Below are 285,678 nucleotides of genomic sequence, written 5' to 3' on the forward strand. Positions count from 1 at the left end.
CAGAATGGAGAGATGGTATCGTGAATAATGTTCCCAGAAAACAGTTTTGATGCAGTTCTGCCCAAAGATCTTGGCCTTGTGTACAGATTTCTTTCATTGAGACGATTAAATTCTTGGACTTTTTGCCCGTGGTCATGTTGTTTTTGTCTTATTTTTAATCAGTGTTCCTGCTTTTGTTATCTTAGTGTACTTTTATTTTGGTAACCCACTCATCCATTAACAGCAGCTCTGGAGCTGAACCCAGCTGTCGTTACACCCTGGACAGGCGCCCAGTCGGTCTCAGGGTTTATTTTTCGGATGGCAGTGTTGCTACTAGTTTTTCATTTCTACTTCCATTTTCCTGTTTTTACCTGAGGATTGATGATGTTGCATCTGTTAAAACCCTTTAAAGACAATTCTGCTCAAATCTCTTTGCATCTGCCACTGAAACCATGAAATCATGCGACCACCAAGACAACTTTCAACTTTCGTTTAAAGTAAAAAGCTTTATTATCAGTTAACGTCACGTAATGCAACAGTGAATCTAACAACTTCAATCACAACAACTAACTACAAAGATCCCTGACACCTACTGTGGAGCGAAGGCTTGTAAGATTGGTTTTGTAAAGAAATTACGACTGAAGCAAAAAGTGAAAATGTGTCTCCTGAGAGAACCTGAAGTCCAACAGGATGAACATTTGGTGCCCCAGTAAGCAATAGTTTAACAATTTGCAGTTCAGAAGATGTGTATGTATAAAACATTTGGCTGAAAAGTGAAAGTGTTTCAGTTTCTGTCTTTCAGTGTGAAATTGAACTTTAGAACAAAAACCTTTTTAGCCAAATGTTGCCCTGTCTTTATGCATATTGACCTGCAAATCGTCAAATCCGAGTTCGCTGGGTGATAAATGACAATAGTGACCCCTGTCATTGTAGATGGGGTGTAATAATAGCACCGATAATTAAAAAAAACAAGATACAAAGTAAAAATGGCTCAGGAACATTGAAGGATAGAACTGATTAAATGAAAACCCACAAAAACAAATCTGTCTTTTAATACTTATATAACCTGTTTCTCAGCTCCAAGCACACTGGTTGAAACTGGAAAAATAAAAATAAAAAATCACCTAATGCCCTAAAACAGCTGGTCACGGTGGGTTTCAGTAAACGTTGTTCAAACAGGAGAACACTGGGCCTTGATCGGGGACTATTTTCAGCTGCGGATTAATACACATTTATGGTTCCAATGAGTGTCTACAGCAGCAGGACGGTGTCTGAGGGACTGAGTTGAAATAAACCACCACGAGTGAAACAGTTTGTCTCACGGATTTGTAGACAACAACTCTGTGGCACAGAAGAAAAGGAAATATCAGGCCCCACTGCCAAATACCTGGATCAGGTGTGTTCACTCATTCAGAGGCTGGAAGACGCTAAGTCATCTTGTTTTCCCCTGTTTCACTCTCATCTAAGATGCTACCTTCCAGCCTCTGATTGACTGAACACTCCTGATCTGGGTAATCAGCAGTGGGTAGAGCAGCGAAGGCTGGAAAACAGCTCTTGAGGACTCGGGTTGGCTTTGCCTGTCTTTGAAAATCATAATTCAAATTCTTGTGTGTTGATGCCAAATGAAGACTACAGTTGTATGAGACAAATCACACATAAGGAGGCATCAGATCCATATCCTCATGATGTGATATGAGTGAGATGTCGTCTCCGAGGGTTGGACTGTGTGTGGTTCGGAAAAGGTGGCTCAGGGACGTTGAGTGGAGGGTCAGTTCTTGGAAGTAATGAGGGTTTGGTACAGAGGCTTCACCACGATGTGCAGGTAGAGGGAGCTGTCGATGAGATACTCGGACGTCCTGCGGTACAGGTCAGCTTCGGCCAAGAAGTCGCCGTTCTCCTCGGTGCTCTGGTGGAAGTTGTAGATGTGTTTCACCACCACCCTCCCTTCCTGCTGGGCCATCACAAGCACCGTCTTCTGGAAGTTGACCCCAGCAAAATCAGCGCTGGACGTGGCCGGCGTGATGATGACACGAGGACGCCCTCCTTCCACTCGTGTGGGCTGCATCGCGCCTGTCTCTGTGTACATGGGCCTCATGCTGAGGGGTAACCAGCGAGGCGAGAACAAGGCGTTCCAAGTTACCCGCTTGGTGGAGTCGTGGCCGCTGGGCCCCAGCTGGGTCTGGAAGCTAGTGCTTCGGTCATCTCGTGTTGGGTTGCTGATGATCCAGGGGGACCCCCACAGCGGGGCGAGGTAGTTCCTAGGCATGAAGAGACTGCAGTTCACATCGAAGTATTTGGCCATGTGCATGGGCGAAGCTGAGTGAAACTGGTAGGACATATAGAGCAGGTCGCGCACTGACTCCTGGTAGCGAGCCAGCACTGATGACTGCGTCTGCAGGCGGAAGAGTTCTCGTGGAGGCATCATGGCGTAGCGCACAGCTCTCAAAGCGTTCTCCGCCGTCAAGCTGTCAGGCTCATTCTGAATGATCCAGGCCTCCAGCCCTGCAAAGAGCTCCATCTCGCTCTGCAGGACGAGGTCCGAGCGCTGCAGCAGGGACATGAGCAGGTGGCTGCTGACGGTCACCCACTCCTCGCTCTGCAGCACAGAAGACAGGTTCCAGGCCAGATACTGAAGGCAGCGGTCCCTCAGAATCACGTCTCCAGCCTGCAGGGCATACTCATACCAGCCTGCCACGTGGCCTGAGGGGGAGTCCTGGGCCAGATTCTTGATCATGTACTGCGTGATGCCCTGCTGGAGACCCAGCACCTGGTACTTAGTAGCCAACTTGTGTAATGGCGTGGCCTGGGCCAGATGGAGGGAAAGTTCTCCACAGTACAGATACCTACACAAAGACAGGAAGGAGGAGAACACGAAAGCTATAAACATAGATCAACAGAGCGTTTGTGTCTCGTGATGAATGTCGGTCTAAAATTCAATCTGTTAACCGGATTATGCAAAACTGGTCTGAAAGTACAGACAGGTAAAAGCCGTCCGGTCCTCCTATACATGACCCCCTACATTGAAACATCTACAAATGAGGCGTATTTTTGTCTCTTTTCTGTCATTGTTGTGTCTATTTATTATTATTTTACAATTTAGTTTGTTGTTCTTGAGTGTTTATTTCCAATTTGTGGTCATTTTTTTGTCTTTTAACTGTTTTAACGTGTCTATTTTCTCTACTCCGAGCTCTAATTGCTTCATACATCAGTCTTCATCCATCCATGATTTTAAGTTATAAGACCAAACCAACAAAATCATAAAAAAAACACCACTTTGTGTAGATGTGGAGTAATTATTGTTTCTGTTCACTCGATAATTTTATGATGTCATTTAACTCCTGGTTAAAAAGCAATTACAACATGTGCATCTTTGCCTTAAATAAGCTCCAGCTTTTATTTTGTAGAATATGACCAAGGAAGTTTTTCAGTTTGGCAGAAAGCAGGCCAGAGGCAAATATAAGACTGAGACAGACTCAGTAATAATCAGAAAGGCTGCAGCCAGCCGGGGATTGGAACCAAGGACCTTCTAGCTCAGAAGAAGCATAGCTAACCACTCCCCCACTATGCTGCCCCCAGTGAATACATCATGAATCTTTAATCTGACTATCACAGAGGGGCCTGTGAACCAATCACTTCAGAGTCAACCCCCCCGGCCCCCATCTTTGCTTGGACCTTTTGCTTCCATTTACCAGGAGTCCTGTTGGTCACATAACAATCCTGCCTGGTCCCCAGGTTGTGATGAACCTCATCAACACCCAGGATAAAAATAGACTCCTCGCTGTCTTCACGCTGCGCCACAGGAGCTGATATTGAGCATCACAGCAGTTTACTCAGTGCAGTAGCAGAGGTTGTCCCTCTAGAGGGACACTATCTAAGTCCAACAGTCTGCATTAGAGGGTGGATGCTGTGACATCTCACATCTCACCTGATGAACTTGTCGAACACGGCAGCGCAGTCAGAGCTCTCTCTCAGGACCAGCGTGCTGCTGTTGTGGCTCAGCAGCATTTCCTCAAACACGGGGCTCTGCAGGGACAAGACCAGAGAGTGAACCTGAATCACCTTCACCTCGTCCGCGTTGGGCGTCTCCACCCTCAGCGCCACGTCGCTCCCGTTTCCGTAAACCAGCAGGGCCTCCAGGCGTTGCACCAGGGCTTGAGAGTGGCTGATGGTGTCCCTGCTGCTGCCACCTCCATCCTGTGCCCCGTCCACTTTCTGAGGGCCTGGTTAATGAGAGGACAAGGAAAAAACAAGTGGTGCAACTGCATAGAAAGAAAAAAAATGATGAGCTGAAGCTTTCGGAATAATGTGAAGACGTTACATGTCAGCTGTTTATGGGACAGATTGTGGGACAGGATCATCAAATCCATGACATTGATCCATCAGTACAGTGCAGCTGGACTGATCGATGAACGGAGCGATAATTTCACTTTGAAACATTGGGATTTAACTCTGCAGTCATTTCGCAGACGTCTTTCTGTTGCTGCTTCGACGCAGATTGTTATTAGCTGCGTGGACCAAATGAGGCGAACACCTGTCAGTTTAATGCAAATCTACAGCAGCTCAAACTGCAACCGAGCAGAGGGAGCATTCACTGCAGCACAGAGACATCGTTTGTGTGGGTGGGAAACTTAAAAAAAGTTTTCACTACAAGATCAAAAACCTAAAATTTAAAAAGGACCTTTGCTTTATTCAGGTTACACTTTAAAACTGTGACAGGAAGCTTCTTGTTCCCCCGCAGCAAACAGGTGTCAGCTTTGGACTGTCCAACCCAGGACACTGACAGCCTGAAGGTTCCACCGAGTAAATAGTCCGTCGTTAAGAAAAGGCCCAACTGCAACAGACCACAGTACTGATACTTCCTGCACCACTCACAGATGCTTATGTAACTTTTATGGTGAATTTTTAAAATTTTTTTGCTCTTAGACATAAGATTTACATTTTATTAATCATCATTATTAAAAAGCTCCTAATTGTTTTGCTCAGTGAAACCAAATCCATATTTGCCACTTTTGATTAAAAAGCCGAACTCTCATCATCAAAACGAAACGACCTTCCCTCACACTGTAGCCAGATTGTGGCTCCAAATTGTCCAGCAGCGTTTCGTCTTTGTCGACGCAGAAGCAGCACTGAACACAAACTTACCTGAAGCAGCAGCAAGGGCCTCGAGCTGGAGACAAAGAGCCAAAAGCAACATTAGTTTCACCATCTTTCCGTCCTCCGTCCGTCCACGCTGGCCTTCTGTCAGTGACTGCCCCACAGTGGAGGAGGAGGAGGTCTGTGTCTGAATGTGGGACAGGGGTTCTGTTGGCAACATCCGGCTCTCTCCCTCACACACACACACACACACACACACACAGAACCTCATCGATCTAGTGGGTGGAAACAGGCCTGGATTGTTTCCATGACTACCACTTTGATTCTGACTTTCCTATCTTTGGAAATCGGCGCTTGCTGCATGACATCGTATTGGCGATGGGCCCCCAGGGACTGGAGTTGTGTGTGTGTGTGGGTGTGTGTGTGTGTGTGTGTGTGGGGGGGGGGGGTGAACACAATGCTGTTATTTGATCCAACTGCAGGTACTGAACATAGGTGAGACAGAAAAGGTGTTTTGGAGCTGAACCCCCCCCCGACACACACACACACACACACACACACACCCCCTCACCCCCCGCCTCGCTTTAAGAATTGATGCCGCAGTAAATCTATTCCACATGCAGACATACTGTATGTGTGTCACTGTGTTCACCTAATTGAGCACACATGCGTGACACCACGGCACGAGGAGCAATTTATTTACAGCTGCAGGCTTTAGTTTCATGATGGGGGGGGGGAGGGGGGTTAAGTTATATAATCAATATTTCCCTTAAGCACTAAAAATGCTGATCAGTACTTTTAAGAAGAGACATGAACTAAAACTCCAGAAAAACTGTTAGATTTAGGAAACAGGAGCTGATTTGTGCAGCGCGGCTTGTGGTGATGATCTTAGCGTGTGTGCATGGATCCATGGACGAATGGAGAAAAACTGGACCCCAGGGTAGACAGGGGAAGCCCCCCACCCCTATTCTTTATAGTTGTTTTCAGTCTGTTTATGGCCATTTTTGCCTGATTCTGACTATTTTGTTTGTCCATATTTAAGCAGTTTGAGCCTGTTTTTGGTCATTTTCTCCAGATTTGAGTGGATTGTTGGTCATTTTGCGTCTGTTTCTAGTCGTTTTTTTATCTTTTTGGGATAGTTTCTAGTATTTATTCACATTTTTGAGTCGCTGTCTTCGGAGAATTTCCTGACAGGAATATTAACCGTAACGTCTGGCCCTCGGGCCCCCGACCTCTGTGCCTGCTATAGGCCCGTTCATTGATCCATCCATGCATGGACCCAGTGTGTCAGTCAATGATGGTGCCATAGGTCAAGTCCTTCAATCCCAGTAGAATGAGTTTGAATGAAAAATAACAGGCCAGCTGTTCATAGAGTTTTCGGGATGCACATAAAAAATGTTCTCCTTTGTTTTTGCCCATCAGTTTTCTGTATTTGCAGGTAACTTTATCTAATCTGGCTGCGTTGGTTATATGTGTTTGGGTTTATACATTTCTGACACATGTTGGGGGATTAATCCTTTGTGGTGCTCAAGGCAATTTTAGCCGGCGTGTCGGTGCAGCAGTTGCAGTTCTGCCTTTCAGAAACACACTTTTAGGATCCAACTTTTCCCAGAAGTTGACACACTGTGTAAAATGAGAAAAAGAAAATGCAATGACCTGATTTTTAACAGTAAACAGCATAGACTACATGTCAAATGAAACTGAGAGGTGTTACTAAAATGTGCTCATGGTCAATTTGATGGCAGCAACATGTTTCCAAAGAGTTGGGACAGGAGCATGTTTACCTCTGTGTTGCATCAGCTTTTCATTTAACAACAGCGTGAGAACTGAGCAAAAAACTGCTTTAGTTTTGAAAGCAACAATTTCTTTCCTCATTCTTGCTTCATATTTTTTTCATAATAATTGTCTTTAATGGGTGATGGGCACAGACTCGTTTCCAATGTTTATGCACTATATTTAATTCAAATATATGTCCAAAGGTTTTTGGAAACAGGATTTTATGTAATTTGAGAGAATTAATATTTTAAACCTATAGTTGCAGTGAACATTAAACTTCTTCAACAACATCCCTGTGGACAGAGCCAACGTCCTTAAGACACTGGGACTTGTATTTACGTGTCATGTCCACTAGAGAGTAGCCGACATTAGTGAGGATCCACGTGCTGAACACTGAATCATGGCTTCACACTACAGCCACAAACAATACTTTAACTAACTTTAGGATTTTCTTTTTTTAACACCTGAAATTATAATTTTGTGGGTTAAATGCAAAGTAACAAAATGTGAAACAGCACAAAAACAACTTAAAATGCATAAAATAATTAGAGAATGTGACCAAATTGTAAAAAGAGCAGCCAAATGGCCACAGGCAACACAGGGAGGTAAAAAACACTGTGGCACATTTGTTGGTTGTAGAGTTTTCTAAACCTTTAAATGACAGGATCTTCAAACAATAAACTACTTGGTCTAATATCAAACATCACTTCAGTCCATCACTTCAGCAAATGTTAAACTTGTTTTTATTTAAAAGATAAAATAAGCAACAAGCGTGTTGTTCGGCTTAGAGTAGAGACAGTGGCACTGAAGAAAAGACAGGAGGCAGAGCTGGAGGTAGCAGAGCTTAAGATGTTGAGGTTCTCTTTGGGAGTGACGAGGATGGACAGGATCAGGAATGAGGACATCAGAGGGACAGCTCATGTTAGATGTGTTGGAGATAAAGTCAGAGAGGACAGATTGAGGTGGTTTGGACATGTTCAGAGGAGACACTGTGAATATATTGGTAGAAGGATGCTGAGGTTGGAGCTGCCAGGCAGGAGGTCTAGAGGAAGAGCAAAGAGGAGATTTATGGATGTAGTGAGGGAGGACATGAAGTTAGTTGGTGTGAGAGAAGAGGATGCAGAGGACGGAGTTAGATGGAGACACATGATTCGCTGTGGACACTCCTGAAAGGGAACAGCTCCAAGGAAAAGAAGAAGACGAAAAATAGGTAATTTAGGAAAACTTAAATATACTAAAATATAACAAAAAAGGAAAATAATTAGATGGAGACAAAGATGATGAGGGGAACTGAGGTCCAGCCTGAAGTGCCATTCAGATAAATTTACTGATACTTTAAAGGGGATGGGAGAGTAACTTCTTTCACGACGTTGGGAGAAAACGCATTACACAGATTTTCTAACCACCATATACTCAAGAACATTAGATCAAGGATCATCAGAACATAACAGAACCTGAAATCATCTAATGACATTGGATCAGCACATCAACACATACAGACGTATGTATTTAGAAATGATGTATGTTATTATTAGATGTTATATTTAACTCCTGAAGTCTCAGTATTCAAAATCAATTCAAACAGTCAAATCAACAATTAACTATCATTAAGTTACCAAATGATGCATTAGGTCATAGGATAGAAAAATCAAATATTTAGAATAAATTTCAGAATATTCCCAAATCTAAACTAGCTCAAAGGCTCAAATTAGTGGCATTGTGGTTCCATCAGACACATTTTACACATTTTTCAAACAATGTGTCTAATGCTGGATGAACGTTTTACCACAAATATCACAACCAAATGGTTTCTCTCCTGTGTGGATTCTCATAGGTGCTTTAAGATTAACCTGCCGGTTAAATCGTCTTCCACAAACATCACAACTAAGTATGAATGCTGATGTGTGTTTTGAAACTTGTCTTACAGTTAAATGTTTTTCCACACTTCATAACCAAATTATTTTTCTTCTCTGTCGATTCTTATGTGCATCTCAAAGCGTATTTCAGTCAAATGTTTTCCCACAAACATCACGACAACATTGTTTTCGTCGTCTGTGAATTTTCATGTGCGAGTGTACTTTTTGATCCACATTAACCAAAAAGACAGATTTTTTGTCGGTGTTATATGTCCCATCATTTTCAGGAGCTTCCTTATGTTTGAGAACCTTTACATCTGACTCACATGCCCTGGTCTTCTTCTAACCATGGTCACTGTCTTCAGTTACAGGTTCCTGCCAATTGTCATAATTACCGAATTCAGTCTCAGAAGAGTCTGAATCCCTTTCATCCATGTTTGACTGTAAATGACTCTTTGGATCCAAGCCCCTATCTGGTTCTGATCCTCCACAATCTTCTCCATCAGTTTCTGTTTTCATCCGCTTAGCTGTGCTGCAGGTAGGAAGCTTTACCTCTCCGTTGTCTTCAGTGTGACTTTGATGAAGTTGTAAGGACTTAAGTTCCTCTCTATCATCTTCATGGTGAATGGGAACTTGGCGATATCAGTCTCCTCAAGCTCATTAAGTTTCTCTCCATCTTGGCTGGTCCAGAGTTTCTCCTGTTCCGGTTTTATGAGTATAGATTCTAGGTCCCTATTCTGTTCCAGTCCAGGACTCCATACAGAGACAACATCTACTTTAGTCAGCAACAGCTGCTGGACGTGTGCAGGAAACACTGAAACACACATGTAAAAAATGTCTATATCTATATCTATCACCTCAGCAGTGTTACATTCACCCAAAAGGCTACAAAATCCGTTGAAAACCATTATCTAGCAAATGTATTAATTTACTGAAGCTGTGAGGTTTCTCTATGTTCCTTCACTCCTCACAGGAACAGCAGTGAATGGAAATCTGGTGATATCAGTCATAGAATAAGTAATATGGTAATTTACTTATCAACAAAAGTGGAATTAACTCACACACACACCAAAATAAACGGTGTGTGTTTGTGGTGTGGAGTAAAGAGCAACTTTATAGGAGAACCAGTTGCCTATTAAGTACTATTACATTGAAGGTAGAGGTGGATGAAAAATACACAGAATACTTCATATTTATTTTGCAAAACTAATCACAAAGTCACTGGATCCAAAATGCGCCGGAGCGCCTCGTTTTTTTTCCTCTAAACTTTATGAGAAAGTGTAGAATGCAACACTTAATGCACTTTCCAGAAATGAATTTAGGTATGTAATCAAGCTGAGCAGCATAGGAAAATGACAAACACGGTGAAAAATAAAATATCGTAACATAAATAAAAGGGAAAACTAGAGAACGCTTTACGTTTAAAAGAGTTTGGAGTGTGCGCGCTGTAAACCGTCCGGGTGCTATGTTGTACTCTCACATTAGAGTTCCGTCTTTATTGTTCCGTCAACAAAACATCATTAAACAACATTTTTTAAAAAGTCCATGTGGACCATTTGTGAGTCGATTCAGAAAAATAAAAATAAAACACAGTTTCTAACGTTAACCGAATTTTCCCAGACGCTTTTGTAACAAGCTTAAGTGAGCCGTTAGCCACCTGTCCGAGAGAACCGCAGCATGTCCAATCTGCTAATTCTTACCAGCTGTGCGGTTCAGAAAAACACCGGCTGGTGGGAATCGAGACATCTCATCTGCACTTTATCTTCATAGGAGAAACTTTCAGTTCTGTGCCGCTGGTGAGAATCTTCTTCACTCATCTTCACCGAAGTTGCTTCTATGAAACAAACAGTTAATTTCTTTTCCTCGTCTCGTTTAATGCGGATCACAAAGTAACGGAAGAGGTGCAGCTCGCCACCTAGTGTTCGGGATGAAGTACTGCACTTCACACAACAATAAAGTATTTATAACAGTGTAGATAACATGTAACAATGAAAAATTACTAGTACTGAAAATGTATTTAATGTTAAAGTATTGTATTTAAGTATTTTTCTGTATTTTATTTACTACATATTTTACTATTTACCGTAATCGTTTTACATTTAGGGACAGATTCTTATAAACACAATCAACAAATAAATCATGTATTATTATGAGTTAATTAACCAACTAAGTAAAGTGGTTAAAACAGCTCTGAATGAAACGAGCTCCTGTTTGTATTTCACACAAACTCTCTATGATACTCTAACACACATCTTTGTACTTAGTTTTTTGTTTACCAGGTATTCTCACACACACACACATTTCATAATGGGGTAATGTAAACTTTTTATTCTACATCCTTTTGATAACCAGAATCTTTGTAACTTTTGGTGATGAAGGAACATTTGTGTGCATAAATGTATATTGATGATTGGGAGAAAAAAAAAAACAAACTCACTCTTTTTGCAGTTTCAGCTTAAGGGAAAACTACATGAAAATGTCAATGTTTCAGCAACTGATCAAGAAAGAATCACAAAACACTAAAATTAAATTGTTTTTATTACAGATTTATAAAAACATTAAAATCAGAGTAAGAAATTGCACTAAATAGATTTCCCTTCACTTACAAATTAGAAATATGATTGAAACACTGGTTTAATATTTTAAAAATATGAAATATACATATTCCCTGATTGAAAGCATGTCTTTGGTTTGGCATCTCTTCATCTCAGACCTACAGTAAGTGGGCATTGCACAGTAAAGATCTATGACCCTTCGTTGTGGTGGCTTGGAGAAGAGTCAAAGTGTGGAAGCTATACAAGCAGATCCCTCAACAATAAAAGCAGAGAAAAGGCCACTGATGTCCTGGTTCGTGTTGCTACGGAGACGTCCTGAATCACCTCACCCACCTCAGTCGCTACGGTTCATCTGAACTGCTGCTGATTCACATTAAAAGGCACTGAAAGCCCCACGCAGTGTTATCAGTGAGGCAACTTGTAAAAGAAATAGTTTGCTCATGTGCTTAGAAGACCAAGAAAGAATAAGTTAAACTAAATACAAGTCTGCAGTGAGCTTTATAGTCATACAGTGAGGATTTTTATGTTTCCTTCTTACACAGTAAAACACATGACTTAGAACATAATCTGAGTAAATGTCAGAATAGACCATGGCCACCGCCGGCAGTGATCCCAGTCTATTTTGAATAGAGAGACGGAATATTTTCAGCAAGTCTTGTCCCTTGTCACCTCAGTGCACCACACTGAGGTGACCACATGTTTGTGGTGATTTGCATTTGAAAAGAAGTAACGTGGGATAAATTAGACATGTCGAAACCCCCTACGACTAATTTCAGGTTTGCTCTCAATACAACACCCACAAGACAAAGAAGATTAAATATTAAACTAGGTTTTCAATTCAAATCAAAAATTTCAAAGTTTGATTGACCAGAGAAACATTAAAAAAACAAAACAAAAAAAACCCAACCTTTTTTGGGACATTGTCTCATCTCATCTGTTCAAATAAAATCTCTGGTACAGTAAAATAAGACACTTGAGCTGTCACTCATGAGAGCTGGTTGACTCATTGCAGAAAAAACACGTTCATAAAAGGCCTCTGTTTGCAACTCAACCTTTAGCAGTTTAAAGGCACCAAAACACAGGCAACACAAAACGGAAAGAATCTGAATATTAAATCAATCAGAAGAAGACGTCTTTGTTCACTTCAATAATGTAGCCTGTAAGAGAATTGTGCATTCACACAAAAATCAGTACAGTGCAAGGATGAGAATCTCTCAGAAGTTTTCACACATTATTCCAAAACCACTTACTTCCTCTGCTGTGCTTGTCATTGAGGTAAAATAGCCTGGATTTGATGTTATACATCTCTAGCTATTGCATGATTAGCTCCTTTTAAAGCTAAAATTAGATCACTGAGATTTTCTCAGTGTTTTACTGACATGTCCTTTTCTGTGGGAAAAGTGGGAAATAGCACAAGTGACATTCCAGAGATCTCTGGTTTTAACTTTGAAGCTGCTTTACTCAGTTTTGTATAAGGTTTGAATGCTCACAAAGGATCCGGTTACTGCCAGCAAATCTTATAAAAAGACTCAAACCAACAACAAGTTGCATAGATTTAGAGTAAAATCCGAGTCCTAGCTTTTTTCACAAGATCTATTATGAAACCCATCAGAGAGCCACAAGACACTGAACCCCCAACATGTCAAATCAACGTGTTGACAACGATCTGCCTAGGGGACCCTTAACTCACAGGATAAGACGAAAGGACAAAAAAAAACAAAAAAACAAAACAAAACAAAACAACCTTAAAAGACAAAATATGTGAGAGACTTCTGTAGGTATTTGGTCATGGTAATGTTGAAAGTTTGACCTAAGGATGGAATTTCGTAGGACATGAAGGGCTGTGCTGATCCAGCCAGTAGATGGTGGGTTATTTCACTGATTGATCCTCTGGAGACAATGAAAAAAGCCAGGAAAATCTCAAAGTAAATCAGCGTTATGAAATTCAAGTTGTACCTTGGATGCAATTTCCACCCATTTAGCCAGTTTCACTCTGGATGTCTGGACTTATTTCAACCTACAAGTCACCAAAATCATGTTTTCTGGGAAAGTGAAAACTTTAAAAAAAAAAACACTTTATGATAAAAAAACCAACTTCATCTGTGTCCTGTTAAAACCTCATCAGCTGTCATTGGCAAAGAAAACTTCTGCTACTCCTTCCCCTCAGTTATGAGGGTCCTGAACAGTCATTTGGAGAAAAGGCAGGTGAATTTTGGACTTCCTGTGATCACCCCGGCAGGCTGACATCAGTCCGCTTGACCTGAATTCACTGGCGCATGTACAGTTGTATGAGGTGAGCCTCATGCAGCTTCTGCCACAGAGTCATTTCCATCCGCAGGTCGTGGTTGACGTAGAAGACCACGGGGTGGTAGCTGCTATCGTAGTAGTGATCAGAGTAGTTTTTAAAGTCGGGGGTCATGAAGCCGTAAGCGCTCACCTTCAAACAAAGGAAACGAGACTCCATCAAACTAATTATGACATGAATCCTTTTCAAGACCTGTTGAACAGCAGGTTGTCACTGCAGTGCACTGACTCTGACACACTGTGGGTGTTCTGGTAAATAAACCGTGCAGGGCAAAGAAAGAAAACCGAGGACTACGTGTCTCGACAAGGGCGACTGCTGAGAGTCTAAACATTCTCACGCTATCAGGCGAGTGCAGCCTTGTCCCGCATTAAATAAACAGCTGCTGGGCGGAAACGCACAGCACAGTAATGGTGGAGCTTACCCGGTCGCAGGTGTGCAGCGCTGCCAACAGCATCACGGCACCTGTCGACGGACGGTAAATGTCCTTATGTGCGCCTTCCAGAATCTTCGATCTGAGGAACCTGAAAGCAAAAACCAAGAACTCTGTAAGCTCAGTGGTTTCACAGGCACATAAGCTGAATTTAGAGGATGTAAAAGCACATGGTCGTCTGTGGGAACTTCCCTCAGCTGCTCGCCGTGGTTTCAGCCTCTGCTTGTCCTCTAATCTCATTTCCCAATGTTTGTACTGTGAGCCTGGCCTCCGTTCAGGTCACCTGCTCTGTGAGGAATTCACTCACCTGTCTCTGATGTAACGGATGAAATCGGGGTGGTACATCTTCAGTTTTTCTTTGGACACCGTCTCCCCAAAGTACTTGGATGCACTGTAAAGAAAATATGATGTTACTGCAGAACAAACACACACAGAGCACAGCAACAGTTAAAATAATCTGCAGACGATGAAGTCGCTGAATAAAACATTTTCAGTGACAAAATGAATTGGAATGTAAATATTTACATTCAGGGGTTAGAGGAGTGACTTCTCTCTGTGGGTGTGAAAGATTAGATCAGGTTTGAAAACCTGTGCATGTCGCCACAGGAAAGTCCAGACTGTGTGATCACTTTACTGAATTCATTACTTCATTAATGAATTTTTAAAACCGAGTTGGGGCAAGAAAAGGAAAACTTAAGAAATAAATCCACTCAGTCGTTTAAATCCGTGTCTGTTAGTGGTGATATGTGGATCTGTGGCCAGGTGTTGGTGACAGATTTTAGCATGTTTAAGTTTGAAGAGGAAGATGTGTAATGCGTGAAAGAGCGACTTATACATGAACTCAACTGAAAAGCTCCTCCAAATGATGTCATCCGGAGGGGTTTTTTGATTTCCAGGTTTTTTTCCAGGTATTTGTGTTTAGTGCAATTTTAAACATCATTTTAAACATTGACCTGATAATGAACGTTAATACGACTCAGTTGGCACTTTGGCAAAGTCAGTAGGATGCATCCTCTGAGGATCATGAATGTCTCTAACCTCGGCTGGTAGGTGTCGACTTCATCCAGATGTTTGGCTTTTTATACATTTCTAGGGCTTGAAGCCTGGACGACCGACTGTCCCTAATCTTGTCCATCTTTGTCCCTTTCTGCCTATATTAACAGTTTCTGCAAATATCTGCTGCTTCCTGATAAAGTTGCTCGTCGGCCATCTCCTGACATTTCTGCCCTTCTCTCCCATATTTGTGAAGATGCTCGGATGTGAACACGAATCAGCTTAGTTCATGGTAATGTGTCCGTTAGCTGTTACTCACTCTTTGCCGCGCTCAGGGCCTCTCTCCACTGGAGTGTGCGTCGCTGCGGCCTTCATCAGCAAGTAGTCACGATCGTGGTCAGGCAGGAAAACGAATCGCGTTTCCTGTTGGAGAGCAGCAGACAGCGTGACGTGACTCACGACTTTACATCGTCATTTTACAGGTGAATGCATCAAGACTTTTAGTGTCTGTCCTCACGTTAGACAAAGGGGGTCCTTTAAACCCAAACTTGGCGTAACTCCTCATGGAGTTCACTAGTGTGTTGGTGGAGAAGGTGTAGTGGGTGGTCCGAGACCCTACATCCTCCTCAAAACCTGGAATGATGGCACCATTGCTCCTGCAGTGTCCACAAACAAATGAAACACAGAGAAAAAATGTTCACCAACAAAATTTAGGTTAGAGGAACTTTACAAAATGACAATTATAAAAATCAGGTGTTAAAACAAGTTTTTGGGGCATTTTAAGAAGATGGGTGACTGTTAAAATCTGTACAAGTCATCAATTATTGTTTCCTTTTTCCATTGCACAAGATTTTGGTTTTAATATCTTGGGTTTAACGCCTTATAACAAGTCATAAATATAAAAAAAAAAAAAAAAAAAAGGGCACAGGGCGGATTTTCTACATAAATCCCTAATTTTTTTATGTGAAGTTTACTTTTTTCCTACACCTTCCATAAGAATCACATAACATAAAAGGTAATATTAGAAGGTATGATTTTATTAATAAGTGCAATAATTAGCCAAGTGATGAAGAATGAACACAGAGCATTTTGGTAACCAAGTCATCATTTTAGTCGCTTTACAGCAACAATGACAACATTTTTTTGGGTTCATCCTTTTGCTTCTTGCCCGTAAATGAATTATTCTGGATTTGTGTCATGTTGGAATATTATTTGAGGTCTTAATTTATTTTAAATGAATTTGTCCTGATGTAAGAACATTTACTTTTTATTGACTATTGTGGCATAAATTGGAGTCAGGTTTGGGAGTGGGTGCATGCTCCACATGGTGAACCAGGACAAAGACAAACACACGTCCTGATGGACACAGCAGCAGTTTCCCTTCTACCTGAAGACGTAGTGGTGACCGTCGATCTCCTTCCCTTTCTTTGAATCCTTCAGTATCCCACCGTTTCCCACCACGGCACAGTGGATGCACTTGGACTTATTGCTGCGACGGCTCCGGTCGTCCAGCAGCTGCATGTTAGCAGCAGAGGTGAGGACAGAGAGGCTGTCTTCCAGTGCTGCAGCACAGAAAAGGATTGAAGATGATACCGTTTACTTAACACGTTTTTACAGTCACATAATTGCTGCAGCACAGGTTTTAATTACATTTTTTCTGCGTGATTTCAGATTCGGTTATTTGAAACCATTCTAAAAAAAAAAAAAAAATTTTTAAATTCCCCAGAGTCTACACACACACACACACACACTACAGAGTCTACACCCTGTGATGAAAAATCTAGTATTTTTAAATGATGATTACATTTAATCCTTAGCATTTTACCCAGTTATAATAACAACTTGTACTCAGTGTACTTTTGAAGAATCTTTAAAAGATTGTATGTTGTTCAAACTTTGTCTCATATTCATGTTTTGTCTTGAAGTGTTTGCAGAACTGCTCCAAGGTCAGTTATTGTCTGACAGCAGACCATCCCACACTGAGTCACTCCATGCTCACAGGTGCTTATCAAAGTGCTGAAAAGGGAAAAGGTTTCCATAAAAGGAGAAAAGTGCTGGGAGCAGTAGCCTGAGGGTGGAGAATGTTCTGCCCAGCAACAGAAAGATATAAAACTAATGTGTGATGTATGAAGTTTAGAACTGCATAGGATGGAGAATTGAAAATGTCGATGTTCTTCTCTCTTGCAACATAATCAAACCCTAAAAGACGTCCTGGATGTTGAAGCTTCTTTACCAATTACACTTGAGGTGTCTAAGACCAGATAGTAATTTTTGGCATGACACACACACACACACATACACAGTCTCAGTATCTTCTGTCTGCACATATTTGCAAAGACATTTGTAGATAACAGAACAGTTTTAGAGGATCATCGGACAGCAACTCCCATATCAATTACTTTTGCATAAAAACATGATGTGTGAGTTTTCCAAGGACTTCAAATAGTTTTCATTGAGGTATTAAATACTGTACATATCTACACGTACTGTGTATATTCCAACACCATGAAGGCCACATTTTTTAGGTCCCCAAATAAAATACTTTTCTAACCACCTGGACTGGAAAACCAAATGGGTAAAAATTGGCAAATATCATCAGCTTCCTGGATTAGTTAATGAATTTAAATCTTGCTGGCTGCTGAATTTCAGTAGGGATACAAAAATATATATATTCAGTATATACTGGATTCTGAAAAGCAATTATAGTTATGAAATTATAAAATAAATACATACAACAAATGTATAGTAATATATTTGCCTCTCACATGTAGTGAAGTTAATGACGAAGTAGCACAAAACAGAAGTATATTCAAGTATAAAGAGAGAGAAACTCAAACACAATGATCCTTTTAACTAATAAAGAAAGAAGGAGGAAATAATAAAGTAAAAAATAAAACATTAGATTCTCACTCTTGTAATCTAATCCTCCCCAGCCGTGTGCTCCAGGGTACATCTTCAGGCGCTCGTACTGTTCAGGTGTTACGTGTTTGGCCCACTGCAGGACGGGAACCTGCTCCTGGAATCGACCAGCAAATTCAGTTTTTGCAAACCGGCTTCGGATGCTATCAGTGCAGTTCTGTGGGAACAGATAACAGCCGTGGTCACACACACACACACACACACACACACACGTCTTCACTGTAGCAACACGCAGTTCAAACATGGCCAACACGACACACAAACACGTGTTTTCATGATCCGACAGGACAAATTAATGTGTGAGATGTAGAACAATTTACATGAAACATGTGAGTCATCATGTGCCATGACTTCATTTAACTGTTGTAAAACTCTAATCTCTACCACAATTGGATCATGTGATGATGGGATTCTGTGTGATGACACACTGAGGGAGCAAAGGACAAATACACTCAGCCACTGATGGACATTACTCGAATTTCTTTTAAATCTTCATCTGGGAAACAAACCGTGTGTGGATGCAGGTGAACATCATTTCCTCACGAGTGCTGCACTGTTGTTCAAAGCCATTTAAAAACACACCGCTGCTCCACAACATCACTATAAACACACACACAAGTTTAATACTGTCCTGCACCCACAAATACTCAAAGCAGCAAATGTGGATTAATCCCCTCCTGAAAATAGTCCCCAACAAAAGAAAAACCCTCCAGAGAAGAAAGTCCTGCAATAATCAAATGTAAATGTTCAGCACACTGAGGCTTTATGTCAGCAAAGGTCCTCAGTCATCCAGGTTTGGTTATCTGAGGGTGGAGTTGTGTCAATTGGACCAGGAAATGTTTAGCAGCTTCTCAGTCTGAGGGAAAGTTGAGGCCTCAGACACACTTTCATCCGTCCTGAGGAAGATTAGGACACATTCACACCTAATTATTAAAACATCTGTATGACTGCAGCCTGTTCTCACCTCACCTATTATCCACCTAATGAGCGTATTCTGGACAGGGACACAAAGGACCAGCCTGGAGGACATGTCTCAGTGCCCCTAGCCAAATTTCCCTCAGACAGAAGAAGAAGTCCAGTTGACAACTCAACCTTTGGACATTTGGGTCTCAGACAGAAATCCAAACAAGCAGGCTTACTGTTTGTGGATGGACATCTTCCCCCGTGTAAGTGTCTCCGATGAAGGGAGGGTCCGTGGTTCGGTCCACCGCCTGATGTACGGAGCCTTTGGGGCTGGTCCCAGTTTCACCCACAGAAGTGATATTAACGTTGTGCTCTGCTGCAGATGTGGGTGTTTTTAGGGCTGCTGTCTGTGTGGTGCGTGGGTGTTGGGTGGAGACAAGGGCTGAATATTCGGCACTGTGAAAGACACAAGGACATTTGACAGTGAGTCCTGCAGGTCCCCCCAGGAAATAAATCGACTCGTTCTGGTGTGTTGAGCTGAACAATCCAAAAAAAAAAAAATAATCCTGAGCTACTTAGAACTTAGTTCAGATTTATGTTATACTTTACTTTCAGGGATTTGACACCGTCTTGTCCTAGAAACTCGTCCCCGTGTCTCCATATTAACCACAGGACAGGGTGTCAGCATTTGAAATACTTTCGTGTCCCAGCAAAGAAACCCGCAGACTGATGAAACCAAACATCTGCATCACGGGGGAAAATGACAGAATCTGTTTTTTTTTTTTCAGGGATTTGGGTGAAACAGTGCACGAAATAACATCAGGGCAAAATGGGAGGAGGCAACACAAACAAAAACTAATTTGAGTTATGACTCAGATTCACACTGCACGGACTCAGCAAAACATGTCAGAGCCAAGACGATGAGGGTGGAGGCTGGATTCTCTCAGCCACTAGAGGCTTGAAGGAGCTTAAATTCTATTTTTGTAATTTTTTTAATTTTGTATCAGCTTCTGAAAGTGATGATGGAGCCTTACGTGTTGGAACAATGTTTCTTGGACTCTTCAGGACATGAACGCAGCACCTCTGCCTACGTTCTTTATTACATGTGGTTGTAATTCATTAATTGATGGTTATAGAAGACGAGCAGAACGTGGCTGTTGACTGAACATTTTTATGCCCTTTCGTCATAAAGCCACTGTGCTGCTGACTTCTTTATAACCCATCATTTATGATGATGATTTTTTTTCCTGGATTGTTGCATGTACAGAAAAAGAGGAACAGCAATCAAAACAAGTTTGAAGATCTGTATCAGTAAAGTTGTCGCAATAAAACTACTCTGCTTCTCTTCTCAGTAAAAAGGAACATGTGTATCTACTGCGATAGTGAGACAAACCCAGCATGTCCGTGTTCCTCCCGAGTTTACATCCTACACGAACACAAACGCACCCTTTATGGCAGAAGAGGTCACACTGCACAACCTCAGGTAACCTGGCGTCCTGCTTCGCCTCGATTGGCTCTTTGTCATTAACCCGACTCACCAGATGTTGCTAACGTCGCTCTCAGCATTGAAAATAAAGCCCGTAAAGTTACATAAACAGGGCACAAAAGTAATAAAGCAGCTGAACTGAGGTGTAACTGGAACTTGTTAACGCTGAACGCAGATCTAAAGTTCAAACAGCAGAGGAAGCTGAGAAGCCTGAGGTCAATTCCCAGCCACCAATAAAATCACTGCATGTTTTCCATTCTGGGTTCCAACTTCTATTTACTGAACGAGTTATTCGTTTTGTTTTGTGGGATATGGAATTAAAAAAAAAAATAAATCATTTGATTTTTGGTGGGGTTAAATAAACGTATTAATAGCACAACACATGAATCCTGTTAGATTTATCATGCTACATAAAAACCACCTTCACCTGCAGGATGTTCTCTACAGGCACAAAATGGTTTGCAGCTTGTTTCTGTACACAGTTTAGTTTGTTGACAGCTGGTCGTCTTTGGTTTGGCTGCAGTTGTTTCTGTGCGGTGGCCGTTTATCCGGCAGCCAAGAGTTTTGTGATGCAGATGCAGGCGGCAAACAAAGTGGAACCTTTAACTGTTATGCGGGACCGATTTTATTCTTTTCTTCAGGCTGAAATAAATGACGTCCTACATAAACCTTGCAGGACATGCAGATGTGAACACAGGACAAGGAATAAAACCGTGCACAATCCTACAGGTGCTGTGCAGTAAACACAAGTCATAGATGTTTCAAAGAGCATAATCCAGGTTAGAGCTTATTGAGAGACTGATGTCAAGTTCTGGGGCATAAATCTACAATAAATAAATATTATATTCATGCAGTAGCATTATCCAGGTCTTTGATTCTTTGCACAGACTTTTATTATTTATTCTTCTAGTAGCTCGTTCTCCGCCTGGCATCATTACATTCACACCCTCATCCTGTATAAAATAACCAAAGTGTTCCAAAGGCTTTTGGTATTTCTTTAGCTCTTACAAAATTCATTCAGAACGTGAACAAAAATATATATATTTGTCTTAAAAAGGAAAAGAAAGTCTCTTCATTGAAACATGTGATGTCTCCAGGATGCACGGAGGACAGTCACATGGTTGTTTTTATCCAGTGCCCAGATTAAAGAACAGCTTTTCGAATGAAAGACCAGCGAGCGCCACAAGCCCAAACGTAACATTTAGTGTCTGAAACGGACCTTTGAGAAACAGCCATGTTCTCCATTTCTACACCCTCCTGCCAGCCCCCACCCAAATGCATCTTATCTGGACCTGCTGGCTGAGCAGTGCTGAGCAGTGCCTGGTTAAACAAAGCTTACATTTCACATACAGTATGTGTGTACGAGACCAACTCAGTGAAAAAACTCCGGGGGCTTTTTTTTTTTTTTTTCTTCCATTAGTGCAGCTCGACTGCTGTATGACTCCTTTGTTAAAGCCACAATGACATAGCGAGAGGGGGAATAAGTGCTGGTTACCAAAAAAAAAAAAACCAAACATCTGCAATTTCTGCAACGCAAAATACATCCAGCTCTGCACTTAATGACAGAAGTGTCTGAACAAGCAAATTATGATGCAGGGTGCGTGGAAGTTTGTGAAAGTTTGGATAAATATGACAAAACATTATGGGGGAACCCAACTGAACAAACTACAACTATTTAAGTTATTTAAGTTAACCCAGCAGCATTAACCTTAAACATTTCCACTAACAGTTAATCAGCTTCACCTGGTTCATTACTTTTCTTCTGCAGTGAACGTTCTTTGCTAAAACCACTTGTGTGTCGTCTGTAGAATCCACTTTCTCTCGAGCCTTCAGATTGGAAACCTTAAAATTCATTGTTCCAACACTGATGGCAAATCATCCTGATCCAGATCCTGATGCCACCACCATTTTTTCACACAGATGGGATCAGGTTCTTTTGCTTGAATGCAGTTAGCTTGTCATCAAAATTAACATATCTCAAAACAGCCAGGAGATTCTTCAGCTTTCTGGTTTGTCCACATGGTCTTGAACTAATTTTTGATGGACATAAATGTTTTGCTTTTTTGAGAGCAGCTGCCTTTTCCTTCGGCTCTGCCGCGTTCACCATCGTTGTTCACTGTTCTCCTGATGGTTGACTCATGAACATTGATATTAACCACTGCAAGGGATGCGATCTTTGTTGGTCGACCACTCCTGGGGAGGGTAACAGTGGGATTTCTGCATTTGTGCATGATTTTCCTGTTTTGCACTTGATACCGTCCCTGTGAGCTGCTTAACGAGTGAATTTCCCAGCTGTGGGATCAATAGTTTGTTCTTATCTTAATGAGATAAAACTACTGCATGTTTCGAGTCTGCTCTTCAGCAGGTAAGGTTTAAGCACCATTTTAAGCTATTTGAACTTTACTTGAGTATTTCCAAATTGTGCTGCTAACAACTTTACTTGCACTTCATGCCTTTCTACACCGAGATGCTAGAATTAACTTGTTTCAGCCACACACACAGCAATCAACAACAACTGCAAACATTGTGAAAATATTAAGCAGCAGTTGACACTCGATGTATAAAAAGCAGTGTGGTATTAGAAGCTCTACGAAGAAACAGCATCTCTCACCCACTTTCATTTAGTATCGGTCACCAAACAAACACTGTCCCTCCCCATCACATATCTGCAGAGGCTCTACCCCCTACACTGACTTCAGTGTCCAGCTGACATGATTGATAACCAAACCTGGATGACTGAGGATCAGATACACAACTTTAAAAATGCCCACAAATACTCAAATGGACCCAAATGAAAGAGTGAGACTGGTCCCCTCACCCCATCAATCATATACAGTGATGAAATGATGTTGTTACTTCTTTACTTTAAAATGTTTTGGTGGAAGTTATATAGGAACTCAGCTTTTCTTCCACCACTTGTCACTAGTTGCCGTATTATTGTCCATTTCCATTCGAAATATGTAAAAACACTATGTGAAATGATTATTGCATTGAACAGTTGGACCCAAGCCCAAAAAAGATTAAGCAAGTTATCCCACGAACATATGAAAAGCAGTTGGTCTTTTTGTTTTTTGTTTTTTTTTAACCTTCAAGTTGCCCTGGAACTTTCAAGTACTATCCTTGGACTGGGAGCCTTTTAGGGAGGCAGAAGTTCAACCCTGGTCATTTTAGACTCAGGCTCCTCTGCTAAATAAACATATGTACAGGAACTAATTTTCTCAAAATGTTCCCAGTTCCTTGGAAAAGTGGTGGAAACTTCCCTTTTGTATCCAATTTGTCAGAGATGAAGAACATTTGAGTGCTAACCGTCCTGTGCGTCCCTTCACTCACCTGCTCGTGGTATGCGTGAAGCTGTAGAAACGCGGTGTGGGCTTTTCCAGTATCTTACACAGGATGTAGATTAACACCAGGGAGATCACGGTCAACACGCCAAACACCAGTCTCCTCTGGTAAGCCATCCCCGTCACAGAGTGTGGGACCCCTGCCTGTGCGGAGTGTGTGCTCGCCATGCCCTCTGCTCCACCTGAAGGAACATGAGGAGGCCGAGGAGGACGCTGTCCGACTCGGTCTTCTTTTGAGAGCCTCAGGCGAAGGAAGAGCAGGGTGTCGGTGATAGCAGGGGGAATAAATTAACCAGCAACAGGATCTAGGTTTCCTCTCTGGGCTCCTCTTAACACAGCTACAGTGGCAGGGAGATAGAAAGAGAACGCGTTGGTTTTCTTTCAGCAAATAATCCTTTTTTTCATGATACCTTTGCACAAGCCACTGAACACTAAATGCAGGGTCAACGCTTTGAGAAGTGAGAAAAAAAAGTAACACTGCAACTAAATTTGACCTAAACAGGAAACACTGTGGCTCAAACTAACAGATGTCTGATGCACAACAACAGAAGTAGAATGTCTGATAGGCCATTTGACAGGAAACATACTGCTTCCACCCAAACCGGAATTCTCATTGTGATTGAGTGAGCTCTGTGAGGTCCGGAGAAGTTGAGCACCACCCCTCTCGACTTCTCACCTCTTTGTAAAGTAGCGTAATAAACATGGCCTGAGGCAACGCACAGGCTCGAGCTGCCTCCCTAAATCCAATCAATCCTCAGGAGTCAGGACTTATTAAGTGGGTGAAATAAAAGCAGCACCAGCAACATGTGTGTGATACAGTTTCCCAGGCTTGTGGGAGTAGGTGCTCCTGGCAGAGGCTAAACGGGGAATGGAAAGAATGTGTTGCAGTTATCCAGTGATAGATTCAGCTCCCCGTGTCTCTGATAACAGACATTATAGGAAAACGGACATTTTGTATTTTTCTTTAAAAAAAAAAAAAGAAAGTGTATTTAGCTTTAGCGAAACAACGCGACTTTAAATAGCTTAAAAGTGACTAAATGGCCTAAACATGGCTGACAGAGATCAAAATATAAGAGGGGAACGAAAACACACATGCATCACACTTTGACAAACCATGACTCAATTTCTCTTTTCCATGACTCTCTCATTTCTGCTCCCATCTTACGGAAACAAGAAGCTCCTCAAATGTAACAAAAAAAAGGACAGAATAGAGAACAAAGAACATCCCCTCACCCGTAGGAACTCTCTTCGTTTCTGTGGTGTCAGTCGTTCCCTCATGATGCCTATAATGTGGACATTTTCCTCTAAGTTCACAGAGCTCAACTGCAGTGCAGGGCAGCCTCGCAAATTATGGGCGGGACAATTGTGAAATGAGCAACAGCTGCTGGCAACTGATCAACCCCCTCAACACCACAGCATGGGGAGGGGAGGTAGAGCGAGAGAGAGACACAGAGAGAGAGAGAGGGAGGGGAGAAAGAAGCCCACTCCAGGCTGTAATAAAGTTAGACATGAGCAGGCAGCTCTAAGGATCTCTGCTGTCCTCACAACTGTGTGGAGACCCTGAATTAGCTCAGCTCAGCTCAGACCAGACTGCAGAAAGTAGAAACACACACACACACGCATAAATGCGTAAACACACACAAGCTGTCAGGTGGCAAGCAGGAACAGGCAGGCTGAGCTTCTGCCAGACAGCTGACAGTTTTTACCAGTGAAGAAAAGAAGACACTCTACTCTCTCCACATCCAAAGGACTTATTCACTCCCTCCATCCCTCCAGCCCCCCAGCAGTCAGTCAGATAGTCGGTCAGCTGGGCCCTCCAAGAGTCAAGAGTCTGTGTTCCTCTGTGGCTTCGGTTTCCTCAGTGAAAAGAAAGGAAATACAGTGAAAGCAGAGACACTTTTCTATACGCACCGCTGGCTGCTTTGCTGCTCTGGAGGAAGTCAGCTAGCTGGAGAGCAGAGATGAAAAAAAAAAAAAAAAAGAATTAGGTGGCGAGTGGCGGGTGCATGGGGGTGGAGAAGAAGTGGGTCAGCTCTGGACATTATTCCAGACGTATAGGCTGAAACATCCTGGAGGAGTTTTGTAACTCGTCTCCATGAAGCAAAGAGGCAGAAAGAATAGACGCTGCAATTAGAGAGCTGCAATTTACAATAAACACTTTAAAGTGGAGGTTTACAGATATATCAAGAATTATATGACGCACATAAACACTCATTTTCTAACCGACAACTGATCTGACTCACAATTTGAATTCCACAAAACACTTTTGCTTCTCCAGCTCGTGAGTTGTGGTCTGGGAGAGCGAGGGATGATGAGAGGGTGGGGGACAGAGACAAACAAACATCTGTCTGTTATTCCTACAAAAGAACAGAAATGAGGAACACTGTGCATCTTCCATACAGTCTTTGTCTTTTATTCTCAGTTTACTGACAGATCAGTCACCGTCTTCTTCACAGTTTCTTTCACACCATCACCATTGATAAACGGTAAAAACTTTAAAATCAGAAAATAAAAAACGATGCATTCAAGAGCTACGTGTTTTTTTTTTGGGGGGGGGGGGGGTTACACGTGTAAAACAAAACAATGACAGCTGGAGGGGTTTGTATACAAAGTTACAGATATGAAGGGAGAGTCACTGTGCAACTGTGATTGTGTGTTTGACATCGGGAGGGTCGTCTCAGGTCAAAATGGGGTTAATGGTGGCACACACCCACACAATGGCGAGGCTTATTGGCACTTGTGGATGGGCATGCGCGAGGCATTCAGACTCACATCGCCGCCCTCTCGGCTCCCAGGCCAGCAGCAGCCCTCATCTGCTGTGCCAACAGCGGCCGTGCGGTGAGAGGCAGCACACTGTGGTGCCTCTGGATGGGGGGGGGGGGGGGGCTCAGAGTGACTCACAATGAATCTCAGTGGTGACACACATCACCCACTTCTGTACATATAAAAGACTCCAATTTAGGATTTGTTTTACACACGGTTGGAATTAAGTGTAATATTTTGTGTGATAATTAACAAGGTTATTCTACACAAACCCTAGATGAATCTCTACGCTACTTTACACTTCATATGAACTCGTCTCTAATGTCACAAAAGCCTAAAATACTGTGTTTACACCATCTGAAAATGTTTTATTTAGGACAGTTACAGCACTGCCAAGTAACTGTTGAGTGTTCTTCACTATTACTTCAACTCTCTGACCTTTGTGTGAAGCACTAACAGCATAAGTACAAGGTTGTGTATGAGTATGTGCTTCATTAGAAAATAAATAAAGAAAAATAGAGAATAAATATATTTCTAAGCTTTTTCACAACATGTTGCTCCTAAATAACAGGCCTCACTTCCAAGGTTTAGAGTTTCTCTCTGCAGCCCAAAGTCTAGTTACAGCCAATCCATCCCCACACACACACACACACACACACACACACACACACACACACACACACACACACACACACACACACACACACACACACACACACACACACACACACACACACACACACACACACACACACACACACACAGAGCTATGGACCATTGTTTCTGAAATCTTATCCACAAAGACTGTCTGTGTCTCTACAGATGAATTGGGAAGAGTGAAGACTTTGAAAAAAATTAAGCAAAACATTTCTGAGAGAATTACACTCAACATCCGTAGTTTACGTGTGTGTGTGTGGGGGTGGGGGCGGGGGGCTCTTTTCTCTGCTGAGCGTGGAGCGTTTTTGTCACAGTGCAGCTTCTAAATCAAGCTGTGCGCAACCAGGACACGGCTTTTAACATACCTCTGGTCACATGCCTCGTGCCCCCTCAGCCCTCCTACCACCCTGCTCTGTCCCAGCTCGGCTTTCCTAATCCTACACACACTTTCTGTCTTCATTCTTTCTCCCTTCTACTCTCGTCCTCTCTTTTCCCTATTCCCTTGCATTCTGAAGCTTCCGATTAATTTGCCTTTGACCTCAGACAAACATCATACTTTCATTTTCTGTTTACATCTTTTTTCTTTGAGCTAAAAAAACATCCTGTTTCTACAGACGCTCTACTTTCAGTCTGTAACCAGTGTTAATGGATTACTTCTAACCTCTTTGTTAGACACAAACTTTGGTTTAAGACACATAAAACAAACAGTTCAAAGCTGGTCACAGGGCAGAGAGAGGGAGAGGTTACACATCCTGTAATTACCTCTCCTCGAGGGGGCACTGGGACAGAACACATGATTCAACACATGAAAGGGGGCAGAGCATGACTCGTGCAGAAGCTCATACTGTAACTTGGATGCTGACAGAGCTGAGTCCTCCAGAACAAGCAACCCCCACCCTCTTCCCAGATTACACCACAGCACACGCCTGAGCTGGTTACAGAAACATCTGGAACTGGTCTGTGGGGGACATGGAGGCATTCCTGGTCCCACTGTCTGCAGCAGGAGGAAGGGAGGGAGGAGGGGGTCAGTCAGTAAAGACAACTTTAGAGATCCTCCTCTTGCCAGGGGGCCTGGTGGTTCAGTGCTAGATCATTGGGTTGGGATACAGAAGCCCGCAGGTTTGAATCCTAAACCATCAGATGTGCCCCCACCCAGCCACGTAGGAATAAAAATGGGAGGGTAGCCGAAAGCCTCTAATCTTTTTCATCCTCCTGAGAAGGAAGAAAATTGGAATTGGAATTGGATAGGGTGGGGGGACTACAGCAGGGCCCAGTGCATTTCCCCATTATATTTTTTTTTTTTCAAATGAGGTAGGACAATGTTCAGTCACTCATTTAACCTTCTGAAGTTCCACAGGTTCATACTTGCAGCAACAACATGCAAAGGAGAAAAAACATCAGGCTGGGGCTTGAGTGACACAATGGCTTTGAGGGGGGAGTCACGTATAACCAGGACTTCCTGTCTTTCACTTTTGCAGCAGCTGCTTCCTCTGCTGCTCCCACAGAGCCTCCAGATGGTCTGCCCTCTTCACAGCAGCCTATCAGTGGAGAGAGAAAGATGTACACATGCTGTCAATCATTTTTCCACAGCTCTGCATTATTTATCGTGCTCTGACAGAAAGACCCTGTCTCACCTCGTGCTGCTTCCGAAGATTATTGACGGTTTCTTCCTTCTTCAAGATGGCCGACTTCACTCTGGCAAATCACAGAAATAAAACAAAAAGTATGTTAAAAAAAAAAAAAAAAAAAGATCCCTCACTAGCTGATGGTTTGATAACATGATTCTTAACTAGCTAGCTAACTTGTTAGTTGGCGAATATTTGATTTGAATCAATTTTAATGCTTGTCAACAGGAGTAAACACATGGCACCGATGGTTCTGACTTGGTGACGTTTCCATTTATCAATCAATTGAAATAAATTGTTAAAGATGTGTCGATCTAATATTAGTACAAAAATGTTTTGTCTATAGTTGCTAAGAATCTTGATAGTTGCAAACACTTTCATACATGAAGTAAACTACTTACATGGTGGAAAGTATTAATTTTCATAAGGAATCCAAAAGATCTCAGCATAGCTTCGACATAATGTGCCCTATTGGCAGAATGCATTACTTCATAAAAATCTCATGGATGGATATAATTAATTCACTGACATCAGTTGACAAATGGAAACATTATGATGCTTTTTATCATAAACAAACCTGAGTTGTATTCCTTTACAAAAAGCAGCCTAGCTTGGTTCAATATGGCGGCGACATTGATGTACATTCCAGCTGCCAATGTGGTATCAAGGTTTATATGTCTGAGTATGTTGTGTGTGTGGATGGAAAGCTGAAACAGAACCATGTTCATTTTTAAATGGATAATCTTGTTCCCTTACCGTTGATGGACTTCAGCCAGCTCCTCCTCCTTCTCCCTGGTGATCCTCTCCACCTCCAGCCGCAGCCTGGCTCGGATTTCTGACACCTCCACTTTCAGTCTGCGATTTTCCTCCTCCGTCATCACCAGCCGATCTGCAAACTCCTGCCTTATAACCTCCGCCAGGCTACGTCGCTCCTCCGCCAGTTTGTCTCTTGACTGAGGAGACAAGTCATACAAATTGAGTGGACAAGATTTATGGCACCACTTCTTTTCACTACTTGCCACTTGCCTCTCACCTGTGTGATCTCCTCATTCTCCTGTTCTTTTTGTTTGAGCATAGCCTGTAGTCTGATCAGCTCTCCTTCCGCCTCCATCTGCTGCTTCCTCAGCTCTTGTTGTTTCTCCACCGCTGCCCTCTCAGAGCGCTCCAGCTCTTTGAACTCAGCCTCGTATTTCTCTCTCACACGCTTCACCCTGAGGACAGTGTGTATTAAGTGTTAGTGTGGATCTAGACTTTTGTATTATTTGGTAAAGTCACTGTTCTCAAACAAGAATTATTGTCCAACCAGGAAAGAAGAATGTCCAACATTCTTTTTAGAGGATAAAACAAAAAACACTGCTTTATTTGCGGGCCCACAAACATTTGCAGCTGCAGAAGTCTACAGTGTATGTGCACAGTGGGTGTCGCATTCTCTTCATTGGTGTTAAGGGGTCAACACGAGAACTACAGGGAAAGCACACACCTGTTGTCAGCTGCTCTTTCGCACTCCTCTTTGTCCTTGCTGGTCTCCTCCTCCAGTGTCCAGATGGCGAGCTCGATCTCTTTGTCGCGCTCTCGTCGCAGCTCGTCTTTGAGCTCACGCTCGCGGCTCAGGAGCCACGCCTCCTAGAGAAAAACAAACACACACATGACATGCATGTCGCCCGCCCTGCCTGCACACACAGCCACATACATCTTGAGTGTTATGTTATGTTAACAAACCTCTTTTTTCTTGTAGTTTTCCTCCCACGTCTGCCTTTCTATGTCTAGACGTTCTTGTAATGCCTTAATCTCATTCTACACCCACAATAAAAAAAAAAAACAAAAAGCAGATATAGATACTTGACAAATTTGTCAGACAGCTGCTTTGAAGACTAAGTTAAAGTCTAAAGTGAATGATGCTGATTTTATTCTGCCTCATCACCTGGTGTCTCCTCTCCATTTCTTCTCTGGTCTTGTCCAGCTCCTCTCTGAGAGCTCGTCCTGCTAGAGAGTTGTTCTCCTCCAGCTGCCGGCGCAGATCCTCCAGCTCAGTCCTCTGCCTGCAGTGAAGGCACAAAGATCAGAGCAGAGCAACGATAATGTCGATATGCATCATCTGTAAAACTACTGTTGAGGCACCCAAGCTTTTAGGCTGTAACTGAAAATAGATCCTACAAGGCCCAAATAAAGACAGGTGACCCAGTCACTCTTCTCTTACTGATCACTTTGCAGACAGGAACACATCATTGGTTTAGGATGAAAGTTTGCAAGGAATAATATGAAATAATATATAATCAGGGTATAAATGCAACATTGAGAACAATGGCAGATTATAGGTTAGTCTGCCTCTGCCTACTTTAAATGGCATTTCATAGAGCCTTACATCAGCCTTCTAAAGGTCACTCGTTTAACAGCTGAGCAGCTGAAATAAGTTGTTTATATATTCCCTGCAGCACAAACCCTTGCACAAATGTTAGTTAATTAGAATAACTACAATAACATTTTCTTTCATTTTGCTGGGAGCAGTTTCTTACTTGCAAGTCGCTGCAGTGCAATTATTCTTCAAGCCTGTTCCTAATCAGTGGGTTAGCATTTTTAAATCAGACTGAAAAATTACCCAACACTGGACTGGACAGCCCTTTAATTATACAGATGACAGTATTAAAACCCTTTGCACAGTATATTCCGATATTTTCCTGCTGAGAGTGAAAAGCTGACGACCTTTGACCTCACCTTGCAGCTAGCTGGGCCAGCCTCTCTTTCTCATCAGCCACCTCCTTGTAGAGACGCCTCCTCTGCTGCTGCAGGGACAGCTCCTCCTCCTGAAGTTGCTTTTCATATCTGACACACACAAAAACGTAAGTTAACAGAGATAATAACTATTAGATACTGGCACAGCGCGTATAAGTGACTGATTAACAACTTTTTGCCTTCCATCTGCCACAGTCATTAATGCAAACAGTGTGTTCCTGCAATAAGCAGCCTCTGTCTCTCACTCTGCACCTTTCTTCGTCTTTTGCTTTTCAGTGCAGGCCGCATGATTACAGTGCTTCCAAAAATAGTCATTAAGAGCATGTTGAATAAAGGCCATCTCTCTCTCTCAAGTTCCAATGCATTAAGGTACACAAAGTAGTGTGTAGAGAAGACTGTGCAGTTGGATGTTGTGAAGTTTTTTTTTTAAAGCCTATTATAAGCTGCCATCTACTTTCTTTAATAATTCAGTTCTTCTTTTTTGCACATTGCATGAAGTGCCCATCAAAATACAGTTATCAAAGAATCTTGTATGAAGAATTAAACCAACATAAAACAGAAGAGGATGTCAGTATGACATGCCTACCTCTGTTTGGCTAGCTCCCTCTCTCTCTGACACTGCTCCTCCTTCTCCTTCTCCAGCTGCTGGCGGAGCTCCTCACACTGGCGGACATAACGCTGAGCCGCCCGGTCATCGGCCTGCAGCAGCTCAGCCTCATGCAGTGTCCGCAGCTTCTTCAGCTCCTGTTTGTGTTTAGATATCAGTTTCTGGATCTCTGGCTCTAGACCTGAGGGAAGAGGACAAGGTGGAAGAACAAAAAACGGTGCATGTGAAATATAGCATTGGCAGCAATTGTGGCTCACTGTATTTAACCTACCAAAAATCGGGATGGTTATTAAATAATGACTGTGGACTTTTTATAAGTCAACTTACTGAAATGCTGAAATGTCTTACTATTTGTGAAAACAGGGAATCTGCCTCAGCAGTGACTCAGTAAAGAAATACAAAGAAATTCTGGGTTCTTGATTGCTGTGACTGTACAGAGATCTCATCAGCACTGGATGACAACTGTCTGTGACCTTTCAAGGAAACAGCTCACCACTGCTAGAAAACCTGGAAACTGAACTGTGTCTCTTTGTTCATGTTTTTAACAAGCCAGAAAATACACAAACCAACAGTTTCATTTAGTTTACTAGCTGGACGGTTTTGTAAGGGCACTGGAAAACCGCTGGAAGCTTGTTATTGATTTCATAAACGAATTAGTGAAATCTTTCTGTGTAAATGTTTGATGAAGAAATCAGCTTTTAAGGCATTTGTCTCCACAGTTAAAAGGTAAATGAATGGTGCCAGAGCTTATGCCACACAACTGATACTATAAGATGCACCCGCACAACAGACAGCTAAGTGGTAAATTATAATGTGCATAATGAGAACAGACAGAAAATACAGCTAATACACATCCTTTGCATGTTTATGACCCTCAACAAAACTGGTTAAGGTGCTTTACTGCCAGATTTCTGCTCCAAGATGAGGCTTTGTCTGCTTTACCTTTGACTGTGATCTCTTTGATCTTCTTGGTTTTCTCATCAATCCACTTCTCCCGTCTGATTTTCTCTGTGGCGCTCATTAGGTCTTTTAACTTCTTGATCTCCTGTGGAGGGAGGATGAGTTGGTAGATGTCACAGTGAACTGGCACAAAAGTGAGGGAGGCTGCTGATGTTCAAACAGCACAGTGTTTGTCTGTGATTACAGGCACAATCATATTTGATATTTCTTTCTGGCAGACAAAAACAATCTCCAGAGTGTGTAAAACTTTGAATGCATTTTAATAGATCAAATATTTAAATGAAAATCAGTCCACGTGCAATAAGAGGAAGATGAGAGTTAAAACAAACAACCTTTCAGTCCCAACAGGAATTTATCATTTATGATTGCAAAATTTAACAACGAGCATAAATTAAACCAATCCCTGTGATTCTGTGCAACCTTGCCATTTTGTCCAATCACAACAAGGCTGCTACAAATTTGACTTTTTCCTCTGTATTGTCCCTGAATGCCTTATATGTTTGGTGCAGCACCACTGCTGAAGAGAGCTAGCTAATACAATACGTGATGCTGCCTTCTAAAAGTAAAGCCTGCACACAGTGGGCAATGTTAGGTCACTTACAACAAGAAAAGGAATAACAAATATCTGGGATATTATAGAATTTGTGGGCCGAGAAACCAAAAAAACTCAATTAAGAAAAAAAAGTCAAGAAACCCTGGAGGGACTGTTATGTGCACCGAAAAATGAAAAGTAATATAGAGTTTGAGATAAATGAGAAAAGACTAATGAAACTCACATGCAGACAGACTGTCCAAGAGATGTTATGTGGGACAATCAAATGAAAAAAGGAATGAGAGAGATGAGAGATGATCGTGCCAAGGATGAACGGGTTAGAGGAGGAAAAAAGTTACCTCACACAAGGGACCCAAAATTTGCCACACCTAAAGCCAGGGAGAAGACGTCCACAGACAAGGACAGAAGAAGAAGAAGAAGAAGAAGTAGAACAAAAAAGAAAAAAGAGAGTTAAAAGCAGCACTGCAAGAAAGCAAGTCACAGTCACAACAGGCAAAGCAGAAGAATAGAAGCGGAGATTATTTGCAGTGCCAACTCGGAGGATAGATTGCTGATAGATTATTAAGAATTTATAGAAATGTTATATTTTTTAATTTTTGCCTTTGTGCTGATGGGAAAGTCTCACCATTTCATGCTGCTCCTGCATTTGTGCAATCTTTTTAGTGTACTTCTGGTCCACCTGCTTCAGCTCTCCCACCACCCCTTCACAGCGCTCACTCAGGGCCTTTTTATCATTTATCAGCTGAAGAATGAGAACAGGATATTATACAGGGAAGAAAGGGGAAAAACTGAATGTATTTGTTTTGGAAGCAGGTTGCAGCCTGGGTTACACAGTATTTGTGAACCTACCTGATCAATGAAAGTGAGGTGTCTCTGAATGGTGGCTTCGTACTGCTCCCTCTGGAGCTGGAAATTACGTTTCAGCTCCTTCTCAGTCTCTTTCACGTGTCTGACCGTCAGCTCCCTCTGCTGGGTCTGAAAGAAAGGAGACGAAGGAGACAGACCTTCCTAAGCTCTGTGTATCATCAACAGCAGCTACTACACTTCTTTCCACGTTGAAATGTTCTGGAACGTGTGTGCGTGTCCCTACCAGTGCGGCCTGCAGCATGTTGACCATGCGTTTCTTCTCCTCCAGCTCCAGTTTGATTCTCATCATGGACCCTGTAACTTCAGCAGCAGTGGCTGACGCCTGCTCGACACCTGCCAGCTCCTCCTCAGATAACACAGCCTTAGTAACAGAAAACTCATTTAGCATAAATTTTGCCTGCATGTTTTTTACTAAGACATTCACAAATAACAGGATAAACATGATCTGACATCAGACAAATTCACATTTAACTTTACTTTCTAAATGATCACAACTTCTTAGTAGGGAAAATGAACAATTATTACCCCCATATTAAGACTTTCCGCATTAAAACTGGTCAGTGACACAAGGCTGGTCAAGAGAGTCTATGTCGAAAACCTGCTTCAGCCATAAACACAAAGTCAAACCGTAGACACTGACCTCTCTGTGTGATCCTGAGGTGACTGAGCGAGGTCTCTCCTGTTCAGACTTCTCCATCTCATCCAGGAAGCTCATGATGCTCTGCAGCTTGGCCTCAGAGAGCAGGGCACACCCATCTGGCAGCGCAGGATGGTGGCTCAGTTGGCCATGACGCTCAAGGTTGTCGGTGGTCAGAGAGTTTGTGTCCCCATCCTTTAAGACAGAGTGGAGAAGCATGTCTCAGTCAAAGGCATAATTATATAAATATGATGTCTTTCTGGACAAGCAGATGAAGATGAGCAGTAAGCAACTACGACATTAATAATTCAGGTCTCACTTCATCTATCCAAGCGTATTTCTCTTTGCTGTAGCACTTTGGCTCTGACAGCCTTTCCGGCTCCTCCTCTAACAATTTCAGGGTGTCCAGCAGCTCGTTGAGGGTGGTCTTAGACTGAGCCCTGCTGGATAAAGCACCCTGTCGCTGGTCCTCCACACTCACCGACCTCTGCAGGATCTCCTGGAGCAGAGGCATAACAAACATGTTTATACTAGGATATAAAAGGAAGGTGGTAGGTGGAGTATTCGTTTTAATTCGTTTTAATTACGGTGGCATTTTCAGGTATTTACCTGGGAACACTGGGAACCTTTGTGATTCGACAAAGTTGGGGAAACAACCCTGAAGCTCAGCTCACTGACATCAGCCACAACATTCAAATTGGAGTCTGTGGAAATATAACCAGTAAAGCTATCATACATGCATATTGTCATGTCATGTCACAAAGGCTACTTTTAGAGATGACGTCTGTTTTTTAGGCTAACACGTGACTTAGCATCACCCCGTTTCCTTAACAGTACTCAACTAATTTTTCCACAAATATTTGAAATATTGCAGAACATAGGCTCTGTGACAGACACAAGACTCTGATATTTTTTTGATAGTTTTGTTCAGCGTGATAATCTTCACTAATAAACGCTGCTTTTATGACATTTGAAGCTTAAATACAATCAATTAAAAGCTATTATTAAGATAAAACCAACTTCAAACTAATTTCATTTAGTGCACAAACCTCCTCTACAAAAAGTCTTGATGGTGAGTACAAATCAAATAAAAACGTAAAGACTGATTAGTGGGAAGATAAGTGTCTGTTTGGTGTGATGTTTATTATTCCCAACCTACTCAAATCCTATAAAATTAAGTAATTTGTGTGAGTTTGAATTAAAACGTTTTGTTCAGCTCTCAAATCAAGATGAAATAGACCTTATTTTGGTGACTGTAGCACATGGTGACGACCTTACTGATGGCCGTCAGGGAAGAAGCAGATTCTTGCTTGTAAGTTGATTTTAAAATGACCAATAGTCACTAATTTCTCAAGATCACCTTTTTAAATGACCAACAACAGCTTTCTACAATTACCTGACATCTCACATCTTGTTGACGCATGTGTGTCTGGGCTGTTGGTGTCTGTACACACAAACTGCTCTTATCCACTGATCGTAGTGTTTTAAATTAATTTGGATGTAATGCAAAGACACGCAAATTCTTTAAAAAAAAGCATGTGTGAGGTCAATTATGTCATAGAATATAACATGAAAATCTCATGGCGTTGTGTTAAACACAGACCTTATTTCAGGCATTTAACCAAACTCATTCAAAAGACCTATAGACTTTCGGACATGGGAACCAGAAGTGCAAAACTGTTCTCTTTCTGCACTAACTCCAACTGCACTCTATAATGTCATGCTTTAGAGCCCCACAGACCTGTGTTTTTAGCTTTCACATCTGTGGGTGACATTGGGCTGTTGTTGCTTGGTGAGGCAGGAGTTCTGTTGATCGGGGAAATCTTGGGTGGCTTCTTGCGTCCATTCACACCAGTCTTTCTCAGGCTCTCCACCTCTGTAACTTGTTCGGGCCTCTTCTGGTGCAGCTTCTGTACCAAATCACCAGAGGAATAGAGCTGTAAACCACGCTCTGTGTAATCTGACTGGGTGTGTACATGGCTTTGACCCTAAACAAAGGTATATTACAAATCATATGTGTTCACCTGGGTCCCAGCGAGGCGGGCTAGACGGGTTTTTTCTTTGCGGATTGATTTTCTGTCATTCTCTTGATGCTGCTGCTCCAGAAAAATAGCTTCCTCTGCCCTGTCCTCCTGCTCCTACAAGAGAAATGAAATGCAGGGCTTTTAAAATGATGTAAGAAGATAAAAAGGAGAGAAAGAAAGTCATGTTGTGTTGAGGGAAGAGAAAGCTGTGGCCATAAGAGTTATTTACCTGGGAACACTGAGAGCCTCTGTGGTTGGACAATGCTGGGGAAATGGCTCTGAAGCTCTGCTCACCTATGTCACCCACAAGATTCAAATTGGAATCTTTGGAAACACAAAACCAAACAGTTAATTTATGTGGCAATGTTACATTAATTTACAAGATCACAAAGTGGATTTTCAAAGACCTGTGTTTTTAGCCTTGTTATCTATGGGTGACATCAGGCTTTTGTTGCTCGGAGAGGCTGGACTTTTGTTTATCAGGGAAGCCCTGGGTGGCTTCGGGTTTCCAGCAATATCAGTCTGCCTCAAATTTTCCACCTCCACCTCAGCTCCATATAGCACCTCTGCTGCTCGCTGGGTGCGTTTCTGCTGCAGTTCCTGTTTGACACCATCAGAGGGAGACATGGCACAATAAAATCAACATAGTCCAAGTCCCTTTGTGGATGCTTTTCATGATTTCAAAGGTGTATCCAAAGCAGGAGGGGACAAAATGTGCTCCAACTTTTTAGAATTGCAATACTGAAACAGATGTAGCATAATTATAGATGGGCACCTGGATGGCAGCAAGGCGGGCCAGACGAGCTTTCTCTTCACGAATTTGTTTCCTGTCTTCATCCTTCTTATGTTTCTGGTCCAGGCGACTTTCCTCCCCTGTTCTCTCCTCCCACTCCTAGAAGAGGAAGAGAGAGTGTTAATGCACCAATAAAAGAAAGAGTGAGAAAAAAGGTAAGACCACGGTGAATAAAAGATGAGGCAACCCAGGGGCAGATAGATACCTTTCTTTTAGTGGCAAGGATACGTTTGAGTGCTGCCTGGCTTGTGTGTTGTCTCTTGGCATGGCGTCTGTACCAGCGCTGGATGATGACTGCTGCCTGGTTGACCTGCTGAATAAACCTTTAAATGGACAGAACTGCTCTAAGTAACAGTTAACAACAAACACTGTGGAATAATCCCTTTGAAACAGTTCAGTGTCTCTAACCTTTCTGCCTCCTCCTCAGTGACCTCCCTCCTTCGAGGCAGGACAGGGCTGCTGGGCTGGGCCGACGCTGAAGCATTGTTGTTGGAGGTGGAGGTGGGTGAAGAGAAATTCTTCTGGGACTTTGTGAGGGAACCGTTCTCCAGTGACACCTCATCATTTGCTGTGGCCTTAAGGATGTTACTAAAAGAAGAAAAATCTTGTTAACAAAATCTCCATAATCATCTGAGGCAGGCCATTATTCTCACTTTGGGACATACTTAAAGGACGGTTTCTGGTTGGAGCTCTTAGGAGTGAGTGGTTTCTCAGAATAGTTGTTGTGTAAGATGGTGGTGACAGAGTTCCCTACACCTCCCTTGTTGCTCCTAGGGGAAAAGCAAAAAACAAAATGAACTTTTCCAGCAGAAAGTTCTGACAAAATTGTGCTGGCATTTACGTGAAGTACTGAGAATACCAATGCCACCCTTTTTTCACTTCACCCCCCCCCCCCCCCCCCCCAGGCATCACAGTAACTGATACTGGACATACTGACACACATTCTTACCATAATACAAACTCAGCCCACAGATTTTATAAAAGAAAAGTTTTCAGTGTGTGGGTTGAATTCCTAAAGGCAGTATCAGCTGCCATGATCAACAGCTATGAAACATGAGCACAGGTAGGAATCCTGAATGCAGCAGAGCATGCAGTCACCAGACGGTTGTTTGGTTTGTCCAAGCTCTAGGTCAACTTATTCCCTGTAGATGTGTCAGAGATGCTGCCCACCTGTTGTTGGCAGTGAATGTGGCAGCCAGAGCGATACCAGACTCTCTTTTCTTCAGGCTGGTGGGAGATTCCATGCTCCCAGTGCTGTGGGAGCTTGAGTGCTGGGCAAAAGCTCTGGGTTGATCATCCTTAAAAAAAGGAAACGCACTGTTGTTACACGACCTGATATGCTCATCCACTGCACAATTTGACCCCCTTTAAAATGGTTTCCTCTTGAAGTTGATAAATTGACTAATTATTTAGGAACTACTTTGTTAATTTGAATAGCTATTTAGATATTTTAGTGAGTAAAACACAAAACATTTTCTGGTTTCAGCTCCTCCAAGGTGAGGAGTTGTTGCTTTTCACTTAACAACCAAAGAAAATCATACATTACAGACCCCTTTACTATTTAATGACAAGTTGTAGAGATGATATGATCCTATTTCATGCATGTTAATTGGTAAAGAAATTATGGTTATTTGCAGACCACAATTTTAGCTTTCAAGAAAATGGTCTTTATTCTCTTTTTGATAGAGATACACAGTTGACATAAGTCCTTTTAAACAAATACCAAGATGTTCCAAGTTGTTCTGTCTGTTGGTGTTTTGCTGATGCTGGCCAGTTTCTTGCGCCCATCTGAGCTGCTGTCAAACAGGGCCAGGTAGTCCTCGTTCTGGTCCTGACTAGAGAAGAACACACGTCGGCAACAGGTTACAAACACTGGCCAATGCTGCATTATACTCAAACCAAATATTTATTAGTGGCCATAGAAACCACATCATTCATTCAATGTTATTCAATTCAACTATATTATCTGAATAGCTGGAAAGATAAAATCTAAGCTATTTCCATGCATAGATACCACTAGATTAAAAAAAACGTGTAATTCGGGATTTATGTGACTCTTGAAAAGGTTGGTAGCTGTAGGCCCAAACAAATATTTTTAAATTTGTTCTACTGAATGGGGAAAGCACTTTTAGCCCAAATTTTGCAGAACAAAATTTCACACAAAGCAGGGGCCTCACGTCTTGGCTTCTAGTGGCAGCTTTACCGATTACATGTTGTCCTGACAGCTGCAGAACTGAGGCTCATCTTCATCTCTTCATCCCCCCTAGCAGTGGAATTCAGTATGCAGCAGCTGACATTCTGGTATTGGGAATTCAAGTGTGGATTCCATGTAAATACTTGCATGCATATGTTGATCTCGATAGCTTGTCAGTCATCCTTCAAATAGCCTTACACACCAGCACCTCCATCATGTGGCACAGATTTAAGGCAACTTCCTGCTCTGCACTGATGTCTCTGCTGCAGCCTGACCGTGCTGGGTTTTGGCCTGCAAAAGTGTATAGCGTGGGGGTCTTTAAGGGGCAGGGGGGTGAAGCCAGCTGGCTAAATGAAAAGCAATCTGACAACACTATTCAGGCAGGGCATTCCTCTACTCTTTGCCTTACAAGAGAGTGATGCATGAAGGGAAAGAAGCAGTGGAGACAAAGAGGGGTAGTAGGTGACCCAATGACAGCCCTGAAAGACACAAAAACTAGGAGGGGGTCTTGAGAAGGTCTTCAAATTTAAAGCCCCACTGCTCTGTATCCTCAGAGGCCAAGAGGGGACGGGGGGGGGGGGCGGCAGCTGCTGGACAATGGAAACAGCGTGTGTGCACACACTTTTCCTTTCACTTGCTCGTGGTAGAGGGGGTAACCTGACCCTGAGGTCCCAGCCCACCCCCCCGACCTAGGACAATGCATGTCCCTGCATGCTGGGAGCGTGGTTACAGTCACCCAGCTTCCCTCCAACTTATTATCATGCAGGGGCTGGCGCACCACAATTCAATTGTCCAAACTGCAGAAGCTTCAAGGCTACCAGCTGTTGCTAGCTGAAGAGAAGAACTCTGGCTTAAAGAACAAAGACTCTAAACCACCCAGCTGAAATAAGAATAAAGCAAGCACAGCTTCAGAACTGCCTGACCCACAGTCATGCATGCACACATTCTTTTCTGTCACTTCCAAAAACATGGGCTTCGTATTTCAGCAGCATGTACAATATGTTGCGACTAAGGTCTTTTGATGATCTAAGTTAACGTTTTGCCTGAGGCTGTGCAGAGTTCTTGTATCAGCACATACTGTACTATATTAAGTTTAGTGTGTCAATGTCAATGATAAGGAATTAGTAATCTAATCTTGGAAGAATGGAGAATAACGTCTGCCTAGAGAAATAACAGTTATCTACTTATATATGTGTTATAAACAAATACAGTACATTTGTAACAAGCATGTGCGTTTGTACCTTAAACTGATGTTGCCCTGCTGATTAACTTGAGTGGTGCTGTTGGATCGCCTCAGGTTCTTGATTGAGCGGGATCCACCAAAGCTGGCATCGCTCTGTGGATTTAAAAGTGATTACACATTTGTTAGCATGGAGAATTCTGCTGGTTTTCCCATCCCCATGTCTTGAATACATTGCTACAAAAGCACACTGTGGACGTTACCTACCAGGGTGTTACGTTTGGCTTTGCTGTCACTAGCCACAGAAACCGACACGGACCGAGAGAAGTACTTCCCTGGCGATGCACTGCTGGGTCTTTTGGACATAGAAAGCTGGGAGCCTGACAAGCTGAGGTCCAAAGCGTCTCCAGAGACAGCTGTAGGGATGGATGAGGGGCCCCGTGTTGTGTGCATCTTTTGAAAACCTAGAAAAGAGTAACACCAGCTTGTCTACGAGACACAATAGGACACATAGGCTCAATCCCAGAGGGTTTAGCGTAAATGACCACAACAACAGGGGAAATAACAGCCACTTTACCCGGACTGTGTTGTCTCCCAGGGCAACAAACAACAAAACCACTCAGTGTTTTTGCTACAAATGGAGAACGAGATAAAACTAAAGCACAAATGACCAAATAGCAGTTGCTTAGTGCTGACTATTGTTCTGTGCTTTAACAGTAAACATATTATCTAGTTAGCTAGTATAACCTTATAAAATGCAGCGGTGCTCGGGAATATGGACTCGGACTGTGCTAAACATAAACCAAACATAATGACATAAGGCTATTTACACTGTGGCAGGTGCTAGTTAGCTCTGTTAGCCAACCTTCTCATATCTCCATCACGAGAAGCCTGACAGGTAAGTTATCGATAGGATACACAGCTGTCGTCGTCAAAAGTTACTTAAGGATTTATAAAATTACCTGCTTGCAAGATGTTGGTCCCGCTGCCGTTACCGTGAGCTAACACGGTCGTTACACAGATACTACCGCTGAATGAACGCTGGGAGACGGTTTTCCCAACGGATGCAAATCGGGACGATTTGCAACGTAACATCATTACCGCAAGAAAGCGTTAACGCTGCACGGGTTTGCTAAAATCACTGCCTCTGTTCAAAGAGTAAACTTAACTAGCAGTGAACTACACTGAAGTGCTAATATAAGTTGTTCTTAGAGAAAAACAATCTGTACTGTATTTCAAACGAAGTGCTGTCAGAGCACGGATTTTTAGCTAACGTCTCTCGCGACCATCCCATTTAAGCTTTGCAAAAACTAGTTGTCGAAAAAACAAGTTAACCTGCACTACTTACTTCACAATCCCGATGCCACCATTGCTCTAATACGCGTTCACAGCTTCGTTTTATTTCCCCCAAACAGTCCTCTGACAACCACTGAAAGTATTCCGTTGACTTCGGTGGACAAATACGGGGAACCAAGTAAACTGTTCCATCTCTGTGGTAACAACAAATGGAGGTTATACGCCTCTTCACATCTGTGATTGGTGGAAATAGAACTCCGTCACTTCATCCGTACATCTGATTGGCTGGGCGGGGCTGTCTGTCTACTGTACAGATTCCAATCCAGCAAACATAAACTTGTGGTTTGGTTGACCTTGCAAAAGAAGGCGTAATTCCAAAGTGACATTTTTCCAAGTTAGATACAGGAAACAAGTTATTTCATAGTGGATTTATTAATTGCTCCCTGACATCACATTAATAGATTAAAATAAGATGAATTAAAGAATCTCTGTCATTTGAACCTGGCAATTAAGAAATCTCAAGTTTTGAACATTTACAAAACATTCACAAAAAGGCACAATTAATCAGAAAGTATCCTATCACATGGAATCACAGATCAAAGAAAAATACAAAATAGGCAACATAGGAAAAGAGTACTCCATTCAATACTCAAATGTTTGTGGCTACAACACTTTAATTAATTTTTATTATCTTTATTTATATTTGTCTTTTAAGGTTTTTTGCACCTCTGGTTTTCTTTCTGTTGTAATTTGGGGTGTGTATTTTTAATCCCTGGGCACCTGAGCCAGGTGCCAATTCATCCTACATTTTTTTTTTTTTGTCCTTTCGATTTATCCTGTGACTTCAGGGTTGCTACAGTGGATCATTTTGTCCGCATGTTGATACAGTTTTATGCCAGATGCCCTTCCTGACGCAACCCTGCCCAATTTCTACCTGGCTTGGGACAGGCATTGCATGGCTGGGGTTGGGGATGGGGATTCAGTGTCTTGCCCATGGACACTTCAACATGTGGTTGGGAAGAGCGAACCTCTGACACTCTAACAACGGATCCACTGCCGCCCTTGTAATTCATACTACATAATTGTAATAATTAATTATTTACAGTAAATCTTAATTCGATTTTGTCCTATAAAACAGTAATTGCAGGAAAAAGTCTTTAAAAGTAAAAAAAAAAAGCCTGAAATGAAATCTCTGTTGAAATAATCTATCTTCTTTTAAACTCTACAGCTGCCCTCCACACGTCAGCTCCTTGTCCCAGAGTGATCTCCGTTGGTAAAGCCTCAAGGCCCAGTAGGGGTGGAAGCCCTTTCTGCTCCAAATGGACCTCTAAGGTGGACGTGATGCTGGACAAAGTAGGGAGTCAGGGAAGACAGAGAAAACAACTGTTAGCACTGCATCCATTGTTGTCAGCACAAGCATTCCTTTTCACTTCCCTGCCCAGCTGTCACTTCAACAGAAATGACCTGTGGCGGAGAGAATACAACTTAAGCTTCATTCCCCTGACAGATGGCTGCCTGGAGGGGTCACACTCTGGTCCTGGAAGTCAAAAGGCTCTAAATCCCAGAGGACAACCCCGGAGGAGACCTCCACACTTAACTGTGATTACAGCCGCCTGGAATCAATGGATTCCTTTAGACTAGGGAGGTATTCCTTAAACTGACAATAGACACACTTCCTACACTCATAAGCTCAAAGAAATTCCCGTTTCTGAACACACCCCTGAGGTGAACTGAGGAGTAAATACCTATAAGGTTTTTGGATTGTTTTACCATTTGCTGCACTAGCTTCTACAAAAAACAAACTTACAAATTGTTATTGAGTTGTATGTTTCACCACTTACTCCCAGTGTGGCTGGTAGCCCTCATCAGCCACAGCATTGCTCGTCTTCAGTAGCAGAATTTCATGCAGCTCCAAAGAGAAAGTGTCAGTATGTGTATTAGCAAGGAAACCCTTCAGCCCTTTCTTGTCCTGCTCAGACATCTTCTGCTGGAACTCTGCGGGGAGTTTCTGAAACGGGTCCTGAAATGTGACAATGAATTAGCTGTATTCCGAAAGATATATTTTTTATTTATATGTTCAGTATACGCCTGGATTCAGGTCTCTTAAACCTGGTTACAGTTCAAATTTTACCCCCACTAGCAATGTGGTTCATATTAGAAACTGCAGGGAAGACTAAATTCCTTAAACTCAGTTTTTATTGGGGTCAAGCTCGGGGCACCTGATTTGTCAGATGGCACACTTTAAACAGATTACAGCCCAGAAAATTTATCTCTGTGGTGTTAGGGGTCAGTCCCTGGTATCCAGCGGGGGTCACAAGTGAAAGTAATGACTTTAAATGATGTGGTGGCCATGAGTGGAGTTTCTCTCAAGGATTTAAGTTTGTAAGGCAACTTACTTATACACTGTTGTGACTGAAAATGTGGTTATTCTGTTCTAATACCTTTTTTCTGCCACATCCAGTAAATTCCTGGAATGGAATGATTTTATTGATACTTACTTGCTTCCTGCTCAGCATAAGCTCAGATTTCCAACAAGTCAGGAGCTGCCAGGTGAATATGCTATGTTCCAGTTTGCTCTCTCCAAGACTCTAAAATGAAAATGAAACAGACAAGTTTAATCTTTTTAAAGGAAATACCAGTGTGTTTTTGTGGGGGGGTGTAAGAATTACCTCCCGAAATGTAGGTCACGTGCATTTTACACTTTAGCCAACCATTGTTGAAGATTGGGTCACCAGTTTTATATGGATTTGACAGTGTATTATTTAATACAATCACTTATAATCACTTATTTATGTATGGCAGAATCCTGAAATGTCCACTGTGTGACCCACGGAACATCCCAAACACTGCAATGCATTTAATGCAGATTAAGTCAGTCTTCAGTGCAGTAAGGGACAATTCAAATATGAACATCTTTGGTTTATTTAGCTCTTAAATGATATATTTTAGCGTGTAAACTGCACTGCTCTTATGGTCCACCTCACAGTTGTTTGTGTTTTTGTGTTTGATGAAATAGCTGCTGCAACACCAACATTTCCCTTCGCCATAAACAAAGTGCTATTTAAAATGTTCCTTTTAAAGGGTTATGTCATTTGTGCAAATATAAAGAGTCTGCTGAGAGATTTAAAAATGTTATGGGAATCATTGAAAACCAAAGAGTGTCAAAACACCCAAAGATGCTTTATGTAAAGTGGTTTGGAGTAAATGGATTAAAACATGCAAATGTCTATTTTGGCTCCTCAAGTCTCAAGACAAGATCAGAGTGTATAATAAACTAATAAACTGTATTTACTTCCAAATACACAACCTCAATTGTTCAGGTTATTTTGTTGTATTCAGTACTTCATTAGTGGGAATTTCATACAAAGAACTCCAACAAGAAAAGGGCTGCTGCAACAGAGCACTGATCACAAAATGACATCAACCCAATCACATTTTTTGCATAGCAATGTGGCAATGGAAATAGCTGTGGGTCTGGAAGTTTCTACCTTGGCTACAGTGCTGGAAATCTGTGGGCCCATCTGCAGAGAATCAGTGAGGTAGGAGAGGAGCTGAGCCTGTGGATCCCCACCCGTCTTTCCAAGAAAGCGAAGGCCAGTCTCCACCGCAATCACAGCATCACAAACATCTGTGTATGAGCGCAGCACAGTTCTCATGGCAGTGCACACCGAACCCTTCAGCGGCTCCTATGGTACAGACAGAGAAACTGTCAGCAGGCCAAGAAGAGGAGGGTGGAGGATGGAATTTGACCTCCAACAAAAAAGGCCTCGCAAAATCCTAAAGGGAAGACTACTTTCAACATTATTTGGCTGACATTAGTCAGCTCCAGGTACTGGAACATACTAAAGTTTATAGGAACCTTAAAGCCCTTACCTGACAAATCTTTCCTCTGACCTCAGAAAGAACCACCGAGAAATCCTGCAGGTGTCTATTCAGGTACCTAGAGGTGTCCTGATTAGCAGAGTTGTGGTTAGCAGAGTGTTTGCCATTACCTGATACCTGCTTGCAGTTGTGCAATTAGTTTTGAATTTTACCGCTTGGATGAGTGGTTTTCCAGCCAGGAACCGGCGGGCTAGCTCCGTTTGGATCCTTCGCAGATCGTAGCTGCTGTCCGTCTCACCACCTTTCTTCAAGGTGTAGTGGCAGTGGGCTAAAACCAAAGGTAGCAGTTCTCTTTCAGGGTGGCACAGGGTCAGCTGAGTTTCCGATATTCTTTCTAAAGGAACACTGTAATCACTGGAGAAATAACACAATACAAATACATGCTCAGAGAAAATTCATCACAAGTCAGCGCTTATGCCATACACATATTTAAAATATAATTAATTAGAATCGTTACTTTCAAGTGGATGATTTTGTTTAGTTGGTAATTTTGCCTAAGGCTGGTGTTTGGACATCTTTTAGTTAATGTGTTTTCAGACAGCAGACTACAGTCTGAAAATCAACTCGTCCCAGCAGCCATTTGCAGTTGACTCCAGGGCTGGTGTACTGACCTGTCCTCCTGGTGGCTCACACTCCTGGCCTCTCTCACAAGGCCGTTGTGAGTCTCCGACAAGAACTCCACCAGAGTTTGGAGACACGATCCGGGCCCATGTCGGCACAGTGTGAGAAACTCCCCAGAGCTCTCTGTTGTCAGCTCCTTCTCACACGGTTTCACATCCACACCCAAGTCTGCTGCTGTACACACACACACACACACACACAAACAGGCAACAGGAGAAAGTAAGTGAAGTCAGGAAGTGAAGTGAGCATTTCTGACATAACACTTTGTTTTCTGTCTAAATTCAATCAGAAATTTCTAATTATGATTTGAATCCCTAATTATTCTTTTGAGATTCAGACACAAAATGTTGTATTCACAGTCAGAACTGTATATTCATTAAATAATAAGTGCATTAATAAACCATCTTTACTGTTTCAAATGCTAAATATCCGACAGTACCTTAAAAATGACCTTGAATAGTTAAAAATGCAAATCGAAACAATTGACGAAACAGTACAGACCAAACATTTCACTGTCATGAACCAAGGTGCTTCTGTGTTTATCAACTTTCATTTTACATGCCTTCAAATTTAAAGACAAATAATCATTTTACATTACATTTTAATGGCATAAGCATCCTCTTCTAAATTACCTTTAAATGTATTTGTATTGTATAGCTCACCAAGAAGAGAACCAAATGAATCAGTCACATTTTATTTTCAATCTATAGCCACAGTTAACACGGTGTAACATAACTTTACTTTCTCTATTGCAAAATGCACTCAAACACAGTTTATAACCTAAACCCAGATGAAACAAATAAACTGTTATAATTCTAAAGAGTTGGAGCTAAAGGTTGATGGAGATGCTCACAGTTGTTTGCCACCTCTGCTCTGAGGCAGTTCCACACTTTGATGAATCTCTCCACTCTCTTCTGCAGAATCTTCTTCTGGTATCCTAACAAATGTCATGAGAAAACTTTCATGTTTACAGTGGATAGTTCTTTATGGCTTTAGAAAGTGAAATGTACGTATGTAGATATACCTGCTGGTATCTGCTGCAACATCTGTGCTATAGTTTGAGGCAGTGAGCCTACCATCTGAGGAGACACCCTCAGCAGGTCTGACTGTAAGGCAGCCAGCTCAGGCAGATGATGCAACTGTCTCACACAGTGGATCTGGAACCAAAAACACATAAAGACCACAAGCACTGTGCGATTACCTTTTTCTCTTTAAAAACAAATGTTCAAATGAAGCGAGACCATTTCAGACAGTCTGACTTGCTTGAAACACAGATAAAGCACAATTTATCCTCCAAACAAAGCCCAAATATTAAAAGCAATGATCTATTTGCTCTGTATATTTTAATACGGATCTCAAACTACATCCAAGCAACATCACACATTTTTACTATTATTCAAACATTCTGAAGTATTTGTTGAACCCTGGTGGAGGTGAGTATGTTCTCTCTGAGCTGAACTCTTATTTGGTGTCCTCCCTGTGAGGATGAGTCCGTCACTTAAACAACTGTCTGATTATTCTCTATTTCCACCATCAGTCCTCACCCTGCCCCAGATCAGAATTTAAAACTTGCCCCAAATGAAAATAGGTACCTTCTTGAGGAACATGTTTAAAAGAGGGAAAGAGCCACGTTCCTGTTCTTCGCCCAGCAACTGACGGAATCGCTCCACTGTCATCATCTCGGGGAGAGTCCAGAAGGAGGAGCGATCGGTCGGGCAGTTGGAGGAGATGCACAACATCTTCCCAGGATCCCCAAAGAGAAGATTCACAAGGGGGCTTCCAACAAGTCCACCATCAGAGCTGATTTTGTTCTGAGCTTCAGCCAGATTCTTCTTCAAACGCTGACAAAAGATGCAGACAGAATAAATCAGACAGAATAAATCTGAATAAATAAAATAAGAAGAGCAAAGAAAACACAACTACATTCTCTTAAGCAATAAATACACAGCTCTTTCTTACGCGAAGCACTGGGTTGATGGTAGAATCACAGACAAGCTTCTCCCACTGTTGCCGTCCTTGTCTCGAGGACAGATCAGGTCTTGCATTGCGGGAACCTTTATCAACATTCAGAAGACTTAATGTCCCACATTTGTTACATGAACAGAAAAAAAGCAGCGTATAGAAAATTGTCCACAAAGTTAAATACTACCTGTAGCGACATCTGTGCTGGTGTTGAGGATCAAATGAACAGTTACTGCTGTGTTGTCCATGTTCTGATTCAATGTGTGGCCCAACACACTCATATCCTTTTCAAGGTGTTTCCACAGGAAGTTAAAAACATCATGTGGCCTCGGGTGGATCATGTCACAAACTCCCTACACCATAAAACAACAAGAGTGTTATTAAATATTAAATATTGCCATCATTAAGATATAACAATAATAATGTGTAAGGTCTCACCATCTGATTCTTTATTGCGCCTTGGAGCATGGTAAGGTGCGTAAGCAGCCTCAGGATGCCAGACTGAGCAGATGTCATCTCTCGTTCTGGGGCTTCAGACCTGCTATCAGCGTCTCCCAGTATGTGGCCTGTTCGAGTGCGATCACTGACATGAAGATGAGCACCAATCAAATTAAAAGCACAACTGACTGACTGAAAATAATGTCACAGACATGGTTTAGTACCTCTGGTTTGTTTGCGGACTAAACCCCTGGACTGGATTATGGTTTTCCCCACCAACTGGAAGTCCACAGTCTGCACATTTTGCCCTAATCACCGGTCTACCACACTATGGGACAATACAGACGCATATATTTATTTCATATTTTTGGCCATGCTGGATGTTTGACATAAACAAAACATGCAAAAAAGGTCGTACCTCCCCAACAAAGCATGGATGTCCGTTGGCACAGGCTGAAAATTATTTAAAAAAAGACATCACATCCTGTTGAAGTATTCACAAAGAATTGGTGACGACGAAAATAATTTTAAAGCCTCATAGTGAAAATACTTACTGTACATTTGTAGTTTTTTTTCTATCAACCACTGTCTGGCTTCACTTGTGTGATCATCCGGCATTGTTGGCAGAAAAGAGTTCTTAGAGGAAAATGTAAGTACAATTAGTGGTTAAAGGTTTTCAGTTCAGGAAATGTGCCAAATCAACAATTTAAGCAGTTCATCCTAGAATCCAAGTAGATGTTTGTGCCAAATTTTTAGAACTTTATTTTATACAGAAAAATTTGGACGGACACTCACATAAAAATTGAAACAACTTGATAGTACTGAAAACAATAAGCATTTAAACTATAATCCAGCTATATAATGTGTACAGGTCAGAATAGTTGTGAGAGAAAAAAAGTCGAGGTTGAAATCTGGGGCCTGAGACCAGACAATTTCTGCCAGGTGAACTTCATTTTAAACTCAGTTTCCATGGTTTCTAACATGGACGTTATGTTTTTTAAAATTAAAGAAATTCCTGATGATGATAATGTTACAAATTTGACAGTGAAAGTTTGTAGGTTCACTCAGAAAAATCTGAGGAAGATTATGTTTCACTATCAAAAGATTTAGAATAAGCTGCAATAACCTTGTTCCAAGATAAACATGTAGAGATTCAAACATCTACAACTGCACAGACAACGGAACTCACGCTATACTGTATGCTGAAGAAGACAGATGGATACAGTTGAAATCTCTAATAGAATTAGGTTGTGTGGTAGCGTTTTCGGCAGTGATCATGATATGTGCTCAGTTAACATTTTAAAAGATAGAAGTAAACATAATGCAAAGAAGAGCCCAGAATAAGAAGGGTCTCACCATCTTACTTACATTCTGAGGCTGGGATGCTATCTGCTGGAGAGGGGACAGCAGAGGATTTCTACTGAGAAGAACTGAGTCCAGATGAACCAGCAGCTCCAGCAGAGTTTGTCTCTGAGCTGAAACACCTGTGTTGATGCGGAGATTAGAGTCCACTCCACCAATGTGATTGTACAGCAGTGAAGTGCAGAACTGCCTAAACTCCACTGGTTTGACGTTTTTTAGGACATCTGTCAGTCTCGTGGTCTCCTGTAAGTTCATACAGAGCCAAAGACAAAAGGGTAAATTTACAACTTCAGAGTCAGGAAGTAGGCACTGAGCAGTATCTACCGTAACTACACCTTTATCATCCATTTACCTGCCTTTGTCTGTTTGTTATTGTTATACTGAGCGCAGTAATAATCAATTATAACAAAAGAAACAACAATATAGAAACACAAAACAGAGTTTACAATTAGATATATAATTTTAAATATATAATATAATGTATATATATAACGGCTGTATAGGAAGAACAATGAAAAAACAGAGTAGTGATTATGCAAACATTACAGTAAAGATGAGCCTTGAAAAAGTTATAAATTCAATTGTATTTGAATCTTTAACTATTTTCTTTTTTATGTTTGAGCATGAGACTAATCCTACATGTTGAATTACAGTGAATATAATACTGTATAAAAGCAGTTGAATGTAACATTATAACAACTAAAAAAGCAATACAACTTTGACCTACAAAACACAACATCAGCACCTTCCCCAAAATATCAGAACCTGACGAATATGACACAAATAGGCATTAGGCATCTTGTAACAGTGACCTGTGGCGAAAGATGTATGTTGGCATCAGGTGATCTGTAGAGGCAGGTGACAAGTCTGAACAAGGCCAGGGCCACGAGGCTGATCTGACAACCTCTTAGTTTCTACGGAGAAGGCAAAAAACAATCAAGGTGTTGGTTTTAGATACACACTTGAATACGTGTTAAGGAGAACAAGGACGCTTCCATTAAAAAAGCTTTTGGATTAATTTGTGGCCAGTATTAATGGGATTAGTGATTACAGTATAAAAAACTCTCACAATATTCATGTGTAAACTTGATTTCTTATTCTTACTTCTTTTTTAGGAGAAGAAGGACAAGAAGAATCTTATAGGGAACTAGAAGCCATTTATCACATGTTATGCGTATGGTCAGATTTGCTAAACAGATTATAAGCAAAGGTTCTCACATACTATATATATGTGTTACTGATTATTAATCAACTAATTCATGTTTTCATGATTCTTGTCTTCTGTCTCACAACTCTTCTGACTTCTTGTGCTTGTTTGGAGACAAAAAAAGATCATGATCTTGCATTTGCCTTGTTCTGTAACCATGAAGTGTGTAAACTGGTCCCAAAATTAAATGAATTGTACATTTTCGAAAGTCTTCCTTTTAGCTCTGGACTCTCACTGACCTGTAGCTCAGTCCCAAAGGCGTCAGATCTCTTTTCCAAAAGAACCTGGGCCACAGCCTTTCTCATCGCGTTGTAAGGAGTCCCACAGCAAAGGAACGGGTCCACGTTGGTCGGAATAATCTTCTTTAAGAAACAAAAGTGCATTTTAGTGTTTGCTTTCATTCTTAACTCAGTTTAGCACCTTCTACTCGAGCAGTTAATACCATGTAACAGAGCAAAGAGCAAAGGTTACGGCTTCATTCTTTGCTTTGCTACAGAATGTTTCTGATAAGACTGACGCCAGGATCAAAAAATGTCCTCTGTGGTATCATGTGGATTCATCAATGTTTAGAAAATTTGATGTTTTTCACCTCACTTTTAGAAATTACCCTGTTTTCTTACTTCTCTTTAATTGTAATGTGAAATTCTAAAAAAAAGCTGTTTTGAACTGCTGACCAGCAAAAAGAGCCATTTCACAAAGTCATCTCTCACTCTGATAAACTGTTGCTGTTTTCAATAGTATATTAGACAATCAAGAAAATGATGAACACATTCATCGAGAATGAAAATGAAAAGTTTCCAACAAGCACAAAGACTGCTACAATAAGAAGGAAACTGACATTAACAAGTTCATCGGTGTCTGTAATTTCAGAAAGTGTTTCTATTTAACCCTAGACAGGCAACATTTACCACTTTCACGGGAGGGGTGATCTGTACTGCTATGCCAGAGTAACATTATGTATCTGTTAGAAAGTCCCTCATGTGTTTCTGAAATATCTTCACCTGAAGTCGAAGGAAGTCTGCAGGGAAAACCCAACTCCAGGCTGGACTGTTCATCAGGGACAGTATGCAGTCCATGCCAGAGAGTCTGTAGAGGGCTCGCAGCAGGTAAACCCTGTACCAGTCATTACCACAGTACTCGCACACCGCTCTCACCTGCTCCAGGTACCGAAGCTCCAGCTCTTCAGCTCTGCCTGCATGTCATAAAAGAACAACACAAACAGTTTGACAGTTTTTCAACAACTATGCTACAACTGTGACTGAAGCCAACCAGACCTTGAGCTGTAGCGTTCTTCAGCAGCTGGGCAGCTTTGCTCAGGCACATTCTCAGCTTGGCCATGTGGAGCAAGAACTCTGCTGGGTCTTCTTGTCGGTCTGGAGTGTGCTTCCTGGCCACCCTGCTCAGGAATCTGATCTCCTCTTGACATTGCTGTTCACCAGCCTGCTCCACTTTTCTTGCTTCTGAGCACAACAGGGAATCCTGAGAAAATCAGGAAAGATGTGATTTTTTATTTTTTCAGGCATGTCCTGATTCACATATTCTCAGCATTCATCTCTCTTCCAGTTACAGAGGCTCTGCAACAGGATCAGTGATTTTTCTCCCTGTACGAATGTTTACCACCCATTCAAATAACGTGTGATGGATTTGATTCTGATAAGTCAAGTCATGCATTTTGAGTCTTACACATTGTGTGACAAGGCAGCAATAGCGGAGATGGTTCAGAATAATTTGAAAATATTACGATTCTAAAAACCTGCATCATCTACAAAACTCAAAGTTGGATTGCTATAAATGCAGCCAAGCTTAAAGCACAGTGTCTTTTGTAAGAACAATTGTGTCTCCAAAAATGATGCTCCTGAACATAATGCAATCTGATGCAACATAGATTCTGAATGAATGAATAAGGTGGTTGGGGAGGAGAGCAGGACTGTTATCATGCTTCTCATTCTATGAATACTCCTAGAAACAGTAGAAAAACATGCATCAGTGTTAGATCCATAGGACATATTTGACCCCCAGTCAGAGGAAGGAATCGTGAAATAGAAATGTTAAGGAGTGAACTTGTTTACCAGAAAGAAGCTGCACTGACACATTTGGTGTAGACTGTCTACCCTTTTGTAAAACATGCAATAAAATACTTTGGGCTCAACCATGTTTGTCTTAGTAGATTATTAGACCTTAACACACACATACAGAGGGTCAGAGAGAGCTTTGTTAGAAACACCTGCAGCATGATTGATGCAGCTAGTGTTCTATTATTTGATAAGTAATAGAAAGTTAGAATAGGTTTTTATGCCACATCACTTCAAACCAGGCAGCTTGGAAGCTTACCAAAAATAGTTTTATTTAGCAGCACCCACAGACCCAATTATGTTTGCAGTTGGTTCTGAAGTTTGTCTCAATGGTTGAAATTGTAAACTTTCCTTTATCAAATCCATTTGGTTTTTATGTTGCTCCCCTTTCTCCTGTCATAGGGTGGTAACACAGTTAACAACTGCTTTCCTTTCAAATGCAGGTTAAAATAAGATGGAAATGGCATTTTAACATCATAATGTTACACAAAGGAAGTAAAGCTTCTGTCTTTTACCTGGAAGCAGTTAACAAACAACAGGTAGAGTTCAGTGTGGTCCTCTTTGTCTAGAAGATTCTCCTCCAGATTCCTTAAGTAGGTCTGAATGTGAGCCTTCACCTGGTCAAAACTGAGTGATGTGATACAGCAGTTAACCAACAAGCAAGTTCAGCTACAGTATGTACAAATCTGAGGCATTTTCTTTATGAATGTATGTTAGCGCCACAGGTGCATGTTTCCTCCCTGTTACTGCTACTTTTTCACATTTGGGTCCTGCTCTTTCTGGATCTGATTTTACAGTACCAGTGTTAAACAGCTGGAGGGCTTGAACACTTCGTCCACTCGCTGCTTCCTGGTCCTACCTGTATTGCAGCAGCAGTTTTGGCAGCACAGATCGCACCACCGGACTGTTATCCACACACTCCAGGAAGGGAGTGAGCTTCCGGGTCCTGTACACATCTCCTGCATCACACAAAAGAAACCAGCGGTAAACATCTGGTAACAGTCATTGGGTGTCTCCAGAACCATGGAGTAAATCTTTAACTGACCATTTGCAGAGACAAGTAAAGAGAAGAGAAGCTCCACCACTCCCTCTCCAGGACTCTGCCCCTCTGACAGACAGAACCTGGACACCACCTCCAGGAAGAAGGAGTTACAGCAGTCCCTAATCACTGCTTCTTGCTCAAGTGCTTCCCTGTGTCATGAAAAGAAAAGAGCGTAACTGTGAAGGTAGAACAACAGCATGTTGTGCCATCACTGCTATCTTCCTTTTGGACACTGCTTTGGGTTTATCATTGGAGATTTTTACATTCCAACAATGGAATCTAAATAGAATAAATGACCATTACATTCCTACTTTTACTACGGCATAGATTCATTTGTTTCCCAACTCACTTGACAGTGGTAGAAACAGCCGGTTTGAAGGTGGGTGGCAGGTCTGCTCTGCATGCAGGGCAGGAACTTCTCCCGTGTATGCACTGTTGGAGACATGGCAGACAGAAGACGTGCTGGCAGGGCAGGACTGATGGATCTTTGAGCTCAGACAGGCAAACTGGACAAGAAATGCCAAACCTTCACAGAAAAAACAATCACCATCATGAGAAATTAACCAAAAGTGACTCAAGTCATATTCATTTATGTTGTAAATGACAGTTTCTATACTGTCAGAACTAAGATTTCAGAACATGTTAGATTACCTTTTTCACATTAGTTTATTGGAATGAGTGAGATGTTTATGCAGACACAAGTCTTTAACGCAGATTGGTAAATGTAGTATTCAAACCTGAGATTCCTCCTGATACACTTAACATGGAAAGAATTGATGATGCGGATCAGCTGCTGCAGTGTGTCCACACTTCTTACATCCAGAGACTCCTGCATCAACTGTTAGAGAGTGAAAAAGAAAATATCTGAAACCTGTCTTATTGTTTCCCGATTAATTTCTCAACTAACTGCCAACTTGTACTTTTTGTTGGTCATTTAAACGTTTTGACGTGTTCATCTGGTCCTTTATTGCTTTTTACTGCACTAAAAGTTTGCTTTGGCAGAATTTCTTTTTCAGCTCCCCAAGACAGAAATACAACTACTACTACTAATATTATTCATAATAATAAAAATCAGTAACCAGATAAAAAAAAAATACATTAAACTTCAGTAAACAAAAGAAAAAACTAAAAAAAAAGCTGGTCTAGTAATTTCAAGACAAAAACAGAGTAAAACTAGTTTACGCACGTTCAGCTGAAGATTGCAGTGTCTGAGAGCCAGGTCTTCCAATCTGGAGTCATTCTGTGGAACTTTCAAAATGACATGCTGAACAAAGGAAGCAACAACCAGCATCCGCTGCCACAGTGACCTGACAGAGCAAATCAAGTAACAATTAACGTCTGTAGACACAGAACAAATGTTTTTTTTTTTCTCCCAATGACTTAAATGTTGCAAAACGCACCTGATGGAGTCCAGCTGCTGCAGACAGCCCGGGCTACACAGGGCGTTGTATTTCTGACCAAACGCTCTGTCTAGACATGGCTGCAGAAACTTTACTCTCCTCACAAAGGATTCGCACTCTTGCAGGGAATTCACAGTCAGAGGTTTGGTCTGCTCGACGCAGATACCGAGAGCTAAAATGTCCTCCACCTGCCAATCGCACACACAAACGTTATTACAGTAGATCTGAGATGTCCCATTACGAGAACATCATTCTCCCATCGGAGCAGTGTGAACCCTGACAGATGCTGGAAAAGTCTATTTATTGGATGTTAATGCTAACATGCTTTTAACACAGTGCCGCGCGCACCTTTGGGTTAGCATGTAATGGCCTTACCACACGGTGTTTGATGTTAATGCTAATATGCTACTTTTTATTCCAATGGCATTTTGACCATAGCACATTAGCATTAGCCCCACAGTTCAGCTAGAAGCCAAGAGGCCATGCTCACCATTTCTTGGGGCTCGTACTTTGACCCCTGCTGAAGGACACTGGTAGCTAGCTCAGGCTGCAGCAAAAACATGTGGCAAAGAGTGTCCAGTCTGGTGACAAAATGTTTGGCAGCAGCCATTATCCAGGCAGGAGAGAGGTTGGGGTCGACACCCATGGACGTCTGAAGCTCAGAAACGCAGCCCAACATGGCTCTGGTGAACACCTGCACACGACACAAGGAAAAAGCTTTATTTATCAGGCTGGTGAAAAATATGTTTCAGCTAAACGTGTCAATTAGCATCTTTACCCTCAGCTCGTTCATTGACTTGATCTTTAAAGAAAGCAGCAGAAAGTCTTGCAGATAGTGGTGCGCCTGCTCCAGTTGTTCCCTGTCTGAGAGTCTCTGTAAGTGACTGCCCAGCTTGCTGTGGGTGAATGTGCTCACAAACTGGAGAATCCTGTCTGTGTCTTCTTCTTTTGTTACTAAAGCACAGGCAAACAAGAGAAGAACACTTTGAACCCACCACGAGGTCCCACTGTTAGTCATGAACATCTCTGAAATCAAGACAAACCTGGCAGAAATTCTGATTCTTCCCACAGGCTTTCAAGTTGCATTTTGATGAGCCAGCTGAACGGGGCAGCACAGCACTTTGTTTCACCATCCAACGTGAAGTAATACTGCACAAGCACCTCTTGGTCTGACTCACTAGAAAATATAGTAAATACAAACGATGCCTTTTGTTTAGGAAATTCACCGGGGGAATAACAGAAGAACAGAAGTCATCTACAGTACCTTGTGTTTTGGGGAGGTGTTAGGTCTAAAATCTGTGAATCTGCCAGAATGTCCAACCATAGCTTTATCAGGCCCTGACTGAGCCTGTCATCAGAGAGCAGGTCCAGATTCCCATATCTGTCCATAACTTCCAACATGCTGGCTAAGATCGGCGTCACAGTGGACTGAAGACGGCGCCACAAGGTATGTCTGCAAGGAAACGACGAGACAAGACATTGGATCAAGTCCTTGAAAGCTGCAGCTTTAATTACAAACTGCCATAAGAGCTCATAACGTATGCAAAGTTATTTTGATAATTCAACATTGCATGATTTGCATTTTAGTAAGTAATAAGACAAATTAAATAAAGTAAGTGCAGCAGTTAATGACAGAGTGGTGAAAATGATCTACGATACCCTGTGTCAGATCAAATCAATTATTCTTAACTGAGCGAATTATGTTGCTGGTTCACTATCAATACTGACGATGCTTTTACCTCAGAGTTCCCCCTTCTTGGAGAGCCTGGCGTTTTTTGGCTGTTAGGCTGACCCACTCCATAGGAGAGCACATCCTTTCTTCTCTCTGTGCCATGGCCTCACCCAGTCTACTCAACAACACCTTCTGAAAGTGAGCTTCAATAAAGATCATAGATTTATCAGAAACAGTTATACAACACATCCTGTATATACTTTTATATTGGAGATAATGGACAAGAATCACTCAGAATATATAAATAATTCAGAATTTTGCAAGTGCAATCTGCTTTGCAATTTGTGCCGAGGAGGAAAAATTTTAAAATCTAAAAATGTTTAAAAAAGTCAAATATGTGATGATTTATAGAGGGCGGTAGTGGCTCAGTTTAGAGAGTGGCCATCCATTGACCGTAAGGTCAGTGGTGTGTGGCCTGTCTCCTGGTCATAAGCATAAGTGTCCCTGAGCAAGACCCTGAACCACACGACTCCAACCCCAGCTGTTAAGGTTGCACAACCCAGTGCACATCTGAGCAAACCAAACCCGGTAAAAATTTGGAAGGGCTGTGTCAGGATTGGTAACCTGTGCCAGATCAAGATGTGGACCACACGATCTGCCATGGTGACCTCAACTTAGAAGCAAATCCAAAAGAGAAAAGAATGTGATGATTTGTACATACAGTATATGCATGAAAAACGATTGGTATTCCATATTTACCACCCAAGTGCCCTCGACCAGCTCCCAGAAGAGTCAGAAGGATGTGCATCCGCTGGATGCCTCTTGATGTCAGTCCATCAGGGTCCCTCAGCAAAGCCACAGCTTTTTGTATGCATGACCTCACTAAGGATAGGCTGTGCAGCTGGGCTCTATCTGCCTGTATCCAAAAAAAACCCCAAAACATTATTTTGAGCAATGTTAAAAACATAGATTTTGTTTAAAGAACATAAGTTTTCTGTACCTGAGGGTGTTGTCTTTCCATCACAGTTTCTCCATCTTTATGGCGTTCTAGTAAAGTTTAAGAATATTGTTTATTACACATTAAAATCAATTTCTTTCCTATTTGTAATATAAACACACGTTTAAAACCCACAATAAGTATAGGTTCTACCTGATTGTGCAGGGTTGAGTAGACTACTAATGAGAGTACCACAGAAGCTGTACAGGTTCAGACTCATGTCCTCTGAATCCCTCAGGTCATCAATATGCACTGAATTCCAGACTCCTTCGATGCAAAAGACAAAACAGGGTTTAAATGTCATCATTCATAAACATTGCAGTCATCAAATAACTGCATTTCAATAATTCCCATATTCCAGCTCACCTCCTTGGAAACCAATGTACCGAGACTGACTTGAGATCCTAGATGCCTTCACAATGAAAATCACCCAACAGGTGTGATCTTCAAGTGACATCAAGTAATTCATGGTGCAGTATCTGTGAGCAGATCGTAAACACACTTGAAAGACTTGTAATGTACTGTTATTGACTGAGCCTGCATAAAATCAGATCTGTTCAGGGGCCCAGAATCAAGCCTTACTTCGCTGACGCTATGAGCTCATCACTGTTTCGAGTTTCCTCGAGGTCCATCTGGATTAACAGAATGTGCAGAGAGTGGCAAGCATCCTGGAGGAAGCCCCTGGCAGAGAGAGGTTTATAACAGCAAGGTTAGAAATTGAATTAAAAACACACACAGTGGTTTTATCAGTGTAGTTACTACCTTATCTTGTTGTAGAAAGAGACCTCTGTGTCAAACTGGTGGAGCGAGAGCAGGAGGATGCTGTGCGTAGGCAGTGCCAAAGAATGGGCTATAACATTGACATCTGCTCTGGTTAACAAGCTGGAGAATGTAGTTATCTGTGCAAAGCCACAAACAGACACTGACGTTAACAACAATGTGTAAAAGATTATGAAGGATTTATGAAAACAAAATTTGTGGCTTACCTCTAGAAACCTGCTGCACTCCTGATACATGTTCAGCCAATCTTCCAGGAAGTCTCTGAGTGAATGGTGGTGCTGTTGTTGGAAGTACATCCTCTGAAGTTCCACCTTCTCTTGGTTTGCTAAGTCTGAATACTTGAGCCTCAACACAGCATCAGGAGTTGCACAGTTCAACAAGAAACCTTTGGCTAAATTGAAGATTTCTTCTTCCTCATTCTCCCAAGCAGACCCAACATTGTTTTCTGTCTCCATTAACTCTTCACTGACAGCCATCGCAGTGTTTTCATTATAACATACCTCAATGGATTTTCCATCATTCTTTTCCACTGAAGCAATTTCTTGCTCTTTTTCAGCCATTTCCATGTCCATTGCATCATCCAACCTGTTATCATCATTGAAGGTTGCCTCTTCCTGTCCATTAGAAACAGTCTCAAGTGCTTTATTTGGTTCATCTTCTTCCAGTGGGGCATGTTTTTCATCTCGCTCATGTGTTTCTGGAGTGTTTCCAGTTTTGTGTGCTCTGCTTCCTATTGCTTGCAAGACAGCACTGGCACAGGCATCACTGTGGAAGCCAGCAAAAGTGTCAGATAGCTTAAAATCTTTCATAGCCTCACCTGAGAACTCCTTCACCCATTCCTTCAGGTTATGGAGAACCCTGAGCTGCCACGGTTCCAGATCAGTACTCCTATCCACCCTGTGTTTTTCAAGCCTGTTGATGAGTGGCACGGGAAAGTGCTTGTAGACCTTCTTCTGGTCCTCTACTACCACCAGTCTAAAGTTTGTATGGACACGACATTTGACCCTATGGGAGCCAAGACCTAGATCAACATATTGCTGCCTGCTGAGGTAAACATAGTACTGGTTCAAGGCATCGTACAGGCTTTCATAAAGATTTTGCATATTGAGCAGAATGACTGTGCGCCCTGTTTCCATGCATGTTTTCACGCGATTCACATTACGGCAAATTTGGGCATATTCCTGGTCTTTTGGGAAGCCTGAGCCAAAGATGATTTCCGGTGGTGTATAGTGTCCTTTGGAAAAGACTTGTTGCTGAAGGATATTAAGAGCTGCATTGTTAGTGGTCAGCAAAAGGAGGTAACGGCTTTCCTGGTTAGCGTCATGATCGAGATTCTTCTTCACCATTTGCAGTGTGCTCGGTCTGGGAATTTCTGTAAGGTTTTGAAGAACCTCGTGGAAAAATATGACAGGATCAAAGCCCTCTGGCTGCCCGCTGAAGTTACGCAAGATGCCTTCTACCAGCTGTCCACCATCTGGTTCCTTCTGTGTGGATTTGACTGAGGCAAAGAGCATTTTGACTAGGCTATAATAATCCCTTAGTCCAAAAAACTGATTCTTTGAGGTCTCATTACAAATGCTCAAAAAGGCTTTTGCCAAAGACGGGAAGAGGTGTTTGATTTTCAGGAGAATTTGGTTGGAGGATGAACAAATTCCCTTTGCAGTTTCCACGAGCTCATCCTCACTTGGATCCCATCTGGAAACAAATATTCCTCTGTTCATCTTTGCTGGGTCAAGAGCCCAGTTGGAGATCCCAACAAAACCGACCTTCATGTGTGGATCTGGCTTGTCATTGTCAATGCACCCGTCTTCCAAGAGAGGATGAAGGGTCTTCAGGGGCATCTGCGGAGAATCTTCTGCTAGTCCTATCTCGTCCAGGACCACAACTGACACGTACTCATCCATGTTTTTGTCTTTCTGGAAACGGGCACAGTTCCTAAATGTCCCTATGATACCCTCAGGACTTGAGTGAGGACTGCACTGGAAGGAGACCATATGAACTTCCTTGAGATGCTTGAATAGTTCACAGTGGGAGTTCTGGCCCTGCATGGCATCAGCAACCACTGTCTTAGCAAGTGACTTAGAGCTTCCTGGCTTACCAACCAGAAAGAGTGGGATCCTGAGCTCAATGCAAACCACCATGAGAAACACATTCTCTTTGAGTGCATTGTTTTTGGCAATGGTTTCCCGTGTCTGTATGTTCTGAAGGAAGAAGTCTTGACAGGATGAAATCTCTGCCTGCAGTGCTGCTGAAGAGCGGAAATTCTCTGGAAAGTGCCTGCAAATTACAGACAGGTACTCCTCTTTGGCCACTAGAGATGGGTAGTAGCAGATTCCAACTGCAAGAATCAAGCACTTTAATGTTTTATAAGCCTCACTGACACAATAGCAGTTGCTGAAAAGGACGTCACTATGCTGGTAGAACCAAACAAGCACTTTCATGGACCTCTCCACATCTCTGAGACTCACAAAACTACATTCATTTTTTCGACTTCGCATGTATTTCTGGGAGGCTGCCAGCACATTTGAAATGATGTCCACGCAGGTCACTGGTAAATGATGGTCACTAACTTTCTTCAGAACAATCTGTTGGATGTAGGACATTTCAGTTGAATCACTCAACTGACCAAAATCCCACACCAAAGAAGCCATGCTTGGAGGCAGAGGGTGAACTCTGTATACCAGCTGCCTCAGAGGCACTTTGCCAAGGCGGTCTTCTGTTTCATCTGCCCTCACCCGATATCCCAACCCTGCGCGTTCCAAACGTTCAACCATTTCAGGTGAGTGCTTCCTGTAAGGATTGCAAGCAGCTATAATTTTTAAGCCACTGTCTGCCTTCAAAGGTTTCCCTTTCACTGACTGGTCACAGAGGATTTCCTTGATGGCAAAAATGGCCTCTGTGGTGTTGGCTTCGTCAAAGAACAAAATTGTGTCTAGTTTGTGGATTCTACGGTTTGTCTCAGCAAGGACCTCTGCTTGCCTCACTTTTCTGTAGATCATTTCTGCTGTTGTTCCACCATGTACCTTGACAAGTACCATGTTCTGTACTGGTCTTTCCTCCCTCTGAAGAGCACAAAGAAAACTGACTAATCTGGTTTTTCCACAGCCAGTCTCTCCCATGATGACAACTGGAATTCCACAACGGAACCTCATGTGTATGGCCAACATCTTCATGACATTGTCAGCAGTGATTTCATACGTAGGGTCTGGATCAAATCCCTTGTCCTTCATTCCTTTACTTGCACCAACAACACATGAAATCCTTTTGATTTTGTCTGCCCGTGGCAACTTATCAAAGTCTTCAGTGAGACAGATCCTTTGTCGATTCAAACCTTGGTAAAGTTCGTGCGACATCACGTCCTCTATCAGGACCTTGTTGCTGTGGGGATCAAATGCACTAAGTGTGTTTCGCCACTGACAAGTCTTCACATTAAATCCAAGAAAAGACATTGAGAATCGGTCTGCATTAAAGAAAATGTACGGATGAGACTCATTCTCCCAATGCTTACGAATTGTCAGACGGGCAAGAAGGTCATCTTGCAGTCTGTTTTCAACGTACAAAGTGGGACTTTCGTCAGATGTGATCAGAGAGGGTGAGGCAAAATCTCTTGCCATTCGAATCATAAACTTCACAATGAAGCCCTTGAAACCAGGTAACTGGTCAGCCAGAAAATCTGGATCACAGAAAACAGAGTTCTCACAGTCTTTCAGTTGCACATTGAGGAACCAGGAGAAGTTCTTCAATTCACCCCAAGATGGATCTTCCATTCCACAGTATGTCAGGAAATGTTTGAGACAATCAATGGGATCCCCAGTTCGTGATCCTTCCTGATATTTAAAATGATCCAGATTCTGGTTGTTACCATATCGCTTTAAGTACTGATAGGGTCTTTGAATCCCCTCAGAGCAAAACTCCTGATCATCCATGAGTGGATCAAAGGTCTGTTTTGTTGACATCTTTTGACTGATCAACAGTACCTCTCTTGGAGATCTACAGTGGATGGTAGGCAGGATGTCAAGAAGTCCAAGCCTCATCTGTATGTGCAAATTAAAAAACTTGACATTATTTATTTCAGCCAGAAATAATTTGGAAGGTTTGCATTGCCAAAGATACAGAACATTTAATTTTAAACCTCATGACTAAAATTGACCAGTTTTTCATAATTATTTAAGCAATGATTGCCAGTTCTGAGAAACGTAGGACTGGATTGTGAAAAAAACATTGGTACCTCTTTTGGTTGGTTTTGAGGGGCCGTGTATGCTTTCAGGACCTCAACAGTGATCAAGTGAGCTCCATTTCTTCTCCACAGCATGCCATGGCTTTCACTCAAACAGCCCAGAACTAACAAGTGGAACAGGATTTCCTCCAGACCTGTCCGAACCTGGCAGGTAGAGTAAAATAGGAGTCAGACTTTTAAGTACAGTCAACAACAGAACAAGCTTTGTCCAGAGATACTTTACAGTGTACAGTGCTTGCACTACTTACTCCAGCAGTGTCGATGTGCAAGTGGACTGGATCCTGCTCCCTCAGGGATGCCAGTTTCTCTAACAGACTCCTAATCAAAGAGTCTCTATCAATGCATGGTTCAATCAGCCTGATCCTAATATGTTTGGCTGTTGGAGATTTCTGCTGAAACTTCTCAAACAAACGATCCACATACAGGGATTTTCCTTTAGATAAAAAAGACAGTATTTTTACATTGTAACTGAAACCCTCGTTGTGTAACATTTTTATGCAGCAGCATTACTTAAATAGACCTGACTTTATATGTTTTTGTTTGTAGAAAAGTGAAACAGTCTCTAACATTTGCTGTCTTGACACACTGTAGTCTTAGGGCTAATCACTACCACTAGAAGTTGCCAATCTCATATGTTTGAATCCAATACAGTCGGGTTTTGAAAATTTCAATGTGTAGTATGGGTGCACATTATTTGTTTTATACAGAACCGCTTCTACTCTCGCCACTACTTCAAAAACATATTGAAAACAGCGTGCCAACTGGGTTTACCCTTACCAACTGCAGGGCGTACAGATGACACCATCCAGACTGAGAGCTGAGCTGGAGAAACCAGTCCGACCAAGGTTTGTGGGAATGTGTTTTGTGTGAAGTGGTGATGTAGATATTTCCTGGCAGTCTCTGCTGTCAAGCTCTCATTAGCCTGTATTTTTTCACTGCTGAAGAAAGAGGGCACATACTTGTGCTGGTGGACAACCGGGCTGACTATTACCAAACGATAACATGGGTTGGCGCTTCTCTCAAGAGCATCAAAGAGCTCCCCCAAGGCTACACTGACATCATATCCCAGCAGGCCCGGATTAACAAGAGAATAAATCTTCCGACATTTTTTTCTGGAGTCCTGGCTGAGAGCTCGACGGAGAAAGATCTCCACCTCTTCTTCTGTGGTCTCTTCTCTGCAAACTAAAACCTCATCAGAAGTAGGCAGAGGCTGCTCTGGACTCTTCATGTAGAAAGACAGGGTGGTGGTAAAAACTTCAGCACTTGGACAAAGCACAAGATTTGGCTTTCCTTCTTGGAGAACTGCTGGGAGGTTCCTGATTATGTGTTGCTGGTTCATGTTAGAAAGGCATGAGAGAAAGTTGGCCAGAGTTGAGATGTCTAAGTACTCACTGAGGTACTGTGACATGTCTTTCTTGAATTGTATCCAGAGGTTTTCAAGACTGCCCTCATCATGATTCCTGGTGTAACATGTGTGATTGTTATCGAAGTTCATAACATCATCTTCTTCATCACCTGAAGAAAATTGCATTAAATCATGAGCCTCTTCTGTGTCCACTTCAGTGTGTGCCGGTGCAGCTGGGGTTAGGTCCATAGAAGGTTTGTCATACTGATCAGCATTTACCTCACCAGATTCGTCCAGCTTTGAGGTCATACTTGCTGCATTAGCGTAAGCGAGTCTGACATCAGCCAGAGTACAGTGACGCTTTATAGGAAAAAGAAGATGCCATAACTGTTGAGAGGCTGATGACTGCTGTTGGCAAACTTTGTGTATCCAGTGACACAGGTAGACCATCTGTTCTGAGGTGAAGTGATTCAGCAAGATGAACCTGGAGCGCATGTCACTGATGAAGGAGCACCACTCTTTCTGGCAGCTATCCATAGAGTGAGCCAGCTTTTGCAGCTGCTGGGTGAGCTCACCGTAGTACAGCATCTCTTTACCCCCTAAGGATAAGAAGAAGACTTGGATGCACGGTTGTTGCTGTGCACAGCATCGGACCATGGCATACCATTTCCTAAAGAGCAGGTTGCCAGATGTTTGCATATGAAGGAGGATGGTGCCAAGTCTCTGAACTCCTTCAAATACCTGCCGGACATGAAAAGACACAATAACCTAGACTTCTTAATATTTACCATCAAAAATGTTAAACATTGTTAAAACATTGAGGTTGTTAGCCATAAAAACTCAAAATTATTTTATGTCATTTATCACAAACCTCTCTTGTTCCATTTAACTGTCTAAACCCCTTAGATCAAAGTTGTGGAATTACTGTACATTTAATTGTTATGGGTCAGCACTGTTATCAGTATTAATTTCAATGTTTCCCACAAACAAGAGCCAAGAAATTCACTGTAAACTTTCTGCTCAGCGTTAAACAGCAACTAAAAAACCATTACTCTGATTTGCAGCCAAACTTTGCTTAGAAAGTGTTGCATTTAAGCTTCAAATTCAAAATGGCCTTTTAAAACACCGCTGACCTCTGTGAACCTGTTGACTTGTTCTCTGCCGTGCTCCCCTTTGGACGACATTAGCATGAGCTTATTCTGGAGCTCCAGCAGGTCTTCAAGCTTGTAGCTCTTCTCTTCTCTGCCGCTTACCACTGTGACCTGGACTATGTTCTGTAGACATCTCTACAAACAAGTGGACATCAGAGAGAAGATGCCCTGTCAGTCAGCAAGGTCCTGTACATTGTGTTTGCTGGATCATCTAATGGACAATTGTCCACTTACCTTCTCTGTGTTTTGATCAGACCATCCTATGTGATAAACTCCGTGAGCATTAATAGAGGAAGCCAGCGAGAGAGAGGACTGCTCCACAGAGCCGTGGGTCTCCTTCAAGGCTTTCAGCCAGCTCAACAGTCGAGTGGACTCTCTCTGCAAAACAATCCCAGCAGAATCACTGTCACCCTGCCACAGCAACAGGCCTTCATGTTCTGCCAACTGATACAGGAAAAGTTCATACCAGTTTGTCCGGTAGCTTCTCGTCTCTACTTTGGGTGTCCCACACCTGCCGGGCACACTTCATGAACTCCTTAAATCCTGCTGTAGTAGAGAGGGAGTAGAGCAGAGGGGCATAGCCCATCACTGCATCATGGAAACAGGCCACCTGATCGATCTCTGTGTCGTTCTCTCCAGCAGATATGGAAGCCAGCTCCACATAGACCTTCACATCACTCATTTCTGTCAAGGGACAAGAAAAGTCATCTTCATCTTCAGTTTGTGTATGAATAGGTTGATTTTAATGCATGTTCTTTTAAGGTTTAAGGTTGTACTTTTAAGGTTCTCTGTGACCCAGTTGACGAGAGGTTGGCTCGCCAGAAACTCCTCCAGACAGGCAGTTTGCTGCCTGGTGACCGTGGACAGATGCTGTTTGGCACCAAACAAGTCAGGACTCAGGGAACCCAGGACCCTGTGCTTAAAGGTGTCTTCTTTCTGTTAATAATCAGCAGTTGTGGTAATCTAACAGTGTTTGCAGTGTTTTTGAGTTTTAAACATCACTTTTTTTACCTCCCTGAATTTAATTCTGAACTGTTCTGCTGTGCAAAACCTAATAAATGATTCAAGACAAGACTACTTATCAATATTTGGATTTGGGACTTTTGAATGCAAATTGCTGTTAAAGACCTTTGACCAGCTTAATGAAAAGTGCATTTGCTTCAGAGTAAAAGATATAAAAAGTCAATTTTGCAGTTGCGTATACTTGTGAAAATCACTTTTCAACCTCTACTATTATTCCCATTCTAAACATAACTTCAGCATTTATAAATGAAACAATACTGTAAATATTTCTATACCTTTATACATTTAAAAGTTAGAGAACATTAGGGACAATAGTAAAGACAATATTCTTTCCTTTGGGGATCCTACTGGCATAAAATGTATTTGGTTAACTGTACCAATTTGTAAAGTCTAAAACTAAAATGTAAAGTCATATGGCTGTTACCAGTTGGCACAATGTGTTGATTTCCTTGAAGTTTCCTGAAAGCTTCATTTTTGCAGCAATCTTCAGTATTGCAGTAGCTGCAGCTGCCGCCTCGTGGAGCCGACGATACTCCTGAATCTGACCGAGTCTCAGCTCCACCCAGTTCTCCTCCGGTTTGATCCCTTCTGACTCAGAAAGAATCTCTGACATCAGACTCAGCTCGTTTTCCATTAGCTTCCCGTCACCCTGGTCTCCCGACTCCACCAAAACACTATCGAGCAGCTCGAAAGTGATGCTTGCATTTGCAATGCTGGCAGCGTGCTCAGAAAACTTTGTCATCAGAGGATTCCAGATGTGTTCGTAGACCTGTATGAGTGTTACTGGAGCAGGCGTAGAGGAGGACTGCCTTGCTGATCTCAAAGATGCAGCCCTCCCGACCCAGGCAGACAGAATCAGGTTGCTGTGAAGCAGTTTGTGCATTTCTTTGGCCATTTTCAAGACGTTCAGACTGGTTTTATACCAGAGAACCTGGGGAGGACCTATGTTCTTCAGCTTCCCCTCAGCATCGAAGGACTGAACCAGCACCAGTTTGTTTAGGCTCACAGTCTGGAGGTCTGCACCGTGCTGCTGCTCCAGAGCTGACATCTCAGGAACTGGTTAAACAAGAACCACATAAAACCACAGCACACAACCAAACTAAAGTGCTATAAGTCAGTACACTTCATGTTGATGATGTGCTCATTTTGATTCTAACTTTACTCACCTGTGATGCTTTCCTTGACCTTTGCTATCATCTTTATCAGTGTATCTATCTGCTGTTTACGCTGCAGGAAAGAGTTCAGATCTTTCTCTCGCTGAGCCAAAATCTCCTCTGCGTCAATAGGAACAGTCTGAGAGCTGGTGTATTTCTTGTCTGTGGAGGACACAGTGCAAATGGTATTAGGGAGAAATGTATATTTAGTAATCACACAGCACTGTTTGTGATGTTGAAAGTCCTACACTGCAGGTGAAGCTTCTTAAACTGCACTTTATATTTGAGGCAGCTCTGCATGTCTCTCAGGGCGACGTGTCCTTGAAGCAGAGACTCCACCAGAGACTGCACTGCAACCACACAGCTGTGGACAACCTGCCCTGCATAGTCATCCACCTGGATCGACATCCAGTCACCTGGGCCAAACCAAGGACAACATGGCCATTATAAAACATTAAAATGAACTGAGTAAATAAGCTTAAGTGTCAGAAAAGACTGAAATAAACACTTCAATTTTGTACCGTGAGAGAGCAAGTGGTTAATGGCAGACTGTGGACTGAGCAGCTGGACCACTATGTCGCCACTAAATCGCGCTGCTGACTCCACCACAATAGTGGACACAACGGCAACGGGAAGGTTTTTCTCCTTAGAGACGAGACTCCGCATCAGGTCCCCCTCCTGCTGTCTCTAAAGTAAACACACATGTACAATTTATGATCCTTCATGAAGTTAAACACTGGCTTCATTAGTACTGCTATTTATTGTTGTCATAACTCAGGAATGAATTAAAAACCTGAAAATGGCTTCAGATCATTTTTAACAGGAAAACGTGGAAAAACCTCAGAACGAGCAACAGAGAAAATATTGCATTTTTGCATGCAACATAGTAAATTTACAGTATGAGCCACAGAAATGAATGGTTTAGTCCATGAAACATTTAATATCGTCGCTAAGCAGAAGGTCACATAAAAGGTTCTTTATGAGAGGCCGTAATCTGCAAATGCTTGTTTTTTTCACTATTTCTTCCGCAAAAACAGTTCAAATACAGCAGTTTAAGAAGCTTCCTCAGAACATCTGGATCAGAGGACGCCGTGAAAGGAGCCACAGTGCTGTCAGAGCACGTGACTGCAAGACACGATTCAGACAGTGTTTGGAAATGATCATTAATACATACCTGGCATATCGTCTTAATCGCAGACTGACACAGCTCGTCGAAACAGGTCTGTACAACATCATGGCTTCTCCTTATGGCTGCCAGCGTTGGTTCAAGGCAGCACACCAGTACTTTATCCTCCTCAAGTAGCTGCAAAGGAGAACGAGTCAGATGTGCTGGAAAGAGAAAGCATCTACACACCTGCAGGTAGATTTCTGCTTGACCTCAGGTGTCACTGCAAACAGAACAAATAATGTTTTACACAATGCAATCACTGACCTGGGAAATTCTTTTCTGCAGGTCTTTTTTGATCCTCAGCTTCCAACCAGATGAAACTTCCTCAACGGAGCATTCTACCCGGAGCAGAGCATCCCACATCTAAAATTTCAGAACACTTAGTATTGAAGAGCCGTAACATGATAAGCCAGGTTTACATGCAGGACTTTAGAAAATAAAAATGACTCATGATGCCTTAACTATATGTTACCAAAACCATCTGCAGCACAAACTGTGTGGTAAGGGGACAAATTATGACTGATTATGAGCTGCTACTACTAAACTAAACTACTGACAGATCTTGCATTGACCTGTGTACCTCAATTTCCTTTGGGTAGCTGAGTGATTTTGATGTTGTCAGAAGAGGCTTTTGCAGCAGTTCATCTCTCCAATCACTGACTCCCTGCTGCACGGCCTGTAGCTTCTGCAAGAACTGCTGCTTTAAAGTCTCAAACCCATCCTCTGTGGACTTGAAGAGACACACAAAAAAAGGTAATTAATTGGAGTAAATGACACTTAGTGAAGCAAAAGTGAAGAGATTGTTACCTGTTTTTGCAGTGCAGCTTCCACAATCTCGGCCAGCTTCAACACGAGCTGGTAGGACAGGACTGCTGCCTGGTACCACGGAACAAGTCTCACAAATCTGCATGTGCTCTTCGCCACACTGATGCTGCTCATCAAGGCGGGCTCGATATTTCCACATTCAATCATTCTGCAGACACACAGCAAGGGTTAGAGGAAGCACAACGCTTCAGTGATATGTGAAGAGTGTTTCAAAGGGCTTTACCTGTCCTTCTCTTTGTCGACCTTCAGCAGGGCTTGGGTCAAGGCTTTCTCAGTGAGCTGCAGGTAGGAAGAACAATGCTGATCATTTTTAATCTAAAACATTGCTAATTCAAATGTCAAACATATTAATGCTTTCACCTTGACAATTCCCTCTGCTTTGTTTAAATTCTTCGGGTCTCCACATGTCCGGAGCCTGTACAACAGACTCTGGATTAGGTGCTCTGCAGGGACGTCCATCAGGTCTGAGAACTCAGAAAGATCCTCAAATGCTACCAGAGACAACCAGCTGATCAGAAGCAGAGGCACCTCCTTAGTCATAGATTGATGCCTCTGGACCAAAGACAGCATCCTCCTATGGAGAAAATCAGCTATATCAGCAAAAACAATATCAGCTTTTCAGAAAAGCAAAGAGAGTTAAGTTGGTTTGGAAAAACCCACTTTCTTTTGTCAGGGTGGGACTGTAAATTCTCCCTGAAGTTGCTGAAAGCAACGCTGTTAAGTCCTGACCAGTTCTCTTCCTCCACAGTTGGACCCACTTTAGTCGCGTCGGCTCCTGGCTCTCGGAGTCTGAGGAGCAGGGGGACGAGCAGCACGACCTCTGACACCGTGAAGTTAGCACACAAGTTTATCAGGCCCAGCACGGTACTAAGGACAGGAAACAGAGCCATGTGAGGATGTGTTACACAGAGGTTTGAATCATCCCGGCCAAGAGAAGTTCATACTTACCGTTACACTCAGCCGGGGTCCTAGACTCTGGGGGAGAATTGAGGCTCCCCCCCAAACAAACCCCAGCCCCCCACCCCCCATTACTGTATGTATGAGCGTCCCAGTTACAGGAGTGAGTGTCCTGACTAATGACATGCAGCTGTCAGTCAGCAGCAGTACCAGTACAGCTCCTCTGGTTCAGGGGTTTAGAGGCAGCTGCAATGCAATGTACGGTGGGTTTTGTTTGGATGTGAGTTTTTAGGGGTTTTTTAGTTGTTATAAGACAATGAGCACTTTGCCCCTATTGATACAACCAACATATCGAGGACTTTCTGGGCAAATTATCAAAACTGTTTTGATATTTAAAAATATTTATCTAAAATCTAAGCGTACTTCTTCAGTCCATCCATTTATTATCTATAAGAACTTATCCCGTCCAGGGTCATAGGGGGTTGGAGCTTATCCCAGCTGTCATTGGGTGAGAGCTAGTGTCCACTAAAAGCCACATGGCCATGAAACCTTCTGAATCATTTGTTTTTCAAACCTAAGAATTATTTTGACACTACTTTCATTTTGGAAAACTTACTGTTGTAAATTTGGGAACAAACTCGACAACTCATCCAGGTTCCTTTTGTCCATTGCAGTCTCGGAGGACATCAGGTAGCACAGCTCAGCCCAGCCTTTCACTCCCAGGTTGATGTTAAACCTTCTGGTGATCATAAACACAGACAGGCCCAGGACAAGTGGGTTGGTGCTTCTCTGGCTTTCTGCTTTTAAGAGCTGGACCAAATGGTCAGAGATCAGCTCGGATGTCTGTAATTAAAAAGAAAAAACTCTTGGTTATTGGCGGAATATAAGCCATCATTGACTTGTCTCTCTTCTTGTGGCACAAACCTTGACCACAGGAGGCACTGAATTGTCTGGGTACACCACCCTTTCATGTGCGGAACCAAGACTTGTTGTAAAATGCCTCAAATTGTCACAAAGCTTCTCAGTGCTCTGTTTGTCTGACGGGGTACATTTCTGGAAGATGCTGTCAAGCAGAGTTCTGGCTGAGGCCTGCCAGGCATCGGAAACCGCCACACCAGGTTTCTTCCAGCCGACAGCTTCAGCAAGACTACTTTGCCAGGAACTGCCCTCCTGACAGCTGATGAAGCCTTCATAAAGGTGCAGCTCTGAATGAAACACAGGCAGGTCTGTGATCAGTTTATCTGAAGACACAGAGGGACGACTAAAGCCAAACAGTTTGATGCCTCACCTTTAACGCTGAGATCCGGTGGGATTAAAATGTCTCTCCTGGCCATCTCTATGATGTTTTTATTTCGTGGTGTTACACCAAACCCATATTCCAACCACTGTCCTCTTGGCAAGTCCTTCTCTTCCATGGAGATCCTTGCTTCCACCAAATAGCCATCCTGCTTTAGTCCACTGAACCGAGAACAATGTTAGAATAGTAGTTTTCCTTAAGCTAAAACGAAAACAGCAGTGCAGCGTCAAAGCAACACAGCAGTGGTATAGTCTCCCATTTTTCAGCTCAAGACTTCAGCAGGTTGGATTCAAATTGAAAAGACACATTCACACTTATTGGACATTGTTGTACTGTTCGCAACAGATAACCACACCTGGATGACTAAAACCCTTCTCCGACACTGTGCAGAGAGCAGAGGGCTACAATCCCACATATACAAGCAAAACCGCCAGGGACCATTCTAGTGACAAGCAGTGGATGTGGAGGATTTGTGTTACAGCCTCACTTTATTTTGAAATGGCAAAAAGAGTAAAACAACAAATGTTGTCGCAAATTTTGTATCAGAAATTAATCAAAGATTATTCATGGGGTGGGAGTGGCTCAGTTGGTAGAGTGGCTGCCTACCGACCATAGAGTCCGAGAATCGCGCCCCGCTCTTCCCGACCACATGTCAGGAAGGGCAGCCGGCGTAAAAAAAAATCAACATGTCAAATGATCTGCTGTTGTGACCCTGAACTAAGAGGATGAGTCAGGGCTGTGTCCAAAATGTCCCCCTGCTCCTTATATAATGTTCACTTTACTCAACAGTGAGCAGTCGATTGACATTTTGAACACTCAGCTTAAACTCACTGAACACAGCTGTTTAAGTCGCGTGATGGTAATTTTCTCACCTCATCTCTGAAACATCGTGGGCTTGTATTCTACTTTTAGTTTTGCATTGTGGGATCATTTGAGTGCACTAGATAGTGCATAGATTTACACGCTGAACGTTTGGACACACTAGCTAGTGAGTAAGGGAGACTTTGGACAAAGCGTAGTGGAAAGAGAGGAGCCGCAGGCGATGAGAGAAATAAAGCTGGTAGTTTTAGTAAGTTAGTTTTTATTTTTGTGCTCTGTATTTTAATATATGTGGTAAAGGTAGGTGTGTAAATGCGCCTCACTGTTGGTTTTTAAAATATTAAGTGTTGCAACTGTCATTTGACCAAAAACATAAAATGTGCGTTTATTTCCTAACGTATATCGTGCGACTGCCATTTATTCCAGCACTGTTGTTCGATTTTAAGGTTTTAGGTTGTTTTGCATAGTTTGAGTTTGAATTCGTCTTTGCAGATTGAGGCTCACCGTCACAGGAATGGTTGGTATAGTGGGAGTTCACTGATTCATTACATGCACTGTGATGCATTGTGGTTTGTGGTGTCCTTATTTAAATTTGGTTCGTTATTTCTTTCATGCACATTTAGGATACTTATCGTTATTGAAATATTAGCTGGGTATTTCAATACATCCAATTTCAGTAGCGCTAATCAGAGGTGAACACCCTCAAGTTAGAGTGAAAAGTCCAACTTCAATCTCATGTATTCAGTGCAGAGCCACAACAATGGAAACCACATCACTGTTTGTTGCACATTATGATCAGGACTCACACAAAATGTGTCATCTCAAGGGGCAAACACCCTCCTCCATGAAACAGCAGGAGTGTGTCCTTTTCCTGGTTGAATCGAAACCTTTTGTCAAGCACAGCGTAGATGTGAAAGGCGAACACGGAGGCACCAGGTGGAGGTCTCACTGGGCTTTGATCCCTGTGGAGAAACAACAAGACACGTTGACATTGTCAGATTCGTCCCTGGCGGAACAAAAGTGTTAGTGTCACTCTTACCGTGTGACTTGGGATGTTGTTGTGGTTTTATCTGCTGGTTTAGAGGCGGCAGTATTAAACTGTTTCCCACTCCCCACATCTCTAGACACAGCTTTGGCATACGACATGGTGGAACCTCTGTCAGCCTGGGACTCTGAAGGGTTCCCTGACTCTCCTGCAGAGGCACTTGCCTTCTCTGGGTTTGCATTTTGCTCTTTGGCTGACTCTGCTCCATCTCTCGCTGGATTTTCATTTTGCTCTAATGGAGTCTGAGCAGGTTTGTTGTCCTGCGGCGTGGGTTCAGGTGTGAGCTCGTCTTGTTTCTGCTGTGTCTCTGCAGCTGTGTTTGTGCCAGGCTGGGTTTGTTGGTCTCGTTCGGTCTGTGTCTCTTCGTCCTTCTGTTTAACAACAGGAGTTTGCGTGAATTTGTCTTTGCCTTTACATTTCTGCGCTGGAGTGTCAGCCTCCACCATCGTGACACCGCTTTCCTTCACGTTGCCTTCAGCTTGTGGATCTGCATCTTGTGTTTCCAAAGTGTCCTGGTTCTGGCTGCCAGTTGGCTCCGTGACCGCCATCTTGCTTTTTTCAGAGTTTTCCTGTTTGACATCTTGCACAATGCTCTTTTTGTTTCTTTGACGTGTTTCTTTCTTCCTGTCTCTCTTGGGAATGCTCGTGCTGGTATCACCTGGTCCTTGCTTCTGGAACACACATTAACATAATCTTTAACTCTCTGGATAAAATAGTACGAAAACATTTTCTGAAAGCATGAAATCTCTACCTTCTTTCTCCTTCGGGGTCTTTTGGTAGCAACATCCTCCTTTTCCTTGGTTCCGGATTGAGAACCAGAGGCACTGTGGAGGTCTCCTGCGCCCTTCTCCATCTGTGGGGACTCGTGTCTCAGGGGAGTCCCTGTTCCCTTTTATCTGTCACTAGACACACACGCTCATTGTAAGTTTCTGATCCCAGTTCACTGCAAACCCAAAAAGTGCAAAACTTGCCGAAAAGGCTCCTCAGCCACAAGTACATGCTTTAAAGTTTACTTTACTTTAGCTAGAAAAGTACCAGTATTCCACTAAGAAAGTGATCTCTCTGGGCATGACTCTGAGTGAGTTACTGATAAAAAGTACTTTTGATCCCGATGATGACATGAATGAACAAGTCTACTCCAGATTTGATCCACAAACGCCTCATAAATAAAGTTTCTGCAGAAATCTAAAATGTTCAGGCTAAGTATAATTCATGTACAGTATTAAGAAAACCTCTTCAAAAACAGCGGATCATTGTGCGCATGTTGATTTGGCACAGTTTTTACGCCGGATGCCCTTCCTGACGCAACCCTCCCCAATTTCTACCGGGCTTGGACCAGTACTGCACAGCTGGGGAGGGGAATGGGCTGTTAGGGGTTCAGGGTCTTGCCCAGGGACACTTCGACATATAGCCAGGGCCGGGGATCGAACCGCCTGTGGTCCGTGGACGACTGCCTTTACCAAATGAGCTACAGCCGCCCCTTGACAGCTGCTTAGAGATACAGTCGAGTCATTTTATTTTGAAAATCTACTTCAGGAAATGAACTAAAGTGGATCAAATGTACTTCCTACCTCTAAAGACATGTAATACACCACAATCAAAACACACTAATGCAACTATAAGTGCGTGAGCTAGTTTCAGATGTTCGGGATTCACTTTAGTCCTTTCACAGTAACTCTCCTGTAAAAAGCTGCACGATCAACACGCTTGTGCTAGTGAAAAAGGACATTTCAGACAGGAAATGTCATCTCGTTGCTCAGTTTTCCTACCTGTTTGTTTTCCGAGCCCAGGCTACAGATGATTCCTACAAACAACTGCTGAAATCCTATGTGAACATTCAGTGAGTCTGCTGCAACCTCCTACTTTAACTGAAGGGAGCGTCGACAAATGGATCCACTACTGTGAGACAGGCTGCTCTCTCTCAACATAAAGCCATTTTTTTCTCCTAAAGTAAACGTGTTAATTACTGAAATATAAATTCATGGGATAATCGCATGGAGCGCGGTCTGTGTCGTGAAGGAAGACACTGACAGAGATTTTTTTCGTTTTGAGTCCACTGACTCATTTGTGGACGGTCCCTGAACCAATGGAAACCGTTTCAGTTTCATTTCTCTCAGACTAAGAATCAAATAAGAAACTTATGCCTTATCACACATCTACTGAGTAACTTCTACAAGACACCTGTAAATGTTTTACTGTACATTTACTCTTAGTGTTTTAGAGTTATTATACTAATTATGTTTTAGTGTTTTATTATTTGCAGTGTGTCTTCAGAATGTCGCATATATTTAATACATAATTGACATTAAATTGAGTTTGTCCAAACTACTGTTACCTTTGCTCACTTTAAATCTGTTTTCTTTTTTTATATAAAATGCCTTTTTAAAATAGCAGTAATATTTCAGTAGTGTAGTGCATGTGTGGCTGTAGTTTTAGTTTTTTTGACACTGTTGTAAACCAAAATCTTTGTAGAATCTATTTGGAAACCTTCTCTGAAGTTTTCACTTTCAGATTCAAGCAAATGAAAACTCAGGTTTCCTGATTCCTGATGAAGTTCTACAATATTCAAATGAAACCCCCTGTTTCATACAATGTGATGTCAGTGGCAGGATGTAGTACATTTACTAAACAAACAAAAAGTATTTGGGGTACTTGACAATATCCAATTCAAATTCTTTAAGGCCAATGGGAAAATGTTTATAGAAAAAAGTCCAAGTGCAGGGGCAACATTGTTACCTTTATTTGACAAAAAAAAAAAAAACCTCATTAGGCCCGTTAACGTCATCAGCCTGTACACTGAAATACGAACATACGATGAGCTTATAAAACGTGTCTCATTCAACTATTAAACTAAACCACAAAAACAGTAACACGTGATTTACAGACTTACAGACACATCAGTAATGATAACACAACAAAGTATGATAATAAAATATTCCCAAAGCGCAGTTTTCTGCATAACAAGTCCTTTGTTATGCAGAAAACTGCATACGAAATGAAGAAAGTGTTTTTTTTGGATTTTATTTTGAGAAAACAAACAAACCATCTCAGATAAATGTACAAATCCTACAGTGATACCTGAACATGTTATTCTGATTACTCACTTCAAACAATATATGAGAAAAGTATATTCATAAAAATAATACTAACTACAGTTTCAGCCACATGAGAAACCATCAGTACCTTCAGACTCCTCAGCATCTTAAAAATCTGTGATAGCTAGGAGCCATCTTATGGGAAAACGGAGTATAAATCTCCTCATCATGAATTATTGTCAAGTATTTAAACCCAATTTCAATGATCCGCTGTAATGACCCTGAACTGACGGGATAATCTGAAAGGACAAAAAAAAAAAAATAAAAAATTCTTTTATAAAATTTCACAACATGAAACATATTTATGACTAATAAATATATTTGATGGATTAGTCCAGTGAGTAAACACGAGGGAATAAAGAGCAGTTTATAAGGTTTCTGTCCTGCTTGTGGTCCTGGTTTGTGTTGCCTATACATAGAGAAAATGGGCTCCTGGGCTCAAACAGGTAAAATATTCCTATTTTTTAAACTTTAAACATAACTTAGTTGTGAGAGTGAAAAGAGGAGGTCTCACCTGCAGCACAACATTTACAGGCTGTTCACACAGTTTGCACTTTTCTGTTCTATTGCAGACTGTACCTAACTTTCCTGCCATAAACATCACATTACTCCAAACTCACACCTCAGTCCTGTGAATGTGCAGGTGTCTTGATTCTCCGAACCACCACCCTGCTTCTCCTTCCCAGAGGTCGACCCCCAGCACCAGCGGCAGACGCAGGGGGCAGTGACCCCCCTGGTCTGGGCTCACCACGGTGCGGGGCAGGGTTCCTCCCTGATCGCACCTCCTCCACGAAAGCCTCCACTCCATCGAACTTGGCGGTCAGCTCTGCGAGATGCTCCTTCAGCGCATTAAACTCCTTGTAGAGATGTCCCAGGGCATCTGACAGGGGCTGGATCCTGAAGGACGGACCAGACAAAGCAGATTTCCTCAAGCCAGAGTTATAAGGAGGCAAGAAGAGCTAAACGACTTATAAATGACTTATAAACGTGAACTTAAGTCTTCACCTTCCGTAGTCTGGCAGCACGGTACTGTGGCCGTGCAGCAGCAGATCTTTGACCTGCGTCACAATGGCATATTTCCAGTTGTCTAACACCAGCGTGAGGTTGGCACATGTTCTGGTGTTCACTCTCTCTGCTGCATGAGTGTAAATCCAGAGAGAACCAAAGTGAAACAGCAACGCAAACACAAAAACAAGCCATTTTAATTTTTTCAAACTAATTATAAGAGTTATACTAAATTCCTAGTGTCAAAAACAATTACTTCTGCCTTTGGGGAACAACTCCCAGTATTTACAGTTGGAGGTTTTGTTGAGTTCAGATCAGAAGAAAGAAGGAAAAAAAGACAATAAAAAAAAAAGATAATAAACTATTTTTTCTTACTTTGTTCTTGCATAAAACCTTACACCAAGTGCTCTAAAGTCACCTAATCCAAAACATCTACATGTAAACAAGCATAAATAACATAAGATACAAAGGGACAAGATAAAATACCTGCTGCTACTTTAAAAACTAAAAATGTGTCCATATAACTCTTCACTGAAATATTAACTGTAATTATAAGATTTTCACTAGCATATAACACACAGGTCATTGTGTGACCCTCATAATTTGCATCTTTCTAATTGAAATGTGCAAAAGAAAGACATAAATTAGGAAAATACACTAACATTAAGAATTATTTGCAGCATCCAGTTCTGTAAATGTAACTTTAGTGCTAACCTTCAATCCTGAAATCCCTCTGTGGTGTCTGGAGTGTTCTCTGTCTCTGAGCGGGACACAGAGCCACACACAGCAAGAACACCACTGCAGCCGTCCTCATGCTTAAAACTGGAACCAAGCAGCATATTCCATAAGGCTGCATTTGCCTTCTATCTTACAGCAGCAAGACAAAACTCAACTATTGAACAAGTACTTCAAGTTTCTCAGTGGGCTCAGAGTAGATATACTTAGCTGCATTCTAGCACCTTAATTACTAAATGCAGTAAATCAACAGTAGAAAACATACCTGCAGTGAAGTGAGAAGTCAAACAAGCCCATTGTTGGCTTTGAGCGGTCTGTTATCTTCTGAATGGGGAGGGGTCTTCAGTCTCCACTCCCCTCTGAGGCTCACACAGACACTGTGTCATGGATCAGGGTTTCACTTCAGTCAAACATGTTCAGACTTTTTCCTTCTGTCTCTCAACACCCAATTTCTGTGGATCCAGTCTCGTCAACAATGAAGCTGAACGTTTAGAGGCCACGTTTACCAATGTAACAAAGAACGGGCTCAGAGAGAAGAATGTATTTGTGAAGGCTGCAGGATGACCTCCGTCCGTCTTCGAAAGAGGGGTTTGATGTCAATCATGTTCACATTCCTGTTTTTCATCTGTTGTCCACGTGCAGTGGGAATCCACCGGGATCTGAGCAGATGGGGCTCACTTACTCCGGACTTGACCTTCCCTGACTGCATGGTGAATACATCAGTCTGCCACAACAGTAAAACCGCCTGCACAATCCTGTGCAACATGTTGAGGCAATGGACTCCATGACCTTTGGCATTTGGCACCAAGACCTTGACCGTAACCCCCTAACCCTAACCCAAGGTCCTCTTAAGTTCTGCAGGTTTTGAGGTGCCTCTACGGAACAGACCCAAAGTGCATCCTGGTGCCAGCTCTTCTCGAGGTAAATGCAGACACACTGAACTTTCCACATGGTATAAAGGAAAACCCGATGCTTTAGACCAGGGCAGCTTCTTCCATTACTTCACAGTGCAGTTCTGACACTCACTAACCCATTGTAGGAGATTTCAGTGGTTTTCATAGTTTGATCCTCATCCAACATGCTCAGATCCTTACGCTGCCCTTTTTAAATTATTATAACTTTATACCCCATCATGACACCAATATGCGATTATATACTCCTCATTGGTATGTGGAGTTCCTACTGGTTGCGTTGGTTTTACTGATACCGGCTGGTTTTTTGGCCTTTTTATTTTTAACTCAACTCCTTTGGTCTCTGGAGATTTCTTTAAGCTGTACTCCACTGATGGAGGGGGACTTTGTTGCTGTTACAGAATTCAGCATCAATCAACCTTTAATTGAAGCTGTACAACATTTTTTAAATTTAAAAAACAAATCCTAAACATCCATGTAGGTCACTTCTACACCAGCACAAACGAATTTGCATCTACATGGTGGAGATAACATTTTACTGGTGTTATTGTACCACGTGCTTGTTATCATAATTACCACATGGTACGTTGTCCTACATAGTCAGGTGGTTTGTACTAAACATTTTCCTCAATTCTTTAGTTTCTCTTTTGATGTATGACCTTCATGCTTGATTGTAAAACTGTACATTTTGAACCACTTTAAATTTATTGGTGATTTAGGTTAATTCAATGTCCAAACAGAAGCAAAAAACATTTCCTGTAATAAGAATTTTTCTTTTATTATCATTTTGTCTCAAATCCAGGTCAACAGCATACAACTTTCAGGAGGAACTGCTGTAACTCCAAGAGCATGCTTGCTCAGCAAACGGCCCCTGGATCAGTAAAAAAGGGAAAGGTCAGTGCTGCCTGTTAGCACAACATCAGCTGAAGAACTCACACGGTGGGAAGAGCAGGGGCAAGTATGACGTCATCGGGCAAAACAAAAGTTTTTCCAAAGCATTTTCAAATAAGTCTACAAACTAAAAAATATTCTCACTTCATCAATGGAATTACTGTAAAGCTCTTACAAAAAAAGCACACATCATAAATAACAAACTGCAGGCCACAACTCGCCTCTCAAACAAAACAGGTCTATATTCCCCCTCCCCAAATGAAACGATTTAATGACTCGCTCAGTTCTACTCGCGTCATTGGTCAAGCCAAAAAAAAATTAAATTAAAAAAGCCAATGGAGCCATCTTACGCAACAACATGTGCAAAAACCAAATACTCCAGTTAAAAGTATTGATAAAAAGGTTTGAGCAAAGCTGTTTGCTTCAGTCATCAAGTCAGCAGCAAACACATCAAGGTCAGGAATTAAGACATTTCAGATGAGTTGGGGGTAGAGAGATGTAAAATAGGTTAAATGTGCAGTTTTGTTTTAGCATCAATATCATGTTTTTATTCATCAATTTGTTTGATGAGCACCAGAAAAAAGTCATGCAGATGTCATTTTGGTCACATATCTCAGATACCATCTCCTTTGAAGCTATGCGTGATGTTTCTGAAGCTACAGCTGGATGCACTAAAATCCTCAGTTCGAGCAACACACTGCAGGTGTGTGTGCACACATTACCAATGTGTTGCGATAGCGTTGCATGTGCATGTTGAGATGTTGCCATCGTTGGGTGGAGCAACTTGAGGAAAACATACTGTTACCAGACGTTTTTCGTGTGCAACCAGAACTGAATCGTCATGACTTGGTCCCAGTGTTATTCTCATGACAGAAACTCAAAAAGAAGCAGTGACTTCACTTATCACCAATTATCCCAACATGTCCACTGCTGACTTAATTGTGTTAAAGGGATATCTCACCAAAATAATAATAATTTAAAAAAGACATTTTCCCCATTTACCGACGGTAGTATCCATACATGCAATTTTTATTTCTCGAGGTTTCTTATGGATATTTCCTCCGTCTCCTTTCAACTGCTGGCTGCCTTTGACAGTTAAATGTCTAAAATGTGGAGACCACTGTACTCTATTACAAACGGTTCAATACAAACACAAGTTTCTGAGAAAATGTGTCGAATTGGTTGAACTTACCCTTTAACTGGCCCAGTGCATTGAGAGCTAAAGGATAAGCTATTTTCTAAATTAATGGTATTTTTATTCCCCACACAGACACAAAGGCCAACGATGACTTGTCTGTACTTATATTAAGTCTATGTTAGTTTGGAGCCTGGATTAGCTTGTATGTCTGTGCTGTGCCTCCATTGTTGCCCAAATATAATTCAGCGCACAGCCAGACACACACTTGGATGTTGCCTCAAATGCTCTGAACTTCCTACAGTGCTCTGATGTGTAAGACCACTTGAATTATAGTGTAAGCATTTGGAGCAAGTTTTTTTTTTCTATCCCAACTGAGCATACTGGAATTGGCTGAAGGTAGTGGAAGAAACAGATTGTTCCGGTTAGAAATTGTGTGTAGAGGCTGTTAAGTATTAGTTTCATGGGGATTGTTTCAAATACAGTTAATTTAGAAAAAAGACCCCGTTTTTCATCTTAAGTGCCTTTAAAACACTGACAACTGCAGCTCTGCTATGTATTGAAAACTCCATCCAACTTCCATTCTCCATCTAGAAGAAAGTACAAAGAGCTGAACTGGCCTGAAGTGCAGATGAAGCTCTTTTCAAGGTGATTAACACAGACCATTGTCATCCTGCTGACAGATGAAGAGCAAAGACATCAGGGGAGGCATCTTGGACCTGTGCCCTCTTGCGCTCTTCTTTCTTGGAAAGCGGGGACATGGTGAACACCTGCAGCGGGGCCCATCAGTGGACAAACACTGGCTGTGGTCTGGCTGAAAACGCAGATAGGAAAGTGATGGAGAAGAAAGTGGCGAGCACCAGTTGTTTTCTAGAAGCACCTCACGACTAATTCAGTGCGAGTCAGTAAAGATGAAGATGATGGATGGTGTCCTGGGGCGTTGTGTCAGAAACAGAACATACAAGTGAGAAAATAAGCTACATATTGTGCCTGCTCAAGTTTAAACCAACAAAGCTACAATTCCAACAAGCCATGGATTTTTTTTTTTCTTATTATTTTCTTAGGAACCACTTAGTTTGTGGGACATCAGCTCAAATGAAATGTCACCAAAAGCAAATTAGTTTTGTAATCGGCTGAGTACGTGTTATGGGAGAGGAGCATTTTTGCCGTTTCAAATCCAGGATGTGTTTTCAAACTTTTCTTTAAAAGTAATTTAATACTGAATATATAAACTCTCTTGTGAAGTGGAAATACACTGGAGCTCTTTTCAGGTCTGAGCCTTGACCGGTGATACTTTGGAGGGGGTGGGTCAAAGAGACCAAGACCTATGAAAACCTGGCTGAGCAGAGCCCGTGCTGAAGATTGAAAATGCTAAGCTACCATCAGATTTATAAAAACCAAAAAACAAACAAACAAACGCTCAATTAAATAACAGTATAATTTCTTAAATGTTTTTATGCACAGCAAGATCTTCCCAAAGACGTAGTGAGAGGGGCACTGATGTGAGAGAACATCCAAACAGTTAATTGAGCCACGAAAAGGTGATTATTTCAGAGGGAAGGTGTGTTGAGGAAAAAGAGCCTCAGCTGTAAGTGCTTTACTTAAACATAGCTCGCCATTTATTACAGCTGCTGTGAGGAGGAGAAGAAAATAAAATTTTTAAAAAGGCTGGTTTTACTTAATTACTCATTGAATTGGATGTAAACGGATCCCGGCCACCACAGAGCAGGGAACGACAGAGGCCTTGACATGAGTTGAAAGAAATAGAAAAGGGGATCCAAATCTCACAGCTGGTCCTGGTGCAGTGATGTCATTGGCGAGTTAAGAAGAAGTGGTGGGTGGGACTGGGTGTGGTCAGGGCAAGGAGTGGAAGCAGAGTGGAGGGTGTGTGCATGTGTGAGTGAAAAGGTGGGGGAGGTTTTAACTGCGGGGCAGGCTGCACATTTCACAGTGCTCTGTGCCAGGCTGGTTCATGAAGGTGCAGTGGAGGCAGGACCACATGGCTGAGGAGGAGGAAGGAACTGAGGGGCCACTCATGGCCCCATAACCCAGAGAGCTGGGGGGCTGCCCACCCACAGTACCTGGAAGACCAAAGGAAAGAGAAGTTATGGATCTGCTGATTCATTGGCAATTAAGAGTTTCCTCCCTTTATAACATTAAAAAGTTAAAAACTATAAAAATTAAATTAGAAACTGAAATACTTATAATATCCCTAAATGAAGTTACATATAGTACTCATTTGGGTGCCCAGAACCCAAGCCTGACCCCCCTCCTCACACATAAACCCAAGTATAAAAGGAGATTAGATTAATGCAGATTATATAAAAGATTTAATGTGCTTTAAAAACACACCTATATGCAAGAAACAAGAAACAATTAACAGACATAAGCTACAACTTTACTGAGCATGAAAAAGCCTGGTATGGTGTTACAGCTCAAACCCAGGTTTATCTTGCACACTGCTGAAATGCATTAATACTTAATCATCACAAATTACTTAAAACAGCTCCTTGGTTAAAGTTCACAAGTGCATGTTCTTGTTTTCCATCAGGATTTCTCAAAATTCATAGTTTTCTTTGTCGGGTCCCACGATCTTTCATTTATTATTCTGTTATTTATCCTGATACTGTACATTTATGTCCTTGCATCGTTTCAGTACTGGCATCAAGATATTTAGGCAGGTATTAGTATCAGTCATGATTTTTCTGGTGTTAGTGACAACACTAGGTTACGAAGTGAACGTAGACCAAGCCAGCAGAAATTCACTTATGGGCAGAGACTTACTGCACAACTGTTCGATGGTGGCCCACTGTTCCGATTTCTTCCAGGTCTGTGCCAGATCCTCATTTGAGGTCTTTACTGCGTCTAGTAGCAACCCGATGCTGTCCTGCAAGAAACAACACCACCACAAATTATTCAAACAAACTCTCATCCATCTTCCAGACAAGATACTAGATTCAGGAAAAATCAAACGCACATCAGCAGGTTTTTGTTTTGTTAGACAAGACGAGCAAAATAGATCAGTTCATCATTATCATAACACAGAAAAACAGTGTTTTAACCAAAAGGTCCACACAATGGACATAAGGCCAGTTTGAAAATCTAACGCACATGAAAACATCCTGACACCAGTAAGCACTTGCAGACTGGAGAAGAATGTGGCCTCACACATTTTCAGCATCACAAATGGGAAACAAATGGTAAAAGCAAGAAAAGGCTTTGAAGTCTCGACTTACTCTCAGAGGCATGACTTCATTAGTGACGAGGAAAAGGAGCAGATGGAAGTCTGACACAATGTCCAGGAATAACGTGGAGTTGCACTGGGACAGGTATGTTGCTAAACTGTGAAAATCCTGCAGACACACAACCCACAACATATTCAGAACATCAAAGCCATGTCAACTCTGTCAGGCACCGGTCTGTGAGTCATCACGTCAGGTTGAAATACAGGAGATAAAACCCACAGAGAACTGAAGTCTGGTCAAATAAAATGCTAGTGTAGCTGTTGTTACTGTGATCTTCTTATATTCTAGTGTTTGTTAGAGGTGGAAAACACTAAGTGACCTTTGTGGATTTGGGTTTCTGCAAATCACAGATGTTTGATCCGATTTTGTTAAAGTATTTCCAGATAAAGCCATTTTCCTAATTACATTATTATTCTTGAGACTTGTCCAAACGTGCGAGCTCAGCCTTCTACTCCGTTGTGCTCGATTCGAAAGCGAATCTGTCGTTTATTTGGCGACGATATGAATGGTAACATGAAAACAGGACCACTGAACAAACATGTTTTGGCCACCAGTCACAGCATACAGAAAATAAGCCCAACCATCATAAAACCCTAAAATAATCTAAACCAATTAGGTAGCAAACATTAGGACATGAATGAAATATTTCCCTTCACAGATGCAAAATGAAGCTGCCTCTGCACTGAAGGAGTTTGTTAATGAATTTTGCCAAACCGTCGTTGAAAATTGGATAAAGCTCCATTACAGGAACCAACTCTTCCTCAGATTCCAAGTTACCTTATTGTCAGTATTCGCAGATGACATGTTCTTCTCAAACTGTGGACAATACAACACAGCCCGAGCTCTCAGCTCACTGAGAGCAGGCGAATTGAAGGCCTTCTCAAATAAAGAGAAGGTGACGTTGAAATTGCTTACTTGTGTTTCCCCGAGGATATCTCGGTTTTCAATAGGGAAGCGTTGTGTGGAGCAGAAAGTGTACTGAGGATCCTTTGGAAAAGTGGTAGTAATCTGTCCCCCAAAAAGAATAAAGAAGCATTTTGTAACACAAACTTAGAAAAACACCAAATGCTGCATAAAAACATGCATGTGTGCACCGTGTATATCAAGACTCACATCTATGATGAGGTACTCCACAGGAAGAGGCCGGGCTAGAAACGTGACATCATTTCCAAATTTGTCTTTGTCCTGTTGCATCAGGAGCAAAAGAAAATCAACACAACAAAATCTCAACACCTGGAACCAAACCTCTGGTTGCACCTTCCCTTAATATCAAAGCATCTTCATGTCATTCAGCTCAGAGGACAAGCAGCTCCATCACTGTGTATTCTCAGAAACATAAACCATACACATTTGGAATTAGACATTCTTACACTTGGAGTATTTGACATGTATTAAGTCCTACCTTGTAGAAGACGTCTGGTACATACTGTTCAGAGCTGGACTCCTTAGCGTAGCCCAGCTCTGAAGCATCTTTGCAAGGCAGTAGACACTCATCTCTCACCAGAGCCATGCACTGATTGGACACCTGGTATCCTTCAAAGTGCACCTGGTTATCTGGACCACCTGTGGTGGATGAAAAATCCCAATAGTCACTTTATTTCTGTTGTTTGAATCAACAAACTTGGTTTGTCCTTGTTTGTCTGAAATGACAAATTGACTCATGCTTTAAATGTTTTTTAGACCAAAAAATATCTATTCAGGTAACAAGATGAACAATGAGAGGTTTTGATTGTTGTAACAAGCTGGTGTGGTAAAAAGTATTTTAATGTTTATCTAAATGTTACTGTAAGACTTCAGCTGTCTGAGTTAAAGTCTTTCAAATTTTCGGTGTGTTTCCCTGTTGAGTTGTAGTGGATGAGTAGGAGCAAAAGAAAGAACTTTTGTACTAGAAAGGCTGCAGCTTTGTAAGATATCCACTTAGCGTGACTAATTTCAAAGACTGAAGCCTTATTTCGTCTTCATTTCCATTTCCACCTTTATGCACAGATGTTGGACCGTGGGTTCCGGCCCCTACCAGTTATCTAGTAAGCAACTTCTGGAGGGATCTCTTAAAGGCCGGAATTAACAGGATGAGTTTTTACAGCCAGTAAAATGTAGGGGTGCCTGTCTGTTATTTTAAACTATCAAAGATTTCTAGTCTCGTAGTCTGGAAGAGATACACGTGCAAGTTATTTACACAAGGGACAGTAAAACAGGCAGAGTCTGGCATGTGCAACTGTGACGCCGCCTTGATGGTGCGTCAATTCAAACAGTGATGAGGTCACTGCAGCATTTTGTGCAAACTTCACAAGAAGGCCTTTATGTTATTAATGAAGGGAGGTAGAAATGCTTGGCCTTGATCCCACAGACAGCATCTGGCTCACATCACAGTACATATGCGCACATGTCGATGCTTGAGAGAAATGAATAAAATACAGGCATCTTACAGCCCTGAACTACAATAAAAAGCAAAAACACCAGTAAATGTGCAACTAGGTCGTCAACATGCATTTAGCATTTTCCCATGAATGAGCTTAAATCTGGTCAACAACAAAGAGACAATAATGTGGAAATGAGAGTCCAAATTTCTGTCTGTTCCCATGATATTTAAACTATGAAATTAATGACTTCAATAACAAAAACGGGCATTTTTTTTAAGCCACACATAACAAGACAACAAAAGTATTATCAATCTCAGCAATTTTAAAAAATTATTTTCAACTTTCACCTCCAACAAACAAACCAACCTGTTGCCAACACAGTCACAAATTTGGATCCAAAATGTCCCTCTCGAGAAAGCCTGCAGGGGTTCGGATGTTGATTCTGGAAGTATCCTGCTGTTATGCACTCCTCTGCACTCAGGTAGTGAGAGTCCTGACAGAAGCAAGGACAATGATAAAAGCACGGAGACGAGGCGGGATTGACTGCTATCTAGTGGTTGAACAAGCTGTGTTCTCACCTGGTTTCTCGTGTATCGAACTGTGCCTATCCGTGTGTCCTCAGAGAGCAGATCAGAGAAGATCCAACCCACCTTAAGACCACAAAACATTTTAACAATTACTCTGCACAAATAAATCTAAAATCGTATTATCGTTTAACTTTTCAAGTGACATTTTTGAAGCAAAAGTGTATTTGGTTTTTGGACTGTTCAAAACAAGACGGTGGAATATTTATCCACGTCTTTTGAATTTTTCATTTTATAGATCATCAATAACTGTGATAACAACTTGCAGATCAATCAATCTCACTGTTTGTTAAGGGCTTAAAAATGACATAATCTTAATCCTGATGGTTTGTTTAAGAATTGACTAAAAATGACTCTTCTCCTCGTCTATAGTGTTCATCACCTCTTACCAGAACTTTTAGGTCTTCTGGATTTTAAGAGAGACAGGTAATACAAAAGCTGATGGAGCAGACACTGTAACAAGAATTCTTTGTCAGATTTGTTTTTTATGGGCTTACAGTAGATATACGTAGTTAAATGTGTCAAAGATGAGTGAGAATTTGTATGTGAATTCATTTTAAATGGCGTTTTGACCCATCATTCAGCCCCCCAGGGTTTAAAACCCGACTGAAATGTTCCAGTTCTCCTAGTTACACTGTAACCTGACATGGAAGCATAAATCTGCTTGTAGCCTAGAATTCAGTCTGTCACATTGTGCTACCACTTAGTGTAGTGAAAGCATAAGGAAGCCTAAGTAAAGTTATTGAAAGACAGAGTGTCCAACACAACCAACCTTGCACAAGCCCAGTTTGCCAGCAATTTCGTCCACCGCTGCAGCCTTGGGATCCTCCAAAAGTTCCAGGCTGTTCTGAGTGGCATTCTGAAACATGGCAGGGAAGAGTGTTCAGCTTAAAGGACAGCGCAACTCAATTAAGTAACCGATTAATGACGAAAGTGAAAAGTAATGTAAAACTGAGGAACAAAGTCTTTCACTAATGGGCAGATTAACTATTAACTTTTTTTTGTGGAACAGAGGAAGCATTTAGTAAGTTGGTCTTACCTGTGGGGGCTCGTAGATGGCAGCCACCTCAGCTCTGATGCCCAGAGGGATGTCTTTGTGCTCTGTGTACCTGCCGTACAGGTAACCCATCCTTTGGCTGCCCGTCTTCCTCCAGAAGTCCAGGAAGCGGTCAGCGATTGTGTGGTTCTCAAACATGATATTGTCCACATGTCTGTATTTCTAGGAGAAAAACAGAGAAAACCGTTTTCTAAAAAGGTGCTGCTGCTTTAGGGTACAGTGTGAGTCACAGGGGTGAAGGATCAATCCCCACCTACACCTGCCCACATGCTAAGGGTCAGATCTGCCCAGAAACTCACCTGGAAGCTTGCTGCCATCAGTGTGTAAATGGGTGAAGGTGAAATTGTACCTACGTAAATGCCATCATTTGGGATGAGAGAAATAAACGCTCCTTTTTCTCACGCAACAATTAATTGTGAAGCACATCAAAGTAACACTATTCCCTGTATAAGGCACAATTCAGGCATGCACACATTTAACCATCTTTAGCAAATCTACATGAATTAGATTTGAACCAGTTTAATATCAATAATGATAAAATCCACAAAAACGTGTAATAATGTTTGATGAGGTTATTCACAATCATAAGGCAAAAAAAAAAAATACGCTGATGCTTGTTGCAATAAATTTGTCCATTTATGACAGCAGCCTAATAAATGGACATACCCAAGAAATAAATGGCTCACTTTTTATTTATTAGCTGGTATTTCATTGTTACCCTCACCACACCTGCTCCTGACAGAGGTTTTAAAGTATATTAAAATATATTTATGCTGATATCCTTTTTTTAAGAACACGCATGAACATAAGCAAAATAAAAATATAAAGAAGTTCAGGTCTACTCAGGGAGACCTTCTATACAAACCAGCATCAACTTTAGCCCCCAGAAAGTCCGCCAGAAATCTGGGGGTCATTTCCTACGACCAAACAGGCTGTATTGACCACATGTCCATCTCCTGGCTGGCAGTTACCCTCAACAACATTAAAAGGATCAGACACTACTTTTTGAAAATGCTACCCAACTCATTGCACAGACACTGGTCATATCTCAACTTGACTGCTGCAAAGGCCTGCTGACAGGGCTACCAGTTGGACAATCAAACCTCCCTAGATGATCTAAACCACACCACACAGCAAAAGGTTTAAAGCAAAAGGTCTTCAGCTCAGTGGTCCCACAATGGTAGAACAAGTTAAGTAAACTCTGCACGCTCAGCAGCTTTACTCCCAATATTCAAAGAACTGCTGAATACAGAACTATCTGTATCTCGTGAACTACAGAAAGTAACCATTTTGTTTGCTAACCTCACAAAATCACTTTAGAGAAAATCATGTGTCAAATAATGGTTAAATGGTAATTCGTCTGCAATTATATAGCACTTTTTTACCTATTGACAAGCAAAGCACTTTACACTGCTTCTTATTCACCCATTCACACACTGATGGGGGAGCTGCTATGCAAAGTCTCTTAGGGAGCCTTGTTGGGGTTCAGTGTCTTGCTCAACGACACTTCAACATGTGACTGGAGGAGCCAGGGATCGACAACCGCTCTACCTCCTGCGCCATAGTCCCTCAGGTTCACTCACAGGAATATGTAACATCACCAAAGCACACGGACATCAACTCTACTTTATGCTCACATAAAACTTTATAATCATAAATATACCTGTCTGTTCAGTGTGATGGCACTGGGCTGGCACTTGGTGCAGATCCCCTCAGGCCAGGGAGGATGACCCTCACAGCCTGACTTGATCTTACAGCTGATGTTCTCCAGAGCAGCAAACTTCCCTCTGCAGGAGGTAGAAGCAGTGTTAGAATTGGAAAAGTGGATCACATGCATTTCCATGAGTAAAATAAAAAAATAAAAATGCTCCTTACTTATCAGCTCCGCCAGTCAGCTTGCGAATATATGCATGGAATGACATGTGCTTCACTGGTGGGTCGAGGTGATTCAGGTAGTCTTCATCAAAAGGCTGAAAAAGAAAGAAGATCCAGATTCTTAATAAGTAAAACAGCCTTACTGTAGTGGTGGTAGCATTTATGAGCTTGCAGGAAAATAAGCATTAATTGTCTTACCTCTAATGGTACACAGTGCACACATTTCCCAAGAGCACCATGGCGACATCTGTAACAAGAAAAGGACTGTTAGGAGTCTGACATTTAAATCCAAACCCACTGTCCGTACAATGTGTGTGTGTCCCTTTCTTACAGCTGTGGATCTCTGTTCCTGTAAATCTTGCCATCTTGCTTAGCCAAATACTGATCAATCTCATCCTCCTGCACCTGGGGTGCCGAGTAGGGTCGAGGGATGATGGAGGATGATGAAAAGGATGAAGATGACGAAGATGATGATGATGAGATAGATGGTAGTGATATAGATGTGTGTGGGGTGGCTGTATCCATCACTTCCGCAGAAGAACTAGAGGATCCTGAAGGGAACAGAAATAGCATGTCGCCATGCCTACACACACACACACACACACACACACACACGATCAATGTTATATTATATTTACATATGTTAATCTACATAAAATAAAGGGCTCAATGATTATAATGCAACAAACATTTTGTAAATAGATATATAATACAGCTATTTTCTGAATGCAAAAATGACACATGCTCTATATGTAAACTAAATCCTCTAAATTAAAGTTATGATTTGAGAGTGTTTTCATCATGAGTATTATTTTTTTCCTGAATTGAACATTGGCTAATAATAGTTTGTGTGAATCAACCACAAATAACTTGCCCTCAGATGCTAGCTAAATGTGGAAAGTGGGTTTTTAAACAGCAGTTCTCTAATCCAGCTAGGCCCCGATACCGATCCGATTCTTCTAATATTGGGTATCGTCTGATGCTGATTCTGATATGATCCTTACATTTAACCATTCTAAAACAGCCCAGGTTCTTAAGGTCCCCTTTCCTGTTTGATTTCCAGCTATACCTGCCCTACAAGGCCTTGAGGAAACCGCTCCATAGCATCAGACACTTATTTTTCAGGAACTGCTTGATCAAAAGACAGCAGGCCCTGGTTAAAATAGTGAGTTTATGATTTTAATTTGATTGTGTCTTCTGTCACTGATATGATTAGACGCTCTTAGATGCATCCCTCCTTTTTGTTGCAGTTTTGCACTGGTGTTATGAAATGAAGTATCTTGTCTCACAGTCTCTTTTTAAGGATAAGCTTTGTACATTTTCAGTCTAACCCTGATGGTGAAACCTAAATCACACAGTCCATTTGCTTTGACTTACTTGATCTTGAGCAGGCTGAGGGTTTTGTTCTGAGAAACGATCTCTCCGGTCTTGTTGCGGTTCTGATAAACAGAAAACCCATTGGAATTGAACCCAAACTCTTTGGCCACCTGTGAGAGAAGTGGATGCAGTGAGCACAACAGAATGGACAACGAACCTGCCTGTTTTTCCCTCACTTGGGTGAAATTCTACAGCCATTCCTACAAATTTAGGTGCTGTTGACATAAGAACAGTACAGTTACCTTGTCATTAAGAGACTTGGTACAGAATAAATACAAATAATAGCTGTATTGATCCCATTAAAACTAAACGGACATATACAATTTTTCAAAGTACTGTAAACAACCCCTGATAGCGTGTAACAGTAGCTTAAATCTAAGTTAAGCAGTGTGTGTTTTTAGAACTCATCTTACCCAACATGGAACTTAATGAGTTCCATGTTGGTAAAAATAAGGAGAAGTCTGCAACCCTGCAGTTCTTTTAGCTTTACATCATTCTTATGTATGATAAGATTACTGCACGCCAGGTGAAACAGTACACTTTCGTGCCACGTCAAGGTCCTTTTTTTCTGTCTCAACTGCAGAAATATAACCTGCAGAGCCCAGACTGTCTCCGCTCTGTCTGCCTCATACTTGTGATTTTCTATTCCAGTCATCAATGGCTGCACATGAGGAGGGAATGATAACTACTCGTTCCATTGATCAGTAGGCAACACCATCCTGCCTTAACAGATACATTTTTTATGAGGTGCTGCTGCAATGCTCTGTTGTGACAAGTCCGATGAAATCCACTCCTATTGTAGGTTATTCAAATCCAATCACTCAGGTGCATCTAGAATTTTGTTGTGTGCATGAATAAAGTGATATGACACTAAGATAGAACTTGAATTACAAACAAATCTAAACACGTATTTGTATGTGCTCTATGGGATTATCATCATTTATCATCACATACTCTGTGTTGCATGACACTGGCTAACATTTGGTCTGTAAACCATAACCTACCAAGCAGCTGTAGCTGAATCAATACACAATTTTCCCATTCTAGTCAATTGGCAATGGCACAAGCCAGCAGAGGAGACAAAAGCACTGCAGGACTGACCTGCTTTGGCACCTTCTGCAAAGGTTCACACATCAACAAATACTGAGCATGCATGATCACAATCCCGATAAATACAAAGGTACTTCATTAAAATCTGAGTTCTTTACAATTTACAGCTTTGTTGTACATGTTGTATCCTCACACAGACAGGTATGAAGTTTTCATAAATGGATTCAAGAAATGTATCAGAGAAAGCAAGCGGTGCAACTCAGTACCTTCTTCAGAAAAGCAGCAGCAGTTTCCCTCTTGGTGGAAGGAATTTTCTTCATCCCATCTGGGGACTGAACCCTGATGATCTGAATGATGAGCCAGAAATAAAAACCGACATGCAGAGGTTTTAGTGGAATGGAAAGCCTCATTGTTAGCTACTTACAGACACAACAAATTGGCTCTAATAACAGATTCAAAATAACTTCCCAACACTTGTCCGTCAAAACAATGGCACTACAACCCCCCACTTCACAGAGGTGTCAGATTCTGGACATTATGACAACGATGACATTGCAAAAAAGTCATGTTAACATTAGCTCAGGAACCTCTGCTTTTTAACAAACAGCCTTTGTGTCATGATTTGTAGATTTTGACTTTGAACTGGACGTCGTTAACAAATCCTGTCACAGTGTGGAAGCTTACCCATAGTCAACAAAATATGACTTTAAATCAATTAGCAACATGTTGGCTTCCATAAGCATACTGCTTAATATTTGGCTGAACGTATTCAACAAGGGTCCTGACATTTTTGGTGCTGAAACCGTGTCGGTTTTGTGGCGTTCTCTTTCACAGACAATGCCCCTTTTTATTCGGGCTTCGTAAGCTAGCCAAAGAGCTAAGATTAGCCAGCTAACTTAAGTGGGCCCTGCCACTCTATGCTAACGCAAGCTAGCTAGGTTTAACTACCAGGCTAATTCTGCTGCCTCATCACTCCGGACTTTGGCTAAGAAGCTAGCTAACGTTAGCCGAGACGACCCCTCTTACTGTCGTTGAAACAGACTGCCGTTATACTTACAATATTATCCGCCATATTCCTCGGGTGAGCGCGCCCGATAGATATCACCGTGATGTTAGACAGACACACAAAATAAAAAAAATTCACGTAGCGTTTTGTGTGTATGTGAACGAAACTCCATCCCACAACTCAAACACCGGGTGTTGCAGACATTAGTGCCCGACTGTCTCCCACCGGTCCTACTCCGAAAAGACCACGGCCGAAACAAGTTTTAGTTAGCTGTATAAAAGTCCCCACTTTTATTTTTTTCACAGTTGAATTATATTTACAGAGACCAAGATGCAATTTAAACCTTTCATTTCATATTCTTGATTCTTTTATTTAATATTTTAGTAAGCATAAAATTAGACGTTTTAATTCTATGATTTGGATTCTTAAAATTTGACGCTTCAAATTTTTCCCTCTGACAGCTCAGAGTTGTGTAACTGAACTACAGGAAGTGGCAAATATTGCATTAAAAAACTACAGATGAAAAAACGAAATCTAAAATACTGCAAACTTAAATCTGCAGGGCCACTGTATACAGCTTTTAATGCCCACTCTATTTTTTTATTTTATTTAATGGTTACGTTATAATAGTACTTGTTTTTTGTGGCCTGTCGTTCCTCCTTTCTACCTGTTACTGTAACACATGGATTTACACGTGTGTCATCATAACTGTGACTGTTTAACTAATCATGCTCGTATAGTAATTCAAAATTGGGGCTTTTAATGGAATAAAATCAAACATTTTATGTCACAATGTTGACCTTCGATTGTCAAAATATTTACTTTGCAAATAAATGTGTGACATTTTGTCTTTGTGTCAATTTTATGTCAATTCTGATTTAGAAAGTCAAATATTTTGACACATTTTTACCTGTCTTCAAGACTCCATGATATATATGTAAGACATCATTACTCATCAAAAAGCAGTTGTATCAGGCAGATTTGAGAAGAAAAGTTTCACTTTTTTTGTCTTTCTGTTCATGACATCATTTAATGGTGTTGATTATGGAAGAGTTACACAAAGCCCCCTTGAAAAAGAGATGTTTTGCCTCAGTGGGATTTTTAGAAATCTCTCTCTCTCTCTCTCACACACACACACACACACACACACACACATAATCCGAGCAACACCTTTAATTAAAATAAATAACTCACCCTTTTTATTTTTCCTCTTTTTATTCTTTATTTTTTTCTCTTCCTGTAGAGAGGACACAACCCCATTACACATCTCTTCAGCCCTGGTTGAGTACTGAAAAATCCATCCCACTGATCCCTGTGACATCCAGTGTAATCAAGAAAAATGCACCAACTCACATCATCAGAGAAAAGTTATCAACTTTTTTTGCTCTAATCTTTTTGACTGGATTAAGTTGAGATGACGTATTATATCTTAACTCATAGAGTGAATGCATGGGTCAAATGTTTATAACAACTGGTACAAGTCAAACCATCTCAAGGGTCGCCTTATAAAGGGCGAAGTGACAGAAGATGAAGGAAAAACGTAAAATGTTTTAAACTATAAGAAAACTACATGAGTGTGCTAAAAGAATGAGCTAAAAAACACAAATGTAAACACCCAGTACCGTTGTGTGAACATTTTAGAAATAAACATACAATAATCAAAAAATACATATTTTCACGTACATTCATATTATACAAGGAACATATACAGGTAAGAAGACAAATACTGTATTATGGTAATACGAGCAAATACACAAATGGAAGATACTGTATCTCCTTGGCTTACAAACGCAAGCAGATATCCCCAAAATAATTGTTTGATTCATGTCCTGGTGAAGTTAAAGGTTGGAATCTGAGGATTATTGGTTATCCACTGACAGATTGCACTCAGCAATGGCGAGCTGGTGTCCAGTCTCCACAGAATTCAGGTTTTATGTTTTACATGTTCGGCATTGATGGAAAAAAAGCCCGGGGTGGCGAAAAAAGCACATGAAATGGGAACCCACCCACTTCTTGGGTCTGTCACTTAAACTCAATTTGAGGCCGCCTTGCTTGAGTAAGTTTCTTGTTTTGTTCATAAGAAGAACAGAAAGGAAGAGGAAGAAATAAGATGAACGTAATAGAGCGAGAGAAGAACAAAGGAAATGCGGTTTTTTTAACTGACCTAATGAATTCATGAAAAATCTGAACAACAGATCCTAAACGAGAGCCGATGTGTGTGAGGTGCAGACTAAAATTCCAGTGTGAGAGGACAGAAGTGTGACTTTTTTTGTAATTTCTTTTTCTCTTTTTCCAATTTTTGTGCTTGTTACAGTTCATTGTGGTGGTTTGTTTGTAAGAGTTCCATGGAAACCTAGGAGATGGAGCCTGAGGCAGATGGTGTGCAGTGCAGTGCCCGTAATCCTCAGGGGGATTGCAGGGAGATGCAGGAAGACTCAGATGATACCATACTGGGCCAGCTCATGCAGCTCCAGGTGATTGAAGGCCTCCCAGGGGCAAATGACGGTGATGTCTGCAGAACAAGAAGGAGATGCCATGTGGCTCAGAGTCTTGCTGATTATAGAAACTGATATGAGATGTGGTAAAACCTAAAATAATCTCACCTGTCCCTAAGCCCTCCATTCCAGGGATGTCGTCACCAAAGCTGCAAAGAAAAAAATGATTACACACCATAACTTGCAATATATAATAATACATGTTGCATATAAAATCGTTCAAGGCTCACCCTTGGATTCCCTTCTTTGGAGGCTTGCTCTTGAACTGACGAGTCTGCCTCTGCTTGAACTTGGGCGGGCCCTTGCGTGGGGTGGCTGGGCCTCCGCTGACACGCGTGGCCGACTTGATGTCAGCTTTTGGTGCCTCGAGATTCATTGTGAGCAGTTATGACACCTGTGTGCAGGCTATGTTGGCTTTAGAGACACCTCTCTGAAGTTTAGTCGTTAGGGTGAAATCTTCACATTTAGGGGAAAAAGAAAGAAAAATAATAATCATAATTGATTTAACGAAATGCGTAATTTGAAAAACAGAAGTAAAAGGTAAATTCCAGCAATGTATTGTCTCTATTTAAACATTAGTTTAATTTGCCTCTGTCACCCTTGTCTGACATTACAGGTCTTAATCCTCTTACTGGTGTGACAGTCACCAAACAGGATTTACACTCATATTTCCTAGTAATTGAATGTCTGAGATTGACTACTTTACAGACTGTCCTGTGACTATGACCCAATTTCCCATAATCCGTATATCCAGTTAATAAGCGGCCATCCACAGGTAATCCTGTTACAGCAAGGACATCACGGTCGATATGCTGAGCATGCACTGAGGGTCTAAATTATCAATCCGCTGTGACAACGGCACTTGTGAATTGGCAATTAATGTGGTTATAGTGCCTTGACAGCACAGTTACATGTTTAATTTTGCCCAAGTACACTAAGAAACTTAACTCATACTAAAATATATATATATATTAGTCAGTAATCAGTACAATTTCCAGGTTAGACTCACCATAAAGTTGCTATCTATGAAAAAAATACATGTTTTCAGCCGGGCCAACAATTGGATAAATGTGTGACAGCAAACACAACGAACCACTGGAAAACTGCTGTTTGCTGATGATGAACCACTGTTCGCCTCTGTGGATTCCACTAACAAAACAGCCGCTTTTCTTTAAAAAACGGGAGCTTTTGTTTAGTTGAAAAAGGATTTTGCAGAAAACTATATAAATCTCAGCAAATCTTGACAAAGTGTTAAAAAATGTATTTATATAGTATTATTATTATTTAGGCACTGATACTAAAACTTAGGGGTCATATAGGCACTAGCATTGAAATAAAGATTTAAGTGTAAGAATATTTGCATCGAGTGTGATTCATTTGTACTGATTAAGAAAAGTTTGCTCTAATTTTAGAGTATTTTATAAAATTATAGGTGTTACTACTTTTGAGAATGCACCTGAAACGCACTATAACCTTTACAGGTAAACGGAATTTGACCCTTCTTTTGCTGTCATAACGAAGTGGTGGTGTGGGGGGTGGGGGTCTACTCACCGGCTGCAGTGGGTGAAGGACAGCCAGACGCGCGGGTGCCAGTGCAGCGCGGGTCAGTCTAGCAGATGAGTGGAGTTCTATGCTAGGCTTGCTGTGAGGGCCAGTCCAGGCTCAGGGCCCCTCTTATATACTGACCCCCTTGGAAGATTACAAACGCACCGCCTCCTTGTTCTAATGTCAACAGTTCACATGTTTGAGGGTTCGGGTTAAAGAAGGTGTTTACATGGATGCCAAGATAAATGTGATCGGGTTTATGTTTAAAGAAGCATTTCACTCTATGATAAAATACATTCAGTTTGACTTTAAGTGCAATCAATTTACTGTACTTAAGGTTTTCTTCACATTATCATGATGATGATGAATTATTTTCACATTAAAAATTGTAATTGTACTGTAACATATTTGTAGAACTGTCCTGTGTTACATCTATTTTGAAGTGTATTCAAAAGTATGATGTTAGTTTAATTTTATATTTTCAGACATTAGTACATTTTTTGTGAGAAAATATTTACAATTTGAATATTTTATAAAGATTATTTCTTTCCCTGGACAAAAAGACAAACTATAGGTGAGAGAATACACATAAATACACTGTGGTGGAAAGTAACTAAGTCCATTTACTTATGGCTTTGAGGGGTTTTTACTTTACTTGAACGCTTCCATTTTGTGCTGCTTAATAGTTTAACTCCACCACATTTTTCTGTTAACTATCATTTTTCAAAAAACACAATATGATCATAAAACGTTACTGATAGCAGCTTAAATTTCAAAGGGAATTTTTCCAAAATACTGCACTACATCTGTTTTAAGCTAAATTCATGAATTCATTGTTTTGATTAAAAATAAATTGGTTAAAGCATGATGTTATGTTCATATGTTAAAACAGTATATTTCTTGTTGAAATGTCCAACACAATTTTTAAATATGAATAAAATGTTTAACTGTTTAACGTGGTCATAAAGAGGTGAATTAAAACAGACAAAAAAATCGATTTATGCATTGTGTTTGCCATCTTTCTTTACACATTCCACAGTATTTGCAATAAAATCAAATGTATGTGAACTGTCAATTCTGATTTTGTTCATTTAATTTGAGATGTCTGAACCCTGATCAACACTTACAGTGTTGTACATCTTCAAAAGAGTCAAGAAAACGCTAAGCTGTGCCAATCAAATTAATACCTGGAGATAATGCTGCCAACAGAATGTGTCGATGCAGATTGTGGAGGCAGTGGGAAGCTTCCTGAGGGGCCTGGTAGCCCACTCCACACTAGTTATACAATCACTTCACCACCTGCTTTAAGTAAAACCCTTCAATCCTCCATCCTACAAAAGAGTCTTAGATCATCTTCATGTGTGTTTTAGAGTAATTCCATGCAGCTACAGTAATCCCTGACAAGCCTGTGACAATCTCTAACAAGCCGAGGTTTCACTGGATATCTGGCGACATCAAACACAACAGAAATCAACCAGGATTATGTGTAAGTTCATTTATGTCATGAAATGAAACTAAACCCGGGGCAACATGGTGACACTCCAGTATTTGGGGAATAATCATTTTCCTCTGAGGTTCACAAACCGCCCAGCAGCATGTAAAGTAATGTGTATTATAATTACAGTATTAGAAATCAACACAGAGCACAAGCTCCATCATTTCCAACATTAAAGGGATAAACAGATTTCTGCACTACATCAATATTTATATCATATCTACTTAAATGAAATGAAATATTCTGAATAAAGGAAGTTTTTACGTTTGATTTTTTTTCTATTCAAACTTGTCTAAATTTACTTTAGTACCATCTTGAGTGCAGGACTTTTACTTGCTACAGAATATTGCTATACTGCTCTAGTAAGGCTTCTACTTAAACAAATGATCTGAGCACTTTTTCCAACATTGAATGTGGATCTTTTTTTAAATAAAATGCCAAAACCTTTTCCTCTAAATTCCCAAAATGTTACTTAATAGCACGTGTCATCTGTCAAACACACATCTCCAGTCTGTATCACAGGTTTCCCTTCAAAAACGTCTTAGTGATTATAACCAGACGTGGGTATTTAAATGCAAAATCAGCATCTAACAGCACAATCATAGTCTTCCGATCCTAAGATCAGAACATCCAAAACCTTCAGCTGGAATGTCAGTTAACAGCGAAATGAAACTGATTAATCATCTTTTTAAGGCCACGTGCAATGAGATGGTGAGGGAGGGGCTCGTTGTTTGTCATCACAGCCAGTTGCTCCTGATGACCCCTAAGCTCTCTGCATGAGGGCGCACGTGCCCTAGTGGGCGAATAATCACTCTCATGTGACAGGCAGAGACACACAGGACGTATGTGGTATTTGTTATTTAAAAATGCCACAAGCTGGTTGGACGGAACCAACGTTAACGTTTAAAAAATCTTAGAGAACCATTAGATTAACTGACTGATCGAAGGACTAATGTGGCCCTAAATAAAATAAATGCAACACAAATAACAAATGTCCACGGCAGCGTACGAGACTAATGACATCAATATTCAGCTGATTGGTTTGGTGTATTATCTGAATCAACTGAATGTCACAGAGGTGAAAGGATGAATTATAAAACTGAATAGGGCTGAAGACATAAATTGGCTTTGGTATATAAAGCAGCTTCATCTTGAGAGAATATTACTGTTCATGTGATGCAAAGTGACGCAGGAGCTGCGCATCAGATATAATCTGTTAATTTTTTTTCCATCACGTCAGAGTCGATAGGTTGTATGAACACCTGATGAGTAATCCCCTGCATAACCCAGATCAAACATTAACTCTGCCTCCAGCCTGCTACAGCTGCCCACTGGCTCCTGGGTATTTAGGTGTGTTACCGGCCAACTGCTGACTCAGTCATGGAGATCAGGGTCACCGCCACGAAACTGGCTCTTACTGACTGAAAGACATCGCTTTGACTTGTCAGTGCTGAAATCACTGTGCTTCTTTTCTGATGTGACCTATCAAGTCTGATGTAGCAACATCCAAGTTTTATTCTTCACTCGAACATTTTTTTAAGTTAATTGTCATGTGCACAGACAGAAAGCATGTTTCCCTGCACAATGATATTCTTACTTTGCCGTAAAATAAAAATAGCAATAAAAAATAAGAGCCATAAAAAGTAGAGGTGGTGCAGTTCTGAAAATAATGAATGTGCAAAAGCAAAAATGAAAATCAATGTAAACAGTTATTTCCATGGTTGCAAACTCCTGTCAGCTGTTTAGGAGTCTGATGGCAGAGGGGAAGAAACAGTTCTTCAGTCTTGAGGTCCTGCATTTCACACTTCTGTACCTCCGTCCTGAGGGTAGAAGTGTGAACAGTCTGTGCTGGGGGTGGGAAGGGTCTTTGAGGATGGAAGCAGCTCTCCTGTGGACTCTGCGGTGGTAGATGCTCTGCAGAGAGGGCAGTGGAGTCCTGGTGATCTTCTGCGCAGTCTTCACCAGTCTCTGCAGGCGTTTGGTCCATGACAGTAGTGCTGCCGTACCACACAGTGATGCAGTTGGTCAGGACACTCTCGATGACGCAGCTGTAGAAGTTGCTGAGGATCTTAGGCGTCATGCCAAACTTCTTCAGCCTCCTCAGAAAACTTCTTGACCAGCTGCGTGATGTGAGGTGTCCAAGTGAGGTCCTCAGTGATGTGGACACCCAGGTATTTAAAGCTGCTCACCCTCTCCACTTCAAGCTCCCGGATGAACAGTGGCTGATGCGTTCTCCTCTCCTTTCTCATGTCCACTATCATCTCCTTCGTCTTGTCCGTGTTGAGGGTGAGGTTGTTGTCTCCACACCATGACACCAGACTGGCCACCTCCCTCCTGTAGGCTGCCTCGTCACGGCCAGCGATGTGACCTATCACTGCGGTGTCGTCCGCGAACTTCAGGATGATGTTGTCCTTGTGGGAGGCGACACAGTCGTAGGTTCACAGGGTGTAGAGGATGGGGCTGAGTACACACCCCTGTGCAGGTCCAATGTTTGTGATGAGTCTGGCTGAAGTCCTGTTACCAATCCTGACAGACTGAGGCCTGCCAGTCAGGAAGTCTAGGAGCCAGTCACAGAGGGTGGGGTGCAGACCAAGTGTGGACAGTTTGTGGGGGATGACTGTGTTGAAGGCGGAGCTGGAGTCGATGAAGAGTATCCTGAGGTATGAGTCTTTATTCTCCAGGTGAGAGAGAGAGTAGATGGCAGCAGCGAAGGCACAAAATGTACATCTTGATAGTCTATGAAGGACTCGTTTACATATCATTTAGTGCAGCCTTTAATTGTTTGCAACCACTTCTTTTAATATACTGGAACTTTTTAGTAACTATCTGTTTTGTCCTGGACCAATTATTGCTATGATGAAATAGATGGATTATTATCTGACCCTAGGCCAGAAAGCGGCCAAATGTTGGCAGAATGTTTTTTATTTCTTGTTCTTACCTCATAAAGCTCAGTTAAAAACAGATGACACTTGACCAAGAAGAGATACAAGATGGTTCAAATGGGACAAAAGAGGAGGTGACCATCTCATCCAGTGCAAAACGCAGGTGCACGCACGCTACAGAAACCTCAAAGTGACCAAATGTGCTCCAACAATGCAGCAAAAGTGATGTGATGTTGCCTTTGATCCATTGCGGTTTACGACTTTAGTTTTTTTTAGTTTCATTTTGAATCCAGCCTCTCAGACAGCTTGAGCCCACCACTGGAAACAATGGCCAGAAATGGACATGAATCACCAAATTAATAAGAAACAATGACAATGTGACTGACTTATGTCTGGGTGTCCTATATTGGAGGGGGGCTGGGGGTTGGGCTTTTGCCTGTCTGTGCTCAGTGCCCCATTTTCTCATAATCCATCCATGCCTAAAAGGATCAGTTAAAATATACTTCGTATCCTCATGACTACAGATGCAGCTTCATGTGTATCTGGCTCTACCTAGTGTCTTTTTCTTGCCCTGATATGATGCAAAATAAGACGGTTTTTAAAGCAGCTATTGAAATCTTATAAATAACATTTTATTCAATGCTTTGAAATCTACTCGAAATACACTTAAATATATCATAGAAAATGATCAGCAAACATACAAAAATATACCTTTAAGACTTAAGGTTCAGACTAATAAGTAAATGTGTTTTGTGAGCACGACACTGGAGAAATTAATCAGTTCATTTTGATCTGACAGTTAAATAAAAATTTCACTTTCACTTTTACCTGCAAATAAAGTTAGATCTCATGTGGAATCATGTAGTTTGTTTGCAACCAGTCTGATTTGACTGCTGTGGTTTCTTTGCCCCATCAGATTTTGCTGTCCATAACTGGATCCAAATCAAGAATGATCCTTTAAGGATTAGCCCTTAGAAAAAGTTGAATTTTACTACCCTTATTGACTGACCTACGTAAAATCTTAATTTCATGAAAAGTTCTGTGGACACGAACACTGTGACCCATATGTTCGGTAAAAATGTAAAAGGTAAAACCCGACTTATAAAGTGCAAACACTTTCGCGTAAGAAACGCTCATAACTCTGTGTCCGAGGTCCCAGGCAGTAAACACATCAGTCATGTCTTTTTCAAGAGTCTAATCTCCATTTTTAGGTAGGTTTTAAGGTTTTCATCGAGGACGTTCTCCTCCACAGCAGCGATTGCACGGTCGCCTCCATCGTTATAGTACGCCAAGAGCTGCTCTGCATGTTCGATCCACACGCAGTTATGACAACCACTCATGCAGCAGTGGGTGGGGGCAGGTGGTGGACCCTGGTCTGGACGCCAGGCAGAGGTGGAGCGACTGGGTTCAGAGCTCACAGAGGAGTCAGTTACTGTGGCATCTGGTCCAGTAGACAGGCAGCGAACGGTCCCCATGTTCAGCCCCCTCCTCCATGACTGCTGATGGCTGTGGGAGAAACAATGTGTGGTGTGCAGCAGGGAGAGGATGCACAGCTGAAACAACAGTGGAATTATGCTGTTAGCTTGTTGACAGACAGAGATAAGCCAGATTAAGTGAAGTGAATAACAGATTTTCTCGTTACAATTGCACCTGGCGAGGGGTGGCAAATCTATGGGAGCAAGTCAAGTTGGAAGCAGGAAAATTTATTAATTATTCATCGTCTTTGTTTACTTCAATAAACATCTTAAGCAAACAGTGGCAGCTTCTATTGTGTGTCTTTGTTTTCACATTTTTGTGTTACATATTTGCCTTTAACAAATGAATTACAATTCAGAAACAACGTAAACAAAGTAAGACACAGCCCAGCCGTTGTGTGACCGAACTGAAACACAGTCGGCACTTCCCTGTGTTCATGTGCTATAAATGACAGGGTGAATATTCAGTAACTATCACAAACAAGGGAGAAAAACCTGAAAGGTAAAGTCAAAGTCAACCGGTCATTTCAGCTAACGTTAGCAGCTACGTTTGGAAACATCCAATGCTAGTGTAGCAACGACAGCTTCCGTACAATCAGCTTTAGCTACTGACCTTCCTTAAAGATACCGACGACCTCACCGCATTTACGCTTAAACACAACATTGTCGGTGAAAAAAATGATTTTCTGTTAACGACATATAACTCACTCCATCCTGACAGTTACATCTAGCTTTCCAAGCTAGCTGGTTGCGTCATTAATGAGTGTGGTCAACAAAAACATTGATTGGTCGTAAGAAAAAACTGTGACCAATCAAATAGCAAATTTGTCATAGTTCAAACCAATAGGAAGCGTTAAATACTTTCTGGGCGGGTCATAATTAACCGGTTGCATTTACAACCTCAGTCCAGCAGGTGTCAATATTTCTCCTTTAGTTCATGTGTAAAAAATGCTATTAGAAAATGCGGTAACCCTGCTGGAAAGATTGTGTGAGTAGCACATCAAACTTTACATTATGAGAAGAAGTGGAGAAGCATTGTATCCATGCTTGTCTTTATGAATATTCCAATGCAACATGAACTATACAATAATTTAATAAAGACCATCATTTGACAGCCAGGTTTTGTTAAAAGCCAGAAGTTACTGTTGCTCAGGTTGTGTATTGTTGCCATGCCTCACTTAACAAACTCAGCTGATTGCACTGGGAGTCTGCATGTGCCTCGTCAGGATCAAGTGTATTCAACTGCTGGGAGCAACACAACACATTTCTATCCAGCTGCACAGGTCAACACAGGGCTATGTGTTGTGTGATTAAAACCACTTTGATTTTATGTTCCCTGAAAAGCTCCCCAGTGAAGAAAAGACTTGTTGGTCTTGAAATATTAGACTAAATTGCAAAGTATTCTGCTGTTGCAACTTGTACAGATGCATGAGGAGGTATTTGTATATGTGTGTGTTTGCAGTAAATGCAAGAGTGTGAGTTTAAAGTCCCCACAGACCTCTATGTTTGCAAGCCACATCCATGGTAACATGATGTGGAAACACAGCAGCTGCTCAGCCTGGCATGAGATACCAGGTGTTTGGTGGGGCATGTTATCTAAGCACAGGCCCAGAGTGACTTTATTCCAAAGAGAGACCTCAGCCTTCCTGAGTCAAACAATTCATTCAACATCCAGATAAAAGGCTGACACTGTTCTGAAAGCACAAAGTAACAAACAGGCTGTAGAAACGTACGCAGACTATTCACCGAGTTTGAATAGTCCAAATGATTCATTGCTAGTCATATGATGATGGCTTTATCATTGTCATAATACTTTCCATTCCACAGTGGTTGTTGTTAGCATGAGGAGTGGCTGATGGTTCACGTTTCACAGTTAATGCAAGAAGCTTGTCACAGATTTGACTCTACACCTGTCTGACACCATCAGTCCTGTCGAAGGTAAATTAGGCAGCTGCTGTTTGTAGTCGCATTGCAACACGTTCTCATCCCACAGTGTCCGATAATGACGCTTCCTAAAGCATCAAATTGTAGCGCATTTTTACATCCTTTGGCCTCCATTACATCATAATGACGCCACAGCGTTACTACTGGACACTCCTGACACTTTATATACACACAGAAACTGCGTTAGGGTCATGGAAAACCACTTCAGTGTAAGGTTACATTAGGAGACAACAGGGGCAGAGTTGGGAACAAAGTGTCAGGGTAAAGCTACAAGACAAACAAGATACAAAAAACCAAAATGCTACAAACAGAGAGTGGCATGTGTCTGTATTCAGCCCCCTTTACTCTGATACCACCAACTAAAATCCAGTGAAACCAGTTGCCTTCAAAAGTCACCTAATTAGTAAGTAGAGTCCACCTGTGTGTAATTTAACCTCAGTACAAATCCAGCTGTTCTGTGAAGCCCTCAGAGGTTTGTTAGAGAACAAACAGCATCATAAAGTCCAAGGAACACAGCAGACAGGTCAGGGGTAAAGTTATGGAAAGTGTAAAGCAGGATTATAAATAAATATCCCAAAATTACAAACACATCCACACTTTTTCGATAGTTATTTGTAAAACATTTTGAAAACCATTTATCGTTTCCCTTTCACTTCACATTTATTTACCACTTTTTGTTGGTCTATCACATAAAATACCAATAAAATACATTTACGTTTGTGGTTGGAATGTGACAAAATGTGGACATTTTCAAGAGGTAACAACACTTTTTCAGGTACTATAGACACATGTTGTACACCGTAGTATAAAACTACTTTAAACACTGACACACACATACTTGTACTGATTATTGGGATGTTCTTTGTACTTTATCTTGTGAAAAGAGTTAGAAGTTGTAGTTCTACTTGTAGTGCAGTACTTATTAAAGCAGCTTGAGTTTTAGGTTTGTGGCTTTTCCTTGCTTCATTCTCCCACAACATTATTATCAGTACTGTGTGTTAGAACATTGAGAGCTACTGGAGACCAAGATGCCTTTATCAAAGCTAAAGTCTTGTATCTGAATTGCCATTTTGTATGTGTCTTTTGACTATTTGTGGTTGTTGGAAAGCTGGTTTCGGTGACAAACTGACTGAGACCCCAAATGGCAAAAGAAGAACCTACTTTAGATTCTGATTTAGGATCAGAGGCAACATTCATACGTAAAATGTTTTGCCTTCCATCTCAGTTCTGACGGACTCAAAACCAGTTTGTGGGTGAAGTGTTGTGGCAGTGTTATGTGTCAGCTCGAGCAGCTCTGCTCAGAGAATCAGTTTACAAAAAAAGTTTACATGAAGTGAATATGAACATGAACAGCACGATGCTCTGCTCTGGCTGTGGGCAGTGTGCTGCAGCTGTAAGATTAGCTTCATCACTGATAATCCTTGTGAAATCCTGCGTGCAAAAAAAAAAAAAAACGCCTGCCACTATTTCTGACAACTTGTTGCGCATTGTTTTTTCACTGTGTGGGAAAGATTTGCCAGAAATGCAACCCAGGAAAAGATTCACGAAGAAAAAAATACGAGTAAAATACGATCGACATGTGCATGTGTGGAAATCAGAGGACAGGCTTCGGCTCTTTGGGGGTTTGCTTTTGCTGAGCTCCTGCTGTGCTTTCTAGCTGCAGCTGTGTCAACACTTTGGCCAGTTTCCCTCAAGTTTTTTTAAATCAGGGAGAGGTGGCAACAAGGTTTTCCTGTCTCACCTCACCCTTCAGAAACAGTGGCATTTCTGACCACTGAGTACATTTGTGAATCTGCAAAGACGAGCTCCACCTCTGAAAAGACAGCAGGGAGCTGTGTCAGTGCTCAGGTGTCCTTCCTCAAGGTCTTTCTAGCTGACTCACAGCAGCGGCTTTGTCCTGAGCCAACAAAGACCACTCTGTTCGTTTATCCAGAGTGTACGACTGCACGGCCACTGCCCCAAAATAGCAAGTCAATCACACAGCCACTGGCCGGAAGCGTCAGAAATATCTCTGTGTATTTGTGGAAGCTGCTACTGGTTTATTCGTTGTCAGAAAACTCCAACTGAAACTACAAATAAATCCTTTCAATATCGAGAACCAACATCTTTTGCGGCCGATCGTTAAATGTAAAGAAGAAAGCAACATAACGAACATTATGTCTGTGCATTCCCCTTTATACACTGTGCTATAAGACTTTGCATTGTCACTTCTGAGGATGAAGGACCATTTCATTGCAGGGGGGGGGATGCAAACTTTTCCCCTCAACTGCACATAGACGCAGCCTACACATCAGCCTCCACCTCTCATAGCCAAAGTGTTGTGTCAGTTTTTTTGTTTCTTCATTTGATTCCTAGTTTTAGATATTTTGTGCCATTTTATGATCATGTTGTGTCTGTTTTTTTGGTCATGTCTTTGTGGTCATTTTGTGTCCTTTAATTAAGTTCTTAAGAAGAACAAATTTTCGCAGTAACTGTAGAGGCTTCCTGACCTCCTGTTGTACTGTATATGCTCACAGGCTAAACAGCTGATGATTCTAATCACCACGATACGTTGAAGGCTTTTCCCTCAGAGGACACCGGTAACAAGGAAAACAAGGGAGTTGTCACAGGAAGAGTCTAATTAAGCGCGAACGAACAGGGAGCTGTTCCACGTAGAAGTACGAGAGCTACAGAGAAAACAGCCAGACTGGGCTCTGCACAGTGACGGTGCTGCTGTAGATCACATGACCAAACCACCCTGTTAGAAAGAGCTGTGATGCAGAGGTTAAAGTGCAGGACAACACCCACATGAAGTGAAGTGCTCTGCAAAGCGTGTTGGGGCGTAGCAGATGGTAGAAGACCTTTAGAGCTTAAATTGCACATTGGAGGTTAAAGTAAAAGTACAAATCCAGCAAAACTTGAGCATCTAAATGAAAGGTGAACAGCATCGTGTTAATTCTATTACGTTATTGGATCCCAGTCAAGTGCTGTGGCCTCTCACGCACACAAAAGACACAGCTTCAGTAGTTTCCACCGATGTGTACTGAGGGAAATGAACCTGCAGCTCTGTAAGACAACGTCATTATGTGGCATTGTTTTGCAGACAAACCAAGCTGAAGATTAACCTTTAACACAACATCAACGCTTTATTTAACACGGAAATGAAATTTCTGGCTTCACTGGCTCCCGTAACCTTCTCATCAGTGAATCAATTGTGTGTTTACCTCAAACACAGCTCGGGTCAAACTGCTGGTAAATCATTATTTCGTTTGTTGGCAAGGTCAGGTGAAGGTCTGTGGTGGTTGAGTAACTGCAGATGAGGGGGTTTGAGGTATTAACACCTTCACCGTACGAGCTGTGGCACAGTTCAGTAGCAGCAGGCTCTGTTTACAGTCTTTACATAAATGTAAAAAAGCAGAAGAATGGAGGGCGGTGAATGTGCCTCAGCTCAGTTGCTACCTCACTGGACATGCGATTTCTATTTTGACAGACAAAGGTGCTTTGACTCGGGTTTCACTGCCACCAATGCAGGACGGGGTTTAAAGACAAAGGGGTTAGTAGTGGTGGGAAAAGAACGAGGCACATTTACTGGAGCAGTTCCATTAAAGCTGCACCTACCGACATGCTCAATCAACAAAGGATCAGGTCATGATGTGCAGTGGGAGGCGTTGCCCTGAGCGAGAAACTCTGAATCTTCACACAGACGCTCTGAAGCCTTTGCAGCTCATTGTTTTGTTTTTGCTGTGTTGCCTCATTTCTGGCAGCTACAGCCACAGGAACAAGGTCACCGCTCAGCCAGTGTGAATGTCATCAAGCTACTGAAGACTTGGTTGTTATCCCCCATAGTTATGGTTGAGTAGGGCACATTCTGGCCTACCAGTCGACTCTTATGGTCGAGAAGTCGGATAATTTGGCAACATTTAGTGACTGGGAGCTTAACTTGCCGTCATATAAGATCAGACGTCTGTTACTCCACTAGGGTACAGCAGCAATGGTGTCTGCTCCCCCCAGCTGCTCCACCCAGCTGCTCCACTTCCTGCTCTGTCGTGCTCCCACCCAACACTTCAGGCATTAGTTTTATGAAATTACAATAAATAAGAAATAAGCAACTTCTGATTGATTAGAGGGGGGGGGGAGTAAATGTTTGCACTGCTGACAGACTAGTCCATGAGTGAAACCCACACAGGGGAGGGGGCTGGAGTTGGTAATGCACTGCCTGGGAAATGTGTTTGGTCTCATTTACAGTGTGTACACAGTGTGTGTCAGCTCAGAGGACAGAATGTACAGTCACAGTTCGTCCACTTTGCTGAAAGAAACTGAGAGATACTCATTCATTCACTCTAGTTTATTTCCAAGCTGTGTTTGTGTGTTACTGACTGGACAGGGTCTCAGATAACTGCACCATCAGCAGTGTGACACGTGTCTCACGTTCCTGACGCTGCTGTTTCCTGCTGCTCCCCAAATAAAGAGCTGCTTCTTCAGACGTCACCTCAGAATCGTAATAGTTGAAAAAGACAAACACGTTGTTGTATGTAGCGGGTTTCTCACGTGTCTTATCAGGCTCACAGCAGCAGTTTTCCACATATCTCAGTGCTTTGTTGACGAGAAGTGAGGATCACTAGTAAAACCACATGATAACAGGGTCTGACGGCGACGTTATCAGGCCACAGCACCTGCACTGTCCATAAATCACAGTCCACAGTGTCCAGCAGCTGGAGACACTTCAGCAGAGAGATGAGAAAAATGAGCACGAGGGAGGTTTGTGGTGTAAGAAGTAGGTTAAATATTAGGTCACACAGGCTGGAACAGAAGCTCACTGCACAAAATGACACATTTCATTTCCAAGGAGCTGAAACACCAACAAAACATTTTTAAAAATTCAACTTGTGGTCAAACATTTTCACTGCTTCAATCCGTCACTACACAGCAAACAGAAAAACACATCTCGTGGGGATTTAACGAGAGAGAACAACCCTGCTGCTCTCTGCACTGTTTCTTATGAGCTGCTGAATCACTAAAAAAGAGATTTTCCTGAGACGGTTTCCTTCATTCATTCCTGCATCCAACTGTCTCTGACCTGCAGGACCTGCAGTGAGAATCTAGACTGGACCAAGTCACACTCACTAGGACTCAGCGTGTGGCCTCTGTTCTTTCTTCACTGAAAATATAAATAGAAACTTCACCTGAAATCACTTAGTTACTTTTTTCACATTGTTCAAACACACTGTAAAAAACAAAAGGGGGAAAATAATAAGAAACCAAATAAAACTTACGGGTGAAAATATCCCAAAAAATCTAAATGTAGACATGAATTTGACATTTAGTCCATTTGTTTCTGTCCATTAGTCCTCAGTCCTCGTCTGTGATCCAGACTAACAGCAGCGCAGAGGAGCATCTGTTATAGATGATGAGGATCTGATCCCTGGTTTCTCACATTTACATTGATTCAACACTTTGCGACTCATTTCTCTCAGCAGGGAAAATGTGTTTTCCTTTGACGCATGTAAAGATTTGAGTTACTGAGTGACGCGTGTTCACAGTTTTGAAAAAAAAAAAAGGTTGAAACCAACAGAAAAGTGTTCACACAGTCACAAGAGAAGATTTCTACTGAGCTAAGAAGAAGAAGATGATGATGAAGATCAAGTGCATCCCAGTGTCATTGAACGCATCAGGAGGAATTTTGGACAATTCTTCAGAGGAGACGTTCATAAATTCAATTTCCCTTCATGGATAATAATCCAAATCCCTCCCACTGTGATTATCTGTGTATTCTCTGCAAACACACGTGTCACACAGAGCACAGCACAGACACCTTTACTTTCGGCTTGTTGCGAGTCTGCTTGTGGCACCTTTGCATTAGTTCTTTGGCCCCACTAAGCTCAGGGTCGGTCGTTCCATCCCTACCTCCTCCTGTACATGCAGTGGAAAAGTGCAGATCAATGCTATTGTTTGCCATCTGATGCTCGATCCATACATCTCTCTGCAGGTCGATGAACACGTCACATAAAACGAGACGACCAACTCTTGGCTAAACAGCAGTGGGTCCTGCAGGAGTCTGTTTATCCCAGATTGGCCCACAGAGTATGCAAACGCTTAATCAAATTTAGATCAGCGCTATAAATGGTGAAAGTGTGTGAGGGCAATGCACGGCCACTTTCTTCCTGTTACTGTATGTGAATGCAAAGCATCTCTTCATTAAAGTGTTAGAGGATATTCACAGCTGCAGTTATTTCACCCAACGCTTGTCGGTGTGGTTCTCGCCCTGATCTGGATGTAACATCAAAAAACACACCGAAATATCACAAGTGACTTTTTATTTGTTGTGCATTAAAGTCAGAGGCTGTGGTCTGAGAAACCAAATGGAAAAAAAAAAAAAAAGATAGATATTTGTGGCTCCTACTGCACAGAACAGAAAGGCCTGAGGATCATGTTAAAAAGGATCATTTCAGATATTTTGTAAATTAATGGTATTTTCACCAACACCCACACAGACACTAAAACCACCAATGAATAATTCTGCAGCCTGGATGAGCTTTGCCTGTGACATTGTCGATTTTGGACAAAAACAGAGGTCTAGAGACGAGAAGCATGAATAGTATGATTATAGGGAAACATCGAAGTAGAAAATAATGACAGAGACAATTTAAAGAATCCTTCACAACATCTAATAAGACATTTCTACGTGAAGGACTGTGTCCTGTGTCAGACGCTGACAAATCCAAACAGTGGCATTTTGTCAGTCTGTAGAGTTTTAACCCATTTATTGAGGAAAAAACGAAACAGAAACAGTTTGCTGCTTTTCATCTGTTCTTAGATACAATTTAAACATTTAAATGGACTGTTTTTGTACATTTATGTAACTATGCATTTTGGACTAATTCCACTCCCTCATCCTGTAAACGGTATAATAAATCTCACTATGCTCAGACAACACATGAACGGCGGCTGCTTAAAGTTAACAGAGCACTTATCTTCACTAAAAAGTCAAGTGCGTCAAACCTAAATACGGTCAAAAAAGTAAAGTAGCACTTACATATTTATGTAAGATTATAGTAACAAAACTCGAGCGTCGTGCTATTTTTGTACGGAATCACAAGGACAGAAACCTGTGAAAAAAAAAAGACGCCATTGATTCATTGTGTTCTCATGATTGGTGAAATTTAGAGATTATAAAAACATAGCACACAGCTGCACGATTAACAGTATTACACATATTCTTTGATGGCCGCCATATTAACATCATCATAGTATGTACATTAATTTAACACCACTTACACAACTCTACACGTGATTATTAAGTGTCTGCAAGACGGGCACAAAAATATATATTGCTTCCTATAATTAAACTTAACTGAGCACATTCTATCTTTTATTTAATTGAATGCAAATTTCCACATTGGTTATTTTCCCTCTAGCTGTGTTGTGCTTAAGCCAGACTGAGTAGAAACGTTCCATTAGTGGGCGTTTACAACGTGTGCAGGTGACTGACAGCTGGCTGTGCTTGTTGATATCATGCATCTCATTTGTCAGTTTGTGCACAATCAGCACACGCACCCTTCATCTGCGTGACAGCGTCCGGCACAGCGCTCACCCCCCATGAGAATGGCAATAGTTGCAAAAAGAAGTCTTTGTTCTGCAGCTAAGCCGACGCTCGATCCCCTGGCTTTGACTTCCAAATGAAGCTCCGCGCTGTCGGGCACATGTGAAATCAGTGAATAGGTGGTTTTGACCGTTTTTCCCCCCGATCCACCTGCTGAGGGCTCCAGGTTAGAGAACCCCAAACAGCAGCACAGTCAGCGAGTGCGAGGGAAAAAAACTAAACAAAAAAAAGGAAAAGGTATTTTGACGGGAGGCACGGTGAGTTCACCACTGGGACGTCCTTTGCAGTCCATGTCCCTGCAGAAAGAGAGACAGATGACAGAGCAACACGATGAGCATTGAAATAAACGCTCCTCCCCTGAACATTTGAAAAGCAGCATCACAAGCGTCGCACTATTGAGTGAACTCACTCACCATTTGCTACACACTGCACTGCAAGTAAAGCAAACTATTGAAACATGTGAGGATCAGGCTCCTAAAGAAAACTACACATCAGAACACCTGAGTGTTTAGATGGACAGCGGAGAAGTGGGTTATGCATCATGAGAGAGAAAAGTTTGTTATGAGCCCTTTCACCATTAAGCCTTGTGTCATCGACCCTGACTAGCACCAGAAAAGAGAAATACACAAAAGGAAGAACTAAATCCAGAGAAAGAAGTGAGTCTGGGTCGACTTCAGCAGGAGAGAAGCAGGGCGACAGAAAAACTTCTTGAGCTACAACCAACCCGGGATTCAACCTACACTATTTCCAGTTGTGTCGGCGCGCGTCGACGGCGTGCTGCTCCCACTGTTGGCTGCAGAGTTGAGGGACGCTCTGGGAATGGTCATGTCGTAGGCGTCCGCGGCGTACTGCACGAAGTCACATGACAGGGGCCATGATCAGAACAGCCAAGAAGGGAGGACAAGCACCTGCTCTTTCCACGAGGACATTTTACCACGTCTGCTCTTCACTGTCACTACACCTTCCAAGCTTCACCTTTTCATGCTTGGAAGGTAATAATTTTATTCAATGTAGCTGCAAGTTTGAGAAGCAGGATTCTTGTTTTGTTTGAATGAATGAATGAAGCGGTAATGGAAACGAGCAGGTGATCAGGATGGACTTCCCTGGACATCCAGGCTCACTTTAGTTAAGTTCGGAGAAAGATTGTAGTTTTGCTTAAAGCAAAAAAAAAAAAAAAAGGCTTCTATAATCTGTAATCTGTTATTGTGCCTGAAGCCAAGTTTTGGACAGAACGCTAATTAATTACTGCTAATGTTGGCAGTGGGTTAAAGTGTAATGTTTTATGCTCCAGGCCAATAAGTTCACTTTGTGTTTAGACGTATTGTTCTTGTGAACTAACAGCAGCTTTCTCAGCTTTCATGATGAGGAGAAACTGGTTTCTCCTCTTAGGTAACACGGTCGGGTGGAGATTGGAGCCTTATAGCGGATACAACAAAGATGATGACATCACTGCAAATTAACTTTGCCACCACATTGCCCTTGTGTAATTACATTTGGGTGGAGACACCATCAGAACAGTTTACGTTTCAGTTTAGTAAAACTCAGACGCATCTTGAATGAACCTGTTTATGACTCTCGTGGTGGTTTAACGCAAGTCAGCTGTTGATATCAGAAACACCTGTGCTATAATTAGCTGAACTCTGCTTTTTATTCCAGTGTTGCTGAGCAGGTTTTGATTTTATTTTTCACATCTGCATAAAACCGATTTAACTTGAAACCTGTTCACCCACATCCAACTTGACACACGCTTAAAACTAACGCTTACAATCTGCTGATGCTTACAGATTCTCCCTTTCATTAAGAATAAGTAGGTACCATGAGATGCTGGTAAAACCCACATACTCACATTTCCCACTCCCTTGGTGATGATGGCCAACTCAGTGGGCTGGTACACGGAGCTACGCAGCTGTCCAGTGTAGCCGCTGTACGGAGACACAGGCTTGGACCCTGATGTGGAAAAACAGAAAAAAATTACACATTTTTAAGAAAATCAGCAGAAATGGAAATCATTCATCAACAACCATGATGCAAATCATTAGTTTATTGAGAGAAACAACTAGTGAATCCAGTTTCTCCATAGCAGTGGTTCTCAATCCTGGTCCTCAAGGACCCCTGCCCTGCTTATTGTCCGACTAACGCTGCACTTCCCAATGCTGATTTCCTGAACCCAGAACCTGACTCAGCTCATTCGTCAGTGCCACATGAGCTAAAATGTTGTCCAAAAAGCATCGCAGAGACGGTACCGTGGCCCTTTTGTGATACATTTCATAAATGCTGACTGTGCGTTGAGCACGTGAGATTTTATTCACCTAAACTTTCTGAAGATGCCGTCTCACAACTGAAACCAACAGGATCCGTGTGATTGTGTCTCAATAACTTCAGCATTTACTTCATTTGTAAATATAAGCCAATAAAGATAGAAGGAAGTCATGCGACAGCTCAGCCATCACCTTAATCCATCGCAGCCTTTTAAAAACACCTAGATGAGTCCCAGCACATCAATAGTCCACTGGTTCCTTCATTAGAGAAATGAAGTGCACTGCAGTTTATCCATAAACAGCTGCACACGTCTGTCAAGGTGACCGTGCAGCTCGTGAGCAGTTTGGACTGTAAACAGCAGCACAGGAACCATGAAGCCACAACAGAGCAGCAGTCAAACGTCAGCTAACGTGAAAACACGCGTTTGTTTCGCGATGTAAAGATAAAGGCCCAATTTTTCAAGTCATTCTTAAAACCACAGTCAGGTTGCAGCATTTAAGTTCAAATTTTCCTCTTTGTCATTTTTCTTTCAGTGCAACAAAACAGGAAACAGAAAATGTTTATTTAGGAAAATGGGATGTGTGCTTGACTTTGCATCGCTTTCAGTGTTCATTGGAACCCGACCGTCTCACAACCGAAACAGCTTCCTTTAATCTGAGAAACTTTACACAGTCTCTTTACTTTTTCCACTGCACGGTTTGCTTTTTTCAAGCGCCGCCTTAAAATGAGTTTCCATTCAGCACCATTTCAAGTTGTCCATTAAAAAGGGTTTAAAAAAAAAAATATTTAAAAGACATTTTTAAAACTTCATGGTTAGAAGTTTGTAAAGGAAGCATGTGAATGACACTGAAATGTCCTTATTGTCCATGTTTTCTACATTTTTACCAAATTGCTGCCCTTTTAAATGTATCATCGTGTTGCATATATTCATACATAGTGAATTGAAACTCTTCATTCAGATGAAAACATTCAGGCAAAATATAAAAGGTGATATTTCCTTTCTCTTTTTCATTCTAAGGAATTTCTGCTCCATTTAGTTTTTTTCCACACTTAGAAAATGCTCATGGGACGAAAACCAACTTCACGAACCTCTGTTCTTCCTAATATGTTTTCGCTGCAGAAACACCCGAGAGACATGGATGAGAGAGACGAGCGCTTTGTGTCCCCAAACGTCAAATATTGTGGTCTGGATGAAAGTGCTGCCACACCTCAGTGGCCACAGAGACGGTGTGATGGGAATCGGAGGCAGACTGGGAGAGTTTTAGGTGTGATACAGCAGTTAGAGATGCACTACACACTCATTAACTGGAATGATTCACAAGGCAAATTTCTCTCTGACGCCTGAAACACTGGAAAAGCAACATGTAAATGTGCATTTGATTGAACTTTTCAGTCACTGCGCTGATGTGGGGTGTGACGGTTTAACCACAACTCAGAGTCCAGAGAGAAAATTTAACTGTCCAGGCCGTTTACAGGAGGATTCATGATGCTGTTCTGTGTCATAAACCAGATATCATATCACACAGCTGATATGTAAACATGGTTGTCCTTCATCCACCTTTGAACATTTAATTATCCTTCAGTTAAAAGTTGAAATTCAAGTGAATAATCAGTAGGAAATAGTGACGTGTTTTACTTTATGTTCACGGGTGTTGGCTAAAATAAAGTTTGGTTGAAGTGTCTGAAATCAAAGTAACAACAAGCAGCTTTTCTCTTTCAGATTTGTTGAGGAAGGAAACCAAGAAAGAAAGTAGGGAGGTTTACAGAGTGGTTACAGGACCTAGAAGTCTTCACTTTTACTGATAAAAGGCTTTTAAACGTATTAAAATGTTTTGTTTGAGCTTTAAATCTTTTATTCCGGTGAACGCAAGGATTTCGCTCTAGTTTGCCAAACTGAAGACGATGAATTATTATTATTCTACAACAATGCAACTGTGACAGTTTTCACTGAAATTGAAAACTGGTCTTTTCTTCACTGTTCCCGTTTCCCCCAAAGCCATAATACTCAATAAATAAAAAGAAAAACCAACCACACCACCATCAACCACATGCAGCCGAACACAGTCACATCTCTTGTACTGTAGCCTCACCCTGATGCCTAATCAGCATCAGGGTTTACTGAAGGGAGGGACGCTAAGAAAATGTTTTTTTACAGTCGGCCCATTATCTTGAACAGATATGAATTCGATGATTTAAGTTTAAATTGTCACGGACAGATTGTTGGAGTAAGCAGTACTGCAGTCCAACGAGACTCTGAACGAGAGGAGAGTCTTACTCCAGGGTCCAAGTTATCTGAGCCTCCAGAGGAAGGAGACGTGCTGTTGTATCCTGATAAATTCTAGAAGAGAAAGCTCCTGTTTAAGAGTTGATACTATAAAAATGATACATTACTTTAAATTTAACTTAGTGTGAAATACGTACTTAAATAAAAGTGCATTAAAATGTTTCTGTGTTAGTCTCCAGGACCTTAGCAGCCACAGAAACGCCTGGTGGCTGCAGACTGGGACTTGGTGTCCTGTTCTGTCTGGTTTTTTTTTTTGGTTAGTTTTTACTGCAACATCAGATCCTGTTCAGCTCAGGATTTAAACAGCAACTGTATCAAATTCTGTGGCTTCATTACACAGATGCAACCTGATCTTAGGAAAAATTGCAATGTTTGCAGGATGTACAGCTCAATACGCTGTGCGATTAATATATGCAATTTGCACTTTCTGCAAACCAATTTCCCCTTCGGAAAATATAAAAACTAAAGTTACATAGAAGCCCCAGTTATGTTGCTGGATCCAAAGAGACTGAATTTAAGCAGCAAAATCTCATATTTGAAATTCTTAGACTGAAAAGTTTGGAATATTTCCCTAAAAAAGCAGAATAGTTTCTAATTTTTTCTGTTCATGGACTAATTAGTTCAATGACTGAGCTGTGCAGAAATGCGTTGTTTCTGCGTTCTGTCCTGTGTCTGTCTTCAAAAATCCTGTTCGACTGGACTCAAACTGGGCAGGGTCCATAAAATGTAATTCATCTGTGTGACAGAACTGTACGTTCAAAACTGTTATGTTTGGACCGTTTTCACTCCGACCAGCTGTTGGGTTTCTTTTAAATGCAGTCTCAGATTTGGAGAAATGTATGGCTGTTGACTTCTGGCAGGTCTTCCATGAGTCCATGCCGGACCGGTCCCACAAGTTTTGAACGATGAAATTCTCTACTGCGTGTGGCATTGTGATGGAGGCCTGTAAATGTTAGGAGCCACCTCCTGCGGGTGTTCAGAGTTTGACACTTTAAAGAAGAATCCTTCAAATCTGCAACTGACATGCTGGAATATTCTGCTTCAGCACAGAGATTTAATTAAAGACTAAAGGTGCAACAAACACATGAAAGTCATGGTGTCACTGCTGGAGAAGGGATATGCTACATACCTTGGTTTGGCTCATCCATAGAGAAAGCTTTGTTTTCCATGAACATGTTCTTGGAGCTCTGTTCCTTCAGGATCGTCTCGTAGCCGACTCCTCGGTTCGGGTACAGATCTTCTCTGTAGACTTGTGGGCTTTCTTCATCTTCGACTAAACAGCACATTTCAGGAATGGTGTAGACGATGAGGAACACCCATGCATTCGCCACCAAGGCGATGGCCAAGGTGGGGTCATCCCAATTTGGGCCCCCATGTATGCCGTTCCCGTAGACGTACATAACGATCCATGCAACCCAAATTCCCACAGAGAGCAGGCTGGCGAGAAAGATGCAGGCACCTTCTATCTTCCACCGCTTGTGTTTGCCCCCCATGATGACCAGACTTGCCACCAAGACAGCCAGAATCAGGACCATCACATAGATCAGTGCCATGACAAAGTCCTTGTTGGCGATGTTGCAGGGCAAAGCAGTTTCTCTGCCGTTTCCAGCTGTGGCGTTGAGCGGCCCCTGTGGGTGGCGCACCACTGTGATGATCAGCCACTCTGTGTTGATGATCACCTCCACCAGCCACAGCCCCAAGGCCCCCAGACACAAAGCCCAGGCCCGGGGGCCGCTGTCCCTCCTGGCAAGGATGTTCAATCTCACGCACTGCATCAGGAGGCAGCCAAAGCAGCCGCCAAAGAACACCCCGAAGAGGAACCTCCGTGAGGCACAGGTGGCGAAATCTTTTTGCACGATGAAGGCAAAGGTGAGACAGAAGAGGCCGGCAGTGCCGACCAGGAAGAAGGCGTTGAGAGGTACCGAGCTCTTCTGCTGCTTTCCTTTCATGAAGGGGACACTGGCCAGCAGCGAGATGAAGAGCACCAAGGAGAAGACGATGCCAGCTGCAGCGAAGGCCTCCAGCACGATGCCCCACGCGGCACTGAGGTCACACAGGTTGTAATAGAGGGAGCCCACGTTAGGCCCGCAACCCTGAGGGGTGACGTTGGAAGCCATTGTGACCGGGAGAGACCAGAGTTCAGTCTGACGTTCCAGGACACAACCTGGTGAGATGGAAGAACAGTCTGAGAAAGGTCTGACAGTGACAGAACATATTAAACCCTCTCCATACGTCACCAATGCGAGATAAGGATACTGTAATCAACACCCAATGGAGCAAACATAACAGTGGCATGAGTCAGTATACAGTACACACAGACACTCATGGGATTCCAAACAGAACCTTTGTCATTGTGTTTACTCAGAAAATATGTAATGAAAAGTGACCCAACTATTATTCAGAGCTGAACTCAGCAGCCACCAACAATATCAGAGGACTTAACGATGATGTTAATGATTAACAGCTTCAGATACTCTGTCAGTAACAGAAAGGGGCATTAAACCTACAGAGAGACAGAGAGACCTTCCAATGTAAGTAATACAACCAAAGCAGGAGCACTCTCCTCTGTCTGACTTCTGTTTGTCCCCGTCAGGATCTGATTACACTGAACAGAGTCTGTAAAGCAAATCATTAGCAGTGGACACAGTCTTTATGACTAGTGCACATCAACCACAACACGTACCATCCTGGAACAAAGACACCCACCATTGTGTTGGCCTGTTTGCTTTGTCATCATTTTTGACCGTTGGTTTGTGCCAGTCCATAAAACTGCTTTTCAGTTTTTGTGGCATTTAATCACACACACACACACACACACACACACACAGGGTCGCAGACTTTTCAAGGAAGCAGAAACACAGGCCTGTGCTGACAAAGGTGCTGCAACACTCTGTTGCCTCAGAGCTCTCTAAGGCAACAGAGTGTTGTTTGACTTGTCTCAAGTCTTTAAAGTTGGAACACAAAGCTATTTTTCATTACATTATCAAACTCCAAACTCTTTGGACATTTTTGTGTGTGTTTTTAAGTTGTTTTGTCTTAAGTTTAAGTTCACTTCGTCTTCGTCACTTGTGAGCTCTGGCTCAGGTCCCCTCAGCTAATCCATGACTCTCAGCAAACTTTAAAGCATCTACTTTGCACTTCAGCAAAGTATTTCAAGGCAACTACTGCATTTTTTCTTGAGTATTAAGTTCGTGTGAGTGGTATTTAATAATTTCATTACTTGGATCATTTGCACCACTAAAATCCCAAAGTTGCTAAACTTGTTTAGGGGCCCTGACTCAAAGCTAGTTGCAGGAACACGGAATAAAAGAACCACAAACTAGCACAGGTAGTAAAGAGCCTGCTGATACTGACCCAAACCACATAAGACACAGACACACAGAGATACAAGGCTCAGTAGCAGCGCAGCTTTGCCCCTGGGCCCCCAAATAGCTCCATTCGGTCCTGGAAGAACAACTGTGGCACAGAGTTTGTTTTTCTTCACAAAATTCTTACGGTTATTTAACACATGTTCCATAGACTAAACACGCATGTGCAGCAGCTCCGTTGTCTTTGGGTTTTAACTCCAAAATAAGATTAATAAGACATTTAATTTGAAAAATTGGCCACATGTGTCTCAAGAAACGAACTTCAACATCAGTCCTCACAACCATTATCCGTATTATACATCTAAACTAATTTTTTATACATTATCGCCTTCAACCTGACAAAAAGCTGCACGAACCATCCCGATCCAAAGCGAACACGCGCGTCTTTCAGGTGGAAAATGGGTGTTGCGCGCACCGACTCCATGTTGAGTGAAATCCATCCACACTACTACATTTCAGGACAAATCCTGATCGTGATCCGGGACAGAGGCACATTACGGGGAGCTGGATCCGTTAAAGTACCTGGACGCTGTCGGTAGATTTCAGCTCCCGCTCCGCTTGTTGTCGGTCTCCGCTTTCACATGGTCCCAACGTAAATCATCGAGAGCCAAAATACAAGTGTTCTCTCAGGCAAATCTCACAGAAAAGCTCAAACTGACTTCAGCTCAGTTCACAGAAAACTAAATGACAAATTACCGACTTTTTTTTTGTCCTGCTCCCAGCGGCTCCTCACGCCCCCACCCCTCCTTTTTACGCACACACCCACCCACTCACCCACACGCCCTGATGCGTTCATCAAATCACAGTATGTCAAAAAACATCTCTTAATCTTTGGCTTCTATAGAACATATCCACTACGAATTTCCCAAACGTTTAAATGTCCCTAATGAAGAGATTTGATGGCAGCAGCCAAAGTGCGAATGGTGAATAAGTGGTTGAGTTGCACCATCTGCTGGTGACAGGGTTCTGCACAACCCGCAGCGAACATCAGAAAGACTCGAGCTGTCGCAGTTTGTAAGAAAGAAAAGGACACTTTTTTTTGGACTCATTAGTTTTTCTCACTGCCCAACATGACGCATTTTTCCTGCAAAATGTAAAAAAACAAAACTTTTTTTCGCTCAAACAACAACTTGTGGTCAAACTCTTCCACTCTGTCAGTCAGTCAGCAAAACACATCTGATGGGGATTTAACTAGAGAGAACAAACCCTGCTGCTCTCTGCACTGTTTCAGATGAGCTGCTGAATCACTTTCTTCAATTATTCCTGTGTTCAGGTCCTTCTGCATCCAACTGTCTCTGACCTGCAGGACCTGCAGTGAGAATCTGGACTCACACACTCAGCATAACACAGCACAGATAGATTAAACATTTGTTTTAAATACGGTCGCTGAAACATTAGAACCACCTCTTCTTATCAAGCACTCAATAATAAACAGAATAGAATCATCACCTTTCTGATAGTTTCAACTTACAAACTGACACGGTCACATTAGAACACTGTAAATGTAGATTCCAGGGCACAGCCACTGTACTGGAACGTATTAAACCACACAGGAGTTATCCCTGATGTCGTGGCAAAAACTAAAAGGCAAGTTTAGGAGGCAGAAGGCAGCTCACAGTCTGGGTTACGGTGAGTTTAATCAGCAAGAGGGAGAAGCACAGAACTACACTCAAGAGTGGGCCACATCAGAATCACCAGGTTTTACAGGTTGTGGGTCTTTAAACGTCTCAGCTCAGCAGCTGAATTCACACAAAAGGACAAAGGAACAACTCAATGCAAATCAACCTTACAGAAGATACACACAGGTGAACACACAGTGGTCAGGAATCTAATTAGCAAGTCTCTGAGACTAATCATGTTCTGTGTGTTCCCTGCTGGGACAGCTGGTCTAAAGACAGTGCAGACAGAAGGTCTGCTGAGGAGCAAACCAGCATTTGGTCTCCACAAACCGGCCTTTTGAATTTACTACTTACTACTTACCTTAGCAGGAAGTAGTGGACATCAGGGGACAAGCCCCAAAGGATGTTGTTTGAATAATGATGAGATGTCAAAATAAGAGTATGTTAAAACATAAAACTGGATAGAAAACTAAAAAAGAAAATATGTACATGTAGATATAAATATATATAAAATACATCAATAAAACAACTGTTCACATAAAAAGTGAAACTACACAATTAAAGACATTGCTAAGAATGTTTTTAAATTAAAACCATCAAGAACTGTATGAATATAGATCGATATTTTGGATGGAGGATTTTAGCCTCTCTATGTTTCCTGGCTCTACTGTAAGTAGCTGCTCAGTTTCACCTACCTTTCTAAAAAAAATGTCATTCTAAGCAGAAACAAAGCATATTTGTGACTTTAAAATGAGATGAAAAAAACACACGTCAGTCAACCAAAGGCTGTGCAGTAGTGTGGTTTCTCAGTGTGAAACCTTTATTTCCTCTCCATGTGAAAGTCAGTGCTCACAGACAGGATCACAAATGAGAAATAATGTAAACGATGCACACGAAGCCACTTTGGTGAGGACAGGCCAACAAACCTCAACACAGTGACCTCAGGAAGTGCTTCCTTTTGTATTGGGTCCACAATATTGTGAGGAAACTGATTTTAAAGTTCGCTGGTGTGCAGCCCTTAGCGACAGTGGCAGTTTTCTGGTTATTTCAGTACAGAATCAAATCCACTTTCTTTCACCGTCGTCATAATTGCAACCAAATCATTTCCTTCTAGAAAAGACCTGATTAACAATGTTACAGCATATTCTAAAATATCAGCTCCATAAATGTTTGGTGGGCATGGTTAACAAACTGAAACCGAAGACGATGTGACCAAAGTAGACAGTGTTTTTTCACATAATCTCTTTATATGGTTCTAACAAATCCAATTGCTTTTCAAGTAACAACAACTCAGACTTTAAGACGTGGAAATTTCTGCACGAGCTTATCCAACGCCGGTCACTGCAAAACTACACTGTTTGCCTAACCGTCCACTGTTTGTGTGGTCGAAACCTTAAACCACGCAGGGGGATGATGGATGGAAACACAAGGCACCAACATTCAAAGACACAGGACAGAGGGTGGAGACCGGTAGTACGGGGACTCATTTGGGACAAACTTTAAGTATATGTTGTTGTTTAAGTCTGAGCTTCCTGTATTTAGACGAAGGCATCGGAGAGCACACAGACCGGGCTGAATAGGGAACAGGGTCTGGTAGGGTTTACCTGCTCCTCCACGTCCCTCTTAACCCCTGTCTTCCATATCAGCTCTATGAAAGCCGCACCACAACTTCCATTAACCTTTAATCAAAGCCTGCTCTGACTTCTGAGCATTATATTACCCTGTTAATCATTTGTTCTCACTCACAGCAGGGGTTAGTAAGGGGTTGGTCTCCTGCTGGCTCATAGAAACGGCAGCAGGAGACCAACATCTTCAAGGATTCAGTTTGTATGTACATCTGCAGGGAGACTCTCAGAACTCGGCGGGGCAACTAAACATGATTAGGCCTGTGGGGGGGGGGTGAAATATAAAAGATTATGAGTGTACAGATAGATCTCAGAGTTAAAAAGCTTTAAAGTTTAGCATTGAAATACACTGATCAGGCAAAACATTATGACCACCTGTATAATTTAATACAATCCAATACAGCAGCTCTGCAATGAATTCTACTTTTACAAGTTTATAATTTCTAAGATGAAACTGTCAGAAAGGTGATAATCTTACTATGTGTTTATTATTGAGGTCATAGTGGGAAGTGGAGTCGTCCCGGGGAGTGTTCCAAATCTTGGACCTGAGCTGTCGACATCTCCAATGACACAGGCTCAGAGAAAAACACTGGCAGGAGATGTTTTTGAGAGAGGCTCCCCCTTCTGACCAATCAGAAAAGAGCATCTGTTTCTGCTCCATCTGTGAGGTCTGCATTTATTATAATTTGATCATGACTAATACCTGAATGACTGTGCAGAGGGTGGTGGAGCGTGGCTGACACTGGAAGAGCGTAGAAGAGCAGGCCGATTGATTTTGAGTCTTATGCCAATGCTGACTTGTTTCATAATGTAACTTTAAAATAGCAAATTCTGTGTGTTTTTTTTTGTTTTGTTTTGTTCTGTTTTTGACTGGATATTACATCACAATAAATTAATGTCATCATTCCATATTGTGCTGTTGCAGAGTTAACGTAGAGAGATTTTGAATATTTTGAAAGAGTTTTGATTTTGTCTAAAGTTTGACGTGTCAACTGAAATTTTTCTCATCACCCTAATTTGAGTATTAGCCTTAAAATGGTCACGTGCTCTATAAGATAATTAGTTAGTCACTGATGGTCCATCTTTAGAGCTACAGAGCTTAAGTCTCCTCACGGTATAAATCAAATAACATTTGGCCGTCACAACTTAGATAAAATTCATCTTTTTAGCGTCAACTGAAAAACAAAGCTGTTCAGATAAAGCACCTGTAGACTTCACTGCTGGGACCAGTCTGACACAAATAATGCTGAATTGCAATGATGTAACAATTGCTGTTGTTGCAATTGGAAATATACTGGCTGACATCTGTATGTGTGTGTTGTGTGTTTGTACGTGCACGACAGTGTGTGTTCGTGCAGATCACCGGGCTAATCTGTGGTTTGTTTAAGCCAGAGCTGATGCAGAGCTTCTGATACAGCGGAGGGTCTGTTTGAAGAACGGGGTCTCCACTCCGTTCGTTCGAGGCTCAGTCGAGTTGCATTGCATGAAAAATAAACACCTGCCTTAGCAACTGGGGGAGGGGGCGTTGTGTCTGCATGGGTGCTTGGCTAGACTCAGCAGCAGAATCTATTTTTCTCAGATTGAAGTAAACTGAATCCAATTGGATGATAGAAAAGCAGCACTGGGGTTTCGCTTAGCTTCCAAAAGCGATTACATTTTGTCGAGCTTCTCTGTGGACTTCTCACAGATGTCACTGCTAAGCACAGATAAAACTTTTTTCTTGTAACAACATAAAAATATATTTTTACCCCCACATTGCTACCATGTATGGAAAAGAAGAAATACCAAAAACCTACTTTTATTTTTTCAAATTCTTCTGAAGAAAAATAAATACACTGTGTTCTGTCTGATTTACATCGACGCCCAGTGACACAAAAAACATACTTCTTGTGAGTTTAGTTCATGTTAGGCCCTCAGAGAGAGCTCTCCGCAGTTGTAGTTCGCGTCCCTGGGGTAAGAAGTGCTCAGCGGCCGTGGGATATGGGGTGTTTCAGATTAAGAGCGAGGTCACGAGGGTTTTCTGGCCCTGCGAGGTGACAAGGGGGTGGACTCCCGCTGCGAGCGTTTGTTGTTCCCACTGTACAGAGAGGTCATGGAGGCGTTGTTTGGGGCCTGTTGTTGGGGCAGGGCACAGCGGGGATATGGTGGGCCCCCCCTGAGCAGCACGATGTCCCGCACGACACTGCAGAACGGCTTACTGACAAAGCAGTAGAGGAAGAAGTTCACAGCTGTGTTGAGCATGGCCAGCATGTTGGACAGGTCGTAGGCCAGGTGGACGCGCCAGTCTCTGTGAACTGAGGACACATACAGGTGGTAGATGACCACAACTGTCCTGGGGGCCCACAGCACAGAGAACACAGATGTGATAGCCAGCAGCATGGCAGTGGTTTTCCCGAGTCGCCGCAGGGGCAGCGGCTTCACCCTGTGCTCCTCCTGGCAAGGCTGCTGCTTCTGCCTCACCCTCAGACTGTGGATAATCAAAGAGTTCAGCACCAAGAAGATGCTGCAGGGCAGGAAGTAGATGATAGTGACGTGTGTCCATATGAGGACGGTGTCCAGCGCTGTGGGCGGGTGGCTGTTCCTCCACATGTCGGACCACCAGAAGAAGGGAACACCTGATGCTAGCGATAAAGCTAAAACCACCAGGATGATCTTCCTGGCTCGGGCTGGGTAGCTGATCTGACGGTGGAGGAGGGGGTGGCACAGCGCCACATAGCGGTCCACGGTGAGGGGTACGGTGGACCAGATGGAGGCGTGGTTGGCGGCGAACTCTGCGGCGCTGACGGAGTGCAGCAGGAGTGCAGGGACGTCGCGGTGAAAAACCGCCGTCTCCAGCAGGAAGCCGACAAAGATAATGAAGAGCTGGGACAGAATATCGGAGCCCGTCACTGCCAGGAGATAGTAGTACAGAGCTTTCTTGGTGCGGCAGGCCAGTCTGGACAGGGCGACTGCTGTGAGGATGTTTACTGACGGGGACAAAGACACACGAGAGACAATTAGCTCCTTAAACTGACACATTACATTTCTATCATTTTATTACACTTGTAACATTTATATTTGACATGGTTAATAATTCCATAAACCTACAAGTAAAATGTGTGATTTCGCTGGAGTTGTTTTACTTACTTTTAGTATAACTTTTAACTTGCTAACAAATAGATAGAATAACAGATATAACAACAAATATACAACTTTAATCATTTTTGCTTTGTCAGACGGTTCACCGGCACTTTTTAAAGCTGGTATTACCATCAGCGGTTTGCATAAAAAACGGTCCGTTAGAAAATGCTACACATGTACTGTATGTCTGTGCTATTTACAGCATTTTGACTGTTTTTTATATAATCGACAGCAGGATATTTGCACTGTCACACCATTTGGAGGACAGCATCCAGCTGTTGACTCGGCCCTCTGGCCCTTATTTCCCTTCGGGGATAATTACACGTTCCCATCCGGAGGTTATCTGAATGCTTTGTTGACACACCGTACTTGTTTTGCAGGTCTCTCTGTGTAAATCTCGGCCGGATCAATAACCAATCACGGCCATCGCACTGGCAGATGAAGCACAGTAATGAGAGAAATGCTGTCTATCTAAGTGACATTATTTCCACTTTATGGATTAGTGGGGCAATAAAATTAGACAGGGTGGGATTCCAGAGACAGCTAGCCTTAGGAACGGATGGCTGGCTAATACTCATAAACCCAAAAAAATAGATAATTGGACTACTGGATTATTGGAACCAGTTCTTGAACATGTGCTGAAACACTATATTATCTCCTGGGTCCATTGAAGCACCAGAAATGTGCCTCTAATCCACTTGTGTATCGATTTGTTCTGCAACTTCCACCTCTGTTATAAATAGATATCAGTAAAAGGATCATATTTTTGCTTTGTTTTCGCATAACTGTGGCTCAGTAAATGCAGCTAATGTAATGAAGTGGCCAGTGAGTTAATCTTCTAACATTAGAGGGTCAGCTGAGCTAAATGCAAACAAAGACATTTCACTTTCTTACTTTATCCGGACTGTACTTTGATTACACAGTATTTGCCACTGACACGTTTGCTGCCAAAGCAATGTGAGTTGGCTGATGCACACGGTGCTCCCTACACGACACCGTGATGACGTACCTGGCACTCCAACACAGAGCAAAATGCTGTAGTAGATGACAGGGATGAAGCCCAGGACGCATTTGGACTTCTGCAGCTCCTCGGGTTTCAGGCCCAGCTCCTGGTGGCTGGACACCGTCACATTGGGCCAGTCGATCATGACCTTGGCGCTTCCCCTGATTAAAAATACAGGGACAAGGGACATGTTTTCAGGACTGATGGAAAAGACCAAAACCATCAATGGATTGTGTGAAGCATGATATATACTCACTGGCCACTTTATTAGCTACACCTGTACAATCTAATGCAATCTAAGCTCTGCCATGAATTCTATTTTTACAAGGATATATTTTTCAGTTTTTAAGGTGAAACTATCAGAAAGGTTACAAGTCTACTACAGTTGTGGGGTCATACTGAAGTACATTTTATTACGAGGTTGTGGCCCTTTTGATTCATTTATAATCGAGTGTGAGAGTAGAATGAAAGGCAGAGCTGCTGTGTTGGATTGCATCAGATTGTACAGGTGTAGCTAATAAAATGGCCAGTCATTGTATTTTATTCCCAGGTGCCACAGAGCTCCACTGTTGTCCAAGAACCACAGCCACACTATTGCACTGGATGACATGTTCTTGGCTTGGAATAAATCTGAATATTTTGTATGATTGCAGCACCTGCCACGTAACCACAACGCAGCCGGTCTCTCTCTCTGTTACTCTACATACTTCCTGTCTGCCTATTCATGTCCTCCCAGAAACACTGGAAGACATTGTGCTCAAATGAAGTGTCTTTAAATTTAACTACATCCTCATCGAAAACTAACAATTTTTCCACAACGAAATCGACTTAACCGACTTTTAGTATCAATTTTGCACAACGTTAATATAATGCTGATTATTTTGGACCAAAAAGAATCAGAAAATGAGCATGAGAAATGCCCAGTCACAAAAATCTAAAGGTGTTCAATTTACTTTTAGAGAAGACATCCAAAATAGCAAACAATTGTCTCCAGCACAGACGCTCAAAATCTAAAACCTATTTACTTAGAGTCAGGGGCATGCGTGCAAGCGGGGAAGGCAAATAAATCAGGGGGGTCAGAATCAGTTAGGCAGTTAGGCAAAACAAGGGAAAGGCTGGAAAACCAAAGTGATTGCAGGAGTGCTATGAGAAGAGGGCTGGTGTGTGTCCTAGGATGATGAGACAACAAACAGCAGGTGTCCACTTTGTGGTAATAACAACAGGCCTGTAATGTGAATGTAAACCAACAATAACAAGATGCAAGGACCTGGGCAGAGGTGGTCAACATGACACACAATACAGCAAGTTTGCACTTATCCAATTAATCAATTATCCACTTTGAGATGTTGCTGATTATCTGTTTGTAATCTGATTAATTACTTAATTGACTTTGGAAAAGTTTAAAAATCTTATTAGACACTAAATACGCCGTAGCACTGACGGTCAAGATTGTACAACTGTGGCAACAGTGTCAAACCCTGTCTGAACATGGCCTATTTAACATTTGCAGCTCCACAAATCAAAGAGGCTGATTCATCTAAAGGCAGACAATCTCTGGGACGCACCAGACTCACTGATCATTCTGTATCAGGTTTCATAAAATCACCATTTGCAGATGATGAACTGTTTTATGTTGCAGAGCGGTGTCGAGTAAATGATGTTTGCTTTGCCAAAGTCTCTCCACTGACTTTAGTCGACAACAGCAGATGGGCTGACAGCAGTGACCCCGTGCCCCCCCCAACCCTCTGTCATTATCACCTTGTCTCCACATCTAACCTTTTCACCTGGGTGACATCAATCCTGTTTTTCTCCATCTGTCCCTTGTCTGCCTGCTCTCCTAATTTACTTCACTCATCCATGAAGCCATATTTGGACTGTGTTATCTCCCAAGCTTTCAGGGACAAACCATTTGAAGATGCTCAACGAACGTAAACATCATGATGGAGCCACAATCGCCTCATCAGTGAAAGTGGCCTCATGATGCGAGTTGGGCAATCGCTACCACTAAAAGTTGGTCATATTGAATTACTGTCGTTGTAAAGGCTTTTTGTGTGCAGAAGCCCTGCATACATATTATATGAGGGGGCATATTTTATGGTCTGTTTTAATGCTTGGCTGCTTATGTAGACAGATAAACAAAGATTGAAAAGCACTCATCAAGCTCGGTGGTGCAATTCAACAAGTAGATGTAGAGAAAGGATTGGAATTAATTTAGCTGCCCACATTGAGATGGATGTTGTGGCCTTTAGTTAGCAGTGGCCTCATTCAAATGTAGTAGGTGATCCATGTTCCATCATCCATGTCCATGTCCATGTTGGACAGAGGTGGCAGACATGTCACCTACTGAGGTGACACCAGGTCAGAGGGCTCAGGGGACTGAGCAGTGAAGGGCCTTATTGTTGTGAGAATGGGGAAGTCCAAGTTGTGTTTCTGTTGCTGAACTATTGCATTGGATGCTTTATCCTGAAAACATCAAAGTGCGGGGGGCTGTGTAGTAAAGGTCTTTACAAAGCAGATACCGTTTAGCAGTCGTTCTTGAGCTTTTGGTCATATTACATGGTCCTCCTCAGCAGAGTTTGCACGGTTGTTGTGGAATTTTAAGAATTTTAACGACTTGTTCGCTTGAAAAGTTATTCTTGACCTTGTAAACAGCTGCTGGAAGGAAATATATTTGCAGGCTCCCCTGTCCTGCCAACATGGACAAGAAGTCCTTTTAACACTGGGACAAACATGAATTCACGATTACATGACATTTGGAAAAACTCCATCCGCTGCATAATCATCTGTGATTGAAGATCCACGGCAGAAACTAAATGATTCTCGTGTTGAAGTTATTTTGTCAGTTTCACTCTGTCTCTGGAATAATCTGTAGAACTCGTATTTTCTTTCGTGTCCTGATAAGAAGTCTTTATCTCACTGTTTGCTTGCAGCATTTCTGGCACCAAGACTTACAGTAAATCTAGGCCATAAATTAAATGACACATCCTGTGTGTCGTGAAGTGTGTGCTCTACGTTTGCAGTATTATGTGACTCCACAATTTAGTTCTTAGTTTATCAATAAAAAACATTCTCATATTTCACCCGTTATGTAACATCATCTCATGTGCTGAGGGCTCGGCTTCCACGGGAGGTGTGTGTCCTGTACGTTCATCCCCACAGCACTCGACTTCAGAGGAAATGCAACTGCGTTAACAGTGTGTTCTGGTGCTGCTGAAGAAGTGTAATTTAGAAAATGCATAGTATCATAAGCCACAACAGCTTTTTTTAAAAATGATTTTCTCTATCATTTGTATGATGAAGTGTCAACAAAGTTCATACACGTGTAAAGCTCAAAGTGTCATCTTCAAATCAAATTTTATGTCCTAATAATCAAAAAACATGGTCACTTCACTATTACTGACAACTGAAGAAAACCCGCAAATATTTACAACTGAAAAACTGAAATCTGGCCATTTTCCTCCATTTCTTTAATAAAGTCAAGTCTTAATTCTGATACTATTTACCATTTTCTGCAATAGCCATTCAATGCATTAACATTCTGTAAGCTTTAACAGTCTGTGGATTCTGACATTTCTGCAAAAGATTCACATGAACTTCACATGCTTGGTGGATTCACAGGAGGCGTAACATTCAGTCTCATGTAATGTTCTTGTGTTGTCATCGACCGCAGCATTTGCTATTCTGTACTCCAGCTGTGTCACAGCTGTATTCTGACAAAGCAGATGCCCACTTAGCGTTCGCACCATCATCTGGCACTTTCTGTTAAACTCTTAAGGGTTGCAACTTTCATTTTAAATCCAATTGTTTCCCGGTTTTGTTTTGTTCTGTAGTTGACTTACAGTATCAGCTGCTGTTAGCAGTGCAGCTAAATAAAGTGGAAATTTGATTCAACAATGCACTAGAAACTGGGCTTGTGCACCAATACTGCACCAATACTGCACGAAATAAAAAATGGATACTGTAGCAAGGGCACCTTTGTCTCGTCTCCTAAAACACCTGATCTCTTTCTTCAAAAGTCTTGGGGCCACCAGTGATCACTATTAAGGTTGTGATGTGCCATCAAAACACAGCACAAGGGACCAGTAATTGCTCACTGATTCCAGGACCAGTCTCACCTTCTAAACTGACTGAGGTCCATTTAAATCCAAAAGGCAGCACATGAAATCTTATAGAGTTTTTTCTTCTTCATCACACTTCACACACTCTGGGAAATTTCCTGTGCAAATCAAGTCGTCAGGTTAAGTCCCTCAGGTGCTCGCAGATTCTGGAGGTGAAAATGGACCTGCTCTCACTTCAGAGGTGTTTAATTAAATCCACTCTCGGACAGAGACAGTCTTCTTAAATGGAGAATGTGTATAGACATATACATTATATACCGACTGAGAATGGTTTATGATTAAAAACCTATTTTAGTTTCTCTTCCCAGGGTTGAGGTGCATGTGGACATGGGCTGTAGCTCTGTGTGGGGGACTCAGTATCCACGAAGCTTAGCTGAACTCAGTTTGAGCTTCACTGAGTCCTCTTAATTATTCATTAAGTGTCGTGCACCATAACTCTGCAGACAAAGGAGGCTGCCTGCAAATTGTACTTTTAAATTCTTAAATTACAAAACAAAACACTAAAACAAAACACAAATGATTCCATGAATAACAATTTTAACTGAAAGTAATGAAACTACTGGTGGCGATAAAGTCAAATATGGTAAAAATATCAAACTAAAATGAATTGAAAATGAAAAATGTTCAGGTTTCATCTTGGATGAACAGGTTTCTTGGAAAACTGCTCTACAGAATTCCTTCCCAAGGCCAGAGTCTGGACCCGTGGTCAGTGTTGTTAGGAAGACGAAATCCAGAACTGTGATTTGGCATCAGAAATTACAGGCTAATATGATGACAGATGTCTAGTTCTTAGAAGATTTTGGGGAACGTGATGAAACCAGCTAAAAAGCTGAGTTCAGAATCATGTCAATTATTAAACAATTGGAAGTAATAGAAGCCAGACTGTCTGTCTCTGCTTCCTTAAATACCTTGAACCATGCACCAAGACAAGTTGAATCTTCAGTCAATACTGTGAAGCCTCGCGATTACACAAAAACACTTAACATTTTTACACTGAGCAGCTCAAACACTAAACAGAGTTTCTTTGGTTTTCTTTGTCCTTGTATAGACAGTCTCGCTTTCTGCAGTCTTACCTTCACATTCAGGTTTTCACAGCGATTGTCCACCCGAGCCACAGCCAGTCCTCGGCTTTAACGCGCCCCCCCAACTTGAAGCTCCTACAGAGTCCCTGACATTGCAGCCGGACACCCGCTGAGGAGATGTGGAGGAGGAGGAGGAGGAGGAGGAGAAGATTCGTCCACAGAGCTGGTACATCACTGCAGCGAGTGAGCAGAGAGGGAGAGAGGACAGAAATGAGGCAGAGGGGAGTGAAAATGTGAAAGCAGGAGAGAGAGAGGGAAAGGGGGGCAGTGATCTGTAGATGGAACGAGGTGAAAGAGGGAGGAAACAGATCAAAAAAGGGACATGAGGACAAGAGTGAGGAGAGGATGATGGAAAATCGGACTAAGATTGACATGAATAAAAAGGAGGTCGTCTTTGTTGCCGCAGCTTTGTCTCTCTGCTGTGCTCACACTGGAAAAGTGACAAATATGAACTGTGTTTAGGATGATAAGAATAAAGTCACAGTTTGAAGAAAAAGCTGTTTGACGATTTGGTCTGAAGTTACTTGACGACTGACTGTGATGTTGATGGACACTGTCCCCCCACAGTTCAAGTGCACAGAGGATGTTAACATCTACATAAAGGGTTATTAATTACAAGAGGGATTTTCCTCCATCCATCAGAAAAAAAGAAAAAAATCCACACAAGCACTGTTTTGAAAAATGTTCTCCAACATGAAAATGCAACACACTGTCGAGAGGCAACAATGAAGTTTGTGTCAAGCGAGTGAACAAACACTTTATTGACATTTCAGGGGATTAGACACAAGCACCTTTCACATATGAACTGCACCTTATTGTAACCTTTCCTAAAATTAACCTCAACGTAAACTGTATGTGCTTAAACAGGATTAAACAGCCACACACACACTTCATCAAACACAACTAACACGCAGCAGAAGAAGCAGCAGCAGCTTCTTAATTGGTTATTAGCAGCATTAAAAATGACACGAGCAAAATGAAGGAAGTCACTGAAATCAGTGGATGTGGAACAAGATAAATGTGTCCTTAATTTAGCTAAACCCTCTGAGAAAACACATCTCACGACTGCAAATCATTGACGATAGTAAAGCTCCAAAGCAAACACTGCATCAAATGAGCTGCTTTGAGGAACTGATTCATCCATCACTTCGCTCTGTTGACAAGCCATTTGTAAACCTGAGGCCTACGTGAGCTCACTTTGACCCAGTTTGGCTTCGCTTCAGCTGCATGTTTCTGCATGTTTATGTGACATTCAGCGTTATAACTCTGACCTCACACTGCAGCAGAGGGCAGTGAAGCAAATAATGAGCCCTGCCAGCGACCGTGCACACACACACACACACACACACACACACACACACACGACTCATCATTGATCCGATCTGACGGAGGGCTGTTGTTGCACAGGGAAGAAATGAAGGAATTAAGCTTCACACAAGGGGTTAAGCTTTGGTTAAGGGGTTGATATGCATCACCACAGACATCTGAAAGCACATCAAGTTAATGTTTTAGAAAATTAAGGAGCTGAAAAAAATGGAACCACACTTTTGTGACCTGCTTTAAAGGTGATGATGCCTTTTTTTTTTGTAAATGAGCCAATTTCATGCCGAATTTAAACCTTAAATCTGGCAAATTTCTCCGGCCATCATCTAAATATTTAGGATGAATTTCAGTATGATGATATGCAGCTGTGGATTTACGCAAGGAGGTTGATTTTCAGTGTAATGCTCATCCTGCCGGAGCATCATTCACAGCTCGTATTTACCCTCAACCTCTACCAGCTACTGCAAAACTTGTCTTTTTGTGCAGCTGCTGGGCTTCCAGGAGGGTGGGGAAAGAGAAGAGATGGGCTATTTGTGCTGCTGCCCCGAGATAAGTGATGCTGAGGCAGAGGCCTGGGATGCTGCCATAACCTCAGCTCTCCAAACTGTCGCTGCATGCGCCTTTGGAGGCAGCAGAATCTTAGTGGCTGTAACATGAGAGGGAGACAAACATCTTGGCTCAGACACACACTCATCATGACTTCGTGCTCTCTGTTTGGCAGGATAATCGGCTGCTAAAAAAAAAAAAAGAAAGAAAAATATTCAAATGTTTATTTTTGATCCATGCTTTAGAATAACCCTTCACTCATGCAGTTTTTTTGCGACGTTTTTGCTTTTGATTTTGTTGTAGTGGTGGGGATCCAAGCATGCTTTTCTTTTGGGAAAAGGTGTTGGATTAAAGTCAAATTATGACCAAAGATTTTCCCCTTGTGCATACTTGTGGCATTATATTTAATCACAAGACCTTTGTGAACACAAACAAAACGTCTGATACTAGTTTTTTGTATTTTAAATGCAATATTATGCACAGCTTGTTTGTCGAAAACAGAGGAAACATGTGAGGAGGTGAACTGTTTCTGTGGCTAAAACTGTTGACATTTTCTCTTTTTTTAGGAGATTTAATAGATTGGCTTCTGTAAGGCTACAGTATAATGAAGCACTTATTGGTTGTGGTTGGTTCTTGTGCCGACCCTGAACTCAAGGGATAAGCTGAAAGGACAAAAATAAAAAATAAAAATTAGGTGTGGTTGGTTTTGTGTCTTTTATGAGCGTAGACTATTTTATCGCCTGGGAGTCCAATTACAAAGGTAGTACAGGTTTGTTAAAACCAACTGCTGTACTATTGAGAAGTGCAAAAACAGCAGCTGGTAGAGGTGGAGCGGATTTTAAAATACATTACATACTCTGGTAAAGTACAAATACCTCAAACGGATACTTTCAGTACATTGTTACTTACCATTTCTAAGTACATTACTTACTACATATGGCAGAAGCAACCATTTATAAATGTAATGTTTATTCATTAATACTGTATTTGTTTGCATGTATAACCTTTATTCCACAGAATGATTCATGACTATTGAATATTCTTTTCATATTCTTAGACAGATCTGAGTCAAATCGCCAACCACTACACAACAAGCCACTTCGTCAACGATTTACTTTCTAGCATGTGAAAAACTACATTTCCCTTCTGAAGAAAACTACAAGTAGGGCTGCGTGCGTACTGACGTCATCATCATATGGTTTTGTCCATATCCACAAAACTGACAAGCGCTCTTCTGTCACTGATGTGTCGTTTTTCCTAACGTTGTCCTGTCGACGCTTAGCTTCAGTGCCCTCTTTCTTTCAACGTCCACAGTGTCCAGTTCTACTTGTCCTCTTTTTTTTTAACGGACATGTCTGAACTCGGTACGACCCCTCGTCTCGCACATGGACTCACCTCCTTTAGCGAGTCGTGACGTTTGCTGTGAACAGGTTTGCAGGTTTGTGCGTTTTCATTCTTCGCTTTTTGTCAGTTTTTAATGACAGATAGAAACACGTAGGCGCCTCATCTTGATTTGTGGGATGTACATGGATTCACATTGTGAGCTGCACACCGGGTCCTATCTTCTGCCTTAACGTTTACGGATTGGACGCCGTGTTAGCTAACAGCTAAGCTAACAGCTACTGAGTGGATCTCTGCTGTTTACCCTGAATGTTCTCAGTCATTCAGTCATGTGCCGAATTAGCTGTTAACGTCTTCAGTTTGCTTGGTACTATTGGGAGTACTGACTGTCAGCAAAATGTTATGATACTGAAGATATCTATCTGTCTAAAAAGGCAAGTTATGGAGCCTATATCCTTTCAAACATATTCATTTTTTTATTTTCTGCAGCTTACAGGTAATATAACTGTGATTGAAGTAGCTGCTAGCTTGTGTTATGCAAATTAGCATTAGTGCATGACATAGTACTAATCACTAGTAGCCTGTAGTCTACTTTACATAGCACCAGATGACAAATATTTCATTTGTGGCACTGCAAGTTGTGATGAGAGCTCGTCTGGTAGCTCACAATTCTGGTACCGATAAGTGTAAAGTTGCAGTTGTTCGTACTGTGCATGGCTGTTATTGTTCCCTTCCAGCAGATGTTGGTGATTAAAGAAGAGGTTCACCCAGGATGGACCCCCAGTCGAAGACAGGACCAGGACCCAGAGCCACTGCCAATAAAAGAGGAACAGGAGGAACTCTGGACCAGTCAGGAGGGAGAACAGGTTGATGGGCTGGAGGAGCCAGATATCTCCAGTTTACCATTCACTATTGTTGTAAAGAGTGAAGATGATGAAGAGGAACCTCAGTCCTTGCAGCTTCATCGCGGCCAGAAAGAAGACAACAGAGAGGCGGAGCCTTCAACAAGCAGCTCAGCTAAACAGATGGATGTAGAAACTGGTGGAGAGGGATGTGAAGGATCAGAACTAGCCAGATACCTGGTTCCAATGAGTCCTTTAAAACCTAAAAATGGTGCAAAGACTTCAGACTGCATGACTGATATCAGTAATGATGATAATTGGCAGGAACCTTTGTCAGATTCTGGAGCTGAACCTGAAGAACGTGACAGTGATTGTAAGGAGACCAGGGCAGTTGGGTCAGGTGTAAATGTTCTGAAATATAAAGATTCGCTTTTACAATTTGCTTGTGGAGTTTGTGGAAAAAGATTTAACCGAAAGGCACATCTTCAGAGACACATGAAAGTTCACAGAGGAGAGAAACCATTTGGCTGTGATGTTTGTGGGAAAAGATTTAACCAAAAGACAAATCTTACAACACACATGAGAGTGCATACAGGGGAGAAACCGTTTGGTTGTGATGTTTGTGGGAAAAGATTTAACCAAAAGACCAATCTTACAACACACATGAGAGTCCACACAGGGGAGAAACAATTTGTTTGTGAGGTTTGTGGCAAAAGATTTAACCTAAAAATATATCTCCAGACACATATGAGAGTGCACACGGGAGAGAAACCGTTTGGTTGTGAGGTTTGTGGTAAAAGATTTAACCAGCAGACTAGTGTTCAGACACACATGCGAGTCCATACAGGAGAGAAACCATTTGGCTGTGACCATTGTGGTAAAACATTTAATCAGCAGACTACTCTTCAGAAACACGTGAAAGTTCACACTGGAGAGAAACCATTTGGTTGTAATGTTTGTGGTAATAAATTCAACCAGAAGACAATTCTTAAGACGCACATGAGAGTCCACACAGGAGAGAGACCATTTGGCTGTGACATATGTGGTAAACGATTTCACCAAAAGACAAATGTTATGACACACATGAGGGTCCACAGAGGAGATAGACCAGATGTTTAGGGTGCTTATGGAAAAACAGGCACAGTTACACAGCAAGACATTTTGTCCCATACCAAAATTATGATTTTAATGCACTGCTGCAATGCTCGTGCTACTCCTGGATTTGAGCTTAATTTCCACAAAATGTTTACAGCTTGTGTAATTTAGGTTTATTTTTTTGCTCAATAAAATTATAGTTTGTGTGTTAAGTGCTAACGTGTTTGTTTCATGCATGTACAGTGTGTTTTTAAAGCAAACCTTAATTTTCAGGAGCCACTTGATTCAAATACTTTGAGGCCTTGTTAAAGGGTGAAATATTTTGACTCATATAAAATGTTTGTTTAGGTCTGTAGCTGTAGAAACCATGTTTAATTAATGAGGTACTGGCGAGTTGAATATTCATTAGTGACAGCTGAAAAGACCTGCTGCTGTCGGAGACTTTTTCGATTTAACCGGTAGGTGCAGCATTAGTACTGGCTAAAAACAAGAAGCTACTAGTGAACCCATACTGCCAGGTGCTCATGGTTAAACAGCGTACAAGTTAATTGACTCAATTTTCTAACTTTGCCAAGCTCGGAGATCTTAAAAATCTTAAAAATGGGTTTGATGGGTTTGGTGTCTGTGGCCTGATAATCTGCAGTGTTAGCTGCACCATTGCACCATATGTCTAGAGCTCATGAACCCTGCTCCATCCAGTAGATGGATTGTTGTTTTTGTTTAGAAGTTATTTGATGATTTAAAAAAATGGTGTTTCAAGGTGTAATTGACAGGTGAGGTGAGATGTGCCATTGGGACAGAGGGAGAGAAGTAACGTGAGTAAAGAATTATTTCACGTTTTTTTATTTGTTTCTTCATTGCAAACAGTGTAACTTGACTGTTCCTCCAGAAACACACCTTTAACCTAAATGAGCATGATATCTATGTACACAGGTGTACAACCTGGAGAGGGTGGAGCTTATGACTCACACTACAACTGTAGCTTGTGATGGTTTCACTTTTGGGGAGCTGTCTTTACCACTACATATATTACCATGAAATTAAATAGAAACAGATAGTTTTGCATTTTGCAGCTCTGTTTTGTTATTATTACATGGAAACTACCAGGTGTGTTTGCAGGTATTTACTGTACTGTTGTTGGTGTTTGACTTTTATATTAGTACCCATCTGTTTCTAGCTGGCTGTTAACTACATAGATATAGTCATTGTTTATTCCAAGCTATGACCAGGTTATAACTTTAGTAATAACAGTGATCTTATTATATATTTCATTATATTAATATAAGAACCCTGTTACATTGTTATTACAGAAATATTACCACGATTACCTTATTATTACCAAAGCATTAGCCTCTATTACTTGTATCCTTTTTGTGAGGATACAATGTTTTCCTGTTGTGCAGTTTTTCCTGTTTGTAGCCTTTTTACACTCAGGAATGTTCACCAGTACAGAACAGAATGTTATTCCTGTGTTTAACCTTTTTATGATGTATCTTGGCTGCTTGTTTTTCTATGTATGACAGGAGTCTGACTGAGGGGAAAATGGAGCAAATTTGCTCCATTTTCTGGTCCTGATTCAGGGTTTTGAAAACAACCCTAAACTCATCCAAAGTTAACAACCATTACTGTTTTTCCTGTGTTTGGCCTTGTGTTTATTTTCTTTGAACTTATTTATTTTTATTTGCTTTTACTAATTTGAGCCAAGTTAACTTTGGATCTCATTCCTCAGTGACAACATGCTTTTGTAACTTTCACACAACTGCAGGATGTGCTGACAGTGTAAGTCATTGTTATCACGCCCTAAAAAAACACTGACGCATACTGCTGACATGTCTGAGTCTCTTTCAGCACTTTCCACAGCTTCTCTGCTACAGAGTTGCTGACTGCTGACCCTCGGTGGAGAGAAGAGCTCAGTGCAGCAGAGAGTGCAGCATGTCAGTCGATCAGGTTGTCTCCATGTTTGTCTGCTTTTTAAATTATTTTTAATGCCAGCAAAGCTCATGGAAAGTCCAGTCAAAGAACATTTTGATATAACAAATATCAAAACAATATATGTCAATGCGCAGTCTCTGTGGGTTTAAGTTCACCCAATCAACTTTGTGAAGATATTCTAATTATATGACCAGCACCTGTATTTAAAATGCATGTGCTGTGCAATGTCTAATCAACACAGTCCACATACGTTATCCTGTCTTCTAAAATACCACAAAATGTAAAAGGTAGAAGGGGTGGCCTTCATAGTGCCACCACCTTCATTATTTTCATTTTAGATCAAAGGAAAATGGAATTTTTGGTCTCAGTTTTCTTTCTTTGACATAATAATAAACACATTTTGTGTTGGAAAGGCCCAGATGGTAAAATCAAGGCACTACAAGGGTCAACGGGAACAGATACTGTAGATGTCATCTAACATTTCCAAAAGTTCACCCAACTGCATTTATAATCACTAAAAGCCATTAAACTAATTTTAATATAACCTTCCAAAAACATGAGGAAAGACAAAAGTTTTTCATGCTGTCTGTAATAATGTGTACAATGCTTCCAAAATCGTTTTTTCTCCTCTAATTTTAATAATTTGAGTTGGTTCACACCTGGTTGTGCACATTTTAGGATACGCTCAGATATAAACAAACTGCTTTTTTAAAAACAAATAATTCTAACATTTACCCTTTTGTTCTCTTATCCAACTGTGCAGATCCTCACACACACTGATTCTTGGTGCACAGCAGAAGGATGAGAGCTGTTAAGGGATGCAGGGCTTCCTCTGCTATCGTTCACACTCGGGAGCGCAGACAGACCATGTGACCTACTTCCTGGGCCTCTTCTCCATCTTCATCATGTCTTAGAACTCTGCAGGGCAGAGAGGGAAACACAGAGGGCAGGAGGTAAATGCAGACATGCACTGAAACTGTAATAGTCAGTGTGATAACAAGCAGGGGCCGTTTTTCTTCCATCAGAACAAATCCTGCAATTCTGTTATTGGGGCATGAAAAGTTGTATTTATTAATCTTTTGTCTATTTTTTGTCATTTTAAGTATTTTTTATTTTTTTTGTCTCTATTTGGTTATATTGTATCACTTAAGGCTCATTTGAGGCCTGCTGTTGGTGATATGATGAAGTTTTGGGGTTTTATGTGTCTTTATGTGTTGTTTTTGTGTCTCTTTCTTTTTTGGGTCACTCTCTGTCTTTTACCTGAGCTCTGTGCCTTTCACCATTACAGCTTTACATAAGTGTGACTTAAAATAGACATTTCATGGAGAAGTTTCTAACTACTGACCCTTAGTGGTGACTGCATGTTAGTGCATTAAAATGTAAAAGGTAAGAAGAAAAACACCTCTGTGGACAAAAATGCGTCCATTCCCGTCAGTGTCTAACGCCTGGATCGTGGCCTCTGTCTCCTTATCAGAGACGACGGGGCTGCAGTGGACAGAATGACAGAGAAATCTGTATCCATCAGCTTCAACACACATAGTTAATTTGAATATGTTTAATATGTGATTTCATAATATTTTATTACTGTTTTTTGTCCTTTCGTCTTATCCTGTGAGTTCAGTGTCGTCACAGCGGATCATTGTCCGCATGTTGATTTAGGACAGTTTTTACGCCGGATGCCCATCCTTACGCAACCCTTCCCAATTTGTGCCGGGCCTGGACCAGCACTGCACAGCTGGGGAGGGGAACGGGCTGTTAGGGGTTCAGTGTCCTGCCCAGGACTGGGACCGGGGATCGAACCACTGACCCTGTGGTTAATGGACGACTGCCTTTACCAACTGAGCTACAGTACTACAATACTAATTTATTCAAAGAAATTCCAAAAACGAATTAAAATAGCATTTGTATTGAGAAACGTTTCATTGACTTCTTTATAGTTTGATTATTTTATGTTTTTAATCACCTTTTCATGTTCATGTACAACTTCATCTTTCAAAATGACAAAACACATGGACTCTGTTTGGCTCCATAACCCAATAATAACCCAAACGGCTTCAACTACGAGAAATGGACGAGAAAATCCTACAGCACTTTTTTGTTAATTTACCCTTAAAAATACATCAGATGCATCAGATAATAATGGAATAAACCTTGATGATTTGTGCATTTTTATAAAAGAAAACGGTATTAAATTCCTTGCTTGTGTAAACATACTTGGCCAATAAAGTAGATATAGATATAACACTGAGAAATGGGGTTGAACTTGCTGGCGAAGCTCCGTTTCCACTCGTTTCATCATCCCCCTATTTCTCCCCATCATTTGCACTTCAAGAAACCTGGTATGGAGATGAGAATTGGGCTTTTTTCACCGGCCAGAGGTCACAAAGACGCAGCACAGATCACACAAGTCTGTCCTGAGCTCAAGCTAAACATTTCTATGGAGAAGAAAAGAGAAAGAATGTGAACCCCTGACTCCACAGTTTCTAACTACAACACATTAACATCATGATAGCAAAAGAGGAAAGGAGTCTAACATGAGTCAAAGCAACTCTGAAGATATTGGAAATCATTGTGCTACTCACCAGATTCAAGCTTTCTTGCAACAGCTGACCCCATCTCCATCTCCTATATACGGGAAGGATGAGGTCTGTTGGCCTTGCACCTGTCTCACCCTCCCCCATGGAGCCAGTCTCCATTAAAGCTTTGGCTGCTGCTGCTGCAGACAGGGCATGTCTCTCCAGATGTATTGGGACAAGACCCCACATGAGGCTTGGTAACGGGGTTGAAGTGGAGGACAGGCGTCCTCTGGTGGTCAAACCACAGGCCAACACTGGCACGACGCTCGTGTCTTGTGCGTGCAAAGTTTATCTGTGATATTCTGCAGAGGAAGCTGTTCTGCAGAAACCGAGGATGTCAATAATAAGTACGATGTCATTAATAAGTAAAGACAATGCAGGTGCAGTTCAGCAACATTTTATTTTTAAAATTCTCTACAATGAGACACAGAAACTGCAGCATTTTCATCTCCTCCAGCAAGTTTACATCAACACAGAACCAATGGCTTTTTCTCTCCAGATTAGCTGTGAAACAATCACGTAAATGGGTCAAAGCTTTGTAAACTCTCTGAAAGTGAGACTAGATCTACATATATCAGCTTTATACTGTGATAAATGTATTGTCAGGTCATTGTTTTAATGATTGCTCAGCATCAGTCTCTCACTTGGCACAAAACCTACTAAAGTGAACGCTGTAAACCTTTTTAAGGTTTTATGATCCCCACAGGTCCCACTGACTTCACTGATCCTCTGGAAGCCCTGCATTCGATGGGTATTATCAGTTGTAATTACCTTGACAATTATGCATCAGTAGGGACCAACTACACCTGCAGTTTGTCCTCATCCCACAGCCTCAGATAATGACCCATCCTAAGGCGTCAAAATGCACAGCTTTTCACATCGTTTGGAGAATCATATTGATGCCACGGATACTATGTACCACGGTGTTACTATTGGACGCTCCGGAAGCTCCACCATTTGACTTCACGGGAACGACTTTATATACTGTACACACCAAAACTGCGTTAGCGTTAAAGGTCGACTCCATGATGCTTTTGTGGGTTTAGTTAAGGTGTAAATGTACCATAATGCCTTTAACTTGCCTCTGACTTCCCTATATTAAAAGGGAAGTCACTTGGACGTCCTCCAAGTGACGTCATGCGGAGGCATTTTTAAACTAGAAGTAGAGAGATATTCAAAGGCACGTTAAGTTAGAAGATACAGTGTAAAACGCTACAGACAGTGACAACGACACACGTACTTTCTTGTTATAGTAACCACATGCGCCACGTTGTGTAATGATCGTCATTGCAGGGCACAATGTGTCACATTAGAGTCGAAACCATATCTCCTGTGGAAACGTCCTGTGTCTCTTTGTGCCATCAACCACTCTGTCCACCTCCCACCTCCCTATGAGACTTTTTCACTTTACCTACCACGTCATTTCTTCAGGCGTCAAATATTGTGTGATCGAGTTTCGAACACCAACGCAAACAAGCATCCGCATTTAAGGCAAAAGGCTTTTACTGTGAAATCACCTCTTCCTGTTCTTTTCACCTGTGTCTCCCTCTCTCTGTTGCCTGATTGTCTCATCACTGTGTGTTGACTCTCCAGCATTTCCACCTTTTGTATTCTGACCTGACTTTGTGCATTGAACCTGTTTTAGACCTTGGTCCTGTTTGGCCTCTGCCCCTGACCGGTATTGTAAGACTCTGGTCTCCTACCCTGTCTCTGTTCCACAGCCCTGCCTTAGGCTGCTCCCTGTGGATAACTCTGCTCCTGGCTTTTGAGTCTTGGACCCGTTGAATCTCTCTCATTGTTTCTGGAACTTCAGAATGATCACCTACAGTCCTTGCACTTATTTTTTCAATAAACTCTTAAACGTATCTGGAGATCTGGTCTTTCAATGGGGTCATGCTATTTAGTCGGACGTGCGTATACACACCATCACAGGTGCCTCCCGTAGAGACCAGAAGGTGCGAGTCATCTTTAGTGCCCTGAGAAAAGCTAAGGTTCCCACTATTGTGTTCCTAACCAAGTTGTCTTTGCCTGTGAACCTGCTGCACTATCTCACTGTAACCATGATACTGGAAGATGAGGAAATTAACCCTCATCTGTGGCTTTGTTAATAAGCCATTAAACTGGCCAATAAACTTCAAACTAGGTGGCGTTTTGTTTTTTAGTAAAATACCTCAGTGGATTGGTAGAAAATGTAGAAGGCTTTACACAATCTTGTCCAGGTAAAGATGATTTGCGAAAACCTTTTTATCTGAATCCATCATCAGGTCAGAATTTTGCTTTTGGGCGTTTTAGCAGTTAGTTTTAGTAAATCTGGGCATAGTTACTGTATGTAGGCATGTTTTTCTAACATCTTCTCTTGGGACTGTTATTTAGTGACAAAGAATGAAGCTAGGACTGCATTAGCTCTAACCTTTTGATTTATTGAAGCTGCTTTTCTTTCCTCCCGTTTTCTAGGACCGTAAGGATGCTTCGACATTTAAAACGAGCCTCACGATCGAGGGATTAGGCCACACGTGAATCCACAGTTGAATGATGAGGAAGTGGAGGCTGGAACAGCAGCTGTTCCACAGAAGTCTAGTCCACACCCAGCATGAGCACTTTGATCAGAATACAGTGTCTCAGTGATGATCATTTCAGATTGACGCATCACCAAAGGCAGATAATAAGGTTTTCTGCACGTTCAGCACACGTTCACACACAGGGCTGCAGGTCACAGGACGTGCAGAAAGAAACGGGGCTTTGCAGAAAAAGTCTTGTGCTTCGCAGTTATATAACTGAGTGTGTTAAATAACCCATGAGCAGAGAAACCCTCCTGGGCAGTCGTGTATAGATCAGTGATCACAACCGAGCAGACAGGGCCCTCAGTGCATCACGACTCATGAAGCTGGGCTGGAGATTTTTGTGAACGTCTTTTACAGTTTTTGTGCTCAGCTGTTTCCCTCTGGAGACATTTGTTTCAGAAAAGAAGCACAGACTGTGTGTGAGCTTTGTGCCTTGTGTCAGTAGCCCCAGAGGTTCAGCTGAGATAAAAAATGTGTTAAACCATGGACATTCAACATGATCAGTGGTGTATTTACAGATTTACGAACAAGACCTGACTAATGCAAATCATGGAAGCCGTGCTCGCTTCAGTGTCTCACATGATTTTGGCCCAGAAGTCTGAACATAAACTCTCATGTACATATTTCTCCGCTAGATACTTTATATAACCAGGTATGAAACTCACTGAGATTTCAAATCTCATTTTTAAGAGAGACTTAAAAATAGACAGCTGCATTAGCAATATAGCAACAAAACCACATTCACTCAAGTAAAACAGCTGTGATCCAAGTTTCAATCTGTTTTTTGGTGAGGTTGACCACTATGACCTTTAAACAACACAGAATATTCAATTAAAACCACAAGATACTTTAAAGAAGAAAAAATTTTACTTGGTTGTGACTTAGTTGCTTCAAGTTGCCAATGATATTAGTTTTTCTTTTGGAAAACAATGTAAGTTTAGTTTAACCTGACAGTAACCTCAGTTGCAGAGATGCTGATGCTCAAGGATTCGGCAAAACTGCCTGAAACAGGAATTTAGCTCTAGAGTTAGTTTGATTAAAGAAGAAGAGGTTTGTGGATTCTTACTCTTACAACATAAAACCAAGCTCAGAAGTTTCTTGGTGAGGATTCCTTGTGTGTGTGCGGTGTTGTGTGTTTCTGACCTTAGCATTTAAGATGCAGTGACCTGTGTTTGTGTCAGGTGAAGGTTCAATACCCTGATTGATTATACGGTGCGACTGCTGCACTTCACTGGAGGACTCAGAGTTAAACACCAACATCTTTCCTTTTCTGTGGGTTTTTGGAAAAAAAAAAAATCAAAAAATCTAATCTTTGGCATGAAGGAAGTGCTAATTATTTCCATTAAGCTCCCTGAATTGTGCGCACTGAAGCAGACAACACGCCTCAGAGCTTAATTGAAATCGACTCCTTAAAGACCCATTCAGCTGAGGCGTCGCATTTAACAGACATGCATTAGCACACCAGACTTTTGCAGACAAACCCCCTGCCCCACCACCCCCCACCCCCAATGTGTGCACATGCAAAGCTGTATCCTGTTGCAGCGTGTGCCACTACTGGGTGTAAAGACATAACACAGCGTGTAGATTGTTTGTCTTTTGTAATTATTCATGTGTATTTATTTGATTGTTTGTTCAGCTTTAATTCATTATTTTGACAAATATGACACTGTATCTTGTTATTTCCTCTACAAACAGGATGTTGGACTTAAAGGACACAGGGAGGCTGTTTGGACAGAGGAGGGTGGGACCATGACACATCTGTGGTGATTTCATTGGTTGGAGTTTTGGTTAAGTTCAATCAGAGCAGGATGACATCACCCAAAAGGAGTCAGCTTCTTTCAAATTTCCAGGAAGTGCAAGTTTTCCAGCAGCTTTTATGTCACCTCACACTCTGCAGGAGACTTGATTTAGATTCCTCACAGACATGAAAGGAAACCAGGTGAGATAAATATAACTTTATTTGCACCTGTCCTCTCACACAGTTGGTGCAGCTCCTCCTCTGGTTTATTTTCTAAAAGCAAAAGCAGCTAAAACTGTGTGATAGCCAGCAGGAACCTGAGCTTGTAAACACGCAAAATTAGTTTTCTCATATAATTCGACACATTCCAGGGGCAAGTTGTTGGAGTCACTGTGACGGAGCCATTTTAAACTAAACTGTTATCTGTTTCCCCGCAGTCAGAGCCTAATCCACAGCTCCACGTTCACAGCAGTTCCCACTTTGTTTTCCCTTCGGACGCTGCTTCTGCCTGCAGGACTCGGAGGTAACAGCAGTGCACACACACACTAATTACTCTCTGCCTCTGTCCTCTAATTATTGGCTCGTGCAGGAGGGAGATTCTTGAATGAACAGTCCCAGCTAAGTGTATGGAGGCGTGGTGTTGCTGATTGCATAAGAGGATGTTAAAAAATACTTCATCATATTGTTTGGTTGTGGAAGTTGTATGTAAACCTTAAATTCTACTATTAATAACATTTGCTGCTACAAATGCAATACACAGTCATGCTTCATAGTTAGTTAAACCTTTTTAGAAGGTTTATTTCCGCAGGATCTGATTCTTATGTAAGTCCTAAGACTGGATCAAGTAAACAAACAAAGCTAAAAAACAGACTTATTCATTTACTTATTGTAGGAATAATATGTGAAGTTCGACTTCAGGAACTGCTGCGATCCACTTCTGCAACAATGGAATTAACTAAATGTTTCCAGTATCTGTTCGCCAACCCTGTACTTCAGCGCACACACTCACACAAACACACAGACACACACAGACACACACGGACACACACACACACAGACACACGCACACACACACGCACTTCACCCTCCTGACGTCTGGAAAGAGATACGGCAGCATTTGAGCTCACACGGCCCTTAGACTGGTGAACAAACAGAGTCTGGACCAACATACACAAACTCCCTTTAATCCATACAACTGTTCAAACTTTCTAGCACAAACTTTTTACTGCTGGTAAGAAGTACTACTGCACATGGGTCTGGTTTTCATTGGACTTGTTTGGCTATTGTCTTCTTGCAGTATTTGCACTTGTGCACTTTGCTTCCTGTTGTAGTTGAACTTTTTGTTGAGTTTAACTATTCGTAGCCCGTGTGGTTGTGTGTTTTGTGTAGCGCCATGTTCCTGGGGGAACATTGTTCCCTTCCACTGTGTAACTGTACACACTGTATGTGGTTCCAATGACGCTTAAAAAGCCACTTGAATTGATCCACTTTCAATTGAACCTTGATATTTTCCTGTAGAATTTCCGAATCATTCCCTCCATTATTGATGGCAAGTCATCCTGGACATGAGGCACCAAAGCAGGCCCAGACCCTAAAATCACCACCACCATGGTTTCACGAATGGGAGAAGGTTCTTATGGTGCAATGCAGAAGATTCTTCCAACAGTTGTCCCGTTTTCCCACATGGCCTTAGAGAAACTGCAGACAGTGACTGTTGTTCACTGTTCTCCTGATGTTAAACTCATGAATATTGATGTTAACCACTGCAAGAAAGGCCTTTAGTTTCCCAGATGTTACCCTGGGGTTGCTTGTGACCTCCCAGACTCTTCCCCACTTGGCTCTTGGTGTGATCTTTGGTGTGAGGAGGGCATCTGCTGTGACCCTTCTGCAAACTGCTGTTACGTGTTACCTGTAATCTTCACATAGGTTTGCACGTGCAGATATGCAAGTATAGTTAATTTGGCTGAATGCATATGTACGTCATTAGGTTCTCATTATGAAGTTTTATAGATGCTTATGTTAATCTTCCAGCTGTGTTTTTCTCCTGAATAAAAGGAAGGACACAGTGTATTTTCACAAAATATCCCACTTTGCCAACAATAATGAACATAGAGCCAAATATCTGCCTCTCGGGAGCCATTAAGCACTGCACTGGTTCACACCGATCGTAACACAGCCCTAAACTTAACACATTTGTGACAAGTTTTCATAAAGCCAAAGAATGGTGAAATGCTCCCAGGCAACAGAATTAAAGCCAGTTTCTAAGTGATTTTAAAATCTGGTGTGGATCCAGTCTCCAGACCGGTGGTTTCTGTGGTGCCACAGTGAAACCAGAGCGGCGTAGGTCAACAAATGTAGCTCCCTGGACCGAGCTGTTAAAGCTGAGCCGTCCTCACTCATCAGAGTGAAGTCTCATTCTGCTTCTAGTTTCTAATTGTAGCTCCACCTCCAGCACTTGAGTAAATAGTTACTTACCACCTCGGATCACTTATGAAACTGCAGGTCAGATCTGAAAAAGGAAGTTGTGGTTGGAGCCTTTTAGCTGGAAATCAAACAAAAGTGCTGCAGTAGACTTTAGTTTGATCTTTGAAGTGCTGATACCTGTGACTAACATCAGGAAAATGAAAAAGGCAGCTGGATATTTTTGGTGTCCTGGATGAAGAACAGCCTTTATTTATAATTTGTAACAGTCTGACATAGAAGGGTTATTATAGATCATTCAGAAGAGGATTATTTGTTCTTTAAAACACTTCGACATGCTGTTAAACACAATGACAGAGAGTTTTTTTTTTTATAAAAAAATGCCTTAAAAGAAAACCGTGTCAGAAACCGTAGTTGCTAACTGCATCTGTTGCTAGGCAACAACCCTGACATTAACAGTTAGCATCCTGAGCAAACTCACGTATTGATGCAGATCCACTGAAGAAAAGCAGCATTTAGCAGCAAATGACTATTTAATAATTGTTTGAAAATTCTGAAATCCATTTATTAATATTTTAACTCTAGAAAATGAAATGGCAGCTAAACCTACACACTGCACTCGCCCAGCTGCATTCACGTCATTCATTATAATGATTATTATTAATTATCCCATCAAGCCCCGACCTTATGGTGGCTACACATCAGACAGAAAAGTCTTATTTAGTCAATTCTTGCAGACTAAATAACAAGTTGAGTCTTTAGCTCTATCAAAGCTGCCAGGACACATTGATTTGACTGTAAAGTCTAAACTCTGCATGTGACCCACTGCCAGCTCGCTCCACCAGTCAGTGAAGTGAAGGTCTTGTTGTTTTTAATGAATGAAGTCACTGCCGAGAGCAATTAGTTTGATTTATTTGGCTCAAGCTGTCAGTTGTGAAAGACTCAGACCAGCTGCATCATTTCTGATAAAAATAATTTTACACGGTGCATTTGCATCCTGCACCAGTATTTTCCTATGGTGTCCTTTAATGAGTGTTAGACCCCCTACCCCCCAGACACGCCATACTATCAGTGATTTTCTATGCTTGTTTGCATAGCATCTCTTCTCGCCGTCAGAGATCCATACACAAACTCTATCATCGAGTAACAGTGGAAGTACGGGCCTCAAAAGTCCTCCACTACAAGTAGAAATAAGACCTGCACTTCAGTTAATTCACTCTGATGAAGTACAATGCAGTACAATGCAGTACAATGCAGTAGGAAAACCAAATCAACTCGATGCTGCTTGTTCCTCGTGCGGCTCATAAATAACGTCTCTGCAGAAATTTGGAAATGTTCAGTTGTTTAAATTGTGAAGAGAATTTCAAGAAGAGAACCACCTTCTGATTATTTATTGTAAAACATCATTTATTTCATTTCTTCTATTCATTAATTGTCCCTTTAGTTCTTATTTATAACATTTATGTTGAACAAAATTCCATCCCATATCTACCTACCTACCTACATATATACAGTATGTCTATAGATATATCTATCTCATATCTCTCACTTGATGTTGGATGTGACTTGAAAGCATGATCTCCTCTGCTTGTGTTTCACCCCAGAAATCCATCTTATCCTCTCCTTCCTGTTTCCAGGGAAACAGCAGACATGCAATGTATCAGAGCAGAATGTGACGTGATGAAACGAGTGGAGGTGGAGTGAAAAGACTTAGGAGTATTCATGTCAGAGAAATCAAAAGTCAAAAAATAGGATCCGGAATGTGGATGCTGACTGTCCTTCCAACAGCTTCATTCTCATTGAGTTCTTTTTCCCGAATTGATTGTTCATCACTTCTAATGTTGCTCTAATGCTCCCCAGTGCCTCTGCGTTTCAAACGCTCTCCATAAACAAAGCTGTGTCCTTCCTCTGGCTGCCCCAGTTTCTATCTCAGGCTGGTCAGGTGTTAGAGGACTGGGTTCTGTCTAAATGTGTCACCCCAGTAGTGGGCTGGCAGCCTGTGCTCAGGGCAGAATGTTCCCCTCTTCTGCCGCAGTGTCCTGTGGGACCCCGCACACATTAAAAGTAGTTATTGGATTGATGGGAAACACATTCGTCCTGATGGAGACAGTCCTCCAGTAAAATATGACTCCAAACCATTCAGGCTTGAGGACTTGTTACACTGATGGTGCTGAACTCTTTCTTCTCTTTTTGTGATTGTAGAGACCCGAGATTGAAGCGGAACCTTCAGACAGGGAGTTGGGCAACATGCACGTGACGTTGACCCGGACTCTTGTGGAGCTACCTGGATCGGAGATCAGATGACTGAGGGATGGAGGTAGGTTTCATCATGGCAGCACTGTAACAGAAAGTTATTTCTACGTACTTCTACTTTCTGCTTTGGTGTCACTGCATGTCAAACAAATATTGCTCAGTACTTTTTAGGGGTGGGGAGACACAATAACCCTTTTCAATTTACGTAACGTGCATCGCAAGTAGGAAGTATATTAAGCAGTATTTAAGCACTTCATGGAATTGGAAATAACATGAAGTTAATTTTTGATTGTAACAGTTTGGTGCCTCCCCTGAAAATACCCAAATGTTTTCAGTGGGTGACAGGTCTGGACTGCAGACAGAACCGTTTAGCACCTGGACTCTTAGTACTTAGCCACGCTGCGGTAATATGTCCAGAATTTAGTCTGACACTGTGTTGCTGAAATACACAAAGATCATTCAACATAAATGAAGCCTTTGCTGATGTGTAAGTGTGCATCAGTGTCCCCCCCACCCCATCACAGATGCTTATGTACTGAGCACTGATGATGAGTCAGATGCTCCCTCTCCTCTTAGGCATGGAGGACAGAGCTTCCACGATTTTAAAAATGAATTTTAGGTTTGAATCACCTCAGTCCATTTGAAAAGGGCTCCGGCTCAGAGGAGGAGGCTGTGCTTCTTTATATACGGTTGTTTCTGTGTATGGTGGAATTTTCCATGTAACTTACAAAACGAGTTCGCTGAAATGAGTTTTTAGATTTGTTCCTTTCAATGCACTGAGTCTTGGGGATCGGCCGTCGGATACAGAGACTTCTCTGGACTTTAATGATTAAAATAAACTATAGGACATTATACTTAAGGTGTGCACTTTTTTTTAAAGAGTGATAAACTCAGGGCAGCTGTAGATCAGTAGAGCAGCTGTCCACAAACCACAGGCTCGGTGACTTGAGTCTCGGTGCCTCCTGGTTACATCCCAAAGCGTTGGTCAGGCGAGCTCTCCTCAAACACGAGAGAGAGTTTTGACTGCACATTTGCAAAGACTAGTTTTTCTCAGTATAAAAGCTTCCTTCTATCCCCATTTCAAATTGTGAACCTTGTTTCTTTAAGCCATCACTCTATACGTGCTCTTGGCAGGCAGTTGCAGAGAAGCTGCCAGAACTACTTGTTCGCACAGAGGATAGAAAACTGCTCAGACTATATGTCTATTAATAATAAATGATATGTTATATAACTATTCATCCATGCAACAAAGAGCAGTGTGCACAATAAGGATGACGGGAGGTCTGACAATGACTGGATTTGTGCCTGGATGGATCCTTTTCTCCTATTTTGGCAGCTCAGACTTTTCTGTGGCTTCTGCGTGGGTGAAGAATTACAATCATAGTAAGAGGGAGAAGGAAAAGTTGCTGTCAGGAGTCCAATCTGATGTGGAAGGGAGGGAGGGAGGGAGGAGACGGATTGTGAGAGGATGAATGTTGTGATGTGGGGGAGGGGGCCCTCATCCAACATGTATGAACAGTAGGATTAGAGAGGGGAGCCAAGTCCTGCTGCATGTCTTTCCTCTGTGTTACATCACAGTCTGTTCATGGGGGATTTCTAATTTCATTTTTAATTTTTAAACATCTCTTCTTATCTAACTGAGGGGAGAAGCACAAAACACACTCTCTCAGTGAAATTCCTCACAGAAATATTTGCTGTGCAGATAAAGACGCACCAGCTTCAGCCTGAAACCCTGAAGTTGGAAATAGAAACACATTTTCACCCGCTCTAAGACTGTACTGCACCTCTCGGTCAGCTGAGCATGTTCAAGCAGCACAGTATCCTATCCATAGCCTCCTAACCCCCCCCACCCCCCACCCCTCCACTTTGCACACCGAGCGCAAAGAAAAAAAAGCTCCATAATTTGTGTTCGGGCGCATTAGCGAGCAAGATGGCGCTCTCGCTGTCAGCACCACGGACAGCTCCCAGCGAAAACTGGACGTTTGATTTTTAGTTTGGCTTTAATTACAGACGTGTCACGTGTCTGCTTTGGGACGAGCGGAGCCCCTTTTTTTGGGGGGGGGGAAGGGGGTTGTTTGCTGTGACTCCGATCAGGTGCTGGGTGAAGCTTTGCGCTAATCGCTGCAGCCAGAAAGGGAAACTACATTCTGGATCAATTTGGCTCCTGTTAAATGGCTCCAGTCTCCGTTCCTCCACCTCATCTGCAGTGACATCCTAGATCTTGGAGTTCAGGAGGAAAATCCGAAACAAACCCAAAGCACGAGTCAGGCTGCGGAGGAGCAGCAGCATCTGTCCTAATCACGCCGGTGCGTGGAGCAATGGAGGGGCAGGTTCGGACACGGGAAATGAAGCTGTGTTCAAGAAATAGTGTTGCCTAGCTGCTGCCCCCCTCCACCACCAAGACCTGCAGGTTTTCTTTTGCTTCGCGACCCCGGCTATGAAGATGTTGATGCTCCTGGCGACGATGGCCTCATTTTTCAGCCCCGGCTTTGCGCTCACCTCCCATTTCAGCTCAGGTGAGTCGACATTCCGCCGCTGACAATGTGCTGCTGTTTATTCTCAGTCCTTGCAAAACAGCCTGGGTTCACCCATTTGTATAGGCTGACCATGGCTACTGTGTGTGAGTGTGTGTGTGTGTGTGTGTGTGTGAGTGCGTGCTGCAGATGTGAGTTAAAGAGGAAAACGACGTAGAGAAAAGTCGTGTAGAAACGAACTTCACAGACCTGCAGCTGAGCAGTTTAAAGGAGCAGTACGGTGAAGGTGAAATGGGGGAAGAATAGTGGGAGCACGGGAGCAGAGACCTTCCCTAATTGGAGCAGGACCTCTTTTTAATTAGAATTGGAAGAGAAGAGGATCATGGGAGAGTCTGAACGGAGGCAGATTGTCTCATTGTTTCCCAAATCATGGTGAAATATTCACTGGAAACTCAAATAGTCCTGGTTTTATTGTGCACCAGCAGCTCCAGGGCCTGTCAGTCAGGGGGTTTCCATGACAACCACAGGGCGCAGCAGTCTTTTCCCATCTTGTTCCAAGTGGATGCTGGGATAACAATGTGTGTATTTCTACCTGTATTCCTACAAGCATTGAAATGGTGCAAAATGCAGTGTCCAGGGAAAACGTGCACAATGGTTGTCTTCTGCTTCACGTCCCTTAGATAGTGATCCTGCCCTTTTCAAAACACATTCATTCAACTTCGGAAATCAAACCGCTTCTAAGCGTTTTTAGCCTCTGCAGCAGTCGGTTTATATCACATGATGATGGTCACAGAGATTCATGGGGAACCGTCTGCACGCTGACTTCAAGCCACATTTGGATCTTTGACCTGTCACAATCTTCTGGTTCCAGTTTTTCATTTTTAATGGTAGCAAGTCCAAGCGTGCAGGTGTTTCACTTGCCCTGTCATTACCGTGGACCTTCTCGCTGTGGGTCTCGCTGAATTTGCACTCGCCTCCACTGTTGCAGAGACTTGGGGAATGTGGCCGCCGATGGTTTTTCGGGTCAAGCGGGCCGAGTGTAGACTGAGTGAAATCATCCAACACCGTGTGTTCATGGCTGTCTTGTTCCATCGAATATTGGAGGCGTTTCGTGGGGTTAGTGATCCACACATTTCCACAACATCCTTCCTCATCATTTGTCATATGGTTGTAATTGATAGTGCTGTCATTCCGCTCGTTTGGGATGTATGTAATTGACTGTGTTGCTCTGCACTGTGCGTGACGGCCTTTGAGAAAACAACATGTCTTGGGAACTTTTTTCCCTGTTTAAAATCTTTTTCAGGGAATTTCTTCTTTTCTGATGTGAAGGGCTGAGTCCAATATAAATATAAACTTTTGGGGTTAATTCTTGGATAAAGCAGCATTTAGGAATCGGACAGTTCATTTGTGCTTCCGAGTAATTGTTTGTGTTCTATATGGCTGCACGTGTCTGGGGTCTATAAACGGCATAAGTATCGAGCTGAAAGGGGTTTGAACTTATTAGATGATTAAAGATTATTTGACAACAATTTTGACAGTTGTTCAACAACTGATTTGTGTATTTAATTTTTGTCTGTTCATCCTTTACTTGTAAATGTGAGCTGTCAGGAACATGTGCAGGGGGCAAAAATGTCCACTGTGTCACTTTCACTAGTACTATTAACTGTCAGGGTTTAGGTTGTGAGCATTGCCTGGTAGAAAACTGAGTATCTTCCCAAAATACCGGAAAGTCCTTAGTGGGAATGTGGACAGAATGATTCGATATGTCAAATTTGATTGTGGAAACCTAGAGAATTTCTCTGACAGGTTATAGACCAAATCATTAACACAAGCAGATGTTTAGGCAGCTCTGAATGGTAATTTTATTCCATGATAGTGATGGCAACGGACGGACAGAGCTACTGGGAGGTCACACTTTGTTTCCATGTGACGGAAGCATCAGTAGTTCTGACTCTGATCTGTTCTGTCATGTGTAGTTTGAGGGATGAGATGAGAATGTTAAGGCCACAAAACTGCAGACGTGGAGCTGAGAAATCAGAAAGCGAAAGCCGAACACAGACGGGACAGGAAGGCACACAAGTTGGATCAAGCCAGGGTGACTGTGATGGATGTAGGGGTGACATCACTGTCCAGTAAAAGCAGGGCTCGTTGTCAGTGCTGCTAGTGGAGGGGGAAGGTTTTACTGGCAGTGCTGGCTGGTTTCCCAGGCTCCATGCAGGTTATCCATTTCACATTTCTCAGAGGACTCGTGGCTGCACATACAGCAGCGCTGTCTCATTGCATGGACACAAAACAGAAAGGGAAGCAGACCCTGGTGTGTTTTGAAAACCCAGTGGACCTTTTCTCTTTCCGGGCCCAGCTGCTGGAGGACACAGACAGTGTGGAGCAGGTAAACCTACGGTGGTGGGGGGGCTGCTAGCTTGTTAGGCAGGAGCTGATGCACATGGCTGCGGGTGGAGTTTTGGTGCTTCTGTCCCTTTTTGTACATGGATAAAAAGTTCTGGCCAAAGCTCAAAGATGGCGTCTGCATCATTTGTGCAGATGCACAGTAGAAGGACATGTTTTGACTGAAATCGCAGCTCCCAGAATATGTTATTCACTGTTGGCAAGAAGGCAAAAAGCTGTGGCTATGAACCGGATTCATGCCACTCGCAGCAAGTGAACAATCTCTAAAAGCTTTCAGCTCTGATCTACACCTCAAGCCCTTCTGTTAGGACCAATTCCACAGCACCGCACTGATCTGAGGAGATGAAAAGACTGATGTGGTCTTAAGTCGTGAAGCTCTGCCAGCAGGAGTTGGTTTTTTTGTTTAGTTGTTTTTTTTCTGCAGTGTGTTGGTTTGTGAAAAACAGCTTCTTTGAAAAACAATAATTCAGCATTGAAGTGTTCAGAGTGTCTTAAGTGAGGCTGCTGCAGACATGCGTCGGACTGCTAATAGCATCTGTGTGTGTGTGTGTGTGTGTGAGAGGCTTCAGAACAGTAGCAGCCTCTGATTGCATCAAGACTATTTTTACTCGCACTCGTCCGTTTCCACCACCGTTGAAATTGATTCCCCATTATTGTGATTAAGCTGAATTCCTGTGACCTCTTCAGGTGAATGAGAGAGGACACAAACATCAGGTTAGAGCAGCAGATCAGACACACAAACACCCTCCTGTGCTCCACTTTCCTACTTTAATGCAACAACAAGAGCAGCAGCTGAGCTCTTCTTGAAGCCCCCATTTAAACCTGATCGGGAATCGATGTTCCTCATGTTACAGAGTTTTATAAAGCAGGATGCATCAGAGGAGCCAGACCTACAGTATTTTACACTGTCATGCCTGAACTGATTCCTAAAGAGTCCATGAAATGTTTCATTCCGTTTCCCAAAAGCAAAAGTGACTCATTCATTTTTCCTTTTTCTTTTTTTAAACCTGTTTTTATGTTTGAGAAAAGCAGATTCTTTCAAATCCAGATAGTTTCTTTTATGGTTGTTGATAATATTTAGTGTAGTACACAAAGCCAATACTCAAGTATAAGTGCTTGCATATTAAAGTACTCTACTTCGAGTAGAAGTACCATGAAGTAGTTTCTCTGGATACCAGCCCTTATACCTTGCTGTCAACTTTTTTGTTGTTATTGTTGTTTATTATTATTATTATTATTATTATTATTATTATTATTATTATTATTATTATTCTCTTGTTTAGTGGCCATTATCACTGTTTTGACTGTAACAAAGGTGCTTTATAATAAAAGGTTTACATTTATAGATAATGTATAGATACGTATTTTAAACATTATCGAAGGTACTAAAGGTGCTGTGGATGATGGCTCCATTTGTGCATCAAACCTTCAAAAAATGTTGCTAATAATTAATAAAACCTAGAGAATAGTGACAGCAGCAGGTAAAGATGGAGAGCAGATTTTAACCCTTTGTGTCCTGGCAGCTGCTCCATCCTAATATTTAAAAGTTGGCCATATTTTGTATTGGGATTCTGTAAAGTAAGATTAGTGAATAAGGCTCATCCCAGTTCCTCAGAAACAAATGTGATTAGGTCAGATATGTTTTTTTATTTGCTGTATAACAGAACAACAAATGACAAAGCCCAAAAACATTCACTTATCAGCACCAATCAGATCACGTCCGCCCCACGTTATTTAGCTCATGTTACCTTGCGTCTAATTCAGCTTCTCTGCTCCTCCAGTTGTGCACTAACACATTCATCCCAGTGGATTTAGGAAAACCTACAAGCCTAAGACTGATTTAAAATCCACATGGAGACACACAGGCACACATAATGAAATAATAATGAAATGTAATTCTTCATTTGTCCTCGAGGGGAATTGTCTTTTTGCTTGCTTCACCGCAGTAGGGAGTCTGTGTCTTCAGCTTCCTGCTGCTGCACAGAAACACACCAGGATGCAGAATGAGCCAGTACGGCCCCCAGTGCTAAACTGTGGAGTTTATCTTAGTCCACTGGTTTACAACTGGGAGGTTCCATTAGTTTGAGAAGTGAAACCTTTTACCAGTTGTGTTGATCACCAAGCTTTTTTAGAGCCAAACACTGTGTGAAACCGCAGAAGGACTCAAGTCCCAGTTTTATCTCCTAATCCTCCTGTCGATTGTCTCTGTGAGGCCGACGCAGGCAGACAGAATCTCTGCAGTGGTGCCCGTGAGCATGGTTTACTAGCCTGCCACCTCCGCCCTGGTGTGTTTCAGACCTGACTAATGGGATGTATGATGGAGTGTGACACCAGTCACCTGTATCTCCAGCAGCTGCTGATAGGGGCCACTTAATTTCACAGTGAACAATTGATCGGGGAGACTATTTTGTTGTTGGTCTAATGGGTATTTTGTCCTCTACGCCAGCTGAAACAGATTGAGAGGAACTGCGAGCACATCACACAACACCTGCCTCACTATTTCAGAGCAGCCATGAAAACAAACTGAGCTGAAGCTTATGGATGTAGAAATCAGCCGCCTGCTGTATGTTGTGTGGGATAGCAGCTCTGACTCCAGACCTCTGGACTTGTCCTCTGGTATCTGGCACCACCACCGGTCCTGTAAATTGTAAGATGTGGCGCCCAGGGATCAGACTCCATGGTAACCAGGTAAACACCCCCGGCTGTGCACATGATGGTAAAGAGAAGCTGATTCGTCCAATCAGAATACCTCCCCCCATTAGAACCGTCCCCCTGCTGCCTAATTTGTCCCTTCAGTCTGTCAGTGGCTTTAATGTTGTGGCTAACTCTGGTCTGACATAATCAATAGTTGCTTGATATCACGTGCAGAAAATTTTAAGTGTTTATTCAGTTTCAGCAGATATCGACTGTTTATTCCCTGGTTGCTCAGCAGATGGAACTGTCCTATGTTCCTATGTCCTCATGCTGTCTTGTGGTCCTGATGTGCTGGTAAAGGGTGGGGTTCTGTCAGCCTGTGGTTTGGGACGGTGTGATTCACGGCTCCTCTGAACACAGCGCTGTGTTGTTGGGAAAACATTGATGGGTGTTGTGTTTGAATGGTGGACTAACTGGCAGTGTTAGGCTCACAGTGCAGTGTGAGTGTGTATTTCTGCGTGTTTACTTGATGCATGATAGATTTGTACATTAATAGTTTACCGTAGTGGTTATAAGACTCGTTTGGTGCAGTCTGACTGGCTTAAAGGTGCAATTTCATTTCCAGTTTATTTTCTTTATTACAAGACAAAATGAAAAACCTAAATATTTGCTCTCCAGATGAAATAAAGCAAGCTGTAATTTCTTTTGTTAGTCTGACTGTGGAAATAATTATGACTGTATTAAGGGACTAAATTCATTTCCTGGTTCCTTTTTAACCTCTCAGCTGAGGCATTAATGAAGAATATAGGTTTTTATGAGGAGCTTTACAGAAAAAGAGAGAGGAGAGAAGGATCCAGTGTGTTTGCACAGCAGAGGCTGATCACTAGACTGACAGGATGGAGAGTCGACAGATGATTCAATGAATTCCCCTCCCAGTCCCTGCAGTATCACAGCAGGCCGTTAAGCCTGAGATTTAGGATTTATCGCTCCCCTCGCTGAGGAATAGGGTGATTGGTTTAGAGTCCAAGTGGGACCTGATGCGAAGCGAAAGAGAGGAGGAAGAAAAATATGGACGAATAGAGTCGACACAGGGAGGAGAGTGAAAGGAAAACAGGAAATCAACTTGATAGTCAGACCTGAAGCTCGAATGTGAAGGAGTCATCAGTGTTTAGATCAGCTGATCACACATCTAAACATCTGGCTCAGAAAACCCACCAGGCACTGCAAGCTGAAAACCACCCACGTCGATTCACCGACTGTTATTCAGCCTCCTCGCTGACGTCCAGGCTGCAGCACGTGTGAGCGACTGAAAAAAGACAGAAGCAAATCAGGAATAACGGTGCCGTTTGTAAAAGAGGATGACAAACATTCAATAATCTGAATAAAAAAGAGAACTTTTCTATGAACTAATAAACCTGAATCTAATAGATATTTCATGAGTAATGATAACAAAACCACCGAACTTTACCATAACCCACATGGTGGACACAATAACCTCAGGATGTTTAGGTAAAATGAATCATTTGCATTCATTTCTTGATGAATAGAGATCCTGCCTTTGAGTGCTTGTACTCATAAACGTTCTTTGATACTGCGTCCACCACCACGTTAACCAGCTGAATACAAACTCTGCTGGTTTAAGATTTAGTTACTAACACTCACTCATGTTTTACCTTCATAGTCCTGTGTAGAGTCTACAGTCCATGTTGTCCACGCTTCTCCCGCTGGAGTCTCACCCTAAATCTGTGCTTTGATCTTCTTCTTTTTTACTTTTTGTTTTTGCCTGTTCAGCGAAAGTTGCTGCATTTATTAAATACCAGTCGCCGCCATATTTGTTTTCAACATGAGAGAATTTCTGTTTAACTACAATGGAATGATGAAAATTTGACTGTCCAGCAACTACAGCAAAACAAAAAGTGTTTGTATTAGTACTCAGTGTTGGCAAGTACTTAACTGTAAGTACTCATTCTGTGAGATACACACATAGATATAAATATATCTATATTTTCAGGTGATCTCACACTGATCCAAACAGAATTAATGTGACCAGAATGATGCTAATCTTACACGCTGCACCTCTAATTACAGTAACTGAAGGTGACTCAAACTTCCCACATCTGGATTTTAGCAGCTGAGCAGTTTTTTTTTGTTTGTTTGTTTTTTTTATTGAGAGATTTTAGTAAGAAAAAACACTTTTTTATTGTCTTGAACTACATCAAACCACTGTGTCAGTGGACAAACCCTTCACACCAACAGATGAGCCATGATGATGAGTGTGGTTAACCAGCCCAACCACCCACAGCGGCAAGCATCTCTAAATAATTAGTAAAGCAATAAATGCACCATCACAGCAACTGTTTCTCCTCGTCTGTCACAGACTCTGGCCCCCAACAGTCTCTGCAGCACAATAAAACCTTTTGTTTGCCTCTGTGATTAGTTTTCTCCATTTGTTTATCGTTACTTCCTTGTAGCTTATGTAAAATCCTGTTTGGCAATAAACATGTACAAAGGTTGCAGGGGTGGAAATACAGAGTGTATAAATACTAATATCTCCAATGGACTCAATCAGAAATATCTAAACAAGTTGTACTCAGATACAAGGCCATAGAAGTACTGCGTGTACTGTACCAGCACCAGGGAGTACTTCACAGATGGGGAGTACTGTGTGTCCTGTCGTACCTGAAGAGACCCACTTTGAACCGTGTCAGATCTGCATGGCAGTTGACCCTGTGACCACCCACGCAGCCAGATGAACTGCCGTACGCGTCACCAGATACAAGAAACAGCAGATTCTCCCTCGACCCGTTTCCATAGCAACCCCTCTCACCTAAACCAGCGTCATCATCTGTTCGAGGTTAACTCAGCATTTCAGAGCTTGTTGACTGATCAAGGTCTGCGTGAGTGAATAAAGTGTGTGTGTGTGTGTGTGTGTGTGTGTGTGTGTGTTTAACATTGGGCCCTCGCTGGTGATGCTGTGTGTACATCCCTGTACCCTTTATATTATGTACATGAGCAAGAAAAGAGACCATCTGTGGCGTCTCAGTGTGGGCGCATGTGTGAGCACTTGCACATTGTGTGACAGCATTTGCTCCACTTTCTGCTTTTGGCTGTTTACTCTGCTTTGGTCACAGATGAGCTCATCCAATATTTAGGACATCAGTCTCACCCGGCCTGGATCAGCCATCCCTGATTGCAGCTCGTGAAGTCTCTTGTGGCTGGAGTTGGTTCTTACCTTCTTTCTTTCTTTCTTTCTTTTTTTTTTTTTTTTGGTGAAACAAGCAAATAGTGTGTGTGGTCAGATGGTAACAAGGGGTGGAAAGGTAGTCAGAACTGAAGGGGTGGTAGTACCAGGAGGCAAGATGGCTGATGTTGAGCTACAAGTACCTTGGGACCCTACAGGCAAATGGTAACCGTGAAGAAGTCAGGCAGGACTTGTGTCGAGCACAAGCTGGACGTCCTAAGGCATTTGGACTTGGTGATTTGGTTTTTCTTTTTTATCTTTTTTTTACCTCTTTGTAGTATTTTGTAATAATATGGTTTTTCATTTTGTTTTTAGGACTTGTTGGCTTTAAAACTTTAATTTAAAACAGAAGAAAAAAGTTTTCATCTGTCTAGTTTTGGTCAGGGTTTCATTTAACTGACCTCAAGAAATCGTAATATTCACTTCAAACATAGGTTGTGACCCAGAAGCCTTGATCATGTCGTGGCATCAGGTTGACTAAACAATAACCGATAACCTGAACCAAGTCAAAGAACCCAGAGAGTCACACCAGGCAAACCTCCTACAGGATGTTAGTCTGCATCTCTTTAGGGGGTAGACAACATTTTCTCATCATGAAAAACCTTGTTTGTATGTTTTGTTTTTTTGGGGGTAAAATCACAGGGGCAGAAATAAACGCCGGCCCAATTTGAGCCCTGGTTATACAAACTGGATATGTAAGAAACCAATTACCCCTTTGAACAAAGGAAAATAGAAGGAAATGCTAACATATTGTGTATATTTAGAGTAAATTCATGCCATCATGTTTCTTCATGATGTATCAGACAAACCCCGGATCTGGCTCTGAAGAGCTAATGCTAAATGTGGGGACCATTTCCTGTTAAAAGCACTTCAGATACATAATGTTCTCAGCCATGAAGCCATTTCACATGCAGCCACCCATTAAAACCAGGCAGCCTGATACACTATAAGTGTCTCCATGGCGACTGTGCTTCGAAACCGGCACACAACGGGGGGCCACTTTGGAGACTGTCCGCTCCCTGTGATGATGCATAATCATGGTGGACACACATCACAAACCTGGCGAGCGTCTCTCATTAATACTTGAAAAGATACTGCAGTGTGTGAAGAGATGCTCCACTGTCTGAGTTCTGCAGCCTCTGAACAAAGTGAAGAGACTTGATTAGTTAAAAGCTGCTTTTATGCAAATGTCCACAGAAAACTAGACAAAAGTCGTCGCATTTGAACTTTTCTGATGGTCAGAATTCGCCAAAGTCGGTCTTCAAATGTGTGCGATAATGACCGTCATCGTTTGAAACTTAAACAAACTGCCGGTGCTACTTCGTTATTGTAGGGACAGGAAAAGCGTCGTCCACATGTCTGGAACATGCAGTGCTCTCACGTCCATTTGCTATAATGGTCCAAACCGTTTGGATAAACACACTTTGAATCCACATCACGTTGCCTTTTTCTCGGCTTTATTAAAACACCAGTTGGAGAATCACTGTCTCAAATCACTACAATGTACAGTTGAATAAAATGTCTCATGCTTTTACTTTATGCCAACAAATCCAATAAATCGTGGCTACTCTGTAGAGACAGAGGCAGATTTTAGAGTTTATCTCTTAAATGTAAGGAAAAAAGACAGAGCTCTGTGGCTCAGATGAAGAAGCACAGAAGTTACAGCGATTAAATGTGATTAATTGATTCAGTGATCATCGATTGTCCCCCCTTTACCAAACCCCCCACATGCCATCAGAGTGAGTTAGCGTCACTGCAGACTCACTGTAAGACCTTTTTATATTTGCATAAACTTTACATTTGTTGTAGTTATTTATTACATCGTTTATTTGGTTTTAATGGAAGTGTGAGGGGGTGTGTGCACGAGTAAGAGGAGAGAGTGTAAGAGTATTTAAATGTGGAATTTATATATGGGATTGGAAAGGGAGGGGGGAACATTAAATTATATTTGTGCAAGGGTGGGTGGGAGTGTAAATGTATATTTAGGTGTTTAAGGAGAGCCGTTGTAATTTTTCTTGGATGTATGCAATGACAAAAAAGTCCAAGTTGAACCTGAACCTACACCAATGACTGTTTTTGGTTTGTCCATCCATACGTCCCATTAGTCTAAACGCGATGTCTTACGTGATTTCAGATTTACCATAATGTAGATTAGGATTCAAGGATGAAATTATTCCGTTTTTAAATGTCACTGTGACATTGTCCTGTGAAATACGATCAGGTCGTTGGATTAGTAACTTAATACAATTGCATTTAATCATGTAATTATATAATGTTGTTACATGTTACTCTCCAAAAGTGTGTGTGTGTGAACTGTAATAGCCCCTGCACAACATCTGTGAAGTCTCCTCTGAGTTTGTGCATTTGGCGCCTGTGGGGACGAAGGACGGGAGGAAGAGGTTCCTTCTGCTCCAGTGGCCACATTCATCCACACGAAGATGGAGATGAAATCTGCGAGGGAGAGTAGAAAAAAGCAAACAGGAAAACTCTCGGGGGAGAGGAGGGAGGAGACGGGGATTAAAGGACATAGATGGACGAACAAATATGTTTGTGTTCGCTCTGCTCCATCGCTGCCTGAGATGATTCATCCACATTAGAGCAGCAGGATGTGTCCTCGCTCTCTGAAGCTCACTCAGGTGAACCTTGTAACGATCCTGCGTTTTCCCTACTTTCCCGTGCGCCCTCGTACAATTTGTCAGACAATTTGGTTCATCATAATGGCACCGTGTGTGCATGTGTGCATAAAGGCTGCACTGTTTGCAGTGAAGCTCGGTTACACGTGAACTGCACTGCTCGTGCAGCTCTGACTAGCAGTAGCATGACATTAGTCCACTCTGCTCCCTTCTGCTCTTCTACTCTCTGCTACATTCTGCAGAGCCCTTGAGGCTGATAACTAAACGTAGTTATCGAGCACATAATTATTACGTTCAGACTACATTCACGTGTCATGACATCTTGCTGCACAGCCACACAACGTCTCCGTCCCCTTCACGGCTTTGTTTACTCAGACTTAAGTTATCGCAGCGGGTTGCTTGTTCTTCCACTGTGTGACAAAGTAAAAGCCACAGAGAACAACAAAACTGCTGTTTATCCCCACAGTGCACTGCGGCAGTTTCCAGCGCGAGCAGCCCACGCACATATGCATACACATGCAGCAGCGTCCCCACGGGACAGACAGTGCTGTCCTGTTAAGACGGAGGGAGCGAGTGGGAGCAAGATGAAGGCAAACAAAAGAGTGACATTCATGTTTGCCGTTATGGGAGGTTAGTGGGAGGGATGGAGAAGCACTGCTGCTTCTCTGTGTTGTGACCTTTAACAGGTCTCACACACACAAACACACACACACACACACACTCTCTCTCTCTGTTGGCTGAATGCCGCAGCTCATATGTGAGTGTAAATATCCAAGAGCAGCTGATTTCCGACAGGCCGTGAATTCCCAGGGCTGTAAAATGTTGTGCTTGATGGTTCCTCTGAGTGTGACTGAAGCTGAAAGGATGATGAACTGAAGTGTAGATGGGAATCACTGCTGAGCAACGGCAGCAGATACAGATTAAACTTTAAAGTCACCAGTTGTGAGAGGACAACTGAAATCTTATCTAAGGAGACAACGTCACAGTACGGGGGGAAAGGAGGTAGGAAAGGGAACATTATAAATAGGAAAGGTGGAAAAAAGAATGGAGAAAATAAGGAAGGAAGAGAAATGAGAATGAATAGAAAATGAGCAAGACAGGAGAAAGGAGGAAAGAGGAAGAATGGAGAAAACATGGCAACGAGGGGGAAAAGCAGGAAAGAAGAAACATGAGAGAGGAAAATAATGAAGGACACAGGATGGGAAATAATTGAGAGAAGGAGGAATAGAAGAAAAGAAAGGAGGAAATAAGGAATTCAGAAAAGAGGAAAGAGGGGAAATAATGAATAGGAAAAAAACTAAGAACAAAGTAATGAAGAAATGGAAAGTGAGGAGAGAAGAGAAAGGAAGAGAAGGAATGGACTAAAGAAGGAAAAGAAAAAGGTAATAAGGGAGGAAAGGAGCAAAGGGAGGATGGAAGAATGGAGGACTGGAGGATTGAAAGAAAAGGAATGAAGGAAAATGATGGACAGAGAAAGAAAATGGAGGAGGAAAGACGGAGAGAAAGAAAAGATGAAGCAAAATGAAAACGAAGAAACGTAGTAATTGGGCAGGAATCATAAAAGCTGAAAATACTCTTAGTACTATTAGTACTTCAAATGCTGAATTACAGTAAATGTATCTAGCTCCTCTCCCCATCACTGCGACCTGTGCTGAACAAACCAGACGAGGCTGAGCTGTTACCTGGGAGGGGGGATGGGGGAGGGGGGGCAGAGCCTCAGGTGGAGGCCGTGTGCTGCTGAAAAACGTCAGCTCTGATGTGGGAGATCCAGACAAGCATTGTCTTATTTGTACAAGGCTGCTGAGCAGAGATAATACGAGCGCTCAGGGGAGAAGTGTTCTGTGAGTTACAGCTTCCTGTGTAATTAGGTCGGAGTACGTGGGCTGCCTGCTTCCATGGAGGCACGGCCGACCCGACTCCTACATGAAGCCAAAAGATGCTGGGAAGCTTCCGAAAGGGGAAATGAAAGGTGTTGAATTCCAGCACAGGGGGAGGGAGGAAGGGGGGACCCGGGAGGTTTAATGACGGGGCGACATATTGAGAGGTGTTACATAATCCTGCTGTCACGTCGTATCTGAACAAAGATGAGCAGGCAGAGAGACGCAAGGAAAACTGCCACGAGAGGTCGAGAAAAGCTGCAAATGGGTTTGTTTGTGCTGCAACTGTAGCAGCAAAACTGGTGCATTTTACCTGCTTTCAGACTTTCTACAGGTAAAATGACTCCGTTGTGACGGTGCTGGAGTGATTAGCGTTGTCCAGTCGCGGCCAGAAGGTCCCCGGTTCGAATGCCCACCTGGAGTGGACATGTTCCCCCTGTGCTCGTTAACTGGTGTGAGTGTCTCTGTGTGACAGGCTGGAGACCTGTCCATGGTGGACCCCGCCTCTTAGGACAGGCTCAGGCCCCCCAACACCATGTGACAAATGGACATGTGCCCATCACAGTGGTAAACTTTTGATTAACGTGAACAACCCAGAGCTCCGGAGCAATGACTGAAATACTCTGAACATTCAGGTCGGAGGATGAATTACTCAACAGGTTCAGTTAGTGGCACTGTATTTGTTGCTTGACCCAAACAAACTGGAAACACAAGCAGTTCCTGCAGGAATCAGTCGTGTTACCTGCAACATTTAATTCAAACTGTGAATTCTGTGCACGTTAAACCCTCAGAAAAAGTGGAATTGATGTTTGAAATGGCAGAATTTCAGGTTTTCCTTCAATCTTTCTGGCGTAGTAGGATTTAAGCTGTAGCTTTTTGTCTGTTTTTATGAATATACTTTTTTACTTATTCTCCTCTTTCTGTGTCTCATGCTTTTGCAACAAGACGCAGGACTTCGACCTCGGGCAAATGCGTCCAAGGTTAATTTGCCCTCCTGGTTTGTGGGCATCTGTGAGCATTAGGAGGGCATCTGAAGGTTCCCAGTGGGATTTAGGGGGGAAGCAGTCGCCATGGAAACCAGACTCTTTTTTTTTTTTTTTTTTTTGGTTTTCCATTTCATTTTTCGCAGTCTTGAGTCAGAAGCCGCGGCATCTGCTCACTAACATTTGGTTGTGTTTACGTTCAGATCAGCCACGACTTAACACACGCGCTTCACGATAGCGGTCTGTTTGTCTGATTCCTGCATAAAGACGCGCACAGACGGGTGATCTTTGCATTGCGTGGACTGCACCAGCAGATGTCCGGCAGATCGGTTTTTGTCTTTGTCCCCTGGCGCAGGCCGTTCATGCAGTTCACGTGTGTTTGGCCCACGTGGGCTTGTTGAGCGCTGCCTCCATCATCTGATGCATCCCGTCTCCGTCCTCTTCTACCTCTACCGTGCTGTTTGGTGTCTTTAACTGATGAGTCCTCCTGCTGTCATCCTGTCCCTGACTTTGTCTCTCAGCGCCTGATAGGAGTGTGGTGTCAGCAATAGTGTTGCATGGGTGCAAAAGGTGTGTGTGTGTGTGTGTGTGTGTGTGTGTGTGTGTAAAAAGATTTATTTTGCCAGCAGCAGCAGCAGCATTTGTGGTACAGAGAAGCTTTGTCATTGTCACTGGTTCTGCACACGAGGAGCCTCTATTGCTTCCTCAACTCCTCACCTGAATCCCAGGCCTCTGCAGAACAGTCAGAGGTCGTCTCTGGGATTTCGGTGTGTAGTAGGCGACGTGTGCATGGAATAAATGATTCCCTGGAGTAAAAGCTACCACGCTGCCGCCAGCTTCAAACCACCTAACCAGACCAAAGTGAAGCCCTAAATATCACTGCTGCTCCTCGGCCTGCTCTTCCAACAATAATCAAGAGCTTTTATATCACACGACTGCAGATAAAGGAGGATCTGGGTTATGGTTTGTAATATTTATGGGTCTGTGAGTTTATGTAACTGGGAGATTTGCTTCAGTTCCTGTAGGTCTGCTTAAAAGGCTCCTGTATGTTTGCTGCAGTGCAACTTCCTGTGAAAGTTGAAATATTAGTGACCACCCCACCTGACAAACTGACATTGATCTAAACTTAAAATCATAATATATGAACTTTTCTTCTGAAAGGAAAAAAAAAGTTCCATGCAACACATTTTTTTTACATTGGGTGAACTAATGTAAAGTTTCCTGAACTGTGAAATGCACCAGGCTGTGTCGAACTCCCACTGGTGTAGAAACATCTTTGCTTCCTTCATTGTTCCTTGATTGTTTGACGTTCACTCAAACACAGTCTAACTCGATAAAAGCTATTAAGATTGTTGAGAGCTGAGTAGGATGCTATTAGAATTTTCAGTGTACGTCATCGTTTTTTGCATTGCACTCAAACGTACAGGTTGCAGGTGCATCCATTGTTCATTTGATCGAAAAATGTTCCTCAATGTAAAATTGTGAAGACTCTGAAGATCCCACCATATACAATCTATAACCTCATCCAAATACTCAGGATCACGAGGAATCTCTGTGCACAAGGCTGAAGGTCAAAACTGGATGTGTTTGACCTTCAGGTCCTCAGGCAGCACTGCATTAAGAACAGGCCTGATTCTCTACTGGACATCACTGCATGGACTCAGCAACACTTCCAGAAGTCACTGTCTGTGAACACAGTTCACTGTACAATCCACAAATGTAAGTTAGAGCTGTATCATGCAAAGAAGAAGTGAACACGATTCAGAAATGCTGCTGTGTTCTCTGGGCCAAAGCTCATTCAAGATGCTTTGAGGAAAAAAATGGAAAACTGTTCTGTGGTCAGATGAATCCAAATTTGAAATACTTCTTGGAAACCATGGATGCCTTGTTCTGCTGACTAAAGAGCAGAGGGACCATCCAGCTTGTTATCAGTGGACAGTTCAAAAGCCTGCATCTCTGAAGGTGTGGGCAGCTTACACATCTGGAAAGGCTCCATCAATGCTGAAGGTTTTAGAGCAACATATGCTCCCATCCAGATAACGTCTCTTTCAGCAAGACAGCGCTCACAGTGATCACAACACCATGGCTTCGCAAATAGTCCGGGTGCTGAACTGGCCTGCCTGCAGTCCAGACCTTTCACCAATAGAAAACATTTAATGCATCATAAAACAAAACATCCGGCATCAAAGGCCCAGAACTGTTGGGGATGGGACAACATTCTTCCCCTAAACTCCAGCAACTGGTCTCATCACTTCCCAGATGTTTACAGACAGTTGTTAAAAGAAGAGGAGATGCTGCACAATGGTCAACATCACCCTGTTCCAACTTTCTCGATGTGTGGCTTCCATCAAATTCAAAACGAGCTCATATTTTACATGAAATGATAAAATGTCTGTTTCAACATCTGATATGTTGTTTATGTTCTATTGTGAATAAAATGTGGGTTGATGAGATTCGCATATCACTGCATTCTGATTTTATTAACGTTTTAAACATCATCCCAACTATTTTAAATTGGGGTTGTATTTGTGATTTGGATTTGATGATTAGGTTTGGAACAGACAGTGACTGGTAAACTTGAAGCTTCGCCTTGTGGCTCAGCTTCGTCTTCACCACAACAACAATGCAGTGTATCACAACAGCACAACGTTGGCATTACTGCTGTCAATCTCACGATCCCACGATACTTAAACCCCTTCACTTGGGGCAGTGACTCATTCAGATCCACTGTTTGTTGGCAGATGACAGAATAAATTATTTAACATATAAACGTGATTTGTTTTCCAATTCATTGTATTAGTGTCACAAATTATCTTTAACTGAGCTGCATCTTTCAGAGTGTGGAGGCTTTTATGCAAATTTCATGCGATAGTTTGGTGTCTGCACCGATGTGTCGTCTAGTCTAATATTTCTGCAGGTGATATGTTACAGGTTAAAAGCTGTGTTTCAGGCTTTTAATCATGACCCACAAACCCCCTGGAGAACGAAAGAAACTGGTCAAATCGCTTCACTTTAAAGGTCAAAGTAGTTTTCTTAAGCATAGAAAAGCACTGAGGTGCACTGAGACACACACCTGTCAGGTTGAAAAGCCTCCCTCAGCACTTTAGACAGGTTGTCAGCAGCTGTTAAAGGTCTGGGGGCTGCAGACGTCACTCACCTGATTGTTCCCACTCTGACACCTGACTGCCAGCACAGGCAGAAACCATTAGTTCCTGGTCCTGGAGCAGCAGGCAGAGTGTGGAGGACGGAGATCCAGAACTTCACAGCTGTGGTGTGACTACGTTGGACGGGGGTTCGGCGTGACTCAGTCTGAGGACGCCTGACATTAGACGTTGGGCACGTTGATGTTTTCAGCAGAAATCAGCTGCATAAATTACGCGGTAACATTTACTGTGATTATACAAAGGACTTTGTAATCATGTATTTATACATTGAATACATGATGGAAAATCACGGCCAGACGCCGTCCATGACTGAGGGAGTCCGTCTTTGGTTTGGTCATTTTGTGTCTCGTGCGTTTCGGTGATCGTTGTGGTCTGTGCTTTGCGATCATCTTGCTCGTTTTCAGCAGGAGGCGTCGTCCTTCTGGGCCACGTAAGCTCTGTGAGGGCTAATCTGAGTGCAGCAGGCTTAGCTGTCATGCTGGTCACTGAAGGCTGATACAGGCTGGAATAACTTGGAGCTCAGTTCATAGTGCATTCGTCCATGAACCACAGGGTCAGTGGTTCGACTCCCAGTACAGCTGGTTACATTCTGAAGCGTCTCTGAACCCCACAGTTGTCCCTAATGTCTGCTGCTTGTAAGTTGCTTTGGTTAAAATGACTTTTTTTGAAATTTATTAAACAAGTCCAACAAACTTGGACTATTGTTATATTGCTTTCTTAAAAGAGTTTTTAGGTTTGTTGCAAATGATTCCACTCATTTGCTGCAGAAAAGTGAAAGCAGGTGCAGCTACAGATGGTCCAGGCTTTTGGAATGTGGAGCCTAATTAAACAACTGGATTGAAAACTACGACTAGTGTTTGCAAAATGACTTATTTCATCCCACAGGTTGTGGCGGTGCATTATTAGTACTGAGGATCTAACTCTGCATCTCGGGATGAATTAGCTGGTGATTTTTATTAATTCATTAATTGATTCTTTTTCCAGCTCTGTCTCTGTAAAAACAAGACGTCAGGTTGTCACACTCATTCTCTCCCCAACACACTGCACCTTCTGGCTGTGTGCTGTGAGGGAGCTTCTCCTGAGGCCACAGCTCTTGTCTGCACACATCCTTTCTTCTCTATTCTCGTCTCCTTGCGCTTGCTCCCTTTTTCTTTCTTTTTTTCTCATTCGCCTCTCAGCCTCGGGAGGCTAAAAACGGCCACCACCTCTGAGCGGCTGAGAGTTATACGCTACTCAGGCTGCTGGCATCAAGTAGTACGCAGAGAGAAAAGCGCAGAAGCAGCTCAGAAACTGCCAGTCCACCTTTTTCTGTGGCGATTCATTAATGAAGCTCTCTGGCTTCATTGAGCAGGAGACATTTGTCTTTTTGGACTAATGAGGGACCATTTCTTAAAGTTCAGCAGCCAATGCTGTGGGAAGCAAACATCCAACTTTCACTGAGGTGTGTGTGTGTGTCTCAGGTAGCTGCAGAGACAGGATTTTTGCTCATAGATAATATTTAAGTTGTACAGTTGCTGACTGGCCACATCCCATCTGCACAGCAGCATCACAGACTGCACCAGTTTGCTCCTGCTCTCCTCCAGCTGCCTGTTGGTGAACTGCTGCATTAAGACGTTTTCATGCCTGCACTGGAAAATGCTCAGGAACATGAGCGTGTGCACGTTACTTCTTCCCTTCTCGTCCCATTCGCTACCATCAGTCGCTCGTTGACCAGTCGGCTGTGTAAAATTAAAAATTCTTGCCTCAGAGACAAAGTCACACACATTTTAATAGAACACGTTTCTCTCTGTTTGCTAGATTCAGTTATTTGTACACATCAATGCTGAGCTGCAGCCAGAATCTGTCTGTGATCACCCCAATGACTAAAAGTGCATAAATGTTGTCGTGTGGCTGATTTAGCTTTACCTGCATCTTCACTGCTACGAGACCATTGCTTTATTGATTTATTCTTTATTTGGACCCATTTCAGTTACGAAATTTAGCAAAACTCAGAAACTCCCTGAATTGTTCAGCTAATCTTTCACCAAACTGTAAAATTCCTGTGTTTATTTAATATTTTCTTGCATTTCTATGTGCTGCCAGCCGGCCCTGCTAAACAACTGTTCACTCTCTGTCCAATTATACTAAGAGCCTGACACACACTGAGGAGCCAGTTGCACCAGCTTTCAGGGGATCAGCACAAACTGGCAGCAGAACTGACTCTGTGTGTGTGTGTGTGGCACCGTGGCTGGCAGGGATTGGTGTGAGAAGATTTACCACTGAAAGCCGGCGTGGCCGTCCCTCCGTCCAATCTGTTTCCGTAGTAACCGTTGCATTTCCGAAGCCGTGGCAGAACGAGGAAAATAAATCATCCTGTGCTCCAAAACATTCCCATCCGGAAAATTGGCAACAAAGAGTATCATGTAGATTGGAGAGGACACACGCGTGGCCCACGGTGTGGGGAAGACAAACCACCGGAGCCGGCGCATTGGTTCGGCCGATACAGAAAGACAGAACAGAGAAATGGTGTCATGTAACGTCTTCACAGGTGTAAACACAGGAAGTAAGCTGTGTGGTAATGTCAGCTCACTTCTAATTCACTTTAGCAGACAAGTGATGCATTTAGGACACGTGTACTATGTTGTACTTCTTCAAAGGTTCACAAATATAGATTTTACCAAAATAAAATATATATGAATGAAAGAGTAACGTGATGGGATCCTCTAGAGTGAAGACGTATCACTCTGCTGGATTTTGTGAAACTACAGTATCACAGAGTGGATGAGGCTGAGCTGTTTTACAGCTTTGCACTGACGCCGACTCTGCATGATGCTTTATGTGTTTATTTGTCCTCAAACAGTCTAGAGAGACAGGAAACCTTGGAAGAGAGGAAGGCTATGACGTGGACGTTGTAGTAACATGGTAGATGTCTGAACCACTCCACTGCCACACACACCCAAGTTTCTCATTTTCACCTGTAGACGCTGCGTCAGCACCGGCCAAAGCTGAAAATCAAGATATAAAGTCAGAGTTTAGTGTGTTAGTGCATTTGACCAACATTGCAGTTTGAATCTAAGCTGTATCCTGATTCTGGGACTGAATCCATTGTCTCCCTTGTTAATGCTCCAGTGGTGATGTTATCCAAGCATCCATGACTCAGACACAGGACCTTGGTTGCATAACAGCATCTTTGTTCTCTTTAACTTCGGCTTCCAGCTTGAAGTCAAAACTCGTGCGAAATGCTCCGTGGGTCTCACGTAAAACAGTGAAAGGACCCGTTTTCTACTAAAGCTGTCAAAACAAAATGGGACTAAGAGAAAAGGGGAAAAACATCCTAATTACAAACTAATACTATGTGGTACATTGCTGTATGTCCTATTCTACTTCCCTGAACCTCCCTCATGTAAGATCTGAATGACTGGGATTTCTCTAATTACATACAAATCACTTTCACACCCATTCGGAACTTAATGAGAAAATCGATTAGTGCAGAAGAGTTGATGCTTTGTGACAGATGATGATGATGATGAAGGTGAATTAATGAACATTGAACATCAACCTTACCGAGCTCTAACCTGATGCCCAGCTGCTCTGTGTATTGCATTGGATGTAGTGTAAACAGGAAAACCCGGTGTAACTGACTCGTCCTCTCGCTGCAGATGGCGCCCCGCTGAGCGAGCTGTCCTGGTCCTCGTCCCTGGCCGTGGTGGCCATCTCCTTCTCGGGCCTCTTCACCTTCGTCTTCCTCATGCTGGCCTGCCTCTGCTGCAAGAAGGGCAAAATGGGCTTCAAGGTGAGAGCACAATTTCTCATCCACTTCCACATGAAACATATAATTCAAAAAACATTTTGAAAAACGAACGTGAGGCACAAAAACAAACTGAAGTTGCACGTGAGGTTCTCGGGCTTACAAAGAGATGCACTCCAGCTCTGTGTGTCCACGAGCGTTGCTGAACACACAGGCTCCCTCGCTGCCTTTATCTCCTTCATCTCTGGTTAACAGCCTCTCCATTCATTTCTACTCAGATTGTGGGTGTGAGGTAAAGACAGCTCCAGGCTGAGTTTGTTCTCAGGGCCGCCTGGTGTCGCCCATGTGGACCCCGATTCTGAGGAGGTGCATAGTGAAGTGGGTCAGGGCACCGCAGAAAATAGGACGGGGAATTATGGAGGGTGTGTGTGTGTGTGTGTTGGCAGCATGACTGCATAGCGGCCTCTCAGCCTTCACGGCCTTTCGCCGGCTCATTGCTCCTCTACGCTGAAACTGAGGGACTTCGTAAACCTCGCATGTCCTCGCACTTAGCTACAGTGACAATGCAGTTCGTGTCATTCAGGCGTTTCCACCCATTCTCCTCATTTGTCACATCAGATGTTAAATAATGCAAAGTTAGTGGCACATTAATAGATGAACGAAGTGACCGTAAATGAACTGATCTGTGAATTAATCACATTGATTTGTTGATGGTGAGCAACAGTAATTAATGGCATTAAATCTTTGGGTCATGCATTAGTTAAACGTTGCTAAAGTATATGATACGTTCCTGTATTATACAGTGTCACCTGCAGAACAGACACTTTGGTTGATTGAATAGTACATGTAACTGGATAAAACATAAAAACTCCCTCGTATTTCCCAATATATTTTCCCTTTATTAAAATCTCTCTCTACTTCTAATTTCCTTTTCTAGATGCTCCTTGATCAGATTTTATGCTTCTGAGGAACATTTGTACGAACTGAATGTGGATTATTATTATTATTGTGTTCGGTTCAGAGCAGGAGTGTCCTGATGCTGCCTTTGTGTACTTGTACTCATAGACCTTGTCAGATACTGCGCCCCATGTGGGTCATTCTAGAAGCAACACACTTTACTACTTGTAGCACTACTCGTCTGGGAAAAAGTGCCTCCCCTTATCTGCCTTTTCAGTGTAAGTGGATGCAAACTTTTGACACCGTGTTGTTGTTCTTCCTCTGATGGGATTCCTGTCCAACCTGAAACTATCAAAAGAACACAACTTATTTTTTCTTAATTTACACAGCAACATTACATAAGCACTTCGCATCATTCCAGTCCCTGATCCTGAGCGTCTGCAGCCGTGTTACGTAACCCGCTGCTCCCTCCCAAACACTGCACACGTTAAGAAATGTGCGTGTGGAACTGCTGGTCAGCAGCCTGCAGAGCGGCTTCCTCTATCGAACATGCGTATAGTGTTCTGTAGGTTGGACCACCCAGCTCGGACCTGTCAGGGTGTGTCTGAGGAAGGGGCCACGGTGGGAGGAGGGGGAAGACAGGGAGAGGGTGCAGGGGCGTGAGGAAGGGCATACCCATGAGCCCACGATGCATCCGGCCTCAGGGCCCCATCTGGAATTAGACACAGCCTCTCCCAGAGCAGGAAGAGAGAATTCCGGGGGAAAAGCTGTGTGTGTGTGTGTGTGTGTGTGTGTGTGTGTGTGTGTGCCTAGTTTAGGCTTTTTTGATGTACTGTAGAAGCGACTTGTTGCACTTCAATCGAACTTTATTTATATCTCATGGCTCTTTACAAAACGAAGTCAGATCTTTACAGATATCTGGGGAAAAAAACGGCCTGTTCTCAGTCCCGAGCCGTCAGAAAGCGCTGCTGACACATGAGGTATCTGTTTTATGTTGGTGATCGACGCTCGGAGCTGTGCACTACAGTGGAAACCCAGATGCTTATTATGTCACTTATCTTGTAATTTGACCTTAGGCTGTACTTGTTGTCCCTAATGCACTTTATCTGTGTATATAAAGTGACGGCTGATGGGGAAAAAAACTCAACAAAAGCTGAATGAGAAAGTTCCCATTAACACCATGAGGATATTACTGCAAGTCCCAGACTAGTGCAACGTTTATGCTCTGATCTCGCAGAGCAACATCCGGTTTGTGTGACTACAGCTTTACTAATCACACTGACGGAGAAAAATCATTTCACACATAACGTGTTTATTAACCTTTTCACATAACCCCCCACGTAAACACCAGGCTCAATGCACCACGTCTTTCTTAAAAGTCAAACACCAACAGAAACTGTCTCCACCCTCCGTATAATCTCCACTCTCTAATGCCTCGGGGGACGACGGGACTATGGACGGTCCTCACAAGAATATGTGTGAGGCTGTTTTCTATTGGGGTAAGGGGGGGGGGGGGGGGGGGGGGGGGCTGCCCTGCAGATGTTCTTCAGCTTTTGGGAGAGAGAGGAAGAGAACGAGTGATATCACAAGTATAGTATGTCTCCCCCCCCCCCCCAACCTTCTCTTCCCACTCTCTCACATTTTTGCGGGGGCTCCCCTCCCCTCTCCACTCCCTCATGAGGACGACCACCGGTTCAGTTTCGCCTGTGAACTCTCCTCCTCCCCCCCCCTCCTTCTTTATGTTTTCTCTCCCTCCATCCCTCCATCCCCAGCAGTCCTGGGGACATTGAGTGAGTGGTCAAAGCCTCTTCGTTCTCTTCGCCGTCCTCTGGACTCAACAGAGACGCGCTCTCCCTGCACAATGTCTCGTCCTGGCACCGCCAACCTCCTGCTGCCCTGCACCCATCACACCACTGGGAGCCCTGGGAAAAAGGGGGGGGGGGGGAAAGAGGTTTACAGCTGAGGTCATTTGACAAGTCTTTACCTGTGGAGGAAAGGTAAGTGAGTAGAGGCAGTGGGTTTCTGGTAATAAAATCTGAAGGGGGCTTCAAAGGATAATAACATCACAGGATTTTTATTTCAGCTCTTAAGTCCTGTTTTTAGCAGCCTTTCATTTGGGGAACTTGTAGTTTGTCCTAATTAGCTGCTTTTTAAAGAGGCTTCAGTCAGACTTGGAAATATCGGAGTGAAATTCAAAGGACAAAATAGTTTTTTAAAGCACAAATTTAAAATTTTCTTAGAGCCTTTATGTTTATTTCTGCCTTTTCTCATTTGTATTTTTGTGTCAAACACAAGAAATGTTAAGACGGCACCTCCGATTCTCTATTGCCATTATTTGAATTGATTATTTGATAATTAGAAACTTTTCATCCTTTGCAGCTGAGGTTTTGATGCATTTCACTGTGTGTGTGTGTGTGTGTGTGTGTGTGTCAATGTGAAGAGTGAAACCACATGTTGAAATGGAGGGCACAGAAGGCCGTGTGAAGATTTGGATGTGCTGAGGGAGGGGGTGTGTGTGTGTGCATTCTTGGGGGACAGTGAGAAAAGTGAGGGATGGAGGTGTGTGTGTGTGTGTGTGTGTGTGTGTGTGTGTGTTTGTGTGTGTGTGTGTTGCACAGGGCTGCACGAGGTCACATTTTTCCAGCATTGTGACCCCGTTGCTCTCCAGCTCCCAAATAAGACTTTTTTTAATCTGACATCCGGTCTGTGGATGCAGCCAGCTAACCCCCCTCTCTGTCGCCCTCTCATCCTGTGATGTGTCACCACGTTCAGCAGACAGAGGGAATCTTTCAGCGGATCATCTAGGCGTTAAAGAAAATGTGCAGACTGCAAAGCCACAAAGACCTGGTGTTTTTAAAAATCAAGATGTGTGTGATGTGTGTTTTTTACATGAAACAAACTGCTAATGCTGAAATCCTGTGAGTTGTAGCCGTCGTCAGGCAGGAGAGGCAGCACAGACTAAACTGTAAAAAACTGTAAGAAAGGCACGTCGACGCTGAAGCACCAGCTCGCCGAATAAAGTCTGTGCTCCTTTAAGTGCTGCACTGTTCTTCTCTGGCCTCCGGTTTAATATAAAGTATATTTGGTAACGTTAAGCACTATTCCTCCTAAAGCAGGAGTATTCAGTTCAGATTCAACACATGCTCCACCCAATGTGTGTGTTTGGTAAAGTCATTTTTTAGGAGTTTTAAAGGGTGAAGAAAAACATGAAACGTATAAATCTCGATACACACAGCTCAGTTTGCATGTTCATTTTTCAGTGTGTCCATTTTCATTTGGCGGTTGTGAACACGTTTGCACCCATGTCTTGGTCATTAGTTCTAACACGCTTACGCTTCATGTGTTTAATGGAAAGTCGTCTCTTCTGTCCGATACAAACGCGTGTTTAATGCATGTGAGAAGATCTTGTTGCCAGTGACACGAGTGTCTTCAGGCCATCGATGTCCCTCTGTTCCACTCAGAGCTGTGAAGACTTATCACTTTGAGCCATTTGGAGCCTGTAAGAACCTGAGAGCTGGATCAAATGGTGTTTTAGAAAAGTGCAGTAATGCAAGTCAAGAGTCCTTTTTCACTGTTCTCGTTATTTACCGAACGTCCACACGGTCACTTTTGAGATTCTCTCCAGTCTGTGCTCGGTGTGTTTCCAGAAAGCGCCTCTGCGCTAAAATCATCAGGCTTAGTTGTAAAGCAGAGGATTGAGATACTTGTAATCTTAGTGCACCTAATCTCCGAGTAAGAGGGACTGGCTGTGTTTATACTGAGACATTCCAAGAGTATCACAAACTGCTCAGAGAACGGCAGAACGGGGCCAGGACAGCTTGTTTCAGTTTATCTCCGCTCTGGTTCGGTCGTCAGCCCCTTTGGATTGTGTTTTTCTACAGCGACGCAGTCAAATGAAACATAACAGAATCTTTAATTAAGGCCTGAGCATGAGCCATCTTCATGTCTTTACCAACCTGCTGCTGCTCTAATGAAGCAACTTATTTCTTTGCACGACCTTTGACCTCTACATGTGTCTGTGCCTGTGTGTTCCAGGAGTTCAAGAATGTGGACGGGGAGGAATACCACGCAGACATGTCCACCTTGGCCTCGCCGGCCTCCCAGGGCAGCCCGGACGTCTACATCCTGCCGCTCACCGAGGTGTCCCTGCCTGTGGCCAAGCAGCCTGCTCGATCAGGTGAGTCCACTGCATAGAAACCAGGGACGGATTGCTGAACAAGCCTACGGGGCACAGCAGGCTGAGCCTTGTTTCAAAAGCCAAAGAGCTCAGGTAGAAGATGCAAAATGATCAGAAAGAGATGGAAAAATCGCTCAAGAGAGACAAAAGCCAACTAAAGTAATGAAAAAACAGACGAGAGAATATCACAAGTAAAGGAGCCAAAAAAAGGATGTAAACAGATGCAAGATACAACTACTACTGAGACTCAAAACAATGACAGAAAAAAAACAAACAAGTTAATAAAATAGGAAAAATTGACAAGGAAGAGAAGCTAAACAACCAAAAAGAGACAAAAACAATCAAGATTTACCCCAATTTGGACACAAAATCATTGCAATCTATGTAGTGGCATCACTCTTTCAACCTGGGGGTCTCTGTGTTCAGGGGCCTATTGTTTTTACAATCTGTCCATGTTGTGTGCATCCAAAACGAAATTGTGAAATTGTGTTTCCAAAGTGGGAAAATGAGAAGAAAATGTTGCAAAAGCGTTGATTCTAGGTACTGAAGGAATTAAAGTGCTCACGAGGTTAAAGTTTGTTCACTTGTCTTTCAAAATGAATATTTTTCTCTGCTGTCAAAAGAGATCAAACCTTAAATGATTGGCTGCTCAAAGAATGTCCAGTCATGATTTAATATTTTTGGACATTTGTCTCGGTGCCTCATATTTAACGTCTCAGTCCCTTGGCTGCAAACTGATGGAAAAAGCATTTTGAAAGTGCCAGATCTTTACAGATCCGAGTACATGTCAAGGGTGTGAGAGTAATGGACGAGCGAGGAGCCGAGTTAGTCCCCGGAGTGAGCACCACCCCGACGCTGGCCTCTGTCAGCTGGGCCTCCACCTCTCCCACAATCCCTCGCTCCAGTCCTTACAGCGTGAACTCTGTGCTCTTTAACTTTCACACTGGCCCACAAACATCTGCCTGTTGCGTAACCGGGTCCAGGCGGCCAGCCTACGCCGCTGCTCGTCGGTATGTCAGGAACGCCGCAGCGCACAAAGCTCCAGTGAGAGTTTCCCTCTTCCACTCTGTCCCCTTCTGTCTCCCCTCTGTGCGACAACGGTGCTTGTTGTGTGTAAATGGGCTGATGCTGTCTGATAAACGGCGAGACTCACTGCCGTCCACTCGATCGGACCCTCGTTGGAGAGGCGGCATCGAAAAGGAGGCACCGCCAGAAAATCATACACACATGATGATTTTCAAAAACACACATGATCTTTACAGGGCTACACTGGAACACTGGTTAGAAAAAGCTGTTGTGCAGGGGCAGACACCTCAAACCCAAAACCATCTGCATATGCTTGATTTGGCTGAGCTAGCTCTTTTAAAAATGTGTCTTTTGTGAATAATACAAACCATCTCAGCAGTGGCAGAGGTCAAGGATTCGTTACTGCACCTCCAGGACGGCCTCACCCACTGACATCATAAGGCAGACAGATTTTTGCCAGGAACTGATCCATCTCACAGCTTTCTCTTTGTTTGCTGCTGTCTTTTTTTTGGGTCATTTTTTCCTGCAGCACAACTTCGTATAAATGAGGCTCATTGTGTTTTGTGCGGCGGTAAAATGTTAAAAGTAAAAAGCTGAAGTACAGAAAAGGAGAAGAGCAAAAAAAAAAACAACAAAACAGTACTTAGGAATTAAATCTGTGCTGAGCTGATGCGGAGATGAAGTGTCCGATAGCTCGGAGTTCTGCTGTCCACTGGGGATCCGTGGTGTGTTCCTTAAGAGACCCCAGTACTGGAAGAGTTTGGCTCAGTCCAGGGTCAGGTCCCAGGGCCGGCATCCGCCCTGATGCAGCTGTTCTGGGTTGTAGGCTGCACTGCAGCTCACACCCACTCAGAGCAGACGAGAAAACGAACCCGAGAAACCTGAGCAGACACCAGCTCTCAGGTTTTAGGGAACATTGTTTCCTCTCTAACGTTTCCTTGCTTTGAAATTAGCTGCATCACATGATCACTCACACATCCACTTCTGGATCCTCGCCTTGCTGCTGTTGATAATCGAGTTACACAACAAGAAGGACAAGTGATTGTCCAAGGACAGCGCTATGGCTCAGTGGAGCAGGACGCACTGGACTGGAAGAGGATAATGGGAATTCCATTTGGCTCTGAGTGACTCAGCCACTGCTAAAGACTTCCTGATAGTGAAGTCTAGGTTAGATGCATTGTCAAGAGATGCTCCTCAGAAGAGACAAAAGGCTGGACAGCGCTGCCAGGTGGACGGTGAATTGGCTGTTAGGAGAATTGAGAACCTAACATGGCAGTGGGGCTATTACCAATTTGCAAAACACAACGAAAAGAAAACTACACGGTGATGGACAAACATTTGCTACATTTAGCACACAGTGATGTAAAAGGCCTGTTTCCACCACAGGAACCTTTCGGAAGTGAGTTCGTCTGTTACCACCAGAGGACCCGTGATCTAAATTTGGTTCCAAGGCTCTAGTTCTAAAACTTCAAACAGTCCCAGTCAGGCTGTGGTGCTCTCTGAAGAATGGGGTACTGTTAGGGTGGGGCTGAATTTTCCCAGATGGGGCCAGATGGGGAGGGGTGGGGACAAGGTTGACACGCCTCCAAAATCTGATTGGCAACCCAATTTTTACTCTACCCTAAAGGTTTATATTTAACACTACATGGACACATTATTGGTAACATACACTTAAATTCAAAAACCATTTCAGATTATTTGAGTTCAGAAACATTTCTTGATCCACCTGAGAACCAGAGTCAAAAGGAACTAAACGCGGTGCTTTGAAGATGTCATTGGCCAATTAACTTCACCTGAGGCTTTGACCTTGCTGTGGAAATACACATCACAAACCACTGTGGCAGAAACGGGCGTCAAGTATTTAGATTTTTAGACATTTTAGATGGACACAATATGACAAAGATTACAAATATTATCCTGAAATCTTTCTTGTTCTATATTCATTATGAATATTTGAGTTTAAGATGCTGGTGTAGGTTGGACCCACTGCTTGCCACTGTCTTCACCAAAACCCAGTTCATTCTTTGGTCAAGGAGCTGGTGGATAATGGGCTAAGTGTGTAACCCAACTGGTCCTAACTGGTGCCATGCTGCCTTCAGTAGCCACACAATGGTGGTAATTCTGCTTAAGGGACGAAGACAGCGTGAGTGGGTGTAAGGAATTATCAGTCTGGGGAAAAAGAGACAGCGGTGTCCAATATGGCCTGCACACAGTGACGGGACTGTGTGACAGTCTGGAGGGAGGGGGGACGCAGTGCAACAAAGATTTTACTGTCTGCCTCTGAATCCAATAGGAGAAATGTCATCGTGGGAGACACTGGGAGGAGAGGAAGAAAGAAGGGGGGCTGATGTTGGGGGGGGGGTGTTGCAGTCAATCCTGTTTCATTTGGCTGAGCTGGGGCAGGATGCTCGGGCATTTCTGACAGGCAGGACACACTCATGGGAGGCCCATCAGGGTGTTGGAGGACAGTGAGACATGTCTGTGCTGGAGGCTCAGTTCTTATTCTATATTAAGAGTGGAGTCCATTTTCTTTGCCCGTGGACCATGGACAACTTTCACCGACATGTTTGGATGTTTTATCTTAGAGGAGGTTAATAACAATCGATCAGGCAGAGGATGGATTCAGCAGTGGAGCCTTAAGAGCCTGTACGCGGTGTGTTCACCTAAGGTACTGCTGTATTAGTAGTAATCTAACTGTGTAACCAAGGACAGTCTGCATCTTCTCGTTTTCTGGAAAGAACTCTGCTTTTGTCCATATTGTCTTCAGCTATAATCCTGTATGTGTGGGGAGGCGAGTGAATGAAATGTGAACGCACTATTGAATTCATTCCACGTTTCCAGAACAGAACATTCGAAGCCTCATGTACATTTTATTCATTTCAGTCAAATGGATTTACAATTGACTTTAATTTAGCTTTTTTGGAAACTCCGTTAATGTCTGGACACTTTTCTTGATTCCTGTTTGCAAAGGTTCGACGGGGATTGTGAGATGGATTGAGGTCTGGGCTTCTCCAGAATGTTGACATGTTACCAATGTTGTTTCTTTGCGACAGATTTGACTAAGCTCCCATTGGCTTCCACTGATTTTCACATGCTTCTAAAATATATAAGCTAATAGTCTTAGTTTTCTTGAGCAGTTCAGTCTGTCAGTATGAACATCAGTCCCTCATGATTTTGTCTGTTATAATGTGAAGTATTAGTGCAGATTAAACAGTCCATTGAATTATAATGATGAGGTGATCATTAGGAATTCAGCCCTGGAAATGAAGGGAAGTCAATGGTCAACACCGTGCGATACCACTAGAGCAGGAGGCTGCAGGTGAAGGACTCTTACACCTTACATCACTCTAACACCTTTTTCTGCCTTTGTTTCCAACAGTCCAACTCCTAAAATCCACAGATCTCAGCCGCCACAATCTCCTCTACCTGAAAGAGATTGGGAATGGCTGGTTCGGGAAGGTAAGCCCACATCAGAGCCCTCAGTCTTCTAAACCTTCCAGGTAGATGAAACACCCGTGAGTCTTTGCTGTGATCCTGGCAGTGTGTTAAAAATGGCCCGGCTGTGTTACCGGTACTAAGTATGCAATTCCAGCCTGATCCTCTTGTGTTTGATGTGGGCTTGTCCCAGCAGTGAGACCTCAAACCTCGAGAACAAATTTTCCACTTGGATCATGTAATGTGGTGTCTTATGTTTTTACAAGCAGATAACGTGTTGTTATCACTCTGTTTCTCCTTTTCTTACCGTTCGCTCATACATCCGTCTTTTCCATCCTTGTGTACCTCGACTGGGTATGTCCATCTGTTTGTCCGCATTTCGCTGTCTCTGCACCGTCTGCATGGCTGCTTCACACCTTTTTATGTGTCTTTGTCACTTCATGCTGAGTGGATGTGCAAATGTCCGTGTGTCGTCTCTGTGCATTTACAAAAACCCGTGTGCTGTTTCAGGTTCTGCAGGGGGAGGTGAATGCAGGTCTAAGCGTCACCCAGGTGGTGGTGAAGGAACTCAAAGCCAGTGCTGGCGTCCATGAGCAGATGCACTTCCTGGAGGAAGCTCAGCCTTACCGGTACGTTTCCTCTGTCTGTCTGTCTGTCTGTCTGTCAGGTGGTAACAAACAATTACTGCTGTACTGTACTGTGCATTTTAACCTAGTGCAACTCCACCACATGTACACAGTGACTGCAGGCAAATCTGCAAACTAAACTGAAAGCTAAACCCCCTTTTACTGCATTACTTAGATTAGATTCAACTTCATTGTCATTACACAAGTACAAGGCAACGAAGTGCAGCTTAGTATCTGACCAGAAGTGCAATAGTGCAAAATATACAGTGTCAGTATCTAATACTTGAAAATAAACATCAGGATTTGACTGGAATTAGTATAATATTGGCCCAAAGTTTGGATTGTGTAGTTTCAAGACCAATTGAAAAATGTTTTTGATTGAATTGAAACGGTTGCAAATCTACAAAGTTTTAAAGACATCTTACAAAATGTGTTGTTAATGACACGCTCAGTCTTGAAGGAACGTAGTAGGTAATATTTTATACTGTAAGTTTGTGTGAAACAACTACTTTATGAATTTAAAGCAAGCGGTAAAAATATTGAAGTACAGTACATGTACTAGTACTACATGTATAGTTTAAGTATTTTTACTTGGCCTAAAAAGGAAAAGGTTGAGTAAAGTGTTGCTTTGATCTCACTACAGTTTAGAGGCATATTACTGTACTTTTACTGCACTACATTATTTAAAGACTAAAATTGCTTCACATTCATCATAATAGCAAATACAGTTTGATCATCAGACTTTATTGATCCCGACAACCCAGCAGTGCATAAGTAATTCAGTAATTCTAATACAAGAACCTTATGTTTACTGATGTGAAATGAGAGGATGTGGCAAAAAAAGTACTTTTAAAAACTCTGGTAGTTTATCTTGGGTACTATTTAATTTTTTTTACTTGTATACAGTGTATTTTTACACTGCAGAACCACTTTTAGTTGCTTTTAGGTAATTGGAGAAATCGGCCGCTGAGTACTTGCTGTTTGTTTTCTTTTTCAAATCTCAGTTTATTTTCAGACTGTTGTATCAAGAGCATGAAATAATTGTAAATATTTAAATACACTTTATGAAATCAGTATTGAGACATTGATCCATCAAACCTTAAGGTGCGCTTACCTAGTAATATTTTGCTTCTTAAATGTATTTTAAAGGCCTCAACACAACTAAAGCAACAGAAAGAAACTTGGGTGTAAAGGGTCGATTCCTGAACTGACCACTATAGGATCTGATTAATGACTCAGAATTAGTTTTCACTTCATGTGCATGAAAACAGAAACAAAGGTTAAAATAATAAATGTTCCCACAGCTCATAGATATTTATGACCTAATTACGCAGTGATGTAGTGAATTACATTCTATTGTGTAGTAACTCATTGTAATCTAACATATATTAATAATTTATTCAAACAAACTTCTTAACTGTATTAATTGTAAGTTTAATTCCAAAGTAACTACCTAAATTGTTGTGTATCACATTGTAGATTTTTGCCAAACCATTGTTTTAACATGAAGCATGTTTCATGTGTTTTTGTGCTAACTGCATAATAGTGAGGTCATTTGTAATAGAGCTTCATTATACCATCAATAAATATCACATCTGATAGTGTGTATTACTGTGTGGTATCATAAACTCCTTTTCTACCTGGTGCTGTGCTGCTGTGATCTCCTGCTTCCTCTCTGCCCTCCAGAGCCCTGCAGCACCCTGCTCTGCTGCAATGCTTGGCCCAGTGCACGGAGGTCACTCCCTACCTGCTGGTGATGGAGTTTTGTCCACTGGTGAGTATCCAAACCCACAGGACAGGTGTGTTTTAATCTTTGTTTCCAACTGAAGTTCGTCCTGTAAGTGATTCAGGGCGTTAAAGTAATTATGAACTTTTTTGTAATATGTAGTTCATAGGATTTTTGTTTTGCTAAATACTACTGCCAATAAAAGATTCTTGGCAGGTGCTGGAAATGTTTGGCAGCTGAGCCAATATTACCAATAAGTCATTGCACACTTGTTCCTCTGAAGCTGCAGCGTTCAGTCCAGCAACAGCTCCACAGGAGTAATTAGCTTTGGAGATTTATTGCTGATGTATGTTGGCCATTGACAGAATCAAAGACGAACTGGCTTCTTTTCACATCACATCAATCTTTAATTCACTCGGCAGTGAGACTGAAGGACATCGGTGCAACCTGATGAGATCTGTTGCTTAGTCACAATGAAATTACAGATTTTTTCTTTTTTATATAGGATGACGATACCTAGAGGCACTCGATGAGGAAAAACTCAATTTATGACTAATAGGATCAAACTTTTACCAAGTGTTATTACTGTTTCCTTTAAATCTTGTGGGACCGAGTCCAGTATTTTTCCCTCAGGTGGTCAGATCGGTCTGTTCATCCCTTTGCACACAGTAACTGAGGACACAGTTTGTTAATCTAGATTCTAAAATCACGTCAGATGTCATTTGCCTAGAAATGGGCTCAAACTGCCCTTCACTGGAACGGAGCGATAGCTGAATGGTAAATCTGTAAACTACATAACTGCAGCATCTGGGGGCTCAAGTCCTTTGCCATCTATCCAATAAAAAAAAAATGCCTTACACATGGTCACAGTTGCTAACAGATGTCTCTGCTGCTTCCAGGGGGATGTGAAGGGTTACCTGCGAAGCTGCAGGACTGCCGAAACCATGACCCCTGAGCCCTTGATTCTCCAACAGATGGCCCGTGACATCGCCTCAGGACTCCTGCACTTGCACAAGCACAACTTCACACACAGGTAGCGAGTAAATTCAGACTGAATCCGTCTGTGTTGAGCCATGATAAGTAAAAGTTCCTTTTTCTTCTGGGTTGCTTCCTGGAACAATATCCTGGTGCTGCCTGAGTGATCTTTACAGACTCCAGCATCAGTGATTTTGTTGCAGGCGGTGTCCACCTCATCTCCAGGAAACAAAACCCGCCTTTTAGTTTGCAGCATCTTCCTTAAGGACACAAATGGATGTTTGTCTTGAACTAGGCCATCGGCGACTCCCAATTTCATGTTGCTATCGCACATTGTTTTCACATGCAGGACTTGACTCAAGAAATGTGACCCTCTTGGAATGTTCTGGTCTTGTTTAGTATGTTTATAAATCATGGAGATGTAACAGCTGTTCATTGGCTTCATCCTCCCTCCCCTCTCCTCCCCATCACCAGTGATCTGGCTTTGAGGAACTGCCTATTGACTGCTGATGTCTCAGTGAAGATTGGAGATTACGGCCTGTCCCACACCAAGTATAAGGTAGATGTGTTCATCAGTAACATAAAACATAAACGTTACATTGTGTAAGTACATACATGAGTAAGTTTGAAGTAAATGGACAGAGAGTAATCATGGTACAACTGTGCAACTCAGAATCAAAGGTTAAAGAAAAACAAAGCCATGTGCAGTTTAAGTGTCTTCTATCTGTGCAGTACATCTGCCTGATAACATGTCACCCGTGCCTCCTGCCAGGATGATTACTATGTGACGTCGGATCAGATGTATGTGCCGCTGCGCTGGATCGCTCCAGAGCTGGTGGATGAAGTGCATGGAAACCTGCTGGTGGCAGACCAGACCCAACAGAGCAATATCTGGTAGGATCAAAGACACACTATAACGTGGAGATCACCTCTGCTGGTTTACTGCCTTCTTCTTCAGAGGGGAAACTCTATCGAGTATTGTACGTAGTGAGGCTGCAGAATTATCAACAAGATAATCTACTTGTGCAGGAGAAACATTAACGTGGCTACTTCCCATAGTATTAACATATGGTGAAGCAAATGCATGAAGTATTTCTTTAAATTTGTTCACAGCATTTTCGCTTAAGCATCTGCTTTAGTGGAATTATTTTCTAAGTGCTGTTTTGTCCATTACTGTAAATTCAAATGTTATTAGAAATTCAATAGTTTTGGGTTTTTGTTCTGTAAGAGGAGTCTGACCTTTTATTATTTTATCATAATTAACTCCTCTTATAGTCAATTTTGGTTTATGTAATTTAGTTGGTTGGGGAACAGACACAGTCTCTAAAGGTATGGGAGGGGGGAGGAATAGGACTGGGTCTCTGGATTGTCACACTTTTCATTTTAGTGACCTCAGATTAGCGTAATCAGCGTAAATGACAAACTTGGTAGACTAATTAGTTTTTAGTGGATTATATTCATGGAAACATGAACAAAGCAAAACAACCAAAGAACAATTTGAGACCTTTGAGTCTATTTGAAGAATAACAGTTTCTTGTTCTGGTTAATCACTACAACCTGTGTTATCCCATTCCTCAGGTCTCTGGGTGTGACCATCTGGGAGCTGTTTGAACTGGGAAACCAGCCCTACAGACACTACTCTGACAGACAAGTACTGACCTACGCTGTGAAGGAGCAGCAGCTGCGACTGGCCAAACCGCTGCTCAAAGTGCCCCTGGCTGAGCGCTGGTGAGACGCTGGGAAACTTCTTTAAATTATTTAGCAGTCCCTCAGGAGAAGGACACTCACAACTAAACACAACTAAATCCCCTCCAGCCCAAATGAGTTCTTACTTCTCCTGCAGCTTCTAGTTATTATTTTAATCCCTCTGTTTTTTTGTTTCCTCTTAATTTGTTTTTTTAAATACTTACTGTTATACTTTACATGTATGTTTTCTATTTGTGATTTTTCCAACTTGTCTCATTATCGGGCTCCTCAGGTATGAGGTGATGCAGTTCTGCTGGCTCCAGCCTGATCAGAGACCTAATGCAGAGGAAGTTCACTTGCTGCTTAGTTATCTGTGTGCCAAGGGGGCGAGCGAGGCCGAGGAAGACTTTGAGAGACGCTGGAACTCAATGCGTCCTAACATTGGACACAACAGCCACCACGGTGTCTCTGCAATGTCACGAGACCACCCCTCATCAACGTCCTCTTCATTCCCTCTCCTTGAGCAGTTTACAGCAAGCGATGGGTACCACTCAGAGTCGGGGGATGATGTACTAACAGTCACTGAGACCAGCCATGGTCTGAACTTTGAGTACAGGTGGGAGCAAGCCAGGGCAGAGCAGTCGTATAGAACTCCAGACTCCCCAAGTACCCTGGGTCAAGTCAACCATCACTGTCAGGATGCATTTTATCCACCAGGGGGCATTGTGGGAGGCTGCCCCATGGAGAATATGAGGCATGGAGTTTCTCCTCCTTACTTTCAATCCAAACATCTACATGCTCCAGGCATACTGCCCGTCCTCAGTGCCCATAGCCCCTCAGTAAGCAGTGAATACTACATCCGCATAGAAGAGCCAGTGGACTGCAACATGGATCCAGATTACACCATGTGCTTCTACAGCCCAGACTACCAGGGCAGCAGTGGGAGCTTCCTTACTGGGAGTGCAGACTCTGGTGAGTGCATGACCTGCCCCTCTAAAAACATGGATCCATACTGGTCAGCAGACATCCACAAGTCAGATGTGTATGACTCCAATGACTCAAGTCCTGCTATCTCGCTCACAATGGAGCCCCTTTTAGGGCAAGTGTCAGACAGCAGCCCCCTAAGGCCCTGGGAGTCTAGTCACTATGTGTCCTATAAGGACAGAGATGGGGGCTACTACTATGATCATTCACCTCCTTTGGGAGTAGATCACTATCTGATTGGCAGTGAACACTCTAGTGAGCATCTTCAGGAAAGCTGGGGTTCAAGGAGTTTACGTCAGGCTTTGGGTGAATTGGAGAACCCACTAGGTATATCCCCCTCTGTTAACAGTCCACCTCAACAGGCCTACAGAGATGCATACTTAGACACAAGCCAGACTTCCATCATTGGAAAGAATGTAACTGGGGGCTACTATGACATGATGGGCTCCCTAAGGAAAACTATGCCAAGTCACACCAGGCACAACAGTCACTCTGTCAGTATCAACATGGAGACAGAAGGGGTGCACTTCATTGGGCACAGAGACAGTGATTCAGAGGAGGAAGAGGAGGACATATTTATTGAGAGACACACCTGCAACACTTGGCCTTCAAAACACCGCCACAGCAGTGTGAGTCACCACAGACGGGCGAGCCACAGCTGCCGACAAGATGCTTATGTAGACTTTCACTACACCATGCCAAGTACAGACATTGAAGACTCCTGGCCAGAGGAGCACAGCCTGACCTTCCACACTCTACCCAAGTCCATTGAATACCTTGAGTCCAACCAGGCCAAAGATAGCAGTGCCTGCCTTCTGAGTAACAGTCTGAGTAAACACCACTGTATGGTACCCTCAGACAACTGCAACGCCTACATCTACTTGTGCCATGAGGCTGAAACTCAGGTGCCTGCACCTGGAGAGTGCTGCCATTCACACTTTGTTGACCCACTTACTGGCTTGCTAGTCAGAAACAACAGCTATAACCACAGCTACAGTCACAGCAACTATGTCAGCGATAAGGCAATTGACATCCCTAGCAACGAGGAGATGATCAACCTATCTCCAGCTCCAGGGGGTCCTACTGTGGCCAAACCCCCCGTGGTAAAAGCAGAGAAGTGTGGAGATCAGTACGTTAACCCAACAAGTGATGATAGCCCGTTCAAAGAAAAGAGACAGGAAGAAATCAAAGATACTCAATTAAAGCAAAAGCCACCAGAGCCTAAGATAGAAGAGGTGACCCTGACAATGACTAAAGCCACTCCACCTCCTGACAACATGCACGTGATGGTAGCCCTCACAGATCCACAGTCAGAGATGAGTCACACTGGTGATAGTGGTGTAGAACAAGGTGGCTCCAGCGTTAGCCTTGCTGACATCCTCGACTGCAGTGACGATGACAACCAGGACGATGACACCACAGATGAAATCACTGACGTTACCTCTGGCATTTTTGCTGATGAATCATGTGAACTAAATGCTTCTCCTGCCTTAAAATCACTACAGAAGCAGGTAGGAACACCTGATTCTATGGATTCTATGGATCTACCATCTGCAGCCGGGTCCTGTGAAGGCTTCAGCCCTGCATCATCCCACCCTTCCAGCTCACCGAAAGCTATGGACAGTGGCTATGACACAGAAAATAATGAGAGCCCCGAGTTTGTACCCAAAGAGCCTCATGAACCCCGTGAACAGTCTCTGGGGAAGCCTATGCTTGATAAAAGCCTAGAGGAGGACGAGGTGCCGGAAAAGCAAGGAATTGAAGCTAAAGTGGTGTCAACAGGGGGCGAACCATTGCTGGGTGAAGAGTTGGCTTTAGAAGCCTCGCAGACAGGTGACCACATACTTTTACCATTGAGTGATAAGACCCCATACAGAGACTCTGCCTACTTCTCGGACTATGAAAACGAAAGGCAATCCAGGGATGAAGGAGACGAGCTGTTAGAGCTAGAGCAAGATCTGGATGGACAAAATGTTGAAAAGGACCCGATGGAAGGAAAGAAGGGGGAGAAAAGGAAGAATGAAGAGGATGAAGGGCCAGAGGACACTGCCGCAAACAAAGACATAAAACTTGAAACGACACAAATATTAACCGAAGAAATGGAATCCTCTTCTCCACCAGGAATCAAGGGATACTCTACAGAAGACTGCATCCAACAGGCTGAGGAACTGGGGCTACATCTGGAACCTTCAGACACTGTTTCAGTAACGGAGGGAGGCCTGGATGAATGGGCATCCCAGGAAGAAAGCTCATCCATGGGAGACTGGGCAGCAGAGGTTGTGGGGGCAATGGAAGAAGCTATTGGTGCCCTGAATGGAGATCGTACTTTCACCAATGTAGAGGACGAGGAAGCAGCGGACATAGGAGACACTGGTCAGGCTTTAGAAGAACCAGTGATTAACAACATTCAAAACAGTCCATTAGGAGAGAACCCGCACGCTTTGCCCAAAGACGAGGTGGCCTTGCAACACACCGCAACCAGACGATTTTCTTCTTCTTCTCCTCCACCACCATCTATTCCTCCCCCTCCACTCCCTACGTCAGAGGGCAGAAGGTCTCCAGCTGATGGAGAAGAAGCCGACAAAGAGGACGGCGATACTGATGATAGCGATGAGTCGGATGAGGAGCTGCGAAGCTACAGCATGCAGGAACAGAGCGGAGGTGAGGACAGCGAGGAGGAGTGTCACCTGGTGCCCATTGTGGTGAGCGACAACAGTGAAGCTCACAAACTGCGCAGCCTCCTAAAGATGCCAGTCCTGCTGACAACAGAGAACCTGGATCAGGAACTGGAACGCAAGAAGAAGACTGTGTCTTTCTTTGATGATGTCACAGTCTACCTGTTCGATCAGGTGAGTGGCAGAGAAAGTCCTTAGGTATCTACAGTGATGTTACGTGGTGCATGTGTGACCTCTTCTTAGCGACAATCTTGCTTTTGGGAGCAACTTACAATTAGAAGCCTCATTGGTCTTTATTGAGTTCATTACACTTTACTTATGTTACAATGACCTTTGTGCTCTGCATTTAACCCACCCCACTGGGGGGAGGAGTGGGCAGCCACAGGTGGTGCCCGGGGGTGTCTCACTCAAGGACACACGGGGGATATGATCCCAGGGACTTGTGTTTCCCAGTCATACTTGGGCCAATGCTTCACACACAGAAATACAGTGAGAGTGGATGTTTGTAAGGCAAATCAAACTTTTCCTAAACCCAACCAGGTTGTGTTTGTGCCCCAGACCCACATTCATTTTTTAACAACTACAACAATTGGTCAGGCCCACCACAGTGCACGATAACAACCTACTAAAGCTACTTGGAGGTAGAAAGCCATCTACTAAATCATAATTATGAGCGGATACAAATGTATAACTGCCTATGGAATGGTGTGATAGCTTCCTGCAGTCTGGACTAATCTGTAACGACAAAAAACAAAAGGCTAACAACAGCTTTAGACCAACATTTGGTGTACTTGTGTACTTATGTACTTACGTGGAATAATTTCCCAGCTGGCTACTACTTTATTCATCAAAGTTTGCATCTTGCTAGATGGCTGATAGCACCTTACACAGCTTAAACTCACTCACCGGGTTATGTTTCATCTGGTTTTTTCCCTCTGAACTGCACTGCCACCAGGAAAGTCCAACTAAAGAGCTCGCCGAGCACGACTTTCCTTTAGGAGCAGAGGGTCTGAGTTCGCAGAGCAAACCACATGAGAGGGTCAGTGCTTCAGATGACTCTTCAGATGGGAACATCTCCGAGGAAAGTGAGTGCAAGCTCTTCTGTGAATGTAGTGCGAATACAGTTAAAGATGGAAGTAGTTTGGTCGTATCAAACAGTCTACTCACTCTTTTTCTGTCTGCCTTCTCTCAGGTACAGGGTACGAGTGGGAGGACGACTTCCCCCTGCTTCCCCTACCAACGTCCTCTGCGGCGCCTGACTCGCCTCCTCCCCGCTCCATCCCCAAGGCCCCGGACGTCAAACCAGCTGAGCAGTACTCCCGCTTCACCGTCTCCCCGTCCAACATGTCTCGCTTCTCCATCACTCACATCTCTGACTCTGATGTGGACTCTGCTTGAAAGTAGGTCACCTCTGGATAAGGGGTGGGATTTGAAGAGAGAATTGTTTTAAAGAAATCTATCTGCTTTCATCTTGTAATAGACCTCACCCCCAGATACAAATATCAGCGGCAACATATTGCCACAGATTGAATTCCACACTAATGAGCTAATACACATTCTTGCCAAACTCTCCAAGAAATCAGCCAATATTTTGGAGGAGGAAGAGGCTTAATAGGCGGTGAAGAGCACTTGCTCACATTAATCCTCTGTGCCCCGTTCTGTCTCCTGCAGGAAGCAACGAGAACGTGGATGCAAGTGGAACGAGCTGTGGATATTTACTGCCTCTCTGCAACAACTTGGCCTAAACTAGCATGACTTCTGATTCATTTAACATCAGGTTTTAGAAACACAAGACAGTGCCTCTTACCGCCTGTGGACACTTTTTGAAAGGGTCTTCTTACCACAGTGTTGGACTGACCGGTTTAAAATACTGAAGAGTATGGTTACGATACAACATTTAAAGAGTATTAATATATACTGTATTTATGATGTAAAGAATCTATGAAGGCAGGAGATCATTGTACGATGAATTCTGCACATTTTTCAGATTAAAACGGACAAAATAGAAGGACATATCTTTTGGAAAGCTTCACGTTTGCCACCTCTTTCACTTCTTAATTTATGCTGGGGAGTATTCATGAGTGGGAAACCACCTGGACAGGTTCAATCTCACAGAATAAAAGACTTTTTCTGGGGGGGGAGGAGGGGGGGGTGACCAGAGGATCAACACTTTGAAGATGACTGTAAAGATTTACAGACTTTGTACTTTTTAGGAAACTGCTTTAATTGTTTTAATGAATATCAATGAGAATCCTTGAAGTATCACAATAATACAATGTTTGTATTTGAGTTCGTTCAGAGACAAAGAACCTGCTGGTGTAACAGAAGGACACAAAGGGAATTTTATTGGCTACAGTCTGAGTATAAAATGCTTTTTGTGGAAACAGCTGATGGAATCAGGGCGACCTGATGTTTTGTGACTGTTTCTTCCTTTTGTATCAGGACCTCTACTGTACTGCTTTACATAAAGGTCTCAGTGTCTGTCAGCACCGCCGTCACCATCACCCCCTTCTCTCATAGACATCAGACACAGCATTACCACCGGTGACCAAAAGGGAAGGAAGTGCTTGCAGTCTTTCAAAAGTTTAACAGGCTTCTTGAATATAGCAATGCATGGTTTTAAAGTAGCTACTATCTATAAGAGTTCGCTGCTTAGAGACACACAAGCAGGTTTTTTCTGTTTGAAAAACCAGTGCACGTGATCATGATAATTCATTTTCATGTTACGTTTAAAATAAATTTGCACCAAAAGGAGGAAATCAGAACTTTTACATGAAGACGTAACAAGACTAGTGTTCTTGTAATGAAGATGTCATCTGATATGTTACATGCGGTGATGTGTCGATGACGCCTCACGGAGTGTGTGGCTCAGTTCCCTCACTGTGCTGACACAGTGTTGACACTGTGTCGGTGCATCACTTAATAGCGACATCTGCTGGATTACAAATCACACTTTATCCACGTTGCCTCCAATGTGGCAACGTGGATAAAGTGTGAGGAGACTGAACTTGGTTCATCCCTTCTGACATGTGGATGAATGATCCTGTTTATACAATAAAGTGCTAACTGAATGAAAGAGAAGTGTAAATATTCCAATTAGTTTGATTAAAACCAAAATATATGACTATGACTAATAATGTGTCAAAGACAGAAAGTACAACAATCTTTTTTGCAAAGAGGTTTCAGTGAAAATCGTAAATATCAGTGAATAATGACGAAACAAAAATACAAACAGAAGCAAACAAAGTCGTAAACTTAGTGCTTCCCAATAAACACAATTTGGGGCACAATCAAGCCGAGTGACTTCTCAAAACGAGGCACATTTTAATACGGGGTTTCGCTTTTTGTGCTTGACACACTCACCAACAACAAACAGGTGAATCCAATATTACCAGAAAGCAGCAAAATGCAATCAACAAAGACTAGTAGAGCCAGTGATGTTAAGCAGTAGAAACCCTGCTTATTCTTAACTATTTGTACTGTATGAACCAGACTACCCAACATTACAGGCAAATCACAATACATATCTGCATGACAGTATCAAAAAGCTGTTAAAACTGTGCAGCCTAAACACCATTTTATCTGCCTGACTTCAAGGTTACAGTCACTTGCTGACTGAGTGCGTTTGAGGCACTTTGTCCTGAGACTTTGGTTTTAATGACAACTGTCTGATTCTGAAAGGTCCATGCAAGCTTTTTCACAAATTTGAACCAAATTCTGTTCTGTCCCTGAACGCCTCATAATAAAGCACACCAGAGCTGCGGATGAGAGCTGGTTAATGATGTGTGGTTTTACTTTCCTAATGAGGGGAAGACCCGCAGAATTTAGAGGTGAGGTGGGGATTAATTACTGCCAAAGATCGTGGCTTCAACAATCCCCACCAAATATTCAGCAAAATCCTGGAGGGACTGGAACGTTATCTCACATTGTTTCATTCTAATTTGGCTCATTCATAACAAAGATAAAGACACATTTCAGATGTCAACTCAAACTGTAAGAATGACATTGTATAAAACTTGTGTGGGAGAAAAATCTACATGAACCTGTTGAGCCGTGGTGCAGTGGACTGACGTCACGATCACAAAACACAATACTTTTCTTTTTGACCGTGTAAACGTGGTGGTTAAGGTTTGGCTGCTGAGTCCAAGATGCCGTCTGTAAAGCCAAAGCAGGCGTCCTAGCATTTTTCTATTTTGAAATAAATACTTTTTAGAGTATTAATGTACTGTACCTGTGAACAAGGGAAGATTTAAAAAGACGCGTATTGTTGCCAAAGAGACGTTGAGCTGGATTCCAGGTGGTGAAGACAACGGAGGGAAGAAGGCGACAGCAGCTTTGGCCTTGAACTGTTGATAAAAATGTGCAGAAGTTTTGATTTGAGAGATTGTCAGGAATGTGCCCCCCCACCCCCCCAACCAACACACTTACCTGGTCACATCGATACTTTCTGTACCTTCTATCAAATATAATTAAAGTCTGTTTTACACATCTTACAACAATCCCCTCGTTATTTGGCATAATAACATTAACAGTGCAGTTTAGTACATTTTAGAACTTTACTATGTAAATGCATTAAACTTTAGTTCCACCTAGTGGTGACAGTGCAGGATGCAACCTTCAGAGGACCCCCACCCCTTCCTTCCTAAGCCCGTTAGAGCCTACATCAGGTGCCTCTCTGCTTACTCAAACCCGGAGCCTGGTTCTGTCGGAGGTTTGTTCCATTAAAGGGCGTCCTCACTGGGTTTCAACCTCCGTCCCATGGTTCTAGTTCAGGTAGCACATGTATTTGATTGGCATTTAACTTCCCCCTTCTTGCCGTGTGTTAACATATCTGCTTCTAGCTGAAAAACTCCTCCAAATGACATCACCAGGAGGAGTTTTTCAGTTCTGATTAGGTTGGTTTGGTCAAGCTGCTCCTCCAGATGACATCAAGTGGGAGATTTTTCAGCTAGAAGACATTTACTCCTCAAAGTAGAACCAAAGAAAGCGGTTTGAAATCTGTAAGGGCTCTGCACTTTTTGAAGTGTGTGAGAGGCTTTTTTTTTTTATTGTGAATTGTTGCTCGTTAAATACAGCTGAGTGTAATTGTTTGGACCTTCTGGGCTTCATTTAAAGGGGACGAGCTCCCTGTGTAAGGAAGGTTAACATTCTTTTGCTAAAGGTTAAACAGTTTATAGTCTCAGGTGATTATGTCATAATGAAACAAGATGAAAACACATTGATAATGGAATCAATGTGTTTTTTTACTTCATTGCCCTTTTAAGACATTAACTTTTTTAAAGAAGTTGCAAAAACGGATCTTAATTATATGAAAATATAGGTGCAGGTTTAAGCTTATCATCAGCTCAGTATTGGCCTGATGTGACTCATATCCTGGGAAGGAAAACCGATGTGTTTTTTACTACCACATGCCAACTTTGTGGCCCTGTCTGAAAACAGTGTTGATTTTATTCACGTGTTTTCTTGTTTAAGGAATATTTGTGCTCAGTCCAAACTTTAACAACCCAAACACCCTATGCTTATTTTCCATCTACATCTATTTGATTAAAACCATCTGAAACCCGACCCTCACCAGCATCACAGCGTAGGCTACACAAGACACATACGGCAACAACTGTGTGTAAATACTTGATCCTTTATTGTGAAAATTTCAACTGACAAACAAAGTTTTAACCATTAATAATCACATTTGTATCGTGTTAGTCCTCGTGCATCAAATATAATTACACCAGTACAGATTTTATTAGTATTTTGCAATTTACGTCGCTGAGTAGGGTCCCTACCCACTGCTGATTACCTGGATCAGGCGTGTTCCGACCATCAGAAGCTAAAAGACAAATTTCTAAGATGAACACACCTCATCCAGGTAAGACACAGTGGGTAAAAAATGATAATAATTGATACATGATGAATAATACATATTATATCATGATAAATGATACATATTGAGACTAGAAGACAAAGTTATTCATGTGGTGGCTGCAGACAAAGATGGTTGACACTTCACCTCAGCTAGAAGCAGACAACCTTTCCAGAACTTAGTCTGTGTGTGATGAAATTAACAACTTTTGACATCAACTACTTCCTGCCACAGTTGGCAGTCCTCCATCTTTGTCTGGAACCAGCTTCTACTGGTTTTAGATTTAGTTTCCAAAGTTGTTGAAAGTGAAATCAAGACAGCGAATTCTAAACATCCCCACTGTGTCAGTATCACGGCAGAAATATCGTATATTGGGACAATTTGAATTAAAGAAAGACTGAACTCAGATTAATCAGAGAGTTGGATCATATCAGCTGCAGTTCTTTGTTCTTGGTTGGAAATGTTTCACTTCTCGTTCAAGCAGCTCTTTCATGAGGGACCTTTGTCTGGGGGACCCAGTTATATCTACCAGTGGGTCTTGGTGGCTCAATAGGTAGCGCATCGGGTTGGAATGCAGAAGGCCACGGGGTAGAATCCCACCCCATCAGGTGTGATCTCGCCCGGCCACCAAAGGCCAGCCTGGTGCCGGTCCCGAACCCGGATAAAATGGATGGATTGTGGCAGTAAGGGCATCCGGTGTAAAGACTTATGATAAAGCAACATGCGAAATACGTTGCGGCCTCTGAAAGGACCAGCCAAAAGCCGTTGATCTTGGATCCAGTAGTATCCTCCAGAGTGGGTCTTGTTTCTCACCTGGTCCAACAGGACGATTATGATCCCTTCACATGTCCACACAGGAGGCTACAGCTAACAACCCCATTAAGGGCATTTAGGGTTGTAATTATGGCCTCGCCTCTTCTCATCTGCCCTAATATGCACCTAACGAGCCCATTCTGACCAGGTGAGAAACAATGACTTACTCTGGAGGATGCAACTGGGTGTCTTAGTCAATTTTTCCTCGGGCCAAAGAAGCTGCTTTGATAAGTAGCGAAATGTTTCCAACCAAAAAGAAATAAGTCCAGTTGACACAACCCATCCGTTCGATAACAAAACATAGACAACCGATGACGTCACAAACATCAGTCTGTACTGGTGTAACCCTGATCACAAGTTCTTCCACTGATGATTGTACTATGGAACATTTCTTACTTATCAAACACATTGTGTTGAGATCATTACAAATTGCTTGTTCAACACTGTTAATCAAACAGGAATCACTGAAATCTGAGAACTAGTCCAGTGTATTATTGCGGTGGTTCCAAACACCCACAGCTTTGCTTATAGCTAAAATTGACACCTACGATTTCCTGTGAATATACAATTAGTTGAAGATACAGTACTATTATGAGTAGTGTGCTTATCATTTGAAATGCTATTGCTTAGCACATATTTACTCCAGAGTTACGGTTGATTTTTCCGGTTATTCTAATCTCTTCATCTTGACGAAACCTCCATCGAGTCCCACTTTATTATCCGCCTTAGTCCGGACTGAAAACCTGTTAAGGAGGCAGTATAAACAGGTGTGTCTAAAAGGTGACGAGATGTTTAAGCCCTTTTAGTGACAAAGGCAAGAGGGGGATGGGAGGTGTGTTTAAAGAGCACAGGGACGTCTTCAGACCGGTTACAGATTCAGTTTAGTCCACTTGAAGACAAAGTAAAAGGCTGCGAAATTGAATCCAAGTGAACCACGCAGGTTAATGTTGGACTTCACTTCACAGGGTCCTTGCATGTTTTATAAAAAGGGACAATCAGCAGTAGCGAGCACATGACAGATTCACAACTCCATGAAAATACCATCGACAATGTGATTATAACAACCCTGAATGTGCTTCCAAAGCTAGATGATCATATAAATCAATTCTAGCTTTTATTTACATTATGCTGCTTCCTAATTATTGCAGAGATCACTTTAATTGGTAACTGTTGCAGTGTATTTGCTGGTCATATCTAACTTTTGTAACACCGTGGTTGAATCGGAGCTTTACAGCTGAGGGGAGACGGAGCTTCGATGCACCTGTGGTCCACATACAGCTGCTTTAAAATGAAGGACGGCTCAGAAATCTCCCGGGGGAGTCGAGGCCTTCTCCAAGGAGTCGTATTGAGCTTCGTCGGCCTGGTCGTCCTCGATTTGGTCCTCGTCGTCAGAAAGAGGTGGTTTGGCTGGAGCCTCCACGATCGGCTCAGTGGGTGGATCATCTCTGGGAAGAGGGAACAAAAAGGACAATATAACTGTCATTAATTGGTCATTAGCAGTGAGAAACAATGGCAGAAAATGCAGCACAGGATGAAAAAGTGGCGCAGAGGGAAAGTTGCGTAAAACGCTGAAACATGCAGCACATTTCCAGGGTGTCATGCTCCCGACGTCACATAAGTGCAAAGATGATGAAAATAACCAGAAAGCCCCTCCGTGACACCCAAAGCCCACATGACAATGATGCAGTTTGTAGTGAGGATGGAATGAGAACTGGTGAGACCAAAGACCTAAAGTCAGTCACTTACGATGGGTTTGGTCACTCAGAAGCGGGCGTAATCAGGCCCTGTGCTGAAAGGAAGAGACAGTCCTCATGTGTCATGTGAGCGATCAGTGTGCACATTTAAACACTAAAAGTAGGTGCAAACAAATAAAGACCATGACTGAGACAACTAGCAACCTCCCTTTAAAGGATGAGTCTGTCTGAAAGCTGTAGTCACGGGCCCACATGACAGAAGAAAATAAAAAAAATGTAAAATGTGCACAACATCTGGCCTACAGGGACAATATGAATTGTAACACCAGAGTACAACTGAGGTCTGGAGCTTCACTGGAAATTTAAAGATGGCACCAACGTACAAGAAGGATTTTAATGTTTTATAGTTTTATATTCTTCATTTGTGGCGTTTTAGTTCCTTAACTTCGATCCTTTAAAGCTCAAATGCAGGACATTTAACTGTAAATGAGGATTTATTGTTTTTCCCCAAGGAGGCTGCAAGTCAACACACTGATGGTCTTTTTTTGTTCCAGTATCAATTTACTGATTTTTTTTTCGTGATATTAAAATGATGCATGCATACGTTCATAAAAACACCAACGGCTCAGGCTTCTACAAACTCACCAGTGTCGTTTCTTACAGTAACATGTGAACTTTAAGTAAAGGAGGTCAAAATGAAACGGGCAGGCACACAAACCACAACACAGTGGACCAAGAATCAATTAATATGCAGTGAGACAAAGACACACACACACACACACAGTTGAGTTTAAAAAGGTACCTTTGCTAGCAGCAGGAGGAGCAGGCCAGTGGGTTTATGGCAGGTCGGGGCAGGTAGGATGTAGTGTAAAAATGCACTCATCTCTAAAACACACACTGTACTGCACATGCAACAAGGCCGGTGGGAGGTTATGATGGGGGCCGTCGCAGTTCCGGACATGTCAAAATGGGAAGTGACACCGAATGTGCAAGAAGTGCCAGTTAATGTGTTAAAGCAGGAGGATGACCACCAGTTTGTTACAGCTTCGAGCAACAAATGCACTGGAGTTTTCAGGAAAGTCCACAAAGTCCAACTAAAGGCGTCTTTGACGCCGTAAAACTAAGAAAAGAATGAATAAAATGCTGCTGCTTTAGATGATTAGCGTTGCGAGTCACAACAGAAGAAAAACCACCGTCTTTAGAAACCACATGCAGCCCATTACAAAAGCCTTTTTACTCCAGGTGAACACAAACTAGCAGAAACATCAAAAAATGACCAGCTGAATAAATTTATTAATACTTCAGTTGTAGAAATTCACCACACATTGAGGTCATTGATTTTACACTTTTTGGTGCCCCAAAGCATGCACATCCATAAAGTCTGTACAACATGTTCACTTTGCATTTTCTCTTACAACAAAACCCTTGAAAACAAAAGCACATCCGTTGGTGAAGCAGTTATTTGGCCGCAGGTGATTGGTTGATTGTGCTTTCTCTGCAGCGATGGCAGTCGTACCTTGGCCTTATTTTAGTGGAGAAAGAAGAAACACTGGCAGCTTCCAGTCGTTTGCACTCGACTTTTGTCTCTAAATTCATCAAAACAGAGATGGGGGGGGGGGGGGGGGGGGGGAGTTGGCAAAGCTGAGGGGGGAAGACGAATGTTAGGTCACACACAAACAGAGGAGAGGGAGAAGAGAGCAGAGAGACAGATATTTCTACCATGCAAAAATGTCCTAAAACCTTTTTTAAAGTTGGACATTTTTGCAGAGCAGGAGACGTGGGAGAGGAGCTCTGTTCAAAATGCATCACCTCCTCTCATTGTGAAAGTTGAGATGAGATTCCGGCAGTAAATTTACTGCGTCTCCCAGTGAGTGGACAGCAGATGTCGACAGAGGGACGGTGGTTAGTACAGACAGGCACTAACTGGAGCGACGTACAGACAAGCAGACCAGCTTCTTTATTAAGCACAAAGAGAATCAGACACACAGTTGTTTTCTCTGTAAAACACGATGCTTCTGCAAAACACGCCTTTAATTGCAACAGTAGAAAAAGGCTGAATGAGGTTTCAACTGGGAATTTACTCCTCACCCCTTGTGAGGCTGCACCATAAATCGCTATAAATTTGGCGCAGTATCACAGCACTGCTGAGGCAGCAGCAGACACGTTAGCGACCACAGCTTTAAGACGTCAGTAAGAGACACTACGACATGTCACAATGTGGAAAAATGACATCACATGCTTCGCGCCCCAACAGCAGTACCAGTTGTCTTTTCTTTCATGCATGAACGTTAAAGCGGCCAGAACTTCTCATTAGCAAGCAATCGGCCTAAACGTAAACCGTTTTAGTCTGTGAAGGGTAAAACAAACGTCCAAAGTTATGTTGTCTCAATGAGATTCATTTTTCTTTTCAATTCTATCAAATGTTTGACTTTCTTGCTAAATTATGTAAAGTGACATCTAGTGGTAAAGTTGGTCACAGACTTTATCAAGAGAATTCCTGTCATGCAAGTAAAAACAAAGTGACCGTCCCTCTGGGAGACGGGGTTTGATTTCCCCATCCTGGGCAACATGGCATCTTCCATTACAGAAAATGGAACATTGATATTTTCAAGTTATTACACAGTACAGAAAATATAATTGTGAATCCTAAATCCCATTTCTGCAGTTAGAGCCCTGTGAATGCAGCTTCAAATGCTAATCACAATTTCAGCACTAAAAACAAGTCCTGAAACTTTGTCAGGGGTGCGTTTGTTGACCCCCCCCATTCAGCCTTGGCATGATACACTCGCACACCATAACAGATAGTCCAAGGACCCCAGAGCACCAGGGTTTGTGTCTGAGCACAGTGTCCCTCCATAAGGACGTTGGAGAACAAGTTCAAAGGCCGATACCGAAGAAGTTACAGTACGTTTGCTCACAGAAAGTCAGAAATAGAGACTATTACTTGTATAAGGTGCATTTTTTATGAACTGACCATAGATAACTGTAGGACAAGCACTTCTGTATGGCACATTTATGTACAGTAAACATTCCCGTCACATTTTCTCTGTTCCATAAGTTACAACATGTACATTGGCTGCTCACTACTGGCGATACATGGCCTCTTATCTCAGAGGAATAAAAAAACTCACAGCATGAAAAGTAAAATTATTGTTAAATACTGAAAGACCCAGTGAAAGTATTGATTGCAATGTTTTTTTTTTTACATTATGAAATATCCTCTTTGGGATCAACAACTTGAATTTTACACCCTGATATAAATATTCTGATGAAGAGCACTGATGTTTCTTCGGCTGGCGAGTTATGATCCCCAGCGATTTATAAAACAAATGTACATGCATGAAAGACAAGCAAAAGATACGTTTTCCTCCGAGAAAATGTCCATCACATTGATTGTGAATAGTCTGTTTTGTTCTGGTTTGCCTTGGTGCAGCTGTGCACCGAAGCGTCACCACAGCCCCCCCGCCCTCCCGTGAGGCAACCAGGCAGTTAGACACCAGAAGATCGGTTGAGATCAGAGAAAGGGGGGTGGGGGTGGGGGTGGGGGGTACAGATCCAAGCCTCTTCCTTGCACCGAACGGTTCAGGGAGACATTTTCTTTTTTCTTTTTTTTTACCGTAAGCAGGAGGCAGGATAGAGTGGAGGGGTTAAGGATGAGGAAAGGGGGGCAGCGAGGTGCCTGTCCTATTGCATCATCTGGCTGAGTCTGTGCCTGTTTGTCTGTCTGTCCTCACACTGTCGAAATCAATTTGCCCTCTGTGGAACTGTGGACAAAGAGAGGGAGAGGCTTCCAGGTGGGCTGGCTCAGAACAAACAGCAGCAAAAACACAACCAGGCAGAAACCTCGTCTACGTTCGTGAAGAATAAACCCTGCTAAACAACCTCTGAGCTCCCTGCAGTCCTAAACTGAAGGGTGTGAAGCAGGGTGACCCCGTTGGGATTGCGTGGGTGGGTGCAGTTAGCATGTGGAAGCATTACTGGAGCTGCATGGTGCATGAAGAGGGGCAAGCAGCTCAAAGAATGAGTGTCACTGAACAAAACGGGTCAGATCAACTAACACTTTGAGCAGAAACACAAAGATGTGGTGAAATATAACTGCTCTAAAGAGATCTAACGAGATCTTCACTCGTATCCTCAGTCCTGGTGTCAAAAAGGTGCAAACGGAACAGAATGCAAATATAAAAGCAACACAACGCAACATAAAGCAAAAAGGGTGTTTTTGTGTGTCCTGCTGGTTGTGTGTTTGCAAGTCTGGACTGTGCAGTGCTAAACGACCCAATCCCTCCATCCTTAGCCATTTCCACATGGTTTCAGGTCAGTTCTCTGCAAGTTCAGCCAGTCCACTCAACCCCCCCCCACAAAACCTTTCAGGAGCTTTTAAAGAAAAGCAGAGCTGCATCCTCCAATTTGTGGGTTGAACTGACTGAACTGGAACTGAACTGAAGCAGATTCTGGCATCAATAATGAAAGCAAATCTTTACTGGAACAAGTTGACTGGTTCTTACCTTGTGGGGAAGCGAGGCTCGTACTCCTCCACTCCTTGCTGTGAAGACAAGCAAAAAGGGGATTCGGTCAATTTATTGACAACAAAGATGGTAAACGCTGCACAACAGACCCATCACCTGCATAGTAAAGATGCTGGATTCCAGCCAGGTACCAAGTACCTGGGATCTCCAGTGGAAATTGAACATCAGCTCCCTAACAACGAGGTCCCCGCAGACGAACTACTGCAGCAGCATAACAAATGATCAACTTCTACGCTGCCATCACCGAGTTCACCACGACCTGCTCCATCAGCAATCAGGGCACTGCCTCCACTGCCAAGCATCGAACAGCCTCCAGCGTGTCATTCCCCATCCCTCCAGAAAACTGTGGGATGTTGCACTGACCACAGCAGCCCACAGGTGGCAGCAGACCACAGTAAAATAACTGAACCTGATTTAGAAACCTTGTCTTTACATAATTTCATTCATAAACAGAGAAATGTAAAGTAACCTACGAAGCTAAATTCTCGTCTCTCCTCCATGCTCTGTTCAATCGTATGCTTTGTCCACGTATCAATATAGTGATTCTCAGGTCAAAGGGCATTTAAAGATTGACATTTCAAATACAATTTAACTTATTCAAACATGTCAAATCACCCAACCTGAGCACTGATGCTCTTCATGTGCACATAAGCCCGACCGCAAAGAGTTTCCAGCCTAAATGCTGTGAGGTGAGAAGAACAGTTTAACATGTTGTGTGACTGCTGAACATTTAAGCATCGCCCACATTTAATGTTCCAGGTGAGATGTAGGAGGGAAGCTGGGCTGGAAGTGAAGGGCTTACTGTTGTATGAGTCTACTTCTGAAAAACTACCCCCCTCCCCCCTCACTCATTGATCAACTGATGTCTGTCAGAAGCACTGGCCTCAGGCCCAGAGGAAGACGTGTCCAATCTCAGCTGTGCCACAGCTTTCACTCCCTGAACGGGGATGTGTGAAGCGAAGCAGAACAGATTTGCGCGACATTACAGAACTGAGCCTGCTGAAGTCAGAGGCACATTGTCAGAGTGAAGCTATTGCTGTGCTGCGTCTCAGGTCAGACAAAAGCTCACTCCAAACTTTGTCAGACACACAGGAGCAGGACTTTGCCAAGTCGCATGTGATGGCTCATCGTGTGTGTCATGTGTGAATGTGTGTGGGTGGATGCCAGCGTGTGCTTGTTTCTCCTCCACCCCCACCTGTGAGAAGCCTGGCACGGCCACGCTGTAGGGGCGTTGTTGTCTGCCATGCAGCGCGGCGGCAGCCTGTGCCGCCATACGGGAGTGCATGCCGTAGTCAGGGACGGGGAGAGCCATGTCCTCCCTCTCCAGAAGGTTGCCTGTGCTGCTGCTCTTCCCGTGGTGGAGGCTGGAAATACACAGAAGTGCAGGTAAACATGTCGTCTCCCGCCCCGTGGCCATTTCCCCTGGAGCCAATCAAACAAATATGCCGGTTTAGAGCCGTTTTGGGGGAAGACCTGCAGGGAAGCTGTGTGTTTACTTTCAAGATTGGTTATTTGTTTGAGAGGCTTTAAAACCCACAGGCCCTCGGGTCCATCAGTGGCATTAACAACATTTTCTGTTTGCAGAAACGTCGGGACACTGTGCAAAATCACACGAAAGCCTATTGTAAATAGGACACAGACGACAAATGCTGAAACTGGGGGGTGTGATGTGATTGTTGTTTGCTCCCAGCAACACAAAAATGTGGGGACAGGATCCCATTTAAGCACTGTGTTAAATCCTCTCTTCTTTCAACAACACTGTTTGTGGATCCTGTTGTTTCTCTGCATGGCTGACTTTTAGCTCATATTTGTGGATGCAGCGTCAAATTGTGTTTATCGACAGTGATTTTCAGGTGTCCGTGAGACCAGGCAGGGATTATTTATTATATATTATATATTTATTATTTATTATTACTATTTATTATCAGAAACTGATTTCAAATGATTTGAAAAGCATCGTTTCAATTTACATTTCACACAGTGTCCACATTTTTTGGGTAACGGGGTTTGTTCATAAACAAGGACACAGACTTGTTAACTTACTTGTGTACTTGAAGTTGCCTCATGGAGTTGCTGTCAGTGTCAGAGATCACTCTTGTGTAGGAGAAGGGAAACCAGCCACGCCTAAGAGACAGGACAGCAGATTTTTACAAAGCTAATTGAAAACACAGATGTATCAACTGCGACTGACAGTTTCATTAAACCTGTAGAAATGCTGGAGAAGCCGTTACAGCTAATGTTGCACTCACATCCTGGTCTTCTCACTCTCTCCGTAGTGCCAGCCGTCACGGGCCTCAGGAACCAGCAGGGTGATCACGTCGCCCTCGGAGAAGCTGAGCAGGGTGCTGTTGTCGCCGGCTGCATGGGAGAAGATGGCTTGGACACGGGTTCTTCCATTTCTCTCTAGCCCTGCAGCCATGGAGCTGGACCGGGGCAGCGTACGGGTCTCCGCTGAAACGAGATGATGAAACTTGTGGACAGGTGTTGCTCTGATAACAACTCTCTCTTTTTTGCCGAAACCGGTTTCCATCTATTTTTTACCCAGTTTTTTAATATATCTCCATCTGTTCCCACTGGCTTTGGCCTGTTTCTTATTAAAATCAGCACAGGTTATGTCTGACATCCAGGCAGATTCCATTAACTCCTTTAGTGGTTTTATTGTCTTGAGATGCAACAACACTTTCCATTAAAAACACTATTACAGTACATCTGCTGTGATAAACAGTAAACTGAATTCCAAGGTGAAGCTGCATTAACGGCACTTTGTCTTTCTGCTGTTTGGTGCTGGGCAGACACACTGTGCAGCACTGCCGCCTGCTCAGGCTGAAAATGCAGCCCCACAGCTAAAGATGAGATGTCAGGTCTATAAAGTCCCTGCAGTGTTCCTTTAATACAGTAGGTGCCTTCATCCATAAATTACCTCCATTTCTGTCTCCAGGGCCTATGTTAAATTAAAAGCCAAAGTTACATTTGCAGCCCTTACTCAGGGTGGTTTTGCTCTTGGCGGGGGCGGCCTTGCGGACAGGCAGGGTGTTGGAATAGACCTCCCCTCCGTGCCGCTGGGTCTGCGGTGAGGCCTTGCCCTGGGCAACTTTGCCCTCCATCCATTGCTGGTAGTCTTCTCCCCCGTGGGCGCCGGCGGTGCCGTTCATCACCGTCATCCCACCTTCCGCAGCTCCCATCAGCCTCTGGGAAAACGATGAAATTTGCATGCAGATAATTAAAGCACAAACTCGTTCCCCTCTTCACACGACCCTACAGCTGTTACACAACATCCTGCAGTTAAGACGACGCAGGTGGAGAGTGGTCAGGAAATGCTGACTAAGCCAACATACACTCAAATATAAAGATAAACCGATGGAAATGACTGTGAGGCTGCTAATAGTTCCCGAGTGTGTTTAATCTGGGACCATAGAACCACCACTGAATTGGCACCAAGCTTTTTAATTGGAAGCCAAGGCCAAGCTGAGGCAGTCTTTTATGTAAACCATCATGTTTTTTTCCCCAAGGCCTGAAGTGGAGAATGAGAAAAGGGAGGGGGGGGCATGTTGTGAAAGAGCCCAAGGACATGAGGATTTGTAGTCACTTGTGTGCACCAACATTAATTACCTTCGTGGTCTAATGATTTAATTTGCATTTTATAATTTCTGGGCACTCGGGGCTCCCATTATGCAGCAGCCACGTCCAGAAGCAACACCTGCTGACCCACTCCAGGTCTTTATTAAGGGGCTTTATTAAGGACACTTAGATTTGCGTTTGCTGCCAGTGTACAAGTAAACATGTGGCTGGTGCATCGCCCCCCCAAAATGTTTTCAGCGATAATTTGAAGCAAGATGAGATTCACACACAAAAGCACAAAATCCAAACGCAACACGTCACTACAGCGTAGGAACGAACCTGCTGTCCCATTCCTCCACTGGCCCTGAGGGCTGCCAGCTCTGGAGGCACTGGCAGGGGTTTAGCACCGGGGATGGGCTCAGAGATGGGCAGGCCTGGATGGTGAGCACCGGGAGCCATGGTGCCCGCGGCACTGCTCATCTGCTGAGCCAGAAACATGGCACGATCTGGCAGTTTGTTGGGCTCGGCACATGCCTGCTGCCACACTGGGATCTTCTGGGTTAAGAGCTCCTTCCCCTGGAAGACAGGATGAAGACAGAGAGGGTTGAGGATGGAGCGACACTGGCAGATTATGCTGCCTACAATATGCAGTTTCATTCGAAGAAAGTAGTTGCAAAGTTCCCGAATGGCCTCAGTGACAATTCCAATAAATAATTCGGACCAGGGGTCCGACGATAACCCTGCTCCTTGACCCTGCTTTTTCCCCCTCTGGACGTATACAGAGCATCACATACAGTAGTTGATAGGAGAAGGAACAAGTTGAGAAACTCAGCTGCTGCTCACAGTTACAGTAGGCCGGTTACATAAAGATGCTTCTCATTTGCATTAATCATCGGAACAAACAAGAGAGTTCTGGGAGTTTTAACTCCACCAGGCTGGTGTGGAGGATAAACAGTGTGATTGCAAGGTTGTCTGGCCCTGCTGAGAGTGTGTGTGTGTGTGGGCCAGAGCGTCAGGTGTCAGGCTGTGGGCGGGACGATCAGAAAAACACAAACATGAAAGTACAGTGATAACAGGATGGGTTTGTGTTACTGAAAGCACTTTTTGTTCACCAACTTACATGTGAAATAGGATTTCCGATGAAAAACCAACGTGATTCTTCTTTTCTGCTGCTGATGCATCATCACATCAGCAGTTTGTGTTCTGAGCTTCCTCCCTCTGTCTATCAGTCACTCACTCATTCAGACACTTTAACACCCACACACACTGAGTCTGAACCAAGTGTTCCTGCAGAAATAGGTCATTCTCCCCCCCCCCCCCCGTTCACCCTACTCGTCCTCCCCACCTACTCACCCTCCATCCTCTCTCATTTCACATTCTCTTGGTGGAGATGTGGGAGTTTTTCTTACCAACTTTACCGTTTGTGGGCGACACAAAAGCACTGATGGGCTGATGCAGAAGGCAGCAGCAGCAAAGCCCCATCGCTCCTTTTCTGAATGAAACCGACAAACATAATTGCGAGTGCCACAGTGTTTGGATAGAAACATGAGGCAGAGCTTCTATGTGACTGGAAATGCCTGCTCGTGTAAGAGTTTTAAATGTTCTGATGCACTGAAGAGCTGGTCAGCTTGAAGAAGAATTCCCTTCCATTGTGGTTCTTCATCGTCATATTTAGACATTTTGAGTTGCACAATTGTTTGAAAATGACTCAAAATCAGCACAAACACACTGTCTCTCTTTTTGGTCATATGTTTAGTTGTGGTGTTAGTTTCTTGCTATTTGAAATAGGGATATTGGCCGGGTCACATCCATTAGAGTGCAGATGCTCTTTTTATAGCCAATCATGTAACTGACCTGCTGTTACTAACCTCCTTATTGTGAGATGCTCCACCTGGGGCATTTTTTTATTCCATTTTTTGCGCATTATTAAATTGGCCAGTCTAAATTCCAAATCAGTTTCAACCTCCGACATGTTGTGTTTGAACTGTTAATCATTGCACTTAGTTTGTGTTTTCCACAGCGTCCCAACATTTTTGCAAACAGCAGTTGTACTTTGCCATGTCACCACTGGGTGCCAGCAAATGGACAGACAGATAAAAGGTCACCTTGCTGTGATAGGCAGTGCTGTTCTTGGCCAGGGCACACTGACGGTCCACCAGGAAGCAGTACCTCCTCCTCTCCTCAGACAGAGCATTCTTGTAGCCTTCAGCGATGTAGCTGTCCAGCTCACTTTGCTTATTGCTGATGGCCTCCACATACTGTGGAAATGAGGGGAAAGTACAACATGAGAAACCACAGCAGTGTCCTTGTTAGGGAGTTACTTCGTTATAATCCCAGGATGGACTGCACCCTGAGCATTAGTTACCAAAATGACAAGAAAAAAATAAAAACACACATTTAATTTGTGATTCTTAAAGCATTAAAAATGACATTTAAAACAACAGCAACACCTCTTCCCAGAAATGATGTCATGAACAATCTAGAGACCTGTGAACACTGCAAATAAAATCACACAGTGTAAACTGGGTGAATCACCCCTTTGACATTTGAAGCTTTCAATGAATTCAGAATTTCATGAATGGACTGCGCCATAAAGTACTTCCATACTAAATCAGGCATCACGATCGTGACGCATTGTGCTTTCATGTACGACCTTATAAAGTACAATGCCTCCGTATTTGGAAAATGTCACAGCACATCAGAGCGGAAAACCATGAATTAGAGAAGAAGCCCATCAGCCTGTCTGATCTTACATGTGTCCATTACATGATGACTGACTGCTGTTCTAGATCCTCACATAACACACAGTGGATTGGCTGAACTCAAGCACCTGCCTTTCCAGCTCAAACTCGCTCTTCCTTCGGCTGCACGTGGCTTTTGAACCCATCCACTCTCTCCGTCTTTACCGACTCTCACCCACCGAGGTCGGCCACCTCTTCTCCACAACACAAGTGATAACCACTCGTCTCGTCACAGCTGCTGTAGCAGTAGAGAGCCCAACTTTATCTTCAGGTTCACATCACTTGAAAGCATTTGAAGTCGAATAATGTGAAGCAGCATTGTATAAGTGCCAGACAGCGCCGGGGCTGCAGTCGGAGGTGTTAATGATCACGTCTGGGTGGTTTGCAGAGAAAGTTGGCAGCCTACGCTCTGTCATACGGGACTGGGTGGTCGACCTCACGGCAGCTCTGCTGAAGGCTAAAGTCTAAATGTAATAAAAACCAAACTGCTGGTAATGAGATTTGATTTTGATAAGGGAGTAAAGTCACCTACGTGCTATAATCACCATCACACATTAAGAAGCCACCAGATGTGCTAATTAGGTAATAGAGCAGATTCTTCCCTTCATTAGTAAATATCTCTGCGTCAACAACATGGAGACCTCAAAATAAAAAAAATTTAAAAAGATGACATTAAAAAAAAGGGTCTAATCTGTAATTTAAGAGCAAATAAATCTAATATTTCCATAAATGTCTCATGTTTGACACTCAAATCCTAATCCTTGGATTCGAGGACCTGTTTGTCCATTTGGGGTTAATGAAATTAACCTACGCTTTACCACTAGATTCAAAATCGATCGAGCATTCAGGTGAATAACTGTTAAGCCAGCCGATATTTTGGGGCCACGGATAAAGACAGAGTTATGGTTCTGCATGCTGCAGCCCCACATACGTATGCAGGGCACTTTAAATAAACTACACTTCAAGTATGTGGACAGTCAGTAAGTGTAAAGACAGGACTTGTTGACATATTCGTTATTAGGATGGTGCACTACAGTTTCCTATGAAAGATCATCACCTTGTGTTGAGATAAAGTTGCCATGATAAAGAAAATTGTACTGTGAATGTCCTGTCTAGATCAGCATCATTTTGATTTCTCTCTCAAATTGTTGACTTTTTTTTAGGATTTATATTGTTTAAACAAACTCTTTTACCAGCATAAATAATCTTCAATAGTTTCATTACAGCCAGAGTTGGGGTGGCACCACTGATGTTTAACCCTCCTGCTTCCAATTTAAATCCTGCCTCTTAAGCTGCAGAATTTTCAACAAATGTCATTGTTTTAGAGCAAATCACACCCAAATTTGAACAGAGGCGTTAGTAAAAGAGACTCAGCACCAAGGCATAAAAAGCCAACCACCACACAGTAAGTGTCCCAATTAAAATGGGACCACGGTGCTGTAGAAGATCGTCTATTGATAGAAACATGTTCAAAGGCCATGTAATGCGCACCAACATGTCCCGCTGTCTGCAGTGGCCTTACTCACATGGCTGGATTGACTTGTTTTAGACTCCAGTGACAAGATCTTTTTCAGAGACCGTGGTCATCAGGAGTTAAGTGGCAAAGCTAATTACTTGTAACTAATGTATTGCTCCCTTTCCTTTATTGTGTGAGATCTTTAATAGATTTCACACAATAACAATGAATTCAGGAGGTTTTTACTTTTTCAGCAAGTGCTTAAGATGCAAAGATAAAAAGTACTGTCAGAACCAGTTTGATTCAGAGTTAAATACTCTCTGCTTGAGGGAAATTCCTCCAACAGCCCCCCCACTCCCCCTCCCCCTCAGTCTGTCGGCCTGTGTTGACACTCACTGTCCACAGCGTCTTCGGGGAAAGTGTTTAGTGGTTTTTAGGCGGACGACATCTTTCCAGTGATCGACCGTCTCTGTAACTGCTAGTCGCATCTCTAATGAGCCCGATAGCCCGGGATTGACAGCGAAGACTAAACAAAGGCTGCGGACACCCAGCAATTACTCTGCTCCCCTCACCCTTCCTGTCCAGGCTGATTACAGTGGGATGAGGTGAGAGAAACATAAAGAGCCCAATAAGTATCGAGCATGTGGTGGAGATGAGTCACGAATTGTCCCGATTTTTGTATCATATTATTTTACTGCGTGAGGGAAAACTAAAATAAGAGCCAGGATATGTAGACTGTGTCAACAAAGAAAAGAAATTGGTTCTTTTATTAAAAAACAAAAACAAACACTATCTGTGGATCGGGAGGTACAGCAGGTTGTCCACTGTTTAACCCCTAACATATTTTATTATTGATACAGTAAAGTTATACTCTACAAGCTGCTGTCTACATGACAGAAGAGCTCTGTCACCTGTGCAGAGATATTCACTTCTAAAGGTTTCAGCAGTCGGGTCAGAGTCTGTGCATGACACACAGATGGAAAAGGCTACGTCGTGTTTGTCTACGAGAGGCCACGGGCTTTGATACTGCTTCAGTTTTTTTTTTTAAATGCCCTGAGCGACAGTAGCTTTAGTCCCAAATGCTGCATATACTAGCTTTAAATGAGCTCACAGAAATAACAATACATGTTTTTCATTTAAAAAAAAAAAAAACACGAGACCAACAACCAACCAAATGGAAAGTTTGTAATGTGTTAGATATTTGTCCCTTAACTCAAAGTCCTTTGACTCTTTAAGCTGAAAATCCTCAAACAGGAAGTACATTTTTTAAAATGTTTACCCTTTTTTTTTTTTTTTTAATGTCAGCACTTAAACATTAGTTGTTCTCTCAACTCATATTACAGTTTGAGTAACAAATGAGTAGATTTCCCATGTTAAGTTTTAGTAGTAGTTTTAAACTTGTTGGTAATTTTCGGTGCGTTTTTACATATTCCTACCCTGAGAGCAGCCTCAGATGTTTTTTCTTTTACAGTTTCTTTTTGCGACTGTTGAATGAACAAGGATTCTTTACATTGAGTAAAAACCTGAGCAAAGGAAACCAGCATATTCTTCGTTATAGTAAGACCACTAATAACTTGACTTATTTGTTCAATCCAATCAAATAAGTTAAAACTTTTAGTTTACTTTCACCTTTGTTGAAATGCTGCTGGCATTTCATTCAATCTTCTATTAGGATCAACTAGTTCAGGTCAAGTATGGTGATATATTGTGCTGCCACATGGTGGAAGCATCGTCTAACCCTTTAAATGTTATTGATCTAGTGTTTGACCCTTATATTTCTGAACGTTTAATCAACATGCAACTGCAGGAGGAGTTAAGAAAACCCACTGCCCAGAAGTGAGCATTTACCAGCAATTTTGTGCAATGAAACAACGTCGTTCATGTGGGAGCACAATGGCTCGACTTGCACCGATCGCCCACAGTGAAATATTAAAAAAAGGTGACAGGAAAGAAAGAAAGTGGCAGGAGCAGAGGAAAATTAGGTGCTTTAATGAATCAGCCAAACAGTGGAGGAGGTGCAGACGCTTTCAGGTAGCCCACGAAAACACAGCGGGCCACCATGTTTGATTGGATTCAGAGCAGCTCACTGGGGTCAGGACGAGGGAAGCGTCAATCACCACAGAATGAGTGACTGGCAGTGAAACTGGACTTCATGAGGGTGTGTGAAAGCGTTATAAGAAGGAAGTGGAGAGGTGGCTGACCCTCAACTGCCCATCTGCTACATTTTTGCTTGGAGCATCAGGTGACCCTCACAAGGAAGCAAGAAGGTGTCAAACGTGTACATTTTGGCCCAACGGTGAAATTGTTTCTCAAATGATAAAAAGTGGTAAAAAGTGTTAGATGATCAGGTGGATTTGTCATCAGGTGAATTTCCTCCTACTTAAATAATGACAATATAAAATATCTACAGTGTGTTTTTACCTGAAGTGAAATATTTTTCATTTTCCAATTAATACATTTAGTCCCCAACACCAACAACTTCCAAGACTTCGCAGAACTTTTTGTGATTGCTGCCATCTGATTTCATGACAGCTTCTCCCAAAAAAAAAAGGTGCAACTTGGAATGATGAAGAAAAAAAAAAGCTAATACCTTTTACATTTGAGAGGCATTATTTGACATTTCTGCTCGACAGATTAAGTCATGTTCATCTTTTGTCTGTCAGTCTGTCTGTATGTGTACAGTATGTCGAGGCTGGGTGAGTAACCACAAGGAAAGAAACAAAGCATTTTTCCTTCCACAAAACCTGCTTATTATGATATGATTCAGATTATGAATAAACCATGTGCATTCCTCAGGCCATAGTATATCCACTAACATCCTGTTTAGTTTTGGCTAAAACAATGAGCAATAAAATCCTGAACTACACAGGACGTAAAGCGGTTTGGTAGCAGTTGTATAACAGATCCCAGGAGAAAGTCACTACTTTGATGTGTACATTTTATCCACCACAGCCTTTTGCATTATTTAAGTAGCTTCAATACGTCGGGCTTTGCAGTACACTGTGTACAAATGTTGTGATTAGAGTCCAACTGGCCTTTCAATCAGTCACTCTTTTGCCTAAAGCTGCCTCTTTACAGAAAATACATAATCAGGCCAATAGTCGGTCCTGGTTTCTGCTGACAGCGAGCGCAATCAGCATTTTAGGTGTGTGTGTGTGTGTCTCAGAGTTCGTTGACTTATTTCACTTTTAAAAATGGTCTGAATAATAGGTGCAAGGCCTTGGCAGACTTCGGAATACTTCAATAAAAGTTGGAATCCTGCTCGGAAACAGACTGATCAGTAATTATACAGATACAATTATAGAAAAGGTACAAAAATATGTTAGTTCATAAGATTATTGTCAGTTGTTTGTGTGGGATGAGCTGTTCTTTATCAACACCCTTGTAAATGATCATTGTTGGTTAGAGATTAAATTATTCCATTTTCTGTGCTTGTTGTGACAAAAAGACAGTAGTCACATATCATACAGACAGAATCTGTTTCTTAATGGCAGAAGAGCAAAGTCATTAAAGAAATGGCTTTTTCAAGGATGTGTCAAACAGTCGGACATTTGATTGTGGTAGTTAGTAGTGGGATATGTCTTCAGGACAGATCAAATGAATAAAGTTGTGAATAGGAAAATAAAAGTCTGCATGGATCCTACTGTATGTGGTGCTTCCAAAAACGTGTCGTGTATTACCAGTACTAGTACCATTTTTAGACAGTTTGTCTCAGATTGGTGAACCTCTGCCCATCTTTACTTTCGAGAGGCTCTGCCTCCCTGAAATGCTCTGTTTATACCCAGTCATGTTACTGACCTGTTGCCAATTAACCTAATTAGTTGTCAAATGCTCCTTCATTGATTTGCAGCCATTATTTTCCAGCTTTTTGTTGCCCGTTGCTGATGCGTTGCTGCCGTCAAATTCAAAATTAACTAATATTTTCCATGAAATGGTAAAATGCTCCAGTTTCAACTTCTGATATGTTGTTTATGTCCTATTGTGAACATAATATGGGTTGATGAATCATTGCATCCTGTTTTTATATAGGTTTTACACATTGTCCCAACTTGTTCGGAAGTGGGGTTGTATAACAGCAACAATTAATACTGTCTCAAGCCTTTGCAAATAAAGTTCTCAGAGGGAGCTTTTAGCTACTTTGGTCCTGCTCTCTGGGATAAACTACCACATGATAGACAATGCTGTTTTGTTGCAGGTTCTAAAGCCCACTGAGGCAGGAAGTTCATTGGTGACATCTGATGATGTTATTTTAAGATTAGAGCATTTTATAATGTTGAGCAGTTACATTGCCATCATGTATGAACAGTACTCCCCACAAGGTGGGAATGATAGGGGAAAAGCGATTTCTTCATCTAAAGCCACAAACTACTGACTTGTCGCAGCATCACTTAAAACATTTGACATTGGTGGAATGCTTGAGGAGAAGAACGTGTTTTAGGGAGAACGCAGCCTTGTTATGTCAAAGGAAGTGAGCCAACTGACAACCACAACAGCAAACGTTCAACATACTGTATGCCACACATGCCCAGACTCATTCACACGCCATATTTCGTACTCAAAAGGGCAAATCTCCTGCAGGTTGGGGGCCGCTGATGTCTCCTTTCTTATGGAGGCCCATATGATGGAATCTGGGCAGTACACATGCTATTCAGGACGTCCACAACACATGCGAGCACACACAAAGAGGTGGATGGCTAATATGCATATAAGTTAAAAATGACTTCCCATGTTCATTGGACCATGGCTGACTTTACCGTATTACTTAAAGAAAGGGGTCCAGATATCCTGCTAACTACTAAACAGACATACAAATATTAGGTAATACAGACACATGGACACACTGGCCTCTAAAATTCAAATTGGGGAAGAGGGATTGTGGACATTTAGTTTACAGATGCCAGGGGGAAAGACCCCTGAGACTGGATCCTTCACACTTGATAAGCCACTGAAGCCCAGAGGAAACACAGGACTGTAGGGGCCTGAACGTGTTCCCGTTGTTCCTCGTAGCTCCCTGTATCGATTTTTATAACGACCAGCCCAGCCTCCCCTTCATGCTCTAGTAACCATCCGTTGCAGCAACACTAACAATTACACAATAATTACCTCCCCTGCTGCTCGTATAGAGCAATGAGGGGCGACTGTCTCGGCCTCTGGAAGTGCTACACCATTAGCCCTTAACCTCCGACTCCATGTTTTCTCTGCACTGAAATGATGAGTTTAAACCATATAGTGCTGTTACTGTTACTCTACTGGTTTAGCTATGCGTCACTGCCTTACTGTGTAGGTGTATGACTGTTGGGTCAATGTTGACCATTGGTTGATGGGATCTTGGACATTAATTAAAACATTTCTACAGTATTTTTGTAATTCTATCTGACTACGATCGTTAGGCTCCTAATCCATAACCTATTAGCTTGGATCTCTAACTTAGATAAAGCCAAAATTTCCCCAAATGCACTGGTAATGGAAAACAAGAAACCCGACATATGCAGTGATTCAGTGTCAAGCGAATGTTGTAGACTAGTGCAATGGGGCAAAATGTGTCAATCAACAGCAGCCGTGGACGGATTAGTGAACAGGCCCACTACACACAGGCTGAAGGTCTTGAGAGGTCAGGGGGGTCCATCGGTTAGAACCTCCTCAGAACCTAAAAGAGCTTTTTTAAAGTGGTGCAAAATGACTAAAAACAGAGGCAACAACAGACACAATGATTAAAAAGAAACAAAATGACTTTGTGCAGATTGAGACCGAAGAGGAACATAAGGGATCACAAATACAAAGCTCTCTCAGCACATCACAGCATCACCTCCTGTGCAGGTTGTATAAGATGTGTCACCACAACACCCACGGACGAGGGCACGGAGACTCGCGCCGTCTCCTCATGCCTCCGCTCAAGCAGTTGCCAGAACACGAGACAAATGTGCCTCGCTCGACACATTCACCTGCCCCAGGTATCATAAACAAATATTACACAACGCTGATACAGAGCAGCAGCAGCAGCCAAGGGAATGGATGTAAACAAAAAGGTCATGGCAGCGTTTTGGCTAAACTTGGACCAAACACTTTTAATATACACCAATCAGCCACAACATTAAAACCAAAACTAGAAATTTCATATATAGGTGAACAAACAGTGAAGGTGACATCACAACATGATTTTAGTTCAACTCCATCTTGTGAGGACCCACTGCTATTTTGTTGGAGAGGTGAAGTTACTTTTCCATCAAACTACTACTTTGCCATGCAAGACCCCACGTTGTCTATATTCATCAATTAGTAGCATTTTTGAGTGATTCCTTTATCCAACTATATTCTGCAAGTGTTATTCAAGGATCTTGATGACGACAGACGACGTACTACAAACTTGGAGATATTTTCAGCAATGGTAACAATTACTGTTTAAATCTGTGGGTTTGTTTTTGCTGTAGGACCCACATGTATTGGAACAAAGAGAAAAGAAAAATAATTATTGAGCCGTAAGTTGGAGTCGTAGCCTTCACCATCTTGGTTTCTTTCACTGTGACGAGCCTCACAGACTGATACGCAAAACCTGGTTAGGAGCTCAAATCCCATCAGCAGGGGGGAAAACAAATCCCGTGAGGAGCCGCGCATGTGCTACATACAAAGAATTCAGCGGGCTTTAACTTAAAGTCTGTGTCGGTGATTCTAATCCTGACTTTGTGAAGCAAAGGAGCGAATTATGAGAGACATTCTTTATCTGGAGGTTGCCTGTGGCATATGTTGGGCTAAAGCCAACTGAATCAGAGTGTTGGCACTGGCTGCTTTAGCCATGTTATCATGGATTTTATTAGGCAGCGTTGTTCCAGTTGGCCACAGGGATCCTTTACAGGTCACAGACATCCAAGGCATCTGTTTTAATCCTTACCGAGCAGTAGAAGAACCACACAGAATCACTAAAGCAGCGAAGCACCGGGATCTTTACTCCACACCTGACACATCTGGGGACATTTACTTCCATGAACAAACTCACACACACATATACACACTGACCTGCATCTCCTTGTCTCCATACTTGGATGGGTGTTTGCTGCCTTGGCTCTTTCGGCGCAGCTTCTTCAGCTCTGCCTGGCACTTCTCCAGACTCTCCCCTTTGCTCTTGTGCTCCATCTGGTACTTCTTGAGCGCAGCCTGTGGGGGGCAGCACAAAGTCAGCAGGGGCACAGCGGTGCTCGCATGTGTCAGCATCATACCGTCATCTCGAGTGGTCACTTTCAGCTTTACTGCCTGACTGGTGCAGCATGACTACTGCAAAAAATGTGGCAGATGATGCAGTGGGATTATGACGTGTTGGTTACGTCTGCTCCACCTCTCATTTTTACTGTTTTACTGTTCTTGATGACGTCTTTATTCGTAGTAGGTTAACAGTTAACTTTTGGCTGTTGCCTTTATGTGACACTAAGCTCCCAAAGCCAAATATGTCAATTTATTAAACAGTTACTTTTCTTTAGGAAAGAAACTTTGAAAGTTGCTAGATTTGTTGCTTTTTTCACTGATAAGGAGCAAACTGTGCACACAAACAGAGACTGACTTACTCACATTCACACTTTTACGTATTAATTAAATCTCAGCCTGTTGCAGTTATATAATAGCACATTTCAATGGTGATTAGTTTAACCATGCAGCACTAATTGACTCATCATCTCAAACTTTATTACAGCCCCACTATATCTAAAAAAAACAAAAAAACCCTGGTGTGCTACCAAAAGTTCTTATTGTCTACAAAAATATTGTAGTGCACGTTCACATGGGCCTAAGTCTTTCCCAGCATGCACTGAGGCTGGGATCACCAGTGTCACCAGTCTATCAAATGAACACAGTGTAAAAGAAGATGCAAATCAAGCTTTAAACTGTTATTTCATGGCTGTATGGATCATTTGCATTTGAGTAGCTCATGACTTCGGACTGTAGTGTTTCAGATGACATTCTTCAAAGAGCTTTCCAAACATGCTTCGTCTACAATAACAAAGTGTTTTTGGACTGATTCCAAACTACTGATCACCATAAATTAATCTGTGGATTTAAGTTGTTTTTTTCCTTTGTGCTTTTGTGAATCTCCTGATTTTCACAGAATGAGTCATAATTCACAGGGCAGAGTGGGAAGTAATTTATGTAACTTGCTGCAGTGGTTTGGATGAAAGCCGATGGGAAATTAGGGAGAGTGTGTGGATTCCGTCTCTGGCCAGTGATTTTATGCCTTATTTCCCCATAACTTCACTCTGCCTGATGTGGTTTCGTATTCAAGCACAAGACAGGTCAAGTATACGGTTACATAATTATACAGAGGATGACAACTTGTCACCTCCTTGAGCACTTACATTATGAGGGGTGGTCTAAATGAAAGGGAGTCATGAAATCATGAATAATCATTCAGGGAGTGTACAGTAACTAACAGTTCGGGGTTATTTTATGTCGTATGTTTGACATAAAAAAAGACACACGACAAGCAAAAAGACAAAAAAAAAATGACCACCTTCCTGCTCTTTTTGATCATTTTTTGGCTTTTGACCGACTTCCAAACAAGACATATTCACCTCAGCCACAGGCCCAGGAACCTCCTCACCTCCAAGGGCCCTGGGCCTGTGCCTGGCGAGCCCGTTCGGTAATACATCCATGAATGACACAGGTTCCATCCTTCATTGCAGGCAGTTTTTTAATTAGATCTGTGTATAGACCAGTCTACTTTATCACATGGAACATGATAGTAAAGAGCACTGTGCCTCTGTATAACGGTACATCAGGAAGGGAATCTTACATTCAGGTAGCGTGCATCCAGTTCGACCTTCTTCTCCAGCTCCGTAAGCAACTCATTGTGGAAAGATTTCAACTGCAAGACACACACACACACACACACACACACACACACACACACAAACCTCAAATACAATGCGACACAAAATAAACCAAACCTCAACATGTTACGCGTTACCGGATGATTGTTTATAAAAAGGCCCGTAACACTGCAGCGTTGTGGTATGTACAGTATTTGTGTTGCCATGGAACATGTCACACCCAAAGGATTAGGGGAGGAAGTCAACTTGTGGACTTGGTGCATGTGCAGTATGTGGTTTGCAGTGCGTGTAGGTTGAGAGGGCAAAGTTGAGTCAGGGAACTTCTACTGTACATTCTGAGAGTCTTCTGCTAGGGGCCACATTATGCAAATTATGTTAAAGATGAATCTAAAGTACATCAACTGCTGCATTCACTCTCAGGTTCCTCTGATCTACGCTTGAGGATGTAATATTTTTCTTAACTACTATCAGCAGGCTATTTGCGGAGTTTTTCTGCAAGAAATGCAGACACACATCGCGTGTGGGTCTTGCTGAAGAAGGTCCGAGTGTGGTTATCCAAGTTATGATATCTCTACGTCATCAATTGTGGAGGCCTCTGGAGATGAGGAGCATCTGCTCAATGTCTAATGTGTAAATTACACTGCTCCACAAAAAGAACATCACGATTGCGCATTGGATCTCTGACACCATTAACAGAATGGGGGAGAGAAGATGCAGTTTAAAATCTTCTTTATAACACATTGTGCATCAAGATTAAAGCCAGACTGATTCTGAATTTCCCACTATTGTTGCCACGATTGGCCAATTTACTGAAACTCAATGATGTTTCATGGAGCTAAGTGGAAAAATCAAGTCAGGCTATAAAAAGGTGATAATTTACATATCAAAATATCAGTAAACAAACATGAATGAAGTGGCTGCCTTCAGAAAGTAGAAACACACTAGAATCTACTCAAGACTGGGTCTTGCTGAGTATTAAATTATTTTGTGATGTGAAGACTCCAAAGAAACAGGACCACAATCTGTTTGGCTCCCAATTCATGACTTAAGAAGCACTCATTTTAGCGGCACCACCCATACCACATGCTCACCATCTCTTCAAGCTGGATCTGAATCTGTCTGTGTACTTCAGCCATCTGAAAGAGCACCTCCCCTGCAGACAAAAGACAAAGAGAAAAAACACAATAAACAAAAAGAGGGAAGGGGAGGAGGGAGAAAGAGAAAAAAAGTGATATTAAATCTTCTCAATGTCTGCAAGACCTACATTCATCGTGCAAAATAAACAACAACAACAAAAAAAGACCATGCAGCCAACACAGAACAGATGAGAGACAGGTGCATGGCGTCGAGGGCGGAGGAAGAGGCAATGGACAAGATGAACATCTGTCACGACGCTGACGGAGCAGAGACCAAATCAAAGGAACATGACAGAAATATGCAGCACAGACAGAATGAATGAAGAAATCTGCTAAATGTGTTGAATACTGAAATCAAGCTACTGTAAAATATGAAGGATTTTCTGTATTAGGGCCACTAGCGCTAGCACACAAGAAGAGCATGATAAATAAAAAGAAAGAAAGAAATCTTAATTATGTTTTATTATTGCATTAAGACATAATGTTGGAATACAACATAAGGGGGGTGTTGGGGGAAACACCAAAAAGCAGAACCCAGAAATAAGTTCAAAGATAAAAAAGAAAAACAGAAAAAAACAAAAAGACAAAAAAATAAGTCAAAAGTAAAGGATGATGATTCATGCAGCCAGGGAGGTACGTGTCATTTTAAGATACCTACATGCTGCCTCTTCTGAATATGCAATGCATTGTAAAAAAAACACAAAAAGGAACAAAAAGAACTAGTTTGAGCAAAGAACAGAGGGAAAGAGACCTGAAGAGACAGTGACGGATCAAAGTACCCTGAGAAAAATGAGACACGTGACAGGTTCTCACATGGAAAAACACTCAGACAGGAAGTTGGTCAGATCCTGCCCTCTATAAAAAAAAAAAAAAAGAAATTAAATTTAAAAAAAAGAAAGAAAAAAAAAGGGTGAATCTACAACAGACACTGGATTTTTCATGCTGACACTATTATCATAACCAAGTCAAATTATTGATACAAAGCTATGACAAAAGAGGTACAGTCTGTGTTAACCTGTACCCGAACAGTTGATTGATATATTGCATTACAGCCACCAAGTAATCCAGACATGCAAAAGCAGTTAAATATTTTCTTTATTATTAAATAATCAATTCTTTTCTTTAAAATCCAGGAAATTAAGCGATTAAAAAAGACCCCCAGTAAGCTAGTTAACATAAATGAAAGCAAACTGTACACAGCACTGTCGGGACAGAGATAATTCTTGAGATTCTTTTCTATGTTTTGGAGCTTTAGAAATTCTCAAATATTGATACCTGGCTCAGATATCCAGCATCGGTTGTGTTGGGTTAGTCTTACTAAGGTAAGACATTTCAAAGCTGAACAATACAACTAGAGAAAATGCCAGTGAGTTTATGATTTCTAATATTAAAACTGGAGTTCAAGAAGAACAAATACATTACAGCAAATTACTGTATATTAAAAACAAATTAAACTGAATACAGTATATGCAACAATGTAAGATAAGGGTTTATAGTACAATACATGCACACTGTACATGTACTGCAAAATCCTATACATTTATGTGTAGGCACTGACATTTACGGGGATACTATTCGTAAGATAAGATGAGGATTTGATTTAATATTGACACTCTCAGCCCACAGCATGTTATGTGAAGGAGCGCTCAGTGAGGTGGGTGGGTGTCTGCTGATGGACCTGTGGACACCGGACAGTGGACAGTCAGAGGGAACGCTTTGAGAGTGGGCTGTCTAAACCAGATTAATGGGCTTAATGGAAGTGCTGCGGTCATCGCGATGAGACTCAGATGCAGTAGAAAGGATTTAGGAAAGGTCGGAGCAGAAGGTGGGAAGGAAATCGGTCTAGTTTATTTAAGTTATGGTGTGTGGTGTAATTTTGCAGTGCTGAACTCGAGTATTTGCTCCGTTACACTGATGCGAGAGCTCACCCTGCTTCACACACACAGTATTTATGGGACTAAATTACGTAGGAAACAGAGAAACAAGAAAGCTGTGTCCAGAATGTCACACAATGCTCACAACAGCCATCTGCTTACAATAATGCGGCGATGGCTCTAACGGCGTAGAAATGCCGCAGGACAGGACATTAGGAGCAGTGAAGCAGATAAATGCACTGTCGTGTACTTTCGAGCTCTCCTTTGATTCTTGGAGGGCACCCAGCACACACTACATCCCATCCATTAATAAGCAGCCACTGGCCTTCAACTAGCTGTGGTGACCGGGCGGACTTCCGCCAGAGGACTATCTGCATTTTACTGAAACATTTGCAGTTGGGATGAACAGCTTTACTTTCTAAGGTTTCAATTAGCAGCCTCTCATTTTTCTTTCAGTCTCTTTTATATCTTAAATATCAAATGTGATTGTTCAATCCTGACTATTAGGACTATTCTGTCCAGACTAGAATCAGCATTTGCAATCGTGATTGAGGATAAAATGTCATTTGCCAAAACCAAACGTCTCACTTCCAATGGAAAAAGGTGACATTTGACTTTTCCCACTTGTTCTCTTCCTTTGGCAGGCGAAGGTTCAGCTACAGAGCTGCACCCTGAGAAATTCAATGTCACTTCACACTTAAGCAGATGGTCAGAGGTCACCCCTGCCACCAGCTCCTGCAGCCAAATGAAGCCATGCTGGTTTTTAAATGCTAATAATATTTCTGTTGATTACTTCCCATCATCATCATCATTTCTGTCAGTTCTGAAAACAAATAGTTACTTAGATATGAGCTAAACAGCCAAAACCAAAACTAATGGAGTAAAAACAACAGCAGTTTGACAATCAGAAAATAATGAGTTTGTTATAATATATTAAAAATAATTAAAGCTGAGTAATAAAGCCTAAATATCAAACAGCTGTGAGAAGCCAACAGGTCTGTATCTGTATGTCCTGAGTACAGTAAATTACTTTGTCCTGCTGGGTTTCGTCACCTGGAACATTCCCAAATTCCTGGATGTTTGTTTCTTGCACCCATCTAATCCAAAAACCTCTGCACCTTGCACTGTTAAATATTGGAGTTCTACCCCCAAGAACTAAGCTGCTTACCAATAATCAGAGCAACATCTGAGGCTTAGAGGGGAATAAAGCACATTGTTGTCCTCAACCAGGGTGCACAGGTCCAGATCAGCAAAAAAACAAAAACAAATTCGCAAATTGATATTAAAGCATCACTTGCTACTGCAAGACGGACCTGAGGTTTTTAAAGGTTGACCCTCATTAACAGTACCCACAACCCAATTAAGAAAAAAAAGGCACATTGTGGTTTTTCTAAATTGTCACAAGTCTGAGATTCAAAGGTTTAGAGCACATGTTGGGACTAAAAACAACAACAACAAATCACACTATTAAATTTGTGAATTATGACTTATGATCATGACCAAACGGGGGTAAAGTTCAATCTGAAAAACCCCACAGTGTGGCTGCAGGACCCAAGGCCAGTGCTCACAGCTGGGTTTATTGCCCCCCACTACTCTCGGCGTCACTCCCGAGCTCAGAGGGGAAGAAAAAAAGCAAGGCGGAGACGTTTTAAGAGCCCTGTGGAGGAGGCTGGTTTATGTAGTGTGCCTCTCTGCAGGGACTGTATTAAAAGGAGCCTGGAAGCAAACACAAGCAGCTCTAATCCCCAGGAAAGCTGCCGCGGAGACAAGGTGCTGCACAGAGATGCGTCCTCCTCAAAGCCACATGATTGACGCCTTCATTGTTCGGCTCTTCTGGGTCGTTAATTTCTCCTTGCTAAACACCGGCTGTGTCGACGTGCACGCAGACACGCTTTCCACAAAAGCAGATACAATGGCTGATTAGTGGTCACATTTCAGGCATCTACTTGACAACAGAGTGAAGTGACCGTGATGAGTTTTTGTCGCATTTAAAAACACTGTATCCACAGGCATCATCATGCTGCTCTGCTGCTTGTCAGATATTTAAGCTGCCCGTGTCATCGTGTTCCTCGTTATAAAATACCATAATGGCACAAACGCTGCAACTCGATGACACGTGTAACCACGGCATGTCATCAATGGGCTCTTCGTTTATTATCTTTACTTCTACAGTGTATTGAAAAGAAAAATTTTTCCATTTAAAAAGGGAATCTGGCTACAGAGGATTGATAGGAATGACTAGATATGCATAATCATTACAGGGCGGCACAATACAGGCTGATTACCCCAGACAGCAGGCACAAGCTGGAGAGAGTGGTGCAGGGCATGAGGGGTACGACAAAAATAAAAGAGGGTAGCATTTTGTGTTTTGACAAACACACACACACACTCTCCCAGCTGGTCAATACGATTTCTGGCCTCTAACTGGATCCCCGCGATGAGAAACGGGCGAGTAATGACTTTTTAAACTGCTTTTTAAATGATCCATGCCCGCAGCTGTTTGCCTTTATTGAGTTAGCACACCGAGTTGCAAAAGGCAGACAGGGACTATATCAGGCTGTAATAAGAACTGCAGCTTTTTTTTTTTTTCAAAAAGGTGCATTGTTTTAAAACGCGATGACAGACAAAGTGTGAGGATGCACTGACAGCTTCACACTAACGCTTACATCTTGCAAAGAGATGAGGTGCTACTAGGTTTGTTTTTTAATAAAAGCTGCAAAAAACTGCCTCACAATCTGTTGCTTTCTTTCCATTTTCTTTCTCTAAGTTTGTTCTGCCCATTTTTGTAATACAGAGTGTGTGTGTGTGTGTGTGTGTGTGTGTGTGTGTGTGTGTGTGTGTGTGTGTGTGTGAGAGAGAGTGAGAGAGAGCGTGAGCGAGCGAGCTCTGGATGTTTGGCAGCCTCTGTAGCACCTCAGATCACTGCCTTCACATTATTACAAGCATCATTAAGTCACCGTTTGGCTGAATCCCCTCATGAAGGGCACTGTGGCACCTCAAGGACATTTGATAGAGTCCAACACATTATTAGAGCCAAATTAAAACCCTATTACATTGATTTGCTGGATCAAACGCTGCACAATAAGTTCCTGATGTCTTACTGTTGACAGATGAATGTGACACTTGAGACAGAAACATGAAAAGCAGCGGACAGGTGGTGGAGGTTGTAGTGACGAAGGACGGGTGGGGGGGCGATCAAAGCGCTGGTGCTCGGGACTGTGCGCTCTGTTGGCAGCGAGGTTTTGATTTGACCAGAGACTCTGTGAAGGCTGCTAATGAGCCAGGAACACATCGCACTCCGTGGCTCTCTGTTCATTATGTGTCTCTCTTCTTTCTCCGTCCCAAACCTCCCTCACCTCACCTGGGGTGACTCAAAGACAGGGCCTTTCTAAGGGGCAGCAACAGTGAGTAAAAAGATAAATTGGAGCCACTCTGATGACACAAGAGTAGCTCCATCCCCGACCAGAGATGGGTCACCTGGATGACAGTTTACGGAATAAATATCTGGACCCTAGCAGGAGCCTAGTGGATGATCTCATTCTATTTAAATATCCTAGTATCACAAATTCGAGTCCGGGGGCTTCAGAATATTCAAATTATACATCTTCAGTTAAAGTGGTTAAAAATGCCTCGTCTGCCCCTGTAGTTTCATCCATCATGTGCAGTCAGTTTACATTGGCCCAAACTGCCCCTCACATGTACACAAGTTCTCCTGTAGTTAGTCCAACCACTTCTCTAGCCAAGTAAACATATGATGAGATAAATCATGTGTGTCCCTCTGGTTCAGACAAATTGTTCTACTTGGTTGCCTTAGTAACCTATGTGCTTAATTTAAATGATCTGCTTATAAACAAAACACTTTACATTGTTGCTTCTCATTTATCCACTGTCTCACACACACACACACACACAGATGGTGATGGCTGTCATGCAAGGTGGTCACTGGGAACAACTGTTCAGTTTCTTTCCCATTAATACTTCAACACGTAGCCCTGTGGTTCATGAACAACTGTCTTCCCAACTGAGCTACAGCTGCTAACCCGTCCAACTGTCCAAGTGACCCTTTCTGCAGACCTGAATCACAGTTGTGGGCCCAACTGCCCCTCCAGTTTACTCCACAACTGGTTCAACAGCACCTACGGCCAGGAGCACCATGCTGCACACAACACTAGCACACTAGCAAACATGGCAGGAATGAATAGGTTTTAGACAGAAGTTGGTAGTTTTGGCAGAAAAGACAAACATAGTGAGTGTTAGGTCAAGATAGTTAAGTGCTTAGGGAAAGCTGCCCAAAAGCATTCTAAAAAGACAAACTCCCAGAAAAAGTTCTAATATGACAGACACAAAACAGTTTAGCTTTGAGATAAAACCTGAACATGCAAATTAAAAGAACAAATCAACTCAAAATACTCAACTATCTAATGACATCACACCACCGCTCTCACTGTTATATCAATGCATTTAAAGACAAACTCCATCCAGTAATAATCAGTTTGGACTGTATTTACAGACTCGTAAATCAAATGATGGACATGGTAACCCAGGGCCTTTTACGCCAAGAGACGGTGAGATGACAAGGACGTGGTAAAATGGGTAAAAAGGGAAAGAAAATAAATCAAAGAGTGCTCCCGCTGCAGTTTCCCTCGATGCAGCATGAATGCTGGCTGAATTCAGATTAGGGTTAGTGCTCGGGTGAAAATTCAGCCTGTGCAAAAAAAAAAAAAAAACTGGGGGTCTTAGCGAGGTCATCAGTTTTTCCTCAAATTGAGCAGCATGAGATGTCGGGCAGACCCAGTCGGAGGTAAAACAAAAATCGAATATTGTGGAAGAATTTTCCTTAGAGAGTCTTGGTGACTCAGCAACAAAGTCCCGGTGTCACTGGGGACGCTGAGACACTATTATTGCTTTCATCTTCTGCAAGTGTTCATTTTCAGCTGCTGCCATCCAGCTGTGCAGCATGTGCAGAGCTTTAAACCACTTCTCCCCCAGATACCATGTAATTATTAGAGACAGATGAGGAGAAAATTATACAGTAAATTCTGTCGATGATTACTGAACCGCAGGAATGAAATTTTTGACCGGTCAGAACTACATTCGCCTGTGCTGTTGCTAATCAAGTTTGATATCTCTGCTTGTTCCCGTTTCAGAAAGCCTGCTATCTTTTTACACCATGTCTAATGAAGCAGAGAAATATCTCTGGAAAGGCAACACAGGCTTCTCAGTCATGTTCCTATGGCGTAATTAGTCAAAGGGTAATTGTTTCCCAGACCTCAAACGTGGCCATCAGAATTACCCTCAAATTGTTTTAATGAGATACGTGTCGTGTTCAGCCCTAAGCAACAGGAATGTAGGCGAGAGAGAGGAGAAATTGATGAGAAGAGGGATGGAACAGAGATTGAATTAGAGCTAAAATGTATAAAATACGTAGATACATTATGTCAATTCACTCATGTTGATGTCTTGCAGGAAATAGCTAGTAAGGAATGTCCAAGACCAGCAGGACTGGAAACATTAGGTGTGGAACTATTAGCACATACAGGAATCATTGATTTGTTCTAGACATATGGAACATGGGTTTGTCCTCAGTTAGCTGAGATTTCCTAATCTGATTCAGGGGTCTAAGGACAGAAGACATCATATGCTTCACAGCCTTCATGACAATTTCTGATACACAAATACAAATTTACATGGCTTGACCTAAAAATGAACAAGGAGCAGACACTGAGGTACAGGGGACCGAATCATGTGTCCAGACAAGCTCATTTCCCCCCCAGTGGAGCAATATCTGCCATGTCTCTGTCCAGACTTCACAGGAATGAAGACCAACAGCTGGCACTCCTGAGGACAGCCGCTGCAACAGTTGGACATGTCCTGTATAAAAATGAAGGCTTGAGTCAAACATGTACTGAAAAGACGTCCGTTTCAGCCACAGATCACATAAAGCGAAGCCAAAATGGATACTTCTCTTCATGCCTGTGCTTCCCCTTCAGGTTTAGCTGCCAGAGCACAAACCTGAGTGAATACCACCTCTGCCCAGATTTGCATTTGAATGGCGGAGCCCATATATGGTCAGAGAGGGGAACCGGAACTGCAGGAGCTTCCTATCTCCTCCCCCCCACACACACCTATGTCCATATTTAGTATGAGGAAGAAAGACGTTGTCGGCCGTTCTGACATCACCGACGAGCCATTTTTGGGCTGCACATCGAGCATCGTACTTCGTCTCTCCTCCTCCTCCTTCGGTCGAGGCGTTTCATCTATTTTTAGAAGTGTGTGCAGAGTCGGCGTGTTCTCCCAGGGCTGCCTGAGCTCCCACATCAATGCGGGGGTGTTCACAGACACACAGAGAGCAGTAGTGAAAGAGAAGAGGATGAGTGGGATGAAACGCCACTATGCCGTCGCAGAGGATCTGGAGAAGTGGTCATGTCGCAGAGCAGTTGTTCAAACTGACAGAATCATGTAAAATCAAGAATAAATCAATGAAACACAGTCCGACTTCCTTTCCTCTTCCTGTGCCAAGCTCTCAGTGCTACGTGGCATCAGCTGTGCTACAGTAAGTGACAACAACGTGCTCCAAAAACGTGTCCCCAGGAGTAGATGTGATGCAGCTTATTCTGGGCTACGAAAGTGGATTTTTATATTAATTACTCAGTCTGAGCAACCATGTGAGCTTGTACAGTACACAGTATCTGTGTCCCCATCCTTAAACCGTCCCCCTGTCTCTGCTGCAGCTAAAGTTACCCACCGAACTACCAAAGTGTTCCAGTGGAAGTTACAAGCTACAAATCATACACACAGGAAGTGTTCACTGCACAGCCATGAACATGTGGGTTTTCATGGGTGTTCTCTGCAGTTCATTCGGATGACTGCAGGTAAAACATCAGATTCAGGTGAACCCACAGAAAACATGTAAACCAGGAAACAAAGTAATTTATGTTAAGATGAAGAATTTAAAAGCCTTCGTTTTGCCTTTTTGACAAAAAAATGTAATGACAGTGAGTGTAATATTTCTATTGTGAAGCCTAGACACACACACACACACACACAGTATTTGTAGCAGCCTCAAATCTCGCTTTGTTTTCTATGGACTTCCCACCCTTTTTATTCCTAAGCTGCAAGGATATGCACTCATTTACACATCATAAGTCAATCACTGAATCAGGAGATTCCAACCGACTCGAACATGGTCCAAAAATCTATCACGACCTATGTAAAATTCATAGTTCCACCACAGTGTCAGCTAGTCTATAAACTTAAAGTCTATGATATATTAAAGCAACAGCTTCAGTATCATTTGGATGGAACACTGACTTGCAATAAGCAGAACAGTATCTCTGGCATTGCTGCTTGGTGCCCGGATCATCTGTTACTGCACTTGAAACTTTGAATTCGCTTATTGCGGAAACTGCATTAACACTTTACGATAGCTCAGACCCACCAGGTTGCTGTAAGACGACTTGATATTATCTGTGATGTTGTGGGAGCTGATTTTTCACTAGTCTAGTGCTTCCTCGACCTACGTGATGTTCTTCACTGTCTCCATCACCCTCAGAGTCTCAAACCAATCTCTCAGTCTCCTCCTCGTTTCTCCCCTTCCAATCACGTGGTGACGCCATTAGATGCTCTTCATCGTAATGCTCCAATTAATGACATTGTTTCAACAAGTCCAGTCATGAATGGTTCGAGCAGTTTAAAGTCAGACCCGGTTAATTCTGCTCCGCCTCCCTGAATAAAACCCAGTTAAATGAACTATCACAGGTAGTGATGATGCCTCACAAACACACACACCCCCTTTTGTGTGGCTCAGTGATCACGGACATGTGCAGCCACATGGATTTTGGATTTGTAAAAGCTCCTAAACCTAAATTATGATTTAACAATTTCCCCTCGTAAGGTAATTTGGATTTTCTCGGATCATTTGCTGATACTCAACACAACTAAGACAGAAGTATGCTGAAGCCCTGTCTAAGCGATTTCCCCCTTTCAGTCTTCACAGACCACAGCTGCTCTGAGCCCTGCTGCTAATGCGGAGATGGCATTAATCCATTTTGCTCAGCGTAGTCTGTCCTTTCACTGGAGGCGAGGGAGGTTCTGCTGAGTAAAGTGCTGTTGAGTCATGGCTACAGGAAAAAAATGAACAAATTTGAAAAGGAGCACAAACCAGGTAACCCAAAGACCCCACGAACAGAAAACTACAGAAGCCAAATAACATGAAAGGTGGAACCAAGCGGATGGAAATGGGGATGTATAGATGGATGCTAAAGTATCCTGTTAAGAGACTGTGCAGCAACTCAAACTGCTTTTTTTTTTAATGTGCCATTAAATGCAGAGTTAATGTCTTTTGACATTAACTCAACATTATTAATGAAGAATGAGGGCGAAGATGTAACGGAATCATTTTTTAATGTTGAGTTTTGCAACACAAATAATGGTCTTGCAAATTCACTTTTCTTATATATTTGAATACCAAATTGATTATTTAGGATGAGCCACAGGCTTGTGCATTTATTAAAGCTGCAGAATTACAGCAGCGAGCAGGAGAAACTGTGTAACCCAAAGTGGCTGGAATGAAATTGCTGTGCGATGCAATGAGCTTTTCACAATTCACACTCAGAGGGCACACAAGCTCCAGTAGGAGGCACCAAAAAAGGTCTCCCAATGAATAATGAATGTGGCTTCAGGTCCTCCTCAGTCTGCTCCAAGGTCCCCGTTTTATCCCCCTCAAACTCACTCTTACCTCTGCTCTGCTGTTTCAGCCCACACCTACTCACACGACAGCAGAAAGGAACTAACGCACTCCTCACACTCATGGACATGTGACTGGGTCAAAAACGATAACGCAACTGTTGCAGAGACCCATCTTAGTTCACACACACACACACACGTGTTCCTACCTGTGCATCTGCTACAAATGGACTCTAGTCACGCACATTGCACTATTTTTAAGTCTTTAAGGAGCAGAACCTAATCCAACCAAAAACCAGGTAAAACACTGAGGGAGCTGTTAAACCGTGTCTCGTGTCCAGCTGGAAGCTGTATGGTAAATTAAGTGAAGGCATGAGAATAGAAAGCAAATCCACATTGCCATGTGTGCAGCTGTGAATTTCAAAATCCAGACACATTTGTAAATGTATTATTCCCTCACAGCAGAGCAATATGAAAACAACTGGAAAGCCTTTATCTTTCTGATTGGGAACAACAAGAGATTAACCAAACGGGCCTGCTGGGACCGACATTCAGAATTAATTCGTCCTAAATCAGAACACCTTTATAAAGTGGGGATGATTATAAAGTAATGAAGTGTGGTAAAAGGCAGACTAATCTTCTGTTTAAGATTCAAACAAACAGTCTTGAAGCCCTTAATTATTGAGGGAAAAAAAAAGGCAGTGCGAGTGTGTGTTCAGTTTTGTGATTGTCATCAGCTGCCTTTGCTCCACACCACAAGCCATACCCCTCCACCCCACCAGGGGCACTACAGCCACTACGAGGACTCACCAAGATCCTTAGAGCCTTGACTTTCGCTGGCCATCTCGCCCATCCGCACCAGAGCGTCGAAGTAGCCCTTTGCAGCATATGTGACACCTGGAAACATGGAAGCATTGGGCATCAGATCAAGGGTGCGGAGTTGAAATTGATGTCTTCTTCAGCTCTGCAACCCTCCCCTACAGCCCCTCCCCCCAAGAGAGGTCAAGTTGGGCATGGGAAATAAAGAGCAAGGCGGAAATGGAGACCAGGCGGGAAAAGATAAAGCTCTATGGAAGCAACTACAGCAGACAGAGAGTAAGCTATAGAAAATACAAGCGCCCTAAAAATGAAAGAGGTGAACCTCTGTAAAAATCACAGAAAAACTATATTCAGACTTGCTCTTATTGCCATCTAGCCATGCAAACAGTTCAATTCTACCTCCAGAACGTCTGCCACCACAAGGACTGGATTTTGGTAGCTGGAACCATTTTGCGTCCAGTTTTTGGTTGGCAAAAATATTATTACAAAGAGCCCTGCACATTTAGGCAACAGGCTTTCAGTAACAACAGTGGTGCGGAACATCGATGGCCCCTGCAAAAACAGCTAAATCCACAAGTAATGTCCAATAGGACCCCTGTCTAGTCTAGATCTAGAAGCGCAGACATCGAGTGCAAAAACAGTTCCGCACTAAAGGCTTTGGTGGAGGGGATATGATATGATTTTATAACTGAGTTTAAAAGCTTATCGGACATGTAGACACTGACCGGGGTTTATATGCTGTAGCTATGACAGGATTCTACGTTTAAGGACTTACAACTGCAGCACTTAAGCTACTGTATGCGTCATGATAAATTTAGATTTGAACAGAAAAAAGAAATCCTGCATTTACACTTGTCACTGAATATTGTCCAAACTGATGTTCACCGTCATTTCACAGGAGATGTCCCTCATGTGTAGTTGACCGGCCACGATTTCACCGAGTGGAGCAGTTTGTGATGCATGGCACAGATGAACAAGCTAATCCAGGCTGCAGACTGATAGACACTAAACTTAAACAGAGAGGACTCAATGCTGGTTTTAGTATCCGATTGCATACAGTGTTCTCAGGATAGTCGTTTGTGTCGGCGATCGACGCTCTGAGCCTTTAGAGTAGAAACCCTGACGATTTGATTTTTAATGCCTGAAGCAATGACGTAGTATATAAAGTAAAAAGTGTCATTGGGAGGTGGACAGGGATGCTACAACAAGACACAGGACCTTTCCACAGGAGACCAGGGTTTGACGATGTGCGCTTTGATGAGGAGCGTATGACGGCTATGACTGTTTACTATGGCCACTAGAGGCTGCCATTTCCCCAGAAGGCAGTGGGTAGTAACAACCTATTGAACCACAACTATGCACATTAGAACTGATTCAAATGGAGAAGGGGTCTAAATGCAAAGGTGTCTGAACATTCCTTATACCAATGTCCATGGAGAGTAATGAGTCAGTATTTAAAGCAGGTATAATGGCGTAAGTTAAAAGATATGATACAATTTTATGTCGAGCAAGTGTAGGGAGTGATAAAATTAGATGCTGTCAAAGATTATTGTTGAAGTTATGTTATTTAAAGCATTTACATTGCCAAATACCAATAGGAGTATGCACAAGCAGAATGTCTAAAATCCAGTACCATGGTAGCAGGTCTCTATTTGAAGGCATTAAAGAAAAAGAAACAAACAAAAAAAAAAAAAAGTTTCCACAGCAATTATGCCAAAGCTCTCTGCAATTCAGCCGACATTCTCTGCAGTGCCTTGTCACGACAGCCAGGGACACCAGCTGAGACCTAACGATGATTTAGGCCTTCAGAATGTGGACAAGACGGCCTCAAGCAGCGGCAACTACGAATCAAAGCAGGTCAGGGGTCAACTACACAGGGACTGACAGCCACAATGACAGAGGACGCACGTCCAGTCGGGTGATGCATATGGATGAGGGCTAAGTTTATTTGAGGAGTCAAGTTGATGGGTGCTTTGAACTGTCAGAACACTCGTGCAGTATACACCCAGGAGATGGAAAATGACAACGCAGTTATACCTCCACATGAAAAACAATCTATTCTGAGTTCACATCTAGTTGTTTTCGTGACACAGCTGAGCTAAGCCCACTGATTTTCAAGTTATTGTTCAGATAATGAAGACTGTCTAGTTGCTCGGTGTGTAAACATACAATCTCATCTCTTCAGTTTCAGAGGCTTCCAGAATAACTTGGCCTGCTTTCACATCTTTATCAAATCAGCGAACTGAGGCAAAAGCCGGTAAATCTTCACAACGCAGTGCAACCATCCTTGGTAAGGTACACCAGAAGGAAAAGCTGCAACCCTTTTGCCTTTTCTTAATCCTGGCTTGAGTTAAGCCTAGGTGGGACACTGGAGCGTGAGGGAGCAAGGCTGAGACGGCTGGGCGAGCACAGCTAATTTAATCGATGTCCGGAAAAATCCCAGCCGGGGAGTTAGAGCGGGAGCCAGGTGAGAAAGCATTAGCTTGAGGAGACGCTTTGCTTGTCGGTCAGCTGAAAAGTGACAGGAAGGTAGGAGGGTGGGAGGAGAAAAAGCAGGAGGGTCTGCCTGTAAAGAGGATTAGAACAGTGATATAAAGCAGATACAGTGCAGAGTGTCAGTGCAACTGAGACAAAAGCAGGAAAGAAGTGCACGCAAATTCTCCCACAGCAAGACTCTCAACAGCAGTTAGAACTGGGTCAGGAAGTTTTTCAAAGGTCTGTTCATTGCACAACTGTAGTGTGGACCTGGGGATCAAAGCGAAAACACCACTGATTCATCACAAATCATTTGTAGTATCCATCAAGGAAAAAGCCCTGGATCACGTTTCTACAATGTGAGAATTTGTCCTCCTCCGTTTTCGACAAACACTCTGCTCTATGGGAAACAGTCCACTGCCGTCTACTAGTTGGTGAAATAGTTGGACGGTTACCGGATAATGCAAAGCACATTTCCAGAAAAGGTGGGATTTACATATTTGGAATCTGTTTTTTGATTGAGATAGTTGTAAGACAGCATATCAAATGTTGAATCAGCAAAATCTGATTGTTTGGGGGGAAAAAAAAAAAAAAAAAGTTGTGTAATACATAGAGTTAAGTTACACATCAGTGAAGGCTCCTTTAATCAGTCCCTACAGTTAGTCACAGGCGACTGAAAAAGCTTTTCATGACATAAATGAAATTATTTATTTATTAATGAAAATGCATGTTGCAGTGTTAGGTTTTAAATTTCGGTTACATTGATTGTGGCTGTTGCAACATTGTAGCATTCTGCGTTAATTAGTCCGTCCAGAAAGTCGGAGACAGCGACGAATGCTGCCATTTGTACACGTGTGTGTTTTTTCATGGAACGTGTTGCTTATTACAGCAACACAATGTCAAACCACGTTCTGCACGTATTTCAACAACATGGCTCCACAGTAAAAGAGCTCAGGCGTTAAGTTAACACTGCCCGCAGTCTGGACCTCTCACATATCAGACAAGAATAGGAAAAAAATCCAAATTCTACATTTCAGATGTGTATACTCTACAATTAAAAACAGATTCCATTATTTTAAAACTATTGTGTTGAGTTTTTATTTATTCCAACATTTTCTGGAAATTGGAAATATAATCATTGTTTGTACATCTTTCTGAAGTAAAATTCTTCAGTTGTAACAAATTTTACAGTACACACACACACACACACACGCACACGTAACCCACTTTTAACCTGCGATTCAAACTACCAAATAAGTGCTTACTGGGTTCTCACACATGTATCCTCTGAAGTGAGATGATGTCAGTTTCCTGCAAACAGTTCCTGTCTGCTATACAACAAACTAAGCCACAATAGACATTTTAATCAAGGCGAAACGTTTGCCAAGCACCACAAATCAGACTCGCCACCATCCAGCCAAAGCCCAAATACTTTCAGACTCAAACAAAAATCAGACCAAATCAGCTCCTCGGTCCACAGGGAGGCAAACCTGCCGCCTTAGTTCCACTTCAAAACCAGAAGCGGCAGTGGCATTTATCCCGTGACAATGGAAGCACACTGGGTGCCCATCCCTGTTCTACTCTGCCTCTGTGCCGCAGCCTGGCATTGATGAAGTGTAATCCGCAATCAGGGAGTCGCGGGGCTATTTATAGCCTTATTAGGCAGGACTGAGGCGTCCTTTATTGGGCTGGTGGGCCGCACAGTCTTCCCTACATTTCTGCTCCTAGCATACGAGGGAGACCCCTTCTCAGCACTGTGCACACAGCATAACACGCATGGCTGCTGCACTGCTGAAAGTAGGATCCTAGTAATGTTCTTCCTGCAGAGGGACATGCATGAGAGAGGAAAAGAAGATTCCACATCAGTAAATAAGCTTGAATTGCTGGAAGGCCTGACTCAGTGCTTGCATGTGCTCCAGTCTGTAGGTCTAAGAATTTCTGGCCTAATGTGGATGCATGAAATAGCGAAATCAACACTGAAGGGGGTCACTGTCAAAGTCCAAAAAGCAGTGATAAGCTTCAGTTTTAAGTCAGGAAGTAAGTTGGAATACTTTCTCTTAGCCTCTCTTTTACCTCGTCTTGTTTTATTTTTACCCCGGCTTGTCCTGGATACCAGCTCCATCCGTTCTCTTTTCCTCGGCCCCACTGGGAGCCCTGGTATTCTTGCGACTCTGCCTGTTCCACTTCCCATTGGCTTATGCTCCACTTAGTTTCCCCAAGACATTTCCAGTGCTTTGTCTTTAACCTTGAGCAACTGCTGCATCTACACCTCAATCTCTGGCTCTCTCTCTCTCTCTCTCACACACACAGACCATGCAAACCCTGTGAAGCCACAAAAAGCAAAAGGACAGTAAAGGTAGACATTTAAGACTGATGAACTGGCGCTTAAAAAGGCAGACACGAGAACATGGACATCACATCACAGAGGACCAGAGGACATCAACCCCATAGTAAAATCTGACAAGCAAATCTCCAGTACTGTCTCTGCAGGAGATGTCCCTGTTGTGACAGCACTGGCTTTTCAAGTATGAGGATTCTGGAAAGGCTTGATGTAGATGTCAAAAACTAGAAAACGGCTTGATTTCAATGTCATCACTCTTTCTCCTCAAGGAGGAAATAAGAGCAGCTCCTAGTATCAGGTCATTTGGCCCTCTGTCTGGACTACTGGACAGACAGAGAAGAGAAATGAAAAAAGGACACAGACGGAACAAAAACCCACGAAATGTTTGTTGTACTCACTGTTGAGTGCCTTCTCGTAGCTTTTTGCCATGGCTATGAAGTTCCGTAAGCAGGGGTTGAACTGCTCCATGATGGACTGGAAAAAGAAGAGACAACAAAAAACAGCAGGTTTGATTAAAAGATACAAAGAGTGACATGAGCTACAAAGGCAGCGCACCAAACTGTACTAGGACAAAGTCGAGCACAGTCGTCCACACTGAGCCAGATGAGCCAAGCATGAGGGAGACGGGTGCAGTGTGAATTCATTTCAAGCTCGCAGCGAGGACAGGAGGGACGGAGCAGAGCAGGACAACAATGGCAACGAAAGACAGAGCAAGTGTTTGTTGGGGTGGGGTTTTTTTTTTTTTCCCCCCCCGCATTACCTCTCACCTTCCCTGCTGTCTCTATCTAAATAAAACCTCGGTTTTGGCCCCAGACTCCCTCAGCCCAGCGGCAGACCTGGATTCATCACTGCTTTCCTTCATCTCCCTCACACTCACTGAACCCAGGCACACTGCTCGTGCTAATTGCTTCTTTTTTTTCCCTTCTTTTTTTTATTCTGGGTCGGTTCACCAATGTTATAACTAGTTAGACAAGTTTGTCAAATTCTATAAATTAAAAAGCAAAAATATCTGAAATATATCTATATACATCTATACACCTACTGTTAGAGACTTAACACCACTTACAGGCAATTGAAGTCAGTTGCAGTAAACAGAAATATGTAGAGTTTGCAGATTAAGGTGGATAAATAAATGGTGTAAAAGGTACATTTAATCTTTTTTTAAACCATGTGTTGTAGCACATAATTTCAAAAAGAAAGGAATCTTTGTGACTGGAGCGCTGCCTAGCTGGATGGCTAAGGTGCAGCCCAGGTAACTGCAGCCTCCCTATGAATTTTCTCCACTGTATTCACCACATGAGCTCCAACTTTGTGCTGCTTCAGCAGTCAGCAAAGCGACGTGGGGCTTTCCTGCTCTCACAATTCATTTATTGGTGATCGAAGCAATAAATGAGCTCCAATCCAGCTGATTTATTAGAGATGGAATAGAAGAGATGCTTCCAGAAACTGGTTAAATGTCTTTGTGACTTCAACTTGGTACCAAATTGGCCACATCCAGTGCAAAACCCGTGTTAGTCAGCACACAAGCAGCAGAGTGTGTCCATGTCCAGAATACACACCCAGCAGAGGCCTGAGCACTTGTAAACAACTGAGGGAAAAGACAAGACGACACATAATGAGTTTTACTGTCCATCTCTGCAGTGACTCAGCCTCAGCCACCCTTTCATTTCTGCTGCATCTCCAACAAAACCCAGTGATTTAAAAACAAGCAGTTCTCTCTCTCTCTCCTTTGACTTTTTTCCAACTTTGAAAAGGCAGGATTGTTAGATAAGCAGCAAAGGACGAGAGCAGAGAGAAGGTCAAGGGAGTGAGGGACGGGTGGAAGGAAGAGGAGGATCCAAGATGCAGCAAATATGAGGTATTTAACAATTCAGTGACTAACAAGCAGCTTTTGAATAATCACAGTCACACAGCACTGGTGACGTTAGACAAATTCTGCAGCACGGCCTGTTTATTCAAACTACAAAAAAATAAATAAATTGAAAAAAAGAGATTAGTGGATTTAGTCATGTGGATGAATTAAATCCAAATGAACTTTTTGTATTTTGAGTTGTCCTAACAGTGTTAATCCCAAAGGGAACGAAGAGCGTGAGAGTTCAAACTGCACGATGGCATCACAGCTTATTAGTGCCACAAAGCTCATACACAAGTACGGAGGCATCTTTTAAATAAAGTGACAGTAACGGAGCTTGGAGCTTCTAATCAAACAGTTAGCAAGCTTACTGGCTCACAGGCTCGTTAGTGTACCTCTCTACTGAAAGACACAAGCCAAAGAACAATATGCCAGGGAGCAGTGCACGGCACACTACTTAGATAAACAGAAGCTCGGGGAGATAACCGACTAGATCTCAACTACCTGGAACCACATACTCTGCGGAGAAAGTGATGAATTTTCCCCAGGCCACAGCCCCAGATGCACAGGGAACAGACAGGCACAAATGACAAAGTAGAGACACGTGAGTCAACTTAAAAAAAGAGAAACAAATTATTTAAAAATCTGGAAAATGCCCAAAATAGGACAAACAATGATTAAAATGGCAAAATGGCCATTAAAAGATGGAAAAGGATCCTGAGGACATGAAAATACCACCATAATTAGCCTCATTTGAGGTTGTGTTGTGGACCTCAGGCTGAAGCAGGCTTTACTTCAGGGGAAGGAGCACAGAAGGAACACCACAAAGGAGGACACAGATAATGGAAGACAGAGCATGAGGCACACGGAGAGGAGGGTGGGCTATATCTGGGGATGACAGTTTTTCACGGATGCTCACTACAAGGGACGACACCCGCAGGCTGACGCACAACAGTCACCTTGGTGCACAAACTTCAAAAAAGAAAAAAAAAAAAAAAAAAAAGGAGGAGTCAGGAAGTAGGACATGACAACAGAGGGGTGCAAGAAAATGGGTTAACTGCCCAGTGAAGGGAGGCAGCCGACTTCTTCAAGGAGGGAATCAGGTGGGAAAAACACAAAGAGCTTAGTTCAGGGAGAGAAGTGGGACATGGACTGAACCGGAGCCATGATAAATTCATCACATGTGGAGAAGGATTGTGATCTCTGTCAGCCTGACGCTGATTTAAGCTCATTTCTAGATGGAAAACTGGTTGTTCCTCTGATGGAAAGCACCCTGCTGGGGATTCTGAGGGAAATTTTCTAACTGCTGTGCTGCCACAAAATGTGATGCCATAATTACCAAGTACACACACACAAACCTTTTTATACCCAGCTTCTCCTCTCTCCTAGCTGTTCCGTCTCGGGGTGTATTTTATGTTACATAAGGTGTCGGCTGCTGAACAAACCGAGTCAGAGGAAGCGCTCTGGCAGCAGTAATCTCTGCCGTAGATGTACCAGCGCTTGGCAGAAAGAAAGGGACGATCAACAAAAGAATAAAAAAATAGAATATGGAGAGCGGCCCGGTTTGCATGTCTGAATAAACTAAAGCCATGCAGAGAGGAGCAGGGAACGTCGCTGTGACTGTGTGTGTGTGTTTTCATGCCAGTGACTGACTGATGAGGTGTGTTATGTAATCAACTGTCAGACAGGTCCAGCTTCACGGATCACATTCTTCCACTGAGTCGGTGTTGGTACAATAGTTTTAGTGTTGCACATGTAGCTACTGACATGTAAACACACACACACACAAAAAGGTGTTAGGTGAGGAAAATGAGTCTTTATAAAACATTTGCTTGAGTAGAAGCATTTAAGATTGAAGAGAATAAGCCAAACTCCCCAAAGCATCGTGACTCGTGTGGTAGCCCTGGTGAATAAAGGTAATGGAGACACCCAGTAAAAACCAAAGACCAGGACTCAGCACTCACTTTTCTTCTTCTATTGTTTAAGGGTTGAGCATAGTCTCAACTTCCAATTACTGGTCTCAACCATCTAAAAAGTGTATTTCTTAGGTCGGGACTGTGGTCTGAGGCACTGGATCTGGACTAAACAGCCCGTACTCAGACTCACACCAAGCCACTGGACCAGGCTGCAGTCACCTGCACATGCCGATGTTGAACTAATTCATCCGCTCTTCTCTCGTCACAACATACCCATACGGTTTAGGGGGTAGTTTAATAGGATCACTGACTTGGCCGGTCCTGGCTTAATCCACACTCAATCAGTTGAGCTTGTTCTGTCAGCAGGGACCGAGGCTGATTAGCATTCCACTGAATGAAAGGCCACATTTGACTGAATGCATGGGAAATGAGAGGGATTACCGAGAAAACGCTCCTTTGTCTCACGGTGCCCGTGTGCTTTGGTCATGTGCTTTAATTCACTCGCTAATCACCCTCGTCAATTAAACGCCAAAACTTGCTAACAATGGGCAGATTGTCTTATCACGTTGCAGCGTGAACGGGTTTCACCGCAGACAAACACCAGTAAATGTTATCAGGACGCCAAACTCCAGCATATTAAAACCCTTCATATTATCTTTGTTTAAACAGTCAAGCTGATACAAACAATGAACGAGATACTGAGTGATTTCTGTTTAACGAGCGCACTCTGGAACTATCCACACACGATGATGCAGTTTTTAAAATCGAACAGGAGCAAACAAATGGCAAAGCAGAGTCAATCACAGATCACTTTATAATCTACCATGAGGCATCTTCACACAGCTCAACATCAATCCCATTTAAGGAAAAAAAAAAAAAAAAAAAAAAAAGGGGATCAGCCACTTCATCTAAGAAGTAAGAAATGAATAGTCTAAATTAACTTGATCCTCCAAAAACACTCAACACAATATCTGAAGACATAATTGTGATGTGGTTCACATTATGCTAATTTTACAGTTGGGTGCATTCATAAATAAAGTAATGATTAATTTCATCCTCACGCCAGGCCAGTCCTCCTATTCATGGATGGATTGATGAATAAGTCTACGGAAGGGGCCTAACGGGCTCTGGTTGATGGGGCCCCAAACTAGTAAAAAGACATTAAATTAGCATGTAGAATTACTACCAAAAAAATATGGAAATAGTCAGAAGTACATGCCATCTTACACTGGCATGCTGGTCTGGCCACTTCATGAAATATTTATCCTCAGCTGGAAAACAAGCTTCTGAACATCTCCTCTCAAAAAAGATGTTTGAGCTGTTTATTGGGCAGATATTCATTTTAGAAGCGTCAAAAGTGTGACAACTGGTGTATTTGTCCATGTGTACAAGCAGAACTCTGGAAAAATATTCTGTTTTTGACACTTTAATGCTCCTGTGTGGTTAGCTGTGTGTGTGTGTGTGTGTGTGTGTGTGTGTGTGTGTGTGTGTGTGTGTGTTGCTGGCAGGCAGGACTGGCTGCCGTGGAGCTTCAGCTCCTGGAGGCCCAGCAGATGAGGATTTGGGCCTGTGATTGTTTTTGTCTTCAGAGTCAGTTTTGTGAGCAAAACAAGGCATTTTATCCGTTTTATCGTTTGACGGACACCATCACACCTTCAGACCTTAAAAGCCATGGGTGTGTCCACCATATGGTTGTGTACCATGGGCAAACCACCCAGCCAGTGTTCTGTGATCTACCAACTTTATGGCTGCCACCAAAGAAATTAATGAAATAGTCATTTAAACTCACTTGTTACAGTCAAAACTTCGCAGTCATGGTCTAAAGAACAAATGTCAAATGATGAAAACCACAGGCTCCTGTGTTAAAATCAACACACTTGCTGCATCATCCACACAAAATAAAGGCGACAAACTGACAGAGGCCACATTATAGATCAAAGTCTTTTCTGCCCTGTAAACACTGGTCAATGCATTACTCAAGCCCAGTTACCTCCACTTAATTATTTGTACCTTTTGTGTGTATGTGGGTCTCCGTCTCCACCTGGCCGGTCCCCATCCCTCCCTCGGCACTGGGGTTGCCAGCTCTCCTCTTGCTGGTTAATGTGTTTTGGCAGTGAGTGGCACAGCAGGTTGTAATGGTGCCACATGGCTGACTCGGCTTTACAATAATTTACGCCCCAACACGATACCAACCTGCTGCTGTGTGTGTGGGCTCTGACTCACTCCATGCGCTCGTCTCCCACCGCCAACTGACACCGCACACAAAGCTAGGTCACAATGTTCTTACTGCTGCCTGTTGTCTAACCTTTGTTCTCTGGAGTGTTTGGCTGGGAGAGAAGAAATTAATGGATAATAGTTTACTCAAGTCCTACTATGACTTTCATTTATCAGACCAGACGGCTTTTATCACTACAAATGGTACTTTGATGGCTTCAAGTATGATTTAATATACAACCCTTTTCTCTCTCTCTCCATTTCTTACCATACATTCCCATGTTCTTCCCATCTACTTGCATACTCCCTACCTGCACAAAATGTAATGTTTAATGTTCTAAAACACCTTACCAAAGTGTTTTTTCCCCCTTTGCTGTATTATTAATAGGTTGTGTAACCTCTGGCTCTGTTTCACGGCAGTCATCTGAAATGGGACATGCCATTGCTGTCACGTGTGCTGCCACATTGCTCTGATGGATATATTAACCTTGGTGCTGAGGGCTGTTACCTATTGGATCTGCTCACGCTGGTGGCACCGACTGTGAAATACTGCTGCATTTCAGCCAGGCCTTCCATCCAACCCTGTATCAGGCTACCAGCTGCACAATCAAACCTCTCCATTACCCAAAATGCAGCAGCACGTCTCATCAGCCAAAAAAAAAAGGCCACACCACTCTACGCGGGCTTCCAGTAGCTGCCACAAAAAAAAAGGTCCAAGCTCTGACTCAGCAGCTTTCTACCTGAACCAAATCTCAAATCTCTCCCACTCCCTGTGCTCTGCCAACAAAAAAGCCTCTCGTGGTCTCTTCATCACAAAACCAACGATCCCAAGCAAAACATCCTCCCGGTACTTAAAGCACTGTGGAAAACCAAACTCCTCTGCAACTTCCATTGCACCAAAAACTATTCAATTACACATTTTCCATCTGTCCTGTCTTGCATGTGCAAGGGAACTCCCAGGGTAAAATGAACACAGTGGAGAGAATTTTAACAGTTCGCAGCTTCATTTTCTCTGAAACAAAGGTTTGTTTGCAGGCTTTGAAGTTAAGTTATTTTAAAACAGATTTAGAGCTTTAAAGTTCAAAAAGGCTGCACCAAGTTGTTTAATTGATTCCTAAGCACAGTAGCTGTGACCCATCCTTCCACCTGCACCAGTGTCACCTAAACTCATCAGGACATCTGCATCCTAAACTTCATGGTTACCCTCAAACTTGAAAGAGTGGATCCATCATCAGCCAAGATTTTTCCACTTTGAGCTCGTTTGGACACAGAGTAGGTAGAAGTCTTTGTTAGATGGCGTCAAGTGAAACAAAGCAAAATCTGGACTTTGAACCTAAACAAAGTTTTGAGGCTTTCTAACCTGGAAAAAAATGCAGATGCACTAAACCAGCAACTTTTATACAACTTCCTTGCAGATTCAACCAGGTAACTCAATGTTAACTAGAGTTGTTCGAGGTTCCTGAAGACATCTACACTCTCATCCAAAATGCTTGTTCCGGAAATCCAGGCTAGACACTGCTCTCCATCGCTGCCTGCATGACTCAAACAACCATCACCTCTGACTTTCGGAACCGTCGACTATGCAGAAACCAGAGGGGGAGGTTTAACCGCTCACACACACACACACAGTCTCCGGAGAATTTCACAAGGAAAACTGGAAACAAGCGAAAGGACGAATCCTTGCGTACCGTCCACCTGCTACCACAGAGCCAACAGTTTCAGATCCGATAAGGAACGTGCACCTTCTGTTCTCCTGCTGGTAGGATGTGTGTCAACTCAGGTTGCAAAACAAGAGTTAACCAGAATACACACACACAGAAAATGTAATTTACTCTAGGTGGTCGCCGTGGAAACAGGGAGGACTAGTGCAGTGCTGGGGTGTTTGCCTACAACACACACATATACACAGTAAAACTTGTTGACAAGAGGTCACCTTGACCTCTGTGTGTGTGTGTGTGTGTGTGTGTGTGTGTGTGTGTGTGTGTGTGTGTGTGTGTGTGTGTGTGTGTGTGTGTGTGTGTGTGTGTGTGTGTGTGTGTGTGTGTGTGTGTGTGTGCGCATGTGTCCCCTTTTCTTGCACTGTTTAAAGGCTCATGTGCTGATGTTTCCAGTCAAACGGCACAAGTAACAAACGCTCCGCTCATAATCCAGTTCCACAGCTCGGCTCTCTTCAGCTAAAGGGAACAGTTCAATTGATTTGGTCGTCTCTCCTCATTTATCATCAACCTCCAGAAATGCTCTTTGCTCCTTAGAACTCACTGTAATTGTCCTTTTCTGATGTGTGTGAGCATTTCTCTGTTTAAGGCGAATTCCACACATCCTATTGTTTTGTTCAGCCGTGTTTAATCAAACTTTCGATAAGAGCCGTTTATACTCCCTTAAACCCTGATGAACATTTTCCAGACTGTACAAATGTATGTTACTAATGGCCTCAACTCATGGACATTATTATTTCCACCCTGAATACTTTATGTATTTATTAATTATGTAACAAAAGAAGCTGAATTTCCTTTTACTAAAAGAACTGTTTTGTTTGTCTCACTGTGCTGCGTTAGAGTCAGACTGATGTTAGTTTTAGCAGCTTGTTGCAGATGCCTCGAGGCAGCCCTGCAGCCCACCGTGGTAGCAGAGGACCCTACTAACATCTCCTCCAGAAGAAAGCTCATCAAACTAAAAAAAAAATATAGGAAAAGCATGGTTTCGTTTTCAATATTTTATTCCAGATTTTTAACTTTTTAACAATTTTAGATGCCACTGTGTCTCTTATTTGTAACTCTGTAGCCAGTCGTTAAGGTCTTCATCAACCAGACAGTACTGTAGAAGGTAAACGTCACGTATAAACTGTTTAATACAACTTTTCATTTCCCCAAACCTCTATCACAGAAGTGATGTCAAAATTAGCAACAGCTACACCATGGTGTTTATGCAATTCTTCTATCAAAAGCAATAAACCTCACAGTTTAATTTAGGCTAAAAAGATTTCAATAAATATAGAATTTTGTTTCGACAGCATGTTGCTCAAAGCTACAGCATGTAATCTTTGGATCTCTTAGTTGAAATGCACCTCAAAACTCATCTTAATGTGGAGAAGGTGCTGTGGAAAGCAACGTGATTAGTAGGTTTAGCAGCATTTGTATTCAACGTAATTTGATAAAGAAGCAGTGGGCAGAGCGCGGTGGAGCGTAGCAGAGCAGGCACAGGGAGGGCTGAGCACCGCAGATCTTGATTAAAAGTGCAAATTGCTGCTTTAAGATCACAGCTTTACTAGAAGTTTAATCTTTTCCAGTTCTGTCCCACATTGCATACACACCAACACATACTGTACATGTGCAGATGTGTGGTGCGTAACAAGCAGTGGAAAACATTATTGCTAATCTAAAAGAAGCCATTCGAGACCCCTTCAGCATTGTGTACTGTCTGTGGGACTGTTACACTGATTTATAGACACATTACGTCCATTAGAGTTTCGCCGCTGTCACTTATTATTCTGTTTCCCAGGAAATGGACATTATTTGCTTCTCCTCAGTCACTGTGACAATCACTGCGCTAAAGCTGCACTGCTTCAACGCCCTCGGGAGATGGAAATGGTGTGTGTGTGTGTGTGTGTGTGTGTGAACTCTGCCAATTTCCCTTTCAGATGAGACTTTATCTGTGTGCAGATGCAGCTTTAGGGGGAGACGGCAGGGAGGGGTTGCTTCCGGAGCCATACATGGAAGTACTGGAATCCCCCCCTTCCTCCCCATGACAGGGCAGCCCATCTTGATTCACCTCACGTTCAGCTCATACCACAGGAGAGGTGAGAGCGCCGATGTAGACAGGAAGGAGGAGGGAGTCTCCATCGCTGCCGTGCGAGTGATCGGCGTCGGCACCTCGGATGTGACGCATCCAATTCTCGTCCGATACGTCCCCCCCCCCCGTTTTAGACACGTACGCACATAACATATGCTCACACAGACACAGACATGTGCACGAGAAAGTGTGCTTTCAAATAACACATGGTCAAGCTTTCGATATGTAGAAATGAGTGTAGATGCAGAGACACGATGTACTAACGAGTATCTGCACACGTCTGATGCCAGGAGCCGTGCGACTGTGCTCATCAGGACATCTGCATTCTTGCAGCAGTGAGATAATGGTGCTTTTCAGCCTTCAATCCCCTGAGCAAACGTCCTCATTCCCCCTTTTCTGTTTCTGCCCTTAGATTCCACACTTAGTGCCACTCTGATGCTACATCTTCAGATAAACACACACACGCAAAAATATTACCCTTTTTTCTTGTCTCTCAGGCCTTTTGCACATTCATTTCAGTCTAATTAGAGTCAGAAAACACACTTGTGTCTTCGCTACACTTCCATTTTCTCCCAGCGTATCCTCTGTCTCCATTTGCAGCTCCGTCCTAGTAACTTTTCTTTTATCCACTGCCAAGCCCCCGGTCCCCAACAGCCTCCACCTCTCCTCCCCGAACTCCCTCCAGCTCAAGTTAGATAACCTACCAATGTGCTAAAGGCTCCTGACGTACTGCACACACAGCAGATGCCAACAGTTATGTTGTGTGACAGGCAGGAAAGCTGTGTTGTAACACCGCAGCTGGCAGAATCCAAATAATAAAGAATACCTCAATACACACAGCATTCGCTCTGAGCTCATGCCTGCTGGATTTTGATTAAAACTCCAGGCTGTACTTAACGACATATTTATCGTGAAAGTATTGGAATCCAACTGTTTCAAGTTCTTAACATTAGTTCTGTGTAACCTTTCACACATATGTCTGTGTACATTATGCTTTATTGATGTATTCTAACCCTAACCCATTAACGACCACAAAGAAGGGATAGGAGTTCTGTTCGGATATACTATATACACATAACGCAGTATTTTTATCACAGTGTAGTTGCATCAAATATCTGAGGAAGGTATGTAGACCACACCACCTGAGAGCAGCTAAAAGAGCCTAAGAGCTGTGACAGCTGCAAAGAACTCATTTAAAGAGGCCAAGTAATGCATAATTTAAGGTTTTTATTCCCCCCCCCCCCCCTTTTTGGAATGGTTTAGGATAATTTACAATTCCGTATAATGTACAGCACTTCTTGTCTTTGAGACCCCCCTCACCCCTTTCTCTGTCCACTCTGACCTCATTGGCGAGCTTGCAGAAGCCTGCCAGTGGGCCGAGCAGAGCAGCGGAGCAGCTGTGTACATTCTGTTCGTACCTGCCTGCATGGTTCCCCTCTTACATAACACAACCACATACCCCCACAGTATTGTCACACATAATCACAGTGACGCTCACAAACACTGCTCCTGCCCAAAGATCAGTAACAAGGCATAGAGCTAGAACAAAGCCTGGAGCTTGAGGCGGTAGCAAAGCACAAAACCGGTGATGTAGCTCCAAACGGAAGCAACGGACATGAAAGCAGTGTGACAAATCGGAGAGAAAGAACAAAAAAATCACTGGCTAGAAATCGTCACACTGGAAAAACCTGCCTTAACAGAGCATTTGGACTCAATCAGCTTCTCAAACGTCAACAAGGTGAAACACACCAGCTCAATCTGCCTGATCGGTACTGATGGTGCACATGACTCCAGAACATCTTTTCATAGTGTGAAGGAACGAAAAGGAGGACGCAAAACATCAACTGTGTGCTTATAGGGAGGAGAACACACAATTCTCATAAGCCAGCGTATCACCATCGGATGTTATCACTGGCTGAGATCAGGCTAGAAACTACATAAATGATATCATTTCTGTAGCAGCACATTTGCTGGAAATCTACAACTGTTGACTAAATTTTTAGTCCAAGCAATAAAAAGGCTCTAGACATGGGAAAAAAAAAAAAAAAAGACTGAACAGATTGTACTTGTGTGTGACTGTGGGGATAAAGCGTTCAGCGGCATTACTCACAACCCCCCACACAATGGACCAAAATTCCTCCCTGGAGAACAAATAGTTTTGGCTTCCCATGAGCACTAGCAATAGCCTCATGTCTTGTGGAGGTTGGACTTGAAAATATGACAATATTTACAGAGGCATTTACGGCTCCAATCACTTGAGGATACTCCCTTAAGGCAGCCAGGCAACACACAAACAAGCACAGCAATTCAGTCATCTTAGGGGAGATCGATGGTCCACACCTTCTATTATCCACTGAGACTCTTACACCGAGCCTACAGTTATAACTAATGTGCATCTGCAACGATGCTCGTGCTCTGGTGATCGTTTATTGTAAATGTCTGCTTTTATGCAAAGCGCTATACAATGTTGCTACACACACACACGGTGCTCACCTGACCCACCGGGAGCAACTTAGGGTTCAGTGTCTTTCCCAAGGACACTTGGACATGTAACCAAGAGGGACCTGGAATCAAACCCACGCGCTCTGTGGACAACTAGCTTAACAGCTGAGCTACAGCCAACCTGTATTTCTATGCAAATGTCAGTCTAAGGAAAGTCGTCTCACGATTCAAACCCCAAAGAATATTTAATATGAAATACAGGAGGCTCACAATATTAAAGAAGCTGGAAGCACCAAATGTTAAAATGAGAAAAAAAAGCTGAAAAACAGAAATCGTCTATTAATTTTCAGGTCAGCTAAAACAACCACTTTGGTTGTTATTGCACCATTCAAATGGTATTTATCTGGTGTTGGCAGCATCACAGCTATGGGCCTGTAGGTCCAGTAGGTTTAGTGTTGTTTGGCCTGAACTCTATTTAGGTTCAGGCTTAAAATAGTTAGTAGATAGAAAAAAATAGAAAAAAAAAAAGTTATGATATCAAAAGAGACATGAACTGGTCTCCCTTACAAACAAATGAGTGATAGGTCAATGAGCAGGCCTGCATTAGTGGACCACTGGATTTAAAGGATGTTTTTAATGACTTGGATTCACCAAATCTGTGTATATATACACACACTGCCATTGCAACATATTCATGGTTAGACTTATAAACAATTTTATCCAGCTCAACTCTACCTGATCCCATCTGTCCTCAAAACACGATGGTTCGAAAGACACAGACGTGTATTGGTGTGCAGATCCACCAGATCCACGGACGAGCTGATCTCCAAAACAATCTGAAACCAGCCTCACCCTGACACTCGAGCTTGGTTCAGCAAACAGAGCCTGCAGCCCTGTTGGGATTATGACGCTTGGCTGAACATCCTCCTCAACAAACTTACAGATGGTGTTTGTTTAGCAACCACAACAACCTGGGGGAACAGTTTACCCACATTGTCAGTGGGTAACCAACACAGCATCTGATACTCCAACCATCTAATTCCCAAAGGTTGATTTGAATCGGCCCCGACCGGTGAAGTCTCTCCATAATTTGCATTTTTCAATGTGATAATGCATATGATTACGGAGCCAGATACAGGTCCAGCAACTCTTCAGTACAGTGCAGTACAGTATGGGTGCTGACAAATAGGCAAAGCACACAGTCGTGAGTCATTGCCCACACACACACACACACTTTCATATACCAGTGTGAGTCATGCAAAAATTACTTTAAGCATCTCTTGTTTGAGCAGCAGGGAGGTTAAATCTTTGGTCCTCTTCTGTTGTGTTGGAGTCATTTTAATCTGCCAGCTAATAGTCCAACAAAGAGCATACGGAGCTGCTGGAAAACAAGCTTATTGTTTCTCCAGGGTGGGGTCATCGTCCTCCGTTTGTATATTGTAGAAATGGGTATAATTCAACCACACCATCCACTGACCACGTATTCGCAGCAGATGTCCTGTACGCCAATGTGGAGAATGAATCCAAATGCAAGCTTTACCGTGACAATAGGCTGACCCGTCCTAACAAGTCCAGGAAGATCATTGAAACTTTCAACCAGATTAAAATGACACATGCTCAATCTGAGGGCTTCTGCAGGTTCTGGTCGGTGGCACTGGAGCAACGTGGGATTTTAAATGTACCGTATGCAGCATCTGGGAATCAGGCTACATATTAATCAATCTGAAATTGATGCAGTGTCAGCTCACAGATATGAAGGAGGCGTCCTATCCCCACTGTGTGGGGTACAGCAGGGTCGGGGTTCACAGAAACTTCCTGTAGACAAACACCGCACTGCCCAAACTGGCCAAAACCTCAGCCAATGAGGTCGAGCCACCCAGTGCACTCTGGTCCCAATACTGGCGAACTGGGGAGGGTTGCATCAGAAAGTGCATCCGGCGTAAACATGGCGCCAAATCAGTGTGCAGACTTAAACATTAAAAACTCATGTCTGTGTGTGACGCACAGGTTTTGACCTGCTCACTCACACACACCTTTGCTCTCTGAGTATTTTCTGTTTGATGCTTCTTTGTGATATGTTCTGTAATGGATGTCTCCTGGTGCTCCATGATTTAAGCATGGACATTTGCAATGTCTACCAAAACAGAACTGAGTGTTCTGAGCTCCAGCCCTCTTCAACTTTAACGCCATTATTAATGAATTAATAAAGACCTGTCAGTGTCTCTATAATGGCAGGGGAAAAGAAACACCTGGGGCCCCCCATCACTGCAGCACCAATTGCCACAGCATTACTGTCCTACAATCAACCCCCACCAGCAGGTCAAAGTGGTGGTGGTGCTCCGCTTGTCCTCACTCCTGCTGCCTCCATAATGATGTAGCCTGCTGATGACAGGAAGAAACCCCACTGCTGCGCCGACCTTTTCAGCACAGAGACCTTCTCATTTCCTCCTGCTCAATGAAGCTGCAGCTACTGTTTTTAATGATACATTGGTTTTTCCTTTTATAATTTGGTCTGAAAAAATGCCAGAAAACAAAATAACCAAACAAAAAAGATCAATACAAGTTCTCACAGCCCATCTTGGCATCTTTCAACTGCTCAGTCCAAGAACCACACCCTCCCACCTGGGAGCCTGAAACTAGAAATACTTTGACTGGCCTTGGGAATTGCTTCAAACAATAGAATTTGCTGTCAAATGGATCAATTTATCACTTCTGCATTTCAACCCTCCCCCCTCCTCTCTCCAGCTATTAACAATCCAAAGAAACCCACAGATCACACCACCAACCTGTAGCCCTTGTGCTGCACTGATACACTCGCCAGAGCTTATTCAAAAGTGCGTCTGTGTCTTTATGGTTCGTTTCATCATCTGGCCACAATCTAAAGTGACTCCCATCATTTCCCGGGTGCCCTGATGCTGCCTGTTGCCACAGAAGAAACCATGAACTCCCACTGACCTGGCTTCCTCAACTGCCTCTCTAGCTTGGTGAGCACACATCCTTCTCCTGCATCCATCAGCACCTCTCCCTTCTAGGAGCTTTTATGCACTCTGCTTCTTTGTGAGCACTATGTGGAGGCATGTGGAACGGCGACAAGTTTCCTCACATAAAGGAAAACCCTTGTCATGCCTTCGATTGGCTGAAATCTAGCTCAGTGGTAGAGCTGCCCTGAGTGCGGTGAAACAGAAGAGCAAGTACCCTGCCTGCCTCCTCTTAAAGAGGCGCTTTGTTGGGGGGGGGAAATAACAGAAGTGCACCAGAGTGACTCATTCTCAGTTCAGGGTCCAGGTTTGACAGGCAGTATACTAACAAGTGAAATTATTCTGATCCTTATTTATTTATGGAGACATATGTCAATCTACAACACATATGTACTCGGAGCCATTGCAACCAAAAGACAGCACAGATGCTGGGACGTACAACCTCCATCAACGACTGATGTGCTCTCACTGACGGATTCACCTTCATTCAGCAGGACTTGGTCCGCAGTGTGTTCAGCTGAGCAGCATCTGAGGCGAGCGGTCACGACCCGCTGGCACTATCGCGCCGTTTTTTTGGTCCAAATTAATCAAACGCAGTGTGGCAGAATGACTCCAGTCCCTGTCAGACAAACTACCAAGCAATGTCAGAGTGACCGAGGTTATCCAGAGCAATGAACGCTTTCTGGAGTCCCGTCCGCTTTCACTAAACCACTTGACTAAATAAAAGAGACTCGTGTTCCCTGAGCTGAGTGGTTCAAAGTTATTCCCTGTCTGTCCTAACGGTCCTTTAACCAGGCGTCCACCGGTGCAGCAGGTGTCCCCCCCGCGTCAGGACGCGCGGTGGGCGCCTGGCAAACAAACTACCAAACAGCCCCTCTTACCTTGTACACATTCTCCGTTATGCGATGCACCTCGTCGGTCCGAGACATCCTTGTCGGAGCGTCAGTCAGAACCATAAACCAAGAGATTTCCTTTGAATGAGGATTGGAGGATTTTTCCGGACTGTGCGCTGTTCGCGGGGAATCGCTCTTTGTCTGCCGGTGCCTGAGAGAGACGAGCTCGTCTGGCCGTGGGATTCCTGCTTATATAGGAAAGTCCTCCGCTGCGCCCACACCGGCTCCCCACGCAGCCACTCAGTCAGTCGGAGCGCAGAGGCGGACTCACCTCAGGAGGGACGGCGCTGCCTTCAAGGACGGCGGGAAATGAAGCAATCGTGACGGTGCTTGCCGTGAAGCTCCTGTTGGAAGAGATTGTTGTTTCACTTTTACATGTTCACAGTGATGCAAAGAGCGAAAAGCACAGGATGTCAGTGAGCAACACTCGATTGTAGATACATATATATATAAATATTCATATACTTTTTTGCATAAGGACTTAATAACCAATACTGACGCCCTTGATCAGGTGTGTTCAGTCAACCTGAAGTTGGAAGATACCAATTACCTCCCCACTCCCCCCCCCCCTCATCTGAGCTATCTTCCAGCCTCAGGTTGACTGAACACACCTGGCCCAGGTCAAAGGCAGTGAGAGTTCTTTGAAGACCAGGACTGAGAACCACAGGACTCAAACAACTCTGTCCTGCTTGTTTTCCAACTACCACTGCTGATGACCTGGATCAGGTGTCTTCAGTCAACCAGAAGGTGGAACATACCATCATAAGGTCAGAGTGGGGAAAGACAAGCTGAATTGGTAACTGTCCAGTTTTACGAACCTGCTTGTTTAATACTGACTGAGACAAACCAACAGACAGAAACAAATATTAGGAAACTTTACATCAAAGATTTAACTCATTTGCACAAAAGCTTAATATGGTGAACAAGTATTTAAAGGACTTCACTGTTTCCAAAGTCCGGCCGTTTATTACAGTGCTGACAGAATCTGGTACATTACGCCAAAATCAACACACGTCCTTGGTTGTGGTTACATTAAAGTCCAGGAAGAAACCATGGCACCAAGTCCTCCACCACAGGTCCAATGAGACGTCTCATCATTGTTCAGCAGAGTGACTACAACAGTGTCATCTACACATTTCAATCATCAACAACTGAATAATCCTACAGAAATGTAAAAAAAAAAAATAAAAACTAAATGTGTACAGTTCATCCGAGCCTAGGACACTAACTGTTCCCATGTGGTAATTTAGAAATGTGTATGAGCGGAATGGTTTAATAATTAAGACTTTGAAATTGGGATTTGACACGTGGACCCTCACAATCAGGAAAGAAAGTCAGGGTTGGCATCAGACCTCCATCATGTTTTCATGTGAATGCTGTGCAATAGTGGAACTGACTTTAAAACTAGTTGTTAATAGCACAACCAGGTTAACGCACACACAAAAACATGGATTTGTGTGGCCCCAGGATAGAAGCCTGGTTTGTCCAGGCTCATTCAATCCAGGTTTTCCGCCCAGTTCTTCCCCTGAATAAGCAGATATTGGAAGTGGTTTGTGTTCTCACGCAAACCAGCAGACTGCTCTGTCGGCTCCTCGTGGGACATGACCTAACACCTCTGATTCACAGAAATTTACAATGATAAAAACATTATCAAAAAAACATAAACATTTAAATTCCCAAAAGCTTGAAGCTGGACGGTTGGAGTTCAGTTGTTAAATCAGAAAATCCGAAAAGCGTTTACACACAAGGAAACTACAAAACAAGTTATAAAATGAGGAAAAGCTACAACGGAAAATTAACATAGATAAGTAAATATACTGTATCTAATCAGTCTCTAAATTTAAGTGCATTAATGGTGAATTCAGCTGGTTAGTTATCCTTCTAGTCCTCACGTCCAGTACTAGAACACTGGGAGTCCGTGAACGCAGCACAACATTAAACAAACCAGGCCTGCTCCTCCCGTGTCACAGCTTCCCACAGTAGCACCTCAGCTACACCCACTTAGAGGAGCTGACTGAGCATCTCTGTGCAGACACTGAACAGCCTGAGCCCATTTATTTAATCTGATTGCATCGACCCAGGCACCTCTGTGATATTTCCACTTATGCAGTGAGCAAACACAGTCTGTGGCGTCAGAGTCAGAGTTTGTCTTTAGGTCCTTGTTTTTCTCCACCACTGTGTTTTTTTTTTGGACAGTGAAACACTTGACACACCTGCACATAGGTGATTTATTGGGCCATGGTCTATATTTATGTGGTTCTACTGTTTTTGGCTCAGCTAGCTCTGGTTGGTTTGAGTGGGTTGGTGCCACATTTTCTTGGATTTTGAAGCCTTGTATGGTGGGTTGGGGAATCCCACACGTCTTAGCGCATCACGATCCAAAGACCTTTCAATGAGTATTTATGAAACAGAGACAAAGCTGAGGAGAACAGAAGACCAGTGTGAAACAGGACAGTCACGCCTTTTCTATTCAGCAACACATTTCTAGTGAAATTAAAGCTGATGAGATATTTTAGGGGCGTATAGGGGGGACTCGGCTCACCATCAGAACAGACTGCTTTTGTTTGGACTGTCACATGTGATTAAAGATGAACCTAAAGAGGCTGATAGCTGAAAGAGGCAAATAGCAACAGTCCATTGATTTATCTTCAATCCATCAATTCAATCTTCACAACTGCTTTGCATGATTGAATTTAAACTTCCATTACATTTGCAGACTGCCACTCCATGCACAAACTCACAAAGAAAATAAATGGTAAATGCTCTGCACTTATATAGCACTTTCCTACCTATTGATACTCAAAGCGCTTTGCACTGCTTCTCATTCACACACACACACACACACACACACACACACACACACACACACTGGTGGGTGAGCTGCTATGCAGCTGGCCAATGCTCACCGGGAGCAACTAAGTTGGGGTTCAGTGTCTTGCTCAAGGACACTTCGACGTGTGAGCGGAGATCAAACCAACAACTACGAGATAGGTGGATGACCACTGTACCTCCTGCACCACAGCCGCCCCGGATAATGGGATAATGAGTATTAAGATCGTTTAGCTCATGTAACAAACAGTGGGGTAAAGTGTCAGAGTTGAACGTTGACTGAAACTAGAAAGTAAAAATATTCTCAGGGTTTAATGAGCTAGACAAAAACCAGAGACCCCTTTTTACAAGACCTAGCGTTTGCCACCAAAACATAAGACAAACTATTTTTTAAAAAAAACATGGGATAGTTGAAAATGGCTAGAAATTAAGGTTTCTAGTAGAATCCGAGTTAATAGGACAAAAAAAGAGGATTTGAGACTTGAAGGTGTAAGATTTACAGGACTCTATTAAAAGAACTGCAGAGGTCCCCGAGTTATGCAGGGACACCAAGAGGTAGGTTTGGTGAACATATGTGACACTGATGGGCTGATTGACTGATTGGCACACCGGGTGAAGAATGAGCTGATCAGTTGCAGAGTCGATAGCTTGATCCCTGGCTGCTCTGTGTGTCCTTGGGCAAGGCTTCGAACCCCAGGTTGCTCCTGGTCTGCAAAACAAGTGTAATTGTGCTGAAACATAAGGTCTTGGGACTAAAGACTAAAACTAACAAACCACATCAACTCACCGTAGCATCTGTGAATCGAGAAGCTGTTTTTAGCTTATTTGTGCCACAGAACTTTATGGTAAAACACATCAGTGCTACACCGAGTGACCAAAAACTCCATCCTGAAATCCATTTCAGAGATTGTAGAGAGCGATGATGAGGGGATTTGAAAAATGAAACTCTACGGCAAAGCTCTGGATTCACCAATGTTACCAAAGCTTTAGTCTTTGTAGAATTTGATGAAAGTATAATATAGTAAACACCAGTCTTTCCTTTAAACACGTTTCTCAATAAAGTCCACTATTTAGTAAAATACAGATTCATCTGTACAGAACTATGAGAGACGTAGGATTTGGTGTCTTATTCAGTGGCTTCAGTGCAGTTATTTTCACCTTTTTCCAGTTTTTGAGGTAAATCAAGTTAACGGCATGTTTTCTTTCAATTCCTCACCTCGCTTTCTGCACCTTTGGGCCAAAATGCCAAATGAATTTGACTCATTTAAAAGACTTTATCATCGTTCATCATCAGTTTGGGGGTAAATTACACATTGGGGAAAACAAACACCTGTAGAGAGAGATAACAGTAAGAGAGAGAGAGAGAGAGAGAGAGAGAGAGAGAGAGAGAGAGAGAGAGAGAGAGAGAGAGAGAGAGAGAGAGAGAGAGAGAGAGAGAGAGAGAGAGAGAGAGAGACCTCCCACCACCTTAAGCCCTCGGTCACAAAACTGCTCCAAAAGTTAACACTACAAAGCAAAATCATTCAAATATCAAGTAAACGGTCAGAACACAAACATTAGAATTGTATGTGTAGACATTTGAGTCTTGACGTGGAACAATCCTTTAGGACTTAAGACTTAAACCCAGCATGAGAACTGACCATTGAGAATGAGTCCAGCTCTTCACTTCTGCCTCTCTGTGTATACTCAGTACAAAGAGGAGGACTAGTACACACACATATACACCCACATGCCATAAGAAACCATTGAGCAGCATTTGATCTCCTCTTCAAGTCCATCCTACTCACCATCTCTCAGCTTCAGATCCACGTCCGTGATTCACCAGTGCCGCGCTCTGACATTCAGGTTCCTGTGTGTGTGTGTCGTCGCCCACTCCCACACACAGCACCACTGGGCGTGTAGTGCCCAGTCAGCTGCAGCACGGTGCCAGTCCATTCAAAGAAAGAGTGCATCACTGTGAAGTGGATTTCAGGAACTCAACAAAGACCGTTCGGGCTATTTCAGGCCCACAAAAGCCATGAAGAGGGAACACAGGCTTCGTTTTATGGAACTACTTCAAAGCTATAAAGATGAACATACTTTATGAAATTGCCCTTTTAGCTTCTTAATGTCTGTGGAAACACTGGACCAAGTTTAATCCTTAGATCACTTATAGAAATCTGAGACATAAATGCTGAAAAAACAAATCCTAAAGGCTCTTAATGTTTTATCTTGCGTAGTTTTGAACTTCCAATATCTTCATTTGTGAATAACATCCAGCTCATTACACACAATTTGATTCATTTTAACATGCAATTTCAAACCCGTCTGCTGCTGTACTGGCCTCCACTCTCCTGTTTTTACATTATTCACCTGATATTTATTAGCCGCTGTTTCATCACCTCTGCCTGAAAACTGCCAGTTTCCTTTTTTTGTTGTAACTTTACTCTTGTCTCTGCAGACTTGTTCCCATTTAGTCAAAAGAGAATTACTGAGATCCAACACCAGATGTAGCACAAATACATATTCATTACTGTCTATAAAAGTACTCTACTACTCTTTAAATGTTTTGCTCAAGTATGTGCTTTAGTACCAGAACCCTAATAAAAAGTACTTTCTCTCAGCATTACTGATGACAATTGTAAACACATTTGAACTTGATGCTATTGGTAGCGTGAGGAAACAGTTCTCGTCCAGACTTTTTCCACAGTGTCTCATAAATAAGGTCTCTGCAGAAATCTAAAATGTTCTATGAACAAAGATCAGCGTTACTATAGAAACTTAGTGTGGAACAAAAGCAACAGCATGTAAGTATGAAGCAGATTTGAATACTTTATGTAACGACAGCTGCTTCATCCACATCAACACAATCATCAAAATAACAGATACCAGCTGTGGTTACTTACCACCACTGCCCAACACATAGACTGGGGGCTAAAATCATGCCCTTAGTTGAGGTTCCAGCTCATCTTAAATTTGATGGGACAGGGCTGAGGACAGGACTCTGGGGAGACCAGTCAAGTTCTACAAAGGATGTGCCACATTGCATCGTCTACAATCTATTGTGATAAATCTCCAAAATAAAAATGTTGACATTGGTTCAATATCACTACAATGAAGCTAAAGCTGCATTATACTCATCATTACTGGGAAAAGTATTGTGATCTATTTAGTCTTTACTGTTGCCGCCCCAATGTTCTACTACAGCTCACCAGGCCCTGTGCACAGGTTCATACGGGAATAAATTACTAGTTTTTACCCCAAACCACTGCTGAACTTAAGAACATCATTACCCTGAATATCAGTGTGTGCAATAGTAAGAATATTTACCCACACTAAAAATAATGGAGTTAATCGAATGGACACAAATGTCAGCTAGAGACAAATAGTGCAATGAGTCAGTCACCTGTTCTCCATGGAAAATAAATTCTCATCTGCTGCCACCTTGTGTTCAAACATAGAAAAACAACCTTTCATTTTGCCCTGCAGTGAGACAACAACAGAGGGTGTAACAATAAAAAAAACACACTTTTATTGTAAAAACAATTTAAGAATGTACAATTTCCAAACCACTTTTTAGACGACCACTGATGAAACGACATCTGCAGCTTCACTGTATTAGTCATTGTGGTTTTCTTTTCTGTGAGATTAAATGATTTACAGATTAGTTTGGTGGATCTCGTCAGAGATACACATGCTTAGACCGTATGAACGTGGGCCCGCATTGCAATTAAACAGGTATATACAAGGTGATCTGAGCATGACGTGCACAGAAAAATAACTACAGGCCCCTGTATTGAGAACACTCAGTGGGTAAAGATGCAGGTTCTCTCAACTTATTTACCTTAACAAGACAACTGTTGTTTGGGCTATAGAGGTTAAGCCTGCAGTCAATGTGATTAGCCCCTTCTCCAGTGACACTGAGCTAATCCACAAGGGGATTAGTTAAGCTCCTGGAAACCGGGTCAGACAGAGAATATTGTTGCAAATGTTTTGAGTTCCTGGGGGAGAGTTAAATAACTTTAAACAGGGCCTGTGTGCTGTGCTGTGAGGAGATAACCACAAAGTCGGTTATGTTTTCATCCTTAAAGGGTCAGTTCAACCAAGTGACAAGTTACATTTTCAGCATTAGCGCTGTCAGGCAATGCAGGTAGGTTTGGTTGGTTTTTTCCTAGATTTTAACATCCAGCTAAAATCACATCTACCCATTTCTGTTTGCAGTTTAAAAATAATGCCCCAGTTGTTCAAAGAAGAAACATGCCTCAAAACATTTTCTCATTGTGATGTGTTGTCAAAGCCTCCTCTTCTCTAGAATCACTGAACAGTCCTGGCAGCCACGCAGGGACATTCCCTTTCAGAAGGGAAAGATAAAAAGGTCCAATTAAATCTAGTTTCAAAGCTCTGATGAGACCAAGATTGAGTTTTTTTTCCATCAGACTAAATGCTATAACTGGTAAAGAACCAAGGCTGCATCCGATGTACTGTATGTGCAGTCTCTCCTGCAAGTTTGATATTTTTTAAAATGTACATTCTCTCTTTTTTTTTGGTCAAAAAGCCAATTTAAATTTTTTATAACATGCTTTAATGCTGTGATTCTTTTATATACCCTCTGTAATTGTTCACTTCCAGCTCTGTCATTTTCTTTCAGAATACAGGACACATGATTTATGCTGTTGCAGACAGTAAATGCTTTAACATCTATAGTGTTGTCAGGGAATTTTCTTCAGTAGAAAGAAGTCAGTGAAGACTGTTCACATCCTCGTTTGTGTAGCAGTAGTTTTCAGGAAAGAAATTATGCTGCTTACTTTAGAAAACTAGACCGAATCAGAACTAGTGTAAATGTGCGTTTGTCTCTGGAAATTGAATGAACTGACCCCTGACAGAATAAAATATGATAATGAAGAACAGGTAAATGGGACAATTGGATGGAAATACAGATGATGCCACACGTGTAAATAAGTGAAGTCAATGAATTTAAAATGATTGAAACGACACTAATCAAACAAATACTAGGCACATTTATCAAATCTCACAGGTCTTCATGGTTCAGATTTCTCGTTGTTGCTGTGGTGAATCAGTTCTGACGTCTCCGTGTGTCAGTCAGCCGCAGCAAGCGAGGACAGACAGCGGCTGGACGATGAGGGGGAAGCCCAATTATCTGAGAGTGGCTGGTCTGAGAGTTCTCCCGCAAAATGTTTCTGTGGTTGTTCCTATACAGCGAGCTGCTCTCGCTCTGGTTTCTTTCGGGAGCGTTCCCTCTCTAGAACAGACAGATTCACAGACTTAAGAAAGGGAAGTGGGGTGGAGTGGAACAACCAAGAGTTTACTCAGTAAGCAGCGGTGATCTGTTCTGACGTCTTTTCACCTTGTATGAAACCCAAACGCATTTTTCTGCACGTTAGCCTTAGGCTGTGACTCTAAACCATAAACTTTCCATATCTGATTTCACAGCAGACACACACATTCAGAAATGTCCTGTCTAATACATGTAACACACACACAATTTGTACTGCATACACCAATATGCTGCTGTCATAAACTGCAATCAGAGTTCCTTTAAAAAAATGACAAAAAATTTGCAAAAACAATTTCACAGTATGAGGAAAGTCGTAAAACATGATGTGCATTTCTTCTTGTTCTGTTCAAAAACGAATGGCATTAGAGTAAAAAGCTGCCTTTTGCACTATGTGATGAAGATTATCTTCAACCAGATATAGTGGGGAAAAAAACTAAATTAAATAATTTATTAAAATGTTTTCAAGTAGACCTGGTTGATGGTGGAGATGAAGCCAGTGTTTGGCCAATAATCATATTTTTGTTGATTATGTGTTCTAAACCGTCAAAATGTCCTTGTGCAGGAACAAGCTTAGAAACAGAATTAGAAATAAGACTAAACTCAGCCTAGAAGTAATTCATTAATATAGAGCCACTCAGTGGAATGAAACACCATAATTTATAGGAGAATTACTATAGTAATTTGATTTAAAAAATATATAAACAAGCTCTTAATATCTCACAAATACTTAAAGACTATAGAGTACATGAGAAATGGGTTGATTACACTGTTTGTGGATAGAGATATAAGATATGATTTATGCTTTTATACACCACACCACAATATTTTTAATCCTTGCTATATATTTACTTTGGCACCCTGTGGATGCCAGGAAGAATAGATATTACATAAGAAAACAATTTACTATAAGGTTATAAAATTACAGTGACCTAAGGAAAAGCACCAGCAAGCTGCTGGGGTTTTAAAACAGGGGCCAGAGGTGAATTTAATGAAAAAAAAAAAAAAAAAGCATGAGAGGGAACAAACCGGGTTTCTCCTCTGTGGCCTCTGGGACTTCTGGCAGCTGGTCTGAAGGAACCTCAGGAAGCTCAACGTCTCCCTGAGAGAGAGCTTATTTTAAATACACAAAGCACGGGATCTGATCAAATCTGAATTTTACAGTCTGAACACACACACAATGACACTGAAGACACTGACCTGTGTTATAGCCTCGAGCTCGGCCAGTACGGCGTCTTCATCTTCTTGTGTTAAAGAGCCAGCCAGCATCTCATCTATTTGCTGCACAAAGACCAAAATGTATGGTTACAAAAAAAGAGCTTTCTGTTTGAACTCACCGATACGTATGAAGAATAAAAAAAAATACAATGTGGGGGACATTTTACTTTTCAGATACAATTTGCAACCTGAAATGTTCAAATATGAACTCTGTCTCCAGAGGCCTACTTAATCCTTCCATGTTCACATTACAGTTTAACGCTAATGACTGCTGGAACTTACCCTTTGGTACTCGATGGAATCCTGGGTTTCATCCATTATTCTTTCCACTTCTTCAATGGACATCACCTAGTGTGACAAAAACAGTAAATGAGGACCCATCAACAACCAGTGAGGTGTATTTCTTCGAATGGAAAACAGTCCTGACATTTCTAACATCACCTACCTCGTGCATTTTTTTCAGACACTCATTACCAACTTTCAATCCTTCAATGACTTTCCTTTCAATCTGGGCAAACTCCAGGTCTTGAACCTAAAATAATCAAAGAGATATTTTTAGTTTCAGTTTACTGATGCTGCTTCCAAACCCTAAAAGAATTACTGACCATGCGCTCCAGGTTGCTTATCTGGTTCTCTGTCTTGTCCAGGAGTTGGTCCTGGTAGCGCTTCTTTTTCAGCAAGAGGAGAGCTTTGCTGTTTGAAAACAAAAAAGCATGAAAAACTCTCGGAAACTAGTTAAAAAAATTTATCTACTGTTAAGGAAAAAATGTATTAGTTTAAAGTTATACATTGGAACAAAAATCACATATTAAACCTATTTTGACATCATGCTGATATGTCTTATAACATTCTCAGGAAAAAAGAAATTAATTTCAGCATTTTAACTTAAAAAAAAAAAACTAAAAAAATCGAGTTTATTCATCTGTCATTTTAAAATAAAAATGTTAATACACATCATCTCTATTGTACAATAATACATTCCTAAAAGATACATTCCCCAAAAATTGATGTCAAGCCAGATTAAATACCATCATTGCTTTTACTAAATCCTTATTTATTAACAAACCACACACCTCTGTTGTCCTTACATTATTGTATTATCATGGATTTCTTTTCTTTTTTTTTAACTCACTCTTTTTTTCCATCTTTCAGCAGCTGTTTGGCCAAAAATCTCTCCTTTTCCAACCGCAGGCTGATCCTCTTCTGATACTGTCTCAGTTTATCTCTTTGCTGTTTCAGTTGCTACAGAAATCAAACAGAAACGTGAATTTAAAAGTTAAAATTACAAAGCAGCAGCTTTTAAATACTGTAGCTGTAGCGTCAAGGCTTCGTGCTGCTCAGCCAGACCACTTAGAGGAAAGTCTAATGATTTACTATCCAAAAGAAAACAACAGCCTTGTGAAATTATTACAGCGTCTAAGTCTAATTTAGATGAGGGGATACGGAGATCACCGGCTTCCAAATATCTAAAACCACTCACGTTAGGGCAGTTACCCGTTAACAGGATTTGGCTTTTGCTCCGTTTCTGTATCGTACACTTTGAAGGCTGGTTCATAAAGGGATCAAGTTACTCGCTACAGCAAAATATTTACGCGGTTATTTTTCAGATACATTTATGCCGATTTAAAGAAAAGATGCTAAAGAGTGTAGAACTAATAATGGTATGTTTTATACGGCGAACGTATGGGATTACTGACACACAAACCTGTCAAACTGCCGCATATCCCAAAGCAGTTTGGCATGACTAGCTCATTTTTCTCTGCTAACGTTAGCCAGCTGTCACACTCACCAAAATCGCCTTGTCTTGTTCGGTCACCCGGGTCTGTTTCTTTTTTCCGAAGAGATTTCCCATTCTGACACAGCATCCCAGCCACAGTTTACGACCAGGGAAAGAAGGTGAAACTACAACACCAACTATTTTTCTAACTTGTTACCAGCAGGCTAGGGGAGCTTGTCCTCCATTACTGGTGTAGTCATCTGTGTCCACACCCACACCAGGAAGGACGGAATCTGGGTAGGGGCAAAAACAAAACACCCTAAAGTCATTAACGTGATTTTTTTTTTTAAATATGAATATAAAAAAGGTTGAACGTACAAACGTCGTGAAATGAAAGATATGAATATGTTCAAAAAAAGGCAAGAAACTGAGTTTTGCTGCTCGCGAGTGGCTAAAAAAAAAAAGCAACACAGAAAACATTAACACTTCCGGCAAACACTTCAAATTAAAACATAAAACGGAAGCAATCCACAGTAAATGAAGTGAAACTTTCAGCGATAATTCCAGGAGGATTATGCAAATCTATTGTATCTATGTTAGCAATATGTTGTTTCTTATTTCTTATTCGGTTTTTCTTATTTTAAAATCACAAAACACTTTTCAAGTGACTTTTAAACAGTCATTTCCCTAAACCGGTAGTAAAAAATGTATATATATACTGTATATGTTTTTCATAACTCAACTCTTCCAGTCATTAGCAGACAATTTTTTCCAAAACAACTTAAAAGTAACAGAACCCAGGGATAATTTTGGGGTTCCACATCTTGCCCAGGGACACTTTGGCACATAATCAGGAGGACTAAGGAAAATATGGCCAAGCTGCACCCCAGGGAAATCTACGTTATTATGGACAAGTACATAAAAAGATCATTTTCATTTGTTTTATTTTCCCACCATTTTATAACTGGTAATATTAAAAAAACAAACCAACTTTTCATTTGTCTCAAAGTTTTACTATAAACATTTATACTGTCCAGTTATCAGCTTTTCATAATTCATCTGAAACGTTTTTTAGTGTGTAGGAGCTTTGCCATACAAAAATGTGGGTTTCCTATTTTCACAGTGGCATTTTGTTTATTACATTCTTGTGAATATGCAAGGTTAGTGAAATGTCCTACAGTATGTACATGAACAGAGCCGCAAATGTTTAGTGTGCTAATATGGTTAAAGAAGTCATTAAATCTTTGCTTCTCATTTTTATTCTATTTTATTCTGTTTTAGTGTACATACTTCATATTTGTTGTGTCAAACCTTTGCATTTTAAACTTTATATTTTAGATTATGTGTTTGCACTGACACAAAGACAAATTCCTGGTATTATTAAGTGTTTTAATGGTGCCTGGCAATAAACTTTTTACCATCTTCAAACTATATCCATTATGGGTTTCTTGTACCGTTTATCTGTGTATTTCATACTTTATAATGAAAGTACTGTCAACATCCTAAAATACTGCGTGTTGAAGCAGTTATCAAGCGGTCGGCTCTGTCCAACAACAAAAGGGGAAACAATCATTTGGATTAACATTAACATTTATTAATGGAAAAGGTCATGCACAGACCAGAGATGATTAAAGAGGAGCAATACAGGAGGAAAATACAGCACACAGCTAAACCTCTGGTCATTAAAAAATAAAATCAGTGCACAGTTAATCATACAAAGATTGCATAATAGAAAAAAAGTTTATAAAATTCCCCAGAAATAGTGCAATTTTACCCGTGCCAGGAAAATGAAAGGAAACCTGCTCCACTTTCACTGCCAATTGCCTAAATGTTCCATTTCCCACCAAATACTTTTTCCCACCAAGATTTGCACATGTGAAAATGATGTGGTGCGTTTTCCTCTGGAAGCAAGTGAACGTAAGAGATGTGCAAAAAAAGCTGATGTTAATTGGATGGCTACATGTCACTGACACTGTGCAACACACAGAACATGAATGTTAAGAGTACAGTTTGCCTCCGTGAAGACATACCCTACATTGCACTTGGGAAAACAAAATATAAAATATACATATAGTTTATATATGACGTCCCCCAAAAAACACGTTCCCAGTCAAAGGAAAGCCAGTGTTCCTTTTGTCCCATAAAGGCTACATGTGCACAAAAAACAAATGCTGACTGAGTTTATAGAACTTTCAAAAAAAAAAAAAAGAGTTTTCACATTTAAAAGAAGAGCAAATGCGCCCAACAGGCCAAAGACTGTATCTGTAGTGTACGCGGGGAAATAATCAACTCTCCTCACTTCGTGATGTGTTCAAAACATCGTTCTTTGCAGTGAACTTGCCAGAAACACAATGAAGTTTGTGACAGAAAATTAATTATTGTTCAATATTTTATACAAATAATTTCATATCAAAAATTGTAAACGTTTACCTTCGGCTTCACAACTGTTCATAGCACATAAACGTGCGTCAAGGTAAACTCCAAACACGCTGTTCTATTTTACCGAGGTGAATAAAACAAACACAAATGGTACTTTCATTTAAATCCAATGTGGACACGGTGCAACACAGAGTGTGCCTCTGCGAAGCTTTTAATGTTGTGGCAAGACTTTGATGTTGCTGCACTTGGACACATTACAGTCCACTGTTCTTGTTATTTTGTCCACCCCGGAGCCAGCAGCCGTAAGCTTCAGACTCTTACAGTAAAGAATTGAGTGGATTCTGCTCATGCTGCAGTGGTAGACAAATGTAATCCCCCTGTATATTTATGAAGACAATCTAAGCCAAAGTGTAGTGAATTTTCTTTGATTCCATCTTCCTCCCACCTGATAGTCAGGAATAAAATTACAATTTATCGGCTTGCTAATAGGTATTGCACCAACAACACACCTGCTTATACGAATGTAAGATTATGTAGTGACGCACAGCACATACACAACACTGTAACACACACAGACACACCAAACAGGCTAGATAAGAGTCAACAAAACACAGCCGTGCGATTAGACGTGGCACCAAAGTGAAACAGAGTGACGGCACGAGCTGCAGTGAGCGCTTCTACCCAGTTACAGCCCGTTCTCTCACTGGGAACCAAATGTACATTCAAAATCTATTCTCAAAACACCTTCATTAAGCTCAGTTGAGGCATGAAAAACAAGTCCCAATCTGGGTCGGACCCTCAAGTGCCCGACCCCTCTACGTCTAGGGTCACCGGCTCCAGCCGACTTCTGTCGAGTGCAGCGTGCTACATGTACTGGTGTGCATATTGTACACTACATTCCCAAGCTATGGGTTCTACGGCAAAGCTAAACCTGTACAGGCTGAGCCACAGGTCAGAGATCGTTCATCCTGAACCCTCATCTGTCAGCCGCATTTCAAATGAAAAACAACCTCCTCTGCAGAGCAAGTGCTGAAAGCCTGATGAGCATAGAGTTTAAACGTAGGTCTGGGTCAGGATGTGCATGCTGGTGTATGATGAAGAGAAGGAAAAGAAGGAGACTGTATGCAAGAGCGGTGGCATCTCTTCTCTAGTGTTAGCAAATAGGCATTTCTTCCATTGCCCAACATCAACAATAGAACTTTAATGCAAACCATTTCTGCACATGCTACAGACACCAAAAACAAATAAATCTTCCCAGTGTCAATTTGTGAGGAGGTGGTTCAGAGATGTGCTGCTTTGGTACAATTGTGGACGGAGTGTTTAAAAAAAGCAGTTTCACAAACACAACGGACAAAAACCAACTGAGGAGACGAGCAAACATTTAATGTAACGCTTCCCATAGAGGAGGACGCATGGAAAGGATTACAAAAGGATAAATATTATATATTATATATTCATATATATGTTTCCATTTACTGAATCCCTGTGAAGATAAAAAACACCATTAGAAAGAGAAGGAGGTGTCATCAGCGTGTGGAGAAAGAGTGCAGGCCCCTCGGTCAATGTGATTCAGAAAACAGAGCACCAGTGGACGAGGGTTACACACGGACACCTCAGACCCACAGAAAAGGAGCTGTAACAGCCCCCAGCCCGAACACATACGCGCACATCATTCGCATCACGTCATTTTTAGTGTATGCGAGCCCCCACTCAGGTCTGTCCTGTTCATTTCAGGGTGGTGAGCATTGGTTTACGTGCAGCCCTGACGGGAGCCCTCAGGCAATGCAGCCAGACAGGTTGAGACTGGTCGGTCCTGGTCCAGGCCGCTTCCTCTCAGGTGGGCTTCAAAGCTGGTGCACGATACTGTCCGTGTGGTTGGCTGGAACGGAGGCGTCCTGCCGCAGTCGCTGCCACTGGAAAGTTGTGCTGAGGGAGCCCACCTCGTCCTCCTCAGTCTCCTGCTCCTTGGCAAACTCCATAAACACCTAGAAGACAGTGAAAAAGATAGAGGGAGGGAGGAAAGAAAGAAAGAAAGAGGAAGATTAACAGTGTGGATGCGCTTTTTTACAGCGCACAGAGAATGAAACTTTGTTTTCCCCAAAAAAAGCAGAAACATTGGACCACAGAACATGTTTCCACTGTTTTTCACTCCGACATCAGAACCCTGTGTGCACAGGATTGATTTACTTCTTCCTCTTTGCATGATAATGTTTCAGTCTGCATTTCTGGATGTAGCGGTGGATTATATTAAGTGTTTTCCAAAGAACTGCTTAGTCTAAGTTCATCATGAAATACATTTTATAAACCTTTCAGCCAAATCAACACCACCATTACACAACTTCCATGGAATCTAGATAGAAGATTTTCAAGGTTTTTTTTTCAGCAAATGGGGGGCTTGTGGGTCAGCGGTAGAGCACTAGGTCGGGATGGAGAAGGCTGCAGGTCGAATCCCACCACACCCAAGGGGGACCTTGGTGCCAGTCCCAAGCCCGGATAAAATGGGAGGGCTGCGGCAGGAAGGGCATCTGGCATAAAAACTCATGTCACATCAACGTGCGACCCCTGAAGGGACAAGCTGAACTCTGCTAACCTTTTATTTTTTTTGGTTCCAATGAATGAATATAGCTATATAAGCCACAACAAACTGAAGAATGCCCATCACTACTGCTCAGAGCCCAAACAACATATTCAGAAGGTGTTCAGCACTTTGGCATAGCAATTATCATGTGCCTATTAAAATAAAATAGCTTGTTAGGTTTGTATCTCCATTATTTAAAAGCACATACCTGCTCTAAGGTCGACTGGGAGAAGTTATACTCTTCAAAATTGAAGGTTTTCTTGGCTGAAGACAAAAAGAGATTAGAAAGATGAGTCAACTGAATGAGTCAACAGATATGTCCCAGATAGCAGAGGTGTGTGTGTGTGCATGTGTGTGTGTGAGTGTGTTAGACAGATTAGAAGTGACTCACCACTTTCTAACTGAGAGAAGGACTTGGCCAGTGATTTGACGTCCTCCATGGGGATCTTGTAAACCATCAGAGTAGCAAAGCTGCAAAGAAAGCATCAGAATACAGAATTAGTAACAGTTATGTTTCACTATACTTGCATAACACATACACATAACACATTCCCAGGCCCTAAATAGTAAGTATCAAAAAGCTCTTTTAAGTCCTATGAACTGGTCAAGTTGTACTCAAAACAATAACGTTGAAACAAAATTTGTCCACACAAAGAAATAAAAACACGCACAGACATACATACATATTTAAACATGTTTTCTACAATACTGTTAATATATTTTGATGTAAGCAAATGCATTTCAATGTAGAATATATACAATATGGAAAGATGGAGTACTGTAATGTAAGCTTCAGCAACAGCACAGTACATGTTCCATTTCCATGAGGTTTTCTTTCTCTACCTTTTTTCTCCTGGATGGCTACAAATTCTGTTAGCATAGTTTATTCATTAAGCTTTATTCTTATTAGATGAGGTCTGTCAAGGTGTTTGTGCGTCAAGAATTCTGCTGATGCTATAAAATGCTGAAGGATATTCGCAGGCATCGTGGGTCCACAATGGAGCACACTACTAATTAATACATTAACAGCTTTTGGCTTGTCCCTTCAGGGAATTCACAGACATTTTACCATTTCATGGAAAATATGAGCTCATTTTGAATTTGACGGCAGCAACATACTCAAAAAAGTTGGAACAGGGGCAACAAAAGGATTTAAGAGCATGTAAACAAATAAAAATATTGAGTTTCACCTCTCCTGCCGGGCAGCGTGAGGAAAGATCCGGAGGATCTCATCATGCAGCAACGCCACCTGCTGGAGCCCTGTCAGTTCCTCTCTGAGCTTCACTTCCAAACTATATCCTTGACCATATTTCCCTTTTAAATGTTGTATGGAGCCAATGCATCTGTTCGAGAACAGAATATTAGTGAGTTCAAAATGTGGGAAATCTGAGAAGACCACTGTGTCCAGTGAAAAGCACAAACCTGAGCCGGCCAGAAACCATGATAGCCACACGGTCACACACGGCCTCGGCCTCCTCCATGTAGTGCGTGGTGAGGATGGCCCCCCGCTGGTGGTTCTTGAATGCAGCACGTATGGCTCTCCTACACAAAAGGAGAGGAACGGGTCATAAACTGTTGCTGAATGTGACAAAAAGACAAAGAAGGAGGCATCCTTCAAAAACAAGGATCTGTGAAAACTAGTAGACTTAACAAAAAGTCTAAATTAACAGTTTTCTTCTGGTTTATTGCAATGTTATTTGGCCCAAAATGAATGAAATTACTTAAACATGAATGTTCTGTTTAGAAAAAGAAAATATTGAATCTTTTTGTTGAGGTTAAATTATACATGTTAAAGACATAAGATCCTTCTTATTATTACTCAAACATAGTTTACCACATGCGCTGTTTAGACTTGGGGTCCATCCCTGATGACGGCTCATCCAGTAAGACGATCTGAGGATTCCCAATCATACTCAAGGCAAAACAAAGCTGGAAAACAACAGCACAAACCGTGGGGTGAGAATTTACTGAATCAGACAGACATAACACAAGTCAATTAAATGTGCCTTGATCTGGAAATGGTCAGAATTCGATGACTAAATGAAATACTAATAGGGAGAAGTGCAACTCGACTTCACCAAAATTCCAATGTAAGATGAGCATTTGTTGGTTTGCAAATGTGAAACTATAACTGGCAAAAACTCCATGTGGGTTAAAATGAGTGTCACTTCAATTGTACATCTACTGTATGTCATTGCATTCAGATTTAGTCATTTGATAGATGCTTTTATCCAAAGCAACTTACACGTGAGGTACAAAGCAGAAAAAAAATCTCAAGGAGAAAATGTTAAAGCAAATTGCTATGAGAAGAAATGGTTCCATTTCAAGAGACTCAAGTACAAGATAATACCAGGAAAACTCTTTTGTGTGCATTGACAGACAGAATTTGGGCAGCGTGTCATTGCTGGACATTTTCTCACCTTCCTCTTGATTCCTGCTGAAAGACTCTTGGCTTGTTTGTTGAGATGCTCCTTAAGCTCCAGAGCATTTACCACCCTGATAATAAAAAAAACACAATTGTCTGTCAACATGAATCATTTTGCTTCACTGAATAAATGTGTCTGTTTGACACGTAACAATCCTGACACCCTTCGTGGCCATTCACTGATGGACTGTGTTAAGCAGGTGAGGCAGTAAAATACTGTGAACACAGTTACTTAATAAATGTTATGATAAAGTTTGTAATCTCATCTCTGCCTGTGCAAGGCTTGGTACTTAAAAAGCTGTGATGGTAACACAGATTCTCTGAGAGTGAGCAGGTGAATGAGAAATACCGCTTGATGATCCCTGGTACGTCTTGTCCTCTCAAACCCTTGATAGCAGCGTAGATCTCTAGGTGTTCCTGCAGAGTGATCCTGGGCCACAGAGGATTTACCTGGGGACAGTAGCCCACATGCTCCAGGGGACTGTCCACGCGACGAAACTCTGTGCTATAGTCCCCCATCAGCACCTGGGGAAAGGTAAACCGATGGTCACTCATCTAATAACTTTAGGTTTAAGTCAGTTTCAGTCTGCATTTACGTTTCTGGGCCAATTGTAGAAAGTTTATTATTATTTATTTTTTTCTGTTTCAACACAACTTAGGGATGTTTTGCTTAAATGTCTAATTACTAGTAATGTTAACACAATGTGCTGCAAAATTGCATTTCACATCAAGTGAAATTTATAGGTCTGAAACCAAAAATAAATGTATTTTATTTATTTTCCTGCCTACATTAACTCCTTTGACAAAATGACATAACGTTCAGAGGCCATCCTCTCTGAAAACCCACCCTAAGCTTCCCCTCTAATGGAACAGTTGAACTGTGGCTGAAGGTGGATTTATTGGAACAAGGCTCTCATGGCTTCATTAAACCTGCCTTAGAATCATCCAAACATGACCTTAAGTGAACAAAACAGTCATGAAATTTAGGGGCATCTGAGCTTTTGGAAACAGGAGTAAACATGGTCAATGACACTAATTAGGTAACTCCTGAAAGGTTTCTTCTTTTTTTTACATGTGATAAATTCTTGCAATTATCATTTATTTCCAGCTGTAAGTGAACGGAAAAGGTTGTACAGATGTGACCGACGTTGCACAGTAGAGACAAGAAGAGCAGTTGACATAATCTAGACTGTACCTGGCCTGCAGTGGGATCCGTGTCACCTGACAACATGTGCATGATGGTGGTCTTTCCTGCTCCATTGGGGCCCAAAAGTCCAAGAACCTCACCTGAAGAAACAGCAATGTCATCCTGATATTTGTGAATTCAGATGGTTTTCTCCTACAGTCCCAATACACTCTCATGTGGTAACCATGCAATCAACACAACTCTACACATACCTTTGCGGACACAGAAAGATATGTTGTTTGCAGCCACTTTTCTCCTCTTGTTGAGAGAAAAACCTTCTCTTCTACCCTTGTAATTCTTCTTTAGGTTACTCACAACCACCACGGGTTTCTGAAAGTGCAGGACATCAAAGATGGTGAAAACATCCAGGACCTCAAATCAGTACAACGGCGTGTTCTCAAGCTCATATCAAGATCATCCACTGGGACCAACTTCAAAAGACACTTCTTCTACTGTGATGACACAATACAGCATCACTCACCTCTTCACAGGACTGGCAGGTAAGAGCTTCCTTCACCCTGGCCTTCTCTATCTGCACATCCTCATCCTCGTTCAGCACTTCTTCTGGATTCCTCTCCAATTTGGGCTTTGACTTGGACGAGATCCTGTGATGATTTGAACAAAAACTGCCAGGGTTGGTGGTCAAACAACATTTATTATCAATAAAACATGAACTCCAATTTATCAAGAAGCTTAATGGTCTTTACTGTAAGATGTCAATGTACTGAGCTTTGCAGTAATCTGAGACTGGACTTGTATCATCACCTGCAGAACTGATCCTTTTTTATTGCCCTCCCTCCATAGCGCATTTCCAGCCAACGAAGCATGAATAGTAGCAGGATGCAGTGGAGATAGGGCTGAACACACAGAGGGGCACATGCAATATTGTATTTTCACTTGCTCACACCCCATTTTCTACACATATGAATTATAAATAGTTATTTTATCTTAAATGAGATACTTACAGCTACAACTGCAATGAGTAGGTTCTTCCACAAGATGCTCCCCTCATGGAGAGAGGGCAGAAAGGTGGCCTGTAAATAGTTTAAACATACATACATATATATACACAGAGATCCATCCATCTGAGCAATTTCTGCAACTCAGCACAGGAACCACTGGTGGTACTGTACCTCGGTGATGCAGATTAGGCAGCCCATAAGAGGGTACAGAGGATTGAGGAAGCACAAGATGTTGTGCAGGTTTCTGGTCAGACCAAATTCGTCAATCACAAATGACAACTGAACGATTGAAGCGGTCACCACACACACCTGAGGCGCAAGTCATTCAGTTAGTGAGCAAAACCCTTTCACGTGGCTCTAAAAATGAGCATCATCTTAAAAAACTAATTATGTTATATCTGAATTTTCAATATGTATCCTTACTCACCATCATAGAGATTACAGAAAAGAAATCCCTGTTGCTCTGGACTCGAGCAAAGCCAAAGGAAAACACATAAGTGAAAAGAATCATGGCTGGAGAGAAGCCAAGAGTGCATAGAACCTAGGAGACAGGAGAAGTGACGTCATTACTTTAGCCTAAGGATTATTATTACATTTACATTTAGTCATTTAGCAGACGCTTTAATCCAAAGCGATTTACAAGTGAGGTACAAGGCAGCAAAAATCTAAGTCAAGGAGAAAACATCAAAGCAAAGTCCTATCAGAAAAGTGTTCACAGTTCACGAGATACAAGTGCAAGAGAGCAGAAAGTTTTTTGTTTTTTTTTAAGTGCATAGGAAGATGCGGAAGAGTTCAGTTTTCAGCAGTTTTGTGAATATTGGGAGAGAATCAGCTGAGCGTGCAGCGTTTCGTAGCTCGTTCCACCATCGTGGGATCATTGCGCTGAACGAGATATGAAAGAGATATTTTTTTATCCATTACTCTATTGCTTAATTGACAAATCTATAGATTATTTTCCCATTAAGATCCCCACCATAAAAAAACTCAAAAACAAAAGTGTCTTCATCCATATAAGTCACAAAACTGGGTAACTGGGAAACTGGATTATGGTTTAAGAAGAACGAACATGAAATCCGTCAGTAGCACTGGTCCCTGTCCTCCTCTGTCTGCTGCTGACTGTGACTGTCTCAGTGTCCACCAGGTTTAACAGTTCGCGCATTAAGTGCAGCACATCCAGCTTTTTCTAACTTCCAGCTTTAGGTGGATGCAAGTTAACATGTTTGTATCAGTTGGAGATTAACCAACAAGCTTATTGTTGTGAGCACATGACGGTGGATGGGGAAGTGCGGTCAAAGCTGTCTGATTGTTTGGTCCTTTCCTTTTATAGATCACCAATTTGCTGAGCTTTTTTTTTGTTTGTTTTACAAGGATTTTGATAAGTTTTCTGAAGTTGTCTGAGATGGAGGAGCCTGCCACGTTTTTGCAGAAGTCTAAAATAACTCTGACAAAACGTTGTACAGGACCAGAGTAGTACACAATAATTTGTTTAGATTATGCCACATCGTTTTAAACACACACACACACACACACACACACACACAAAGCTGTGGTACAGACCACAGCAGTGAGGTTGCTTGAGGTGAGAAGGTTTCCAGTGTGGAATGAGAAGAGGATAATGGTCATGGAGGAGAGGATGAGGTAGTAGAGGGGAATGTCCACTGCCGCCTGGCCACACCAGTAGGCTGATGGTAACAGACCAGAGATACGCAGTGTTGAGCGACACTTAATCTGTAGAGAAAGGAAAGAAACACAAATTCTGTCAATACATAAAGTACAGTATATCTAATAATTAAGAAATAATCAGGACATTATAAAGCCAAATCTGAACAGGGGTTGGGCACCTCATTATTGGACCGACTCAAACTTTACTGATTTGGGAATTCTGCTGCTCTACAGCAGAAAGTGGAACAGCAAGGTTCCCAGGTGGAAGCACTTTATAATCTCAATTTATAATGAATGGTCTATAAAAATTATTATTTTGTATCTAATGAGATTTAGCTCTGAGGGAATTTTCTGAACAAACACTGATGTGTACTTTCTTATATCCAGACTCTGAAGTGCAGTACTGCTTCTCTTTGTGCAACAATGGCCTTGTGAGGACAGATTAAAATTAATCTTCTCACTGGGTTTAAGTCGTTACCTCTCGATCTCGAGTGTGGTCCATTGCAAAATATGCAGGCATTCCAGCTGCCAGCATTCCCAGTATGATGGCCTCTATATGCACTAGAGCATGGGATGTAGAATCTGGGATTTGCTGAAAAGGTCACAACGTAAAAGTTTATTACTTGTAAATGACACAGGGAACAGGATAGATGACACTTCTCCCATATGACTCATAACTCTGTTAAATACTCACATAATCAAATGGTTTGGTCCAAGTTCGTATTTGCCCCGTACCGTTTAGACCTCTTAAAAGAGCATTGCTCAGTATATTGACAGCCATAGGCAGGGAGTGGACTGTGGTGCTGTTGAACGCAACACTGTATTTGAAGCCCTGTTAACAGGCAGAATACAAAGGGTTGATTTAGATGCAAAGCTCTTTGTTAAAGAACTTCACAGGCCGTAAAACTACCACCACATTAACTTTAGGTGGGGTTGCATGCTTTGTCTCATCATCATCTATTAAATGAGGGTGACCTTGCGTGTTCCTGTTACGTTGAAGGCGGCACTGTGGGGAGCTGCAGCCATGTAGTCGTTGTGTTTCATTATTTCCACTTTGAGGTCCTGAGACTCAAGGTTGTGGATGAAGTCAGAAATGTCAGAGTCTGTTGGCAAAAGAAAGATGTGCTGTTGACCCATGAGATAGAAAGCTGCACTGTGCTGAGAATGCAGCAAGAGAAAGACTGCAACCATTGGAAAAGTACTGATATGGTTTACTGTGCAATTTCATAACTGTGCAACTGTACAAAAGCGTCCCATCACCATATTGACTGTTTGCAGGACTTTCTGGAAAAAAAAAAAAGAAACACACCTGAGGAGTTCTGAACAAGGAGGCTGGTGGCATATCTTTGACGTGCTTCATACTTTTTGAGGAGGTAAATGGGCAGAAACTGACGTTCTGGTGAATGAATCTGGATGTTTCCTGTGGCCAGTGACAACACGAGCACCGCAGCAATGAACACCAGGAACAAGGCCAGACTGCAAAGAGTAGTGAGGTAATAAAGGGTAAATGGAAGGAGCTGCGTGCAGATACATTAACAACAACGTACAACATTTGACGGGTATTTTCAGTTTGGCAGTTCACTGTATCACACCTTCAAACCATAATTTCTGTAGCTGGACACTCACGTGTAAACAAAGGCCTTCCTCTCCCTGAACATGTTGACCATGTGCAGCCAGGCCACAGTGCTGAACTGCTGCCGCCACAGAGCGTGACCCGACACAGCATCTGACTTGCCATCTGAAAACGTCAGCAGCCTCTGGTCTGTGTCATCCAGGGAGGCGTTGTCACATTCTTCCTCTGGCTGCTCTCGATTAAACACACTGTAGTCTGGACACAGATGGATTAATACTCGGAACTGAGGATTAGTTTGGGATTTTTATAGCTTAACAATACACCTCAGTGTTTGGTAAGGTACTCACCTGCTTGGTCCACTTCAGCCTCTGCCTCCAAACGGAGAAAAACATCCTCCAGAGTTGTCATGGAAACCCCATAATTGATAATTCCCAGATTGGGTTGACTGTCGAGGTCCGTGAATAAGCCTATAAAAGACAAATTAATCAAGACTTGCTGCTGGTTTACTCACTGCTGTTGAAGTCAAAGTTGAGTTGCAAATGCGCTGCACTAATTATTTTAGCATTCGTCCAGGTTCACGACTAACGGACAGTGCAAACAAACACAGCCACAAACTGATTAAATGGACATTCAGACACAAACAATTTGTTTAATTAAATTACAATTAAACTTGCAGAACTGTGCTGTATCTTAAGTGTTTGAGTTTAGCTTTTTGAATCCACTTTGACTTTAAGAAGTTGCAAGTCAACGTGTGTCTCTAACCGAGGCTGTTGTTCTTCCTGCATCTATACAGTGTGAACTTACCGGGAAATTTGTCCACGCTCTCAAAAGGCAACGTGAACGTCAACTCTGCCTCATGTTCTCGAGACAATTTAGCTTTGGGAACATGCTGCTTTGCCAACAACGTGATCTTTTCAGAGTCACATCGCTCATTAATAGACATCCTGTGAGGAAGGGACAACACAATCTAAAACTATTTCCACAGAGACCTTTGGTTAACACAGATTGTAAAAGACATGCAAATGATGAATAAACAATAAAAACATGAAATTTAAATACATTTTCAAAATATATATATTTTATGTGGGCCACTAGGCGAAATATCCAACAGTGGTCCACTAATGAAAAGCGTCATAAATAAACTACAACAGGAGAGTAAAATGTCCTTGCCTGAGGTGATATCCAACACCACACTTAATCTTGAGATACAGTGATGAGCCAACACATTTCAGCTGTCCCTGAGAAATCACAGCTTTACGATCTGGAGAAAAAAAAAAAAAATGTGCTGAACCATAACAACAGATCAAGAGCAGATTGTGTGATTATGACAACGCAGTTTGTGAGAAAAATTCTAAGTGCAACTCCAAAAAGTAAAAACTCAGTATTTCTTCAAAATTCTCCCTGCTAAAATATAAAATTAGCTCTTATCTTTTTCTAATTTTAATTAAAAGAGGGGGCGGCAGCCGTAGCTCATTTGGTAAAGCAATTGTCCAAAGACAACAGGGTCGGTGGTTCAATTCCCGGTCTCGGCAACGTGTCGAAAAGTCCTTGGGCAAGACATTTGCTGTGTGTGTGTGTGTGTGTGTGTGTGTGTGTGTGAAAGCATGAATCAGAAGCAACATTGTTAAGCACTTTGGATAAAAGGATAAAAAAAACTGATTAAAAAAAAATGACCTGCCTAACATGTTTGGTGCCTGTGGGAGCTGAAATTAACATCACATAAATGAGGATTTCAATCTGCTTCACAACAACACCCTCTGAGGTTTTCCTTATCTAATTTGCTGGTGTAAGCACACACACACACACACACACAGCAGAGATAACTCATACCAGCAAGTATGTCAGCCTCATCCATGTAGTGAGTGCTGAGGACTGTGACTCTGCCAGCTTTGCGACACTTCAGCAATGACCAGACCTGGTGTCTGGAGCAAGGGTCCATACCTGCTGTGGGCTCGTCCAACAGAAGGATCTGACAGACCGACACAAGGTAAAACCGTTACCAAAGTTATCAATAACTGCAAAGTGTACACGTGTACACACACACACACACACACGTAACAGACAGACCCTCTAGGACTTTGAAAAATCTTAGAGGGACAGAAAAGTGTATTATTATTTCTAATGCCAATTTTGGCTACAGATACCTTGGGGTCTCCCAGAATAGCGATTCCCACAGACAGCTTCCTCTTTTGGCCTCCACTCAGATTTTTGGCCTGGGCAGTCATGATCTTCTCCAAGTCCAGATCCTTTAGTACCTTGGTAACCTGTCATAGAATAACAAATATACATTATGCATCATAATTCAGAAGTCAGTATGACCAGTCCTAAAGGAGTGTAACTGTTGGAAAATTTCCCAAAATGCTGCTCAGTACTTATATTACCTGGATATATGCAATTATTTTATTGCTTGTTGTAAACGTAAATATCTTTTTTTAAAATTACTTTTTTCATTTTATTTACAAGCCTAATTTTTATTTTTTATTTTTTTTGAAAGCAACTAAACACTACCTAACCCAAATGACCAAGTATAAAACAGGGTTCACAACAGGCCTCTCATCACCTCTGTGTTAATGTCTTCAGGTGGGATCCCTTTGATGGCGGCAAATATCCTCAGGTGCTCCTCCACAGTGAGCACGTCAAAGATGATGTTGAACTGGGGGCAGATTCCCACCAGACGCTTCATCTCTGATGCGTCTGCGATTTCTGCTACAGGGGAGCCGTAGATGGTGGCCGAACCGTTTGTGGGTGGGCAGATGCCGCACAGGATGTTCATGAGAGTGGACTTTCCAGCTCCGCTGTGTCCCAGCAGGGCTGTGATCTGGCCCTCGTAAATGTCAAATGTCAAACCTGCAGAGTGGACGGCAGGATAAGGATAGTATAGTGAAAGTCAGAAAATCCACGTTAACGTAAGAGCAGATACACAGGAGGACACTGCATAATTCATTAGGTTAAATTATGTCTACGGTGACACACTGCAGAAACCATTTTCTGCTTTATAACATGAAAACTTGCATGAACAGATTGTTTTTTGTGACTAATATTAGTGGAGAAACTATTCCATTTTCCCAATTATCATTTTGCATGGTTTGCTCTAACAAATCTCACAAAGTTTATCTTTGTTCTATGGCATTAAAAGAAGTACATGCAAAAAAATATTTCAGTGCAGAACTTGGCAAATGACCACAACGACTCACCTCTCAGAGCCTCCACTACATTGTCCTTCTCTTTGTATACTTTCCGGATGTTATTGATGCTGCAGAGCAAGCAAGAAAGAAAAGAGAAAAAGAGAAAGGGGAGAAGTGTAAACACTGTGAAGAGCAACTCTTAGGTGACAGGTTGGTCCCATGGCCTCTCCTCAGCCAACGGAACAGAGGTGTTTGTTACACCTCTGCATCCACCCTTCAAAAGTATCTAAAATTTCAGTAAACAGTGTTACAATCTGTGGGTCCTCCACCTAACATGTAAACAACCAATATCAAACCACTTTTTAACCCAACTGACATTCATATGCATGTTCCCACTTTTACCGGATGGCTTCTTTTCCTCTGAACTCTGGAGAAACTGGCTCGACAGATTCATCCCCACCAGAGGTGCCATTTACTTCTGTGTCATACACTGAGCTCACTTCAACATAGCGCTTTCTGCGTTTGGACCAATAGGACGGCTTTAGGAAGTACACCAAGGACCTCCTCATTCCAAACTCACCTGGACATAAGACAAAACAAAATAGTATTAGAAACAGTAACAATATTCAATCACTTTGATCAAACTGAAGAGACGCCATACGGAAACTAGGCTGCAGAACTGACACTTATAATATTAAAGTAAACTTCATTTCGAATAAAGTTTTATTTATATCACCCAATAATATCAGGATGGACAGACATACATGC

General features: G+C 42.4%; 13 protein-coding genes across 50 annotated transcripts in view; 2 read left to right on the plus strand and 11 right to left on the minus strand.

Annotated features, from left to right (window-relative positions):
• Nucleotides 1-465: 465 nt before the first annotated feature.
• On the minus strand, nt 466-10,572 carry btbd17a (BTB (POZ) domain containing 17a). 5 transcript variants are annotated; one of them, XM_067487547.1, is made up of 4 exons: nt 10,406-10,572; nt 5,122-6,696; nt 3,905-4,199; nt 466-2,822 (listed from the first exon to the last, which is right to left on the minus strand). In XM_067487547.1, exons 2-4 carry the CDS (start codon nt 5,342-5,344, stop codon nt 1,748-1,750), a joined length of 1,593 nt encoding a protein of 530 aa, XP_067343648.1. In that variant the 5' UTR covers nt 5,345-6,696; nt 10,406-10,572; the 3' UTR covers nt 466-1,747. The 5 variants fall into 5 exon arrangements, 2 of the variants coding, with proteins under 2 accessions (XP_067343648.1, XP_067343649.1); XM_067487548.1 differs by lacking the exon at nt 5,122-6,696; XR_010911808.1 differs by lacking the exons at nt 466-2,822; nt 3,905-4,199; nt 5,122-6,696 and adding exons at nt 6,744-7,891; nt 9,101-9,519.
• A 653-nt stretch (nt 10,573-11,225) lies between these two features.
• Nucleotides 11,226-25,386, minus strand: st6galnac (ST6 (alpha-N-acetyl-neuraminyl-2,3-beta-galactosyl-1,3)-N-acetylgalactosaminide alpha-2,6-sialyltransferase). Its single transcript, XM_067487549.1, has 10 exons — nt 24,871-25,386; nt 23,627-23,975; nt 19,047-19,266; nt 17,899-18,064; nt 16,376-16,550; nt 15,506-15,644; nt 15,308-15,411; nt 14,303-14,386; nt 13,987-14,086; nt 11,226-13,697 (listed from the first exon to the last, which is right to left on the minus strand). The coding sequence occupies exons 2-10, from the start codon at nt 23,803-23,805 to the stop codon at nt 13,527-13,529; spliced, it is 1,338 nt and encodes a 445-aa protein (XP_067343650.1). The 5' UTR covers nt 23,806-23,975; nt 24,871-25,386; the 3' UTR covers nt 11,226-13,526.
• A 643-nt stretch (nt 25,387-26,029) lies between these two features.
• cep131 (centrosomal protein 131) lies at nt 26,030-42,735 on the minus strand. 3 transcript variants are annotated; one of them, XM_067487546.1, is made up of 30 exons: nt 42,576-42,735; nt 41,495-41,691; nt 41,289-41,383; nt 39,577-39,688; nt 39,024-39,151; nt 38,519-38,623; nt 38,262-38,441; nt 38,059-38,176; nt 37,836-37,952; nt 37,468-37,660; nt 37,290-37,384; nt 37,061-37,174; nt 36,778-36,946; nt 35,646-35,740; nt 35,356-35,535; nt 35,040-35,231; nt 34,623-34,760; nt 34,382-34,507; nt 34,158-34,274; nt 33,871-33,900; nt 32,962-33,064; nt 31,999-32,200; nt 31,395-31,502; nt 30,604-30,721; nt 30,402-30,476; nt 30,163-30,305; nt 29,716-29,893; nt 29,439-29,635; nt 28,692-28,752; nt 26,030-28,595 (listed from the first exon to the last, which is right to left on the minus strand). In XM_067487546.1, the coding sequence occupies exons 2-30, from the start codon at nt 41,678-41,680 to the stop codon at nt 28,524-28,526; spliced, it is 3,747 nt and encodes a 1,248-aa protein (XP_067343647.1). In that variant the 5' UTR covers nt 41,681-41,691; nt 42,576-42,735; the 3' UTR covers nt 26,030-28,523. The 3 variants fall into 3 exon arrangements, with proteins under 3 accessions (XP_067343647.1, XP_067343644.1, XP_067343646.1); XM_067487543.1 differs by lacking the exon at nt 42,576-42,735 and adding an exon at nt 42,190-42,528; XM_067487545.1 differs by lacking the exons at nt 33,871-33,900; nt 42,576-42,735 and adding an exon at nt 42,190-42,528.
• A 201-nt stretch (nt 42,736-42,936) lies between these two features.
• Nucleotides 42,937-76,894, minus strand: rnf213b (ring finger protein 213b). Of its 5 annotated transcripts, none has more exons than XM_067487539.1 (65): nt 76,689-76,834; nt 75,671-75,821; nt 74,914-75,587; nt 74,681-74,836; nt 73,047-73,216; nt 72,683-72,963; nt 72,375-72,601; nt 71,522-71,728; nt 71,222-71,435; nt 71,085-71,140; nt 70,844-71,009; nt 70,617-70,766; nt 70,301-70,399; nt 70,043-70,171; nt 69,390-69,555; nt 69,117-69,284; nt 68,881-69,030; nt 68,139-68,770; nt 67,468-67,627; nt 67,158-67,375; nt 66,926-67,069; nt 66,674-66,826; nt 64,973-66,281; nt 64,444-64,628; nt 64,187-64,339; nt 60,165-63,992; nt 59,941-60,077; nt 59,761-59,859; nt 59,545-59,657; nt 59,332-59,445; nt 59,182-59,228; nt 58,941-59,097; nt 58,249-58,384; nt 57,774-57,962; nt 57,553-57,686; nt 57,288-57,463; nt 57,000-57,203; nt 56,510-56,697; nt 56,296-56,416; nt 55,847-55,947; nt 55,459-55,635; nt 55,113-55,258; nt 54,927-55,026; nt 54,583-54,694; nt 53,270-53,474; nt 52,997-53,187; nt 52,235-52,357; nt 51,601-51,702; nt 50,795-51,031; nt 49,981-50,062; nt 49,845-49,879; nt 49,651-49,754; nt 49,427-49,571; nt 49,176-49,341; nt 48,986-49,080; nt 48,619-48,867; nt 48,051-48,183; nt 47,880-47,963; nt 47,017-47,200; nt 46,558-46,759; nt 46,397-46,474; nt 46,012-46,209; nt 45,022-45,111; nt 44,365-44,543; nt 42,937-43,867 (listed from the first exon to the last, which is right to left on the minus strand). In XM_067487539.1, the coding sequence occupies exons 2-65, from the start codon at nt 75,770-75,772 to the stop codon at nt 43,729-43,731; spliced, it is 15,369 nt and encodes a 5,122-aa protein (XP_067343640.1). In that variant the 5' UTR covers nt 75,773-75,821; nt 76,689-76,834; the 3' UTR covers nt 42,937-43,728. The 5 variants fall into 5 exon arrangements, with proteins under 5 accessions (XP_067343640.1, XP_067343641.1, XP_067343642.1 ...); XM_067487540.1 differs by having other exon boundaries at nt 52,235-52,354; nt 74,914-75,590; XM_067487541.1 differs by having other exon boundaries at nt 47,017-47,197; nt 74,914-75,590.
• Nucleotides 76,895-83,746: 6,852 nt separating this feature from the next.
• nploc4 (NPL4 homolog, ubiquitin recognition factor) lies at nt 83,747-95,479 on the minus strand. Its single transcript, XM_067487178.1, has 17 exons — nt 95,297-95,479; nt 94,506-94,586; nt 93,190-93,299; nt 92,144-92,395; nt 92,011-92,059; nt 91,813-91,907; nt 91,601-91,724; nt 89,920-90,099; nt 89,653-89,739; nt 88,875-88,946; nt 88,663-88,789; nt 87,339-87,499; nt 87,050-87,121; nt 86,852-86,944; nt 85,928-86,044; nt 85,476-85,578; nt 83,747-84,772 (listed from the first exon to the last, which is right to left on the minus strand). The coding sequence occupies exons 1-17, from the start codon at nt 95,309-95,311 to the stop codon at nt 84,612-84,614; spliced, it is 1,899 nt and encodes a 632-aa protein (XP_067343279.1). The 5' UTR covers nt 95,312-95,479; the 3' UTR covers nt 83,747-84,611.
• Nucleotides 95,480-96,444: 965 nt separating this feature from the next.
• pde6gb (phosphodiesterase 6G, cGMP-specific, rod, gamma, paralog b) lies at nt 96,445-104,838 on the minus strand. Of its 2 annotated transcripts, XM_067488890.1 has the most exons (4): nt 99,292-104,838; nt 97,971-98,196; nt 97,849-97,889; nt 96,445-97,757 (listed from the first exon to the last, which is right to left on the minus strand). In XM_067488890.1, the coding sequence occupies exons 2-4, from the start codon at nt 98,114-98,116 to the stop codon at nt 97,681-97,683; spliced, it is 264 nt and encodes an 87-aa protein (XP_067344991.1). In that variant the 5' UTR covers nt 98,117-98,196; nt 99,292-104,838; the 3' UTR covers nt 96,445-97,680. The 2 variants fall into 2 exon arrangements, with proteins under 2 accessions (XP_067344991.1, XP_067344990.1); XM_067488889.1 differs by having other exon boundaries at nt 97,971-104,838.
• Nucleotides 104,839-113,357: 8,519 nt separating this feature from the next.
• On the minus strand, nt 113,358-123,300 carry gprc5c (G protein-coupled receptor, class C, group 5, member C). Of its 3 annotated transcripts, none has more exons than XM_067488632.1 (5): nt 123,094-123,300; nt 120,333-121,367; nt 116,507-116,607; nt 115,401-115,508; nt 113,358-114,956 (listed from the first exon to the last, which is right to left on the minus strand). In XM_067488632.1, the coding sequence occupies exons 2-5, from the start codon at nt 121,318-121,320 to the stop codon at nt 114,924-114,926; spliced, it is 1,230 nt and encodes a 409-aa protein (XP_067344733.1). In that variant the 5' UTR covers nt 121,321-121,367; nt 123,094-123,300; the 3' UTR covers nt 113,358-114,923. The 3 variants fall into 3 exon arrangements, with proteins under 3 accessions (XP_067344733.1, XP_067344734.1, XP_067344735.1); XM_067488633.1 differs by lacking the exon at nt 123,094-123,300 and adding an exon at nt 122,928-123,073; XM_067488634.1 differs by lacking the exon at nt 115,401-115,508.
• A 1,677-nt stretch (nt 123,301-124,977) lies between these two features.
• Nucleotides 124,978-135,350, minus strand: gpr142 (G protein-coupled receptor 142). Its single transcript, XM_067489262.1, has 3 exons — nt 135,130-135,350; nt 129,945-130,099; nt 124,978-128,781 (listed from the first exon to the last, which is right to left on the minus strand). The coding sequence occupies exons 2-3, from the start codon at nt 130,081-130,083 to the stop codon at nt 127,823-127,825; spliced, it is 1,098 nt and encodes a 365-aa protein (XP_067345363.1). The 5' UTR covers nt 130,084-130,099; nt 135,130-135,350; the 3' UTR covers nt 124,978-127,822.
• Nucleotides 135,351-138,202: 2,852 nt separating this feature from the next.
• LOC137105977 (zinc finger protein OZF-like) lies at nt 138,203-140,497 on the plus strand. 3 transcript variants are annotated; one of them, XM_067488888.1, is made up of 2 exons: nt 138,203-138,445; nt 139,086-140,497. In XM_067488888.1, exon 2 carries the CDS (start codon nt 139,089-139,091, stop codon nt 140,307-140,309), a length of 1,221 nt encoding a protein of 406 aa, XP_067344989.1. In that variant the 5' UTR covers nt 138,203-138,445; nt 139,086-139,088; the 3' UTR covers nt 140,310-140,497. The 3 variants fall into 3 exon arrangements, with proteins under 3 accessions (XP_067344989.1, XP_067344987.1, XP_067344988.1); XM_067488887.1 differs by having other exon boundaries at nt 138,204-138,445; nt 139,089-140,497; XM_067488886.1 differs by having other exon boundaries at nt 138,203-140,497.
• An 8,654-nt stretch (nt 140,498-149,151) lies between these two features.
• On the plus strand, nt 149,152-197,598 carry aatkb (apoptosis-associated tyrosine kinase b). Of its 12 annotated transcripts, XM_067487740.1 has the most exons (16): nt 149,152-149,293; nt 149,530-149,615; nt 153,716-153,830; nt 176,817-176,950; nt 181,838-181,979; nt 186,385-186,464; nt 186,951-187,069; nt 188,753-188,840; nt 189,692-189,825; nt 190,242-190,326; nt 190,540-190,661; nt 191,346-191,495; nt 191,746-195,286; nt 196,068-196,197; nt 196,305-196,512; nt 196,784-197,598. In XM_067487740.1, the coding sequence occupies exons 4-15, from the start codon at nt 176,906-176,908 to the stop codon at nt 196,508-196,510; spliced, it is 4,842 nt and encodes a 1,613-aa protein (XP_067343841.1). In that variant the 5' UTR covers nt 149,152-149,293; nt 149,530-149,615; nt 153,716-153,830; nt 176,817-176,905; the 3' UTR covers nt 196,511-196,512; nt 196,784-197,598. The 12 variants fall into 12 exon arrangements, with proteins under 12 accessions (XP_067343841.1, XP_067343842.1, XP_067343840.1 ...); XM_067487741.1 differs by lacking the exons at nt 149,152-149,293; nt 149,530-149,615 and having other exon boundaries at nt 153,700-153,830; XM_067487739.1 differs by lacking the exons at nt 149,152-149,293; nt 149,530-149,615; nt 153,716-153,830 and adding an exon at nt 155,714-156,282.
• Nucleotides 197,599-200,727: 3,129 nt separating this feature from the next.
• baiap2b (BAR/IMD domain containing adaptor protein 2b) lies at nt 200,728-258,257 on the minus strand. Of its 11 annotated transcripts, none has more exons than XM_067488451.1 (15): nt 257,973-258,253; nt 242,299-242,374; nt 237,076-237,162; nt 225,662-225,723; nt 224,534-224,605; nt 222,772-222,909; nt 213,669-213,821; nt 211,903-212,139; nt 210,989-211,193; nt 210,255-210,456; nt 210,049-210,129; nt 209,201-209,369; nt 207,985-208,022; nt 203,532-203,574; nt 203,090-203,230 (listed from the first exon to the last, which is right to left on the minus strand). In XM_067488451.1, the coding sequence occupies exons 1-14, from the start codon at nt 258,045-258,047 to the stop codon at nt 203,547-203,549; spliced, it is 1,623 nt and encodes a 540-aa protein (XP_067344552.1). In that variant the 5' UTR covers nt 258,048-258,253; the 3' UTR covers nt 203,090-203,230; nt 203,532-203,546. The 11 variants fall into 11 exon arrangements, with proteins under 11 accessions (XP_067344546.1, XP_067344548.1, XP_067344547.1 ...); XM_067488452.1 differs by having other exon boundaries at nt 203,120-203,230; nt 203,532-203,569; XM_067488445.1 differs by lacking the exon at nt 203,532-203,574 and having other exon boundaries at nt 200,728-203,230; nt 257,973-258,252.
• A 6,379-nt stretch (nt 258,258-264,636) lies between these two features.
• chmp6b (charged multivesicular body protein 6b) lies at nt 264,637-269,307 on the minus strand. Its single transcript, XM_067488548.1, has 8 exons — nt 269,093-269,307; nt 268,436-268,545; nt 267,909-267,996; nt 267,749-267,835; nt 267,586-267,651; nt 267,286-267,366; nt 267,115-267,187; nt 264,637-266,052 (listed from the first exon to the last, which is right to left on the minus strand). Exons 1-8 carry the CDS (start codon nt 269,153-269,155, stop codon nt 266,003-266,005), a joined length of 618 nt encoding a protein of 205 aa, XP_067344649.1. The 5' UTR covers nt 269,156-269,307; the 3' UTR covers nt 264,637-266,002.
• A 1,285-nt stretch (nt 269,308-270,592) lies between these two features.
• abca5 (ATP-binding cassette, sub-family A (ABC1), member 5) overlaps nt 270,593-285,678 on the minus strand; it is a 20,917-nt gene continuing 5,831 nt past the window's right edge. For both annotated transcript variants that reach the window (XM_067487370.1, XM_067487371.1), the window contains exons 10-38: nt 285,313-285,490; nt 284,980-285,038; nt 284,346-284,632; nt 283,930-284,049; nt 283,616-283,754; nt 282,956-283,046; nt 282,590-282,729; nt 282,133-282,252; nt 281,839-282,040; nt 281,522-281,688; nt 281,188-281,315; nt 280,907-281,044; nt 280,691-280,804; nt 280,108-280,278; nt 278,978-279,091; nt 278,722-278,859; nt 278,554-278,622; nt 278,354-278,445; nt 278,070-278,193; nt 277,801-277,918; nt 277,598-277,689; nt 276,752-276,927; nt 276,398-276,473; nt 275,812-275,906; nt 275,400-275,519; nt 275,168-275,320; nt 274,369-274,448; nt 274,186-274,241; nt 270,593-273,384 (exon numbers count right to left, since the gene is read on the minus strand). In XM_067487370.1, the coding sequence (XP_067343471.1) occupies nt 273,244-273,384; nt 274,186-274,241; nt 274,369-274,448; nt 275,168-275,320; nt 275,400-275,519; nt 275,812-275,906; nt 276,398-276,473; nt 276,752-276,927; nt 277,598-277,689; nt 277,801-277,918; nt 278,070-278,193; nt 278,354-278,445; nt 278,554-278,622; nt 278,722-278,859; nt 278,978-279,091; nt 280,108-280,278; nt 280,691-280,804; nt 280,907-281,044; nt 281,188-281,315; nt 281,522-281,688; nt 281,839-282,040; nt 282,133-282,252; nt 282,590-282,729; nt 282,956-283,046; nt 283,616-283,754; nt 283,930-284,049; nt 284,346-284,632; nt 284,980-285,038; nt 285,313-285,490 (3,698 nt within the window). In that variant the 3' untranslated portion in view covers nt 270,593-273,243. The remainder of the gene's footprint in view (nt 273,385-274,185; nt 274,242-274,368; nt 274,449-275,167; nt 275,321-275,399; nt 275,520-275,811; nt 275,907-276,397; nt 276,474-276,751; nt 276,928-277,597; nt 277,690-277,800; nt 277,919-278,069; nt 278,194-278,353; nt 278,446-278,553; nt 278,623-278,721; nt 278,860-278,977; nt 279,092-280,107; nt 280,279-280,690; nt 280,805-280,906; nt 281,045-281,187; nt 281,316-281,521; nt 281,689-281,838; nt 282,041-282,132; nt 282,253-282,589; nt 282,730-282,955; nt 283,047-283,615; nt 283,755-283,929; nt 284,050-284,345; nt 284,633-284,979; nt 285,039-285,312; nt 285,491-285,678) is intronic.

The sequence above is a fragment of the Channa argus genome, chromosome 20 (genome assembly GCF_033026475.1).
Source record: "Channa argus isolate prfri chromosome 20, Channa argus male v1.0, whole genome shotgun sequence".
Taxonomy (NCBI): Eukaryota; Metazoa; Chordata; class Actinopteri; order Anabantiformes; family Channidae; genus Channa; species Channa argus.

Bases quoted from the DNA above. Each gene is read 5' to 3' on its own strand.
- aatkb (XM_067487739.1), top strand. From the start codon at position 156,204: ATGAAGATGTTGATGCTCCTGGCGACGATGGCCTCATTTTTCAGCCCC. The intron at 156,283-176,816 runs GTGAGTCGACAT...CTCTCGCTGCAG, and splicing joins CACCTCCCATTTCAGCTCAG to ATGGCGCCCCGCTGAGCGAG. The intron at 191,496-191,745 runs GTGAGACGCTGG...CGGGCTCCTCAG, and splicing joins GTGCCCCTGGCTGAGCGCTG to GTATGAGGTGATGCAGTTCT.
- gpr142 (XM_067489262.1), bottom strand. From the start codon at position 130,083: ATGATCGACTGGCCCAATGTGACGGTGTCCAGCCACCAGGAGCTGGGC. The intron at 128,782-129,944 runs GTACGTCATCAC...TGTCCCCGTCAG, and splicing joins GCTCTGTGTTGGAGTGCCAG to TAAACATCCTCACAGCAGTC.
- nploc4 (XM_067487178.1), bottom strand. The intron at 86,945-87,049 runs GTGAGTCTTGAT...TTTGGGGGACAG, and splicing joins TGGAGTACCTCATCATAGAT to ATTACTACCACTTTTCCAAA. The intron at 85,579-85,927 runs GTAAGTCGAGAC...TGTTTCTTGCAG, and splicing joins ATGAAGTCATGCCTCTGAGA to GACAGCATCGGGTTGCTACT.
- pde6gb (XM_067488890.1), bottom strand. From the start codon at position 98,116: ATGAATCTCGAGGCACCAAAAGCTGACATCAAGTCGGCCACGCGTGTC. The intron at 97,890-97,970 runs GTGAGCCTTGAA...TTTTCTTTGCAG, and splicing joins CCAAAGAAGGGAATCCAAGG to CTTTGGTGACGACATCCCTG. The intron at 97,758-97,848 runs GTGAGATTATTT...CTTGTTCTGCAG, and splicing joins AATGGAGGGCTTAGGGACAG to ACATCACCGTCATTTGCCCC.
- st6galnac (XM_067487549.1), bottom strand. From the start codon at position 23,805: ATGGCGAGCACACACTCCGCACAGGCAGGGGTCCCACACTCTGTGACG. The intron at 16,551-17,898 runs GTGAGAATCTAA...TCTGTGCTGCAG, and splicing joins GGGAGGATTAGATTACAAGA to CACTGGAAGACAGCCTCTCT. The intron at 15,645-16,375 runs GTAGAAGGGAAA...TGGACACTGCAG, and splicing joins GGTCACCACTACGTCTTCAG to GAGCAATGGTGCCATCATTC.
- chmp6b (XM_067488548.1), bottom strand. From the start codon at position 269,155: ATGGGAAATCTCTTCGGAAAAAAGAAACAGACCCGGGTGACCGAACAA. The intron at 267,652-267,748 runs GTAGGTGATGTT...TTGTCACACTAG, and splicing joins GTCTGAAAAAAATGCACGAG to GTGATGTCCATTGAAGAAGT. The intron at 267,188-267,285 runs GTCAGTGTCTTC...GCTCTCTCTCAG, and splicing joins AGCTCGAGGCTATAACACAG to GGAGACGTTGAGCTTCCTGA.
- baiap2b (XM_067488445.1), bottom strand. From the start codon at position 258,047: ATGGTTCTGACTGACGCTCCGACAAGGATGTCTCGGACCGACGAGGTG. The intron at 210,457-210,988 runs GTAAGGGCTGCA...ATCTCGTTTCAG, and splicing joins CAAGAGCAAAACCACCCTGA to CGGAGACCCGTACGCTGCCC. The intron at 203,231-207,984 runs GTAAGAACCAGT...CCCTCTTCCCAG, and splicing joins GAGCCTCGCTTCCCCACAAG to AGATGATCCACCCACTGAGC.
- gprc5c (XM_067488632.1), bottom strand. From the start codon at position 121,320: ATGGCTTCCAACGTCACCCCTCAGGGTTGCGGGCCTAACGTGGGCTCC. The intron at 116,608-120,332 runs GTATGTAGCATA...TTTCCACATCAG, and splicing joins TATGGATGAGCCAAACCAAG to GGTCCAAGCCTGTGTCTCCG. The intron at 114,957-115,400 runs GTAGGTTGAATC...CTCTTTCTGCAG, and splicing joins CCGACACAACTGGAAATAGT to GGACATGGACTGCAAAGGAC.
- LOC137105977 (XM_067488886.1), top strand. From the start codon at position 139,062: ATGGCTGTTATTGTTCCCTTCCAGCAGATGTTGGTGATTAAAGAAGAG.
- rnf213b (XM_067487538.1), bottom strand. From the start codon at position 75,772: ATGGAGAAGGGCGCAGGAGACCTCCACAGTGCCTCTGGTTCTCAATCC. The intron at 67,070-67,157 runs GTATGAACTTTT...ATTGTTTTGCAG, and splicing joins AGAAGCTACCGGACAAACTG to AGAGAGTCCACTCGACTGTT. The intron at 48,868-48,985 runs GTAAGAAAGAGC...ATCTTTTGTCAG, and splicing joins CCATCAACCCAGTGCTTCGC to CGTTTGAAGAAGAATCTGGC.
- cep131 (XM_067487543.1), bottom strand. From the start codon at position 42,325: ATGATGTTACGTTGCAAATCGTCCCGATTTGCATCCGTTGGGAAAACC. The intron at 35,536-35,645 runs GTAAATACCTGA...CCTCTGCTCCAG, and splicing joins AAGGTTCCCAGTGTTCCCAG to GAGATCCTGCAGAGGTCGGT. The intron at 29,636-29,715 runs GTGAGAGGCAAG...TTGTCTCCTCAG, and splicing joins AGAATGAGGAGATCACACAG to TCAAGAGACAAACTGGCGGA.
- btbd17a (XM_067487547.1), bottom strand. From the start codon at position 5,344: ATGAGGTTCTGTGTGTGTGTGTGTGTGTGTGTGTGTGAGGGAGAGAGC. The intron at 4,200-5,121 runs GTAAGTTTGTGT...CTCATTAACCAG, and splicing joins GGCCCTTGCTGCTGCTTCAG to GCCCTCAGAAAGTGGACGGG. The intron at 2,823-3,904 runs GTGAGATGTGAG...GTCTTTGTGTAG, and splicing joins GTGTTCGACAAGTTCATCAG to GTATCTGTACTGTGGAGAAC.